This window comes from Buteo buteo, chromosome 12 (genome assembly GCF_964188355.1).
Source record: "Buteo buteo chromosome 12, bButBut1.hap1.1, whole genome shotgun sequence".
In the NCBI taxonomy this organism is placed as follows: Eukaryota; Metazoa; Chordata; class Aves; order Accipitriformes; family Accipitridae; genus Buteo; species Buteo buteo.
This window is the reverse complement of record NC_134182.1, coordinates 42,428,129-42,681,014: the sequence shown is the minus strand read 5'-3', so window position 1 is coordinate 42,681,014 and position 252,886 is coordinate 42,428,129. Positions and strand designations below refer to the sequence as shown.

At 48.9% G+C, this 252,886-nt stretch overlaps 13 protein-coding genes across 26 annotated transcripts; 9 read left to right on the top strand and 4 right to left on the bottom strand.

Moving 5' to 3' along the window:
- Positions 1-12,389: 12,389 nt before the first annotated feature.
- Positions 12,390-33,932, bottom strand: ARHGAP25 (Rho GTPase activating protein 25). Of its 3 annotated transcripts, XM_075043695.1 has the most exons (12): positions 33,505-33,526; positions 30,393-30,564; positions 28,098-28,291; positions 25,783-25,870; positions 25,226-25,345; positions 22,358-22,565; positions 19,751-19,883; positions 18,688-18,761; positions 17,987-18,108; positions 17,033-17,232; positions 15,943-16,526; positions 12,390-15,350 (listed from the first exon to the last, which is right to left on the bottom strand). In XM_075043695.1, the coding sequence occupies exons 3-12, from the start codon at positions 28,272-28,274 to the stop codon at positions 15,140-15,142; spliced, it is 1,917 nt and encodes a 638-aa protein (XP_074899796.1). In that variant the 5' UTR covers positions 28,275-28,291; positions 30,393-30,564; positions 33,505-33,526; the 3' UTR covers positions 12,390-15,139. The 3 variants fall into 3 exon arrangements, with proteins under 3 accessions (XP_074899796.1, XP_074899795.1, XP_074899797.1); XM_075043694.1 differs by lacking the exon at positions 30,393-30,564 and having other exon boundaries at positions 33,505-33,932; XM_075043696.1 differs by lacking the exons at positions 25,226-25,345; positions 25,783-25,870; positions 28,098-28,291; positions 30,393-30,564; positions 33,505-33,526 and adding an exon at positions 23,092-23,246.
- A 2,724-nt stretch (positions 33,933-36,656) lies between these two features.
- CDS2 (CDP-diacylglycerol synthase 2) lies at positions 36,657-61,982 on the bottom strand. The gene is made up of 13 exons (XM_075043693.1): positions 61,849-61,982; positions 49,288-49,430; positions 48,195-48,291; positions 47,688-47,785; positions 46,811-46,950; positions 46,329-46,387; positions 45,488-45,570; positions 44,531-44,618; positions 44,128-44,196; positions 43,315-43,467; positions 42,893-43,012; positions 42,166-42,269; positions 36,657-41,470 (listed from the first exon to the last, which is right to left on the bottom strand). The coding sequence occupies exons 1-13, from the start codon at positions 61,909-61,911 to the stop codon at positions 41,341-41,343; spliced, it is 1,347 nt and encodes a 448-aa protein (XP_074899794.1). The 5' UTR covers positions 61,912-61,982; the 3' UTR covers positions 36,657-41,340.
- Positions 61,983-62,729: 747 nt separating this feature from the next.
- Positions 62,730-65,572, top strand: PCNA (proliferating cell nuclear antigen). Its single transcript, XM_075043688.1, has 6 exons — positions 62,730-63,016; positions 63,535-63,632; positions 64,046-64,113; positions 64,296-64,490; positions 64,797-64,920; positions 65,035-65,572. The coding sequence occupies exons 1-6, from the start codon at positions 62,796-62,798 to the stop codon at positions 65,115-65,117; spliced, it is 789 nt and encodes a 262-aa protein (XP_074899789.1). The 5' UTR covers positions 62,730-62,795; the 3' UTR covers positions 65,118-65,572.
- Positions 65,573-67,763: 2,191 nt separating this feature from the next.
- Positions 67,764-73,731, top strand: TMEM230 (transmembrane protein 230). Of its 3 annotated transcripts, XM_075043691.1 has the most exons (5): positions 67,764-68,162; positions 70,399-70,526; positions 71,003-71,125; positions 72,063-72,231; positions 73,368-73,731. In XM_075043691.1, the coding sequence occupies exons 2-4, from the start codon at positions 70,428-70,430 to the stop codon at positions 72,201-72,203; spliced, it is 363 nt and encodes a 120-aa protein (XP_074899792.1). In that variant the 5' UTR covers positions 67,764-68,162; positions 70,399-70,427; the 3' UTR covers positions 72,204-72,231; positions 73,368-73,731. The 3 variants fall into 3 exon arrangements, with proteins under 3 accessions (XP_074899792.1, XP_074899791.1, XP_074899793.1); XM_075043690.1 differs by lacking the exon at positions 73,368-73,731 and having other exon boundaries at positions 67,768-68,162; positions 72,063-73,361; XM_075043692.1 differs by lacking the exons at positions 67,764-68,162; positions 73,368-73,731 and adding an exon at positions 68,266-68,323 and having other exon boundaries at positions 72,063-73,361.
- A 12,828-nt stretch (positions 73,732-86,559) lies between these two features.
- On the top strand, positions 86,560-144,464 carry SLC23A2 (solute carrier family 23 member 2). Of its 4 annotated transcripts, XM_075043687.1 has the most exons (18): positions 86,562-86,663; positions 101,624-101,727; positions 105,009-105,109; positions 111,361-111,640; positions 112,312-112,410; positions 117,851-117,967; positions 119,199-119,356; positions 123,917-124,005; positions 125,495-125,565; positions 126,718-126,899; positions 129,844-129,964; positions 130,675-130,831; positions 132,991-133,138; positions 133,716-133,821; positions 136,866-136,995; positions 137,136-137,273; positions 138,419-138,514; positions 139,065-144,464. In XM_075043687.1, exons 4-18 carry the CDS (start codon positions 111,509-111,511, stop codon positions 139,295-139,297), a joined length of 1,977 nt encoding a protein of 658 aa, XP_074899788.1. In that variant the 5' UTR covers positions 86,562-86,663; positions 101,624-101,727; positions 105,009-105,109; positions 111,361-111,508; the 3' UTR covers positions 139,298-144,464. The 4 variants fall into 4 exon arrangements, 3 of the variants coding, with proteins under 3 accessions (XP_074899786.1, XP_074899788.1, XP_074899787.1); XM_075043686.1 differs by lacking the exon at positions 105,009-105,109; XR_012652563.1 differs by lacking the exons at positions 101,624-101,727; positions 105,009-105,109; positions 139,065-144,464 and adding an exon at positions 137,474-137,569 and having other exon boundaries at positions 86,560-86,663; positions 138,419-138,506.
- Positions 144,465-148,215: 3,751 nt separating this feature from the next.
- On the top strand, positions 148,216-159,841 carry RASSF2 (Ras association domain family member 2). 2 transcript variants are annotated; one of them, XM_075043684.1, is made up of 12 exons: positions 148,216-148,278; positions 148,820-149,025; positions 152,198-152,280; positions 153,425-153,500; positions 153,665-153,816; positions 154,956-155,044; positions 156,684-156,835; positions 156,935-157,036; positions 157,222-157,273; positions 157,380-157,501; positions 158,226-158,323; positions 158,544-159,841. In XM_075043684.1, exons 3-12 carry the CDS (start codon positions 152,222-152,224, stop codon positions 158,611-158,613), a joined length of 972 nt encoding a protein of 323 aa, XP_074899785.1. In that variant the 5' UTR covers positions 148,216-148,278; positions 148,820-149,025; positions 152,198-152,221; the 3' UTR covers positions 158,614-159,841. The 2 variants fall into 2 exon arrangements, with proteins under 2 accessions (XP_074899785.1, XP_074899784.1); XM_075043683.1 differs by having other exon boundaries at positions 153,626-153,816.
- Positions 159,842-166,625: 6,784 nt separating this feature from the next.
- PRNP (prion protein (Kanno blood group)) lies at positions 166,626-171,993 on the bottom strand. Its single transcript, XM_075043682.1, has 2 exons — positions 171,880-171,993; positions 166,626-168,840 (listed from the first exon to the last, which is right to left on the bottom strand). The coding sequence occupies exon 2, from the start codon at positions 168,836-168,838 to the stop codon at positions 168,062-168,064; it is 777 nt and encodes a 258-aa protein (XP_074899783.1). The 5' UTR covers positions 168,839-168,840; positions 171,880-171,993; the 3' UTR covers positions 166,626-168,061.
- A 9,772-nt stretch (positions 171,994-181,765) lies between these two features.
- Positions 181,766-188,675, bottom strand: LOC142037657 (prominin-2-like). The gene is given in 24 exon segments (XM_075042136.1): positions 181,766-182,260; positions 182,374-182,480; positions 182,690-182,779; positions 182,935-183,003; positions 183,217-183,297; positions 183,707-183,760; positions 183,872-183,964; positions 184,040-184,111; positions 184,230-184,376; positions 184,501-184,585; positions 184,671-184,762; positions 185,287-185,410; positions 185,771-185,923; positions 186,049-186,208; positions 186,325-186,388; positions 186,475-186,549; positions 186,627-186,826; positions 186,933-187,022; positions 187,108-187,171; positions 187,373-187,493; positions 187,612-187,814; positions 187,938-187,987; positions 188,215-188,461; positions 188,463-188,675. Coding segments are annotated over 24 exon segments (2,703 nt in total). The 5' UTR covers positions 188,661-188,675; the 3' UTR covers positions 181,766-182,196.
- A 1,993-nt stretch (positions 188,676-190,668) lies between these two features.
- DUSP11 (dual specificity phosphatase 11) lies at positions 190,669-196,734 on the top strand. Of its 2 annotated transcripts, XM_075043679.1 has the most exons (10): positions 190,669-190,782; positions 191,126-191,201; positions 192,699-192,830; positions 193,040-193,163; positions 193,710-193,770; positions 194,105-194,151; positions 194,632-194,707; positions 195,001-195,129; positions 195,550-195,594; positions 195,981-196,734. In XM_075043679.1, exons 1-10 carry the CDS (start codon positions 190,748-190,750, stop codon positions 196,243-196,245), a joined length of 990 nt encoding a protein of 329 aa, XP_074899780.1. In that variant the 5' UTR covers positions 190,669-190,747; the 3' UTR covers positions 196,246-196,734. The 2 variants fall into 2 exon arrangements, with proteins under 2 accessions (XP_074899780.1, XP_074899782.1); XM_075043681.1 differs by lacking the exon at positions 195,550-195,594.
- On the top strand, positions 196,524-211,523 carry STAMBP (STAM binding protein). Of its 2 annotated transcripts, none has more exons than XM_075043677.1 (10): positions 196,524-196,664; positions 199,065-199,305; positions 203,978-204,053; positions 204,716-204,811; positions 205,514-205,889; positions 206,601-206,725; positions 207,690-207,827; positions 209,015-209,127; positions 209,578-209,677; positions 210,123-211,523. In XM_075043677.1, exons 2-10 carry the CDS (start codon positions 199,091-199,093, stop codon positions 210,177-210,179), a joined length of 1,296 nt encoding a protein of 431 aa, XP_074899778.1. In that variant the 5' UTR covers positions 196,524-196,664; positions 199,065-199,090; the 3' UTR covers positions 210,180-211,523. The 2 variants fall into 2 exon arrangements, with proteins under 2 accessions (XP_074899778.1, XP_074899777.1); XM_075043676.1 differs by lacking the exon at positions 196,524-196,664 and adding an exon at positions 197,062-197,166 and having other exon boundaries at positions 210,123-211,522.
- A 1,223-nt stretch (positions 211,524-212,746) lies between these two features.
- On the top strand, positions 212,747-218,105 carry ACTG2 (actin gamma 2, smooth muscle). Its single transcript, XM_075043678.1, has 9 exons — positions 212,747-214,804; positions 215,568-215,739; positions 215,844-215,972; positions 216,058-216,168; positions 216,694-216,778; positions 216,876-217,037; positions 217,131-217,322; positions 217,560-217,741; positions 217,855-218,105. Exons 2-9 carry the CDS (start codon positions 215,614-215,616, stop codon positions 217,996-217,998), a joined length of 1,131 nt encoding a protein of 376 aa, XP_074899779.1. The 5' UTR covers positions 212,747-214,804; positions 215,568-215,613; the 3' UTR covers positions 217,999-218,105.
- Positions 218,106-218,873: 768 nt separating this feature from the next.
- Positions 218,874-221,801, top strand: DGUOK (deoxyguanosine kinase). 3 transcript variants are annotated; one of them, XM_075042134.1, is made up of 7 exons: positions 218,874-218,952; positions 219,300-219,412; positions 219,507-219,688; positions 220,159-220,306; positions 220,695-220,810; positions 220,935-221,034; positions 221,251-221,801. In XM_075042134.1, exons 1-7 carry the CDS (start codon positions 218,874-218,876, stop codon positions 221,311-221,313), a joined length of 801 nt encoding a protein of 266 aa, XP_074898235.1. In that variant the 3' UTR covers positions 221,314-221,801. The 3 variants fall into 3 exon arrangements, with proteins under 3 accessions (XP_074898235.1, XP_074898236.1, XP_074898234.1); XM_075042133.1 differs by having other exon boundaries at positions 218,879-218,952; positions 220,159-220,405; XM_075042135.1 differs by lacking the exon at positions 219,300-219,412 and having other exon boundaries at positions 218,878-218,952; positions 220,159-220,405.
- A 5,545-nt stretch (positions 221,802-227,346) lies between these two features.
- On the top strand, positions 227,347-252,368 carry TET3 (tet methylcytosine dioxygenase 3). 2 transcript variants are annotated; one of them, XM_075043674.1, is made up of 10 exons: positions 227,347-227,519; positions 239,643-241,875; positions 244,162-244,252; positions 245,061-245,154; positions 245,601-245,809; positions 245,941-246,091; positions 246,588-246,677; positions 246,798-246,935; positions 247,337-247,673; positions 248,041-252,368. In XM_075043674.1, exons 2-10 carry the CDS (start codon positions 239,688-239,690, stop codon positions 249,774-249,776), a joined length of 5,034 nt encoding a protein of 1,677 aa, XP_074899775.1. In that variant the 5' UTR covers positions 227,347-227,519; positions 239,643-239,687; the 3' UTR covers positions 249,777-252,368. The 2 variants fall into 2 exon arrangements, with proteins under 2 accessions (XP_074899775.1, XP_074899774.1); XM_075043673.1 differs by lacking the exon at positions 227,347-227,519 and having other exon boundaries at positions 239,207-241,875.
- Positions 252,369-252,886: the final 518 nt, after the last annotated feature.

The following is a 252,886-nucleotide window of genomic DNA, read 5'->3' as shown; positions in this document are numbered from 1 at the left end:
GGGAGGGTTCTTTGTGCCAAAGGGGCACCTTCAAATTCACAGAAATAAAGGCTTATTTTTGTACTTTATTAATGTCAATTGGCATCTATAGGGATTTCCAGAGCTATTGAAGATAGGTGAACTATGGGCAATATGCACCTAGATTGTTTAGTTTTGTGTAAAATCTTTATAAAGATCTTTACATGCTCAGATATATTTATTTTTTTTAGTTTATCTCTGTGGATCTTAAGTCCCAATAATTCTCAAGTTCCTAAATCACTAAGGCATGACAATGTGTTAGACTTTTTCCTTTTTTCTTAATCCTTTCTTTAATCTTTCCCTGTCTCAGTTAAAGGTAACTGGGAGGGGTGATTTGGCATCTGGAGCAGAAGGGAACCATTCCCTTTCCCATCTTTCTTAGTACAGCAATGGGCCCAGGAGCAGTGCCAGGCTTGTGCAGTGCTTTGATGTGCAATGGCAAGAAATTCCCCCTGTGCATGTTTATTACAAAAGCACCCTGTGTAAATTGGCGCTGGCTTTGTTGCATTAGCCGTGTGTTGTCTCTCAAGAGCCAGAGCTTTAGGTGGCAGAAATAAGTGCAGTAAATTTCCTAAATCCTTGAAATTTTATCAGTTTATACCAGCTAAGAAACTAGTCCCCCCACCCAGTCCAGTAAACTACATACAATACAGCTACGTAATCCAATTCAAACGGCCAAGTAGTATTGCATTTAGTCTGCATAGAGCTAGACAGAAAAGGAAACCCCTTTGTGCCAGCTAGATAGAGAGGATCTTTCCTTTATGCATGTGCTGAAATTGTCAATTCATAAAGATATTGCCCCCCCCACTTAAACTATATATGATGGAGTCACATGCCATGTTTCCGCCACTCTTCTGCAACAAATCGTGGTGATAAGAAGGTGTCAGAGCTGAGAAACAATAGACCCGTCACTTTATTTATACTAAGCTGCAAATTTGTCAGATTCTTGGGGAAGTGTAAGTGACGTTGACTCTCTTAGACTGTACCAGAGCCTGCTGTACTGTCCCTGCATCTGTTTTACACTTTTAAGGGAAAGGTATCTTCCCTGGAAGTGATAAGGGTCTTTGAAAGAACCACTCTAACACTTCATGGGAATGAACACAAAAGACATTGCCATGCACCAACTAAAACCAGTTTCACCTATTTCCACACATACTCTTCTGTGCTTCCCGTAATTTATTGACCTATTTATTGACTGCTTGCCTTTGTAATATAATGTAGAATACAGAATGTTTTATTTTTGTGCTTGTGTGTAATCCCACTTGGATAAAACCTTGTACCAATCCTATTTTATATGGAATCTCTCTGTTGAGTTGTGCTGCACAGAGATTGGGGTTGCTGATTTTTTTTTTCTCCCCTAGATATTTGTAAATACCATATACCACAGTTACCTCCCTTGCTTACAGAACTGTTCACTCACTGCAGTCATTTAAGTAGCATTCTGGAGCATGTATGGTCTTGTCCAATGTATAACTACTCTTGCAGAGGCATCATTGCTTTAAGTGGTCAGCTGTGTAGTTTATTGTGGAGTTATGCAGTCTCCACTCGTGCTGCGTGTTTCCAGATAGCGGGCTGCGCCATGGAGCTATATTGCTTTATGCCTGCTACAGATCTCACCCTGCGAGTGACTGACACCAGTCACAGACCTTTACCCTGAGCTACACTGCAATCTTAGTCTGTGGTTAATGGCACATTAAAAGAATTCGTAAGAGGTGTGATATTTTGCTCTGCTGACATGAACTGCAGAAGCCAACGGTTGAAGTGTGACCACACAGATCCTTTCAAAACTATCCACAATTCTTATGAAGCCATTTGCCAAGACAAACCATTCACCTTGTTAGGAGTGATAATCCAGCATTAGGGAGATAATCTGACATTTGCTTTTATCATCTCTTTTCTGCAACTGTTCCTGTGGCAGTGATCTGACCAGAGTGCTTTTTGCACCACTGTCCTTAACTGAACAGTACCAACACTTCGTGAACAGCACTAACCTTTCTGAACAGCATGTAGGAGGACCTGTGCCTTAAAAGTAATAAGTAACCCACTGTAATCACCCATAATCACTATAAATTTTCAAGTGACCATGAAGCAAGGCAGAGTGGCTGCCTTTGCACTCTCTTATTGCCAGAGATTTGTTGTAATAGAGTAGATAGTACACAGTGTGTTACAGTACAATGCAAATGTGGGTAGGCATGTAATTTTATCAGTTAGTAAACCTGCATGTGTGAATTTTTACAAGATCAGTAAAAATATCAATGGTAGCTTTTTAGAATTAGAGGCCAGCCAGTCTTCTGATACTAGTAACTTTTCTTTATAAAGAAACACAGACTGTACTGCTGATTGAAGAGGATTTCAGCCAGCCAGAGTTTGTGGTGAAAAACTGGGAAGTCTGAGATGTATCTCACTGTGCTGTTTTGGGAGAAAACTGAGCATCTCTTGAATCCTTCAGCTGCACCTGTGTTGTTTATAACCTGAGATTAGAACTACTGAGAACAGTATTTCATTTATTAATGTGTGTCTGTTAGAATTGCATGCCTGCTTTATGAGCAAAAACTTACCTTACTTTTACCTTACCTTTGAATATAATTATGCAAAGACATTTGCTGGATGTTCACGCAGTTAGATGGCAGAGATCAGGCAAAATAACACCAAAAAAATGGGGGCATTTATTTTATAAAGAGCTTTCCCTAAGTAGTAAATTAAGGTTGCTTCTGCAAACTCAGAAATGCTTGGCTTTAAATGCACCTGTCCATATAGGTAAAACACTCACAAATAACACGGTGAGTGCATGACAAGAGCCAGTGCTACCAAGCTGTAAGTACTGGTAATGTCAGTGAGAAGTCCCTGAAAAAATAATCCACTGCATGTTTTCATTTTCTTTGTTTCTTTAGTCCTTCCTTCCATCCTCCTTTCTTCCTCCTTCCTTCCAACCATCTGCATTAGTACTGTGACTTCTGTTTCTAAAAGAATTTATTTTCACATTAAATAGCAGTATGCATTGATTTTCCTTTCATTTCTGATCTATTTTATATCGACATGCTAGCAGATGCTTGACTTAAAAGTGCAAACCAATTTTAGAAAGGTTTCAAAAAATATGGCTTCAGTATGGAAGTATCTATCTTTCTAGCCATCCATCCATCCATCCATCTCTGAATTATTGCATGCAACTGAAGGAGGCAGCAATGCTGTCTCACCAATATCAGTTGGATTTTTGCTTTCATCTGTTTCTAATTGTATATGTATAGGAAAGTGTAAGCAGATATGAAGCCCCTTTTTTGCTGGACGTTGTATAAAATGCCAGGCAGTGCTTGCAGTCTAAATAGGACAGGTAAAGGGGTGGGAGCAGAAACAAATGATACAAAGAGAGGAAGAGCCTGGATAACATATCAGCGAGGGGGCTGGGGGAAGAGTTTTGGTCTTGGATTGCTGCTCTTAAATCAACACATACAATGCCTCCAGAAGAGCATGAACTTCAGGACATCTTACTCATTTCTTGGTCTTGGAAGAAATCATGATAGCTGTGTCTCCTGTGCAAACACTCGGCACCAATGCCAGATTTCATGAAGCACTTGGAAGCTTGAGGTTCCCTTAAATGATCCATATCTCTTAGCCCTCTGCACGTGGACTAAAATTCCTGAAATAGATTTTTTCCCAAAGCTTTCTTGCATTATCCCTTTCTTGGGGGTGTGATCCCTGGAGTCCAGGCTCACTCTGCGGTGCCCTGCGTAGCTGATTGAAGATACAGATTCCCAGCTTTTTAAGCATTAAAGCTTGACAGCTCAGCATGGCTTTTTCTGCCACCGCTGCCCCAGCCCTGCCAGCTCCCTTGCTCTGGGCAGACTGGCTGTTTGGGGCAGTCTGTGGAGCCTGGGGAGAAGGGGCAGAGCCTCACGCTGTTCTGGCAAGAAAGCAGGGCACGCCATCTCCCTAGCAGTGCCTGGTGCTAGCTCGTGCTGCTCCCATTTGGAGGTGCCCAAATGTCAGTCTTTGGGAAAAAAAAGTATTCCTCAATATTGTGGACACATACCTCTTTCCAAAGGCAGTGGGTCCTGACAGGTGAGCAGCAATTCTGGAGCTAAAGGAGTGAGGATCAACCTCCCCAAAACTGAAGTCACTTAGGAAAAATCATCTCCCAAATCATCCAAAGCAGCAGCCAAAACCTATGCCCTTCTTCTCCTCCCAAGCTACAGCTACTGCACTGCCCTTGTTAGACTGCTCAGAGAGCAAAGCAAACCAGAACCTCCAGCAGTCTAGAAATATCAAAGGATCCTGCGGTTTTTAACAGCCACGGGCAGTTTGGTGCCTGGCTTACCTACAGCACAATGGGAGAGGTTCAGTTACGTATGTTCTGTAAAACACAATGAGCCAACCCCCAGCAAAATCCATCATTTTTTTAAGGAAAAAAAAAAAAAGAGAGGAAGGTTTCCTGGCACTTGAACATCTGCTTCAAGCATTTGAAAAACTACAGCCCAGTGTTAATTTAAACTTCCTTATAACCCAGTTCAACATTTGGAGTGCAAACACTGTTAATAGGATGGGAACCAGGGTGGTGATGGTTTGCTTACTATATTGGGAAACAAAGCCAGAGAAAAACTAGCTTGAGATAGAGTTTTTGTTTATACTGCTGACCCATCTGTCTTCATTAATGCACTATTTACAGGAAAAGTTAAAAAATTAGCTTCTGCTCCTTCTTCAATTGCAACAGCAACAAATAAAGGCTGAATGGTTCCTTTGCCCTCGACTAAAAATGGAAATTCTTATCAGCACCCCTTGGAAGAAGAGGTTTATTATATGGAGTGTATTATTGTTGAATATTAGTGCTGGGACTAGGCATTTTGGCCAGAGCTGAGTATTTCTAGCACAGGCAACATGAGGAGAGAAGAGCAGTCAGGGAGGTGCCTATATTGCAGAAAGCAGAAACCAGCCGCAAAACATGACCCATGTCTTACTCTAAACTCCTGCTTTGAAGTCAAGGGAGAGATAATGTGTTTTTCTCCCGTGTTGACCCACACAGGGTAATGGTGCAATTTCCCTGGGTGTGAAAAGGGACACATTTGAGGCTAAGCCTTGACATGGCATAGAAATCACTGAAGATGTCTCTGGCACTGACACGGGATAAGGTGAGGCAGTGCAGGGCAGTACCCCTTTCTCTTACCTGCAAGTAAAGGGACAACATATACACACTTGAATTTCTAGAGTTTAGGTGCCTAAATGAGAACAGATGAAAGCCACCCCAAATGTGTCTACCCTGAATGTCCTCCAGATAAAATGAGGCAGGTTTGTGACAACCTGTTGTTAAGCTGGTTTAGCTTGCCAGGTCTGGTCACATATTTAGTTGGCACAGCTGTAATCCAAAGACGACCTGAGTTTATGGCCTAGCACCCCTGGACATTTCCTAATGAAAACAGACTGTCAAACCTACTGCTGTGCAAATGAACATCTTTAAAAGCATCTTCTCAGTAAGAAAAAGCTAAGTTTTGCAATACAAGCCCACTGAAATAGAGACATCCATTAAAAAGTCAGACCCAAACTCTCTTTCTATAAACCATAAAGCCAGTAATTTCAAAAGGGCAGGCAGGTTTATCAGAGTTATCATCTCATTTGCACATCCCACTACAGGGGCAGGCTTTCAAATGACCTCAGAACCCTAGGCACATTTTGGGAACAAATCTGGCTGCCAGGCATCTTGTCTCACTCTTCTTCACCCCTTTGTCCCTGCCTTGCTCTCTTTCATCCCTCTATCACTCTCCATCCACTTTCGCTCAGGCAAGATACGCTTTTTGTCAGGCCACGTCTCTGCAAGCCATTCCCTGGGGAGCAGGACTCAAGGCACGTAGCGCATCTGCCCCTCTCACAGAAGAGCAGCTTGCTGGGGAAATGCAAGGCTGTTGAAAGCAGTAGAAGGAGCAGCCGTTAGAATTACTGCTTCTTTTCCCAGATAAAAGTGGAGGGAAACATCCACCTTTTGATACCCTTGTCAAGAAGATGAATAGTGGAAGGAGTCCAACTCTCCCTGCTGAGGTCTTGGTAACATCTCCTGCAGCAGCTGAGCGCATTTGCTTTCAGATGCATGCTAATAAATGCCAGTTTAGTCTCCTGCCTCTCAAGGAGTCACTTCAGATGTCAGTTAGAGCAGAATCTGAGCTAGCAATTAGTTGTGAAAATTTCTGCTTCCAACTCCATCTCACAACACAGCATTGGTGGCAAAATTCATTAGGATATGGCTGCATTATTCCAGCAAACCAAGTTACTTTTTAGAACAGATAATGCCAGAAAATATAGAAGAGTTTTGCTAACATATATACTGCAATATATCCAGCCCAGGGCAAATGAGCTTACATTGGAAATGGGAAGTTTGCTTACTTGTTTTACACTGTTGGGTACATGCCCAATGTGATTCTGTTCACAACGCAAATTGATCAACCTCCTGCTAAGCATTTCAAGAACTCAGCAGGACCTTTGATTGCATTTTTTAAGTAAACAAAGGAAATATGAGGGATAAAAGCAATCAACATGGCTGCAATAAAGGAAATGATATGAGAGGAATGGATTTCCGTGACACAGAGCAATGCTTCCTGAAAAGAAGTTTGGGGTTTGTTTTTTTTCTAACTCCAAATACTACATTTTCTGTGATGGCCCAAGATATGGCCAACAAAGACAATATGCTGTATTTTATTTTAAATGGGCAGCTGCGGTACCATTAATTCAATATTAGCATAACTATATTTCACAGAAGCTGCTCCCTGTCATATCTGCAGTGACTTTAGGGTGAGGGGATGCTCACTGCAGCAACAGAGCTCCCCAAACAATGTCCTTCAGCTCTGTGCAGCTGAGGCTATCCAGAATGTGAGCTTCAAATGGTGTTGAAAAGATGTGTCGAGTTAAGTGAGAAGGTTTAAATACAGGGTGGTCTCTGAAATCAAGTACAATAGCTAACTAGCAACAGCGGCTAAACAACAGTCCAGCCTTCCATAGCTCTCAGGTTTATGTTGGCTTTGCTGTAGCAACTCCTTATCTTCCCAGAGATTAGAGCATTTTAGATCAGTTGTTGTGAGATTTGGTGGAAACCATTTCCTGAGCTGTCACCGCTGGCTAATCAGGCAAAGTCGAAATGCAAAGCTTTGGGAGAGTGGGAAAGCAAAACCCGTTATCCTACAATACTGAACGTGCTCTATTTGCTTTTATCATTACCAGATTTTAGATGCCCAGCTCAAGATACTCATACAGAGAAGCCTACAGCCTGAAACATAAGCCAGCTGAACTGTAAGCAAAGCAAATATCCTATTGTAGGAAAAACGAGCCCTTTTACCATTTCCACAAGTCCTGGTAGCTGGTGTAACTGTTCACCCGTTATTGCTTACTGTGCTTGCTCTTCACCAGATCTGCACTATGAAATCCCAACCTGAATTCCCCCATGGGTTAAAATTAGAGTGGGGATCCATGGGAAACTGAGACCCACACAGTTAGGAGACTAATGGGCTGATCCAACTGTTGAAACAGTTTAAGTGATTTGATTTTGGCTTACAGTAGCTGGTTGCCGCTGAGATAGACACAAAATAGCATGACAACATGCAAATACAACCTGCTATCCAAAATGTCACTTATAGATTTGTACCAATTTTGAAGTCATTCTTGCAGAGAGAGCAAGTTGCTTTCAACCACAGTTGCTTTCCTTGCTGAACTCTCTCCTTTTCCTTTGGGATTTCTCTAGCACACATTGTTTCTTGTTCTTTTGCACTCCTCTGCCAATCAACAACTTACACCAGCTGCAAATTTGGCCCAATAATATTGATCGCACGTCTTGTGCTTCCTCTGTCCACCCTAATTAGTGCATTAGAGATAAGCAACGTGCCCTGAGCAGCAAGCTAATGGCAGAGGGAGCAGGCCATGCTTTGCGGGGCACGAGTCCTTCCTGACGGGGGCTGCCACACACGTTCCTTCCTGACACTGTTCAGGGCACTGCATGCAATGCTAATGAGCTCCAGGACAGGCAAACAATTTAGACAAGGACCTCAGTGAGCTCCCCAGAGTTGCATTAACCCCCGCACTTACTGCAAGAGAAAGGAGTAACTTTTAAGATAGAGCTGTTGGCTGGCTAAGCTGGACCCTGCTGCACACTGTGGTCTGCATACACACGGGAACGCAGAAGCCTTCAAGGGACTGGGTAGCCACTGGGAAACAATAGTACCTCTGTGAACAAATGAATTGCACCTCGATATCTGCTCTCAGCTGTTCTTCTATCAATAACCATCCCGCTTTTGCATCATTCTCTCATTCTTGAATCATTCTTCTCAGGGAAGAAACCAGTGTCTTCACCACTGACACCAATGTTGTCAACACTTCTGGCCTAAAACCTCTAGCCTAAAATTAATAAAAGGAAGGGTTATCTGGCAAGCCCAGCAATCTAGTTATTATTGCAAATATTTATAGTGTAGATTGGGATTCAGGACTCCCAAGTCTTTGTCTGGCTCTGCTTCACGTGTGCTCTGCAAACATTTTCAAAGGCTTCATTACTTTTGTGTTGAGTTTTAGAGAGCAAAAATCTGTGACCTCCATGGCTTGACTTTCATCAGGACAGAAGACTTCATTACTTTGGCTTGAATGGTAAGTGCTGAGCACTCTGCTACAAACTCCTTTGCCTTGACTGGCCAAGGCACTGCAAGGCTTGCACTGGTGCAGTCTTACCTGTCTGGGCAATGGGCTCCTTGCTTGCTGGTATTGAACCTAAAAGAGGATAGGGCTCTAAGACATGGTGCAAGTCAAGCAAAAAGCAGTCTAACCATCTGAGCTCTACACCAGTGTCCTAAAAAGCCACTACAGATGCAAACCACATTAAAGCTCCATCTCCACGTTGTGATGGGATGCTAGGGTGCTTTGCCCCAGCTGGTGTTCCTGCATGTGATTTCTTAACAGCCTTACAAAATGGAAGAAAGACTCTGCTACAATTTTATTTTTGAAAACCATCCTGCTTGCCATTATCAGTGAGGCTTTATATTTGAGTGAGCAGGAGCAGGTCAGAGTGGATGACAGCAATTTAATCTGCTGTTGCTTTTCCATAACTTCTTGTGCTATCCTTGACCCTAAGCCAATGCCCTTCCACTGCCAGCTAGGGGAAAGATCCAGTCTTATGGAGCTGATGAGTTTCTAAACACGTATCCCAGGTCTTCTGCAAACTGTAAATGTGATTTATCCCCATTTTAGACTTCTTTACACAGCCTTCTTTACGCTGGATAGGAGGAAGGTAGCGAGGGAGCAGGATGTTCCCACTCCCCCAGTGGAAACATCCCTTCCCAGGGTGTGACAACACTCCAGTTTCCAGGGGACATTTGACCTTTCACTCATCGGCGCTGCCTGTAGCTGTTGTGTTGGGAACAACTGTCCTTGGGGTGCTTGGCTGACTTCCTGACTCCTTTTGGATTGGCATTTCCATACAGTTCAGCACTTAAATTGAGCACTGGATTTTTAGCACCATTGGAAATGTGGATGCATGCAAAGGGAACACTTGGCAGCATTAGAACATCCATCCTTTGAGCCCCAGGAAGGGACACACAGGGTAAAGGTGTCACTGAAAAGACTCAAACCCTGCACTGGCCCTAAAGATCAAGCGTGGACCTCATCCAGAGCATGCAGAGTGCAAGGGGAGCCTCTCCAGCTGGATGGCAGCCTGTGCTGGCCCTTATCGGGGAGCCGAGGAAGGAAACAAGGCAACGCTGCCGGGGAAAGGAAAAATTTACCTCTCACATGCTCAGAAAGCAGATGCCAAGCTGATGCTTATTCTCATTTCTTTAATAAGAGGTCAAAGCCTGGCCCCTGCCTTGCTGGCTGCTTTTAAAATGCACTCGTTTGGAAATAGCTCCCTGGATGCAGCAAACAGCATTTCGGCCAGCTGATGAGATTAAAGGAACATTCCCCTCTTCCCAGTTCCTGTTATCGGTACATTGTGTTAAGAGGGCCAAAATATCACATCGTGTTTTTACGCGTGATAAAGCAAATTTTCGCAAGCCACACCAGTGGCTGCTGATGGCACTGGGAGTGTCATTCCCCTCTGCCGCACAAGGCTCACCAGGGTTGGCTGGGCATGGGAGTACAGGGAGACCTTTTGGACAGGGTTATGTATGAAAATGAATGACTTTTTGTGAAGCTTCCTTACATGAAGGACTCAAGGGATAAACAAGATGTTTCCTTCTCGCTGAGCTCTTTGCTTGTTGGATTTTTCAGCTTGGTAAATTCTTTGATGTTTGCTAAAGGTTGAGCACACCCTGGAGTCTTGCAGTGGCAGCACCACTAAGGTCTCTCTGCTGTGCCCCACAGCCTTACAGTTAGTTGCACCTGAATTCCGGTCACTCACCTGGTTGCTGTATTTGGCTGCAGTTATAAGCCTTATTTCTTAAGAAAGCAAGCTCCCAATTAACTGCTGAGCACTTCTGTTTATGGGAATTACCTACTGAGAAAACTCTTATAAAGGAAAACAGCTAGAAGGGTAAACTATTCTAGGTGGAGACCACACATGCAGTGAGCTGTTGGCAATGTGAATTATCCAAGGAAGAAGCTGTCCCTATCCAAGGAAGAAGCTGTCCTAGGTGGAGCCTCTGTGCGGTATTCACCATGCAAGCACTCAGGGCATTTATCTGCTTGAGCATCTTGGAATTCCGAAATTTGCAGGTTTTTTGTGCTAGAAGAGATGAGCATTTTCTCCAAAGGAGTGCTTATTCAGACAACTCCTGTCCCTGCTACCCTGGCGGCTTCTTCCTGCTTCCATGTTGGCCCTTGCTTTATCAGGATGCTTCTTTATGGCCAGGTTATTTTTCCTTCAGGCCAGTTTGATGGTCTGGGTTTGTAACATCCCTGTGCTGCAGCAAGGTGGCAGGAAAACACAGAGAAAGTGGGACACTGGAACTGCTTCCAGGGAGGGTTTGACTGAAAGTCTGGGGACTATTTTTTTCTTCCCACCTTGGTGAACGGTTATTCATGCATGAGGTCTCCATTTGGCAGTCTTTTCATCTTAAAAGCAGCCTTTTTTGGGAGTGTCTTTCAGCTCCCATGTAAAGGAAGGACAGACTGCATTACTCTCTAATTCCTGAGGAGAACAACATGTTCTCACTGCTTTTCTTTCTTTTGTAAAAGCCATCCTACATAATGGCTGGACACTTTTCCCGCACGTCCATCTCGCCTCCCACAGCAACTTGCTATTTTATGCAGTAGCCGAGCTAAAAAAGGGAAGTTACTATCATGCCAAAAATGCAACTTTGATAAAATATGAGGGGGTAAGTCAGCATAAGCATGACTGGCTTGGGATCCAAAGAGAATAATGTGGGAAGGATAATTTTACTTTCTTGCCTCTCACGCCTACCAAATGCCTGGATACAATGAAGTGAATTCCTAAATGAATGCAGTAAATACCTAAGAAGAGCAAAACAGATTTTTTTTGCTCTAACACAAAGAATGCTAGACAGTGAGAGCAGGACTGAAAGTATATCCTAAAAGATGTCATATTTTCACCCCATAATGCATGGTTTAACAGTTTTAGATGCATTCAGATCTGTGGTTTTAATTGCTCTAATTTGGAAAGCCATATCACATTTAAAGGGAGAGGAAAATCCTCAGTATATTTTGTGAGTTATCCTACACTCCCATCGCCCTGAAGGGGATGCTCTTGTGTCCTCTGGCTGTGCAGTGTGAGGGTTAAGGGGGGTGAAAAACTGCCTTTTTGGCAGTTTTGAAGCCTATAGTGCCCAGGGCAGGGTTGAACAGGATCTTTCTACAGGCTTTATTCTTTATTCTCTATGATAGACAGTCTGTGTTACTTTTATATGATAGTAGTAGTTCCACACTTTCTAGGATATCTAGAGTGAATGCTTAAAGCCCACTGAGCTGAAAAGCAGCCACCAAACAACCCTCTGTGAGTTTATAATGCCCCTTCCAGCACAGAGGAATAGCAACTCCTGCTTCAGGAACAGGAAAGATTTCTCTGCTACTCCTTCCCCAAGAAGCTTCACGGCTTAGCTGCAAAAAGAGGGGGAGGAAGGAAATGTAGGTTGTGCATCAGTCAGTTTTCAGGATCTCATATTCTGGTGTCTCAACCAGAAGATCCGAAAGTGCATTAAATCCAGAGTAGGATCTGGGCACTGCCAGTATTCAGGTGTGGCACTGGGCTTTGCGTGGCTGAGCGGAGAGGATATACCCTCAGGGCTGAAAAGGATGCAAAGTTTCCACAGGAAAACCCTCCTTATCTTACAGCACCCAACAGCAATAACAACTCATAAGATGCCCATGTTTCTCCTTGAGGCTGTTCGCTCCCCGCCTTGCACTTAGGAATTTCCAGCCCACCAGACCCCTATTGGAAAGTCTATCTTTTAAATATGACCACTATAAACACTCCAAATTTTAATGGGCAGGATATCTTCAAAGAAATTACTCTGATTGTCAGAAACAGTCATGGTTTGATAGAGGTTGTTTTGCCTATCTGCAGCGGAAGTGGAGGAATGCACAGTTTATACTAAAATAACGTGCACTTGTCCTAATCACGGAGACTTCTGAACCTCAGCCAAGCCTTTTCACGTCATTACAGTCTACTGCGTGCTGTGAAGGAATTATTTGCCTCTTCACACTTTTGATCTTTGCAGAAAGGAGCGTATGGCATTTCCAGCCCAGATGTTCATGATGTTCCTCCTAGACCTGATGGAGAAGTTTCTCCCTAAATGACTCCTGAGCCTCATGCCCAGATGAGTAATGAGTCCCTTGTAAAGGTAAAAAATTAAATAAACACTGAAGCAGCTCTGTCAAGATCAAGTGGTGATAGTGGTGCTTGAAAGAGACTTTGGGAGACAAGAAATGTGTCATCTCAGGATGCTGTAGCATGTGGGACATGCAGGTGATGGGGAAAGTGAGGTTTTGATAGCTCAGCTTCGACAGTGGCTAAGCCCAGTGGAGGCCACACTGTCCTGCTTGGGGCTCTTCTCTGTGATGCCCATCCCTCTGCAAGGCTGTGGACTGCAGAGCTCTGCACCAGCAGGTCCAGGACCACTGGTCCAGTGTAAAGGGGTACTGTGATCCTCACTGAGAGACTAAATTACCAAATTTCAGATTTGAAACATTTTAATTGGATTTGATCATTGCAAGGGCAGAGGTCCTCGGCTGTGGGTCCTCTGGAAGGCACTGTGCTTTTGCAGCAGGCCCATGCAGAAACCCCATGCAGTAACCCCATGCAGGCCTCCAGAAAAATTTAATTCCCTGGTGTGAAGGTTTGTGGGCAGGACAGTGAGAAGCTGTGTAGTCTCTGAGGATCCTATGGAGAGGAAAACCACTTGGAGTCAGAGTCTATAGGTTGAGTGAGCTATTTATGGGCTAGATTCTTAAATGCAGCTCAACTTTCACAAACCTCTCCTTTACCAGTACTTTATATCCACAGCTAAGCAAAGGTGGATTCAATACACCAAACTGAATCTAAGTCTGGGACTAAAGAGTCTGGGCTCAGTTTTAGGGCTAGACGAGTCCCCCCTCAGCAAGGCTGATAGCAGCAAGTGCTATATAACCAATACTGACTTTTATTCTCTAATAACATGTTACCACTCCCATCTCCCCTTTCTTCACATAGTTTCCTCTATGTCCCTTTCTCTAACCAGTTTGTTTTTCTTTGCAGGCTCTGCCAAGCAGGTCTGCAGCCTGTCTTGATCTGAACTTTTGTATTAACAAAGCCAAGTCCTCAGTAGCAGTAATCCAGTGTTGTTGCATAACTTCACTGTGCTTGGCACAGAGGCATGTGTTTGGTCCTAGACATGTTGCTTGAAAACTCCTGCAGATCTCTGTGTTTTTCCCTTTTCTGTTCCCATGAAGGCTCTAGGCTGGCCTGAAGCTATGTGATGTTGTTCTCCCTTCTTAACATAAACGAGGAGCGAAAGGTTTTCTTTGCAGAGTCCTGTATTTTCTTTCCTACGCCAAAAGCTTCAGCAGCGTCGTGGTACTGCTGGAAGGGCGACTTGCTGGCAGGCAGTGGGAAAACAAACAGACAAGCTTACAAATAGCCACACTGGCACCACGAGACCTTTGGGTCCAGTTAGTCTTTACGCTGATGGCAGCAAGTGACTGGGAGAGACCCAGCATCGTTGTTGGGGTGCAAACCCAGGTGTCCACCAAGGTGGCCGAGGAAATCCTGTTCGGCACTGATGAAATCATGAAAAACAAAAGCAGAGGCAGTAAGTAAGTCCAGATCTGTTATTCTTTGAAAACTGTCCATCAGGGAAAATGCAGAAGCCCCACTTTCTGTACTGGGTAAAGGTGCTGATGGACTCCCTCTGCACAAAGAGCTCTGTGTATGGATAGATGAAAGTGCTCTCCAAAGCCTCAGCAGCAGCTGTGCTGGATTTATAGATGCATGGCTATAAGGAACAGTGATTTAAAATAACTGAACAGCCACTTAACTAAAGAGGTTTTTGTGATATTGTGATTTTATAACTGGAGCCTTAATATCGATGAGTCTGGCACAGCACAGCAAGTGATGCTGTAGGAGACCTCTTCTCAGTGGACCTGACAGGCTCTCTAGACTTCTTTTGCTCTATAAGAGCCATAACCAACTGTATGCATTAATGTGAACATCTCAGCCATGGTGCTGACAGCATTTGCAGCCCACCATCCAGGCACACTGTGTGATGAGCTGTGCCACCCCAGACCTTGGGGCTTTTCTATCTCTCCAGATCTAGGATTTACGGACTTTCTGTTCCACTCAGAAGCACTGTGGGTATCATCTCCAGCAAGGAGCCAGCCGGCTGGCAGGAGGGATGCTTGCTGGGTTTTTTTTGTAAAGGCATAAAGTGTCCTTAACCTGAACTCTTGAGTGCAAGATATTCTGATTGAGCAGCAAGAAGTATTGGCCTGTTCTACAGGTAACTTGAGCAGCTGAAAGAGGAGTTGAAAAAAACACACCAAAAAAGCTAAAGAATATTTTTGAATTTTCCTGTTTCAGAGCAGAAACCAGCCTCTAACTTCTGGGCTCCTTCCTCCGAATCAGCCCAGGGTCAGTAGCAGAACACCAGATGATACAAGTCCCTGGCTCTGAACCTGCTTGGCAATTCCTATGGATTCATGCAGCTGCATTTTATGTCTGTGCACAGCTGGGTGTCTCCTCCTAGTTGGTTTTGGCATCAGTTTTGCTTGTGGATTTAGCTAAGTTTTTTATCTCCTCCTCAAGCATCTTGTTTTTCTTCTCCATGTCCTCCCGTGAGCGTTCCACGTTCATCAACTTCAGCTCCAGTTCCTCAGACTTCTTCTTCTCCTTCTCAATGTCCTGATTCAGCCTTACCACTCTGGCCCAGACTTCATAGTTTTCCTTCTCGAGACTGCAAAGAGAATCAGAACTTGAAAGGATTGGATTGGGAGAGTGTCGGGAAGTCATCTTTTGGCTCTTAAGGAGTCTGCCCTCTGTGTCATTAAGCTATAAAATAAGCCAGAGGTGCGGTCCTGATCCCCTGACCCTCAATGGCCACATAACACAATGCAATAAATCAATACACATGATATATAATGATACAATAACAATATATGAAGCTATATAACACTGATCGTTGCAACTAATAATGTATTAACACTACTACTGAATTCTGGGTAGTATAATGGTACAATATTGTAGTAATAACAAGAATTATGACAGTGCAATTATTGCGGAAACATTACAGTGTCATACAATGATGTAATAAGAACTAGAGAATATTAATATTGTAGTAATATAACATTAGCAACTATGTCATGAGAGTACAGCACATGAGCATTGACTTTTAGATAGCCTACTACAATACTATATTTTATCATTAGTCATTACTCTTATATACTGTGTAGTATTACTGGTAAATTAATCTGTGCAATACTAGTGTTGTAATAACATGAGCTGAAGACTTCATACTCTCCAGAAAGCAGCACTGTGCAGCGTGTTACCTTTTAATTTGTTCCTCGTAGTCATTTTTCTGTACCTCCATCTCTTTTTTCAGCTTCAGGATCATGTTTTGCAGGAACTCCCTGCTCTCCTGATCAGACTTGGAGACCTCAGCAGGGCTGCTGGTGGGACTGGCTATTTCCTTTGGCTGATGGCTGGGACTGGGGCAGGGCAGAAATTCCTTATCAGAGCTGCTGCTTGAAGGGCTGGGGCTGGAGCCGCTGCCTTCCCCACTTTCTGCCTGGGAGGTAGGAACATTATCGTAGGTTGAAGCTCGGTGAAGGTCGAGCAGCTTAAAAAGATCATGAGACAATGTTCTCTTATGTCCATCGGGGACCACGGAGCGCATGCTGCTCCCAGGGGAGCTTTTCCAAAAGTCACTGGCAAATATGTCATTTTTGTCATTGCTGCCTTTCTCCCCAGGAGAAGCAGCTGTCAGGAAAGATTTCCTGTTAGGTAAAGTCTGAGTTCTTTTCCTTGACTGCATTTTCCACATTCCCGGTGTATCTTTGGACCCATTATCTTCTCTGGGTGCACTTAAGCTCACAGCTGGTCTGGCGGCACTGCTGGAATTCAGGTCATCTCTCTGTAAAATAGACCCATGGCATTAGGACAGCCTCATCCTGCTTTGTGAGCAAGGACAGGTTGCAGGGACTGCTGTGACTTCAATATTTAAGAAAGGGACATTTTAACATGCTAACAGGAATGGCCACAAGTTTTCCACAAAAAATTTTGGGTTGCACCATGTTTTCCATTAAAAAGAACTTTTTGCAGAGATTCTTTCTGAGTAAAGCCTTTAATCCTCAGTGTTTTCACTTCACCAGCATGAACTGAAAAGGCTTCATCTATTCTGCCTTTTAGCTAAAAAACTTCAGGAGTTTTCTTTTTTCCCAGAACAGTAGATTTTCCACAGGAAAGTGGAAAGTTTATCTACATTGTTTTCCTGATGTAGATATTCCAGAGATGACAGAGCTCTTTACCCTATTAATAGCAAGTGCTCTTAGTGGCTCGCTGACCTGTTAGATCCCATAATAATTAATCACACATCTATTAAATTTATGTTTTATTATTTCTCTGAGGATCTAGCCGTACCATTTTCCTTTGGATCAAGCTCTCTGTCCTGGGCACCGCAGGGTCCTCTGCAGCATCCCAGCCCACGGAGCTGCGTGGGATGGGGGATTTCTTGTCATTTTTTTGGGCAGGTGGGGAGGGTGGCACATCCTTGGATGGGGGAAAGAGGTCTGCATGGTCACTTATCATCACAGTCATCACCTTCTGGATCTGTGGGGTGCCTGGAAGAAATTACAAACCTGTCAGCAGCAAACCCAATGCAACAGGCTTTCTTCCACCCACACTTGCATTTTCTGGTTGGTCTTTCTGGTGTCCAAAATGGAGATACACATAGAAATGCAGGTGAAAACAAGGAACAGGATCACAAAACCAAGTAAAGGGAGGGATTTTTATATCACCCCAGAACAGCAGGAGTAGACTATGGAGCAACCAAGATGGGAGTCTGCTCAGCTGCACCAAGACACAAATTGTGCTTCTTTGGCTTTAGACAAGCAAAGTACAGGTATCAGTTATATGAATAGGCATATGAATGTCTGGACCATTTGCACGTGATGTCTGTAGAACAAAACAGTCTTTGGCCTTAAAATATTTCTTCTATTAGTTCTGCTGCATCTGGCCTTCCCCAGGGATTACAGTTTGGCTCAGCTAAACAGTAATTTCCTTTGTTTCTCTAAGAAGAATTTTACACCTTCCTGCTCTAAGCAAAAGAAAGATGACTTCACAAAATTCCTGAATTGTTTGAAATCTATGGAGGGAACACACAGTGCAATTCCTAAGCGGTTTTCGTCACCATAAACATTTATAGCGCAACACGTGCCTTTACTCTACCCTGCTGTATTTACTGTGCCCAGGCACATGTCTGGCTTATATCATGGGTCTACCATAGAAAATTTTTAATTTCAAGATTGTGGATGCAACTGGGTATTTCAGCATATCATGTGCTCCTATGCCAATTATTCCAGGAGTCCCTTTTACCTCTCATAATAATTGCAGGATCCTCTATCTTGGGTCTGATGAGGTTCACTCCAATCACTGTTGCCAGGTTATCCACACTCATCTTGTTGACGCTAGAGTTCAACTGTATTTCGTGTAGAAACCTGCCAGAATCCAAGGGCAAATATTTCAAGTCAGAGAAGGAAGACTGCAAAAAGCCTTACACACCCACTGGTATAAAATCCTGATTGATCCATCCAGCTCTTCCTTTAAATCCCAAGGACAGAAACATGAAATTGCCTTATAAGTGCAAACTGGAGCTGGGTCTTATTGGTATCAGTAGAAAAACCACCATGTGATGAGCTGCTCACCAAAAAAAAAAAAAATCAAAAAGGAAGGGAAAACCTCCATCTAATCTCTAACCAGAGAAAAACTACCTAGGCTGCGTGAAACCTGACAGTTTTGTTGCACAAGGCTTTGTCTAGAAAAACTACATTTGATTTTAATTCTCAGGGATTCATAAGTGAGTTTTAGGGTAGGCATTTATGCTCAGACATTGTCAAGGTGTTCATCCCCGTGGCTGAAATTCTCCTTTTACAAAAGTCAGGATCTGGTGCCTTGAGGGGAATCAAAACATGGCTTAAGAGGGCTCTCTCTAGAGGAGTCAGCCTCAGCCTTTGGGATGATATTTCTACTCACCAACACCAAATCTGAGCTGTTTATACCTTGTGCAGAGGACTGACCTGCAGATATAGCTGAGGAGGTTGTAGTTGTCTCTGGGAAGGAGGGACAGTTGCTTCAGGAGTTCCTGATGGCCCTAAATGCAAGTTAAGAAATAGCTCTATAAAGATTCACAGATACATATGGACACAAGAATGACTCTCAGTCACTCCATCCATTCCTATATGGTCTCACCTCTTGGCATTTGCTTGCCTTGGAAATTACATTTATCCAGCAGACCAAGCATGGACATGGAGAAGTTTTTGTACAGTGCTCAGCAAGAAGAGGCAGCCCATTGCCCAGTACTGCTGCTACCACAGCAGCAAAGGAAAGAGCAGGGTTCCCTACAGCCCAGCACGTGTGTGATGAGCTCTTCGGAAAGAGCTGATCACACCTAATCTTGCATTTCTTGTATATAAACATTTAAGACATTTTTAACCCCAAAGATCCTGAAGTGAAACAACCTACACGAAACATTTGCCCTTGAAATACAGGGCTGAACACTGCAGTTCACAGAGCTCATGCTACCAAGGATAGCTGCCTTATTTTTTTTGTGTATAGGAACAGCATCCATGAGTGGAGTTTTTGCAGTGGGGGGGCTTCTTTTCCACCAAATTATACAGTTAGGAAAAGACAGTTCCCATCTGTTTCTCACTTCTCCCTCTACCAAATCGCCACTTCCTTCTGTGGTCTCAGCCAGAGCCCTCTGCCAGCTCTGCTCTCAGCATGGGCTGATGGAGACTGCAGCAGGTTGTGTTTCCTTCCTCTTTTGCTCTTCACACTTGCTATTTGCTGCAAGCACTTAATGACAAGAGATGCTGAGCAGCTCTTAGATCTGCTCCAGAAGTGTAAGCTTTAAAATGGATAAACCCATGTTGTCAAGTGGGGAAACCCCACTGGCTTTGGGAGATTTTATCTTTTTAATTTTTTTTCTTTTTTCTTTTTTTTCCAGATTTTGAAGCTCAGTAATTACACAGCTTAAAAAGCACAGCTAAAGATGCACCCAGTGTCTCCTGCTCACAAAGCCCTGGCACTGAAACACAGCTAATTTTAAGGCCAGAAGGAGAGAAATTAATGCATCTCTACCTTTCTCTCATCTGCATCCAGCGCCTGACCGCACAGCAGGAAATCCTCGTACTGCATCCAGGGCACAACCGGCTCAGGGAGCTCCCGCAGGTAGAGTTTGAACAGAGAGGCCACGGTGTGCACATCCGTATCCCTGCAACATGCAAAGAGCCACTCACGTGAAACTCAGACCCAGCTGGTGAGCAACCCCTACCCTGCTCCAGGAGCATGAGATCATATTTAAGCTCTGTGTATAGATGCAGGAGACAGAGAGATATAAATAGGGAAGCCAAAGAAAGCTGGGGGGAATCCATAGAGCACCCCAAGCCAGGGAATGGCCCCAGCTGGTAGGAAAATAAATGCTTGGTGGAGATTTTCCCCACCATGGGGCTGGCAGGTCCCCAGTGTTCATACACAGGCTGAGCCTTCCCTGCCTGCATTTGACTCATGAGGGTTTGCATGCAAATATTGCCTGGTGTTCACATGTTTGGCAGGCACTCCCCACTCTGTGCGGAGCTGGCGAAGCTTGCCTGGGGTTTTTAAGATTAACAGCAATTACTGAAGATGTTCTGCCGGGACAGATGTTTGCAGCTTTGCATACCATATAGTTTACATTATGTCAAAAGGACACTGTCAAGATCATAAGCCTCTAATTTGACCTACCTTGAAGTCACTAAGCTGTTATAAACTTCTAGCAAAAATCCCCCAGTTCATTTATTTTTAGGATTGGTTGGGGTTTTTAAAATACTATTATTTTTAACAAATGCACATAACCATAGAGGAATTTTTTCAGAGCTGTGTTGTTGTAGGGCCTACCAATACACACCATTAGGCATCCTGGATGCCTGGGCTGCAACAGCAGTTTTCTAGCACTCCCCACCCAATCCTGCTGTGCTTGTGTGCGCAAGTGTGCCTGTGCAAACCCAAACAGGCTGCGAAGGTGGCACTGAAGGTCAAGCCAGCATCTTGCAGCGTTGAGGTCACTGGAAACCCCATTATTGGCCTTCCTCCTCGCTAAGAGAATATTTTGGTTGAAGTGCATGGGGGCTGCCATCACCCTGAGATCACCGCAGCAATGCTCATACCAAGCCCTGAGGCACAGGGTGCTGGGAAAAGGGCCAAACTCCCTCGCCATGCCCCACTGCAAAACACAGTTCTGCAAAAAATAAAAAAAGGCTTCACCTTCCTATGACCCCCATACAGGTTACAACAGGAAAGCTCTCAGCAGGACTCTGGCACTCAGAAAGCAAGAAATATTCAACTGCAAAACCAACGGCCAAGATGGTTATGCTCCCGGAGCAGCTGTGGCTCTACAGCAGGTATTATTTAGGTAAAAGTGCTGTGGTTTTTCCTAACAAAGCTGCATAAAGCTGGGTAAAAACAGGAAAAGTTTTGCGGTGAGGGACAGGCCTGTGGATAGAGAGATGAGGCCCCTGCACTCCACTTAGGCAAACTGTTTTGCACAAAAGTCCAGGGAAACTCCTGGGTTTGGGTGCGTCTCTCCCACAAGCACCCCAGATTTTGCTGGTGGCTCTCAGAGCTCAGGTGATGCCATATGGAGCAGCTCCCTGGGTCTGCATAGATGGGGCATCACCACAAGTATCAAACACCTTCATAGACAGGCAGCAGCCTGGGCACTCTTTGTCTCAGTTATGGTAGATAGGACAGGGCAGGAATTAAACCAAAAAGCTTCACTTTAGGTGCTGTGGAAAGGCAGGACCCACTTTTCCTTTATCCCAGCACAGGGGTCACTGCTTTCACCAGTGCAAACCAGAGGGTGAAGCCCTGGAGCAGCCTGCACAAGTGAGCAGGGGATGCTTATCTGACGGGGGCCAAAAGCAAGGGCTTAAACTCTGACTTGGGGCAGGGGACAGGTGGGAAACCATCTCAGAGATACCGAGGCACCTGCAGGGATAGCTGGTCTGTGAGCTATCAAGGGAGGGCTTTATAAAGAGGTGCACCAGGAGTTTACCTTTCTTCTCCCATTTTGCACAGGGCATGGCAGAGGTAGAAGTAGCAAATGTCTCTCTCCAAAGCCTCTCTGAGACACACGGGCAGGGATAGGCAGCTCTCTCAGCTTTAGGGAGTTTGCTATTTCCTCTTAGCCCTGCAGAGGAAGGGCGTCAGCCTTGGAGCAGCCAAAATCTCTCTGTCATCTCTATGTGGTGTTGTAGAGAAAAGCAACAGGAGGAAAATATCATGGCTATAGGCTGGCAGGGAAAGAAATAACTTCTACTGTGTGCATTAGGGTGTTCTCTGAGCTTATTTGTGATCCTCTACTTGCTCTCCTTTCTCTAAACCTCTGCTCTTAGCTAATGGGCTGTGTAGGCTCTTCCCTTTGCCTCCTTCTTTGGCTGCTCCTGCAAATGATAAATGCTGTGGGGGGCCAGGATTTTCCTAAATACTTTCCTTTTTTTCCATGAATCTCATCTCAGCACCCTCTGATTCTGCTTTTGCCTCCATTTGGGGTTTCTGCTGAATCCTTTCTCTTTGTCAAGCCCTTCTGGAGAGTCCGAGTTTCCTGCAGGGCACTGCTGGGCTCTCTGAGGGGTTAGACAGGCCACTTTTCCCCCAGATTTTGGGGTGTATGAGACCTAGTTGAGTAGGAGAGGGGGAATCTAGCATTACCGGTCAAATGATGGCCTTTCCCCAGCATCGAACGCGTCCCTGAGCTGTTTCACCAGGTTGTCTTGGCCAGGGAGGCGGAAGATGCCCTCCTCACTCACACCGTGCTCCCGGATGAACTCGGCACACTTCTGCACCAGGATGGGGACCTGGTGCTGCCCAAATTTCTGTTCATAGGCCATGGTCTCTGCCAAGCGCTGGCCAAACACCGCTAGGGAAAGGACAGAGAGGTTAGAGGAGCCCGAAAGCTTTGCTAAAGGCATATTACCTGCCAAAGTACATCAGGTGCAAATGTGATAGCAGTACCTGCTTTTCTGATAGCATAGGAGCTACAAGAAGTCTGCAAACTGGGCGAAATTCTTCCAAAGAATTAATAGCAAAATGAAACCTTGTTCATCTACAAATAATTAACAGTTCTCAAAATGATTAAAACCAAGCAGTGAGCCTTGTTTTTTGCCATGCTGCTTGCTGGCCTTGGAGCAGGGTGCTGATACAGAGGGAGATGGGAACAGCAAAAAGGCTGATGCAAGGCACAGGGAGAGAAGGCAAACTCATCACACAAAGCTGAAGGATATAGAAAGCACAGGAGAACACTAAGGAATAAGAAAAGCAGCCTTGAAGAGATTTGGAGCTTGAAGTCTTACTGATTTAGTTGCTTTTCTTCCCCCTCCCCTCTCCTCTCACCCTCCAGAAACTCCCCTGTGCAAAGAATAGCAGTATTTTGCAGTGAGTGGTACCTTTCCTTCGGAGCAATGGCCTTTTCCTCCTGAACTCACAGCAAAAGAACAGCTCGAAGGTGGGAAGGCAGCAGCCTCCATCCCAGCTTTTCCTCCTCGGAGCCTGGGGCATGGTAAGAGCAGACAACTCCCAACTCCAACTGGCTCTGGGATATTAATGGCAAAGGGTCCTATGGTCCTCTACCGTATTTTTGCCCCAGCAGTGCCTGTGATGTGTTCACATTGTGCTCTGAAGGCTGAAATAATCCCTGTGCATCTTCCAGACAAGGAAAATGCAAGTAAACACTTTCATCTGGAACCACAAGGCTTGTTGGCACCTGCCTGATCATGGGGGTTTTTCATTTATGACTTGCTTACACTTTTAAATAATGAATATAAACCTGTCTTTGTGCACAGTAAAAGCAAATAGCTTGGTTTTTTTGTTTTGTTTTTTTTTTTTTTTTACCTCTCTGCATTAATTGCTTATTTAACTGCAAGCTGGCAGATTTGTTAATTTGGGAATACCTCCCTGGGGCCAACGCAATGCCCATGCCAGCCCACTCGGCAGGCGGCTGTCATTGTAGGGTGGCAGCCAGGCCTGCAAAACCCCTCCGAGATTTTGGAGATGCTTTTGCTGTTGCTTCACACTTGGCAGCTGCTCTGTTTTTTGGCGTGCAACAAGCTCACAACTAGCTGGGTCACATGGGGCTGCTTCCAGGTGGGCTCTTGCCAAAACCTCCACTATGCAGTGGGTTGCTTTAAAAGCACGTGTTGCTTCAGCTTGCATTGAGGCCAAAAACCTAAAGCATGAAGTTTTGGGAGTCTGTTAACCTGTGCGTTGACATAAAATGCAGCTCCATGGTACCTGACTTCTCTGCTACCCTCAGGGCTCTCTGTACTACTATAAATTTACATTTTCTCTCATATAAGGTCACTTTATCTAGCTGGAAGAAACTGGCAACCTTCTAAGTTTAAGCAAGGATCAGATGCAGAGTTGTTATTAAATACTAGAGCCAGGTGGGGCAATGCCCTGAAAATTTCTGGCTCATGCAATCCTAATTTCAGATGAGTAATGCTGCATCCCCCAGGGCACAGCATGTTTCAGTTTAGAGGCAGAAAACACCAGGGTTGCAGAGGAAAACCAGCTGTGTCGTCATTTAGGTGAAGCTTATCTGTGCCTATGGCAGGGTCACAGTGAAAGAACTCAAATTGGCAGCGCCTACTTGCCTCTGAACTGCTGTGATTTATATTAACGCAGGAGCTACAGGAGATGAGAGCTCCATCATGCTTGTCTTACACAGCTGAAGGGCATGGATGCTGTAAAAAAATTATATAAATAGTCAGGGCAAAGCACAGAGGGAGGGAGGAGAGGCTCAGGATGACCATCCGGGTTAGTGCTCTTTTGGAGGAGAACTGAAGAGACTCCCAGCCCTGTTTCATTGGTGAATCTTGCTTATAGGAGTTCATCCTTATAGGAAAAATCTGGATAGTTCGTTCTTATAGGAAAAGTGGCTGGCGTGACCTTTGCTGCTTCCTTTGTGGGCCTTGCCTGTGGTGGCAAATTTACAGTATGCCCCTTTCTGGTCGATTCATCTTTTATACTTCCCTGACCACAATTCTGTAATGGCATAAATGCATGCCTGAGGGGACTGGAAGAAAGGATCCTGTTGCTGCAAGCCTTGTCTGTGTGTGAGGAGGGCAATTACGTGGCCATGGCAGACTGCAGAGAAAATGGGGCAGAAGGGCTGGGCTGAGCAAGAAAAGCTGGAAGAAAAGCAAAGCAAAGAAAATGGCAGGTGAAAGCAAAATTTTTCAATGCTTTATCCCTGAGTAAGATTTGTTTTCAAGAACAACGTTTTATGGGGTCAATAAGTCAATGAGGAAGTTTGCAAAAGAGGTTGAAACCAGCCCAGAAATCTTCATTCATACTTGGCTGCCATTTCCTTAACACTGCCCATGTTTGCAGCAGACCCATCACCACAGGGTCTGGTCTAAGAGTAGGTTTCTAAGGCATTACAAGTTACAGTCACATTACAGCCTGTTTTCCAGTTTCAAGGGTTTATGAGACCAGCTTTGAAATCCTCACACAAAAGTACTGCAGACCATGAGATGGTAGGAAATTGCTTCTCCAAGAGCTGTCCCTGCTCCCCTTTACCTCCTGACGCTGACCCCAGCACTCGTCGGATGGATTTAACCCATTCTTCCATCTCAGACTGGGAATTAGCCATGAGCACGCAAGTGTCCTGCCCTGCCCGGTTCTGGTCTCCAGAGACCCCTGAAAAAAAAAAAACCAAAAACAAAAACATTTATGCTTCATTTATAGAGAGGATTGGAGGAGAAAAGACACATTCTTCTTGTTTTCTTTGCTAAATGCTTTTGGCTCTGAATTTCCCCATTAATGTCTATTTGGCTGTGAAATGAAGCAGTGCTCTTATATTTCACCCTTGCTGAAGGTCTGCAAGAAAGGAACAGAAACTGCTTAACATTGCAGCCTGCCAAGGCCATGAGACATGGGCACTGACACAGGGCCCTCCTCCAGCCCTGACATGTGAATATTGAAAGCAAGACATTAGTTTTCATGTACAATGCAGCACTGTGGGGACCTTGAAAAGAAGTGGGAGCAAAAGGACTGGAAAAATGACTTGCCTAAATGATGTTGGGTGAACAGTCCACCCCAAAAGTGTGTGACAAAGAGGAGTGAAGCATCCTCACCTGGGATGATTTCGAAGATAAATTTCCCTCCTTCCTCTGGGTTGCTGGCCACCTCCTTGATGGTGCTTCCCTGGAGAGATAGGCAGCCCTAGAACAAAGCAGAGCAGGAGCTGCAAATACCTGTGTCCCATCTCTGCAAGGCTGACATTACCATATGTCAGCACTGAGGATTGAAGTCCTTCTTTCGAACGGATTGCAGGAGCTGGTGCCCTATACATATATATATATATATATATATATGCTAAAAATTATTTTTCAAACACTAAGGGACACTTCCTAAATGCCAGTTTTTCTGATGAAGTGATTCTCAGAATGAGAAAACTGGTTATTTTGCTCTTTCCTTTTTTCCTCCCTTCTCATGTTTTTTTAATGCCTGTTGGGAGTGGAATAAGAGAGTTCAAAGGAGAAGGGACCTAACAAAATACCGGAGCATCCTGTTTCTGCTGCACTGGCGCAGGAAAACTATTCCTTTAACACAGCATCACTTAAACCCAAAACCCAAACCTAAAGTTTGCAGGAGAGGAGTAGAGAAAAAGAAGAAAAGGAAGGGGAAAGAAAAAAGCAAAGTGGAAAACAGCCGTTTCTTTTGGACCTTCATTTCCCCAACTGTCGTGGTGAACACGGGCAGCTTGGTCCTTGCTGGGGGGAATGGGTGGGAAGCGGCCGAAACACGTAGGGGCCAAGCAGACGTGAGTCAGCACCAGAGGCCTTCCGAGGCAGGAAATAAGGCAGCACCACAAAAATAAAGTTTCTCAGCGATTTCAACCTCCTGAAAGCCATTGGGCTACTGCGAGCAAGCGCTCCAAAAGCCTGAATTGCAGCTGTATCAGAGTCATTGATGGGATCAGAGAGGCTTGAAACGACCCAGGATGGTGCATCAGGGTCACCACGAGAGCTGCCAAACGCACCATGAATAGCAGCAATAAGCTTTTCACAGCACTTTCTGCTTCTATATCCCAATTACAACCAGGGAGACTGCTCATCCCAGTCACCCCTGAAACAGGGCAAAGGCAGAAATAGGACCTGGACCCCGCCAGGCTCAGCCCTGTGCTTTCACCCCAAGGATCTACTGATTGCCTTCCCCTTACGAGCATTTTCTATCTTGAGAGCAGTTTTGCTACCAGTAACATTTTGTATCAAGAATGGCTTTTCCAGCAAAGGGGAGAACCTTTCCCTGAAATTTCTCAAAACAAGGAAAAGATGGTGGGTATTACTGGTGTAAGCTACAGTATGGAGCAAATGGTTGAAAAACTAAAAAGTTATCCACGTAAATTGGGAAAACAGCATGATTTCTTCCTGGCAAGTGTACTACAATGCACACCCTAGGAAATGGTTTATTTGGGTGAGACAGAGGGCTTGTTACAACCCAGAGGGGCTGAAGATGGGAGGATGCTGCTGGAGGGCTGCGGATGTCGGACACTGGTGCAGATGTTCAAATCATGCCCAAGTGGATGATCACAGTCCTGTTTTGTGCAAAGGGTTGGGTGCACATTGTGCTCTCCTGAGGATCTCAAAAAGCATCAGAACAGACATGCACTGGAGTGCTCAGCACATTTCAAGCCTTTTCCCTTAGAGGAAAAGGCAGCTGGGCAAGTTTCCTCTGGCCGCACGGGGTGGACCGGGGCGGCAGCCGAATAGCACAAACTGCATCTGCACCTCTGAGCCTTCTGTGAAGGATGTGGCTGGGCTGGGATGGCATACAAACCCAGAGGCCAGAGAGAGAGAGATTTCCTTTCCTCATCCCTCCAGCTGCCCTCTTGTGTGGCAAGAGGTCCTAAGGAAGCAGCTGCCCATTGCTGTCATCTGCCCACAGCCCTGCCATGAGGTCTGTCCTGGGCAGATCCTCACACTCAGGCTATGCTGAAAGTCCTGCTTATTTTTTCCTAAAAGCATCCTGTAAGATGCCTTTCCCACCAAGTGCATGGCTGAAACCTCTCTCAAAGCTCCCATCATCTTGTCCAACCATTGCTGCACCTGCCATCATAAAAATGGTGGTGTACCGAGCTCTTTTTCTTCCCAGCCTGTTTCTGTTGTCTTGGAAAATGGTAGCAACTTTCTAGTTGGTAACTGGGGTTTTTTTTCCACCACCCTGTTGCTTGGGCACAGAGGGACCAAGCCCCCAGCAGGGCTTGCAGGCACTTTATTTAAGTGCATAGATGAGGCTCCTGATCAGGATGTCTCATCTCTGTTACTGCCCAGAGGCAGAAAACTCCTTTAATACCCTACTCCAGACCCATCCCAAACCATTTCCTGATGAGCAAAGCTGCAAGAAGGGGAAGACTAAGGACCAGCGAAGCCCAGCGGTCTCATCCTACCTGTGGTTTGACATCGTCCTCATCCTTGTAGTAGTAAAGCTGCTGGCCCTTAAGCACGAAGTACCGCTGCTGCCAGTTCTTGACAATGGAGCGCTGCTTTTTCAGCCAGCCGATCTTCAGGGGCCGCTCTAGTGGGTTGGGGGAGGCCGGCCGGGTGCCCACTGGCTCACCGCTCATCACGCTCTTGGAGCGGGCTGCCAAGAAAAGAGAGGGATAGGCTGGCGGGGACGCACAGGGACGAGCTGCCAGCAGTCCCACGTCCCCAGGGCAGGTTTAAGCTACAACAGCGAGAGAGGCTCTCTGCCCCTCTGCCTGTGCTGAGCAAACTGGCTAGAGTTTTTAAAGGAAGTGGCTGCAGTATCTGTCAGTGTGTGCTTCCTTTTTCCTGCGTGGGAGTAATTGTCTTGCAAGTGAGAAGAAAATCATTAGCTTTTTTTTTTTTTTAATGGGAGTGTGTGTTTTTTTTTATAGCCACCCCAAACAGCCTGCAGCAGCGATAGCAGAATGACCCAGCCTGGCTCAAAAAAAACTCCGTGGAACTTGCAGTTTTGCTCTGGGAGAGTATTGCCTGATGTTTCCAATGGGGCAGTTCTCACACAATGGGATTGGAAAGTCTCCAAGGGGGGAAAAAGTGCCAGTATGGATTTACCAGCTGGGCAGAAGAGTGTCCCCTGTCTCCTCTTTGCATCACATAGATGGGTCCCATTGGTGCCACTGACCTGTGCCAGGTACCAGCAGCATGGCCCTGTGGTATCTCTAAATGCGTCCGTGATAGTAAATGCCTTGGGAGGGATCATTTCCAGAAGGGATTTTTGCCTCTGGACCGGGCACTGCAGGACCCCAGTGCCAAGCCACCTGGGTAGAGTTAGCATTTATGGTCTCAGGGAAAAAATAGTTATATGACTCCAGGGGAATTCAGCTTCACTGGTCTCTGCACATGGTGATTTCCTGAGGTCCTACAGCTCCCCTGCTAAAACGGAGCTGATGGCACCTGGCTGGGTCCTACGGGTGAGGATGGTGCAGGATTCGGGCCCCTGAGCTCAGCAGCATTGGCTGGCAGAGGGCATTCAGGCTGAGCCAGGGCTGTGAGGGAGGTGTTGTGTAGTGCTGTGGGATGGGGAAAGCTGCGGCAGCCCCATATCTCTGCCCCCAGATGCTCACTTTTCCCCCGAGCTGGTCAGCGGAGCGGAGAGCTGCAAAAGCTGCATTAGATATGAGTGTCGATGAATCCTGGTGTGGACCTGAGTGCAAAGGACAAGCTTAAAAAAGCAGAAAATTAAAAATCACCCATCGCTGCCTTGTGATGTTTGGGAGTGGGGGCATCTCACGCCTGAGCAGGTGCTCCCATTGCACAGACACCCACAGGGAGCCTGAGCCTACAAAACATTTTGCACTCAGTGCCGAGCAGTTAGCAGTTGCTTCAGAGGTCAGGGGTGCTGCAGTTCAAGAGTGTGCCCCCTTCCCCTTCTTACTCCCCCTGGAGTAAGAAACCCCTCTGCTTTTTGCCTTTGTCCTTCTGAGCCAGGCTTGGGTAGGGCATTCTGAGTTCACCCCTCCACTACAAACTTGTCACAGGATTGCAAATCACTTCCCAAAAAATCAAAAAGGATTGTGAATCCAAAAATCAGCCTTCAAAGTGCAGTGAGGATGCTACTTATACCTCAATGTGTGCTGATATTGGATGCCCCCTGCAGAGGATGTGGTTATAAGCAAGGACTTTTGAAAGGGATTTGCCAGCCAGCTTCCCTGAAAAATACTGGTACTGGGGGTTACCCTGATGCAAAAAAACAAAATGGGGTTTCCAAATTGCACCTCAAGCTTGGGACAGTTTCTTTGCACTTTGCCAAAACATCTGCATTACTCAAATCTCATAAATATTAATATGATTCTCAGCAAACTGCTCACGAGCAGCATCGCTCCTCTCCATAAATCATGTTCCTTCCTGTCCTGCGGCTGCTGTCAACTCCTCGGGGGTGAGGATTTTTGGGGAATGATCCGCAGGGGTGGAGCAGCCGCTGGGAGCATGGAGGCTACTGGGTGCAGGGCGCTGCCTGCCTCCCACAAATGCTTTGCTCTGCAGAAACCACAGCCCGTTGCCAAAGAGAAAACCCCGGGTGGGCTGGCTCCAAACTAGCCCCCTTCTGCACTCCCACGAGCCAGCACTCTGATGCCTTCCTGAATTTTGCTGTGTGTTCTCCTACCTGATCACAGGACCTAATGTCGCCCTTGAAACAGAGATGCTGATACTCCCTCTGTTTAATTAGCACTAGCATTTGCAGAGTGAGGTCTCCATACCAAGCACCGATGACCACAAGGTCTTAATCTGAAGTGAAGCTGTTGCAATGCAGCTCGCAGGGTCCCAAATGGGTGGAAATCAGGGATGAGTCTCCATCCATCAGCTCTGTGTTCAGCCTTCCCCAAAGAGCTCAGCTCAGCCCAGCAGCACTGATATTCCAGCGGCACAAGACTTGGAAGGAGAAATCGTGTCTTTTATGAAAAATGCAATGTTTTACTACTTTTTATTGAAGATATTAATCTCCCTCTAAGCCCATCATGGCTCCATCAGGGCTCCACGCCATGGAAAGGAATTAGCCCAGCAGGCACTGCTACCCAGGGGTTCCTCCTGCTCTCAGCCTTGAGCTTAAATTGCCCGGTCCTTGCTGGAAATAACGTTTATTCTCTCCCTCCTGCAGCCTTTCGCAGGTGTATAAGGAATGTGCATTCAGAGGAGTACGCTTGGGTCCCCTTTCTTTAGCATCAGCCCTTCTGAAATGCCAGACTCAAGGTGCAACCAAAGGTCTGTGCTTAGCCATGGCTTAGCTGTGTTCGTGCACATACATACGCACCAATGTGAACATGGAGATGTATTTTCCCTCTGCATGAGACAGCTCTTTATTTAAGGCCAAAATAGCAGTTTGCAGGATCCTTCTTACCCACAATGTGAGCACTACTCAACTGCTGTTCCCACCTCAGGGCTTGTGCGGAGGTTTGGGGAGGGAGTTGCTGTGGGGACCTTGGCTTTGCAGACAGCGGGCTATTTTTGCCCAGTGGAAAGTTTTCTGCATTCACAAAACCAGAACTATCAAGGCTGTGGCTCCTTCCCTTACAACTTTTCCAAGTTTCTATCTTTTGTGGCCAGTGCGATGCCCAGCTCACATGTGATGACCAGCTGAAAATTTTACGTGGGGCAGGGGCGAAGCTTTTTCCCTGGCTCTCACCAGGCTGGTCCAGCACTTGCAATCATCACCTTCACCAACACATCCCTGCCACACTTGGCCCCGCTCCTCCTTGCCACTCTCGCAGGGCAGGAAAGAGCCACTAAGAGCAAATGTGGTGCCTCCCAAAGCGTTTCCTGCGGTAAGCGCCTCTGAAGTTGAATATTTCCTCCAAAACATCCTCACTCTTCCTCCAGCCCTGTGGACCAGCCACAGCAGGGTGCCTGTGTCCTGCTGCCTGCTCCCAGAAAAGAGGAGCCCTGCCAAAGTGTGACTTGCAGGAGAAATTGCATTGGGTGCCACTGTGCTATCCACATCGACGCTGGCTCCTGCCCCAAATCCTTGTCTTGGGCAAGAGCTCTCCCTGCCATCCCCTTTGCTCCTGCCCCACAGGAGGGACGTCGGGTACTTGCAATAAAAACCAGTAAAAGCAAAAGTGCCACACTAGGTTTTGTAATGAACATTGCAAACGCAATTTTCTCCTTCATTGAAATAAATAGTTTTGCATTTTTCTCAGCGTGAGGAAGCACACAGAAGCCAGTGCACTGTCCTGGGGCTTTACAAAAGCTGCTTGTGCCACAGCCATGGCTGGAGATGAGGAGGGGGAAGCATCCTGAAGCCGGGAGGAGCCAGCAAGGGTGGTGGTGACTAATTTGCAATTATTTTCCACAAGCAAGTCACATCCCTGCTGCACCTCTGAAGACAGCAGCGGCTGGTCCCTGCAGCCACAAACCCTGAAGCATGAGAAGAGTCAATGCACCGAGGTGTACCCCAGCACTCAGGTCTCTGCACACACACCCACACACACCCCCCTCATCTTATGGGCTCACAGAAGCTGCAAGCTGCAAGAAGCACCCAGAATTTCATCACAAGCAGATTTTCTTGAAAAAAAGCAATCCCTGGTAACAACACAGGTGCAAGCCTGTGTTCCATCTCCACCCTCTCTGCTTCCCAGCAGCCAGCAGGCTCAGTGTCCCCTGGCCTTTTTTTCTGAACTACCAATTGAATTTACCTACTGCTCCACAGTCTTTGTGCAGAAAAATACTAATTATCCTAAGAATGGGCAATGCAGAAATCCGGGATGCTGAGCCTAGCCACAGCAGTGGCCACTGGGGAGCAGAGGTGCTTGATTTGGGGCCTTGTGTGAACCAAATGGTTTGGCCATGCCAACAAAAGCAGCTTCAGATAGAAGTCCAAATTGCCTTTGCAAGAAAATCCATCCAGGATGACCTTGCAAGCTGACACAAGGTGCGGGGAGAAAGCTCAGCACCGCAGAGACCAGCTTGGTCAAATCTCTCTGCTGCAGGGAGAAATCAAGTTGCTGATGTGTGCCTTGACCATGTTTTGGCACCAGGGCCAGGACCACGGAGGGCCCTTGCCTCAGTGTGTGCACAAGGCTGGGCTCGTGCACCCCTTCCTCGATCGCGGCATCCTCGCGACCAAATTCCCTCCCTGATTGCTTGACTCAAAAGCAGGCATTGGGTCTGCCGTGACATTTTGGCCACAGAACCCGCCGTGGGGATCCCTCACTCCTTCCCAAAGGCGTTCTCAAGTGGTTTTCATGCTGGAGATGGATCCCATGACAGAGGAGTTCCGTGCAAAGCCTGGGCAGAGGCAGGAGATAAGTCAGGAAATCGCACGGTGAAGCTGTCCTGCGGCACAGAGCCCGGCATGGGCGTCAGAGGGCTCTTTACCACGGTGAGAGGAAACTAGTGACGTCGGGGTGGGCGAAGAAACCTGAGCAAGAGCGAGATTGCTTCCTCCAGCCTGCACTGCTCTGTCCGCTTCTTGGCCTGCAAGGCTTGCGCTAGCAGAATGAGCCCATGTGGTTTAAATCCCCCCTAAACTTGGATTCTGGGTGGGCAGCGGACCCACGCTGCCAGGTCCCCCAGTTCCCCACCCTACCGAGACAGCCGCTGCTCCAGCCCCAGAGCCACCGCCCTGGCTGTGCTCCCACAGCATCCCTCAGTGACAATTTTGCAAATCACTTCTTGCAAATCATTTGCAAATCATCTGCCACTTGAAAGTGGTACCTGGGGGCCAGGTCCCCACACTGAGGCCAGAAGCGGGTTCGGGTCTGGGCTGTAGCCAAAATTGCTGCTGGGCTTGGCCATGGGCACCCCAGCAGACCCTGGCTTGCACCCGAAAGGCTGAAGCAGAAACAGAAGGGCATAAAGAAACAGTCACAGTACCTATTTTTGCAGCATCCATTTTCAGGTTGAAATCCCAGTTCCGTGGCAGCTTGAGGGACATTTTGGATCAGGAGGGGCTTTTTTTGTTCTGAGGGAGGCTTACTTAGGAGACAGGCTGAAATGAAGCTCTGACAGTCCCGTGGGGATCCTGCGCCCGGGGTGCGATCCCCCCCACGAAGAGCGATGGCTCGGCAAGGGTTGATTTGCCAACGTACTTCCTCCTCCCTCCTCTGAGAGCGGCTGTGAACAACCCCATAAAAGTACTTTCCTGCCCTGCTTTCCTGCAAAGCTCTCGTCTTGCTTCCCCGACGATGCCGAGGTGATGCCGCCTTTTTTGCTCCCCTTTTTGCTACCCCCTTTGGCTGATGTGGAGATGCCGCAGCCTGGCCCCAGCCTGCACCGAAGTGTGGCTGCCCAGGGTTGCTCTCTGCGTGCTGCTCGTTGCATTTGAGGAAGTGGGTGTCCTTCTTGGTGCTGTCGGTGCGCTAGAGAATTGCTTGCTGAAGGACACGGCCCAGCACAGAGTTTCGGGAAATGTTTTGCTCAGCAGCAAAATGGGGATGAAATGAGGCTGCTCTTGGAGGAAAGGCTGTGGGTATCAGAGCAGTGAGGGCCAGGGGATGTGGGCACAGACCCCATCAAGACCACCATATCAAGCAAAGCTCCTTTCCCTGCTCACAACAGCGAGTGTATCCTGTTTCATGTCATTTAGTGCTGTTTTTCCACAAAAGAAATGGCTGTGCATCTGCAAAGCAGACTGCAATGCAATTGAACTAAGATGCAGCTCTTGAGACACAGGATAAATGCCAGGAAGGGTTGTTGCATTCATAAACACCCAAATGGAGCAAAAAGCAGCGAGGACAGCTGCAAGACATGGCAGTGTGCCCCAAAAGCCTAACAGAGAGCTCCAGGCCCCGTTTCCCCCCACCATACCGCGAAAGCCCAGGCCTTGCAGGGGGAAGTTGCCCTGAACAGAAGCAGAAACAGTGACATGAGGAGCACAAGAGGCTGAAAGAGGACGAGGCCACTGGTTCCTGTTCTGATTTGCAGCCGAGCTGTCATGCCCAGGATGCACCGAGCCACTTGCAAAGGCTTTTTTTTTAGTGCCATAGTGTATATTGAGGCTGTGCCTCTTGGGGAAGGAGCTGGAGCCTGCGTTGACTGCTTGGTCGCAGCACAGCCAGGGTGGACCCTGGTGGGCTAATTTGGGTTAATCACAGCTGAAAAATGAATTTGTTGCTTTGAGCAGTGAGTGGAGCTAGCTCAGAGATCCCCAGCTCACATATTCCACTGCTGAAAATCCAGAGAACAGGATGGCATGGAAAGCAGTGCTATCGCAAAGGAGCAGCCCAGCATGTACCCAAGCCTGAACTAGATTAAACCCAGTATCCTGCTTTGGACCTAAAATGCCTGAATTAACTCCATTTCTGCTGTACCCCGAGCAGAGGGCCCTGAATGAGCCCTGAATTAAGCACCATTTTTCCCCTTGTCTTAATAATAACTGCAGAAAGCTAGAGGAGCTCTAGGGGGTCATGCATATTAATCCTTTTTTTCTCTTCAACCCATTTTTTTTTTATGAAAGCCCAGCAGCAGCTTCTGAACAGCCGCCTTTCCCCACCTGCCTGTGCGAACAGGATGTCACGCAGCACTTTCCCCTCCTCTAGAAAGGAAACAGCAAATGTTTTAGCCCAAAATCATGCAATTCAGCCCAATGCTGTGTGGCTACGCCACAGCAGCTCAGCCCTCTCTAGCACCCCAAAAGAGCCCTTCACAAAAGCCCAGAGAGCTGTTTTGGCTGCCTCCAGGTTTTGGAAAGGACATCACAAGAGTGGTTTGGGGGTTTTTTTCCTACCAATCAAGCCAGGTAGCCTGTTCCTGAAACGAATGCCCCAGGGGAACTTAAAAAGGGCAAATCTCAGCCCATAAAGTTGTTTGTTTTTACATCCCTCTTCTATCAGGATCTCATGGAAAATGCATCTGGACAGAGGGTTGCATGAGACCTGCTCGCACAGAGGCAGCCTTGGTTTGAGGCTTACTGTCTTTCTGGGTATGAAGCACAGCTAGCACCAGGATTTCCACTGAGAATTTGCCAGTTTTGATGTTTGAATTAATTAAATTGGCACAGGATGGGGAGAAATGAGGGACCTTCAGCTGAACGGCTGAAATGCAAGCAGCGATGCAGATATGCCAGCCGCAGAGGCTGTCAGATGATGTGTCTGACTCACTGCAAGGCACGGGCACACACACACACACTACCCTACTGCCAGCCGGCTCAGCTGCTTGCCGAGAGACTTCATAGCCCATTTTCCAAAAGATTTAACACCGAGGGATCTTTCAAGACCTCTCAGTAATGGCATCTAATTGCTTCGTAGGACTGCTGAATATCGCATGGTGCTGCTCAGCAATTTTATGCTTAACTGGCCGACTCCCCCGAGGGCGATGTGCTGCAACACAAGATTTGGGGCTTTAGAGTAATTTTGCAAGGTTACTATAGAGAAAGAGAGAACATCGTGTTTTGTTGGTGTTGTAGGACTGTCTGAAAATGCCCACACGGTGTGTGTGACAGGAAGCAAAAAGAGAGCTGCTCATGGGTTGGTTTGGCTTAGCTGCTAAGTCAAAACCAATCAAAATAACACGAGAGCTAAAAATAGTGCTTTGCTGGGTACATGAAAGATTCTGCTCTCCCAACCCCACGCAAGTCAGGAGAGATGGCTGAAATGAATGAATAATTTATGCTAAGTGGAATTCCAACAGTTTTTCACATTCCCAATGAAATCTTTAGGTCAAAATGAGCTGAGTTGCAGGGTGCGGTGGTGCCAACACCTCCCTCATCTTCGATCAAGATAGGCCTCTGATCTGATCACAGCTTCCACTACAATCCACCCTGGAAACGCAGCTGTTTGTTTGTGTCCCTCATGCAGGATGTGGATGGTCCAATCCTGCCTGTGGGCTCAGCCCATCTACAGCCTCCACGTGTATCTTTGCCACAACCAGGTCTGCTCTTAGGAAGATCCCGAAGGAAGGAGAGCTACAGGGCAAGGAATGGGGGAATCTGAGTTTAAAACAGACCCATCTGCTTTACAGAGCACAGCAAGGAGGTTTTCAGCATCTCCCCCACTTGCTAACAGCGCTGAATAAAACTCCACTACAGATAATGGAACTTACTTTTATTTAACAGTAACATATAGTATATAAATAGGGTAAATACTTTAAAATATACAATATATCACATTCGGACATTCAGTCAAAGAAAGGCAACTCTACTTGTGTAGCTAAAACATTACTCAAAAGAACAATGCACAGAGAAAGAAGCAGATGGTAGAAACACATCAGGTCTGGAGAACAGGAGCACACAAAGATTACAGTAGTACAAAATGCAATTCCAGGGCTGGTTACAGAGGGCAGGAACCACAGGAGCTTTCATGCGATGCTTTTTGTGACAAACACTTGTCCCCAGGAGGGTCTGGATGGGCTGTACGGATGCTTTCCACACAGCTTTGCCCTCCTCCTATCACCCAGAGCTGGTTAGAGGCAGCGGAAGGAAGAAATGCCAGGATCCCACTGCATGCATGCTCAGAGGAACTCGCTGCACACATCGGAAACAGGAGACATACCTTGGAATGTAAGATACTGGCATTTCACAACCTGGTGCCAAGTATTAGCTGATGCTATGGGATTTCCAGCTTCATGAGCCACACAGGGTACCATAAACCCCAGGCAACAGCTGCCCCTTCAGAATCAGTGTCAGCAGACTTCTGAGCCCATCACCCCAAAGAATATCTAAATAATACAAGCTGATCAGCACAGGACATGACACTGTATGCAGAAACTGGGTTTTGATGTTTCGCCGAGCACTGCAGGCCACGGTCTGGGCAGGCATCCCATCTGCAAACTAATTTGGGCTACAACCAGACTTGGAGAAGCAAATTCCTACCAGAGCATGCCAAGTGCTCATCTACACAGACCTAGCCCAGCCGTGCCTGCTCAGACTGTGGATCAAACCAGGGTCTGACCCATATCGCTAAATGACCCACCAGCAAACAAACGTCATGAACGTTTAGTCACCTCACCAGGACAGCCAGCTTCTCACACTATGCAAAAGCAGCTCTCTAGCCACATGCCATCCCTTTGCTCATTAAACACACTCATGTCTCTCTCTGTCCGCTCCAACCGGAAAAGCAGTGACTGCTCATGAAGAGGTGGTTTCCAAACCAGCCTGTCCCATGCCAGGCAGCAGTCATACCCTCATAAGCTTCACATTGGCCAAATCCTACTTTTCTCTTCCTTCTGACCCAAGCACACACGCTGGCTGATACAGTACCACCCGCCTTGCTGGTCTGTTCTCACAGTTATTTCCCTTTTGCTGGGCACAAGCAGGAGGAACTTCTCCGGTCACAGAGCCCACTGTGAACAAAAACTATTGTGCAATGCTGAGCTCGAGCCCTGCAGCTGGAGAAACTTCACGTGAGTATCCCCGCATCACCTTACCTAGACATCCCTGGTGTCACTTTGGCCTCTCCAGCAGTGCTAGCTACGTCAGCGTCCCTCTGAACCTAAATTCTTGTGAGAGCTGCAGCATGACCACGGTCCTGCAAGGCTTAATGCAATGAAGAGAGGTGCAACATGTCTTGCTATACGTCCCTTGGCATCACAGTTATCTCCTTTAGGGATAGCCAAAGCCACTAACATCAGCTTTTCATTTCGTCTAACTTTCCAAGTCTAACTTGAAGTATCTACAGCAAACGAAAGCCACTCACAGGCTGGGCTGATGAGGAAAACCCACCAAATGCTCCCCCAGGCAGCACGCTGTCGCTGAGTGGTACTATCACATATATTCATACCAGTGGTGTAGAAGTGGGTTTGCCAGCCACAGCTCTCAGCTTGACAGAGGACACACTATGGTGCTCGCCAGTATTTCTCAGCAAGTTCAACTGTACAGCTTCCAAATAATCTTAACAACACCCATCTCCCTCCTTCCGCCTCATCTCTCAAACGGATGCACTGTTCCCATTCAGTTTACTAAACTTCATTGCAGGATGCTAAACCCTTTCCACGTAGCTTTACCCTTCAGGATCAAAACAGGCTTGGAAGTCCACACTTTAACTGCACTGCTGGGAAGGAATAAAGCTGTGAGCTTATCAGCAAAGCCACCCACACGCACTATTGCTGCTGCTTCTCTCCCAGCCCTAGGAAGCCACCAAATGCAACTGCTTTGCCCTCCAGTGTCCACATTCAGCATTACACCCCTTCAAAAAGGCCCGAATGCTACTTCAAATCAAAAGCATGCAGAAAAGCTTTGCGTTCGATTTTTGCCCCACTAATTACAACTAAAGAGGTACAAAAGGTTTAAAGCAAGACGAGCAGGAGACTAAAGACCCATATGAAAAATTTCTTAATATAAAGAGCAGTACACTTTTGTAATATTTATCAACGCTATAGCTTCTTCTGATGACTGACTTATGACCCAACAGTGCACTACAAGGGATTTTGGCAGATGTTGGCAACGGGCGGGGAGAATCCAGAAAAGCACCAGCTTGTCTGACCCCACAGGGCAAACTACTTCTCAGGGACTACACAAAACCCTATCACTTCCACACCTACTCCCAGCCCCGGTACTCCTTGCAGGTGCCCTCACTTTGCCTAGCTAAACTCAGCCAAATTGTCATGAAACACAGACCAAATATTCTCCCCAGGCAATGCAAGATGGAAGCACCTCAATTCTCCCCTCCAATTTTCAGATTATGGGCTTGGACCAATATCCTCTAAGTTGACAGAAAATAAATCCCTGCCTAATTCAAGCTGGAAGGGAATAGTCTCCACAATTAGTTCAGGAAAGCCTTTGTGTACACCACTGGCATTAACCAAATGCAATCCTGAACTGGCTCTGTCATAGCAGTCCTGACTCCTGCCAGAAGCCAACAACTTTGCCAACACCATGCTGAAAATACTTTGTGGAAACAGACCCTTCTTCTCCACAATCTGTGCTTTTGATCAAATACCTGTATTTGCAGTACAATGGGCACAAACTTCTGCCCTGTGGTTCCTGTTTAGGGAGATGAAGCAGAGCTTACCACACAGAAAGTGTCCTATAGAAATGTAAGAGAGAGGTTGATATCTGTTATGTATTTACACACACATGTGCACTCTCTCGCTCACTCAGGGTAAATGAAAGCAATGGCAGAATCAGAACATGGAGTATGAACTACAAAGTATTTTCAGGTATTTTATTTTCTGTCAATGCTTAGCTAGCTTGCAGCGTGTACATGTCTTCATATGGGGGGGGTCTGTGTACAAGGTTTATGTCAGCAACTGTTTGAAAACAGCAATGTACTTCTGTATTATCTTTCCCTGTCACTCGTTCCCCAGGTTAAAATAAGGTAAAGTTTCTCTCTCCCATGCACAAACTATGGAAAGTAAAATCAGAGTCACCTTGTGTTTGGGAACATTGCATAAGGTGTAAACCAGGGATATTTTCACTATCTGATCACAAAAGAAGAAAAAAAAAGAGAAGCTTTACAATCTTTAGGGCTCTCATTTTTAAATAATAAAAAAGTATGACAAAATAAAGGAAAGTACTTAGATAAAGCTTGCAGCTATTAAGTACAAACTATTTATGACAAGATTTAGTAAGCAAAGCAGGACAGAAGCCTGCAGGTAAATGAACCCAGACTGAAATGCAACATAGACCATGATAAACTCAGCAGCACGACATCTAGAACTCAAGTAACAAACAGGTGATAGACATGATCCCTGAAAGAAAAACAAAATACCCAGCTGAAAGCACCAGCGGGGTGCTGGAGCCCCAACCAGCAAACTTCAGAAAAAAAAAAAACCCCAAAGAGTTGGAAACTGCTCTTCAAATTACTTAAAATATCCCAGTGCAGGGTTTCCAACCATTGAGAAATAAGAAAGTGTGGTTCAGTGTTTCTTAAAGGTTATTTGATGGGGGAAAAATGAACCAAGTTATTTAAAGGGTTGTTCTTACTTGGCAGGAATTACTCAATGAAACTTCAATGTTGTTTAACACCTATTTACTTGATTCAGTTTTGAAGCAATTTGAACCTCCCACATTCCCACAAGCAACTAGCAGTTTCTTGACTCCTTGTCCCCAGTCTATTTCTGGTTTAATTGGTTATAAAAATCTTATTTGCCAAAATATCATCCATAAGAGGGGAATGTGAGAGGCACTGCAAAAAACAGCAAGTGAAAATAGATGCACATGCCTGGCTGGGCAGAGGAAATATGGCTGGATTAGTACAAGATCCTCTTCCAATTAATGGAGCCTTGTGCTCACCGTGCAGTCCAGAAGGAGACTGCACACAGGCATAAACATGGCTTTCTGGGAAAATTAACATTGCATTCACAGTTACCACCGGAGAAAATGATGGTCCCCAGAGTTGCCATTGTGAACACAGCCTGGCACAATGGCCAGGGGAGCTGCACAGCTTCACCTTCCCTGCTGGCTCCCACGTGCAGAGGCAGTTGTACGGCAAAGCTTTGTGTATTCCCTGCATAAACACACTCACAGAAAAAGTTCAGCTCTGCCCACATGCATTGAAGGTTAAGAAGAGACCATGAGGACAATCGTACCCTCCTACTTCACCCAACAGTCCTTCCAAGCCTTAACTCCTTTTCAGCTAGAAACCCAAGATTTGCTCATTTGAACCAAAGCTATATAAATATGTTATTAAAAAAAACCACAAATGCAAACATTTACCAAGAAAGGAAGAAAAGTTACAGTGAAATGAGGCCTTGTTATTGTCTCAAATCAGGCAAGCCAGGAATTTCCTCAAGGAGGCTTGTCTGTTTTCAGTCCTGTTCCAATTGCCCGGCTGTCTATGCGTCCTCCAAGCCACCTAACATACCCTTGTCAACAAGGTGTGCTTTTAGCGTGTTGAAGATGTGCAGCTGCTGGTCTGGCCGCAAGGTTAAGAACTGCTGGATCAGTTTGCTTGGGTTCGGACCTCTGAAACACAAAAGCATCATTATCAATGAGTCACATGGCGACATCTCAAATGATCTGACAACCCAAATGCAATTTCATCAAAATAATAGGCTTAAAGTAATAGCCATATTGCCCATTCCTTCACCAGTTCTACCCAGGGAGCTTAACTCCATTTGAGATGTGGAAATGGGTGCAAAAGGCACAGGATGCTGAACAGTAAGCAAAGAAAAAAAAGCCCACCCAAACCCAATCTGTTTCAAGAGGGTTGTGCATCTTCCCTTATCAGCAGATGCTCCCCTTCAAAAATCAAAGCAGCCATATAAGGACAGTTCCTCAACTCATTCAGTACATCTTTTAGGTACCTACAGGCTTTCTTCTATGCTTGGCTACAGAATACTTGTTAATGCTACAAAATTAGGTTTTTCTGCTATTTCAATTCTGGAAACCCTACTCAAGATTCACAGGGATGCAGAAGGGACATGGAGGAATTTCAGAGCAATTGGAATAGCAGACCCTGGGAAATGAGGGTTGTGTTTTCAGCTCTGCATGACCTTGCCAAAAGATGCTTCTCTTCTTCAAGCCTCCATTTCCTCTCTTTCTTTGTCTTGTATTTTTAGATGTTAATCTAACAGGGATAACAACCGTCTCTTATTACAAGCCTGTACGTAACTTTAGTTTGACAGGGCCCCCAAACTTCACTGCAAAGCAATAAATACCTGATAAAGCTTGCAATGTACACGTTAACAAAGGTAGCCATCAGGTACTGACAGTCAAAGCGGTCCATGATACCTCCGTGCCCTGGGATTGTGTTGGCAAAGTCCTGTGCCAAGCAGAAGGGATTGCATTTAGCAGTTTCAAATGCCCATTACATGTACTTGCCTATGTACCTCTATGCATGACCCTTACACCCTTGCTCTAATTCTTCCCAGAAGGCAAAAGTCAGACTAAGAAGACATTTTGTTTAATCTCTCCCTGGTTTTAAAAGTTTCTCCGTTATGAAGATTACCAGTGCCTGAGAGACATCAAGGCTTGACTCAGATCTGTCACTTAAAGGTCAAGGAAGGCTAGTGTTTATCTCTTGCAACCCTGTCTTGCCTTTCAAGGCATCATAACTGAACACGGACTGTTTATACGTAAAACCAGCCTGCAAGACATCAAGGGAAGCCTCAAATTGCAAAATTTCCTGACTGGGTCTTTCTTCCTCTACCTCAAGTTCTGCACCAAAGCGGCGTTTAGAATATCACAGTTGAAATTTCAAGGTCTCTCTCCGTTCAATCAACCAACCTAGATCCTGCTCCAGCATTTTATCTGTGACTGGACAAACCTCCCCTCCCTTCCCAAAGTGCCCAGCCTGCCACTCCTCGGAGCACAGGGACTATTTGGAGTGGTAGCAACCATTTAGTCTTTCCTTTCTAAAATGTAAATGACCTTCACCATCCTCACCTTGATTTTGAAGGCCCTCTTAAATCCACTAGCAAAGAAGCCTCCAAACGGCCCAATGAGGGAGGCGAAAGTAGACAGTGCGATGCTGTGGATTTGGAAGGGGTACATCCGGACTGTCTTCTGCAGAAAGAAAAACATGTCAGAGAAGGATTTTCAATGAGAATAGCACTGTCCACCGCTTGTCCCTCTTTCCTCTCCTCTCCAGGATTTAGGTTACTTGGTTTTCAAGTGGGTTAATGTCCCACCAGACTTGGGACAACTCCTTTGGGCCTTCAACCAGCAGGGAGCACTACTCAAATTCCGCCTTTTTCTGGATGTACCATCATCCCTTGTCATGTTCCTTCAAAGACCATCAAAATAAAGCCCTGATCTCTTAGTTTTCCTATCCCAATAAATAAGATCCAATAAACAGAGAGTCCTACCCAGCCCACCACGGACTGCAGCACCAAGGGGATGTTGTACTCCTGTAGCTGGAACAGCTCGGATGGCTCACAGTCCACTGTGAAGCTGTTGGTATCATTGTTGAACTCCACCGGACAGGTGAAGCACCGGTACCCGGACATCACATAGGACAGCTTCAAGGAGAGAGAAAAAGAGATGCAGCAAAAAAAAGCAGAATTAATATTTTCCTGAGCAATGTGGCAAAGACGGTCTCAAGGGAAAAGGCCACTCAAGGAGACACGGCGAGGAGGGAGCCACACTCCCAGCTTCATTAAGAAGATTACTCTCCTGAGAAGCAGTAATTGGCTAAAGGCAGAATAAGCATTTTTATTCAGTAAGTGCATCAGTTCAGCATGCAGTGATCAGAGCCCTGTACGAACGGGCTGAGACAGGCTGCACTGTTTGGCTGAGAAGACGGAAACAAGAAGACACAGAGATTGTCATAAAAACAGAGAAGAGTATTCCAAGAGCACTGAATTCCCTGCACAGCCCTTGAAATGATGCACAGCATTCATCCAACAGGAGCAGAGAAAATTTCAAGGATAATTATTGTAATAAACATGTCACAGGGTCTAACAGGGACTAAAAACTTCCTCCAGTACGCTGCTCCATCTGCAGTATCTGCACACACCACAGAACACAGCCATGGACCAGTTCAAATCCTAGTCAGTAAGGAAAATGTGAAGTCTTGGACAAGAGCTGGGAGAGCTTAAAGCTTGACTGCGTTTAGACAAAACAATGTCACCCTATGAAGGGAAAAGACCAATGAAATAAGCACTATGATTGCTACTTACCAGCAATCCAAACAAAACGGTGGCAAAAAATCCTCCAATAAAACCCTCCCAGGTCTTCTTTGGGGAGAGCTGCCAGGGAGAGAGAGGAGGGGTAATTACAAACTGTACATCTCTGCACACCACCTCACACCTATGCAGCCCTTCCTCACTTGTGATTTGCTGAGGCAAGAACAAATTGGTGCCAACAACCAACAAATAAGAGTTTGGTCAGAAGCTGACACTAACACCTCGGTCTGAAATGGTTCATTTAACATTACAGCCTCAAAGACTGTGAAACACACCAAGTTTAATTTGGAGGCTTGCTTCAGACCCATGACAAGCCACAGAACTGGAGATGAAGGAACACAGGACTAAGACCCAAAGAAGCCAAAATGCATGTTTTGTCCACCAAAGTGTTACAAACCTTGATGAGTGGTGTGCGGCCAAAGAAGAACCCAAACATGTATGCCATGATGTCATTGCAGATCACACAGGAAATTGGGACGATGAACCTAGATGGGAGAAGAATCAAACCATTGGAAAGTGCCAAGATCAGACAACTCCATGACTTAACTAAATGAGCAGTTGCTTCATAAGATGCTTTGCAGTGCCATCACATCAACGTCTCCCCCTCCAAAGCAATGCAAGGAGCAACCACTTGAAGCTCCTCGGGAAATCTGGGGGACTACTCTAGCTCTCTGGACTAAAAAGCAGGTCGTATACCCAGAATGGCCTGTTTTACGCACATTGTTTTTTGCCACACATGACATGCTGTTAGACAGTTGCCTCCTTCCCCCCCCCAGAGAGGCTGTATTTTAGCTGTAAGCAGGCAGCTCCCAAAGCACTCTGGGCTGGTAGTGACACGCAGAGGAACATGCAATCTTAAAGTGGCCAAAATTAGTTTCCGGCCCTGCTGGTTTTGGAAAGACCACTGAAGGGGCTTCTCCTCTGCACGGCAGCTGGAGTAAGGTGGGAGGCTGCAATCTCCTTCCTTTCAAAGTGCTGCTTTTAACGTGATGCTGACAGCATTGCCCCAAATCAAGTGTCAAGCAGCACTTTCCCATCCATTTGCTAGATGTGGGTATAAAGAGAAAGCACTTACACAGGCCTGACGCTGCCTGAAAGGTCCCTGCACCCCACAGCAATTTTGAGATGCTTCTTCACAACAACTCTCTATACTTCTCAAGTAGCACAAAGCAAGTCCTAAATTGCTGAGGTGTCACTCAATCTTTTGCTTTTCTATTCTGAACAGGTTGGTCCCTCACAGGAAGTACCTTCTCCTTGGCCATTTGGTTTTTTAAAAGAACAGTTTTAACTCAAAACACGGTAATTCATTTCAGGCTGCAGAAATGAAAGCAACTCAGAATGCATGGCAACTCACCATATCATTCCTTCAAACAGGTTGTGAATGATGAGGTGTGACTGGGTAACAACAATCAGCAACGTCACATGGGTCCATCCAAACTGGAAGAGAAGACAGCATGCAGTCCAGCCTGCCTAGAGACACTGCCCATACGCATCGCTGGCAGAAATCAGATGCTGTTAGCTACCTCTCAGAGAAGGGCTCATGCACATGTGCATTTCTAGCATGCACCTTCATCATGACAAACACCAAGAGTCGCGAAGAGCAGTGAACAGTCACCCATAGTAATTTATGGGCATGTTCCTCAGCTCAAGCCCAGAAGTGACCTTCATTGGGAAGACTTCTGCTGGACTAAATGCTCTTTAGCCTACACCTATCCCACATATCTCACTCAGCCTCCTGACTATATAAGAGAAGACTGATAGATATCCAAGCCATATCCCTGTGTGCTGAATATACTGGAAAGCAAAACTAGCCATGTCAACAGTCGAATACAAGCAATGCCTTACTGATGTTTGGGAAAAGGAGGACATAGCCAATTAACTCTGGTGGTGATCTACGCTCAGCACAAGAGTCAAGTAGCCTTGTGCAGTCCTCTCAGCTTGCAGAAAGTTTCTTAATAGCATCCACAAGTGCAGAGAGAAGAGAATACATGTTTGCAGGGAAATCTGGTCAGAGCCAGCTTCCTAAAAATACAGTCTGCTCACAGTAACTTTTCTTCCAGGCAGCATTACAATGCATGACCAGCACAGAAGCATCTACTGACACATAGTCCTCTACACAATGTTTTCAAGCAGGCTACATTTATTCCTTCTTCTGCCTCCAACTGGGAGCAGCCAGGCCCTGCATTTAACCTTACCATGTAGAATTGGAGGCGATAGTGTTTCTTCACCAGACTCAAGACAAACATGCAGAAACCTGTTGAGAGACAGTAGAAAAGTAAATGGTGGGAATGTATCTTCAACAGTAAGAAATACTTTTTTACCATGACATTGCACAGCTCCTTAGGATTTTACTTGAGTAAAGCAGCAATGTGGAGTGGGAAAACAAACTACTTGGGAAGTCACAAAGTACCATTGCCTACAGGTAACACTTGGACAGATGAACAATCAAGCCTGGCTGTCCCATCCACATTACGGAGTTTTCTTCTACAGAGCCTCATGGAAGAAGAGATTTCCCACCACTACTCTAACTATGCAGCCAAGTTCCAGCATCACTGAAGAGCAGAGATAATTTGCTATGGATCCTGCATTGGACACAATACTCAGAACAAGAGTGGTTCAAGGAGATTTCTTCCCTCCAGCCCAGACAAGATTAAGCAACAGAAAATGTGGTCTCTACCTGTTAAGTACAGGGCGAAAGAAATGAAGCGGTGGTATTTGCTGAGAATTCGCAGGGGCTCCTCTCTCTGAACCAAGGTGAAGAAATAATCTGTCACAGTCTCGCCATAGAAAAAGTAGTTTACGCAGAGCAGGAAGTACCTGCGAAGGATGCAGATGCTCATTAGGAGGAACCCTAAAAGGCTTCTGGAGAAACACTGAAAGTGACTGATCCCTAAGGTCTTTACATTGCTCTGGTACACTGAAAACAGGCTTTCTTCAAGTGACAGCCAGAACTTTATTTCCCTCAGTCTAGAAATGTCACCTTCATTCAAATTAGTGGCTGCATCACTCAGCTCCACTTTGCCATGGATCAAACCGCTGGGGTTTGCGTTTGGCCGCCTGATGCACAAAGACTTTCTGCCTTTAGGTGGCACTCCTCAACAGGCCTCTGCGAGTCTGTGCATCCTTAAATCACCCGCTCTGTGCCTCCTGAAAGCGCTGCTCCTGCCCTCTCCCCAGCCCTTATGTCCCAACGTTCAGCCCTGTTTCACAGCCACCTAAAAAGTCCCATCCCACCCAAGCAATCATGTCCATCTCTAAGTGGTGATGCCTGTCAATGCTGTCCCTTGCACAGATCATGGGATTCAAATCTCTGCACTTCATTAACAACAGGACAAACTTTATCAATACGGGCTCTTTCAAGATATCGATCTATCAAGGTTTGTGGGAGCTTTTCCTTCACAAGAGCTGCTAACACATGACACTGGTCAACACACAGCAATCCCAGGGTCTCTGGTTTGGAGGTAGCCAGATGATCCCCTTGCTGCCTGTCTGCAATGGGATCAAGCGTTACTGCTGCACACAAGCCTTGGGAGGGGAGCAGCCCCCTTACTCACCAGCTGAGCGTCCTGAACCAGGGCAGGTCATACGAGTGGTACACATTATAGCCAATAGTGATAATCTCGTGGAAACATTTGATCTGGACACACATCACCTACACAAAAAGACATACAGAAGCTGTAATACATGTTGGTTAAACATCTCTTTCCTCCAGGAGATAAAAAACATGCATGTGCAGAGCAAAATGTCCTTAAGCAGTTGCTATCAGTCTGCCAGGAGTCTCCTAATCCAACATGGGAAGCTCACCACGTTGTTTTTCCCTTCCCTTTCCTTTGCAGGAGGTTTCTAACAACTCCTTGTATTAGTTTCAATTGTAGCTAAATGCTGACTGCCGGGGCAGGTGGTCACAGATTCCTTCCAGGTTTCCTCCATGGAGAGAGAAATCCAGCAAGCTGAATAGGGACCTCCAAAATATGAGGTCCTGAGCTTCCTACCACAGCAAAGGTCCCAGCAACCTTCCCCCTACCGCTGTGAACATCAGGGCATCTCTTTGGAGCACTTACTATTGTCATTAAGACCATGGGTCCCAAGTAGATGATGATGAAGAAGAAGGTAATCATTGCCAGCGTGAGGATGCCTCTTACCCACCAATTCTTCCATCTAAGCCATAGAGAAGGAAAGACATTAGAGAAAGTCAAAACAAAGCAAGGAAGCAGGACAGCACTTCTGCTCTCTGTACGTCACAGGAAGGAAACCGAGCCCTGGAAACCCCAAGTTTCCTTTTAGTGCTGCAGAGAGATCTTGATCCACTGATGAAGGCCTGGTTGCAGCAGCTGCAAGGCTACAGTTTAGCTCAGTCTCCCCTGCTATGAACGTCACTAAATGCAGAAAGCATTAGCCAGGTGCAGAGCATCTCTAAGGGCACTGAAATGGGACAGGAGAGTGTCTGCTCCTGTTCTGCTACAGGTTTCCCACACCTTGGACAAGCTGCATGGTAAGTTCAAATAAAATGGGGACCATTACCCCTCTCTGCACTCATTTCAAGAGCAGGCATGGGCCCTGGTGTGTCAAACCCTCGCTACTCTCCAACAGATCCTGCCTTGAGCCTCTCTCATCCTCACAGCACACCCAGGAGAGATACTTTCTCCCGTGATATAAGTAAGATGCTTTCCCCCCAAAGCAGCCTGTAGAGAACATTCCCAGTTTGTTCTTAAATCTTGTCCTTATCAGCATGCTTTTCTCATGCATTCCTGCAGAAGTAGGTCACACTAGTGGTTAAAAACCACCGCAGTTGAAGTCTTTGCTGAGAGTTCTGTCAAAGCTAAACGCGTCTTCTGCCCCACCCAGGCCTCTTTTCACCTGCCAAGACCAAGGACGCAGCGAGGTGGCCCTCCCGCAGCACTCCTCTGCCACCAGTCCTCTCCCACACACAGCAGCCCTGAGCGCTGCGCTCTGCTCTCCCCGCTAGCATCACCTTCATCTTCTGTCTCCTGTGGCCACGGGGGCACCTTCCTGCTTGCATGCCAGGGAGGGAGAGCGCAGTGCTTCTGAGAGCTGCTTATTCAGCTTCCAGCAGCCACCGCTGGGGCTAGGAAAGGCGCCGTGAAGATGCAGGGGCCCTGGCAGCAGAGGGGAATGATGCTCAGTGAGTGCTACCTTGAGGACAGGTTGGAGAGAGCTCTGTTCAGGACCTCTGGAGTGTCATCCGATGTCGGCACCGGGGGGGATCCTCCAAATTCAGATTTGCTTTCGCTGTCTGATGCTGTCTCTCCATCCAGCTTGTTCTCAGACTCGGACTCCTGCAAGTTAAAGAGAGACAAAGAGCTTTACTACATACAGTGCTGGCACTCTTTGAAGACACTCAGACCAACCCACTGCACGTAACACTCACCACCACTCTGCTTCTGTGTGAGAGAAAGAGAAGAAAATATTCTGGGTATTACACAGGGTTATACCCATGAGAAACAACATCAAGTGTTTTAGGTGACATACATGATGGGTTTTACTCTTCATCAGTCTCAGCAGCAGCCATAGAAAAGGATCTGTTCCCTCTGAACAGTTAAAGATGCCTCGCAGTTGATTAATAAGTATCTCCAAGTACAGCAAGTGCTTAAGGGACACAAGCTTGTTAGCAGGAATTTTTACAAGGTCTCCCAATCTCCAGGCAGATCTCCAAGTATGCAACACTGCCCAAATTAGACAGAAAGGCCCCCAAGTAGACAGGCTCAAGGCTTTCAGACAGACTTTTCAAGTGCTGACTTTACATGAGGGCACCAAAAATAACACCAAGCCCATCCTCAAATAGCCGAAGAGGAAGAGCATGGCTTATCGCTCAGGCCCAGCCATCCTCTCTGACCACAGAAGAAACCTGATGTACTGGAAATGAACACACGTGCTTTCCCTGCCCCTTGTACTGCTCCAGCACTTAGCTCAGAGCAAAGTCCTGTATTTAGGGGGTAAATAAATACAGGCAAGACAGGAGGTTACTGAAGGCTCTGCAACAGGCCAGTGGTGGACAAAGGATTAGGAACGACCTCCTGGCTCCCAGGCAGTCCCATGCCCTCTCCCCAGTGGCAGTTTTGGCTCCAGTCCAGCTCCTGAATAGGGGACGAATCCAAACTTCCACATTTTGCCCCTCATTTCAGTGGCAGAGCTTCATCCTGCTCCTCAGTCCTTGAAGCAAGGAAGGAAAACACCAGTCCCTGGGGAGCACTCATGCATCAGGCAAGGCAGAGCCCATGCGTTTGGCCTCAGACCATGGGCTATTTTAAAACTCCTGGAAAAGAAAGCATGTTTGCAGGAAAAGCAAGGAGGGAGCCAAGCTGACAAACACAGGGAGCCCTGCAAACAAAGTGACTTCATCCCTTTGGGCTCCCAGGCAGTGCTGCCCTGCGCTCGGAGAGGGGGGGACCCCCACCAAAACAAGCATCCACTGCAACTGGTTTGGTGTAACCAAATCGGGGGATATTTGTAGTTCACTAGAGCAGTAAGACTTGAGTAGCTCCCTTATTTAACGCAGGAGAAAATAATTACTTCCCAAGCTGTAACATATCAATGGCTGCAGGCCAGGTTCTTCAAACAGACAAGGACAGCTAGACACAGTCAGGTGGAGGCAGCTAAACATACAACAGTGCTGTCAGAGATAACTTCCGTGGACGAGCAAAGCACCAGCCATCGCACCAGTCACACCCTGCGTCGCCTCTTGCTCACCTTGCTCCGTGCTTGCTTCTTTCCGTTCCCATCCACTGGGAAGCAAGAGGAAAGCAAAACTAAATACTTCTGCCAGCCCTCACGGGGGTTTGAAGAGCTGGCAAAGAAATGCAACTTGGCTTTTTTTTCAGCTGTTTTTTAACTGACCTGTAAAATCCACTTGTCCCTCGGACTTCAGAGAGATTTAGTGCCATTTAGCTGGGAACACACAAAAGGTCGAATCCATAAGGCAGCTGCAAATGGCAGCAAGCAAAAAGACTGGAAACGATAAAACTCCCCGCAGACCATGAGTTTGGCATCCTATAGCACAGCACAGGTCAGGGGCCCTGTTCCTGAGCAGGTTTTGGGAAATCAGTGCACTGTATTTAGCTACAGTCTATGTTTCCTATTTCAATGCTTTCTCTATGCTTTCTCCAAGAAAAGGATTCTCTGCAGAATTCCCCTGTGAGCAACCTAAATAACAGAGAAAAGCTTCAGCTCCAGCCTGATCAAACTCAGTTTCTCCTTCTAGACTTCTAGATTACCTTTAGGAAATGGGGGGTTTTCTTCTCTTGTTGCACATTTCTAAAAAAGAAAAATTAATGTGACTGATTCAAATCAAATGGGCAAGGAAGTGCTTAGGTACTTAGGGTAACCACCATCATCTGTATAGGCTAAAACCAAAAACCTCAAGCAGGTTTCTAATGTAGTCCAAGTATCCATCATTGCATGCAAGTCCCAGGCTCGCCAGCCATGCAATAAAAGGACTAAGGCATTGAAACGAGGAAGCAGATCCAAGCCAGCATCCCTGCAGTTTATTCCCCAAAGCACTAACATTGCAAGGCTAAGTGCAAAGCAGGCAAATTATTCCTTGCCTGTGGCCCAGAGGATCAGAAGTTTCGCAAAGTGCTCAGAGACCAAAAGAAAGGGAAAGAGCACTGATGCCTTCCTCCCTTCCACTCCTGGCCAAGAACATGAAAGATGAAAGCAACTGCATAGCTCAAGAAACAGAGGAATTTGATGTTGCAACCGAGCTAATCTAACAGCTTCTGGAATAGGCAGTCCCGATCTCTGCCATAGCCCAGATGATGATTTCTTGCACTAATTGCAAGACACCGATGGTACAGCTGAATTGATGTAAACCACATCACCAGTTACTTGATCCACCAATTTCAGCACAAACGCAAACCAAACCTCATGCTGCAAAGTGTTTTGGTCTCCAAGAGCAGGAGCAAAGCCTCACTGGATCAGTCCAACGGTGCATGTGTCCCTCTTTTCCCCACTTCATCCTCAGCAGTGGGAACAGGAGAGGCTGTGCAACAGACACACAATACCCACAGCTCCAACAAACATTGCCACGTTACTTCCAGAGAGTACAATGAAGGCAATCAAGAGGTTTGTCAAGATAAAGGGACGTTGTTAGGGTTCAACATTAAATGGAGGACTCATTCCTGCCACATGTCTCGCTTCCTCAATTTAAGCCTGATGGGAGCTGGAAGAAAACATTTTCCCTTATGGAAGAAATCGCCACTTAAAGTGAGGGCTATACATTTTAACATCTTCACTTCGAAAACAACTGAGCAGTGTTGGGAATCAGCTCTTCTCCCTACTTAGACCTCTCTCTGAAATGAAGTGTTGAGATTATATAGGACATTGTGCCAGATATAGGCTATGGAGAGGACTCAGTAATTGACACTATTTTTATACCTTTTATGCAAATTGCAACCATCAGCCTACAAATCACCAGTTTAAGCAGCTGAGCAGGGTGCTAAATAACTTGTTTAAGCCTGAGCATGATGCACCCTGGTCTGGGCTACTTAATCCAGCTGTGGCATTGCCTTGGTAACACCCTCCCGCACATTTCCACTGCTATCTCGCTAGTCCTCCAACCGAGCCAGACAGATCCCCATCCCCAAAGGATAATCATCAGATAGCAATGCTTTCCGCAAAGCGGCTTGCAGTAGCAAGCAAAGAGTGCAAACCGGCACAGACGACAGTGAGTGATGCTTGCCGAGGGCTATCGCCGGTGAAAATTTAAGCTCATTACAGAGTGCTTCTGCAATGTGCTTGTGACTGCAAGGCGCAGGTTTAGGCTGTGTTAAGCCACAGACTGCAGAGTGTCCCACAATGCCAGTACAAACAGCGTTTCAGGGAAGCTGGGTCTAATAGATGGTATTCTGTCACCAATTCTGCTGCTCCCCTAAGAAACACCAGGCTTCTGACGCCTCTTCTCTGCTGTTTTCTGCTATTTCTGCCCTTGAAAGAAAAGCCTGGAGAGACTCAGACTTGCAGTAAGTTAACGCAGAAATCATGACTTGTCTCCTTTCCCAGCCACTGGACAGTACTCTCTCCTTTACCCTTCCACGGACCTTTTTTCTGCCTTTTTTTAGTTGTTGTTTAGGTTCTTCCTAAAATCGAAGCTATTTAGCCACAGGCTGATCCTCACATACATCTGACCACGCCTGAACCAACTATGACTTTGAGGTAGCAACTAACACAGCACGACACAGGTACCTAAAAGCTTCAATCTTGCACCAGGGTCTCATTGAACCCGATGCTGCCCGGACAAATGAAAATGCAGCCCTGTCACCTTTCAGCAATCCCACCACTTTCCACTGGTGCTTCTGCACTGGGACATAGCTGTCTCCAGCTGTATTTATTCCATATTCTCTTACCACAGTCCTCCCTCACCAATTTTTCCTGCTGGTTCAGTTGTTGATATTCCCTCTGCCTCTCTCCTCCCAGGCAGAAGGGAGGCAGAGCACTCAGTGCAAATGTGTGCCAAGATGTTAGAAATCCACATGCATGATGCAGAGCCGGGAAACAATTAAAAACCCTTAATAAGAGTAAAGGAAACCTTCCCTCCAGTTACCTGGGAATCTGGCTTTATTTTATTTAGGTTTCTTTAAACCACTTAACTCCATCAAGTATGCGGTAAGAAATTTGTACTCATATTTTAAATGGCTTTCTCGCAGCAGAAGCTGTAAGCACTCTGGTTTTTTGCCCAAGTATCCATGACATGATCTCAGTTGTCATAGAAACAAGTCAGCTACCTCCCTGCCAAAAATTTTCTGCCCAATACAGAGATACAGTTAAGTATTCAACGCTGGTAGATTAAATTAGTTCAAGAAATCCCATTATTTGTGCACCTTTCTTGAAGCAAGGTGCTGTTTTATTTAGACTTCCCACCAGATTTTAACAAAAAGCTGTGATGGAAAATGCTAATGCACTGTTAAAAAGAAAAATATAGTTGCTTTTTCAGGCAATAAAATTGACAGCTAGAACAACAGGGACCAACTGTACTAAAGCCTCTACTATTCTCACCTCTGAGCACATTTGCAGGATCAAGGCCAATATAATTAATCTAATGGATACAAACCCAGCGGCCTCAGTTATGAAAATCTCAATGTTTTTCAAAAGTGGTTTTACTTCCTACATCCAGGAGAACTGTCTGCTCCGTTCCCCTCTCCCCTTCTTCACTGCTTTACCTACACGGCACCTGCCCATCTCCAGCGGCTGCCACGCCACAGCCAAACCCACCTCAGACAGATCCACCAAGACCTCTGTCCTCAAGGTGACATCAAGGCAAAAAATCCTCCCGTTACTCCCTAATGACAGGATATTCTCTTTTAGAGGTTTACAAGCCAGAAGAGTGAAACGAGAGAGAAGTTTGGAGACCATTAGCACTAGAAGGAAGAAGCAAACAAGCACCCAGGCTTGATTTGTACTAAGGTCCCCGAAAAGCCCTGGCTTTTTGCAAGTGGGCACAAAGTAGCTTGTGTCCTGGTGCTGGTCTAGGGCAAAGCGCTTGAACTTCTTGGGCTGTGAAGTGACCTGCAGGGCAGTTAAATTCAAGTTTCTCATGTCCCTCCATCAAGATACGCCACCAAGCTGGCATCTAGTGGTGACTGCTTTATTCGTTGTCTCAAAAAAAATCAACAAAGCTCAGGTTTCATTTATGTTGATATGGGACTCCCTTCCCCATCCCCCAAAAAACATATTCCAGTTGAAAGCACACACAGAAATTAGGGCATGCCTAAAAATGGAGACCATTAGCAGCTAACATCACAAAAAGCATAAATGTTTGCATAGTGGCTGAAATGACTAAGAAAACTCCCATTGCCATCTTATGTTCCCAAAGCCGCCCGCTTTGTTTTGAACACAAGCAAGCTCAGCTTGCCAGTGGGATGTGATTGGAGGTATGCACAGTTTGCATTTAGCAGAACAACAGTCTGATACAAGAGCCTGATCTCAGTGTCAGCAAATATGATTCATGCGAAGTCGCATATCCCTGTGACTCACTTGGCACAAGTTAATCCTCTGCCTGGCCCCCAACACAGCACCCACTCCGGCGTCTGTTTATTCCAGGAAATCAAGAAGGTAAATGCATCAGGCTCCAAGTTCTTTCCAGAAGCTATTGTATACAAAACAAGCACAAAAATAGGTTGCCGGTTCTGGCATTCCCCCAGAATTTCCTACTGCTAAGAAAGGAACCTGCCTCCCCCTCTGAAAGATGTGATGGAGATGTTTTGGAGATAGGCTTCAGTGCTGGGTTCTCCTGGATCTAAGTGGCATCCCTCTGCTATTGTGCCATTTACCGAACTGGCAGACTTTGTTGTCCCTGCAGAGATGGAGAAACACATAGAGAAACAAGAAAGCCAAGCTCCTAAGTGCCTTCTGGAATCAGTGTCTGAAAGAGGCTGCCCCAGCTCAGAGCTGCGTCTGCACAATTCTGCAGACATTTCAACCTGTTGTTTTCTGGAAGATCTGTGAAAAACAAGAGGGAGAACAAACAGCTCTGCAGCATCGGGTACACTATTCGCATCAGAACATTAGTGCAGGGGAGTCTATTTTTGTCCTTCGAAATGAGAGCTTGCATCAGGCCAAGGCCGATGGCTTCTGACCCTCAATTCCTCTGGAGTTAAACATATTTTTCCAAAATCTAATCAGAAAAAAATCTTACCAGTCTATTTAATTTGCTGACTGTAAGGTGACACCACAATTGTGTTCACATTTCTCTACCAGTCAATCCCACTGGCTTTATTTGAACTAATCAAGGAAAGGAGCCATGTGGGACTTGGACCAGTTACGTTTAGATGTAATCCTGACGAACCCAAATCAGTAGTTTTCTGAAGTCACAGCTATCATCATAAACCTACAGACTATCACACTACTTGTTCTAAAGAAAAATCTATGAAACTTCATGGTCCTTTATAGTCCTGGAAAACAGAAATCAGAGAAAACTCAAGTGAAGCAGATCACCAGGAGGGACACAGGCTAACACAGACCACATTTTGGGGGAAAACAATAGAGCTATTGACAGGCACAGTAATAATTTTCTGCCCCAAATTCCTGCAGATGTGTCCTGGCCAATACAAAGAAAAGTGGCAGTATTCTTGTCTTTCAGAAAGGAAATATGGATTTGCTTGGAAATGCTGCATCTTCACGCAAGATCATGTCCTAAGGGTTTTATCTGCAAGGGGAGTCTACCCCTGGTGCACATCACTGCTCATTAAAAGCAGGCAGGAGGATAAAATGGTTTTCTTGCCACCTAATGTGTGGTATGCGGTTGACAGACAGTGAAATCAGTCCTCGTTTTTTCTCACCGCTGGGAAGAGAAACGCAAGCATCTCATCACAACTTCCCTCTTCTCAGCACCAAACATTCCTCCATTCACAAGAATCATCCCCAGCATATCATTGCAAGCACACAGCTTTGGAAGTGCAAGCAGAGACATCGTTCGCGTACAAAACAGCTCGTCTGAGCGCCAAGCAAGAGCCCTGACCTCAACCTGCAATGGCGGGGTCAAAGACAGCACAAATATCCATTGGGAGCTGTGGGTGTGCCATGGCCTCCCTCCATCACCCTGCGCTATACTGACCTTCTTGTACACAATAACAAGCTGCCATCGGGAGCGAGGACAGACCGCTGGAGCGGCAAGAGGGAACTCGGTAAGAAGCTCCCAGATCCACTAAGACGCAGCGGGAGCACTTCAGAAAACAGGTCAGCCATCTGCCTGGAGGTAACGGCGACTTTCAGATACTGGCAAGAGAGACAATCTCTCGTGTAGCCCTCCAGACCAGACAGAAATAAATCATCTAGTCATTAAATAAGGATAGGAAACAGAAGCCAGCTCTGAACTGTCCACAGGGCTGAGTAACAGAAAAGCAACATGCACTTCGGGGGTTTAACCTGAGCATTGAGAGTGTCCGTGCTCCCTCTATCACGCACGAGTGCTGCACACAGCTCCGCGCAGACTGGGAAGGAAAGGACTCCCTCACAGCCCGAGGCGGAGTCATCCAACCCTTAAAACGACAACATCTTCCCTGCATTAAACTTCTCTGGCATCGCCACAAATAAGCAAGGAAACGGGCAGAGAGCCTGCGCATTTTGCAAAAAGGAGTAGCAGTCAAGTCAAACACCATCCAAAGGAAATGATGAGCAGCCTGCAGCTCCTTCATCAGCTCCAGGGCAGGCCAGATGCTGACAAAGGTATTAAATTTGACAGCCGGTTATAATGAGCTCCATTAGAAATGCAATCAGTCCAATTTCTCATTGCCACAATTAACAGTAACAGACAACAACGCACTCCTCTTGCCAGGTGCACATAAAACTGAGCATCAAACAGCAAGGAAGGCTGAAATGTATTCTCACATCAGACCTGAGATTGCTAGCATCTATCAAGAATAAATGAGGCTCACGCTTCAGCAGAAGCCAAGCAAACCAATGCTTGGTATCAAGCCTAAGATAATATTGAGCTATTAAAAAAATAAACCTTTGGGGTGCATCTGGAAGCAGACTCATACTTCTGCCTCCCTTAATCGTGGATGAGGTTGAAGAGAGGCATCACTGTAGTGATTTATTGGGTTTGGTCCTACGAGAACCTCATCTTCTTATCACAAACTCCCGACTACTAGGAGCTCTCCTGTGACTTGGGAAGTAACAGGATCTGAAATTGCCTAAACCTTCAGAGCGCCTGCACCGTTATCTCTCTACGCCCTGCACCCTTTCCCAAGACAAACACCAAAATCAGAGCTGCTGCATCCTTTCCAGCACATACCAGGCAGCTGTTCACATCTACCCTTCACCCTCCCAAGCAGACCTAAGGGACAGTTACTTGTCAGCACCAGCGTTCAAACACCCAGCATTTACTTAGCTTAGCATCTTCAAAGCACTTTAGATCACTAGGGAAGTCTTGCAAAATGCCTGGAAGCACAAGAAATCATGAGGCTTGAAGTCAGAGTCTTTCACTTTTTCATAGAATCATAGAATCATTTAGGTTGGAAAAGACCTTCAAGATCGAGTCCAGCCATCATCCACGCCCACTAAACCATGTTATGGAGTACCCTGTCTATGCGCTTTCTGAATACCTCCAAGGATGGTGACTCAATCACTTCCCCAGGCAGCCTATTCCAATGTATGACAACCCTCTCAGTACAGAAATTTTTCCTAATATCTAACCTAAATCTCCCTTTCCGCAACTTGAGGCCACTTCTTCTCATCCTTTTGTACCACACGATAAAGATGCAGCCAGATAAAAAGTCACACCATCAGTCAGTCCACTGCAAAACCAGGCCGGAAAGAACAAGAGTCCTCATCATCGAGCCCTTCGTAAGTATGGAAACATTTCACCCCTGTACCCTTCACACCTGCTCTTCAAGACCTCGTAACAGCGAAGCAACGCTCTTGCAATTGCCGTCGCCCCTTTTCCCATAAGAAATGAGCAGGCCCAGCTGCTATGGGTGCAATGAGGTGCCGAACGCTGCATGGTGGAAGAATCCACCTGCATAGGCCATTGCACAAAAATGCCTGCCAGCACAGCGGCTGCAGGGACTGCTTCCATTTGCTCTTGCAGCTGCCACCTCTCTTAAAAGGAACAGTATTTTCCAGCAAGACACTGACTGCCAGTGACAAAGGGGTCGGTAAACAAAGCCACAAGTGATGTAGGGGTATGATCTGCAGCTCAGATAAGCCTGCCTCTAAATAGAGCTGCCTTCCTCCCCTTCCATGGGACTAGGCCATGGGATGTCCGAGATCACCCCTTGATTTCGGACAACTAGTAGTGCAACATCCTAGAAAAAGGACGGAAAAGTAAAAAATCCTGTCCTCACTGTTGAGTCACACGAAGTACAAACAGCTACTGAGAAACGATCTTAAAATCCCATTAAACCAGCAGAAGTGTTCAGGAGCTCTGCATGCATCGTGAAACAATTTTCTTTCGCACTTTTCCTGTTTTCTTTGGAAGCTGGAAGAGAAAATGTGATTTAATGGGATGCACACAACACAGGAGAGAAGGCATCAACCTCTGGTTTTAGATAATGAATGAGTCTACAAAGCAAAGGAATGAGTCTACAAAGACCAAGGGAGAATGGGATCTGTAAGGTAACAAGAAACTAGAACTTGTTTCAATCATTTAAACTCAAATATCTATACACTAACAGCCAACAGTTAACAGCATCTAAGTCCTCCGGGCTAAGAAAATGGGTACCAAGCACAAATAACATCAGGGCAAGTTTCCCTGTTTTTTCACTGGAGAGATCAGAGGGAGTTCACTGATCAGAGTAAACAGATGTTGCCTTGTTCCCTTTGAGACGAAGATTGTGTGTTGCACAAGAGTTTTAACAAAAATCGATTTAAAAATGTTCTGGCACGACGGTCTCAACTGAAGCAGCACAGTTTCAGCTATAAGCATTGTCCTGTGCCAGCAGGGAGGCAAACATCAAAGTTGCGACACTGTGCAAGGGTTAGAGGACCAGAAAGTGAAACCAGACTCTCTCTTTCCATTATCAAAACAACAAAGTGGGAACAAGTACAAAATACAACTTTCTGGGTCTAATCTTAAATCCAGCCGAGATGTTTACATCTCATCTTAACTCGTTTCTTTTAACGTGCCAAGAACTCTTTTCAGAAGACACAAGGGTTTCTGTAGAATACAATATGCATTGATAAAATATTTTTCTTGGCAAAATAAACTGGCAAGGCTAACTGAATGACAAAGCAGAAACGGGAATCTCCCCTCTCAACAACAATACCTGCAGGCAACGCACTGGGCAGGCTAAGACCACCGATAAATTGGACGTGCACGAGCAATTTTGCAGCGTTGGCTTTACACTGCTGTTATTCCCAGGCTCTGCCAGGCATTTCCCGAGCACTAAAAACACAACAGCTTGATCTCAGGGGAGGAAAGAAAAAAATCTGCCACTGAAGTCTGCTGCCACAGAAAGCACAATACTGTAGGGTTTTACTAATGGCAGTGTTACTGTTACCAGGTAATCTCCTACCAGGCTTGATTTTAACAGTTTTGGGAAATTCTCTGCCTCCCATAACTGCTTTCTATCGTTAAGAGATGTCGCGTTCAGCACCTCAGAGGAGCTGTTCTTCACCGCTTGAAAACATCTTTTCTTTTTTTTTTCCTCTTGCAATTCATTTGAGCTGCTTTAGGATGAGCAGTACAACATAAATGTTGCCTCTCTCTAGTAAGGACACTTCATGTCATTGACTCAAAGGTAGTATTAGAGGAGCCCTTCAGAAGGCTCATTATAAGTAAAAAGCATACTTGCCTGGAGATAACAAGATTGCACTCAAAATAGCGGCCCTCTGACCTTCTTTAGGAACGCATCACAAGTAGCTAAAGCAAGATTGCAGCTTGGCCGAGGGAGTTTGTTTGCATACCAGTTAAGCAGTACTAGTCCTTCCAGGCTGCTGAGGGACATCTTCCAACTCCCACAAAAGTGCTGGAATATAAAAGTCCCTGAAGACTTTCTGCTGCAAAGTAAATTCCAACTGAGACAAACGTACTTTTCTAGAGGAAAACAGCTTTGCCCTATGCACAACAACAACAACAGAATGGGAACCATCTTATTGCTCTCTTAATAGAGCTCGGCAAATCTGGATGTGAGACAGCTTCATGTAAGCTACAAAAAAGGCAGAAACTTCAGATCAAGGCAACCCATTCTCGACGGGGTGAGCGCTTTCTGTCCCAGTTCCCTTTCTAATCACATCACAACAATAAAGCTTCCTCAACCTGACTGTAGAGCTCCTAGCAGGTGTTAAACTGGCATTCAAAACAGCATTAAATGTGACATTTAAATTGCAAAAGGCAGTTTTGCCTGATGATTTCACACTCCTCTGGATTGCGTACTTCATGCATTAACAGAGGAAACATCAATATGATGCTACTAAGGGCAAATGGACAAGCATGGGGTTGCTCCCAAGACAGGCGCATTGAACACCAATGCAGAAAAGAACCGCTTTTCCCTCCAGTTTTTGCTCTCTGTGACCCTGCAAATATCATTTACAAAGTTTTTCTTGACTGCTTATTCCTCTTGGTCCTCTCCCCTCTGGGGAGGCGCGGGAGGTAAAGATGACAAGGGCGACGACATGACTCACGGAGCGACCGCCAAGCTGGGAGCGTCCAGCTGGGCTTGGGTTTGAAAGAGAAGAGACGTTACAGGAAAAGAGAGTCAGGTTTTCTTTTCACGGCTCTTTGGAGAAATGCAACTGTTAAACGTCGCTAAACTATCGATGGAGACCACGCACCCCACTTAGGGATGACTTAGGAGATACCAAAGGCTTCCCTATGGGAACCTGCGGGGTTCTGTACCCCCCCACCCCCCATCAAAACAGCCTATGCCCAGATCTCCGCGCTCCTAGAAGGCGGGATCGGGGACCCGGTTGCCCAGCCGCGGACAGAAACTCGCCCCGGGGCCGGGCTTTGCTCCTTCGGGACCGGTTTTGGGGCTGTCGAAGGGGTTAGCCCGGGGCGGGGGGAGGCAAATCAACCAAGCGGCGGGCCCCGCCGGCGCTGCGAGAGCACGGGCAGAGGCGCACGGAGCGGGGCAGGACGGGGGTGGCAGCGGCGGCCCCGGCGAGAGAAAGCGGAGGCGGAGGGTCCCGTCCGTGGGTCCCGTCCCCGTCGTCCCCCCCCCCGCCACTCCCGCCGCCGTCTGCAGGCCGCGCAGCCAGCCCGCCCGCCGCAGGCCCCGCTCCCCGGCCTCGTCCCCTCCGCTCCCCGGCCCGCATCCCCACCTTCTCCTCGGGCTCCCGCGTCCCGCCGGGCTCCCGGCCGAGCCGCTGCCGCAGCTCGGTCATCCCGGCCCCGCGCCCGCGGCCGCTCCGCGCCGCTCCGACACCGACCCCGCCGCCGTTGAGCCACCCCGAGCCGCGGCCACCAGGGGGCGGCAGAGAGCGAAGCGCCGCCGCTACCGCCGCCCAATCGACGGCGCGGAGAGGGACGCGGGGGGCGGGGCTTCGCCCAACTCTGGCCCCGCCCAGGTGTACCCGGATGTGAGCCCCCTCCCCCTTCCACCGCGCCGGCGCCATGTTGGGTGGGCGCTAGTGCGTTGGTGACGCCGGGGGTGGGGGGTGTCGCTTGGCGATCGGGAAAGCCCCGCGCGCGGGAAGCTCACGGGGGCGGGGAGAAGCGTGGCGGATTCGTCTGAAAGAAGAGACTGCGGCTTGGTTTTCACTCAGGCCTGGAGTTCCTGTCAGGAACAGGCCTCTGAGGAGAAGCCCGCCGAGCTGTCCCCGCTGGCGCAGCCGGAGGACGGGCTGCCGGGATCAGAGACCCCCCGCCACGCCGTCTCAGCCGGGCCGCGGAGCGAGCGCGGCTTCCCGGAGCCGCCGTCCCCGCTAGGCCCTCGCCGGCCATGGCCGTACGGCGAGGCGGGAGACGGGCTGGCGCCACGGGGACGGGGAGGCGGGGGGAAGCGTGTAACCCGCGTGGCGATTGGTTCCCGCCGGACGAGGGGGCAGGATTAAGGGGAGGAGCGGCGGCGGGATTGGACGGAGTGCGAGAGGCATCTGTCATGTGGGCGCGGATAGGGTTTCGCGGGGAGGGCGGGGCCGCTGGCGATTGGCTGCGGCGCGGCGATGGGCGGGGCGCGGGAAGGCTATAAAAGGGGCGCTTGGCGGGCCGCGGCAGTCGGTCGCGCTCCGCGGTTGTTTCCCTGTTGGCGGTCGCTGCTCCTGTGAGGATGTTCGAGGCGCGGCTGGTGCAGGGCTCCGTGCTCAAGCGGGTGCTGGAGGCCCTCAAGGACCTCATCACCGAGGCCTGCTGGGACCTGGGCTCGGGCGGCATCAGCCTGCAGAGCATGGACTCCTCGCACGTCTCCCTGGTGCAGCTCACGCTGCGATCCGAGGGCTTCGACACCTACCGCTGCGACCGCAACATCGCCATGGGCGTCAACCTCAACAGGTGGGCAGCGGCGGGGGCCTCCTCCGGCCGCGGGGGCGGGCCCGGGACCTGAGGCGCTGAGGGGAGCGGGGACCGGGGGGGAAGGGGGTGCGGGAGGGGAGGGTGCGGGGCGAGGGGCCGCCTCTGCGCTCGCCGTGCCGGGGCGGCGGCTGCCGGGGCGGGCGGGGGCCCCTCGAAGCCCCTTCTCTGCCCTTCCTCCCGCCCCCCTTCCATTCTCCTCAGAACTCTCGCGCCGTTTTTCGCGGGGCGGGGCCCGGCGGCGGTGACGTCACTGCCGGCGCGCCGTGGCGGGAAAGCCCGTTCGGGAGCGGGGGAGGCCGAGCGCGGCCCGCCATGGCGTCTCGGGTCCTGCCGCCCGGGGAGGGGGGACGCAACGAGCCCCATCTCTGCTCCTTCTGCCGGCTTCGCAGGCTGCGTCTGAGGCTGGCGGCTGCTCCTTGCTGGCCTTGTTTTCGCGCTCTGTAGTAGGCTCTCTCTGTAATCTTGTGAGTTACCTACCTTTTTTACATCCCCCCCAGCATGTCCAAAATACTGAAGTGTGCTGGAAACGAAGACATCATAACTCTCCGAGCAGAAGACAATGCCGATACGTTGGCTCTAGTGTTTGAAGCACCAAGTGAGTGTTAGATGTGGAAACTAATTTGCTACTGTGATATTTTTAGGTGGTCTTCACAAACCATGCAAATGCAGAAGGGGAAGGAAATGACAGTAAACAGTTCAGAAATGGGAGGGGTCACCTGATACTTAAACTCTTGAAACAGTTTGGAGATGTAAGCTTAGTCAATGTGACCGATGCTTTCTTTGTAAGAGAGAGACTCTTCTTTAGGCCACCTGCAGATGCTCTTGGTGGGTTGCTGTCCTCTTACAGCCTGCAAAAGCCTGTCTGGGTCACTTTCAGATTTCTACCTCTAATTAAACAAGGTAGATCTTATTGTCATAATTTGGATGTTTTTACTGGGGGGACAAAAGTTAAATTCAGGATGATAACTTCTTGGAAACACTTGGTCAAACTATGCTTTCTTTCTTTAGATCAGGAAAAGGTTTCTGATTATGAGATGAAGTTAATGGATCTGGATGTGGAGCAGCTTGGAATTCCAGTAAGTAGCGGCTCGGATGACTGACGACACTGCCTCTTAGAAATGGGTGTTCTCCCATGTTCACATCAGACTTGAAGTGTGAGCTTGTAATATAACTTCCTTTGGAAAGACTAGACAAACTCAGGTGTAGTGACTACACCAAGCTTCTTGGTAGAAGTTTAATTGTGACACTTCCTTTGCAGGAACAAGAATATAGCTGTGTAGTGAAAATGCCTTCTGCTGAATTTGCACGCATCTGTAGAGATCTCAGCCACATTGGTGATGCAGTTGTCATCTCCTGTGCAAAAGACGGTGTGAAATTTTCATCTAATGGAGAGCTGGGCAATGGAAACATCAAGCTGTCACAGACGAGTAATGTGGATAAAGAAGAAGAAGCTGTAAGTTAAACGTTCACAGTTACTGTGGTGTCTTCAGTGTTGAGGTTTCTACTAATATGACATTCTCTGACCTATTGGGGGCTAAAGCTGGCTGATTGGATTGTGTATTTCTCTGGTTTATAGATTGGAGGCAACAGGTTGTTGCCAACTTTAGGTCCTTATCCCCAGGGCCAGCAAGCTGTACTCAGCAGAACAGAGTGGGGAGTAGTAGCACTTGTCTGCCTTTGCTTGAGATGTCTGAATTACTTGAGGGGACTTGCTGCAGCTTGCATTTATTGAAGTTTCACCTGGCTGATGGTTTTCTAGGTCACAATAGAGATGAATGAGCCAGTCCAGTTGACCTTTGCTCTGAGGTACCTGAACTTTTTTACCAAAGCCACTCCCCTGTCACCTACAGTAACACTCAGCATGTCTGCAGATGTTCCTCTTGGTAAGTAGAAGCAGCTCTCCTTGAAAAATCTTGTAGAACGCTGCCACCTTAGAGCTGCATTAAGAACTCTTGTCTGAAGAACCTTCTGAATACTGTTCTTTTTCTTTTTCCCAGTTGTGGAGTACAAGATTGCTGATATGGGACACTTAAAATACTACCTGGCTCCAAAGATTGAAGACCAACAAGAAGGCTCTTAATTGGAGTAGAACTGAGGGGGAGATCTGGTCAGCTCTTCAGAGGACAACTGACTTTGAGAGGGAAATGGTGGTGTTAGCAATTTCAGTGCAGTGGAGCATTGTATGAGCACTGTTAGGCATGTTGTATAGATATCTTTTGTACATATTTTTCAACTTACTATTTTGCTATACTGGTGTCATTGGAAGTAGGTTTTTAGTCTGTTCCTGTACCTCCAATAATCTCTTAGATACTGTCTGGAGGTGAAATATCTTACTCCTTTCAACTTGTGTTAGAGAAGGGGTGCAATATTTTAACTTGAGTAAAGATGTTTCCTAGAGTTTCACCTGTGGAACTGTAGTTGACTAGAGTTGCTGTTCAGTTATGCTGCGAGTTTATTCGACTATTTCATCCATTTATTTTTGAAGCTGGTATTCTAAGTGAAACATTGAAAATGGAAATAAAGAATATACTTTCATGGGTTTTATCCTGTTTAAATGTGGATGGATGAATCAATGCACTGTCAAACTATGCTAATGTACCCTGGCTCCTTTTTCAAAGGCACTGCACCAGGCAAGCTTGTGGGGTTTTTTTTTGCACTGGAGTTAACCAGCTTCTATGTTGATCCCTTAGATGTGTTGAAATTGAGGGGTGTGGTTACAGTTTGAATAACTAATTGGCCTGTGATGCTGTTTCCTTTAAGCAGAGGAAGTTTGTGAAACTTTTCCTTAAAATGCACTAGCTTCAGCAGATGCCAGAGCTGCCTCTACAGGGACTGTTCCTGTAGCTGTCACTCTGGCCCTCCGTGAAGTCTGGGAGTGTGTAGGCACGTGCCCCAGTGTGGCTGTGACAGAAAACCGCTTGGTCTGGTGGTGATTTGTGTGAACTGTTCCTGGGTGTGGTTCTGTTGTTTCTGGCTCATTGATGTTGAGCCACTCCTCAACATGTTGTGTTCATTGAGTGCCTTTGTCCCACACCTTGCATGCTTCTATTGATGTGTAGTGTGCTCACTGTGCTACCAGCAATTCCCATCTTCTCATGCTCGTACTGTTCATGAAGATCTAAAAAATAAGGCTTACACCATGTTTCACCCTGAAGGTTTGATCATGAAAAACAAGATCTGAAAACAGCTTCAGGCAGCAGCTGTGGTTTTTTCCTCACTTACTGTATTGCTACCAGCTAGCCATAAATCCTTACCCTCTGTCTGGAACCTGAGTGACTCCACTTTGTCATGAATGACAAAACACTGAAAAGCAATTCACTTAGCTTGATCAGTGCTGTGTGGTAAGTAGTACTTAGAGGCTCTTTAAGTGCTGGGGGTATGCTTATTCTTCTAGGAGGCTGCGTGCTTCCCACTAGTCAGCAATACAGGACTGACTAGAGCATAAACTGCCTGAAAATTTGACACTTGGAAAACCCAACCGATTTAGCAGGAGAATTTCACAAGGTGGCAGTACTGATTAAGAAACAAATTCTGCTGTGTCAGAATGATGCAGCTACCATTGTGATAGAAGCTTGTCTCTGCTCAAAGCTGAGGGACACTATTTCTTAATGCCCCTGCTGTTGATTTTTTTTTTCTGTTGCTAGTAGCAATGCTTTACTAGTAGAGATGGTTTAGACTTTTGTTTTCTTCTGCTGTGATGGATGCAGATAGCTGCCTGCATGGTTTTCAGCTCCCATACTGAGCTTTGTCTTATGTCTCCAGAGGATACACCATTTATTCTCTTGAACTTTTTTAGCCTGCTGATTAATTCGGCACCTTTTAAGAAAACACCTCAAAGGCAAGGTCTTTAGCTGCCCTAAAGTTTTTCAGCAATTGCTGAGTTACTGCCCTGAACAGTACTAGTACTTTCTTAAATAACCAGGAGGCTTTTTTCACTCCAAATGTGATGCTTCTCAGATTGGATCGCCATTGTGGTACCTACAAGTACAACAAGCAAGCATGTGCTTCAGCAAAGAATCAAAGATTCATGATGTTGAAATAGGGAAGGATTCTGGGTTTCAATGATGTGCGTAAAGCTGGGCTAGTGATTGAAGCAATTTTTTTGGTGCAACCTCCTGCTGTAGTGGGGATTACAAAATTCTTGTGCTATTCTACTCATAAACACATTGTAAAAATAAGCCAGATGGTTTAGTTGCTTATTTTTACAGCTTTAATGACCAAATTGAGTAGCCTCATGTGAGAAACATCCTTTAACAGTAGTGTCTACTGCTTGTGTTCTGACTTGTGTACTGTGTGCTTTCTGGATAAGTCCTTAAACAAGATAAATGTTTACTGTGCCATTGTCATACCCAAATAATCAAAATTAAGATGTTCCCTTAAAAAAAAAAAAAGCTGGGGAAGCTTAGTAAATGCTGTGTGTGTTTCTCCATGTTTGAGAGTAAGCTTTTGAAGTTTATATATTTAGACTTTCTTAGCAAGGAGAAAAAGGGGGAAGGAGGGAGAAATCTATGAAACTTAAGATTAGGCTTTTCGGGCTCTAAATCCAGTGTGTACTTTATTAATTTACAGGAACTGGAACCATGGCAATTCCTGTGGTTTCCTTGTCTGGAGCAGTTGGAGGAAGTAGATCCCCAGCTGTCTTTCATCTGATGGGTTAATACTGGTCCAGGTGCTAGAAATAATTTTCTGGCTATAGCTTGTCTGTCACATATTTTGCCCTAATGAAGGGCAGTGCTGTGTCTGATGGTTCAGTTATGTCCAGATCTTCCTGTAGGAAATCGACTTTAAAGCACGTGTAGGAGCGATGTGCACGAACATGCTGTTTCACAAACGAATGCCGCCCCAAAATGACAGATTAGCTCCGGTGGGTCTTGTGTGACGCGGGCCTGGGTGACCAGGACGTGGTCCACGCCATCCTGCCCAAGGACACTAATTCCAGCTGCTAATCTGGCGTCCGAGGCCAAAAATAACCCAGCGGAGCTGAGCCAGCGAGAAGCTGCTGCCACAACCTGGAAGGAAATTACTGTCATCAGGAATAAACTTCCTGGGTTGTTCTGCGGCCTGGGCAGCGCGGAAGAGAAGCGGCAGCGGGAGAGATGGGCTCGACCAGCAGCGCGAATAGCAGGTAACCGCCTTTTGTGCTTTTTATTAATGTTTTGAAGCTGTGCGAGGCAGGGTGTGCCGCCCGGAGTTTTGGGGGAGTTCCCAGACATGTTGGGAACTTCCTGTTCAGCAGCAGAGAAACCATTTCGGGTCTGGAGGAGAGGGGTCGGCTGTGTTTGTCCTGTGAGGTTTGAGCTCCTGAAAGGGCAAGAAGTGACATTCCCCTTCCTGCCTTATTCCTGGGCACAGAGGGTTGAAAAATATATTGCTCTTATTTAGGGGGTAAACAGGATTTTGGCTCGAAGCGCCGTGTTTGCATTTACTGGCAAGCTCGCCTGGTGAGCCTGCGCTCTGCTCGGGGAGCGTTCACCCGGGCAGTGCGGGTTCTGACTGCGTTTAAAACATGACTGTAGTGCCTTGTATTAGAAAACTTCAATTACAAGTGTGATTCACCATTTATTTGCTTCTTAAAGGGCACAGCACTGAGCTCGTTTGTGATCTTCCACCACTGTAGAGCACAAGGATAGTGAAGCTTAGTGGACTTGAACCTGGCCCTCAAACATGAGATCTGAGTGGTTTGGGTTTTTTACATTTGTCTTTAATAGCCGCTTTCTCGTTAATAAGCAGGTGATGGGAAAGGCAGGACAACTTATGCAAGTGTAGATTGGAAATAATTCCTAGGAAGCCACTAAGAATAGCCTGATAAGTAATGGGACAGTCAGTAAGAAGTCCCATGGTACTTGAGAGTAAAATGGGGTAGAGTCAGGAAAACTGACACATTTCAGATGTGCTGATTTCTTTTGACTTTCTCCTCCTGCACGTTTACCCCCGGGCGCGTGGGAGGCCTTAGGGGTATTTGAGTACTGTGACCTGAAAAACACTGATGTATAAGTGGCTGAGGATGTGAGTGTTACCACCCTGTAGGTGGGTGGTATTTCCATTATCGATGAGGCTAGAAATGTTTTGTCTGTGCTTGGGTTTTGCTACCAAAAAAAAGCAACAAGTTCCAAGGTAAAGGTACAGCTGTGGGGGTTTAAGATCAGAGGGTGTTGGGTTTTTTATAAAAGTCAAATTTACTACAGGAGGAACAAACCTGATGGCAGGGGAATGTGCCAGCAATTAGCAAGAGGGAGACAAAGGCTTTCAGTTCAAGTGGAGACTAAATATTTTGAGGATATGCCAAATAGTGTTATAGAGAAAGCATCTTTGTCCCTTCCTGTTGGAACAGTTGGGATATGCACTTTTGTTTTCTTTATTCCATACTTTCTCAGAAAATAAAGCTACTGAAGTTGGAAAGTGAGGGAAGCCTATTGCCTGCCTCGCTTCTGGGAATTGTAGCCCTGGGCTGCAGTGCAGGTTCAAGGCTGTGGGTGAGCAGCCACCAAACGCATGGGAGAAGTTGTCAGGCCCTGTTAAATGGCTGTGCAGTGAATCAGGGATGTGTTGGCAGGCCAGATCCAGGCTTCAACTCCTGAGGAGTTGGGCTTCAAGGTGCAGAAGCAAGCTGGCTCTGCCCTTCTCCCCAGGACTGTCACTGCTGGCAGCAAAACTGCAGGGCTTGGCTTCATGGCATGGTGAAATTGCAGGGTATGGCTCTGGCGTAACTAAATAAAGCTCTACCCTGAACGCTGCCTCCCTCACAGCTAGACAGACAAGTGACCTATGCTTTTTAGTTCCTTGTTGTTTTTTTCATTACCTCATCCACTAACCACTCTGTCCCCATGTCATGTTCCCTCTGAGTCATAACCTGAGCAGTCTTGGGGATGACAGCTCCATTTCATTCTAGTTTCCAGTGGTCGGTTTTTTGTGTTTTTTTTTTTTTTAAATGGATCTATTGCAAAATATCTGGCTGGTTGAAAAGCTGCTTTGTTTAGTTCTGGTTTGGGTTTATTTGCTAGTGTCCCTGTTTAGAAATAGCTGGACCTAAGACATCTCCCTGCTGGAAGTGTGATCTCCTTACGAAATGAGAGCTGATTTATACATTGTATATTCTGGAATTTCTATCTTATTTTAAATGCAAGTTCTACCTTAGTCTGACTTTGCTTTCAAATATTGGCAAACCCTGTTGCAGCTATATCCATGCCTTTGTATATTAGGCTTAAATACAAAGCTTTGTTTGAAAAGAATTTATGAAGAACAAAGATGCCTTTTTGTTAGTACAGACTTGACACTGTTTCAAGAAAGAAACTTGGTCCATGTCTCTCAGATTCTATTGTCCAGTTTGCTCTGATTTTTTTGCTGTTCTTTCCATTTTCCAGGTTCTAGCTGATGCTCAGGCTTCCTTGTAATGATGCCATCACGGACAAATCTGACTGCTGGGATTCCCAGTAGCAAAGTCAAATATTCCAAGCTCTCCAGCACTGATGATGGATATATTGACCTGCAGGTAAAAACTGGGGAAGAAAACCTCTTTCTGCTGCTGCTGCTCTGACTCTAAACTACTAGGAAAGGCTGCTATAGCTTTGCATGTGCCTGGGAGGCTGCTGCTTTTTTTATCTCTAGTAGAACAGCCTCAGCTCAGAAAGGTACAAAGCTAGCTGTCAGCCACCACTTGAGCCCTTCTCCAGAAAGCCTGTAGAGCTTAACTGGAAAGATTGCTTGTTTAATAGGGCCAGATGCTTTTCTTTGGAGGGAGGTGAAAATTGGAGCAGATCTGGAAGCAACGGGTGTAAATGCTGGCTCAGACAGCGGGGTCTCCATGGGCAGGATTCCTTGCAGAAGGGCCGTTACAGAGCCCTGCAGCAGAGCTGCTGCAACGGTTTGTCCCATGTCATCTCTGCTAGCTGTGGGATGCACATTTCTGCCATGGTGGGAGGGGAACTGTGCTGAGTGCTTTTTAATATTTGGGTTTTTTTGATCCAGTTCAAGAAGAGCCCACCAAAAATCCCTTACAAGGCAATTGCACTGGCTATTGTGCTCTTCATGATCGGGACCTTCCTCATTATCATAGGAGCCCTCCTCTTGGCAGGATACATTAGCAAAGGCGTAAGTGGTTTGATTACATTTCTGTTGCGAGTTTTGCATTGCTTGCCCATTCCCCAAAGCCTGCCGTGAACCATCATGTTCAGTGTAGAAATTCAGAGCAAAAGGCCTGCAAGGAAGAAAATAATCCCCTCTGCTGCCTCACTGGTGTTTGCTGTCAGCCCTATTATTCTGGCAGCAGAGCCCTATGATGTCTTCAGTTAGCAAGTCTGGAGCAGGTTCGTAGCTGCATGGGAGATCTGCCAGGGAGGGCTGAGTTTCTCTGTCCTTCCCCGGGGTACAGTTTCATTTTAATGCTACATCCCTGCAGAGGTCGGCTTGCTGTCCTGGAAAAACTTCATGCTAGGATCATCACTCTTCTAGGGAAGATCGTCTGGTAACTTCTGTAGGAGATACCAGACTGCTAGATAGGACGCAGCAGCACTTTTCTCATCTCTCTGTATTTATGATCCATTGAAAGGGGATCTGTTGTTTGTGGCTGACTTGGTGCTCCTCTGTGGCACACTTCTTTTACCTTGTGCCATGTGGAATTGCTTTACGGTTGGCAGCTGCTGCTTATCATTGTGGAAACAGTAGTATTCTGGCTGTATCGGAAGCAGTCCAGGCACAGATAGGAGAGCTTGCTCTCAGCCAGGCATGCAGCACCCAGCATGTGGCTGGCAGTTTTGTTACGTGGTTAGTGTTAGGAGGAGCCACCCCTCCTACCCGAAGGAGAAGTTCAGTTGAGGGTTTCCTGTAGCAAGGAGGAGATGCCAGGGAGAGGACTTGAGCTCAGCCTGAAGAAAAATGAGATGTTTCTGATTTAAGATGAATTTTTGCTTTTTGTCAGCTAGCCAGGCCTTAGGAATGAATAGTTGAGGCAGGACTTAAGAAAAAGGGACCCACACCCCCCCCCCATACAAATCTCCTCTTACTGCACTTGCCTGTTTCTCTTCTGCAGGGAACGGACCGTGCCATCCCTGTGCTCATCATTGGGATCCTTGTGTTTCTCCCAGGCTTCTACCACCTCCGCATTGCATACTACGCTTCCAAAGGCTACCGGGGCTATTCCTATGATGATATCCCAGATTTTGATGACTGAACAATGAATTTAATTGCATTATAATTAGGTTGGTGGTAAGAGCTGTTAGTTACCCTGGATATCAGAGGGGGCCTTGTAAGATTGTAGGTGAAGTATATCAGTCACAAGATGCCAGTTCCTGGTTTTGAAGTATTGCAGGTTTTTCAGTTGGGGGGGTGGGGGCTTGAACACAGGATTGACCAAAAGGATTGCAACATTAGGTGGGTAGAACATGTGATTTATTGTATTTTTCCTCTTTTGGTTACATAATGCTGGTTGCTTGTAAGAAGTTCTTCTTGGGCAAGCCAATTCTAGCAATTATCCAAAAATAGATGAGCCAGTTTCAGCAGCAAAGATACTTGGTATTTCTAACTGTTTTATAGAGTTTATTTTAGTTTTCAGTGAGATTGTGGTTTTCACTGGGTTTATCTTTGCAGATAAACCAGCATAGTTAAATTCTCCTTTTGCTCTCTGTCCATCAGAAATGCTTCCAATTACTTGTCCTGTGCTTGTCTGGAGTGACAAGTCAGATGTGTACAAGAGGGGGAAAACTGCACTTGCATGAAATACTTTACATGTGCATTTGCTGCACAACTCCTCTTGTCAGAATGACCAAGCTTTTTTACTCAGCAAACATGTACTTCAGAAGCAAGCTTTTTGCCATATCGCTGTTACTTTTGGCAAAATCCACTTATCCTTTAAAAGGACTGTTGTTGGATTTTTGCTTATTATTTTAAACAAACTGAATGGATACAGGGAGAATTGGAATTTGGACCAGGACTTAAGTGTCTAGATACAAAAAACCTTGGTTTTGACTAATGTGGATCTTGGAGACACTTGAATTCCATCTGTCTGTGTGTATATTTGGAACCATTTTGTCCTTGTCTAGATAATATGCTGTGCATAACTCCCTAGACCAGTAAAAAGGAAATCTCTGTATAGTTTGTACTTAAGTCCCATTTGTATTGTTTTGCCAGCTTCAGTGATAGGTTATTCAGGGAAAACAGATTGGTAGCTCTATTTTGTGTAAAATAAAAACAGTCTGTCTCTTGAAGTGGGAATGAACTCAGTGTCCTGAAGAACAAGTATGTTGACAAGTAGTGATGCAAGTAGATGTATTTAATATGAATAAACTTCACTATATTCTGTGTACAAATCATAACCTTGTCTTTTTCACATTCACAGATGTTGGTGTGCACTAAAAACTGTTCTGGGCAACCAGATTAAGGCTTTAGCTGAATCTGCTGTTGCCTACTGCTTCCAATTGCTAATGTAGTCACTCCAATCAGCATTAGGCTTTGCTGAGCTAGCAGCTTTGGAACAGCTCCATCTGCTCTCCAGGACCCTTGGCTGGCTTTGGGGCAGAGCTGGGGAGCTGGGATTACCCTCCCTAGTGCAGCAATCCAGAGTGCCCTGGGTGCGGTAGGAAAACGTGCTTCTCCAGGTCGTCAGGATTTGCTTTTTGAACCTCACGTGCAACCTTTATTAAATGTGTAAAGACCCCAGACTTCTAATTGCTTTGTTTCAGGGTCCAAATATCCAGTTCCTTTTGTTGTGCAATGTAACAGGAGCAGTGTCTGAATATGGCTTGTGGGCTGGTACTGATACTCCAGAATTGTCAGGTGTGCTTTGTGGACTGAAAGTATTTTGAAACGAAGAGGGGCAGGTACTACTGTTGGTGCAGAGCAGGCCCGTGGAGATGTTGAGATGAGAACAGTGCTGGATGAATGCCTTGCTCTGGAAGTACTCTTAAAATTGCCTTTTCTTCTCCTCCAATATTCTAGATTAAACCCAAAGCCTGAGCCAAGATCTCTTTTAACCTACATCTCTTCCCTTGTTTGACTTAATTGGCTTGTGTGTGCCCCAGTGTTGCACTCTGAGGAATAACTGATTGAATTCAGGATCTCCCTTTCCATCTCTGAAGGCAACAACTAGGCATGTTCTTTCCTGCTGTGCTGCGTCATGCCAGCCCTCACCTATCTCACGTTCCTGACGTTGCTGGCCCCTGGGCCGATGGCAGCCCTGCTTCCCAGATGTTGTCACGTACTGCTTGGCAGTAGCTGAAATGTGTCAATTAAAGCTAGGTCTGGCCAGGAGAGTGGCTGCTGACGCAAAAACATGAATCAGCCTCTATTAGGGGATAAGAATGTAGATTTGTTTGGTTTGGGGGAAAGGGGAGAGGAAGTGGAAGGGAAGTTTAGATGGAAAAAGAAGGGGGAGGGAGAAGATGCTTTCAAGTGGGGCTGATAAGATGCAGAAAATTGGGAAGCCTGGGTTGACTAAGAAGGACAAGTAAATGTAGGGGACAGGAGAAAAACATGCTGACATTTCTGAAGGTAAGGCAATTAATTTATTTTTTATTTGACAGAAGCAAAGTCCTCAGGCAGCACAGTGTATAAATAAGAAGTCTCTGCCCTAGTGCTCGCAGGGCTGTCTGTGTGAGGGATGGCCACAGGGACGTTTTCCTCTCTACAGGGATTGTTTTATATCTAATCTGGAAAAAAGGAGACACATCTGGGAAAGAAAAAAAGGTATGTTGACTGCTGGAAAAATGCAGATCCAGATGACTTCATTCTTTGAGTTGACATACTGCAGTCTAAGCATGGTTTTCCTCCACAGTATAAGTCTCTAGATGTTCAAATGTCTATTAATTGTCTAGCTGTAGTGTAGCTAATAGCCAGGGTTCAATTTTCTCTTGCAAAATAGCATGCATTTACATTTATTGCAAGAGATTGGAAAACATTACTGCGAATATCTTGTTTCTCTGAGCCTCGTCCATACCATAGCAGTGGTGCTCCTCTAGTGTAGGTTTGATTGTAATCAGTGCAGTCAGCTCTTACATTTGTTAAAGCATTACATAAGAATGAAGCTTTCCTCCCAAGTGGGGCTGGTGTTTTGGTGCTTCTGTGCTGATACATTACAACAGGATCTTTTTAATTTTCCTCCCACTCCTGCCACACTGTGGACCTGCATGCATGATTTGCATGGCTGGCTTGGCTCCTTTGCTGCCTTGCCCGAACTCCCTGGCTGTGTAGCTGTATCCTTCCCTTGACCCTGGGTGCCAGATGCTGCTGCCAAACCCCACAGTTAATGGCTCTGCTCCTCAGTTCCCCTTCTGTAAAATCATGGGTGTTGTGGGTTTGGGGAGAACTGACTGACTCACTAGAGTGGCGAGGGTAATAGGAAAATGCCTGTGAAGAAGTTTCTGGTTCTAGAGCAGGGCTTGAATGACAAATAAGGCACTGGCCGAACACTGATGAATGAGGATAATACTGAATAGCTATTTCCTTTATTGAGCATCATCCATTCTGGGCACTCGGCAAGGCAGCTGACTCAGGAAAAAAAAAAGTCAGCATTTGTATAGCTTGATGTAGAATTATTATGCACAGAAGCTCTGGAGAAAGAACAGGCACCCAGATTTTAGGTTTTTCTCTAGCGTGAGTGCTTGAATTCATGTATCATCAATAATGTTCTTCTATTGCTGTTGTATGGTATATTTATATGCTTGTGTACTTAATACCATAAAGTTGCTGGAAAGATGTTTAGAAGTGTTATTCTAGAGTTCTCTGGTCTGAGCTACCAGCAGTCCCAAAGAAATTCCCCCCAGTGTATTATTTATAAAAGCAAAGGTTCATTTTAAGTCAATATCTTGATTTTACTTTTTTTTTACGTTCTCAAGTGAACAAAGCTAATGAAAGTTCCCAAGCATCATCACATCAGAGGAGACTTCCCTTATGTAGACAAGCTATTTGAAACATCTAGGTGAATAAACTGGGGGGAACAAACGAAGTAGCGGTGGAGACAGTCTTGGGTGGCTGCAGACATTAACCTACAAGCCCTGGAAACTGATGCTAGATCTACAATGGCTCTTTCTCTGCTCCTCATTTGCAATGGCTTGTTGGTAATAGCATATTGTGCTGCCCAAGGCAGAAGGGGACCTGTTCCTCTTCTCTCCAGGAGGCTCCTTACCACTGTTGGTGGTGCAAATGCCACCAGCTGAGACAGATGGCCACCAGTGGCTCCTGGCTCAAAGATGCTGTGCGTAACATTTTCTAACACTTCCCACAGCCAGATTCCCTTCAGAAGGGAAGTCAGGCAGCAGAGTTGAAGCAAGTGGTGACATTCAAGTGTAGAGCTAAGGAGGCAACCTGCTGACCATGCCCTGGCTGAGGGACCTCAGTGGGCTTCCAGGAGAGGCTTCACACTCAGACGTGGCTCAAAGCAATGCAGTGGTCTCTGCCAGCTTGGGCACTAGATAAGGCTGGGGACAGCGAGGGTTTGTCACAAGCATTGCACCCAGTGCTGCATCTCCAAGGTCATGGCTAATGCCCCTGTTGGGATATTGTATAGAAGGATGCAGGCCTGAAAGGGATCTCTATCATATGGCAAAATTAGGTGGGATGGAGATCAACTCAGCAGTGGAAAGGAGCAATAGGAAAAGCCAGAATTATCCGAAGTGTTGTGCAAATGGCTCTCACAAACCCTTGAAAGAAAAGGCAGAAATTGTGCTTCTGTAGGTTGCTTGAAGTGATGGAGTGGTGAGGTGTTTCACCAGCCTGGAGACTGTGTGTGAGCTTTGAGTCCAAGTGAAGCCACAGCCCTGAAGGGCTTATCACCCTATCCTGGTCTCTCAGTTCTTTTCTGTTTAGGGCTTGTGCAGCCAGCGGTGTTGTGATTCTTACAGGCTCATGATTTTGCATCTGTCCATACAGAGACACTTGTAAAGAGACATCACTCCCTCTACAGGGAAGCAGCTGCAGGCACTGCAGTCTGATCCTGGGAAAGGGGGTGTAAGTACTCCAGGCAGCAACTTTACTTGTGCTATATATGTTTTTTGGCATCACTGTTGATCCTTCTCTCTGAGATTCTCCATGTGCTTATGCTGATGGAGGTTCATGGGATGGTGAGAAGAGCAACGCCCATCACTGGTCCTGTGGTGATGTAGCAAGAGGAAACTTGAGTTTCTAACTCCTTGTTCATTTTTTCCCAGCAGTGATTTGTATTTCCTCTTACTCTTTTGATAACCTCATCCTTGAGGCCTGGCTGGATGTTGTACTGTTTGACTGTCTGCAGCGCGTGGTGGTTGTAAGGAGGCTGGGCTGGCCAGCAGGTTACTGATCTTAGTCCTGAAAATATTTTAGTAGAAGTTGTGTGAAACATCTGGGGAGTTGGGGGAGAGAGACTGTAATGACTCACTTAGAGCACGCTGGCTATGACCCCTGTGCTATAAATATAGCCATAAAACATGCTTTGTTTGAATAAACAGCACAATCTGCAACAGCATCGTCAGTGCTTTTCTGGTACCCATTGTGCAGGAACACTTAGACCAGCCTCTGTGGTTGTGGTTTGCTTTCTTTCTGTCAATTGCAATTAGCCAAATTCAGCAACGTTTGCCACTGAGGGGCTCAGTGCTATACTGCTACTCTTAGAGCAATATGGATTTTGCTTGGCATAAAAGATGACGTAAAAACCCTGCAGGGCAGGAAGAAATGACTCGGCACAACAGTTCTGTCCCTTCTAATCAGATTTGTGCTATGCTCCACTTATGCTGTGGTCTAAACAAGCTTCTCCATGCTCTCTCAATACTCCTCCCCCTCAAGCCCAGTCCTTAAAAGTCCCAAGCATCAGCCCATTCATACAACTGCCCTTCACATCTTCTGCCTCTCCTTAAGCTTTCTCCTGGCCCTTCCATTGGGGTGTCTGTCTTGCTCTTCCCAGCAAGATCTCTACCTGCCCAGCACCTCTGGGACTCCTTGGCTGATCCTGCCTTTCCACTTGGCACTCTCCTCATTGCTGTAGTCTGGAGCTGCAGCTCATCAGGTTAGTGGGTAAGTGCAAATTGCCTGGCCCTTGGATTTCTCTGGCCTCCCAAGCGATAGCAGAGACCTTCAGTTTGCCTCTTCCAGCTCAGGGAAGTCAGCAATCCTGCCTTTGTTTTCTGCCTTCTCCACCTGGTGAAAAGAGATGTTCTTTGCCTTTTTCCTAGAGCTCTGCGTTCAGCCCAGCTGTGCTTTCATGTTGCAAGGCAACTGGCATGCTGCGTTCTGTGCTCCTTGTGTGAAATGTGGATGTGCAAGTTCACAGGGTTTCCTTGCTCCTTCCTTGATACACAATCAGCTTGAGGTTTTAGGAATGCTGGATTTAACTAAAAATAGTCCAGACAATTCAGTGGGCCATGACAGATTCCTCCTTCCCAAGAGAACTGGCTTTGTTCTGAGATGGAGCCAAGGGTCAAGGAAAAAAAATATATTGGGAAAAAAGCTTAATTGTGGATTAGAAATTATTGTTTACAGATGATTTCTTTGACTGTTTTGCTCCTCCAGGCTCAGGCAGACTTTGGTTTGTGCTGGTTAGGTACTTGCTACCTTGAGGCCTTTCCTTCTGTGCATTCACCTGTGTCTAGGAAGGTGTTAAGAAACTTTTTTTTAATTAGATGCAAGGCAATTATTAGGAGGTCTTTTTTGTGGCCTGCATGGATAGAGCTTACTAATGATAAGAATCAGGAAGCGAACATTTCCTTCCTCTACACTGTACTTCTGTTGGATACTGAGCCATGATGCTGTCCTCCGTTTCTGGAGCAGCGAAAAGGCTGCACTTGGAGCTTGCCTCTCTGACAGTAAGAGATCTATGAGATTCATATAGAGCTTTCCTACTTCTGCAATTACAGTGAGGAACAAAATTGCAATGAATCTTCTTTGAGAGGATTCTTTCTGCTCCTGTGAAACAGCAGTTTCGGCACTGAAAGTCTATGTTCTGTGGAGGAATCACCATTTCAGCCTGGGCTGTTCAAACAGAGAAGAAAATCCACTAGTCACCACTAATTAATTTTATTTTGAAATATTTACTTGGACTGAAGTAGTAGCTGCTCTTAAGTCTTTAAAGGATTAGCTGCCTGTTAGTCTTTCGTGCCTGCAACCATTTATTTAAGCTGTTGCTGTAAATCATGCTGTTAACCTGTCGTGCAAGGTTTTAACCTTTCTTTCCTTGTCAGTGGGAAATGCGTGGTACATATGGTCTTGCTGATGTGGTAGTGGGAAGTTAATACAACTGCAGTCAGGTATTCTGGGTTCTTTCCCCAGCCTCTTGAAGGAGGGGAAAGACAGAAAATTAATATAGTAATAATTGTCTACTTTAGGATATTGCAAAGCCTACTGAGGGGCTGTAAAAAGTGTAGGGAACATGAGTGTTTGCAAATGCATCCTACCCCCTGCCTCTGTGCTTTTCCATGTGTTGTTACCAGGGCAAATAATTCCTCTCCCTCCTGCTGAACTGTCAGATAGGATGCAGCATTTCCATTGCGCTCCATCCTGATGTTTGCTTGCATTTGTCATACCACGTTGCATCATGTTTAACGCAAGTGGTCAAACCAATCGACCAAAACCCAGCTGCCAGGGGAGGGTTTGCTCACGCAAGAGCATTAGTTTCTGAGCTAAAAGCTGTGTTTAGCGAAGGAAATGCCTGGCAGATCTAGAAAGAATCCTTGAAGAAAGCTGAGAACTCACCTCAGCAAGGATTATTTCTTGCTCTTACACATGTGGTGTATTTAGTGCAAAAGGGAAAGATCTCGGGTCCTTAAAGCTACAAATACTAATTAGCATCACCATATAATTTTCTAGCAGTTGTTCTCATTAATATGTCATGAGAAAAAGTCTACTAGCTCCTATAATACTCATTTTTCTTGTCTCTGAACACTAACAGCTCATGTCACAGCATGACTTCTTCACTGCTATTTTGGGTGGTTCTTTTCCAGACAAATGTCTTATTTTCTCTGTATTTGATACTGCAGGTCAAGTGAATCCTCTCTGCCTTTTATTGCATGAGAACAGAGGCAGGACTGTAACATGGCCAGTTCAAATGTATGCCTAAAAATAGGCCAGTGGGTGGTCTCCAACTTCACATACAAAAAATGTATTTGTAAAGATTTCTTTTTGTTGGGTGACCGCATTTCAAATTGCTAAGATGACACTTCAAAGTTCAACTTACAAAAGGCTCGTGTTTTAATCCTCCCCATGAAACAAAGGAGACTATCTTTGACTTGCATCTGCAGTCGGCTGAGACAGTGAATGCATGAAGCTGGCAGCCTGCTGCACTCCTGGGAGTTTATCATCCCTTTAGCAGGGTCAGCGCACTAGGATGCTGTCCTGGTCTGATGCTTCCCACCCTGTCAATGGGCCATGGGCCCAGGTCTCAGGAGAGAGTTAAGGGCAGGCTGACCTCCCTTCTTCCACCTCTGCTGTAGGTAGGGAAAATTATTTAATGGTGGCAAGGTGGGCCAGAGCCTGCAAGAACACTTCAGTGACACTGTATCGGACTCTTTGGCACTGATTATGAGTAGTGGAGAGGTGGCACTTTAGGCAGGGAAGGAGTTAACAAAATAGAGGGCAATTTGTAGGGGAGAAGTTGGAGTTCATTGTTCCAGGCCCTGCTGTGCATTTCCTTTTTATCCTTTTATCTCAGAGTCTTGGCTCTCATTATAAAAGGGGCTGCTAGTCCTTCCTCTTCCTATTTTTATTTAGACTGTGAGCCCTTCAAGGCATGGACTGTACCTTAACCTGTGTGCAGCAGCACAGTGGGAAAGCTCTGTGGGTAGAGAACTATAAATAGAGAGCCTGTCCAGCCCTGTGGCATCCATGCTTGCTATAATTGCCTGGTTTGCACTCCTGTGACAAGTGTTAGTTCAGCTGTCAGGGAAAGAAGGAACTGAAAAGTATTGCCACAGACAGTTTCCAGCTCTCAAGTTGCCCGTTGAGCTTCAGTTTGGGCCCAGTTCTCCCTCTTGTCTCAGCGAGTTCTTTTTTCTAGCCGTGGATGAATGATGATTCCCGGCATCTACCCAGTGTGATTTGGACAGTTCAATTTCAGAAGCAGCTTTGTAGAGGGCTTGTTGTGGTGCTGCCTATTTGGATCTTTAACTCATGCTTCAGCACCATGCTCATTTATTTTGTCTTTTGCCACTTGCTAGAGGAGGTTGATTCTACAGCAGTCGCTTTGCTATCATTCCCAACATCACTGTGTGGTTTTGTTACTATATGCTCACAGGAGGAATTAAATGAGTCATGAGGAGATAGTGGATAAAAGGAATGACAACATCCAAGACCATCCTTCCTCTCTGGACAGATTGTGGATGTTCTTTCAGAATGGCTTGCAAGTGGGTTCAAGCAATGAAAGGTTAAACTGGGGATTTTCTCTATCACTTCTCTGCTGAGATGAGTAAGCAACCACAAGGGTGCTGCTGCCTGTTCTTGCAAAGGAAAGGATTTTCATTTGAACTTGCAGTGGAGGTGGCTTAAGAAAACCTGTCTTATTCTGTGCTACAAAATTCTTCTAATGGACTTAAAAATGATTTTGTGCACCATGTCCACACCCTTTTTGGAAGGGGAAATAAGTTGCTCTGGTCCTGCCTACACACATCTGTTAACAGAAGCTGCCATTTATTGCTGCAGCTTTGAACAACAGCTGCTCATGAACTTGATGCAAGGTGGCAAAACCCACCTTGTCTCAGGCTTGGAGACCATCTCTCCAAATGACATAGGCTTCATCTGATGGGTAGCTGCAAGCAAAAAGCCAGTGTGAATGTGCACTGGTAAAGCAAAAATGTCAGGAGCTGTCAGCCATGGGCTCTTGCAGTGCCTTTTCTGCTGCCACAACATCTCGGAGTCAGGAGATGTGGCTCCAGCAATTCAGCAGTATTGGTAACTAGAACCTGGCAGAAAAAGAGAAGAGGGAGGTAAATGCATGCCTTTTTCCTGGCCTCCTCCTGTTCCCACCCTTCCCAAGATGTAAGGACTCTCCCTTGGCTAATTTCAGGGGCTATGCTTTTGAAAAGAGGCCTGGGAATGAACTCTGCAAGGTGACTAAGCCCATCTCCTCCTTCCTCCTGACTCAGCAAGTTAAATCTCATCTATTTGGTACAGCCCCCGAGGTACCAGACATAACAGCATCAAGAAAATTAGCTTCTCATCCAAAGCATGAGCTGTCCAGTTGAGTTAGTGTTACTGTAAGCGTTCATTACTCTTCCTTCCTTATATTCACTGATAATGTTTGGATGAATACCGTGTGGCCAATGAGCAACCCTATAGTGAGAAGCACAGGAACCTCTTCTGGGTTGTTTGTATTGTGATGGCTGCCAGAATCTGGTCTCCATTTACAAAATATTTTGCATATACAAAGGTGAAGGAAGGTCTCCTCTCTCTAAAAGCTGCCGGAGGTAAAACTATCAAGATAAAAACAGCAGGGATCCAACAATTCTGCAACTATGCAGATTTTTTTTCTCCTGCTCCCTTATTGATTTATTAGGATGAATTCAGGCAACTGTAACTTTGCAACCCCTGCTATTTATTTTTCTATATAGCAAGCACAGCAGTACATCTGCCTCTTGGATTGCTGACTGAAGCCTCAGTAATTTGAGTACTTGGACCAAAGTAGTCTGAGATCCTTGAACCAAAATCCCTATTTGCTATTAAGAGCACTTTGCATTAATTACATTTAATAGAATTCTTCCTGCATCTTCCTACCTCCATTTTGCAGGACTGAGGATTTAGCTCAGATGACAGACCAGGAACTAAGTTGTACAGTTTTAGAAATAGTTCTTAGAGTTAAGAAAAAAATTATTTCTTTCTATTTCCATATAACATTGCGGGGGGGAAACAGCAATCAACTCATGATTGTCCCCAAGATAAATTATAAATTTATGTAGGTCAAGGAACCGGAGGTGGTGTTTTCCACTAGGTGGTGGTAGACAGCATTTTTTAAAAAGGGTTATTCACTCTAGCTCTCTTTACCATATAAAATAGAAACCCAGGGGTCTGCCCAGTTCAGTATTCTTTGCCCCTTACAGTTACTACTTCATATTCCACAGGAAGAAGCAGAAACATCACTCCTGGTGAGCTGTTAACTTTTTTTGCCTTTTCTGGGGGAGTTTTCTTTCACCTCCTAGGCAGCTGTTGAAATACAAAGGGTTTAATTTTTATTTTGTGTAATCCAGTAAAAGATATTCCTCTTATCAATATATGTGTGTGCTGGGTTGTTCTTAACTTCTGGACTCCATCTGTGGTTTCACATAAAATATTGTTAAACTGATGTAAGGCAGACTAGTTTTTTTATTTCCTTGTTTTATGTTGTAAAAAAAAAAAAAACAACAACAACAAAACCCAACACAACACACCAAGGAAACAAGATCAGGAATTGGAAATGAGCTATGGATCCCAGGCCCAAAACAATACAATCATCCCTGGATATAACAGCATGTGAAGTTTTGATCTGGTCTTTTGGAGATCCTGTATTCAGATCAATGATTCATGTCCCAGTTGAGGCAACACTTTGGTTTAAAATGGAAATTTTGAGTAAACAGAAGATATGCCAGCCAAAAACATTTCAGCGTTTAAATTTATGCCAGTAAAAATGTACATGCTGCATCTCAAGAAAACCCTGACCTTCTGTAGTCCTGTCCTTACCATTTTATTTGTACAGAGCCATGAAGTAACAAACAAAATAAAGCTGGTGTACTTGGGGAACATACTCATTAAAGGCTGCCTCAGATTATCGCAAGAGTATTGTGTTCTCTGGCTGCAGAGAAGGACACATGGCCCAGGCTAAAGGCTCAGCTGTCCCACAACACTGTCTCTTTATGGAGACTTTTAGCTCCACACGGGCACAACCTTACCACAACATCAAGTCCCTACTTGCATGCTGTTGTGGAGATGTTGTGGTGATTCAGGCTGGCAAATATCACAAAGCACTATTTGCTGATGCACTCTCTAGTTGTTACTACTGTGATTACATTAATACTATAATATTTGTCCTGCATCATGAAAGCAAGCATAATGACCGATGAGTACAAAGAACAGAGGGAGGAACTGGGACTCCAGGACTGTAGTCTTAGCTAAAGAAAGTCAGTGTTACAGAAATTTAGGCTGGTTGGGGCAATTACAGGAGGAATTCAGGCTATATATTTTTGATGGACAGGTATTTTACACTGGTTGAATGGGGAGGACTGGCATAAGCCTTCTATTGTAACTAATTGCCTAGATCCAGCAACACCTTAACTTCTTCAGGTAAATCTCCAAGTAAGCTTTGAGGAACTCAGATAATCTCCTAGATTAGGTGTAGCATAGAAAAGAAAATAGTAAAAGGAATGTGTTGTCTTTAGAACTTCACAGGTCTGCACACTAAATGATTAATGACTGCTAATTTCTCTTCATAGCATTGCTGTGAAGGACAGCACATGCACATCCTGTGTCTCTGATTCTTCCAACTTCTTTTATAGTCCAGTGAATCATTCAGGCAGAAAGTGATTGAATGTTTTTATAGATACCTAATGGTTCTTCACTACATTTTAGTAACAGAAATGATATACGCCAATAATGCCAGTAAAATTATTTTTACTTCTACAGCAGGACAGTGTGACAGCATAAAATGGGCTTCAGCTCCCTGAGTGAGTGAAATGCTGGGTTATTTTCTGAAACTTTACAGCACAGAAGGCCACCTAGAAGGTAATTTATTTATTTAAGAGGAACAAAGGCCTGAAAAATGCTTTGCTGGGTTTGAGCCTGTGGTTCCAGGGGGTCTAGCTATGTCAAATTCAATTCTCAGAGCCCTAAATCCACCTTTATCATCTTTCCCCTGCTTGTCCTTGGGATTATCACAATCCCAAGGTCTCTTTATCTGTTAAATTTCAATCTGACTGATGCACACGTCTGGACTTCCCACCCGCAGATCTCTTGCCATATTACCTGTATTTCACTCTGCCATCTTCCACTGGGGGAGGGCAGGTTAGGAAATTATACCACTTAAAAAAAAAATAATATAGAGCTGTGTCTTTGCCAATGATTCCTGAACACAGGAAGCCCTTGTAGGGAGACTGCATCACTGAATACATATGATCCATCTTCCTGTACAAACTCCTGTCAACAGTGGAACTGCTGCAGTCTCAATCAATCCTGCATTACTAAAATGTCCCTTACATCACGGCTCCATGCTCCTCTACTCTAACAAACAAAGGCTATTAACATTTAAAAGCTGCACTAACTCTATACGTTTGGGATAAGGCCAGGTATTGAATAATGCTAAGGGATCAATATTCATAATCTAGAGCAGCAGAATAGGTATGTTGTGACTTATCCATGTCCTATGTAGTTCTCCATATGGTTCATTTGAAAGCCTTTTAGAAGCTTAACGAGGAGAGTATTGCAGTGAATGTGGAAAAAATTATGCATGAGGGTAAGAAGCACAAATGCTCTAGAGGCCTCATAGGGTCTATGGTCTTAAACTAAGCTCCTGGGTTTTAATGGGATCTGACGAAACCTTCTTTATTAGGGGCAGTGGGATGGAAGGGCTCGGACAGCTGGCGAACAAGTACCGGGTAAACATTCCCGGTAGCCAAACTCTGCGCAAACAGCAACTATTAAGGCGAAGACCTGAAAGATCAACAAAGAATTGCAGGTCTGGGTAAAATGATGCAATGGATTACAATTAGTGTCACTGGTCTGGGGAGCACAGGCTTTCCTATCGATTTACGCTATGAGGCACCATAATCAAATAACGAAGGGGGCTCGTGAGGGAGAAGGCTGAGCATCAGTCAATACTATCTCAAGGACACCTACTGTAAATTAGCAGGCTGATGTTTATAGCATGGTTTCGTTGTGGGGAGAAAAGGTAGAAATTACTGGAGGAGGTTCCGAGGGCTCAGCCCCGGCTTCCCAGAAAAGCATTGAGCAGCAAAAGGTTCCGTGAGCCGGCTGGCTCTGGGCACGTCCAAGAACTGCACGTACTGGAAATGGCAGAAGCCAAATTAAAGCGAGTTAAGGTTATCAAAACCCATTAGGAATTTCAGGCTTTGCTGACAGAGGTGGTGCCCATCTTTGGTACGGGGTATCGAAGCGGCAGATATCTGTGCTGTGTTTGAGAACACCCAGCTCCATGCGCTGGTGGAGGATCATGTCAGATTTGCTCTGTCCCACCAGCCCAAAAGCTGTGAGAATCTCAGAAGAGTGAGATTTTTTAGCAAGAGGGGCGTGCGTGTGGTGGAGGTGTCATCCTTTGCTGGGCTCAACTTCCTTGGCCTTGCTCTTTTTTTTTTTTCCTGCCCCCCTAGGCTCACTCTTCTATTATAAAACCTGGATTTCTCCTAAAAGAAGTGAATAAACCAAGCCTCGAAAAGGGCCAGGGCTGAGGGGTCGATCCCCGCCGAGGGGCACCGATCCCCGCTGAAGGGCCGGGAGCCCTCCTCGTCCCCCCGGCCCGGCCCGGCGCTCGGGCCACCCACCGCCCCGGGAGCGGCCATGGCGGCCGGGCCCTGAGGGGAGAAGGGCGGGCGGTTCGCGGCGGGCGCCATCTTGTCGGGGGCGGAGCGGGGCCCGGCCCGCCCCGTGCTCTGCCTGCCGGGGCGGCCCCGGCCCCGCCGCACTCGCCGCTGCCGACCGAGCGGAGCGGAGCCGAGCCGCAGCCCCCAGCGCCATTGCCGCCTTCAGCCCGCTATGGCAGGTGAGCCCGTCCTCCTCCTCCTCCTCCTCCTCCTCCTCCCGCGGGCAAGGCGCGGCCTCTCGCCCGCCCTGCGGGAGAAGCCTCGCCGGCGCCTCCCCCGCCGCGCTCTCCCCTCAGCCCGCCGCGGTCATTGCTCTCGCCTCCCGCCCGCTGTCACCTCCATCCCGGCCCCCCGCCGGCGCCTGAGAGCCGCCTTCCATCCCCAGACAGCCGGGGCTCGCCCCTTCCTCCTTCCCGAGGAGGTGGGTCGGGGCTCCCCGGCAGCCTCCACCATGTTGCCCGGCCGCCTTTCACCTTGGCGGCGCGGCTCCTGCCCCTCCTGCGCCGTCCGTACCTCTCCCCCCTCTCCCTTTTATTTTCCGTATTAAAACCCTTCCACGTTCTCCGTGCCGGCGGTTTTTTTGGCTCGGCATCGCCTCCAGCCCGTGCTGGGCGGAGGGGAAGGGGGCACCTACCCGGGGCACGGCCTGGGCGGCCGCGGGAGGGGGAGATGCCTGAGGTGGGCACCTGCGGCGGGATCACCTGCCCTGCGAGGCAGAGACGGGGATGGGGATTTATCCGTGGGGGTGGGGGTGGTATTGTCTCTGTTCCATGGAGATCACCTCTATTTTTTAATCTTTTTTCTTCACTCTGAAACAAAATGGGTGGCAGAGCCGTAAGCTTGCAAATGGGATGGAGAAATGCAGGTTAATTCTCCCCTGGTCCTGAAGGGGTGGCCTCGCTTTCTTGTCTGATCCCGTTCTCGTGATACGCTTTGAGGTTGGGGTTTTTTTTTTTTTCCTCCTTTTTATTTATTTGCTTGCTTTTTTGTTGGATTTTTTTTTTTCAGTGCAGATCGAGACAGTAAATATTTCAGTTTTCTGCTTTTGGCTTGCGAGCCCCGTTCGGTATCATGCGTGGTTTTCTTTTGTTTTAAGGTACGTTTTGGGTAGAAATAAGTGATGTAGGTAGCGCAGAAAATGCCCGAACAAAGCTTGTTGAAAGCCTTCGATTAGGTTTCTTAACGGATAACGGCTAACTACCTATACCGCGCATTTCTGTTGTTAGTAGGTTTTGCCTTTTTTCATAAAAGATGGGAATGCAGGCAGAGGCTTGTACAGGTTCATTCCTGTCCTTTCATTTTGGAGCCGTCATTGTAATTTTGTAGACTGGGAAGACAAACACTTAATGCAGTTTGGGGTCTCATGCAGCGTGTCCCTTAACCTGGCCAGGTAAGTGCAGGCAGGGGCTGACCCTGAAAGCGAGCTGCAGGCAGAGCCAGTAGAAGATTCTGGCAGGAAAGGGAAATCCCCAGATACATTTAAGACAAGGTGAAGACCTTGCATGTTAATTTTTCCATCTTATCATTTGCTCTATGCAGCTGACTCTCTTAGTGTGAGTTCAGTGCCAGGTAAACGGTGGGCTCCCTGTTGCTGTTGAACTTGACCAGCTGAAATAAAAATACCAAATGCTCCATTTTCACAGGGAGCTGAGTATGTCTGTGTATCCTCGCTGCAGCACAGTGTTGCCATACTTAAGCAAGCTTTAAATTACCCAGTTTAAGCTTTAAAAAAAAAAAAAAGCAAAAAGCTGTTTTGGGTCGTGGTTTTACTGGCAGCTGGAGTTTGATGCAGGCTGTAAAACCTGGCGGAGAAGCAGAACAAATACTGGAGCGATTAGCTACTGATGTGCTGCACACTGCCAGAGCTAGACTTAATGCTGCACACCTTGATCTGCCTAGTGATTTCACTATAGATAAAGGATTATTGCAACAAGTAGCTCAGGTTAGTAAACTGGAAAATAATCCTTGCGATATGTAGAGCAATTGGATTAGTAGTTGATGAGCTCCTATAACCCTGCTCCTAGCTTCGAGTCATGATCCAGATAGCTTGAAACTAGAGCAGCGTTAACATGGAGATGCACTGAAACAAATTCAACCTTGGGCTAGCAATGAGGTTAAACAAGCCCTGAGATTTTTATCATGGATTTAAACAAGCCTTTGGCTCTAGTAAAGATGCAAATAGGAGTTGAAAATGTCTTGTCAGAGCCCTTGGGGATAAGGGAAGGAGTTAACACTGCGATTCTCAAGGGTGGGTTGTGCTCCTGCTGTTCCTTAACAGGCTGAGTTTTTATGGCTTAAAATCCACCCTAATCTGTCACTTGTCTGTAAGCCCTGCTCTTAGCTAGGTTTAGATTCGGTGAACCGCTTTCTCAAGGCACCTGGCTTTCACGTTGAGTAGATGTAAGGAGCTGGATGGAAATAAGGTTCTCCGAGTACAGGCCTCTTGCTCATTCTCCATCTTCAGTATGGAAACAAATCTGAAGGAAGAAAAAGCTTTTCAAATAGTAGGATAATTTGGGCTGCAGGTCGATGAATGTTTCCTTGGGTGACAGCACCAATTTAAGCAGCCCCCATCCATCACTGGCTGCGCACTCCCAGCCTTGCAGTGACCTCTCGGTGCTGCTGGTACCCTTGTATGGACGGCTGCTCAGTCAGTGAGGTCAGGGAGCTTTTTTGGGTTACCTCACAAAAGCCTTGCTTTTATATTGAAGCCAGATCTGTTTGGAGAATTTTTACCTGCTCCTTCCCCTCCCTGAGCCATGGGTAGAACTGTGTGTGCATCCGTAAAGCTGTATGGAGTGGTGTATGCGTATGGGGTTTTTTTTTAAAGACTGCTAATATGAGAATTTCTGTCTTTTGTTGTTGAAGCTAACCTCAAGTTGAATTCCAGTGGAGAAATAAAAGGTCGTGTCTTTGTTGGTATCAGTTGGTTGGAGACTCTTTTCTTCGGGGGGAGCTTGAGATAATGGCGGTGTTTGAGGATTTTTTTTTTTTTTTCCCCCTAACAGAAAACTTTTATGACCTTGGATTTTCCCCGCATTTGTTTAGAAGACTCTGTAGGAGATGCTGCATTTGTATGCAGTTACTATTTCAAAGGTTTTGAAATTAAACCAAGTTGAGTTTTCTTTCTTTGATTCTGTCACTATGTTTCTATTTTTTTTTCTTCTTGATATAGCCAAATCTGTCAACTTCCTCAGTGTAATGGACTTTCTTACTGTGCTATTAAATGGCTTTGTTGTGCTGTTTAGGTTGATTGGAGACGGTTGGAAAATAAATGGGTGAAACTTCACCCATCTTCAGTATGGATTCCTCCAGAAGTGGCTGTTAAGCTGCTCTAATGACCTAATCTGCACTGCAGCAGTTAACCTCTTCTGATCCTAGTGTTTACAGGGGGAAGTCAACTGGCATGCCCTCGGGAGCTATTCCAGTTCATAGCAGAGTACAAACCAGCGTCCCATGCAAGGTGATTTTTGGAAGATCTTGTTCTGCTGTAGCTGTTCCTGTCAGTGTCTTTGTGTGAACCATGTAAGAAAAAAAAAAGAGGAAGAAAACTCAAGCCCGAAAAGATTCTGTGGGGCCATTTCTTCAATAGATTTATTTTACTTTTGAACACTTCTTTATGCATTTTTCCTTACAAGAGAAAATGCAGATGGCTTCGCAGAACAGTTTTTCCTCCATTGAAGATGATGTTTCATGTATTGCTTGAAAAATTTATTTGTATCAAGTGTTCTTATTTACGAAGCCTTAGTGGTCATCATGAAATGGTCTGACAGCAGTTACAGTGTGTTTTATTTTACTTAAAAGCTGTAGGAAGAAAATAATGACAGTCAGGATGAGTAAAAAGAGATGCATCATGATGTAGTGTAAGGCAGGAATAAAATAAATCATTTAAAATGAAAGCTATTTGCCATGTTCTCTAGCCATTCCCAGGGGTGAAGTGCATTAAGACATTGTGCTAACTTCATGGTACTGCACATAACACTTCTGTCAGTACTGGGGAGCATATTTTCTTTATGGCTAAATATTTCTAGTTGTTATGAGCCATCTTATGACAATGTTTATTTGAAGGCAGAAAAGAAATCTGATGATATTTGGCCATTTTCAGGTTATGGGAAGGAAATGTCTATTTGAATGTTCTTCTATTAGAGATGAATCCAAATGTGGATTTCTTGCCATGGTAATTTGGCCATGAAAGGAGTAGAACTACCTCCCTGGGAAAGGGAATTGGGGTGTTGAAACATCGCTGGCACTTGTTGGGGAAAGGAAGCAGGAGGGAGAACTAGGCTTCTAGTTAAGAAGTCTCCTGCTCTAGTTTTATTCCTTGCACTCAGCATTAATCTTGGCCAATTCTGTTGCCAAACATAGCAATAAAAATGTGTATGGCATCAGAAATACAGTGTGCCTAGTGATGCACTATGCGTCTGCCATGGTTTTCTAATCCAGTGTGCTCTCAGAGGTTTCATGACTTATTTTTTGGTACTGAATGTTGTCATCAGTCTAGTAAATAGTGAATCATCATTCGCCTTGGGCCTGCAGAGAGCCGTGACTCTTTTCTTGGCTGTGCTGTGGCCCCAGAGTAGAGTTGGGCTGATTGGGGTTTGAAAACTCTGGGTTGGTTTCGGGAAGGACAAATTGGTGGCTGAGGTTCCTGCCAGGCTGTCGTGAGGAAGTCCCAAAGCACAAGTTTTGGTTGTTTCCAGCCTACGCAGCGGGAACGTATTGAAATACTCTTTGTTCCTATCCAACAACTCCATTTGGTCATTTGCAGAGGAATGGCTGGGCTTGCGGTAATTGTAAAACTACTTTTTAACGGGTTTATTATTAGAAATTCAGTGATCTAAATCTCCTTGTGTCTCAGTTCTCAGGCCAGAAGATGAAAGTACTGGTTATGGAGGGCCGGGGGGAATGCAGTTACCATCCAAATGTCTGGTCTTACTGTTTTTTTAAAACTGCTTCAGGAGAGAATAAACTTAGTCCTATTCAGGCGAAAGGGAATTTCCAGAATTTCTTCTCACCACATTCAGGCAGCCAGGTTATTTTATTCTTCCCTCAAAACCTTCGTCACTAAGCACGTAATAAAATTGATGTGCATTGGTAAGACTGTGTCATGTGCACCTTAGAATGATGGTAGCTTGCATATTATGGGGACCAATAAATCTTTCTCCTCTGAATGAGTGATGTTTTGATCTTGTACTTGCGTCAGCAAAATGCCTGAGAAAACAAGCTCTGTCTGATAGTTGTATTTTTAGGAGCAGATGGGAGCAGATTAGTCCAGTTGTAATTGTGTTTGAGGAGCTGTTTGACCAGCGTGGTACCTGTGAGTATTTTTGAACTTTCAGGCTCTGTGTGGTATGAAAGCAATAACTGAACTTTTTTATGTGTGTTTGGATTTAACCAGGATTTGCTTGTTATCTCCTTTGTGATAAAAGGGATTGTTTTCATTTGGTACCTGTTTCCTTTACACTTGCTTTAGATTAAAATTGCTTGAAGTATGGGCTCAAATTAGTATAAACGGTGAAGGAGAGATTGACTCACCATTATTTTGTTTTTGACTGTTTTGAAATGTAGTGACTCACTGAACAGATTTCAAACGGCTGCGTGTCCCCCAAATTTGTTGTGTGAATTTATTTTTAAATCGAACTATTGCAGTGCTTGTGTCATTGAACAGTTGGCTGAAGCATTTTGAGAATGCATGGTAGACAGCAGCGCTGGCGTAGCAGGAAAGTAAGTAAAAAGCGACTTCAGGGGGGTTTTATGCACTTAGATTCCTGAGCGTTAACCTCATGTGTGGATGCTTTGAGTAGTTTGGACTCTAAATGTAGCAACGCATTTTAATTGTATTTACTCTTATTTTGCATGGCCGTGAAATTGCAGCCTAGGGCAATAAGGTCTATTTTAGTGGTATGCTGGCTATTGGTACGCTTGTAAGATTGTAAAAGTTGGGAGAATAAAGTGCGGTTCGGAAGCTTTAATAGGAAGGTACCTTAAATACTCCATCTGCTAAGTGTGCTCTTAGCTGTGTTTATATGATGAGGCGGTTAATGTGCTGTTAGTGAATTTATCCCAGTCTTTCAGTGCTGTGCACGTCGTTGTTGACCCGATTTTAGCAATGAGAAAGAAATGCTGGAAATCTTTGACTGCTGGGGTCTGCCCTTAAGCACATCTTTACAGAGCGCGCTTTCTTTTCTAGCTCAGAAGTAGCGATCTGGAGTTTTTTTTTTTTCTGTCCTTGTTCCTTTTATCACTTACCTGTATTGTCTTGTATTTAAGCATATAGCTCAATGTTGCAGTTTTGTTGTGCTTTTAAAGAAAAAAGTGTGTATATGTTCTCATCACTATTCAAGTTCATATAGAATATCTCAAAACCAGGCATGTGACTCCCTGTCACGACTTTCACTTTTTATTTAGAAGCTTGGAATGGAAATAAAATGCTGCACTGCAAAGTTAGCAACTTCTTTCTTATTTTGTGGGCTGAATAAAATGAAAGCATCCCAGAGCTAGTAGTGCTTAATGGACTGTTCTGTGATAAGGTTTGAATTTCCGTGGAGTCTTTGAATCCTAATGGCAGGAAAATAAATTCATAAACTCTGCAATTTTTGCTGTGTTTATTACTTGCCCTTTGTGTGGGGAATCCTGTATTCAGACCCTTACCATACCTGAGCAAAGAAAACACATCCTTGTTTTTGCTGACGATGTACTCTAAAGCACATCCTTGTTTTTGAAGACAATGTACTCTAAAGCACCAGCAGCTTAACAAATAGCAGCTTTTTTTTTTTCCTTTTTTCCTTTTTTTTTAATACACAATGAATTGTTTGTGAAAGTTGAGCTAGATGTTCCTGATGCAAGAAGCATTTGCTTGGTTGTATTTTAACAGATTGGATTTTTTGATAAAAGCTTAAAGACTACAGTTTCCTGATGAGCATTTCATTGTATGAAGGGCAAACCAAAGAAATAATTGGGATTCAGACTGACCAGAAAGAAACTGGAGCTCCAGGTCCCTATTCTGTAGGATCAGACTGCAAGACATAATTGTGATATTCTCATACTGTTCTGTGTCCTTTTGTATATGGGAACAATAACAGTTACAGTCGTTAGCTGATATTGGAAATATGTATTTTCATGGGTACCATTTAACTTTGTGTGCAGAATTTTGGGAGATTATGCCGAGCATAATAGTTATTATCAATAAAATTTTATAGGTCTCTATTCTGGTTTATTCAGACTGTTAGACACTTGTTGGTTACCTCTAGTTTATTTCAACTTACTAGTAGATGCTTTTAAAACTCAAACAAAAAAATGATGTGGAAGAGGGGGTGGCTTTTTTAATACCCAAGTGTTGTGGTTTTGTTGTAGTAAGATAGTGTATCTATTTATTTGCTCTAGCCAGAAACTGAAAATTGAATGGGAACAGCTCAATTTGTGTTGTATTCATTTCAGAACATAGAAAACAGAAAATCTGGCTTGGTATAAATAATAATCTTTAGTGTTGACTGGCCCTACGGCTTGAATTTTCCTGGATTGCTAGTCGCGTACAGAGGTCTATTAAACTGAGTCGGCTCTTACGAGTTGGGCTTTCAAACAGGCTGACGTTTTCATTGTCCATCTGTCTTGTTTGCAAATATCAGAAAAACCAAAGGATGGAAGCCTGAGCTCTTTCGGAGACGATACGTGATCCTTCTCGTAAAAACATAGATCTAAAAAGCCCCTTCTGCAGAAGGGGAAGAACTGTAATCTTGAGCCCTGGGTACTTGTAAACATCCATTGCTAATGAGTCTTCCTCTTCTTTGGAAGGGATCAAAGACATTTAATGCTTTTCATGAAGATGCCTAATAAGGCACAATTGAATCAAGCAAAGCTGTCAATTAAGCCTTCTATTAAGTTTCTTTAGTATAAATGAGCCTAAACCCAAAGTGTTATCTGAGCTCTCCTCCTTGGCTGTTCAGTTTTGGTAAAGATTTTATGATAAGTATTAGCCCAATTTTTAATCTCACTTAGGTGCACTGTTCATTGCTTTCTAAACCTGCTGAATTGTAGACCACAGAACAGTGCACCGAGTGTATTAAGATCCGAGTCTAATTACTGTTTTTGTTCTGGAGGCTGTTGTGACAGATAATGTTTTGTTGAATGGCAGGTAATAGATTTATTATGAAGACAGCACAGCATGTGGGTACCTTCAAAGGAGACTCTATCTGTATTGGTCTCCTCTCCTCTTAATTATTCAAATGAAAAATTTTGTTTGAGGGCAAAATGTATGCCTAAATGATATTACTCCAAATAGTATCAGCAAAGAATTCTCACATTTTAAGTGATGCCAATTAAGTAAGAATAATTGCGATTTTTTTTTTTTAAAGTAGTGCTATGCAGACATCTGCAAAAGAGGCCTGAAGATGAAGGAATCAGTAAGGTACAATATTGAAACTACAGTGTATTGGCTAAAAAAGGGTCGTTTTACTGGCAAAAATCACCGAGAAGTATTCTACTAAATGTTGCCAAAATACTTATTGCAAAAGGCATATCTTACTAAAAGCTTTTCTTCAATAAACCATAGTTGGCATAAATATTATTATAAGTAACGTGAACTCTGTCAAAATATTACAGTTTTTTGTGCTTTTCCTGAGCAACCAGTTTGGTATTAAGTGGACTGTTCCATTTCTGACACTTCAGTTGGAGAAGAATTCACTTAGCCTTCTTTAACAGTTTTGTTGCTTGTAGGGATATTTGATGGCATTAATATATATTTAATGCATTCTTAATTAACTGCTTACGTATGGAGAAAAATCTTCAAAGCTATTGGACTAAATTACATCTTGCATCTCTGCGTGGTAACATGTTATGTGACGTAGGGGTTGGATGTTAGCTGGGTTTCAACAGGTCCTGGTTACCTCCTGTCTCTACTAATTGTACCTGTGGAGTCAGAGGACTGAACTGGTGGCATCACATTAACTTCTCAAGCCACGAGCAAGAAGTACAAATGCACGTTTATAAGGAAGTAGATGATGATTGGTGTGCGTGTAAACACTTTCACCTAAGCCCGTCTGAAACATGAGTACGGGAAGTTAATTAGCAAGTCTGGTTAAACACAAGCCTGTCTCTATAAACACTTCCAGGCTTGTTGTGAAATTAATAAATTAGTAATTGGTTGGCTTAACGTGTGGGAATCAAATGTAGGATTGCATACAGTTGTTTAGTGTGTGGGCAGAGAGTGAGTAGTGCTGGTTTAACTTAAAAATCATTAATGGCAACAATGACTTAATTTTTCCCTGTGGCTATGGGAAACCAAGCTATGCTTAAGGACCAAAACTCATGGGACAAACAGTTGGTCAACAGTTATCAGTAGTAATAATGGCATCTATTATTGCTAATATAATTAATAATAGCATCTGTTATTGCTGTATGGCACCAATAGATGACCTGCTTGTGCCTTGCCTTTTGCCAGTTCCAGCAGAAGGAAATTCTCTTGCCCTTTTGGGGGTTGGCTCCATGTAAGGACTCGGGGGCTCTAAAACTCAGCATGATGACAACTTACTTTTGGGAAGGTATTTGAGCAGATGTGTCAGGATTGTGCTCGCAGCAGTCAGCGTCTGAAGCCAGAAGATACTTGGCCTGCAAAACTGAGGGTACTGTGTAACACAGCAAAGGCTGCCTGCACAAAAGCACACGAAGAATCATGCTGTCTCTCCCCCTTGGTGCTTGGAAGCCTTGAAACATTTCCTCTACAAGTGGTATAAATTTGCAGATTATTCCCAGGAAAGATTTCTTGAAATAATCTTGAAGGAGTGAAAGGTCACTGAGCAAGGAGGGCATAACTCTCCCAACTGGATAATTAAAAAGAAAATTAAAAAGTGTGCTAAGTTTGAGATTGACTTGTGGCCATGCTTTGAAGATTAAAAGGGCTTTTTTTCATTTCAGATGAAGGAGGTTGGGATTGGTGGGAGGAGGAGTTGTGGCTGCTGGAGCAGTTGGGCAGTGCTGTGAAGCTGCATTTGCTGTTTGCTTACTGAACCATGAATGAGGTACCAGGATCACTGAACAGAAGTATGGCTGTCTGCTCTTTCCCCCCCTATTCTAAAACATTTAGTCTTGCAGCTAAAGTTTTCAACCTCGCTGCTCGCTATTTAGTGCAGGTAGATTTCTAGGCATCTGAGCAAATGGTGTATTGAGTTCAAAACTGTATGAACATTTTTTGTATGAACAAGTTTTGCCTTTAGGAAATGAAATTAACAGCCATTTCAACTAAAGGATAGAACTTTCCATGTTCTCTGCACAGCCTGTAGCATGATCAGTCTGCTGTTTTTTTCTGCACAGAAATTTAGCCCACACTTTTGAAACTATTTGCAGTCACAAAGATAGAGAGATATATATAGGGAGAGAGATAAAGGTAAAACATGAGTGTGCTAACTAAATAGTAACAGCAAATTAATGCCAAAGTAATACCTAAAAATTACAAAATTGCAGCTTTAGCAGATAACACCAACAGATGTTTCAAGTCTAGACTTAGTATATAAATTTGCATACCTACTCTGTTTTGTGATCTGCGGCATTGAATAGGTCAGAGCTGTTGGGCTGATCATGGGTTTTTGCTAGCGGCTAGAACCCGTGACTGCACCTAGGATGTACTTCTGTTGTCTGGTGTTTGAGAAATGAAGAGATTGAAGTTGTAGATGTGAAGTCTAATTGTAGCGTTCCCGTTTCTAGCTTATTAGGTGTAGGGTTATTGGATACTTGGGCTTATTAGGTCAGTTGTGTGTTGTTCCTTTGGCTGAGTTATTGCATACTTGAGTTTGGGCCGTATACTATGGGCTTTTAAGCGTATGTTGAAGTTAACAGCATTTCCTGGGGCATCTGGGAATACTTGAACGTAATGATGCTTTAAGGGTTGCGGTCAGCAACCTCACATGATGCTATGTTGACCAATAAACAGGTTTTACTTTTGTCAGTTCTCGGAAGAAAAATGATTTGAGCTATTGCCTTTAATTACAAGCATACCTGGAGGTCCAGGAAAGATGTAGGCGTCTGACTTAGTTTATGGCCATGGTGAATACAATAGCAGGTCACAAAAAGCACATTCCTTCTCCATTAATTTTTGAACCACTTTGATCTGTGCCTGTGGAGTGTATGGCTTGGCTTCACTACTCTTTTGTTGTTGTTTTCCTTGAAAATTATTTCTTATTTCTTGCCCAGAAATCAGCCAAAGGTATTTTTAAAGGCACTTCCATCTTGTAATTACTTCTTCACGTAGAATAACCATCAGTCTGCTTTGATGTACGTCTCGGACCCTAGATTTTACTTACAAGTATTTCAAAATACACAGTTGTGGGAAAAGTTCTAAGAAACATTGTCATACAAGCTGTAACTACATTCAGGATTTAAGAAGAAAGGAAGTTGAGCACAAAGCATTGCATTCTTTTAACTAGAAAAGTGGAATTTGCTTTACACAGACTGTCTCTAGGTATCCTTTCTGTTAGATGAGAGGGATGTACAATTTAATGGGTTGAGTCATGTACAAAGGGTAAGTATAAGTAGTACCCAGGACCATGCATTGCTCATTGAATTAAATGGTAAGCTTTCAAAGCAATTTCAGTAATTCTTTGTGTATACTTGATACAGCATTAGGGAAGAAAACGGTAGATGTTTTCATATTAAAGCATATCTTCTGGTAAGTGCTCTTTCAAGGAATTTATAATTCAGTGGATTTATAAATGTCTCTATACGATCAAACTTAATGGCTTAGTCTTTCTGCTGTTCCAAGTTGTGGGTGGAAGTGGATCTATTTATTCTACTAGTATGTGACGTGATTTTCTTGTGTTTGCTGTATTAAGTGTATTCTGGAAGATGTTCGTGCAAGTCTGCTGTATAAATTGAATCTTTTCACTGATGTAAAAGATTACATATTGGTAGGAAGAATACTTGCATTAGGAGATGCTACATAAATGTAGTCGGGAGACTTGTTTAGCCATCATAAATGAGGCATCCTACACCTCACCCTCCTGATGAAACAGGATGTTCTTGCAAAGATGATGTGCCTTTTTCTGACAGCTGAAGATTTGTGAGGCATCTGCTATGCTGGAACAGGCTTTTTTTCTTTTTCTTTTTTTTTTTTTTATTTGCTATAACTTGTGCAACAGAGAACCTCTTCTTAACAGTTTTTCAGTGACTGCATCAGACTTGCCTTTTTATGTTGTGTGTTTTTCTTGTTATTACCTGGCAATATACAAAGGTTCAAAGGAGGGACTTAGTTACCAGGTGTTTGCGGTCGCTGGGTCATACTTTTACCAGTTTTGATCATATGAGTTAACCATTGTGTGCCATCCCTATACACAAGACACGTTTTTCAGTACAGTGGAAATCGGTGACTTCAAAGAAGAATTTTGTCCAGACTCTGAGTGCTGCAAAACTAGGGAGGATGGCCTCAGAATAAATATTCAAACTCAGAATGTTGCCTGTAAATCGTCAGTTAGTTTACCAATGTCTGTCTAACAGCAAACATTTGTAATTTGACTAGGGCACTCTGAAGTATTTGTTTCATCCTTAAACTGAACACTGTATGTCTGAGAAGAAGGCAAAAAATTGGATTTCCTCATAATAATCAGAAGTGAACTCCTCCTCAGAGCAACATTCTCAAGCAAGACAAATGCTTCCATCAGTTTAAATTTCAGATATTAAGCAGGTAATAAAAATGAAGTCTAGCTATGGAGGATCACCACAACAATGCTTCCTGCACTGAAGTAGAGCAAGATAAATTGTCTGCTGTGATTTGACTTCCATCAATAAAGTGCAGCAATACATAGAGCTTCTCCTCCGTTTATTCCTGCCTGTCTTTTACAGTATTATGGAGTTTGAAGATGCACTGTAAAATATTCCACTGTCTTGAAACAGTAGTCGCAACAGTTATATCTTGAATTAACATTCATCTCAAACGTGGCAGTGATTAAGTACCTATTCACTGCAAGGGATTTTAACCAAACAACCTGCCATTAGATCTGTCCAGACTGTCGATTGTGGAAGCTGGGTTTTAAGTGGAGGCATCCAGGTTAGTAGGTGGTTTATTTGAACTAAGTTATTGAGTGTAAATACTAAGTAATCAGAAATAAATCTTTTGAATGATTAAATTCTCCACTCACCAGTGATGAACTTTGGAGCAATTAGTTTTAATTGTAAGGTAAATAGAAAAGTCATGCTCAATTGGATACTGAAGTAATGTTACTTGCACTGAACTTGATTATACTTTGAACTATGATATTCAGGGCAAGCAGCGTTTGAGTCCCCAGCATTGTTTAATGCAACTATTTTAAAAAAAAAAAAAAAAAAAACAAACCCTGGACATTAGAGTAAAAAAGCAAATTATTTATTTCTCTCAAAACCTTACAGTTTTTTCTTGCCATTGATCACTTAGTCCTGTAGCTCTCTGTGAGCACATCAAATGCCTTTAATCTAAAATAATTTCCAGCATATTCCTCAAAAGTATTGTAGATGAGTAATCTTGCAGGCAGTTTGTTGACCTCTGGTACAGCAGTTTATATTTTACAGTCTTAAAACGTGAGATATGGTGATGCTTCCATTAAGGGCTGTAAGCTTTCTCCGTATTGAAGTTAGAAGATGTTTCTGTTTGTGAAAACATTTGGGATTCAGAAGTAAAGAGCAAAGGAAGGAATCTAGTAATTGGAAAAGGAGCAAGTGGAGGAGACTTTTCAACATCTCTTTGCAGTGGAGATTAAATGCTGGAACATAATGCGGTTTTATATACGCACGCATTGCATAAAATAATCAGTGGAAATAATTGGCTTTCTTCCATGCATTCTTAGTAAATGATGAATAAAGAGTATTGCACATAATAAGTGTCAGCTTTCAATTAAATGTGCCCTATTCAGTACTTGGTTCTTTGATGCAAGAACAAGCACATGCCAATTTCTGATCTGCTGATGATCCGCAGCTTTCAGGTCTTGACAATTAAGCAAGCAAGCCTTTAAACTTGTGCAACGCTGACTTTTCTCATAAAGCGAAGGGAGCTAGATGGCGCCATCGGCCTGTCTTTTGCCTCTGCAAATTTGGGTTCAAAAGGTGTGTTTCAGGTAAAGTTGAGCTCCTTATTCTGCCTTCCAGCGCGGTGCTCTGGGCCGGCTCTCAGTTGGGCCCAAGTGGCAGAGACGCTGCGTATATATGTGGGCAGAAAGCGCCTGCTTTCTGGTGGCCTATTTTAATTATCACTTAATGGCATCGGTTGTAGAAGTGGTGGTGTCTCATTAATACTGTGAGCTTATGATGTATTTGGAGAGATTGCTGCATAATTGCTTCCCTCGTAGCGTAAGGGGATGGTGTACAAACCTGATGGCAAGCAATAACGAGGCAGGGGCTGTGATGCGACGAATTATAAGGGATGTTTGGAAGTGTAAGGGCAACCTTAAGACAGTGCTGTCCTCCTGCAGAAAGAGAGGTGGGTCATGGAGAGAACAGATTCATGCATGTTAATTAAAGTTTTGTTGTTGTTTCATGTTTCTTGCTTCTATTCCTGCCTCCCTCTCCGTCTCGCTTTGCTTTGTGGCCCTGAACATCACTTTTATGCAGCATTTTCCATTAGGAAAGCGGATGAGCCCAGCACAAGCTATATTGTGCGTTTTCAGGTTTTGGTGAGGTTGTGGATGGCTAAGCCTTGTCTTAGGGAACAGAGCCTTGAGATCTGGGACCTCTTGAAAACTGGCTAATTGCTAATAAAAATACTTCTGTGCAAGTTGCACAACGGAGGCTTACAGAAATGCTAACTTGGTGGAGAAAATCCCAATCCTGATTACAGCTGTTGGAGTCAGGCATGTTAAATATTTATGCAGCCTGAATTTTGAGGGCCCCGGCTGGGTTTTCTCCCTGTAGAAGAGAGCAGGTTATGTAAAACACTTGAACCTTCTTGTTCGGGTTGATCTGTATGCCCTCTGTCTGCTGTTACTCAGAGAGACTGACTCTCCGTTCCCTTACTTTTCGTAACTATGGCAGAGGCGTGTAGTAACAGTTTATGACCGTGTGGGGTCTTCCTGCATTTCAGCCGTTGTGTAACGCGCAGCGGTGGTGATTGGACACAGTACAGTTATACAATGTAGTGAGCCCAACCAGATTATAAAAATCCTCCTTTGGTATGTCTGCATCCTTTCAGGCTGCGGCTTGCAACTCGAACTGTTGCACTGAGCATAGGCTGGAAGAAAGGTGGTGGAGGAATTGGCTGAGACGGTCTCCAGAAGTTGGTACAGGTTTCTGGAGGTAAGAGCTTCTTTGAATTCAGATGTTAATGGGGATGATTACAAAAATTCAACTGCTTCAGTGTGGGCATTATTAAGGAAGACGACTGAAACCTGACAAACTCAGGTTTTTAATAACTAAGTTTCAATATCTTAAAGATTTGAGGACTTAATTTTTCATTTAAAAATTGTTATTACTGTAAAGACAGACTCAAAAATATTTACCCTCTTTCCTGTGTACCTGTAAACTTTGGTTTCCTTTTAATTTTTAAAATGGGAGAAATTTATATGAGGTTTATGTAGCAAAAAAAGAGATTTTAGGACTGTTTGACCCCAAAAGTACAGCATCTTGGTTAGTTTTTGTAAGTTTCTTGGTTTCCAAATCTCTTATTAAGTTACATTAAATAGAAGTGAAAAAATTGTTTCAAGACAAGCCTAACAGATCAACTCAGAGTAAACTTTTTCAAGTGTGTAATCAGTTACTGGGTTTATATTGCTTACTGGACTAAAATTGTTCTCTTTCAGCAAGGAGTGAGTATCTGTTTCAAAAGCAGACGTAGGAATGCCTAAGCCTTTGGAAAGGAGCTTCGTATTCGGAGTTGAAAAAGTTGGCACATTACCCTGATTTGCTTAATAAATGGAATTTTTCCTAGATGAGTTTCTAACTTCACCTTCGTTTTAATGTGATTAAGGTCTTGGAAAAAAAGTAGCTTTCATCAAAGTGCCAAGTAGAAGTACAAAGCAAGCTGAGAAGAGAACCAGTGTGTGCTCAGGTTTCTTTCTGAATGCTGTGAAGGAGCTTAATGAACTGTGTATTAACATCCATAATAATGTGGAGGTATCTGAATTCTTAGATTATTAATGCTCCACAGGGAGATTGTAAGGACTACATACTATTATAAATCAAGTTAATGTGTACCATAAACAGTGAGAGAAGTGTACTGTGCTGCAAGTAAGACTATAAAGTAGTGATGTGTTTTATAAAGAACAGTGATACGCTATTTCATTTTTATTTACCGTGAGCGTCATTGCTATCTAGAGAACACTGCAGGTGTCATTTGATAGCAGTCACTTGATGTCAGGCTGTAAAGTTGTTATCTCCTAGATTTTGCTTGTGCTTCTTTGAAATGTAATCTTATGGCTTCTTTTGTATACTTCTTTCTTGATCTTTTGTTAAGACTCTGTTAATGCAGACCGTTGCGTACGCGTTGATGGGATCCCCTATGGAGGGTGGCACACACATTGCACAGAAATTTGGCAAAACTGTTGCCTATTGGAACAATAAAATGAGAGAGTAATGGGGTGAAAGATGAGCGAGGAACAGCTTGGCCCATATTGTTTTTGACCAAATGCACCTTCAGGTTGACCTATACTTACTGGAAATACTCATATTTCAGATATTTTCATTTAGAACCACAGCCTAAATAAGTTCTTTTTTAATAACTTGATTAACCAAACATGTAGTTCTTGAAAGCTGTGAGATCCTTTGTTAAACGTCTCATTCAGTTAGATTTAAGTCCTCTTCTCAACAAGCTCATTCACACAGGAAGTTAATGAGATTTAGCTAATGTGCTTTAAATCAACGGAAGGTTTGAGCTCGGCATAACTTTCCTGTGTGTCTTTGTGTAGACATGTCCTAATAACGTTGGTCAGTTGTTAAGACATACTATTCTGGATGGCAGTCAAAATACCAACTACTTAAAAATTCATTAGTGCCTACAAAGAAGGAATATGTTTGCGCTTTGAAGATGTACTTTGAAGTGAAGTGAGAAACTAACTCAGGACCTAAACTTCTTAAAGTGCCTGTCAACTCCTGTTTTTTAAAACCTGGTCTAGTGGAAGGTGTCCCTGCCCATGGCAGGGCAGTTGGAACTAGATGATCTTTAAGGTCCATTCCAACCCAAGCCATTCTATGATTCTGTGAGATGCTAGGAAGTTTGGCCATATTTAGCAGTACTTTGTTTGCTTCTACTGCAGGTAAAGGGAAATGATGTCTTTTTGTGTAGTGTTGCATTAGGAATTTGAAGCATACTTTTCAAGTGTGGATGTAGTTTGCTCAAGTGGAGGGGGAAAATCTCTGTGGCATTTAAGGATATGGTAGCATTTCAGTGCAATTTCATTTCACAGGAAGAAACTCTGGGTACAAGAGGCACCTGGTAGAGACAAATAACGAGTATTTTTCGAACCAGAGAGGCTCAGTTTCAAAATAGCCTGAGGAAGAGCTCTACTTAAGACTAAAGCAGGAAGATGTTTTTTACATGTAGCAACAGAAGATTAAGCATGTGTGCTCTGCAGCTTTTTTCACTTCTGTAAGATGGTCAAAATCCCCTGGAAGGTTGAAAAAATGCCCTTCGGGCACACCTACATATCTGGAACAGTTTGTGGGGTAGAGGACCTCACGGGCACTGTATCCAAGTGCCAATCTGGAGATGTAATACTCGTGGCCAGCACTGTGAAGCAATTGAACTTGTGGTTGTGGGCCTGCAGACAGTACTTTGATTGCATCATGTTAAGTACTTGTTGGTCTTTATTAGCCTCACAGATGAGATACTTGTTGATGAATTCTTTGAAATGGGGAGGACCTTTTTGCTTTGTAGGAAAACATCAAGCAACTTTTTGGACAGCTTTGAGTAGCAAAGTTGCTACTCTTTTGATACCTTATAATTTGGTCAATAATATTTTAAAACCCCTTGATAATGTACTGTTTCATTTTTAACAATTTCTCAGAAACAAGTTTTTCAGGCTTACTGTATTTATGCTGTTAAATAGCAGATGTGAATGGCTATGGCAGGCAGGCTGGAGAGTGAAAGGGGGAATCTTGTTCTAAGGTTCTTCTAGTATTAAAAATAGCATAACTTGGGACTTGTAGAAGCAAGGACACGTATAAATACAAACCACAGTGCCCGTAGCTCGCATCTGATGCACAGAAGACAAGGTGTGTCTAATAACAGGAAGAGAAGTCTTTGGTTTTTAATACCTTAATGGCAGAAAATCAGTACAGAAATTTTGTGCAACAGGCGTAACTAGAACCAATAGCAATCTGGAGAAAGCTCCTGTTCCATAATTAACTGGGAACTGCCTTGCTTTTGATTTGAGTTATGTGTCTGGCCAGGGGTAGCTGTACCCTCTAAGTAAACTTGTCTAATTGGAGCCTCCACAAAATTCCTAAATTGTCTGCATTGCCAGTCTTGAAAGCACAGAAGCACTCCTGTTTCCCTAATCAGTTTGGTACAGTGTTTTGGTGAAGGAGTTTCTTTCAAAACTTCCCTGATCTCTTGGCATCCATCCTGCTGCCTTCTGCAGCCATCTGCATCTCCCTGGATACTCTCGTGCTGATCCGAGCCGTGTGTCTGCCTGTCCCCCTTCTCCATGTCTCTTGGTGAACGTCGGCTGGCAACCAAACTGTAAGTAGCTCTGTCCTGCAGCATGCAGTTTCTCTTTAATATGTCCCTAGTCCTGTAGAGTAGTAGTAGCTGCTTGGCCTAAACCCACTTTCTTAAACTAAACAAAGTAAATGTGGTGCATTTGTTACTGACTTAAATTCTTCATAGCTGTCCGACGCTACAGGAACTGAGAATTTATCTTTAGTCATGGTCTACAGCGTGCCCTTTCCAGAAACAGCTCTGCAGTGCTCACAGTACTGAGTACTGAACAAGTGAAGTGGATTTTAAAACTGGTTCTACCTTCTGCTCAGACTTGGTTCATTTTAACAATAAAATATCCTGACGTGCAGGAAGTCCAAGTCCCTTTCCACATCTCTGTTGTGTGTCTGTTGCCAAAATTATAATCTCAGATGTAAAGGATGCCTTGATTTGTATTTAAACGTGTCACGTGCCTGAGTTTTAGAGATGCCAAACACTTGAAACTGCCATTGGAGGTGCTGGAGCTCCAGATGTACTGCTGCAGTTCAGGTTATTCGCTTCAAGTGTTTTGAATTTATTTAAAATTTAGGTGAAGCTAACCTCAGTTAATCTAAGGTTGGACAACTTCTGGCTGAGCGTCATCTCTGCTTGCCAGGAGAAAGTTGTTGTTATTCACGTGATTCTGACAGCTGATTACAACTAATAAATTGAAGATTGTAATTAAGCTGTCACCTTAATTTGATTCTAATCTCCTTAGTGTGTGCAACAGACTGAGCTCTCTTGGCTCTTCAGCCATCTGTAAAAGCCAGAAAGGTCTTGGGTTGGATCTGACATCACTCCTTCCTCAGGGCGGTGCGACATGTGCTTACCAGGTGGCATACCTACATTAGTGCTCCTGGGAGCTTTTCCATCAGTACACTCTAAAGAATGTGCTGTTTCATCGCCAGCTTGTTTTATAACCACGCCTGTTGTGCTTCCTTTACGAATATTTCCTTTGCACAGCAGTGTAAGGCCACTGAATGCAGGTCAGTTCCTGATATTTCCACAGTCAAGATGGAGACAAGAGGATCACAGGTACTGAATAACTAGTTAATTCTGTTTGACACTTCTACTATGCTAAGAGCTGGGAGGCAATACACTTACCTTTCAGACTAGCTAGGATTCTCCTTTTAACTCTTTCACCAGCTGGTTTACTTGTGTCCTAGACCTCCTCGAGCAGAACTTACTGTTTGAGGAAAAGCGGTACAGCAAACCACAACTGTAAGGTAGCCAATTTCCATTTGTCTTTGCAGACGGTTCTGCCACTTTACAGAGCAGTAAAACATTTGTGATTGTCCAGCAGCTTGTGGCTGTGGCTGTGGCTTTAGGGGACCTCGTATCGGCTCTAAAATGCTGCAGCCCCATCATGCAAAGCACTAAATCAGGCCGCTTATGTTGTGTTCAAACTTTGTGCCCATTGCTCATGTTTGTCTGCTCAGCTTTATGCTGGGTCAGCTCTCTCCTGTCCTCTCAAAGCAGCTGCACAAATCAATATGGAAAGTCAAAAGTATTTTGGCTAACATCTTTGTATGGTGGACCTGGCTCAGTTGATAGAAATTGGAGATCCAGTTGGAATTCGGAAAGACCCTCATGGTTTGAGGAAGTTTTTGTTTGGAATTTGGCAAATAAGGAAATACATAGAGCTGCTTCCCTCTTAAAGCTTCTGGGGAAAAAAACCTGCATCATTCTTACACTTTGGAAAAACAGTAATTTTCAGAGTTAAAAGTCATCGTGACAATCATGGGGGAACCTGATGTCCAGAGTAAGCTTCTTCCAAAGGGTTAACCTCTAGGTCTGCTTACTGCAAATGTGGGGCAATGAGCTTTATTGTATTGATGATATATCCTGAACACAGCTTTGCTTCCCAGTTCTGGTGTACCCAGTCTGACAGCACCTGGCAAATTGTTGACACTCTTCTAACGGATGTTTAAAACAAACAAACAAAAAACCCAAACAAAACAAAATGGAAAAAAAAAACAAAAACAAAAAACCAAACAAACAAAACCCCAAGCAACCAAACAAACAAAACACCAAAAAAAACCAAACCAACCCACCCAAACAAAACCCCAAACAAACAGAAAAGCCCCAACAACCTACTGGCCCAAGCATGTTGCAGTCTGGAGGTCAGATTGGTTTTGTTTTCCCCAATCTTTGCTTTGCCAGACTCTGGATTCAAATGTTAAAGGCCCTCAAATATAGCACTGTAGAGATGAATGCCATCACAGCAAATCTGAACTATTTTTTATTTGTCTTTAGTTGTTAGTGGGTATTCTCAGACTAATACAAAGAAGTGGGGAACATTTTTAGTGTGGTCCAGCCAAAAACTATATCAAATGATGCTGCTTTTAAAGAAAACAATGCATGCAAGGGAAAAGACGTGTATATTGCAATTGCCTACTCCTTTAATGGGGTTCATGGTCCATTTTTCCTTTCCATGTTAATAAGCTCTTTATGTATATCTGTATCTTCTGTCCTGCCCAAGTTAACCCTTGAATCTAATAAGAGATGAGTTTTCAAATTATTTTTTAGACAGACTTTCATGCAGCTTGGTCCCTTGTGAAATGGAAGCTTTTCGTACAGCCTGTCTTGGTATATGGGCAGATTTCTCTGTAGGAAAACCTTTGTTGTATACTTCAGCGAATGTTTTTATTTGCGGTAGAGGTTCCAGAGTAATGACTTGCAGGCAGAAACTGCAGGAAGAAAAAGAAAAGTACATTTAATTACAGTCTTACTTTGTACATCTCTGTCTCTGATGGTTTTTATCTTTTTTTTTCTTCCTGTGAACTTTGAAATGCATTGTAACCTGTTTATGCAAAATAGGAGGTCCCTTGGTAAAATAGAGAATGTGGTCATGAAAATGCAAAGTGTAAGTACCACCATGTTGTGTCAAAACAGACATTCCTGTAGCTTTGTGTCCTGTTCCAGTGGTACGAAATCTGGAAGAAGATTTGTGTGTTGGAGAAAAGGCAAGTGTGTCAAAGATGCGGAGTGGCCTTTCCCTGGCTAGGAGGATTTTCCTCTGGTGAACTTGCACCTGACTATCCCCTGCAGTAGGCTATTTGTCTAGATACTAATCTTATCTAAAGCATTGTAAACCCATGTCAGCTTTTGGCCTTCCTGGGTTAATCATGTATGAGCACTGAAGATGATTTGGTATAGAAAGAGATGAATGTTAATCACTGTCCTAGTGGAAATTTCACTTCTAGCCTTTCCATTTGATCCAAGGCAGCAGATAATTCAGTGTACTGTGTGTACCTAGCTGGCGTTGAATGAGTTTTATCTCTTTTTACATGATGTTTCAGCTTCTGATCAGTTAGATGTGTTACAGGAGGGCTATAAAATGTCTGAGTCATATTGTTTAGCTATGCTCAGTTGGTGGGATAAGAGGGCTGATACAGAAGAATCATATCTTTCAGGTGACCTGGTCTCCTGCTCCCTAGAGATTTCTGTTTCAATTAGACACTTCTGAGTGCAGAATCAAAGTATTCTGAAAATCTCTAATTATCATCTGTACCATTAAGTGTAAGTTTAATTGCTGAGTAGAAGCAAGAAGAGTTTGGGAATTTGTTCTCCTCATTTTCTTTGGACTGCCTGTCCCCCGACACAGGTATGTGTAGTGCTTGTGTGCATGTGTATGTGTCTGTACACAAACACAACACTCCCTCTCTCTAGGAAAAGTAGCAGATGAGGCTATTTTTGCCTGTTAATTTGGAGTCACTTGTTTGTCATCATCTGGGAACCCTCATCCAAAAACTACTGTTCTAGCTATTGTGTTTCAGCTCTCAAGAATTAATATAAGGCACAGCTTATTTGCCTGCTCTCCTGATGTAATTCTCAAGAACAATTCCCCAGGAATGATCACATCTTCTTTGAGAAGATAGCAGTCTTACTGTTTTGCAGTGCAAAGTAAAATAGGATTATATGGTCTTTTCTTTTGTATTGGTAGAGATGCTAGTTAATGCTAACTAAGAAGCTTATCGTGCCAGAATACCTTAAACCAGATCTCCTGAATGGCAGGTTTCCTGCTGGTGTAACTCTTACACTGGTGCTTTATTGGCATGGCTGCATTTGTTAGGGAGGTGTAATTCTGCCTTTTCCCTTTTCCTTTCCAATCTGAGATGATAAAGCTGCCAGACTAAACCACGCCTGTCTCCATCACTGATTTTCTTGGAGAATAAAATATGTCTACATTGACAGAAAAAGGCAAATTCTTTTCTTTTTTTCTTTTGTGCTTGAAAAAAATCCCTTGTGCTTCTACAGTAAAAGCAAACAAAACCCCTCAAAAAAAAAAAAACCCACCCCTGACATCCCCACTGCCCCCAAACCTTTAACTAGTTTCCATCTCATACTCCTCTCTAACCTGTTCACGTTGCCTCTCAGACCTGCATAGGCAGCTTTGAGATGAACGTTCCTATAAAGATTTGAGAAGGCATTGCCAATTATCTGTGCACAAACTCAGAAGCAGACAAACTAATTTAAAGTGGCTATTCGTGTGGAGATTTGCACTTTCGAAGGGGAAGTCTGTGGTTATTGTAAAAATGGGAATGCCTTTTTTTCAGAACAGCGTGACAGCGAGTACTGGAATTAGTCTTCTCCTTTAGTCTTAAGTTCAAGTGAGAAATAATTAATTATGCTAACTTAATATTTACTTTAAGAAACAAGTCTTAATTAAACCCTTATTTGAAGGCACTCCATTCCATTCCATTTTGATTTAATTAGGACTGCTTCAAGGCTATATCAGTGCCCAAGTAGTATTTCTTATGTATGTATATTTTATCTCTTGAAAAGTTACATCACTTTGAAAGATTAATATCTCTTTCACCTGAAGTAACCAGAATTTTCTAGCAAATGGGCAATTAACAGCTATTAAGAGGTTCTAAAATAGTAGTACTCTGTAATTTTTCAGACAGTCCTAAATTGCCCCTAGCAGAAGGGTCTTTGTCAAGTTTCATTATTATTGCAATTACAGTAGACATTCAAGCTGCTGGCATTTTCCTGAGCAGCGTTTTGGAAGGAAGGCTTAACAAAAAAAACCAAACGCTACTTTTTTGCTTTCTAGTATATACATAACTGTGTTTCTTGAATGTCCATTAGCTGCACTTCCACCTCTAGCAATTAAGTTGAAAATGTCATTAACTTGCTTTCGAAGTAACGCCAGTGTGCAGTGGGTTTTGCTGCTTGAATATGTTCCTGGCTTTGCAGAAAATTTCACTCGATATGATTTTGAAAAGGCCGTTTTTTCAGGTTCTATCATGTACTTTCATCTGTAGCGTAGGTTGTTTTATCCGCAGCTGTCTGCAGCCGCGCTTTCTTTTTTTTTTTGAAGCTCAGTAACTACAGGTTGCAAAACTTGATTTGCTGTGGAATTTCCTGTGCTGTCCTGTGGGAAGTTTAGGTTCAAATCTGTTAATTCATGTTCCTTAGTCTTGGAAATGGCAAAAGTGTGAATGATCCTGGACTAGCAGATCTAATTTAAGGAGTGAATGTGGGAAAACTATACTGTAGTGACCCATCCGGGAAAACAAAAGAGAACCAGTGAGCTGTACAATCTTTCCTTTTCCTGTGCCAAAATAGTGATACTAATTAAAATGCACAGTTTTATCCTGAAGCAGTTGCTTCAGCATCATCGGGCAGATTACTTGGAATGTCCCTCGAGCAACTGGGATAATTTCGGGTAAGGGTGTTTGGCAGAAAGGGCTGTTTCTGTCTGTCAGAAATAGGTTCGCTGAAAGTCAGGTATACTTCACTGTCCATCTAGTCTAAGCTTCTTGGATGCTTTTTATTTAAAAATAAGTTGTTTTAAAAGGAAGGATTTAGTTACACAGCGGTGAACTTGTGAGTAGGTCTACAAATTTATACTCTTTAAAGAAGCACAAGTATTGTTTGCAGTGGATATTCAAGAGCAGGCTGTTTTACATTGCTGCGTAGCTGGAGTACAGGCATACTTTGTTCCCAAAAAGTTCTGTGGAAATGACTGTGAAATTGAAACAAAACCTAAGTTTCAATATACTACTAATAGTTGAAGAACACAAGAGAAGAATGAGAGAATAAGCACAGTATTCCCATCCTGAAAGAATTTAAAATACCATCAGCTTTATCTTTAAATGGTAATCTGCTAATTATCAAATCAAAAAGGAACGCTAAGAGTTGGTGGGTCATGAGTGTGAAAGGGAACCAAGGCTGCTGGGCATGTGTGTTTGTACATATAACTCAGGTAATCAAGAAAAAAAATCAATTTCTCTCTTCAATTCTAGGTGCCATTGATGCTAACGGTACTTAAAAAAGCAACTCTAATGTCCCAGCTGGATTACTGAGCATTTTTGTGATTCCCGGAGGTGCTGCTGTTTAAATAAGAAATTGTCCTTAGTACTTGGCCCCCAGAAGCATCTGCTTGGGTACTGTATGCAAGTCCTTGACATTCTGGAAACAATGGGGATTGGTAAGAATACCACTTCGAAATCAGTGGAGGCAGGAGGCTCAACAGAAGGCAAATATGAGGATGAATCTAAACATCCCACCTTTTTCACCCTGCCTGTAAGTAACACATTCAGGTACTACATAGTCAAGCTCAGTGTGAATCAGTTAATAACGCTGTGTTCTAATTATGTTGTACAAAACCTTTATTTCCACAAGTAGTTAGTAAAGGCTCTTTTCCCACTTGTTACTGTTTATATATAAACATGGCCAATTATGTTGTCTGTAGTATTTCATGTGTGCGCTCCAAAGCAGTGCTGTTCACAGGACGTGCAATACCCCGGCAGTTCATGGGTAGAACAAATAACTGTCCTGCTGCAGAAGGCACCAGCTGCCCCATATGCCCCGAGTTGCTTGACTAAGAGTAGCGGACAACAGCAAGGAAATATTTCCTTGTCTTTTGTTACTTATTCAGATTTTCAGTTGTATCGTTCTGTTGTACATGTCTGCCTCTTAAGAACTCTTCCAGTCTGCTGCAGGTTTCCCCCCACCCTCAGTTGACACTGTTCAGGCTTTGAGGAGCCGTATGTGATGTCTTTCAAGTTTCTGTATATTCCTAGGCATGCTGTTATAGAAATGATCGCTTGCCATGCTTGTAATGTTTTCTGACAAAATATGAAAGGCAGATGTCAAGTACCAAGAGAGAAAACTGAGTGACATGAAGTGTGATTGCAGAGCAAATATTTATTTTAAGACCTTGTGTTTCTTTTTTTTTTCCTTTTATTTTTAAGGTTGTGATAAACGGTGGAGCAACATCCAGCGGTGATCAGGATACAGAAGACACAGAGTTGATGGCCATCTATACTACAGAAAATGGCATAGCAGAAAAGGTATGTGGTGGTTTCCTTCTGGGTGAGAACTCATTCTTGCTTTTTCACTTCTCTTATTTGTCCACACTAATTTTACTTGGCTGAGAGATTTTCTTTCTCTAATCAAACATGCTGACTTGCAGATTCAGATCAGGCTTGGGGGAGCTCTGTCCTCCTGACTCTTCTGGTCACATGTTTTAGTTACAGAACGCGGGGAATGACTCAGCAAATGTTAGAAGCAGTTAATGCACTTTGACCTGGCCAAAATTTGTAATATGCATTTTTTTGATTTCTTCATTTCCATTGGCCTTTTGCATGGTTTCCCTGATAAGGTCTTTCTGTTCTGATCTTCAGTTCTTAACTTTTTCTGCATTTAGTCAAGTAAACTGGTGGTGTTGAGCACCTTCAAAAAGTGGGATCTTTCCTACTCTCTTTCCCAATTTCTTCCAAGCTCCAACCTCATAAACTTAATTTTTCTAGTCATTTTTCCAAGTAGGGGGCTGCTTCTTCTTCTTCTTCTTCTTCTTCTTCTTATTATTATTATTGTGACAGCTTTATGAATGAATTTCAGGTCAGTCATAAAAACCCTTGAATATTTTTCCTTAGGATAATGATGATTGTATCTTAGCTATTCAGGAAGACCCAGCTGAGGCCTCAAAGGAGACCAGTTTGGTTGTGATTTTTTTCCAGCTTTTTTCTCAATTCCATTGTTCCCCAAGCCTGTTCAATAATAATCTTGCAGGCAGAGATGGTGTGAATCTGAGCTTTTGTTTAAAATAAGGAAGAGGATTACAGTAAATCTGAACAGCACCTCTTTCTGAAATGTTTATGTCTAATTGGCTTTGCTGTTAAGCCTTATCTCCCAAAAGCCTCAATTTGACCAAATTTCTCAAGTGTCCTAATGGAAACAAGAACAAAACTCTTCCTGGTTCCAAGTAAGAGCATCATGATGCTCATTTCTTTGAGGCTGTAACTTCTGTTGGGCAAGGGTGGTATCAAAGGGTGTAGTTAAGGTTTTCTGACTCGGACATCAAAATTCACTTCTGAGTTTTAGACTTAAAATATACCCTAAACAGGTGATTCTGACAGAGGTCTTCTAGTGTTACATTTTAAAAGAATGTTATGAATGCCAGGATGTGCCTGTATGTCTCGAATACATCTCTACTACCATCTTGATCATACTGATGTTTTAATGGACAAATTTTGGCAACTGTTGAGATGCATATCTCTGTGATGGCTGATTTTTGGAGCATGCTCAGACTAGCGTGGAGAGAGACAATCTGATAAAAGCCTTGAGCAACAGGTGTTGGGATTAAATTGTGCAACTAGGATAAGCGATCTCTAGACATTAAAGCATGTCTTCGTGGCCTGCTTTTTACTAAACATGTATCTTTCTCCCTTCCGCTTGATCCATGTGATCAGAACTGTAAATGATAGATGATAATTCACCTTAAAGAGACCGTGAGCTTTTAATCAACCAAATCTGCTTGAGTTAAAGCTTTGCTGTGGCTTACAATGAAGGAACAGTGAAAGGAGGAGCTGTAGCAATTAACAGCCTCATATATTAAGATAGTATTTCTGGTAATCTAGGCAAACCTCCTGCTCTTCACTTAAAATAAATGTGTGCATGAAGCATGTTTGTTCTTGGCTTTCCATTCCTCTTGAGAGATCATTCACCAAAAAAAGCATATGAAACACCCTGAATAAAAAGCCTTTAACAAAGAGGACTGAAATGTGCTTAATTGCTGGAGGATGCCCAGTGCTTACATTGTCTCGCAATATTTGTTAGCTAAAACAATAAATATTAGCCGAGATGAAAAATAACTGTATTGCTGCATCCCTATAAAATAAACAATACTATGTTGCTTATTGCTTAATAGAATTAATTTGAACGTGTCGTCAGCTCTTTGTTTAAGGTATTTCTCTAAATGCCTTATTCCCTGCAGTTAATCAGTTTTCTTTTGGTCCTTCCCACTAGTACTTGATAACAGAGCCTTCATCTTGTACTGTTGTTGGTGTTTGCTTCTTAGGATTTTGGGTTTGGTGGTTTGGTTTTGGTTTTTTTGCTCCACCTTTCCCTCTGTCTCATTCCTCCAGCCTCCACCCCCCAGTTTATACTTATTCTGTGCTGTTTTTCATTTTTGTGCTGTCCTACCTTTCGCCAATTAAAAATAAATTAAAAAAAAAAATTAGTCTCTGATTGGTATCTCATTCAAAAAGGTGCAGTTCATTCCCAGCAGTTCCCTACAGTGTACTATGGCATACTTGACAAGCACCAGCACATAGTCAGTATGTTAAACCAGCAGGCACATGCTCGAGATATGAAAAGGTCAGTGACTACCCAGTGACTTATCAGCAGGATAGCCAGACCTCACCCTACTTCTCAAATTCCTCATTGTTCAGTCTTGGTCTCTTTTACGTTCGTTCCCTTTGGCCATTATTTGCTAAGGTTTGATGAAGGTGAAAGCTTCCTCTTCCAAAGCAGAGTAAGTCTGGCTTTTGGAAGGAATGAAGAGTATCCTGGATTTTTTTTTTTAATCCAACCACTTTGCTGTGTAGGACAGACATTGCTGTGACAATTGTGGCTTAAAGTTTTAAATTCTTTTGTTAGAAGACCTATAAACTTCACTTTCTAAAGGAGAGCTTAAATTGGTTAGCAGTTGTTGATCTGTGCCCAAAGAGAGCTTTCTACATGCCACGGACGAGTTGACTTGTTCCTAGGCCTGGTGCCTGCTGATCTTTTTTTGTTCTTTGCAGAGAAATGTAGGCATAAATGTAATCACAAATGAAAAGTTCTGAAAGGTCTAACAAACTTGCTGCGTGTGCCATGGTCTTCCCGGTAGAAATAGGTCATTGTTTCTGATTTCTGCTGCCCAAAGAAGAGGGGGAATATATAGAATAGAATAGAATGGCAGGTGGAACAGTTAAGGAATGTACTTGATGCAACCTCATCAGTCCTGTTAGGAAAATTAGTGTTTGGCACTAAATGGAACAATTAGGTAGCTACTGGATGTTGGTCTGGCAAAGTTAGAAAATAGGCCAAAAGGTGGGTTTCCAAAAGGCAGGGGCCAAAACAGGTCACCAATCTGCACAAATCACTTACTGGATTTTTAGAGAACCTGGTATCCTGCATGGGAACATCATGAACTTTGAAAATCCCATTTCTGTCTGTCCTTGGAAGGAGTAATGCAGGTTGCTCAGTACACAGTGATAGGTGTTTCATCTTTTCAAACTGCAGTCAGGTGGGGAACTATCCAGTTTGTTCTCCCAAATCTGTGTTGCTATTTGGGTGGCTTCAGCAAGCCAACGCTGACGTGATTCATGAAGCAAACAGTTAATTTCTGCTGATACCTCTCTGTTCCTACCTCAGGAGCAGATTTTGTAACCATTCTGACTCTTCCTTCATGACCTCTGCCTCTCTGAAAGTGCATGATGACCTCTTAGTCAAAATGTTGAATAAACAGGCAGTATCACTGGTGAGCAAAGTTCTCAGGTGGGGACCGTATGTTGCAGTGAAATAGAGGAGAGGTGAGGCAATCATAGACATACATATATTTTTTGGTATATATAAGTATGTGTTTGTATAGGCTCTGGGGAGTGGTTTACAAAACTGCTTTATGACAACAGAAAGTATCACAGGAGCTCCTCTGGGCAAATCTTTGTTTTCCTGAGAAAGTTCTTAACAGAAGCCTCTAGTGCTGACAAATTTCCTGCTGTTTGTCCATAACTACATTGGCTGTTGAGTCTTCCTTCTTCTGCCTGTCTTTGTGGGTCAGCCACTTTGTGCCCTACCTTGGATCTGCACGTAATTGCCTTGACGTGAGGTTGTACATGTTTTTTCCTAAGTTCCAGTTAGAGACAAGATGTGTACAGGTTTACTGCTCTTCAGTGCTCTCCCTTCAGTATGAAGTGAAGTTCTAAAACTCAAGATCCTGATTTTTTAAATTTGTTTTGTAGAGAATCAGGTCAGGAGAGGGGTCTTCTGTTTTTCAGTCAATGAAAAAATTGCATCAGTGCTGCGAATTGGCAAGATGAGTTGTGCAGTGAACAACTTCCCTTATTCCTCTGTTTAGGACCTGGACCTTATTTAAACTAACCCTGGTGAGCAGATTGCTCGGTGCTTAATGTTGTTTAAAAGAGTTTTCTGGAATTAGAGTTTCTATATTTTGCTTTTCCACTGTAATACCCTTGACCTTTCCATAGTGATGTGGTCATTTACGCTCCCTGAATTTGAATTAACCCAGTGGCATTTGTTTTCCCAACAGAAATCTGAGGTGAGAGGGAAATACCGTGGATCAGTTTGGCTTCCCTGACCTTGTAGATGATAAATCAAATGGAGATTATCTAAGCATAATCTGTGGATGTGTTGTGATTTTTGAAGAAGTAAAGACCATTTGAGGCAAAGTCACGAGTCTGGCAAAGTTCCAGGTCTTTGTGTAAGGCTACTTCACATGAGTTTGTTATGTTCTAGTGTGGATTAGGTCAGAACAGTAGTTATATAAGGTATTTTTTGGTTAGTTGAGCTGAAATGATAAAATCTGATACTTCCTCCTGCTTTTGTTGTTGGTATTTGGGCTTTGGAGCCTTGTATTTTTGTTCTCGGGAATTTCAAAACCAGATAGTTTGAACGAAACAATTCCACTTAGTTGTAAAGAAGAAATGATTGAGCTGAATCGTGTTTTAATGGAAAATCTTCAGGGATTTTGATGCGAGTATGTGTGGTCATTTGTCTGTTAGCTCTCTGCAAATTAGGGCACATGGTAGGCCAGAATGTGGTCTTGCATAAATTCCTGTCGGTTTGGAGTAAGTCCCCTTGACTAATAAAAATTGGCCATGGATGTATTCAGTTATAATGATTAGCATTTTTCTTGACTGCTTGAATGTGGGGTGGAAGCAAAAATAATAAATCTTGTGGCTAAAAAAGGTTAACCAAGACTGAAACTGAGTAAGAATTAAGCGGGGAAGCAATTACCTTAATAAGGAACTTTCTTGCCTCTGATTTTGGTCTCTTATGCAAGGATAGCCATTCTGCTTTGAAAATAGCCATTGTTGACTCTTCCACTTACTTCTGATTCTTCCCTTTTTTCTTCTTTGTTTTTTCTTTTTTCTTTTTTTTAAATAAACAGTTCTGTCATGATAATCCCATTTTTTGGGCACCTTTTGGCTGCCAGATCGGTTATATCATAAAAGAACAATTGTTGTCTTAGTATAAATAAGCAGGGAAGTTCAGTAGCTACAGCTGGAGATGAGCTTGTTGTCAGAGGTAAAAGGCTTTAAAAATGTAACATATCAAGGTTGCGTGGGAGTATTATACCAGCCCTGGAGTATCTGGGAATTGCCTGATAATTCAAATTCAGCTTATTCATATGTAACAGTAACCTACTGTTGTTGTTTGTGTCCTCCTCCACTTTTTTTTACCCTGCCCGCCTTTCTGCCCCCCCCCCCCCCCCCATCAAAATAGAGCTCTTTGGCAGAGACACTGGACAGCAGTGGCAGTTTGGATGCACAGAGAACTGACATGATTTACACTATCGAAGATGTTCCTCCTTGGTATCTCTGCATATTTTTGGGGTTACAGGTATGTTTCAAAACAGCTATAATATTTTTCTGTGTAACTTTTAAAGTTCGTTTAGCATTTTCTGTGTAGTTCATTGCATTTGTGTCTGTGATAATTTTATTCTTCCCACGCTCTCACATGTTTGAATAAAATGTTAAGATAGTTTCTTCTGAAGTTGATCACAAAGATTACTGTGTTGATAATGATCTATATTACTGTTTGCTGGCATATGCATTTGTGAGATTCACTTCAATATTTAGTCTTCTAAGCTGCTGTTAGCAAATAAATGAGCAAATGCTAAGTGGTAAGTTTTAGAAAGTGACATCTGGCACCTCTGAAATTAAAGATGGGGAGAGATAATGGTTTAGTCCTGAAATATTGAATATTAAAGCTGCTACTGTAATAATTTCAATTCTGCAAGCTTGATAGCCTCATCCTGGACCTGTAGGCTTGCTAGTAAGTGGGGCAGGCAAATTCTACACTCTCTGGAGTGAGAGTGTGTGCTTCCTGCAATGAGTAGGACTCTAGTGGTGAGCTGGACCCTACTACCAGCTCAGCTACTCATTTGTGTGAAGCTGAACAGCTCATTTCATCTCCTTTCTTTCTCAAATGGTAATAATATCTGTCCCACAGGAATGCTGAGAATTTGTTAATATCTGTAAAGTATGTTGAGATCTCCAAACAAATACATTCCAGAGCATCCTTTTTGTTTCTGCCTTTCCTCAAGGACAGGCAGTTCTGTAGGATTATATTTTTACTTGCATTGTTGAATATGGTGACTCTTATTTGTTTGTTTGCTTAATGTATTTGGATTGAAAAAGAATTAATGAGTACCTAGTTTCTGGTACTTGGGAATGAGCTTATTTGCATCCTAGTTTCTGTGTGCTCTTAAGTTCATTTGTAAGCTAATGGTTTTTCACATGGTTGAAAGTGAATGCAGTTATTTATCTGCTTTTCTGAGTTAGAAGCTGTTTTCAGCATAGTTTCCTAGATACCTCCTCATCAAGAACAGTAGCCGAGTAGCTATTTAAATAACCTACTTTATCCTACAGAAATAGCGATCATTAGCAGCAGACTAGTGGTAGCTCGACATAGAGGGGAAATATTTGAAGAAATGCTCAGGACCGGGAAGTGAGAGCTTTGGTGGATAATTCAAAAGCAAAAATATCTGGTGAAAAAAAAAAGATGGTCATAAATTCATTTACTTACTAGTATTGGCTGCAGTATTAACAAACCATTTTTCTCTTTACAGCATTACTTAACATGTTTCAGTGGAACTATAGCAGTGCCCTTTTTGCTAGCTGATGCCATGTGTGTTGGATTTGACCAGTGGGCTACCAGCCAGTTGATTGGGACCATTTTCTTCTGCGTGGGCATCACTACATTGTTACAAACAACTTTCGGGTGCAGGTGAGATTCAGGACTTGTTTGTAGTTGTTGAGATGGTGATAAGCCTAGATATCTGTTGGGATTTCCAGAATGCAGTCCAAGATCCAAGAGGTAGGTAGTCTATTTTCAAAGGATAAACATGAAACGCAAGATAGCAGGTCAAATACAGGGCAGTTAGGGAAAGCTTTTGGAAAGCTGCTCCCAAAAAAAGGTGGATCTGAAATCAGAGGAGGCATTCCAAGGGTAAGAAAATACAGCAGGGACAAGGAGAGGGAAGGAGGAGGAGGGAAATCCATGAGGATGGAGAAGGTAGAAGTGTTTCTGGGGGAAAGGAGAAATTCATATACCTTGGTAAAGAGGAACTAATTTTGATATTTTTATTAGTTTCTTGAATGATACTATAATGATCAAGAATTATATTCTTGCCAATATTTAGGTGATTGTGATTAGTCCTACAGCAGATTGTGTGCTTGTTCCCATAAAGGGCTTGTCAAATTAAAAGGCAGGGAAAAATTATGAGGGTAACTTTTTATTCTCTGAACTGACTGTCTTTGTTACCTTCCAATACAAACAAATAATTTGTTTTTATTTGTCAGTTGCTCTGAGTTGCAGGTAATGATCTTTTCTTGAACTGGGAAGAAACACATATGTCAGTGTAGCCTCACTGGGATGCCCGTACCTCTCCTTTGGTCTGCTCTCCTTAGGAGGATGCAAGAGACCAGTTCAAGTGTTAGCAAATACTCATAAAAATCTGGTGTTGGTATGAACAGGATGTTGTAAGTTTTATTAACATGAAGATGATTTATTTTTTTTTTTAAATGTATGTTCTACAGTAAACACTGCAGAGAGGTGTTTGACATGTTTACTTAAACTTTTGTTGACACTGCCTGTGGGAACTGGGAATAGCTAAAACCTGCAGTGTTATTACTTCATCTTGAATAAACCAAGAGTGATAAGTAAAACCAGAAGAAAAGTGCGTATTTTAAGAGTATGCCCTCATGTGGTTACTTGAATGATTCATGGGTCATTTAGTTCAATTTAAGAACAATGTGAGCTGAAATCTTGCATTCCAATAGAAAATGGACAAACACCCCCCACATTTTTAAACATTTATCTAAGAAACAGAATCTTTGGGTGGAAAAGTTATCTCAGTAGGATGCAGAAGGCAAGCCTATGATGGATCACTTGCAGTTGTAGATCAGCTTTTCATCTGAAAATTTTCCAAATATTTCAGGTTTTCCAATGTAATCTTTAGTTGCTATTTTAGTTAGCTTTAGTTAGTCTTTTTTCCTTTGAAAAAAACCTTCCCTTTATTTTTTTACTATGTCTTACTCAACTTCTTAAATCGCTCCATTGTTTTGGATGAAAAGTTCATTCTGATGAAAAAACAGCGTAATGAAAACTGTTGAAAGAGAAAATTTTCTTTCCCCAATGTATTTTCTTTTAGTCAAGGCTACCTGCAGTTAATAATCATATTTTCTGCCTGATTGACTCTTTGTGCTCATAGGGTAGCTTGCCTTAGCTGCAGTCATAAATTTTCAAGTAAGGAGGCAGAGGAGCAGAATTGTGCCCTTCGGTGTTTTGTACCTCTCTTTTAATGGGAGTGATGTATTTTTTTTTCCCCATCTTCTATTTGTGCTTTATATAGGGAATCGAGGGATTATTGACGTAGGCAGGAACTGCAAGATAAGGTCTTTTATTGTTCGACTTTGAGTGTCTCCACCCTGGATTTACTGAAGTTTAAAATATTCCAATTTTGTAAGAAGTGCAGTTGTGGATGGAGATGAACTCAAAGGGGATCTTGGTTTTCCTATACTTCTACCAGCATTCTTCTGTCTCAAATTTATCAGAAAAAGCTTCTATGCTTCCTGAGACTTGTATCTCTTCACAGAACTAAAGTTTGTCATAATCTGGTTTTTTCCCCTAACTAATCTTGGGCTCTTTCTCTTTATTACATAGTATAGAGTGATTTGGGGCTCTTGCAGAAACCATTGTGGTCCCATCAGTTTGCAATGCTCTGTTCCTTCTGTATAATCCCACCTCTGTTCTCCATGGTGCTTTGTTTTGGGGTTTTTTCCCCTTTTTCGTGGTTTCCACTTGCACTGTGAAGTACATGTTTATATATTGAAGAGGCAATTGTGTTTGGGTCTTAAAATAAGTGAACTTGTATTTAAGGAGAAAATTTCTGCAGTTGAATGTTTTATAACTATTTAACATGTGATTCTGGTTTTATGTAAGGGTGGCAATGGGGTATAGCAGCAATGTTCTCTAAATGAGATTTTAAAGTATTTATTGGCAAGTTTGTCAACTGCAAAGTATTTCAGCAAATAAAGCCACTATGGTTTCAAAAGGTCAAATTCCATGGTTTAAAGGTCCTTCAAGATGGATTTAGCTCAATTATGTGGCAGAGTTGTGGTCAATTTGGTACCCATACTAATTTTAGGAATTCAGGCTATTTGTTAGATTATGTAATATGCCAAAAGATTTGGCAAGGATTCAGAGTAATTAGTATGACTGAGACAATCAAATACAGCTTTAACATACTTCAACATTTTAGGTTTGTTACCGTGCCCATCGCTACGTTGTCTAAAGCATTCTTGCATCTGTGTGACATGTTAAGATAAGGAAGACATTTCCAGGTGACTTAAACTGCATAAATAGCTCTGTCTTCACAAGGGCTGGTGCCAAAATTGAGCAACTTCACAATTTAGATGTGAAATTAAAATGATATCCTAATCATAAGCTGGTGGTACTTTACCCAGGTAGTAGTGAATGCCTGGCTTAGCAATGGGAAAGCTATTTTGTAAGTCATGTTCCAAACTGCAGCTGTCTCTTCAGAAAGAGACTGGTCTTGGTTGGCTGATTTTGACTAAGAAGTTTTAAATTAAAATTTTTTAAAAAAGACTTTTTATTTCTGCTTAGAAAGAAAAAAAAGGCGATATTTTGAGCTTACTGGCCCTTTTGGTAAATATTCCAAGTTAACTGTCTCATGTAAAGGTTGAGTGGATAGCTAAGTGAGACCTGCTAAGATGTTATTAGTCAATATGTACACAGGGTATTTTATGTGATACAAAACTCACAATCTGGGCCTGAGTCTTCGTACAACTGACTTCATCACTGGAGAATGTGTTTGCAATGTATGTTTACAAAATCATTACGGGGGGGACAGAGTACTGTGTAGGTGGGATAGAGAAGTAACAGCTTGTTACAGGTATTGCATATTTTGCCATGGGCACCAGCTTGCTCAGTGTGCTTAATGAACCTTGAAAAATAAGGTGAATCATTCACTGGTAGCTACCGACCATTTCTTCACCAAAGATAAAGCTTTGATTTTTGCTTGAAGAAACTTAGAAGCAAATTGCATGCCAGTCAGGTGTGCTCAGATGGCTGGTGTATTTTATGAAGTTTGACTTCCTAATGTATTTTTCAATATTTGTGGTAAGTGGGTCGGTTTTTTAGATTGCTCATGACCCAAACTCCTTTCCAATGGTAGTTCAACTGTTCTAACTTCCTGCCTGTGAACTTTACAACTACTGTTAGTAACATGCTTCTGGTTTGATCTTTTTCGTGTTAAGCGTGTATAGGATTCTTTTCCCCCCAGATTTTTTTTTCTTTTTTTCCCATCTCCGTGCCTTTTCTGATGTTAATCTGAATCTGCTAGAGTTAGTGCTTTTTCCTTTATTGGTGTTTGCACTGGCATCGAGGCACTTCATTGCAGCTGTAAAACAGCCATAAACACGGTGCAGTAACTAGAGCCGCATGAGCAGTTAAGTGTTCCACGTGTTACAGTTTGAGATCTGCTATTAAAGAGAATCTTATTACAATCCATTAATGATGGTATTTATAGAATAGTTCAAAGTGCATCTTCGCTGTAGTTAAGTAACATTTGGATATTTGTGATGTTATGCAAGCTATGGTTGATTCAGTAAATACGTAGTTGGTGCTGGTAGATGCTTTTTAGATCTTAAACCTTTTGGGAAGTGTAAATGCCAATGCTAAGAATGTCCTCTTGAAATTCTTGCAACATTTCTGTTTATTGCTGGTAGCCACCTGGAACATCTAATCAGCTCTTATCAACCTAATAGTTATTTACACATACACTTAAAGATGAATGTATAAATGACTGTACTTCAAGTCACGCAGGGGGAGGGTACTGAGTATGCAGGCTGCATACTGGTCTATCAGAGAGCTTTTTTAATGTGGCAGGACGGTAAAAGCTGCATGTTCAGCAGTCTGGCTGGTACTTATATCAGAATGTGCATCTGTATCCCTGTTGCGCTGCTGAGTCAAAACCTTAAATCGATATTTGGTACCTGTGTGTTGGTATCTGGTAATTATCTGTTATAGGCGTTGTATTAATAACTTCATGCATGTAGTGTCTTCTGTTAGGTCTTTGGTTTGTGAAGTCTTAGTATTTCTATGGCTGTTCTTTTTAATAAGAAATTCTAATATTTCACATTTTTAATAACCCCCAATAAAGGATGGTTTTGAGGATGAGTAACCATCTAACTGCAATTGATATCCTGACACGGTACCGTAACACTGAGAAATGTCAGCATCTCTTCTTTCCCTTTCCACCAGGTTACCCTTGTTTCAAGCGAGTGCTTTTGCATTCTTAGCACCTGCTAGAGCAATACTCTCCCTGGAGAAGTGGAAATGTAATAATACAGGTAATTGTCGTTTATGCTTGTTCAGGTTTAAGTGACAAATGACCCAGATCACGTATAGTGTAACTGCCAAACCTTTTGATATGGAAATGAAGTAATGAGCAGTGAATATGAAAAATTCTCTCCTTTTTACAATGTTAAAACTTTGTGCCTTGGAAAAAGATTCCTAAAAATAGCCTTGTGGAATTCTGTTTCTGGCGCTTTTTTAAATATAAAAAATGTTGACAAAAGAAATCTTAGCAGTAGCATAAAACAATTCTTTTGTTAACAATGTAGAGAAAGGCAGAAGGATTCCGTAAATGTTCCTTTCCAGTATTTGGAAATAGTGAGTCCAATCAAGCCCTTTTAAGTTGAGTAGTAGGAAGTTTGAGCAATGTTCAGCATCACCTCAAGACCAGTATTTTTACCTGTTCAATTCATACCTGAGAGGTTTTGCAGAGCAAGCTTTGACAATATTTAGCTGTTCATATTAACTTTTTCTTTGCTAACGCCATCATCCTGAAAGGTTTTGAATTTATTTAGAGTGAAAATGTGCAGTAAAACTGCTTGGGTAGGGGGCTTTTGCTTAGGTTAGAAAACTGAAGTGGAAAAGGCTCTGGCATTTTTTAATGGGGTGTGGTTATTCAGTAATAAGGCTGTGGGCAGTGCAAGGCAGCAGTATAGAGAAGCAGGCTGCTTGCTTCTAATTAAAGTTCTTCCCGGGGGTCCTTGATTCTCTAATAATTTATATTATTCATGTGTTTATACATCTCTCTTGATTCACTTACGATCATCTAATTAGTTTTCCTGATGTTTTTTCTGTAGAAAACTTAGCTTTGAGCATTCACATTTTCTCACTGGGGGAGTCAGATTTAGCTCCTGAGAAACAGCATGTGGGTTTCAGTGCCCAAGTTTTAAAGGCAAACTGTGGTGTGCTTTAGTAGTGCTAACTGTGTTGGATATTCCTGTGCACCAAAATGTGCAGGTATCCTAATACACACCTTGCTGAAAGAAAATACTCTCTGATAAGCTTTGATGGCAAAGCAATTTTTTCCACTACTTCGGCTTTTCAAATGAGACTTTGCTGCATCTTGCTCTTGAACCTTTTAACCTTCAAAAAGGGTCAGATGGGGTTGTTATCATGGGTCAATTCATCATTCAGCGAGTGACCTAAATTGGTGAACAACAAATGTTGGAGTACTTGATTCCTAGGGTGCAGTTGAGTAATTCTCCATTCATCCTTTTACTGGAGTGGGAAGAGAACCCCTAATTGACCTTTGTTTCTGAAAGTTATGGGTTTTTTCCACTTTGGTACAGTGGATAGAATTAGTGGTTAGCTCTTGGGGAATGTAAGCATGCTATTACTTGATTTGTAGCATTGCAGAACTTTATTCTGTGTAAATCAAGGCTCGTTTGTCAGACACAGCTTGAGGAGAGATTTATTTTTTATTAAATAATGCTAAAATGGCTGAGGAATAAATACCTGTGTTTTTTCTTTTCTTCCTTTTGTAAGATATAACAGTTACAAACGGAACAACAGAACTGCTTCACACTGAGCACATCTGGTATCCCAGAATACGAGAGGTAATGTAGGAGTAGCCTTTAGCTGTTGATCTGTCCGATTCCAGTTAAGTTTCTCACCTAACCATCTGTGTGTTCTCATCTTTAAGTTGGTAATTTCTTCTTTCACTGCAATTTTCATTTGAATATATCCCTTTACTCATTTCATGGAAGTCTTCCATCTTTTCAACTTGTTCATTGCTGGACAGCAAATACAAGGAGTTAGTTACCACATTCCAAAAGATGCGCAGTAAAATGCACAAGCAAGATGAATACTCTTCTTATAACACTTTGTGATTTGTGCTCACTGCTAGCAGTTCAGCTGCTACCAGACCACTTGCCTGCTGTCACTCTGTTCAGTAGGCTGTCCCGTGGAAGGTAAATATGCAGTTAGCAAATCTGGTTCATCCCTAGGTGTCTTAAGTTGGAGACTATTCTAATAAGACGTTGATTCTGCCAAGAGACTTGCTGAAATGTATCAAACTCCTTCTCCACTCGCAGCATTGCAGTCTGAACTTCGTCATGCTCTGCAGAGCCCAGGATGAGGGTTGTGCCCAGGCATCACACTAGAGTGGTAGATAGCGTAGTCCAAATTAAGGCGTGTGTCATGGAATTTATCTCCCATCCCGTTGCTTTGGGCTGCAAACTTTTTCTTAATTAAAAACAACCCCTCTCTCTTCCCCATGTTCAAACCATAGCTACATCCTGCCAAGAGCCCTGCAGCCAAGAGGGCTGACAGTCTCCTGAGACCACAACGCTGCTCTATACCAGCTTCTAAGGAGCACTTGTGAACAATGCAGCATACACTCTGCCCCTAGGAGCTAGGAGCATCACCTCCGTGGCGCCAGCAACCCTTGCCGGTTCGATCTGAGAGCTTAAAGGTTAGCCTGGAACCCAGGTCTCCTGTCTGACAGTGTGATGTGCTATCCACACAACTACCAGACTGGCCCACTGGTCTGTTGTGTAATAGTTTTGTGGAGAAAACCATAAGTGTTATGCTTAAGCAATAAGTCACTTAAACATAATGAGCTGTTTTATGACAAAAAATTTGCTGAGTTCTTCTGTGTCACTGAATTCTTTTAACTGCAGTTTGTAATCCAGAGCAGAAAAAGAAATGTTTTAGGTTTGCTTGTAAGATTTGACTGAACTGTCTCTTTCCCGTTCTTGTGTGTTCAGATCCAAGGTGCTATTATCATGTCCTCCTTGATAGAAGTGGTGATCGGTTTGCTTGGCCTTCCCGGCGCCCTGTTGCGGTACATTGGACCTCTGACCATCACGCCAACTGTTGCTCTCATCGGCCTCTCCGGTTTCCAAGCTGCTGGAGAAAGAGCAGGCAAACACTGGGGTATCGCGATGTTGTAAGTACTCCTGGGTGTTCTTGGCTTAGGCCGGGGGTCCCAGTTGGTAAGTCATCATGCAGGAATTTTGGAGTGCCTGGGAAAAGCCAGAGTCTGCTTGGCTGCCAACGGTAGCATTGCAGTGCTCCCAGCATGGAGAAATACCGTGTGCAGGAATGCAAGTGCGTCTGGGTAGGGTCAGCTGGCAATTTGGGAACAAGGACAGCAGCAACTCAAGGAGGCAGGAAAGGATAACAGCTGAAAGTGAGGTGTGGAGAACAGAGAATTTTATAAAACAATAGTTGGTCTGGGAGCCATTGGCTGGGTCTAATTCAGTGCTATAGAAAAGATGATTTAGCAAAACATTTAGCAAAACAGAGATTAGTGGGCAATTATTTCTATTTTTATGATGCTATTGTGTATGTTTCTTGTTCTGCAGCAGCAAGCAAATACCATTGGTAGTAGTGGTCCATTTGTCATTATTACTGGTTTGCTTACCTATAGCCAAGAGAAATTTGTGTGACAACAGAGAGCATGTGTATTTCCATGAATGCCATAAGATGAATGCCATTTCCGTGAGACATAAATAGGCAGATTTCTGTTTAGTAGACAAAAAGGACTTTAGAGTGAAGTTCAGGGCATGATGTGTGTGCTTCTGTAGGTATAGATGCCAGGGAAATTAAAGAATTGAGATTAGTGGTTTGAAAGGGAATAACAGAAAAATGAGATGAAGACAAAAGCTTCCTGTGAGATACTGTGGATAACCAGCCAAATAAGGATGGAAACCACGTTTTAGGGAGAAGGAAATTGGCTGAAGCAGTTGCTATAGTCAATGTATAGCGACCAACTTTGTGCTGGCTCTGGAAGCGGAAGGAATGACTTGATGAGATCAGATTCTGATCTGACTAATCTGTTTGCACAGTACTTTGAACATGTAAAGTATTCCATAAGTGCAGCTTATGATTAAAAGGGCTGTTTAATTCTCTTTTATCTTGGATGTTAGCATCATGAATATTTTTGTAATTCTATTATGTTAAGCAGCTGACCCAAAGGAACATTTTATTTTCCTGTAAAACAAATTCTATGCAAGTTGGGACTAACGTTAAATCAATCAAGCAGACCGTTGGCGAGTTGGACATGGAAACGTGTAATTGAAGTTGACATTTTGCAGATGGAAAAAAAAAATCAATTTAGGAATGGGATTTAAATATTACCCAGTCAATAAGTATTTCTGGCTTCTGCCACGCAAAAATGTGCACTAGATTGTTGAAAATAACTCCATAGCCATCTAGAGCCACTCAAAAGTAACTTGATCTCTACAAGATGTGGCACTTGAAATTGTCTTTACTGTTCTGATGAGATAAAAATACTGTGTTGCTATCTAGCATAGCAGAATAATACCTGTGTAACAGCTATTATCCTCGCTTAGCTACAGTTGCTATTTGACAAGATTTTCAGTTTCCCAAACAGTTTTCTGACCTCACTTGTTCTGTGTTTGCCAAGCTGAAATAATTTAATCCATAAAACACATTACATCGTGATCTGTAAAAAGGGAAATTATTCCTGAATTAGTCTTTCCCTGTATATCTGGTAAACAAAATTGTTTCTCTGGGCATTTAAAGATTTGGTAATATTTTACAGAATTATTTACAGAATGGCAGTAAGCTCCCCTGCTGTGTAGCCAATATAATATTATTTACAATAATATAATATTGTTACATTATTTACAACTCTCTACTAAATAAATCAAAATACAAAGCCACCCGTCCTCAGGGCTAGCGTGGCAGGATAGCTGCTCTTAGGGAGTAGAGCCCATCTTTCCATAATAGACTTTGGGAGAGATGCCAAAATGTTCCTTGAATGCAAGGAAAAGGTGCCTTTATCATTCTGCTCTAGTCAGGGGTAAAGGCTATAAATGACACCCTTCTTGTGCAGAGCTCTTTGTTCCTGGAGATTGAGGGAGAATAAAGCTCTGTTTTGTTTCTTACAGACTGATCTTGGACAGAAGAGGGAGGGAGGCTTAAAATCTGCCTTTTTTTTTTTTTTTTTTTTAAGTCAGCTGATAAAAACATAATCTCAAATTTCAGAAAAGCTTTGCTTCTTCAGACAGCTTGACTCTTTGTGTAGCCTTTTTACAGCAAAACTGGTTTTGACTATTTCAGAATTGAGCAACCTGCCCTGGCTTTTTATATTTTTCATTGCAGTGGATACTTACTTTAGCTGTAGACTTGAATTAATTTTTAACATATATAGAGGAGCTTAGCAGTTTTGACAAGGTGGGGAAATGCATAATATTTGAGGCATCTAAAAACTGTAATAAACTGGGTTACTGGTGAACTGCAGTTGAATGGAATCTTGGGGTCTGGGGCTCTATTATACTTGATTTAGAGCTGTTTAGTGAAAGATGCATGTCCAAAAAAAATTGGGGTTTTTTAAGAATGGAAGAAAGAATTCCCCTTGACAGAAATTTTTCAAGTGCTTTGGAGTTTTATGCAAATTTTGAAATGTAAAAATTATTGTATACTGGCCTCCAGTTTTCCTGTTTCTTCCCATTTGCTAGCAGCAACCTTTGTGCTTCATATGCAGACCTTGGACACAGAGAGAGAAAGAGAGAATTTGAGTCAAAAAGAAGCAGCGCAGCATAGCTCTTTGCTAATGGCTGCTTAGCTCTGAAGATCTTTCTTTAGTCTGATTCATTTTCCTGGTTTCATTTACCTGTTTGCTGCTGGCTGTTTTTTGCAGCACTTTAGAATACAAATATGTTGCTTTGGCTTTTGTGGAATAATAATTTATTTAAAAGATATTCTCTTATGATGCCTTATCTTTTGCTAAATTTAAAATGTACATTTATATTTTGTGTCTGAAGAGCCTTAAGAGGTTTTCGCTGAGAAGGATTTTTAACATATTGGTGCTAATGACATGTCTCTCTTGTCCCACTCACCCTCCTCCTCTGTTTTTTTCTCAGGACTATTTTCCTAGTATTGTTGTTTTCTCAGTATGCCAGAAATGTCAAATTTCCCTTACCCATTTACAAATCCAAGAAAGGATGGACGGCATACAGGCTGCAACTTTTCAAGATGTTCCCTGTAAGTAGTTGAATTTGTTCTTCAGTTGGCAAAAAAAACCCCTAATTTGTGTTTTGGGGTTTTTTTCTTGGTTTTGATCTTTCTTAATAATGCAGTACATCACAAAGGTGAGATAAAAGCTTAAATGGGCTTATGGGAAACTTAACTAAATGGCTTATTTGCCACAGGAAATAGTCTCATATTGTAGTTTTGCCAGATCCCATTCTGGCATCCGTCTCTGATGAAGAGTCATTGGAGTGATGAAGATTATGGAGGGGAGGGAAGGGGGTAGAGAAGAAGGTATGTTTATGCATGCAGTGAAAGCCTAAACTGAGCTCTCCAAAAAGGGATGGCGAGATCGTTATCTTTGAGTTTTATGAAAGCAATACTCCATTCCCCCATGTGAAAGACTTCCTTTTATTTCTCTGGTAAAGTTGAGACTAATTCACTAGTTTGTTTAAGTGCCCATTTGGAGACTTTCCCATTTGTTAGGGTAGAGAAGAGGCTTGCTCTAATTCTAAAGATTTTGGAACAGCACCTTCCTTTGGGGCTGGGGGGAAACACCTGACAGATCTATTACAGGCTTTACTGCTTGTTCAGACTTAAAATTTCACTCAAGGTCACACTCAAGTATGCGTGTAATAGATATTCCGTGCAGGAACTGTTTGCTGTTGATGAACAGTGCCAATGAAAGTTTACTTTAAACAGCTTTTTTTTCTCCTCTTTCACAGATTATTTTAGCTATTTTGGTGTCATGGTTGCTTTGCTTCATCTTCACTGTCACAGACGTCTTTCCCCCTGACAGTTCAAAGTACGGCTTCTACGCTCGCACAGACGCCCGACGAGGAGTGCTGTTGGTAGCTCCGTGGTTCAAGGTTCCTTATCCTTGTAAGTATGTCTGGGTTTAAGGGCTGTTTTTCTAATAATGTGCCCATGAGTATAATTTCTGTTGTTTTCGGAAACATTGCTATTTTTCTCTCGGTACTATATTCTGATGCACTTCAACGTGCACTGATCTAAAGACATTGTAGGTGGGGATGATGGTTTTCTTCTTGTTTTCCTCTTTAATTTGATACCTTAAGGACTCACCCAAGAAAGACTTGAGTCTCTGAGACTTGAATTAGTAGAAGGCACTTGCCGGGCTTATCTAGGTAACTCTTGACTTCTAATAACATAGTGTGACTGTATATATAACATGGATTTTCAGGGAATAGTTGATTTATCTGTACTTGTTGATACTGTGGTCAGCTGCTGTTAATGTTATACAGTAATAAGGTTGGGTTATTACAACTCCTGTAGAGCAACTGAAGTCATTGATTGTCATTGGCTAAAGAATCAGTAGCACGTGGAGTTTTTTCCAGCTTAACGCACTTCCCTGCCCCAAACGCACCCGTTCTTGAATTAGCACAACTATTAACAACTACACAAAAATGTCCTGACTTGCAGGAGCAGCATTGGAATCAGGCCGATGGGCAAGTCAGAGAATGCCAGTCAATGCTTATCAAAGGACAAAAAAGTATTTACGAGAGAACATGAAATGCTTTCGCGTCGTGTTGGCTGTTTGTATTCTTTTGCTGGCCTCCTCTAAGTTTAAAGCTGTTAAAGGCTGTTTCTTATGGCATGAGATGGAGTTGCACAACTGGTTCACCCTTGTGCTGCTCAGAAATTAATCGGGTAATAATAGAATAATATTCCACTACAACAGAATAATAGAAATTGTTAGGAATACCACTATGTTGTAATGAGGCAGCTTCATTGTGGTTTTCCATATGCTTTGGTTCTGATTAGTTCTTAAAAGAAACCACTTCTAAAGCAGTACTTGCAAGATGTATAATAGAAGCTTTTGGGAAAGAAGAGGAGGAAAACTTCTGCACCCTGATTAGACCTCTCTTATTTGTGAAGCCTTGTTCATTCACGTTTGTGTGACTTAAAGTTCCTTTTGTTGCAAGAGGCTCATCTATTTCAAAGAGATAAAAGCATCAAGGCAATTGCTGTGGAAAACCTGCCAAGCTTTTCTACAGGCTTAAATTAATCTTATTTTCTTTTCTACAAAAATTTGGAATTGGAAGGTGTTTGTGCAGTGATCGTAGCTGGTTGTTGGCCATTCTCTTCGGTAGACTAAACTCGTAACCAAAGACTGAGTTTTTAGAGCAATAATAATTAAGTAGCATTCGCCTGACTGATCAGGATTGTTTTTTCACAAGCAGTAGTTCAAATTCCTTCCTTCTGAACAGGAGGAATTTTTTTGGTGGAGTTTAGGGGTTTTTGGTTTTTTTCCAAGCATGATCAAAGCAGTTGGTTAGGCAGTTTTTCCTTTGCTCCTTTCATCTACTTGAACTTGCCAGACTGTGTTACCATGAAGGGAGTTTGTTGATTCCATTAAAGATGAATAAATCATGTGGCCAGTGGGACTAGAGTGGTGATCGTTCCCCTGTACTCAGCACTGGTGAGGCTGCACCTCGAGTCCTGTGTTCAGTTTTGGGCCCCTCACTACAGGAAAGACGTGGAGGTGCTGGAGCGTGTCCAGAGAAGGGCAACCGAGCTGGTGAGGGGTCTAGAGCACAAGTCTGATGAGGAGCGGCTGAGGGAACCGGGGTTGTTCAGCCTGGAGAAAAGGAGGCTGAGGGGAGACCTGATCGCTCTCTACAACTACCTGAAAGGGGGTTGTAGTGAGGTGGGGGTCGGTCTCTTCTCCCAAGTAACAAGTGGTAGGATGAGAGGAAATGGCCTCAAGCTGCACCAGAGGAGGTTTAGGTTGGATATTAGGAAAAATTTCTTTACTGAAAGGGTCATCAGGCATTGGAACAGGCTGCCCAGGGAGGTGGTTGAGTCACCGTCCCTGGAGGCGTTCAAAAGACGTGTAGATGTCGTGCTTAGGGACGTGGTTTAGTGGTGGGCTTGGCAGTGCTAGGTTAACAGTTGGACTTGATGATCTTAAAGGTCTTTTCCAAGCTAAACGATTCTATGATTCTATGAAATTGCTGTATGTTTTGATACCTAAATTGCTTTCTGTGGCACAAGAGATCTCGTTTTTCTTTTCTTCACAGTTCAGTGGGGACTGCCAACAATTTCAGCCGCTGGAGTAATAGGAATGCTTAGCGCAGTTGTTGCTAGCATTATTGAATCAATAGGAGATTACTATGCCTGTGCCAGGTTGTCTTGTGCTCCTCCTCCACCTATTCATGCAATAAACAGGTATGTCAAAAAAAAGAAATATTTTTCAGTGTCTTAAGCTACTTTTTTTTTACTTCTTTTTCTCTTTTTTTTTTCCTTGGAATAAGACAAGAATGTGCTCTGAGATTAAATGTTACAATTTGGTCAAACACAAGGGGCAAGGAAGTACAAGATGCAACTGTCATGTTGAATTATTTTGTTGCAAATGTAGCATTGGAAACCTAGTCCTACTCCTGCTGCAGTCTGTGGAAGTTAATAGTACGGTTTCTGTAGGGACACAACTCTAAGCAGTTCTAGAATTGGAGTAGCTTGTCAAATTCACCTGACATGCAATTTTAGAAATAAAGAGCAGCTCTAAGTCTCACTTGAATTATTTTGTAATTTTCTCAGTTTAAGAACGTGTGTATCCAAGACGTAGAAAACAGAACTCAAGTAGGTTTTCCAGTTGTGTTGGAGCTTGAAATGTGAATTATAATAATAATTCATGTGGGACAGATGCCTTAACAGGCCTGCCCGCACATAGCATGCAGTCATAAAGCACCACCTGAAGTGAGTCTACGCTAGTACAAGTTTGACTTCTTTTTTTTTTAATTTACAGAGGGATTTTTATTGAGGGTCTTTCCTGTGTTCTGGATGGAGTATTTGGGACAGGGAATGGATCCACCTCTTCCAGCCCTAACATTGGTGTCCTGGGCATCACAAAGGTATGTGCTTTACCTTGATTACTCAGTGCCTTGAGTACTTTATCACCTCTGGTAGATGGCTTACGCCATTTTCATGTTTCACAGCATGATCCTCTTCCAAGAAACCATACTACTTAGTACTTTGTGCAGACAAACTTTAGACAGCATTCTGAATTTACCTAACATGTCTGTACCAGCCATTGTCTAATGGAAATGCATTCTAGATAAGGACCTCAAAAATCTTATTTTTATTCGGAGTAAAGGGCAGTTAGAAAACCCACATAAAGCAGATTATGCTAAATAAGCTACCCCTTTGAAAACCAAGAAGGCATTCCAGGGCTCTAGGGTGTTTTGAGTTGAGGCATAAGGACTGTAAACTGTATAGAAATACATAACTCTTTTGGATGTCTTGGCTCTGAAAGCATCGGTAGAGAACTGACTATTTTTAATGTCTCACTTGAACACACCATGAAATGCAACTTGAGGTCCTTGGGTCCTATCTACGTCTGTACTAGGACATTACGCTGACACAGCTAGAACAGGAGCTGCAGTCAAGGTAACTTCAAAGTTAAATGTACCCTAAATATTTGTTTCCATCATAGGTTTCTAAGGCACTGAGCATGCTTAAGGGATTACATATTTTTGGGGGTGTTACTCAGCAAAATATTTAAGCACTTGAGGAATTCCTTTGTTACCATGCTGAAGTGTATGTGTGCTTGAATGCCTTGCTTAATTGGGAGACCTTGGACTGCAGATAGATTTGCTTGATATTGTTAATTTAACCTTGTTAAGAAACATCTTCAAAATTGGTAAGAGTAGTTTATGTTGTAAATACGTACATTTTGTTGCATATTTCACTTGGAAGCCACAAATCTACTTCATGCATACAAGATAGTAAATGTATGCTCTCCACTTACAATAACTCATCCCTCTGACATAATCCAGTATAGATGATTAATTTTATCTTCAGCCATTTTTTTTTTTCCTGCACAAAGGATGATTCTGTTTGGTTTTAGGGTGGAATATAAATACTAATAGCACCATCTGCTGTCTGTACAAGTCCTCCATTCAGCTGCTGATGGAAATCTCCTAGAAGAAATTTTGGTTAGAAAAATCCTTAAAGAAAGGTTTATTCTGTTATGCTGCCTTTCTGTTGTTACTTCATAGAGCTTGATATGAATGAACAGCATTTTTTTTATTAACGGTCCACAAAAATGAGTTTTGCTTTGAAACAGTGAAAAAGGATGTTAAACTGGCAGCTGTTAGAGAGAACAGAGTAAACTACAGTTAGGTCTGTTCAGAGCGCGTGGGGGAGGAGTGAATATGCCTTATCCAGAATGGCACAGCTGGATGGCTGTGCTCCAGTGTTTTGTCTTGTTTTCCTGTCTGCATACTCATTCCTAAAAAAACTAATAGTTTTGCAACTTCAATTTATATCAAAATAGATTTTTGGCATGTAGATACTCTGCTGTTGATTTGGGAGAGGAATTCCTTAGTGCTTATGAGCAAAGACTACATAGTCCTGGTGATCCTGTTTTACCAGTGCAACATTTGAAAAGGCGTTTACCTCCATTGAAATTAGTATATGATTATGCTTAGAATTTAAATTTGAGACTTCAACTGGATGCAAGTACTGCAAAGTATTTGAGCTAGTCTGTGAGCGAGTTTTATTTGATGAGAGGAGAATCAATTAAATCTGATTAGTTGGGGCAAAAGTATAGGCACCTTATGCCATAATGTTGATGATTAAATGGATACTGCAGTAAGGTACTAGATACCATATCACGCACTTCAGAATAATCACATAAAGTGTGTGTACGAGTGCCTGGGAATAAATACGTAGTTTGAGCTAAATGCTGACCAGGATGCTTTTAGTAGCTTTCAAAGGGAGCTTAATTTGTTTGCCTTGTAGTGATTGAGCATTTGCATAAATAAATGTCACTGTTGGTGGATTTTTTAAAGAATCTGCCTGTTTCATGCAGGAAGATAATTTCAGAGCAAGATACAGGAGGTCCTAAGGAAATAAATATCTTTATAAAAAGTAGAGAAAGGTGCAAGCTAACTTCAGTTGTTATTCTAGTGAACACCCTAATTTACTGGTGTAGCTTGTTTGTAGGTGAACACATCTGACCTGACAGTTAAGCAGTGAAGAATGTGGGGGAAAGAAGTACTTTTACCCTAAACATGCCTACTGTATCTTCTTTTTCCTCATTTCACTCGTTTAGCTCAGTCACACATGGTTAAGAAATTAGTGTCTACTTCTCTTTGAAGCTTAACACCCTCTAACAGGAGACCTACAAAGGGCTTTGCTAGAAACCACCTTACCAGCATAGCGGGGGGGAGGTTTGTCCCTGGTGCACCTCTTATGCACGTATAACACTATTAAGATATCAACCACTTAGGTTTACCAACTTCCACTACAATATAGTGCCAGAGAAAAACTGCCCAAAGTTTGAATGCTTAAAATAAAAATGGGAAGGAAGTGCAGGCACTTGGTTTCAGTGTTAGCGTGGCCATGATTTGCATATGAAGCGAATTCAGCTCTGATCTCGGAGGGATGTTATAGTCAGTTGATAATCTCTGTCTAGAAAGCCTGCATCTCCTTCAAGTGAACTGCATGATAGGTAACTAATACATATATTCTTGTGTAAAAGGGCAGCAACACATGGATTTTATTTTCTTTTTCTGTTTGCATTACAATTGATCCATTTGCCGTCTCTCCTAGTTATGGTCTATTTGTTTTCTTTATTGTAGATGAGACTGCACCACATTTCATGGTTATTGTGGCTGTAGCAGTTACAGATGGTTTTAAAGATGACTTAATGTTAACGAAAACAAAATCAAACAAAATTATGTTAGAGTTGGAGTGCAGCCATTTTACAGCTGAGCCCTCCAAGACATTTGTAAAGGCTCTGCAGCCTGTGTATTAACACCACAAAAAATATACATGGAAGCTTGAAAAGAAGTTTTAAATGCAAAAGAGAATAATAACATAAAATGCAAGGTGTGAAGTTGGACTAAGCATGGACTTTTTCCAGTGTCCTTTCCTTTTTGTTCTCCGGCAGGTTGGAAGCCGCAGGGTTATTCAGTATGGGGCAGCCTTCATGCTCTTGCTTGGGATGGTTGGCAAGTTCAGTGCTCTCTTTGCATCGCTGCCTGACCCCGTGCTTGGTGCCCTCTTCTGCACTCTCTTTGGTAACGTATGTTTTTTTTGCTCCTCTTCGTGTACTGTGTGGCTCTATCTTTTTACTCTAGTGTTGTTTATATGTATATTGCTGTCTGTTTTTGAAGAAAAAGGCTCTATACAAGCTGAGACTTGCTTTATTTTTATTTAGGGATGATTACAGCTGTGGGTCTGTCTAACCTCCAGTTCATAGATTTAAATTCTTCTCGTAACCTGTTTGTGCTTGGATTTTCCATTTTCTTTGGACTTGTCCTTCCAAGCTATCTCAAACAAAATCCACTGGTCACAGGTATGTGTTTCTGCTCATTTACATGAAGCATACTTTAGCTTGTACTCATATGCAAAGTATATACAAGTACAAAGTAATGTAAAGGGTAAATAACGGAAAAAACAAAGTATTTATGGAGACAATAAAAGCTATAGATAACAAGGCAGGTATGTTCAGAGGAGAATTAATTTTGATGTTGAGACCTGAATTGCATGTTTCAGTGGGATACATTTGAAGTTGTCCTGCTTTCTCTGGGTACCATTGTAGAGCAATGGAAGGAGGTGATTGCCAGCTGGACGGGAAGAAAGACTGACAGGGTAAATCTGAGTTGTAAATTATGTTAAAAGAGCAAGGGGAAATACCAACGTAGAGCTTGGAAGCTAGGAATTTTGGGGGGGGGTTGAAATTTTTTATCACTGCAGACTTGTGCTCTGAATCTGAATTTTAATGAACTCAGTTTCAGACTGTTAGCCAAATTATAGTTTTGGTGAATTCATAGAGTAGGCTCTCTATTTTAATACTACCTTCTCAATAGTGGTCATGACAGTGTATGTCATCAAAGAAAGACTCTCTACAGGAATACCTGATTTTTTTTATTTTTTTTTTTAAAGGAAAGATTAACTTTTTATAGCCATCGCTTCAGAATCAGATTTAAGAGCATATCTAACCTACTTTAAGTTGTTCAGAAAAGTAGATAATTCAGGCAGAGCTAGGTGATGATACATTAGTACAATGTCTTCCTGTGAATTGGTGCTATGAAGTCTTGCCCATTTAAAAAGTAAAGGTTTATAAAAGGAATTATTTCGGTCCACATGATTTTACATTATGAACATTTCTCCTTTTCCATCTTGTTGTTTCCTATTTAGTTTAAATTAAGCAGTTGTGTCTGCAGTAGAGACTAAAATGGCATTTCATGACATTTTTATAAGCAACTGAAAGTTCATGGCATTATGTTTTGGAAAAGAAGGGATCCCCATGGTGGACTACATTAGTTGAAAGTTCTTCTGCATCTATTCCCACGTGGTTTTAAGAGTCCTATTTGAGCAAATTCCTCAGTGAACTTGGTAGCAAGTTTTCCTGGTTGAGCTGCGTGTCAATCAGTAGGATGTGCGTATGTATGATAAAAATTCAAATTCTAAATACTTTCTTTTTTCCTGTTCTTCTAGGAATAGCGGGCATTGATCAAGTATTAAACGTCCTTCTCACTACAGCCATGTTTGTCGGTGGCTGCGTTGCGTTTATTTTGGATAATACCATTCCAGGTCAGCGTGTGAACTTGTTGTTTTATCTGAAATAACAACTGCCTTTCTGAGTGAAGATAGCACAGCATTTCATGGAGGCAGGGGGAAGAGATTACTGCTTTTGTTGTTGACTTCTTTAACACCTGGAGCAGACTGCTTAACACCTGCGTGCCTTGGTTTCCTTGAGAACGCTTTGAATCTTTTAGGTTAAGGTCTCCGTCTTTTTAAACATACAAAATAGGTGATAAAAATCAAACCAGAATAGTCTTCTTCAGGAGACAGAGTAAAAATATTTTAAGATCCAAACCTGCTTCCATTCATTTAAGAGCAAAAAGTTGCCTTGACTTCCAGCTACAAAATAAAACAGATAGTAGCCATTTCGAATAATTTTTTTTCCCACCTCTTCATGCCTCTTTGAGGAGTCTAAAAGATCTTTCCAGTGCTTTGCTGAACATGGTGTCTGAGACTTGGGGTTTTCTTTCTGTTCTTAACCTCTACTATATATATGTGTGTGTTTACATAAAGATATTCACTTTTTTTTTTTCCCTTTTTCTTTTATTTTGACTTCTAGGAAGCCCTGAAGAAAGGGGAATACGGAAATGGAAGAAAGGTGTTGGTAAAGGAAGCAAGTCACTGGATGGCATGGAAACATATGATTTGCCTTTTGGCATGAACTTTATTAAAAAATACAGGTGTTTCAGCTTCCTGCCCATCAGTCCTACCTTCATGGGTTACACGTGGAAAGGCTTCAGGAAAAGCAGTAACTGCAGGAGTTCAGATGAAGACTCAGAAGCTACAGTATAGCCTTAGCTGAAATTATATAACCTAGTTGTAGTAAAAGATGTATTTGCAGTTTCTTGCTGATTAAGAAGCATTAAAATATATGTTTTGTATATCTGCATTTAAATTCTGGAACCAGAGCTGAGACGGATTTAAAAAAAAAAAAAAAAGCTTTCCTGTTGTGGGTGGTGGTAGCCAGATCTAGTGTCTCTGGGTCAAATTTGCAAATGCTCCTCTGTTTGATTTTCAAAAGCTAAAGATACCTGCGCACCTAAGTGTTTATGTTAAATGGGGCTTAGGTTCCAGAAGTATGTAGGTGCTATTGAAAAATTTTACTTTTTAGGGTGATTTTATTTAAGTCATTGATGCTGGCATTTTTGGCGCATTCATTGCTGGCAATGTTAGTTATGCCAGAAAATTTGAATCCTGTGAGAAGGGGCGGGGGGGAGGAAAAAAAATTTACTTCTAGTCATGTCAAATGCCATATATATTGTTTTGTACTTACTGATTTGCACATTCCATATTTTCAGCCCCATGGAAACCAGACTCAGTTGATACTGGCAAATCATGAGAGTATTTTTTTTTAATTACCAATAGTTCAGTCAGATGTCCAGTGTTAAGACAGAAAGTTTCTGTAATAACTTTGCCAATGAAGACTATGACCAACTTCTCATAGCTTAGTGCTGTAGAAGGAACCACTTATTTCATGTCAGTTTGCATTTTTAAACGTTTGCTTTTTCTGCCTGGCATTTAACCACCTAATTATAGTGTCCAGGTGCAGATTTTCTTTAAAGGGACATGTGTAGCTTGAGTTTTACAGAGATGGGAAACTTCTAACTTCCAGACAGGACCTGATGACAGTTTTTACAGTGCAATGCCTGTATCCAGCAAGATGTTTCCTGGACAAAAATGCTAAGTTGTTGAGCAGTTCGAAGCAATTACCATCTGTATACATGCAGCTTTCCCTGCAGGGAAAGCCACGTGGTCAAAACGCTGCCAGCATTTGCTGGTTTGGATCTGTGCAGAATTTTCTTGATCAGATATTGAGAGCCGATGCTGCCAACGAGCAGCTTGGATTGCATTGCCTCTTTTTCTTTTCTCTTGGCGGGGCTTCTGCAAAAGCTTGTTACTGATGCAGAGGTGATCTTGAACGGCAGAGACACTACATTTGATGTCCTCATCCACTGGGTGGTTTAACGGGTATTGGGTCCAGTCAGGGCACCGTTCAGATTTTTTTTTTTTTTTTCCTGGAATAGTCTCAGCTCTGATGTTATGTGGGTGTTCATGCTCATCATGCATTCATAATTAAAAGTTTTATTCATGTTTAATGTTCTTACTATTGCAAGTTAGTTTTAGACTTCAGTGTGGCCCCAAAAGCATTTTTAAGCTGTGGAGATCATCAGGGAAATGTAGTGTAATGTAATTTCAAGGCCAGTATGCTCTACGGTGCTTGCGTTTTGTATTCCTGGAAAAAACATAACAGTAGATCCTGTAATTCACTAATATATTTATCAAAGTTTGACTACTGGACAGGAGCGCAGGAACTCTGTTTTCTCTGAGTCTACTTCCAGGTGAATTTGTTATTGGTTATTGAAGCATGGAAGGGTTGGGGTGGGGAGGGTAAGGAAAGAGCTTAACGGATCAGTACTGAATAGTGTAGAGTCGGAATGATTCCATTGATATCGTTCTCAGCATGCCATGGCTGTTTCCAGAAACTATTTTATACCGCTTTTTCCATAACAAAGCATGTGTTTTGTTCCTGCTTCAGGGAACTTTCAGTAGTTTGCAGTCTTGGTGTCAATTGGACTATCTCAAAAGCTCATCGGAAGAGTTAATTGTGTAGTAGACAAGGTTAGTTTGCCTGTGAAACAAAGTCATTTTTATGATTTTTAAATTTTTCCTCTTCAGGTAGTGAGGTGTTAGATTTCCACATCCACTTGCAGATAGTTTTGAGTGCGGAGACCTCTGATCAGTGGCACGAAGCTTCCAAATTTCCCAACTGTATGTGCAACCAAAGATGTGTGGGAGACATGGGGGAGTTAAATATATATAAATATATATATATAAAGGAAAAAAAAAAAGCCACCTATGTACGGTGGTTGTAATGATGTAAAATGCCAAAGTTGGTTATCTTATAAATGTTGAGAAAGGGAGGCAAAAGATTTTATTTAAAACAGTGCCACCTCAGAAATACTGAAATGTCAAGTCCAGTAAAGCTGCTGGGCACAGAGCACGACAGTGACACCTCTGTCCCGAGGCTTTTCTAACTTCTCCCCCCAATATTCTTTTGATAACTTCAGTGCTAATGCAATCAAGAGACAAGGCGATGAGAAGTAGCATTTGTCTTCTCTCACCTTTGGCTGAAGCAAAGCTGTGCGTGTTCTGTATTGCCTTTGCTTGAGAATTGCCGACACACTTCAGTCAAGTTACAGGGCAACGAATCCAAGGATACTTTTTTCTTCTCCCTGGAGCAGAACACCACTCCTTTCCTGCCACGTAGGAAAGACTATCTGAATAGGTGAAGTCCAATTACTCTGTTTAACTGTTGGATTTAATTCGTTTCGTGACTTTGGGTCCTACCGTGCTGATTCTGTTGACTGGCTGAGAAAAGCGCAGTAGCATTTAGCCAGCGTGTTTGCTTTTCTAGCCACTTACCTTGGTAACACTAAAATAAGTAGTTGTAGTTAGCAGTCATTTTTGTAACCAAATTTGTATATGTAACAACTCTCTCCATCTTACTACGAACATGAGTGGTTAAAGATGAGCCTCAGTTTTGCAAAGAAGATCGGCTGAAGCACCCGTAATGTATAGTGAAGGGTTGCAATGGAGTCATTGGCAGTACCTCGAATGTACAGGGCGTGCAGCTGCTGCACGCGGGCTATTGCTACTAAAGCGTGCGTCTCCCCAGCGCGAGAGGAGCAAAGGACGGAGCTGATGCACGGGTGCCTTGGAAAAAGAAGCTCCCCTTTCTCTTTCCGATGCACCTGAAACCATCCCTGCGCTGCCAGTCGAAGAAGATGCGTTGCTTTTCTTTGTGAGGGAAATAAGTCTGAGTTGCCCCCGGTTTTGTGCAGTTGCGGCAGGCAATTGTGGACCTTAAATCCTTCTCCCACATCTGCTTTTCTACACTGGCGTTTTGGTGGCAGTTGTGAAATGCTGTGGCTGGGGGGAGCGCAGTGCGCAGCCTGAGCTGCTGTGCAGCAGCTGCTGGCAGATGTGTTACGGAGGATTAACTTGCAGCTTTGAAAAGCATTTAAATACTTTGTGTTTGCTGGTTATGTCCAGGCTTTGATGCATAAGGGTGGCTGGATATAGATATCTGACTGTAAATGCAATACTGTATTTTTCCTATATGTTATTGCCTGCCTTTCAAACAGCTAAACTAAACAAAACCGCGTAGGGAACACAACACCTGAGGGATGAGTTAAGAGGCGATGAGATGTTTCAACCAAACTTTAAGACAGAAGGGCAAATATTCATGGTAGAAATATCATTTTGTCATATCGAAGATGGTATCAATGTATGCAAAACAAAATAACTTGGGACTTTTGTAATTGATATTCTATTGTATTTTTTTTAGGTTAAATTAAGAATTCTTGCTAACATGTTGAAACACGTTTTCTAAAGCAAATACATGCAAATTATACCTATAGAAATTTAGGTTTCATAGCTAACAGCTATGACTGATTAATGTTGTCATATTAGAGTGTGTTGGCGGAGGAACTTAATCAGGTACCTCGCTCAGAAAGTTCAAACTCTAAACCCAGAATTTGCTTTATGCCTTTTAATACTGACTTTAAATATGGCAACTTGGTTTGTACATGAATATTGCAGTATTTTATTTCCATATATTAAAAATAACATTTCCACTCAGGATAATGATCGCAGTTTTCCTGGGAGGGAGTGGTATGATTGTCATGACAATGTCATGTGATGGTAGAATTTCTTCATTGACGAATCTATAGTAGTTGTGTATACTTTATTTACCCATGTTTATGTTCCTACCAAAAACTAAAGGGTTTCTTTATTGTTCATCTCCCTACTGAGATCTTGGTACTCCCGATGCAGAATTGGCGCTTGCAAACTGAAATCCTCAGTACTATTTATACCACAAGGAGCATCAATGAGTGCAACCAGTCATTTATAGCATTGCATCCCTAATAAAAAGTGTTGAAAATCACTTCATTTGTGGTGTAAACAGCACTCCAGGCACATGTGGTTTAAAATAGCCGGCTCCTAATGGTTTGAACGAACCATTGGATGCTTACACGCAATCTAAAACAACCTGTGCTTAACATAATTTGTATATCAATGTAGAAAATGCATGTGTGACAGACCAGCACAACCTACAGTATTTCTTTTCACGTGGCCTTCTTAAACCAAAAGCGACTTTTTTCTTTTTTTTTCTTTTTTGTTTAAGGGGGGTGGGGGAGTGGCGGGTCACTCATTTTTGCAGAAAACGTCCCACTTGGTGCATGTTTCTTAGTATTTCTTAAGGCGAATGGCCTTTGTGGCCATGGGATGACAGGTACTCTGTGCTCTCATGTTTATCTAGCTGCGATAGGTCATTGCAGTATTGGAGGAGGCCACGAGTTTGCCAGTGTTTCGCTTCTGCCCATGAGTCTATACAGCTTAGTGCTGGGCTGCTTTTAAGTATTGGGGATCCGTGTTCAGAGCCATCCAAAATATTCCTGTCTAGTTCTAATTTGACTGTGACTGTGCATTGTCATCCGTACATATTGATATGAGAGATATATTTAGAATTGCCTTGTGTACTATCTGGCATTTACTACATCTTTCCAGGTAAATCATCTTGCTGCCAGTCCAAATTATTGTACTTTGTCTGTTTATAACAACCTTTGGCGTAACAAACTATTGACTGTTCTTAGGCAGTGGGGATAAATATTTTTTTTCCATGACTTTTTGTGACTGACTTTGGCTGTAAAACTTTTTTGTTAAACAGCAAGAGGTTTTTTTGTTTTGTTTTGGGGTTTTTTTTTTTGTTCTGAGATGTGTAATTCTTTTATGGAGTTTTTTTATTTCATATTTTTTTCTAACATTGCTTCATTAAACAATTAAATATTTAAAAATGTAATATTTGGACCAGATGTTGTGAATAATAGTAGATAAAGCTATTTTATTCTGTATTTTTAAAGCTGTTCAGTATAAATAAACGCGGGCATAGATGCAACCTGGCAGCGTGGTGTTACACTTCCTTTTAAACATCCCCTTTGAAGCAAAATTGATGGTTTGGGAATTCAGGTGATGTGAAGACCAAGCATCTCTTTGTAGCAAGTGCCACCCAAAAATACAACCCCCAGCCGTCTTCCTGGCCCTTCCAGCTCTCAGCCCACAGCTCATACCATGAAGACACGTTAAATTCCTTGATTTATTTGGAAGAGGCACTGCTTACAGTCCATACCTCATATTTGCTGTCTGTCCCTGCTTTCGGTTGAGGGACCTCTGAGATCTCCCCCGAGGAGCTGCCAGCAGCAGCGTTGGGGACTTGTCCCCCCTCCGCGCCCCGTGCCCCTCTCTTCTCGCAGCTCCCAACCTCTCAGGCAGCCAAGGAACAGTAAAACTCTCTGTAAAACCAATTTGCACGGTCAGCACTGATGTGTTTCTGAGCAATGTCCACGCAGCAAAACTTAGGTGACTAATTTCCTGATGAAAATGAAAAAACAACCTTCACATTCTCATAGTACACTGAGCAGAGGCTTTGAGTTATTCTGTCCAGTTACGAATATGAGCAGCAAGAGTTACCAGCAAAGAAATAACCCTCTGGTGTAGGGTAAAGCCTTAGGATTGGGAATTTCTCTAGATTCTTGCTCTGCCTTTGGTAATTTGTAGCCAAAGTGAAGTCTCCTGGGCCCCTTGTCAGGGCTGCTGCGTGCCCAAAGCGATCCATGGGCACGGTGGATTTGGAGATGTCCTGTCCCTCCTCTTGGACAGCGTGTACAGCTAAACGAGCTGAGTATCAATCGCCTTGCCTCGTCACCAGCATTTAAAAAGAAAGAAGCTGACTAGCACCTTGCCTCATCCCCAACCGTTTAATGAACTCATTTGTTTTATCTGGAGTTGTAATATTAAATTCTTAATGTTAGCCTGGAGCGCTAGTGATGCGCGGTAGCTGCCTGCAATGAATTAGGACCTGGAAACATCTGGCTGAGGATACACAGCACCCTTAGACGTCTGTCAGCCTTCAAGGTAGCTACTCTTGATTTTAAGGGGAATTAAGACTCCCAAGTGCCTTTCTTAACTTAGGCATAGCCTACTGCGACTAGTCCAAAAATGGTGTACTTGGATGGGAGGAAAAATGGCAAAAAGCCACCTAAATTGGCAGTGAGAGAGGGTGAAAGTAGATCTGGTATCAAAGCCAGTGGAGCAGCTGTTTGACCAGAGCGAGGGATTTCTAATTGTTCCTGAGCTGGGCTGGGTTTGGGTCTGTGATGAAAACCACTCTGATCTTAATCCTGATTAATCCTTTGTGCTTCTGGGTCAGAGCTCTGGAAATAATTGTGTTTTCTCCTTGTGTCTTGCCCAAATAAAAATTCGGCAACAGCCGCATCAACCCATTCTATCTCAGGCAGAATCTCAAAACTTGTGGATTTTCAGAACAACTGAAACATCCTCAAACAGGGACAGCGACCATGTTTCAAAGAAACACGTTATTAGGTATGAGCCAAAGCCTTTTCAAGAGCCGCGTCTCTTCCCATCTGGTTCCTGGAGGCTGCGTAACGGCTAACAGATGCTCCTAAGCTAACGTGTATCCAAATGCGTAATATTGCTTGGTATTTACTGACAATTAGCTTGGGGGTCTTAAAGTTGAAATAATGGGAAGCTGCCAGGGTGTGAATGAAGGGAGTTTGGATGCTTGCTCAGTCTTGGAGGAAATACTTGAATTTTGGAGAATTTTGGAGCTGGTGCCTTATGCTTGGGTCTGACTGAGGTCCCTGAATTCCAGGCTCAGCTATGGGAGCAGAAACAGAAGAAAATCCATCAAAGCTGATGGTTTAGACGGCATCAGCCATGTTCCCTGTGTGGCATTTAGCACAGAAATGCTGATTTAACCTGCAAAGCGGGTGCCATAACAACCCTGTGTGGCTAAATGCAGGCTCTTACTTTGGAGCATCCTTTTCCTGGGACATTTTTGGTAGTGGGGAGATGCTCGGGCTCTGGCAGGCAGAAGTTTTTTTGCTCTCCTTCCACGTGGGTTTCGTTCCTCTTGGGTTTGCGCTTACAGCTGCTGGGCAGGCAAGGAGGAGCTGGCAGCCTGTCCTGGCCTCACAGGTTGCATGGTCCTTATATGGCAGGAGTAGGTCAAATTCCTTTTATTTGATAAATAAATGTCTCCATCCAGGCTCGATCCTTCCCGATGCACTGCGCGTGCATTGAAGGCAATGAGCAGGATGTTGCAAAATCAGGATTTAACCCTAGTCCTGCAACCAAGTTCCTCCTTGTGCTCGCGCAGGTCCCTACAGCAAACCCCTCTATTTTATTTTATTCTTTTCCCCCGTTTTGTTCCAATGGCATCCACCCCATGGCCTGCGGGATATGGTAGAAGCTTTCTCTCTCTTTGGGGCTAAATCCCTGGGTTTTTGGGGCTGGGGTTTGCACAGCACGGGCAGTCGGGGCCGTCCCCGCTCCATTGTGCGGCACGGCCGGGCTCTTCCCGTGACAAAGGGCCTCTCATCTCCGCCAGCCCTCGAAGATGCTGCTGGAATATAAATACTAACCCCCATCCCGGCTCGGTTTTGCCAAGTCAGTGTTTCCCTAAGCCAGATGGGTCCTCCTGAACTTCTCATATTTTACATACAAATAAAAAAAAAAAAAAGGAACAAAAAAAAGGGCCGATTACAATCCGTGGTTGTAAAGACTTGCTTGTTTTGCTAAACCAGCTGTTCAGATTATTTCTTTGTTTTTGGTTTGGGTTTGGGTTTTTTTTTTTCCCTTTGTGTGGGCTGTTTCTAGGCAAATTCCTTAAAAAGAAAAAGAGCCCGGAGAAGCCACAAAGCACTGGGAAAGGTCAGGAGCAGACAAAGGCGGAGGGACGTGGCTGCATGCCACTGCTCTTCTGGAATACTTAATACCTCCACGCTCCCCCAAACTCTCCTGCAGCGGCGTGGGGTGGATGGGCAGGATGGGACCCGCAGCCCTGGAGCGGAGGCTGGAGGCCGAGCACTGTTTCGGAGGTAACTGTGACCCCAAACTGCAACATCTGCTTCCAGGCAGTTTGGGGGTTTGGGGGGGGGGGGGGTATTTATTTATTTATTTCCTCTTCAATCCCCTTCTCGGGGGCGGTTTTGGGTCCAGATGGGATACCACGGCTACGGTTGGGAACTGCTTGCTGCCGGCGCACAGACCCATTGCACCGTCCCGAAGGCAGAACGGTGACATGCGATGCCTGCATGGCTCTGGCACTGAATATCACAGGGTTTGGGGCATTTTAAGGTAGAAATAGCCACTTTAGCCTGAGTGATGCAGCCTGCAAAGCTCCCTCCGGGAGTCCTGCACGGAGCCGGAGCCGATCCTAAGAGCATTTCCAGCCCGAGTGCGTGGGATGGGGCATCCTTTTGGGATCCCGGTCCTGGCACCGGGGACGGGGCATCCTTCAGGATCCTGGTCCCGGGGTGCAACCCGGGTGCCAGAAACAGGGTGTCCTTTGGGAGCCCAGTCCCAGAGCCTGAACCAGGACTTTGAGATGGAGCATCCTTTGGGATCGCAGTCCCGGGGAGGGGGGACACGCGCACAAACTGGGTGCCCGGGGAAGGGCGTCCTTTGGCGGCCCCGGTCCTGGCGCTAAGGGCTGTCCCTTGGCATCCCGGTGCCGGGGTGATCCAGGGTGCCGGAGAGGGGTGTCCCCCAGGATCCCAACCCCGGTAACCCGGCGCGTAGCCTCAGCCACGCCCACGCCACGCCCCGGCCGCGCCCACGCCACGCCCCACCGAGGGGCGGCCCTACGGGGGGCGCCTGCTGCGGCGCGGAGCGGCGCGGAGCGGGACCGGGTGAGTGCGGGCGGGACGGGCTGTCCCCATCCTCATCCCCATCCTCATCCTCAGCCGCATCCCGGTCTCCAGCCCCCTCCCCATCCGTCCCCGGGCGCGGCGGGGGAGCAGCCCCGGGGCTGAACCGGAGCTACCCCGGAGCCCCGGCCGCAGCGAGCAGAGTTGGGGGGGGGGAGATCCGGCCCCCACACGCCGGGGTGACCCCTCTGCACCCAACGAGCATCCTCGGCATCACCCTCCCTTTTGGGGCCGGCTGCTCTCGCAGGCCGGAGGGGACCCGCGAGCACCCGCAGGTCCCCAGCCCCGTCGCGACCCCTTCGCCGCGACCCCCATCGCACCCGGGGTGGACACCCCACCAGCTCCTTTCCCAGAGCCCCCGACCAGGCGTTGACGGCCACCGGCTCCGCTCGAGCGGGGGCCTGACCTGCTGAGCGTGGCCAACGGGTCCCCTCGCTTGTCCCCAAGCGAGCCGGCACCTCGATGGCATCGCCCGCCGGTGGCTCTGCCATTGCTCACCGCTCCCCTCCTTTTCCCTTTGCAGGACAGGGCTGAGGAATTGGGCTGGCGAACAATAGCGGCACTGGAAAACAATGGAGCTGCCGCACCTTCGCGCTTAGGGACGCCAGACGGACACTCGGAAGAAATCCCGGCTCCAAAATAGCGCCTGGGCCGGAGCCAGCGCTGCACCGGCTCGTGGGAGCCGTCCATCGAGCACCGTCGGTCAAGTCAAGGATCTGCCGGGACGGGGTGAGGGCACTCGGTCGTATCCCACCGCTGAGCAAAGCAGCTTTGAGAGGCTCCTGCTGCCTACGAGGGAGGAATTGTCGCCTCCAGATGATGCTTTGCTACTAATTGCATTGGGATCGATGCGCCGCTGGGCTGGTTAAAAGCCGCCCTGGGCTGCAGGGAAGCGGCAGGGTTTGTACAGGAGGGAGCATCGCGGCCTCCCCAGGGAGCGGGATATTCCCACAATCCCTCGCTCGGCCAGGGGGGAAGCCTCAGCTGCGCCCAAATTGCATCTCCCGCCTGAGCGGGGATGACGCCGAAGCGGTGGCAGGGATGCTGCTGAAGCGTCTGCATGCTGTGGGAGGGGACCAAGAAAGCAAAAAAAACCCTAAAAATGCTCCTTTCTTTGCAGGAGCAGGGAAGACCACCCTTCTCTTGCTGAAAACATGACCTTTGGGGGTTTTCTCTTTTTTTTTTCTATTTTTTGTTGTAGTATTTGATCTGTGGATCTCCCCAGGAGCTCGGCAAAAGCGAGCACTCATCCCTGCTCTATGCGAGAGGCTGCGAGCGTGGCAAGGCTCCCTCTGCACTGCGGGGCAGATGGGGCCGTAGGCATGCAGGGAAGGGTCTTGAGAAGGTTTTTTTTAAGGAAGGGTATAAGTCTGGGGTCTGTCAGGCCTGTAAGCAGCTGCCGGAGCAGCCAACAGCTCGTGTTGGAAGGCAGAGAGGGCTGAAATCCTCCTGCCACGTGTGCAGGGGGAATTGATTTGATCTGATTTTTTTTAAAAGCGCTTTGCAAGACAGCAGTGAAACCTCAGTCTGCGCCGGGTGTGAAGGAAATACATTGGCTCAGAGTAGGGAAACTGAGGCACGGGGGGTGCCAGGAAATGTAGACGGCACCAAGCTGCCGAGGTTGAGCAACCGATTGGGCAATTTGCACGTTGCCAGCCTTTTTGTTTTGGTGATTTCCAGCTGTTTGCTAAAGCTATGGCAGAAAATCAGGGTGGGGGGGAGCTGGTCTCCGTTTGGGGATCTCTGGGAGGCCACCACTCCCTTCCACCCGCAGCCTGGCACTCTCGAGATCCAAAAAAGGAAGAATTTGCCCCTTTCCTCTCTTGCTTGAAAGGGGATGTGATGACGGAGGCGAAGGTGGCAGCGCTGGGGCGGTAAACAGGAAACCGGGCTCCTCGGTGCAGCGGGATGAACCTGCCTTTCAGGGCTCCCCTTCCATCCCCAAATGAGTCTTTTTTTTCGGCTGGAGTTCGCCTCCCGTGTTCCCTTCGAGGGAACTGGGCCCTTGGCTTCACCCCTTCGTATCGCCGCGACGCCACGGGGCGAATCTCCCTGCCATACCAAAGGCTGCACCCCGGTTTGCGCCTCTGGAGGATGGGGGGTGGTTCGGCTATGTTGGTATTTTGGGCAACTTTTTTGCATGGGTCAAGCAGCTGTGTCGTTTCATCCTCCTGCTGCGCAGCAATGCCTTAACGGTGACTTCCCCAGAGCTTTTTCATCCGCTTTCAGGGGACACCCACGAGCGAGATGCTTATTTCTACTGTTCCTGTATCTCACAGCTGGTAGCCCCCAAATTCAGGTCCCCACCGGGGCAGGTGCCATGCAGCAGCTGCGCTGACATTTATTCCAAAGCCACAAGCTGGCTGGAAAATCCCCACCCGGTATAATTTTTGAGGGATAAATAAGATTATTATTTGGTTTATTGCCGGTGGGAGGATAGATGGATGCGGGAGAGGCGGCTGCCGGCCGCAGGAGGAGGCTTGATGCCGGGCTTTGCCGGGATGCTCGCACGGCTCCTTGGCTCGTCAGGAAACCCGAAGCTTTGTCAGCTTTTCCGTCCCGACATGCGATTTTTCGGTGACGGGTTTCTCTTCTGCTTTCTCCAGGCAGAGCTGGAGTCCCGGGGGCCGGGCCGGCTTCCTACCCTTCCCCTGCCTGTTTCTGCCTGCTTAAACACCAGCTTTGTTTTTGCAACCTCTTCTGTGGTTTGAAGCACGACACAGAATGTTTTTGCTGTTGTACAGAAATTATTTGCTAGAATATGTCCTGATGTACAGGGTAAGAAGTGGGGATTGCCGCCGTGCTGAAGTTTTAGGGGGCAGGTCCTTCCTCCGACACAGGTTTTACCACATGTCCTTGGTTGAGTCATTTATCCGCCTGGATGTTGTTTGTGGGGTTTGGGGTTTTTTGGCAGGAAAATGGGTTTGTTTCCCAGGGGATTCGGAGGAAGCACATGGCGATGCAGGAGGTGGAAGAAAACAGGGGTTTGCAGATTAAATGCTCTTTTCTTGCCTTGCTTTCTCTTTCTGGACAAGGGAAGGGAGGGGAGAGACCCTGGAAAAATGAAAGCCCGTCTGTAGAAGGATTTGCACAAACACCCAAGGAAAAGTGTGACCTGAGAAGTCCTTTCTTGTCGCCTAAAACCGCCCCGATGTTGCATTTCAAGGTCTGATTTCCAAAGTGCTCCAAGCCCACAAGTGACCCTGAGGACTTCACCCTAAATCTCACTTGAATTCCGCTTCATAGCACCCAAAAATCACACTTATGCTCTAAGCCGGGGCCATTTCCAAGGTGGGATTTTTGGGGGAGTATCCAAGTGTTTGCATGAGAGCAATGGAAATGTTTTGGCACTGGAGGGAATGCACAAAAATTCAACCGGCATCGTTAAAAAAAAGATAAAGGAACCAGCCCAGCACCTCTCGCTGCTTGCGAAAGTCAGCCCTCGTGCCCACTGCCTGGTTTTGGGACGGCACAGGGAAGCACCAAGCTGGATCCAGAACCCCCGTGTCCGGAGCTTCGTAACCAACCCCTAGCAAAATAAATGGAGAAAAGGAGCAAATCCTGTTTATAGCCCTGCCACCTCCAGGTCTGGCATCTCTAGGGCAGTCCGTGGATGCTCGAAATGCAAATGTTAGCGTAAGCGTATCTCTGCCGGTATTAAATTTTCAGTGAGTTTACAACACTTCTCCCCTTATCTGATTTCTCCTCCCTCCCCATCGGTTTTCCGGGAGGAGTCGCTTCAAACTTTGCCTGCGGCTGCATCCACTGGAGCCTTTTCCCAAGATCTCTTCCAAATCCAAGCAAGTTTATTTTTTCCCCATTATGCAGGGGTGATTATCAGGGATGCGATAACAGGGCGGTTCACGCCAATGCTTTTCTCTCCTCCCTTTTTGCAATTCAGCTCTCATGAAAGAAGAGTGGGAGGATGGATTACGGCGGCTGCGAGTACCTGGTCCCCTGTGGAAAAGACAAATACATCTCCAAGTAAGATGCTTGGCAGGGCTGTAATGCAGAAATACAGTCGGTGCTGGTAGTTGGGGAGTTACTTGCAATATTCCTGGGGGTTTTTGCCATCGAGCTGGGAGGAGGGAAGCAACCCTGGGTTTTAACTCGGATATGGTTGGATTTGGAAAGAAAAAGCCATTCTAGGGCAAGAAATGGCAATTTCCTTTAAAAAAAAAAGGGGGTTGTTGATGGGATTTTGAAATTATTTTCTTAGGAGCGTGGCCAAATGCTCTATAAACTTTCATGAAATACAGGTTTTGCTGAAAAAGGTCCCTATCAGTGGTTGGTCTTTCGTGCTTTGGTAAAATGATTCTTAAGATTCAAGGAAGATTTTGGAGGAGATAAAGCATATATGTGATATTTCCCTCCCCTTTTTCTCTCTCATAACCCCAAGGCCCCATGATTTGTGCTTCTTTATACTAGTCTGATGGTGCCGAGCATCCTTAAACTCCATCAGCCAGCCCAGCTGAATTAATGGCACCTTTATGAATTAACGCCAGAGGCATCACTTCCCTGTGATTCATAGCTGTGCTCAGACAGCCTGTGTTGGTTTATTTTTATTATTTTTATTTTTTAATTTTTTTATCTTTCTTTTGCAACTGGAGCAAGGCTCAGACTTTTTATTTGAGCTCAAAGTCAGGGTCTGGAGCGACGAGCCGACTTGATAAACTCGCCTGCGATAACTTGTGACTCCACCGTGACCCAAGGGCTTGGGCGCTCCAAAAATTTCCTTGTTTTTCAGCCTTGTGACCAACTCCACTAATGCCTGATGGGTTTTCTTATGTCTTTTTGCAAGGTTTATGGTGGGCATGGTTGCAGGGAGCTTGTCCCCCTGATTGTGGTTGCTGATTTTCCCTGGTTGAACCCGCAGCAGATATCCTCAACAAGGGAGGTCTAGAGGCAGCAAAAGACCCAAATTTGCCCCAAATGAAGCTGGTTTGGGTCCGCCAGCAGTGTAGCAGGTTCATCACCCAGCCTGACCCTGGGAAGCAATTCCTGCTTTCTCCCAGATTCCCCAAATTTCCCCCTGGCCGGCTGAGGGGGTACCACGCCAGGTATGTCCTGCAACATCCCCCCTCGCTCCTCTGCATCTCTGCTCAGCATCTTTCCCATTTTTTTCCAGAAATGAGCTGCTCTTACACTTGAAGACATACAACATCTACTATGAAGGGCAAAATTTGCAGCTGCGGCACCGGGAGGTAAGAAACCCCCAGGGCAGGCACCCAACTTATTTCTGGCAGCAGAGAAAAAAACCAAGGAAATTGGGTTTGATTCAGACTTGGGAGGTCCAAACAAAACCCGCCTCTTAGTATTATCCTCGCAGTTTGTAATTCGGATATCGAGGTGCCCATCTCTCGCGCAGGAGGAAGGCGAGCTCATCGTGGAGGGGCTGCTGAACATCTCCTGGGGCTTGCGGCGACCCATCCGCCTGCAGATGCAGGATGACAACCAGCGCATCCGTCCGCCACCCTCCTCCTCCTCCTGGCACTCCGGCTGCAACCTGGGAGCCCACGGGTGAGCAAAGGAACACGAAGACACCCCACACCCCCCTGCGCCCCCCGCCCCAGCTACGGTTTGCTGGGTTGCAACCCCAGCTCCCTTCTCTGGGTCCTTTTTTTTCCAACATGCAACACCCTGAGGAAGCCGAGTCTGAAATAAAGTGGCTTGGGTTTGCGTTGCAAAGGTCCCCTTTTTTTCAGCAAAGACCCCCCCTTTTGCAAAACTTGACCCCTTTTTGCAACCCCTTCCCCTTTTGCAAAGACCCCTTTTGCAACCCCCCCTTTTGTAAAACTCCCCCTCTTTTGCAGACCCCCCTTTTTTTGCAAAGACCCCCCCTTTTGCAACCCCCCTTTTGCAAAACTCCCCCTTTTGTAAAACTCTCCCTCTTTTGCAGACCCCCCCCTTTTTTCCAAAGACTCCCTTTTCAACTCTCCCCTTTTGCAAAGACCCCCTCTTTTTTGCAGAGCCCCCCCCCTTTTTGCAAAACTCCCCCTTTTGCAAAGACACCCCCCCACCTTTAGCAAAGTCTCCCCCTTTTGCAAACAGCCCTTTGCCTGCAAGAAGTTCCTTCTAAAACAAGCCTGGGCTTTAACTTTAATCCAAGTTTAATGCTGGATTTTGCCCTGGGCTCAAGTAATTCCCCTGGGACAGCCAGCTCCCAGCCCCCTGGATCCTCAAGTGCCCAGGAGCAGCAAAGCTGTGGGTTGTCCTGGCCGTGGGGGGGTCTGCCTGGTTTTGCATGGGTTTTTTAGCTGTCTGCAAAGGGGGGAAAAAGGGGGCAGGTTCAGCTTTGCTTGTGCATTGGTGTGCTGGTGCTTGCAAAAAGGCGGTTGCAGGCTTCAGCATCCCTTCCTGGGAAGAGGGCAGCTGGGATAAGACCCTCCAAAGGGGTTTTTTGGGAGCGGGACAAGATGGGATTCAAGATTTATATTGCGACTAGCCTGTGCTGTGACCCTGCAGGGCTGGTTATCTGCCAAATCTGCAGGGAGAATGGGCTGCATCCCATCCTGGAAATAGCAGCATGGGGGCTCGGAGGGGAAATTATCCTGGTGCTTGTTCCCTCTGCAGCTGCTGGCTAACAGGGCACCCATCTTTTTTTATTTTATTTTATTTTATTTTGTTTTGTTTTGTTTTGTTTTGTTTTTTATTGCCAGGTCCGTGCTGAAGCCCAGCACCTTGCCGGACATCCAGGTTACGGATGCGGAGGCCGTGCCAAACGCAGAGGCTCCTGGGAGCTGCGCAGGTGAGCCGGGCTTGGATCCGGTTGGATTTGGCCAGGCAGTTGGGAGCAGCTGCCTTATACTCCATTTTGCTTTGAGAAAAATATAAACCAGGCATTTTTTTCTCTAGAAGTTGGTGTCTCCATCTTGCTCCACGTTCCTTTAAGCCATTTCCAAAGCGCCTCTGGTTAATTTATTTAATTGCAGCATGAAAGTCTTAGCCCCGATGGCCCAAAACCCTTCCTAAAAGGTTTTTGCTTGGGAAAAGGGCCACACTGGGATGTGGTAAGAGGAACTTGGAAAGAAATACGGGGGATGGAGCAAAGAGCCTCGTGGGATCACAGGGAAAAGGATGTCGGCGCTTCCCTTTCCCGGCAGCTCTGCTTTTAGGGAAGAAGAATAGGCACCGTTGGGAAGTGCCGTTACCATGGGGAAGTCAACATTTGTGCAAAGTTTTTTTTTTTTTCCCCTCCCTGGTTTTTCTTCTGTATAGAGGGGGAAGAGCTTGTCTGCCCTGCACTTCGTTAACCCCTTGTTTTGAGCATGAGGCAGCGATGAATGGGACACAAACTGTCCCACCAGCAATTCCCACTGGAAAAACCTGCTTTAAGTGGTTTTCTCATTTGGTTGGGGCACTTTTCAGATATTCCTGGCTTGCTTTTTTTTTTTTTTTTTTTTTTGGGGGGGGAAGTATTTTTATGGAAACACAACCCAAAGGCAGAGAAGAACCAGCTAATCCTTTTGGCTTTGGGGTGCTCATCCATTTCCCAGCTCGGGGAAGAGCTCAGCACTTGTAAAGCTCATTGATCCATGAAACCCTTTGCCCCATCCTTGATCCTTCAGCTTTTCCCCTTTTGCTTTTTGATCTCCCTGCGCATGACGCTTTATTTCCCCCCCTCCCTAATTAAAGCTTGCCCGGGCGATATCCACAACGCATTGCACCATAGAAAAAACCCAGCAGCGATTTCAGCCAGCCATATGACATTAATCCTCTGCCAGCGCATAAGAAAGAGTCTTTTATTATATTTTTCTCCTAAAGCCTATAAAAATCAGTCCATAACGTGCGTGCACGGCTCCTCGTGAGTGCTTAGTCACCGTGGCCCGTGGCGTGCATCTGGAACGGCGCGCACCAGAGATTTTTCTTGCTGCAGACATGCTTTGAATTAAAACATCCAAGCTCAAGCCCGAGAGGTTCATTAAAAATGGATGAAGAGCTAGTTTATAATAATCTGGACCCAGGCCAGTTTTCACGCAGAGATCTGAAGCGCTGGCCTCGTTTGCCTGTTCTCATTAAAGGAAAGGAGGACAAAAAAAAAAAAGTTAAATTATAAAAAAGCGAGTAAAGATGCTCGAGTCCCCAGGAGAAGAGGCTTTATCAAGGTAGCAGCCTGGATTTATGCAGTTAATTCTGAATTAATAGCCTCCTCCAGGAGCTGGGAGAGAATAAACCAGTAGCTGCCGTGGTTTAAAATAGCGGGTTAAATCTGTCCTGGGAAGTTTGTAGGGCTGTATTTCTGGGATGGGGACTTGTGCACCTGAGGGGGGAGGACGACTCCCAGCAGCCAATTTGCAGCAGGGAGATGCTGGGGTAGGACCCGGGGGGATTCTCGCTTGCCCTCGGTCCTCAGCCCTGTCCTCCCACTGTTTGGGTTTTTTTTCCAGCCACCAAATCGCAGCCGGAGGAGACGCCGCAGCTGATGCGGACACGGAGCGACGTGGGCGTGCGACGCCGGGGCAGCGCCCGCACCCCCAGCGAGCAGCGGCGCATCCGCCGTCACCGCTTCTCCATCAACGGGCACTTCTACAACCACAAGGTGAGCCCCGAACCTCGCCGGCTCCCCAGAACCTCTCCCGACAGATCGGTGGGGAAATCCAGGCCGGGGGGAGGTTTAAATGGACTTTGCGCCCCGTAGACGTCCGTGTTCACGCCGGCGTACGGCTCCATCACCAACGTCCGGATAAACAGCACGATGACGACCCCCCAGGTCCTCAAACTGCTGCTCAATAAATTCAAGGTATGTGAGATATCCCCCCCACAAGCTCCTGGGTTGCTCTGCACGAGGAATTTATATCCCGTGGATACAAAATGGAACGGTGGAGCGAAATAATGGGATTTTTTTTTTTTTTTTTTTTTTTTAATTGCTGGGAAAGCCAAGGGTAGAAACGTGGACCTTTAATAGTGATTTGTGTCTCCGTTCAGATTGAAAACTCGGCGGAGGAGTTTGCGCTGTACATCGTCCACACCAGCGGAGGTGAGTCTGCAAAAAACCCCAAACCCTCCCTGGCACAGCCGGCGGGTCGGCCGCAGCAAAGCCCCGTTATCCGCTGGGCCCAACGCCGGTGCTTTTGGCGTTGCAGAGAAGCAGAAGCTGCGAGCCAGCGATTACCCCCTGATCGCCCGCATCCTGCAAGGCCCCTGCGAGCAGGTCTCCAAGGTCTTCCTCATGGAGAAGGACCAGGTGGAGGAAGTCACCTACGACGTAAGTTTGCCGGCACGGGATGTTCATCACTTTTGGATGGGCGCAGGGTGCAGCCAGGGGTGGAAAACCTGGCGGGGGGATGTCTTCACGCTGGGGATGCAGGAATTGCTTTGCTTTTCTCCCCGTGAAAACTCCCCGTTTCATGGGAAAAACCTTGTTCTGTGTTTAAAGAGCAGCTTCAAACTGCAAGTGAGAGCAAAGGGCCCCAGCCCTATTTTGCCATCCCAAATCTGATCGCAGAAGAGCAATCGCTGCGCAGCTGTTGGTGGAATTGATATTTTTTTTCCAGCCGGAGAAAGGGCTGCGAGTGAGAAACGGCTCGTTTGTGCCATCTGCAGGTTCCCTCCCGCCCCAGCACTGCTTTGCTCTTAAATCAGAGCACAAATGAGGTGCTTTCCGGGTACGGTTGGGCTTAAACAGCACTCAGTGATACGTTGGGGATGCACAGGTTTCTCCATATGAAGGAGCCAAGTCTTGCAGCCAGTGGGTAAAATAAACCTTAGGTGGATTTTTTTTTCCAATAATTAGCACAAGCTGAAGTTCCTGGCGTGCAGAGGAAACATGTTTTCTTTCAGGGTTTGTTGCAAAAATCGGGGGGAGGTGGAGCGGTCCTTTATTTCCCTGGTTAAATCTGGGGAGAGGATGCTGAGAGGTCACCTTCAGCCTCGTGGCGTCGGTGCATCACCTTCTTCATCACCCAGCTTGGCATTTCTTTCCCACCCAGGTTGCTCAGTACATCAAATTCGAGATGCCCGTCCTCAGGAGCTTCATCCAGAAGCTGGAGGAAGAGGAGGATCGTGAAGTGAAGAAGCTAATGCGCAAGTACGCCAGGCTCGGTGGCATCGAGGGGAGATGCTGAGAGTTAAGGACATTGTCAGGGGGTTCTTTTGGTGCCAAAAAATTCATTTGCACAGCCTTGCATCCTTAAGGCATGCATAAGCCATTGGGTTTTCCATTATTCCAGGGGTTTTGTGGTAATTTGGGTTAAAAACCCAGCTTGATGCTGCAAAAATCCTCTTTTCCTTGTCCTCCACCTCTCCAGATATTCCATCCTCCGGCTGATGATTGAGCAAAGGCTGGAGGAGATTTCTGAAGGTCCGACGGCGATGTGAAACGCTTCACCAGGGCCCTGGCTCCGAGTTGCATCACACGAAGAGCCTTTTGCCCACAGGACGTACTGTACCGAATCCCAAACCTCCGTCTTTCCCGGAGCACTCCCAGTATCCGCCCGGATCGCTGCGGCGCTGAGCCAACCCATCCTCCCGCACCTTCATCTGCGCAGCATCCTCGGGGGATTCCTCCTCGGCAAATGGGGTTTTTCCCAGCAAGGCTCTGGCCAGTGGCAGCTTCAGCCAAAACCTCAAATCCCTGGAAATAACAGGTTAAAAAAAAAAAAAAAAGAAATCCATGAGCAGGGCGAGGGCTGCAAGCGTTGGAGAGGAAGAACTTTGGGCTCAGTTTGAAGATGCTCACTTCAGCAGTGCCCGCACGTGGCTCCCAGCAGAGGACCCGCTGCTTGGTGGCAAGAGAGCACAAATAATTCCTCTTTTTAAAAAAAACAACAAAAAAGCACATTTCTCTTGCAATAATTCACAGGTGACGGGGAGCTTTTGTAAATCAGAAGGGTCAGCTGAGAATTGGGGTTTTTTTAACACTTTTGCTGCCAAAAGCAAACCTGGGGACTGATGGTTGGATTTACAGCAAAAGAGTAAATCGCATTTTTCCGGCGTGTTCCCTTAACCTGCATCTGGTCGCATAAGTCCCTCCTTCCCCCATTTCTAATTTGCACTAATTTTAGGGATTTTTAAAACAAAAAAACAAACCACGATGTCAAACCTCTCTGGTAGCTGTAACTTGCCAAATAGTGCTCACAGGAATAGTTGACGGTGCTGAGCATCTCTCAAGGGATGCTGTACGGAAAGGGGTGGGGCAGGGGAGGCAAGAGGAGGGGGAGGCAGAAATAAAGAGGGGTTTATTTTGCATATTGTTTTTGCAGTGGTGCTGGCACATCATCCCGGTGAAACCGGGACCTGGACTGGCTCTGTTACCACCATCGCACGTGGAAAAACCTCTTTCCTCCCAGGCTAAACCAGCAATATCAATTTTATACCTCGACATGAACTAAAACTCTTACTTTCTCCCTCCCTTGCGTTTTTGCAATGTGTCTTTGTAATTTTTTTTAATTTTAATGGTACCTTTTCCACCTTTAACATGTGTTAGGGAAAGTATTGTACAGCGAGAAAAGCTTTTTATGTATTTGAAGGATGACTGTGGCATTGCTTTGTTGATTAACAAGAAAACAAAATATGTAGCAACTTAATACAGAATGAAAACCCCCGAGTTAGAGCCTGGTTTATTCAAAATAAAGCACTTTGCGGATAGAAATGCTACTGAAGTGGGCTCAGCGTAGTCTGGGAGTGACGAGGGAGAAGACAAAAACCTGCCTGAATCCTGGCGGAGAAGTTTCCCGAGGAGAAATGCTCCTGCCCTGCAGTTTTGGAGACTCACAACTAAATTGCTGGAGGATTTTGGGGGGCTGTTGTAGGGTTTATCCAGCCCTTAGAGACTATTCATCCCCATGCGCCATGCTTGGTGGGCTCCATCCTCTGGATATTTCCCTTCCAGAAGGTAAAACTCACCTCTAGAAGAAAACCTCTGCATTGCTTAGCCTTGTTTTAAACCCGTCGCGTTTTTAAACCTGATATATTCAGGTTTTTTCACCTCCTCGAGACCGAGCTCTCTGCATCCCCAAGGTTATCCCCAGCCACGCTTTGCTTTCTCCCCGAAGCCACCGACGCTGCATTATCCGGCCCGTTGAAGCCCATTCATCCCTCCCCGCGCAGGAGGGGGATACGAGTGACGTTGGCTCCGCTTATCGAAGCTTTATCCACCGGGAAAAGTCCGATGTGAGTCCAGCCCGGCGGGCACAGACGGGAAGAGCCATCGCCGGCGCGGCACCAGGTGCACGGGTAAGGGCGGCATCCTCGGCACCGAGTCGAGGGATAAAAAGAGAAGGAATTGGGGAGAGAGCAACGTGGAAAGTGGAGGGTTTTGGCACACACCTGAGCTGGAGGTTGGGCTGGGGAGAGCAGCCCGGGGAGGCACCGCAACCTGACCGGCCGCTTTGGCACCGGGCTTTTCCCCGGATTGTGATCCATAAGCCTGGATACTGTAGGGGAAATCAAGAAGGGAAAAAATAGGGAAGAGGGGAAAAAATCCACGTCTTTAATTTTTGTGGGGTTTGCTGCCCGGGTTTGTGGAGTTTCCAGTGGTGGCGATGCAGCTGCAAACAGCTGGAAGGGGGACACGTGCTTCTCTGGGCTTTTCTTAAAATAAACCATATTAGTTGGAGGAGCAGGGTAGCGAAATGAGGCAAATTAAATTAATCAAGCCCCTTTTTTTTTTCTTTTTCTTTTTTTTTTTTTTTTTTTTTTCCAAAACACTGGGTTTCGAAGCGGGGGGCGGGTCAGGCCTGGCACTTTCTAGCGGGGGCCGCGGGAGGGAAACGCTGACGCAGGGATGCTGCGGCCGGGGCGGCCGGCCAGGGGGGCTCTGCTTTTTCAAAAGGCTTTTGTCAACACGGCTCCTGCTATTTTTGGGACGATTTTGGGGCTGCGATGGCTCAGCAGCTTCGGTACAATGAGGCTGTTTGCTCAGCCGCCGGCCAGAGGGGTTGCAGGGTGGGGGACGGCGAGGGGGGGAATCGCATCGTGATGCTCCGGTGCTTTGCAGCGGGCTGGAAAAGCGAAGGTGCGATCCCAGCAGCGCATCAAACGCGTTCAGTTATCAACCGCCTTCAACGCGGGTCGGACCGAGCCTAAGGCAGACGGCGCCGAGCCGGCCTCCCCGCGCTCACCGTCCCTCCTTGTGCCCCCTTCGCAGGTCCGGCAGGATGAGGCCCCGCGACGCCTGGTGCTGGGTGGCGATGCTGCTGCTCGCCCTCTTCAGCGATTTCGCCGGCAGCCGCCGCGGTGCCGGCGGGAGAACCGGCGGGCGAGGCGGCGGCGGCGGCGGCGGCGGCGGCGGGGGGCTGCGCGGGGGCTTTCGGGCCGTCTCCCGCGGCGGCGGCACCCCCGGCCGCGGCTCGAAGGTGGCAGGGGCCATCGCGGCCGGCGCCGCTGCGGGGTACGGCATGGGGCTTTTGGGGCGCCCGCGGCCATCCCGCCTGGGTCACGGCGTCCCGGCGGCCCGGCAGCCCCCGCCGGCGGGCGGTTTTCACGCCCCGAGTTGGCCGGACGTGGGGGCCAAGCGGGGACCCCCGAGCCGAGCCTCCGGGGACCGGCGCGGTGGCGTGGGTCCCGCTCTGCTGCTGGCACCCGCCGTCTGCTTCGTCAGCCACGGGCTGCAGCGCTGAGCACCGGGAGGGGCCCCCGGGCGACCCCCCGGCCGGCCGAGCCCGCCGGGACTTCTTAGCGAATGACTTTCCTGGGAGATTAGACGCGGCTTGGGGAGGTGGAAGAGATGCTCCGCCGCTGCCTTGGTTTTCCCCCCACCCCCCGCCAGCGCGATGGGACCCCGGTCCAGCAGCCGGAGCTGGGCAGCCGTCCCCGCGCTCGCGGGGCCACCCGGGAGCCGGCCGGATCCTGCAACCCCCCAGCTGCAAGAGCGCGTACGTGAGCAAATCCAGCCCTGCAAGGACGTGTGGATATTTGCACCCGGAGAGATGCTGGATCAGCCCTGCCAGAGCTTGGTCCTAGTTTCCCGTTGCACAGCTTTACCAAAAAAACGCTCCTTTCCCCCCAAAAGAGCGCTGGGACTCGGGGAGGGGGGATGCGGGGCTTGAAAACGGACCCCCTTCTGCCTTGCAATAAAGTTTGGCCTTGAGACACCTCTCCTTTTTTTAACCAAATCCAGCGTGTTTAGCACCGCTCACAACCCCAGGAAGAGCCACATCTTCGAGGGGTGCTGCGGGGGGGGGGGGGGGGGGGGGGTGAGCGTGATGCTCGGGGACAAACCCCCCCACCCGGTCCCATCTCTCTGGCCTTGATATGATCAAACACGTCCCGGTCTTTAGCATCCCCATCCCCATCCCAAACCGCACCCAGCTGTGGGCCTGACCCTCCCTCAGGTGCTTCGTGTTTGGCAGAGAGGATCCAAATCCTCCCTGGGAATAGAGGGAGAGCTTCGGTGAGGGATGCTTTCCCCTCCAGCATCCGCATTTTTCTTCTCTAGTCCCTGTCTTGGGTGGTTAAACCTCCCCTAAAACCTGGTTTAGCTGCAGCAGCAAAACCGTTGCTGTAAGCAAAGAAAATAAAGAGGCACCAAGTGAAATATTGGGGATCCCCCAAAAAGCCTGTGGGCAGCTGCAGTCACCATCCTCCAGCAGGTAAGTCCTTCGCTGAAGTATTTTTGAGCCTGGATGTCTGTGAGCGGGTCGTGTCCCCCTGGAATTAGGGGGTTTTGGTGGTATGAATATCCTTATCATCTCCCCAGGAGAGCTGTTGAGTCGGGTCTTGCCTCTATTGAGGGGTGGAAGGAGCCCTGGCTGATGTACATTGATTTTTTGGCCTCTTTTACAATAGTTACTTAAATTTTACAGAAGTCATTTGACTCCCAAGGGGTTTAATAGCCTTTTGGAGCAGGCAGGCAGGGGATGCCCCCAAAGCCGATGCTCTTACGGCTGTCCAGATCACCGTGATCTCTCCCCTGGCTTAGGGACAGCTTTTAGGTTGGACAAATCTAACTATTCCTATAATGCACCCAGGGGTTATTTTTTTAATGTGCTTGTTTCAAATAAACAATAAACCCAGCAAAAACTCTAGCCACAGCTCAAATTTACATTTTTCCAACATATATTTTGCATCCAGACCTGCTCTGACATCCGGACCCCGTCACGAGCATCCTTCGCTCACAGCCCTAACTTGCAGCCAGAGCTCAGAAATACCGCAGGGATGATCCCGCACTTCCGACATCACATTCCCAAATTTTTCTTGCTTTTTCCCTCCCGCCAGCATGCAATACATGGGGATACGCTCCGATCCCCCTCCCTTCCCAGTTTAATTTCCAGCCCTTGCAAAGGGCTGTGCTGCAGGAAAAGGCCTTAAAAGCAATTAATGCCCTCGTTAATCACCTTGTGCTGGGGAGTTTTGGGGTTGCGCGTTCGTACAGGGTAGCGGGGCTGCTCGTGAGCAACCCCAGATGCTGAGATGTGTTTTTCTGGGCGAGCTGTTGCAGGCAAAGTCAAGGCGTTTTCGTACATTTTTGTTCTGAAACAGCAACCGAGCCAGCACCGGCTTCCAGCGCAGCCGGCTGCAAAGCTCAGCCTAATTTTGGAGGTTTTTTGGGGGGAGACCCAGTCTTGCAAAACCATCCCCAGGGCTGATCCTTGGAGCCGGTGCTGGGCTCAGACGGGAGATGGTGCTGTTCGCTCAGCGACGCATCGCCTCTGGTCTCCAACACCGGCTCAGATGCAGGGATAAAATCGCCCCCCACCATGAGGTTTGGGCAGTTGCTTTGCATGTGATGCCTCCAAATAAGACTGCTTTTCTTCCAGCTCTCTGCAAACAGTCCAGCGCTGCACCAAAAATCCTCTTTTTGCCGTTTTTTTCAGGCAAGAAAAATATATTCGGTTGCTCTGCCAGCAACGGGGGATGCTTATTTGTGGAGATGAGGGATGCAAAGCACTGGGGGGGGGGGCAGGCAATTTGGAGAAGAGTATAAAAAAATACAATCCCCCAAATGTTATTGCCTTTGTACTTTGAGGTGTATTTATTATCAGCCTGGTAAAGCAGAAATGCTTCCCATCCTCACTTGGCAGCAAGGCTCCTGCCCACACTGCAGGATTTGGAGTATTTAGCTAATTAATACAGAGCAATTAATTTGTCTGGTTCAACAGAGCGCTCGTAGGGGCCAAGAGGGGTCCAGGGTTATTGGATCCAAGTGTCGCCATGTCCTGCTCGAGTGCTGCCGGAGCAGGGAAAGCTCCGCTCTTCCCCACCGACCCCATAGCAGCGAGCGAACGGCGTCGATAATCACCGCAAACCCCGTTACTCGCGCAGGACCCCACGCCGGTTAAAAAAAAGAAATGGGGTGCTGTGCACACAGAGCAGGGGGGAACGGGGCTGGGTTTTTTTGAGCTCGTCTGAGCATTGCCGACAGCAATGTTTCCCCTTGGGGTGAAGTGCAGGGAAGATGGGGGGTTTTGGGGCTAAAATGAGCATTTTGTAATGCTGCCTGCTGAGGTCAGACCCTCCCCAGGGGAGTTTGCTGTGCAGGTGCTGCCAGCGCTTGTTCTGGAAATCATGGGGCTTTCCTTCTTTGTTTGGTTTGGGTTTTTTGTGGTTTCCCCCCCCCTTTTGTTTTTTGGGTTTTTTTTTTGAGGGGAGTTGTGGGGGTGGGGGGTTCCGTCGTCGTCTTTTTTTTTTTTTTTTTTCCCCACTTCTTTGTGGGGTTTTTTTCCTTCTTTGGAGTTCGGGTTTTTTTCTTTCCGTGGGTTTGGTTTTTTTTTTCCATTTGGGGGGTGTCCTTCTTTGTTGGGCTTTTTTTTTTTCCTTCTTTGTGTCTGTGTGTGGTTACTTCTTTGGCAGGGGATGTTGTCCTTTGTGTGTGTGGGGGTCTTTCTTTTGTTTTTTTTTTTCCTCCTACCACTGGGCTTCAGCTTACCAGTGCAAGGTCTATCAGGGGATGGGTCCTCCAAGCCCATCAGGGAAGTACCATATCTTCATTGCTACCTCTTTCACTTTCATTTTAAGTTTGAAATAGCTCTTGTTTTAGCTTGAAAAAAATCTCAATTAATAAGAAGGGTTGTATAAAGCTCCCCATGGCCCTGACCAGTGGAGTCCCCTCTGTAGCTTGCGGACAGGTGGAGCAGTTTTCCTTGCAGGGCAGCAGAGCTGGGGGCTTTGGAGGTCTTGCATTTACTTGTCCCCCCCCTTTAAATGACATGGGGAAAAGCCTGAGATATTCGGTCATGAGTATTTAGGGCAAAATAACACCCTAAAGAAAATGTCCCAGTAAAGTTTGGAGCTGGAGAGCTTTTGGGATGCAGTTGGATGCTGAGCTGGCCTAGGATGAGCAGTGGCCACAGGGATGCTTAGGACAGACCCAATAACCTCACAGGGGCTTTTTATTCCCCAAATCCTTCTTTCCATCACAATTTTTTGAATTGCTTTTGCGCGGGGAAGATATGAAGTGTGGGATCCTTACGTTTTATACTTATTTTCCTCGTTTTGGAAACTAGCTCCCAATACTAAACCCTGCCTCCCATCTGTATTTTTGTCCCACTCCCCACTTGCTGCTCCTCTTACCAATATTCAGGACTAATGTGGTGATGCCCAGTAGCCAATTTCAAGAAAAAAAAAAAAGCTTTTATTTTGCTCTTTCCAAGCACCTACAGGAGCTCTGGATCCCTGTTACGGACCTCTTGGGGTTTCCTCTTTGCAAGCAAGCTGCTTGTATGCAGGCATAGTCATCTATTTTGTGCTGAAGAGTTTTTTCCTTTATTTTTCTGCCAAAAATATGCAAACGAGTCACATTTGGGATTTACCTGGAGCACCGCTTAAAGACCAAATTCTTTAGCATCCTTGTGGGCAAGGGGGTTTGCAGCGCAAGAAATCGCATCCAACGTAGGCTCAAACCAAACAGGTCCAAGGCTTGGTCTTGAGCTTAAAATTAAAGCATTGTCTGGCTGAAGGGTCCAACTCTTCCATCTTTTTAATTGTAATTTTTAACTTTTGCTATAGTCTGAGTCATCTAAGAGTGGTGCTGATTTAGGTACTGGGGAGATTTGGAATTCTGGCAACATTAAGTAGGGCTTCACGTGAAGTTCGTCGGGCTTAATGCCACTGAAACAGCAAATGTAAAAACTCTTTTATTAGAAAGAAAATAGATGGAGTAAATACAAGGGTGTTGACTTTCTATGGGGAAAGACTTTCTATGGCCCCAACCAGCGCATTGACTTTATTAGACAGTACTTGTTGGATGGTAGCAATACCATTAGTGGGAGCAGGGGAGGAGAAAAGCTTAACTGAAATTGTGGGGTTTAGGCCAAATTTAGTGCTGAAAGGGAACAAAGGCACCCACAGTCTGGGGAGGCCGGGAGAGACAGGGCAAAAAATGCCACTTCTGTCTGCAGCGCCGCGGGGATGGGCAAGAGCTGTTTGCACGAAGAAGGCTGACGTGCATCTTGGCTTTATCTGTTTTAATTTGTACCAGACGTCGAACACTTAGAAAAGTAACGGAACGGCAAATTTTGTGCATGCACCGTTACAGTTTTACAAAACATTCGTGTATCACAAAGTACGAGTTACCGCAAAGCCCTGCTTTTCCGGTGAATATCCTGAAAGATTTCTTTTCTCGATATTTTTTATACATATATATATATATATATATCTTCATTTAGCTTACACCAATGCGAAAAATCATTTAGGACGGTGTCATTCAGTGCCTTGCAATAAAAATACACAAGAGATATTAAATATAACTCACGGCAACCGGTTCAGCAAGCGCAACTTTACAGATGCTACAAGTTACACACAACCCAGCATCGACTCAAACACGAGGAGCAAGAGTTTCACCCACTGCTTCCACAAATTACTTGCAAAAGATGTTGTTTTAAGCTCCTCCCATCCCTCAGGCTTGGTTTTCCTGACGCTGTCTGCCGTAACCATCTGATTTAGCTGATCTAAGTCTCTCGCTACGTGTTTGTCACTGCCCCCCCCCGCGCCCCGAGCATCCTTTTTGCTGTATTTTAACATCCTCTAAATCATGGTGCTGAAGTGTGACCGTGACTTGTCACCTATAGCGCATCCAAAATAGCTTTTTCTCTGGCTGTAACACACCAAGCGTTACCACTTTGGGATTTTGGGGGGCATTCAGCAGCACTTTTTGCCTTTAGATAGGCTAAGAAAGAGTGAGGCTCAACCAAAAGCAAAGCGGCGCGGGGGGTCAACGAAAACCCGGCCGGGGCTTCAGCCTCGCTGCAGGGAAACTAAAAAAAATCACTTTATTTTTGTGGATTGCTGCAGGAGGTATTTGCAGCATGCAAGGTGCGGAGCGGGCAGGTCCGTATGTACAGGAGGCAGGGTGGGTTTTAGGATTAAAGGGTTAAATTCGCAACCTGTCAGCTTGTGGCTTGAAAAACCCCTATCTGACCTTCCTAAAACCCCTGTGGGGTATATAGGTGCTCGGGTGCAACACTGCGGTGTGCCCCGGGGAAAGAGTTTTTGGTGGCAGCGGGACTAAGGGGATTAGGTAAAACCCTGCTTGTTAGCAAAGAGGATTTTCGGAAACGCTCTTGCAGGGATGCCAAGGACCGGCCGAGTTCCTCTCTGCCTGGTCCCTCTCGGGGTGGCCCCAAGGAGGAGGAAGTGGTGAAGGCCATTTTTTTGGGCATCTAGCTCCATCACTGTCCTGCCACGCCGGGGACGCGTTTGGGGCAGAGAATGAAATTTTCATCCGGTCGCCTAAACCGGAGCCTCCGGGGAGGTGATGGGGAGTGTCGGTGCCCACGCGCCCCAAGGGCTCTTCACCAAAGATGACCGCAAGCAAGAACAGAGGGGGTTCGGGGGGGTCCCCACGGGGACACGGGTGACATTTCGAAGCCGTGGGATCCGGGGCACGTCAGTGCATGGCGAAGAGGGTGAGGAGGAGGAGGGCGGCGAGGGAGGCGTCGGCGAGATGCAGCCGTATGCCGGAGGCCAGGCGGTACTCGCGGTACTGCTGGATGCACATCTCCCGGATCACCTTCGTCACCACCTTGGTCTCCAGCTCTGTCTCCGTTTGGTTCACTGCCGAGCCAGCCTCCGAGGCGTTCTTCTTGGCGGCGGGTCCGATGTTGTATTCGGTCACCGTGATGTTAAAGCAGTCGGCGACGAAGACGTCCTGCGAGACGGGGCTGCTGTAATCCCGGTAGTAAACCTGGTTGGGGTAACGCGCCGAGTTTTCGTTCCACCATCGGTACTCGTCGGGGCTGTCGAAGCGATAGTGCATCCCCGACATGACGCGTCCCATGGCGTAGCCCCCCAAACCTCCCACCACGGCGCCCGCCGCCGCCGCCCCGGCCACATGCTTGAAGTTGGTCTTGGATTTGGGGGGTTTCCATGGCTTTTGGTTGTGGTAGGTTCCTCCGCTGGATGGGTTGTAACCCTGTCCCCACCCGGGGTTGTGGGGGTAGCCGGGGTTGTGGGGGTAGCCGGGGTTGTGGGGGTAGCCGGGGTTGTGGGGATAGCCAGGATTTTGGGGGTAGCCGGGTTGGCGGGGGTAGCTGGGCTGGCGGTGGCTTCCCGTTCCCCAGCCGCCTCCGCTGGGTTTGCCTTTGCTCTTCTTCGAGAAGGCGACGTCGGTGAAGGTGCCGAGGAACAGGGCCACCAGGCAGCAGGTGACAAGGAGCCTGGCCATGGCTGCGGGACACAAGGACAGGGAGTGTTACGGGCAGGAGGCAGAGACCCCACAGCCCCTGCATCCGCGCTGCCGTGAGCATCACGGGCTTTAGCCTCCCTTACTTATGCATCGTATAAAACACATATCGTCCCCTTTAATCCAGCTGCAGAACAAACAGCTTTGGACTTAAATGCATATTTATCCTTCCCAATCCCCCTTATTTTTATATATATTTTTAAAAATATTTTATATATATAGAATTTTTTTTAATACACACGCATATATATATATGTATGTATGTATGTATGTATCCCCCACCTCCCCAACAGGTCTTCTGCTCGTAATGGCAATTTTAAGTAGTGGAAGAAAAGCTTTTGGGAAAAATGCTTCACTTGGTTGGGAGGTAAAAATCCACTTACCAAACCTGCTCTATCCAATCAGATTATATAAATGAGATTTCTGCTGTGCAAGGATTGATGGCTATGAACAGATTCAGCCCAGACTCAAAGCTTTTGGTTACCCAGGGCTGCAAGGAGAGCAGTGCCTCACCTTGCCCTGGAGGTTGTTTTTTTCCCAGAGAATAAAATTCAGCATGTTTTGCCCAAGTCCCTGTTGATGTGCAACAGGCCTTAACTGAAGAACAGCATTTTTCTAGTTTAATGTGTTTGCAAATAACTGCTTGCTCAGTGTTTTGCTACTGGCATCCCAGGGGCATGCCAGGCGTCTCCTACGTTAGCTGGTGGGCTGGCAAGGATGCAATCCCATTTTAATGAGCCGTTTCTCACCCTGTGTATAATCCAGCATGTGTAATATACATCAGGTCTGCAAATCCTTTGGAAAGACCTTTGGAAAACACCTCGCAAGCTGCAAAATCCCTTCGGATTCCTCCCCGCAACGCCGAGGAGCGTTGCATTACTGTGACCCTCGTGTTTAATATGCGAGCCCAGCAATAGCAAAGGTTTTTTCTGTCCTGCCCGTGGTTGAGCAATCCCCAAAATTCCCCTGTGCATGCCAGGATGCTGGGGGGGAGGGAGAGCGAAGCATTCCCAGCAAAGCGTGGGTAGGCATTTCGCAGCATCCTTGGATGCTTTGGATGTTCTTTCTGGCTCGCATTACAGCAAGAAACAATTAAGGTATGGGTCTGGAGTGAGTTTTTTTGCAGCAACTAATGGACCAGTTTCCTTAAGAGTCGGCACTCAGCCCAGAGATTTAGTTCAACGCAGAAAAGAGATGATGGTCTCTCATGAGGTACCGCCCTTAACAGCACAAACAGGCAGAACAAACCCCTGTTTAAGCCAGAAATTCTTCTGTTGCACGTTAGCTGTAGTTTTATGGTCCATAAAAAGCAAATTAATTTCTCCTTGGGTTCAGACACTGATGCTCTTTCTTTCCTCCACCTCCCCCCAAAATCTGGTCTTATGTCAGGAAACGTTTGAGTGAAGGTCCTTTAATGTCAGTGTTATGGTTGGGATGGTTAGCAAGGGGCTTAATTAAAAGAGCAGGGAAGATACAAGAGCCTGTCCTTTGTGATGGGGAGGAAAGCCAGGCTCAGGTTGGCTGCTTGGCGCCGTCTTGTAAAAAAATCGGGTGCAAGACGCCCGCTTTCGAGCAGGTTTGCTGCCTCCCTCGCCCTGCAGCCCCCACCCGCTGGGAGTGAGCGAGGATGAGATCAGGGGCGTTAAAAATAGCTGAAAGACACGGCAAAAACTCAGATGGGCGAACGCTCTTTGGGCACTCAAAAAAAAAAAAAGGAAATAGGGGAAAAAAGCAGCAAATTAGCAAGTATTTTTTTTAAGATGTGTGACTCCCCACAGTGAGTTGCAAGGGGGGAAAAAAATCAGCCCCTGGATGAAACCAGGTTATGGCAAACTCCCGGAGGATATTCTGGCCTGGCAGCACCAACCTGTTCCTCTAATTGCCTTCGCAGAGACGAGCTCTGATAAACAGGGCAAAGGCTTATTTGTGTTTGTGCTACTAATTACCCAGGTCCTCAGGCAGCTGAGATTCACCCTGAATAAATGCGGTCGCTGGCCCGAACCCCCTGCGTGCAGTGGGGACCAGGGAGCCGCTTCCTCTGGTTTGGAGCTGGGTTCCCTCTGCTTGGAAATAATATTTACAGTGTGACGTAATATTATTATGAAATTATACTATCGAATGGCCTCACAGGTATTTTTTCCTGACTCTTTTTAACTTTCCTCCCCAATTTTCCCTCTCTGCAGGTGGACGTAGGTAATGAGAAATTAATTCAGGTGATTTATATCGGAGCAATTTATATCTGCCCTTGTGTTGGAGAACCAGGAAACCTGGCGCTCCTTCAGGGCAGAGGGGGAATCGGAAAATGGAGGATGTGAGGAGCAATCGCAAGCAGCAATTATGTGCGCAGGGCTGGCAAGAAGGTGGCTTCGGTTTGGAGAGGAAAACCAACACCCTGGTGCCAAAATAACTGCGCAAATAACCTTGTTAAGGTGCCTGAGGGCAGAGAAGAAATGAAGGGAGGTGGGGAAGGGGAAGGAGCGATGTGGCGAGGAGGGTGGGAAGATGCTCTGGAATGGGGGTGTCCGGACCCTCCTGGCGATGCTGGGAAAGTCCTGACTCATGGGGGGTGAAAAATCAGGGCTGGGGCTATGGGGAAGGGGGGATGCAGCTGGCAGTTTGCTTTCTCAAAATGCCACCCCTAGTTTTTAGAAATATCCCCCCCTCATTTTTTTTTAACTCTCCAAATAATGGGGGAGCACAGTCCTGCGCAGCTGGGAGCTTTTTGTGGGAAAGAACAAAACCCTCCAGGTAGCTCCTTGGGGCGGGCGGGGGGGGGAAGAAATTTCCCCACCAGCAATAGCTTTGAATCAGCCCTGAGTAAACAAGCGCTGGGTGAGAAGCAGAGCTCTGTCTTTTAAGGAGGACGCTCGCCTTTGGAGCTGGAAATGTCTATTTTTAGGCGGCGATGGTGGGGAGAGGAGGCAGCCCCCTCCTCCCCTGTGATGCTGCTCAGTGTTAAAAGCCCCCTCGCCTCTGGCTTTATCCCACCCGAAGCCCCCACGTCCCATTTCCCCGACACTCACCAGCTGGGAGCCCGTTGCTTGCTTGGTTCGGGGTAATTCAGCCTCGGCCGCAGAGCTACGGGGAGGAATAAATAGCGAGAGGGAGGAGCTGGCTTCTGCGCAGCCCAACCCTGCACAGCCTGGCCAGCGTGCATCTTCTTTCCCTCGGGAATACTGCAGCCGGCACCCCGCAAAATTTGGGTTGACTCCCCCGTCGTCCCTCCCAGCAGATACCGGCGTGGAAGGCAACGCCGGTGACCAAACGGGTGGCTGGAAGATTGCAGCGTTTGGATGGTTTATTCAAGAAATATCGATGGGATCGGCAGGGTTTGGGGCCGGCTTGGAAATCTTGGAAAATTGCAGCGCTTGGATGGTTTATTCAAGAAATACCGATGGGATCGGCAGGGTTTGGGGCTCTTCTGGAAATCTCGGGGTTGGGGCTCTGGGAGAGGAAAAGATGCTTTTAGCAGTTGCCAGCTGCAGCTCCAAATCCATTATCCTGTGAAATAGATGCTCTGCACGTTGATGGGCAGAAAAATAAAACAGACTCAGACCTACAGGGAAAAGGATGAATCTGTTCTGAGTTTGTCTCGCTCCAAAGGAGTAAAACTCACTCCTGCACAGAGCGGTCATGCTTTATGTTGAGGTACTCCAATATTTAATGGGAGGAAATGCCACAGAAGGCAATTAAAAATTATATGGGATGCTAATGGCAAGCTGGGGGTTTTACAGCACTGTTTTTTGGAGGGCAAGGGTATGCGTGGCTGTAGAGACCTAAAGACCGGGATGGGGAGTTATTCCCATCCTTTATGGTTAGGATGGGCTATAATAAACGGGTTGAGGCCAGAGCAACCCAGGATGCTTGCATGGTGGTTGGGAGATGCAAATGAAGCTTGAAACTAATTGCATTGAGACCGATTTTGCACAATCACGCAATATAGCCAAAACCCTCCTGAGGTTTTGCTGCCCAAAATAGCCAGCCCAGGTACAGCCATCCCAGTGATGCTCCCGCCCCTGGACCACAGAGCACATCTGGCCATAAAGAGGATTTCCACCCCAATGCTCCATACGCTTGTTTATCCATCTGCTTGGATTACGTTAAAAAAAAATAATTTTTGTCTGGTAGGGAAATGGGTTGTGCTGGGCGCTTTGGCTACACTGGGGAGACATGCATATTAATTTCTGGAGGAGAAAATTAAATAACGGGGGCAGGATTAAGGTCAGCGAGCCTGTTGAAGCTCTCTCCTGCAATACACAGGCATATTTATTCCTCCTGTGAACGCACAGATGGCTCCTGATTCCCTTGCTTTGGTTCAAATACTCTTCAGTGGGCTAGCTGAACAAAGCCAGGAAAAGAAAGAAATACAGCACCGGGAATGGGATGGTTGGGGTGAATTCATCCATGGCTTCTAAAAATCAGGATTTTTCCATAATAATATATTTCAGAGGAAGTTCTGGTCTTGTTTGGGGAAATATAGAAACTCTGTCAGATTCCAGTTGCAAATCTAGCAGGAGCAGCGTATTGGCTATTAATTAATTTTTCATTTATTGTGGAAGTTAGCAGTGCTAAACCCACCCAAACCAGTATATCCACAGCATCTATTTAACAGAGCCATGTGCCACATGGTTTCTTTAGCATCTCAGAGCAAAATTTCTCCCGGCAGCAAACCAAGAGCTGCATTGATCTCTGCTGGAGATTTGGCCCCTCTTCAGCCGCAGCTCAGGCAATGACAGGGGACAGAGAAATAATGGGAGTTAAGTGTGATGGAGGTTCATGCCAGGTTAGAAAGCATTAATGGGATGGGTTTTTCTTGTAACAAATGGAAAACGCTGACTTTGGTTTAATGATGAGCTGGCAAAGGACCTGAGTTCATCTGACCCTGCTTCATTGCTTCTCATTGATTTTTTTTTTTCTTTAATTCATGCAAAACACTTTTATTCACATAAGTCTGGACTGCTTGGAGAATCAGCCACAGCTTGCAAAGGCAGGGTAAGGCATTAAAATAGTTTGTGGGAGACTTACTGGGATTTGGGGGTAATTTGGTTGGGTTTGGAGGTAGGGATGAAGTCCCACAGCCTGTCCCCATCCCAATGTCACACCCTGAAGCAGGCAAAAATTCTGGGCTCAAGCTCACCCCATCTAAAATCATGCTTAGCTCATCAGGAAACCTCTTTAAAGGCTCCAAAGGCAAAAATAAGTGAAAATAAGTGCTGTGTTCGGAAGGCTCATGAAATGCATTTTGCAGAACTTGGTTTGTTTTCTGGTCTCACCACAGAATAGTCGCTTTTAAGTAGAACTCCTCTACCTTGGATTTTTCTTGGGAACCAGATGCCTCGGTAATATTTGGTTCCTACCTGCATGAGAACAGAGAAAATGCAATTTGGGGTATAAACGGGGTGACAGCAGCGCAGGGAAGGAAAGCGCTGGGGTGCTTGCTTCCCAGCCAAAAGGAAAGATGCTGCTCAGTCAGGCTGTTATTTTCCCATGCTGGTGTGTAATTAAAAAACTGAAGCCTTATTAGGGTATTTTGCATTTTCTTTGGTGGCGAGGGCTTCATTGCGCGCATGGGGTAAAGCTATGCCAGGGCTTGAGGCCCTGCAGAGCCCAGGAAGGGCAGCTCCCTTCCGAGAGGAAAAGACTATAAATTTTTAGCCTCTTGCCATGGACAGAAACGGGCCAGGAGCAGGACATTAAATACACACACTTCCAGAGTATCATCAGTTACGCAACCCACGATGGTGGGGAGGGGAAATCCCAACAAGTTCCTAATCCCGGAGGCACGTAAGGGCACGAGCAACGTGCCAGGAGAGGAACCATCGAGGGGGGAAAAGCAAGCAACCCAAACTTTCCATGCCGCATCTCACGGTGCTTCCAGGAGGAGTTTTCTTTTTGGCCAGATGCAGCTCTGTTGCAAAGCCAAGGAGTGCAAAGCTGGCATGGAAAAAATAGGTCAGTTTATGACTGCTTTAGTAAATGAGACTCATTGCAGCCGTGATGCTGGGGAGGAGTTTGTCCCCACCACGCTGACCAGCTTTCCTCGCCAGTGATGTCTTTTTGCAACGCGATCTATGGGCAGATGTGACTTACAGGCAACAGGATCCTGCGGGCACCTGCCTGCTGGTGGGAGGCTCCAGTGAGAGACTATCGAAAGGTGGTTTTGGGGGGGAAAAGCAGCAAATAAGGCAAGTCTTTTTCTTGCTGTGTTTCAAAGACAAAGCTAGATCCTTGAGGAAGTAGATTAGCCAAAGTAATTTAATATGTATTTCTCTTCTGCACGAAGCAGCAACTGAAATATAAAATATCAGAGGTGGTACACACCTTCCTTCTCTTTACTCTTAGACAACTGTCTTAAAAAAGGCTTTAAATGTTCATCCAGCTGATACAATCTGATTAGGAGTGTAATAACCTTTGCTCATGTGCTACCTGCTATTCCAGGCAGGGACACATGTAAGCTTCTTACGGATGGGAGGGACCCGGACCCTCCCTGGCCGCAGGCTGATGCCTTCCCAATGAGGCACTGCTTCTTTAGAAGATAACCTGCATGGGACACAGCTCCCAAAAATGTGCCTTCGACCCCTCCCATGGTTGGTGGCATCACCCAGGTGTGCTAGAAGGTAAAATAATAACCTTTATTAAAAATAAAACCAAATGCCTTTTTTGGACATACTTTTTTATCCTGGAATAAGCACTGATAATAAAAGTGCTTTGAAGGGGAGAAAAAAATAAATCAAGTTTGGGTATATGAGCCTCCCTGCTGCCAGCTGGATTAATTTATGGGAAATGGGAGAAGTAAGTCACTCTTGTTTGAGGAAGATATTTGCTATCCAATTTGGTTTCAGCCCAGCATTTGGTTTAAAAATAACTTGCCCCTGTGCCTTGGGAGCAGCCGCTGTGGGACACGAGGGTTTGTGCCTCTGGGCTGAACAATTCCCTGCTGTGTCCAAGAGAATGAGCAAGGGGAAGAGCTGTAACCCTTTGCAGAAAGGGCTCGTTATGTCCTTTGATATCAATAAATCTCTTGTTTTTCAGATAGACGAGGACAGCCTGGCATTTGTGCTCTTAAAACACGATGCCCCTCTGTAAAGCTGCAGGAACAAATACCTTCCCAGCAATGCTCTAATCCAGCTTCCCGTAAACTTCCCCAAGCGGTGCAGTACCCACCAGCTGGCTCCTTCGCAGGAAAAGCTGAATATCTGTATTTTTTTTTCCTCGCAGCAGGGCTCGTAATATATGACTCACCGGGAGGCTTTCCTTTGCCTCTCCCTCATTTATTTTTAACTTGCAATCCCCTCAGAAGACTTTCCGAGATCAGAGTAGCGGCGTAAGCACGTTGCATGACATAACATGGCTGTGCTGAGGTCACCTTCTTAAAAATAAACCAGGGCACACCCGGGATGGGCGCAGGTGCTCCCATTTTCATTGTTTTTACGTCAATCATCCATGCCAGCCTCGGATCCCACTTTGGAGAATTGCTCCTATGTCAGAATGCGTCAGCTGCGTGCCGAGAGCTTGTAGGAGCGTGCCAAAATCCTGGCTGATGTATTTAAATGTTGTATTCCCCAAGTGGAGCTGCAGGCAGGAGCTGCTGCTTTTGGAGATGTGATGGGTGGAGGGGTAACACTGCAGGCCTTGGGGCTCCCTGCAGATTCCTGGCTGGGTTGTGTTGGGAAAGGGGCAGAAGAAATCAGTTTTCCCAGTGGGAAAAGGGGCTGCGGGGTGAGATGGGGAAAGCTGAACCCCAGGAAGTACAGCCAATTATTTGTTTTTTAATTAAAATAAAAGTCAAGCAATAGACTGAAATAAGGACCAGGTTGGAGATGGAGAAATATTCTTTTTTTCACTCAGGTATATATTTTTCTTATATATATGTAATTTTGGTCCAGGTCTTCACCTTGTTTATTCACGTAAGAATGAATCGAGCTTTTGCACTCCATGACCTGGTTTCTAACTCACATGCTCCACAAGGATGAGATGATTAAACCCAACTCATCACAAAATGGTCATGCAAATCCTCTTAGCTGAGCCGGTGAGTATGTTTCCATCCCGATTTTATCCCTCTCCCTCCATATAAAAGGTTCCCAGGGCCGGGGCTGGTTTTATGTGGTTTCATCCCCTTTTTCTCTGGACGTAAATGAGAATAAGCCAAGATGAAATGGGCTTGGGAAATGCGTGCCCACAGAGGAAATCAGGTCGGATTTTTAGCCATTAGGGTTTTTAATCTATTGAAACAGTTTCCCACGTGATGTGCACCCTACCATCCATTTTGGAGCATCTTCCAGCTGGGTTGTCAACCCAAGACCACGTGTGGCTTAGTCCAGAGCTTTTCTTTCCCCTAAACCAATAAATTAAAGGCTCTTTATGGAGTTTGTGCTGAGGATCAGGCTGACGTTATATATCAAAGAGACATTATAGACCAAATATTCAGGCATTATATGCCAAATCTGCTCCATACGTTTCATTCTCTGCCCTTTTATCTTGGAAGGGGAGCTGCTGATGGGAGAAAGCTTTACCATCGCCTGCATGGGAGCAAGAACAAGCCAATAATCGCCGCCTGGTGTGAGGAGAAGCCCTGGGAGAGACAAGGCTGCTCTGAAGATGCTCAAGATGCTCATGCAGAGTTGTCATGGGCACGATGCTCTCCGTAGTCATCTCCATGGCTACCTCGGCACTGAGCAGAGGGGATGCAAGTGGTGTAGGAACGGCGTTGTTAGCTTAAATGCTGCACACTCTCTCTCAGCTGGTGTAAATAAGTAATGCTTGGGATCATCCAAGAGGTTTATCTTCAGGGATGATGGCTGTTTTTTTAGCCGGAGCTTGAAGGCAGCTGAGATTGCAAATGTGTTTATTTATGAAAAACAGATTTGTAGCATCTCCCCTAAGGTATTTCTACAGTGGATGCACTGGAGTACAAGTGCATGATGTACTCAGATGAGGCTCAGGTTTTTTTACTCACCCTTAGCCAATGAGATTGAAAAACCCAGATAATATTCCTGCTTCTGACCCAATATTATGCTATCGGAATGGCTACCTTAAAAAAAGAAGGCTGTGTATAAATAAGGAAGTTGATTTTTCAGCGGGGTGTGGAGAAGGAAGCATTCTGAAATAAGGTTTTTTCCCTCAGCTAGCAATTTTTTTGTAAACAACAGCAAAGATTATGCACAATAGGACCATCTAGTTAATACAGTCTGGACCTGAGGTGTGCTAGCTTTAGGGACTGAGCAGAGATGCCAGAGCTGACAACTCCCCTAAAGGATTTCTCCTTAATTTTATCTCCTTAACTTTTCCAAAGCAACTCCCAATGCAGTGCAAACACTGTGGCTCGCAGCCTGCATAGAGAAAGCTGGGACAATAAAAGTCATGGTAAATCTGCGCAGAGGGCTTGAATTACAAGGGAAGAAGCCCACAGGCTTTTCAGGGCTTGGGGGTGCTGCAATCTCTGTGCTACCAAGAGCAAAAAAAACCAGAGGTGTCAAGTACAGGCTGCAAAGCATTTTATCTATCAATGCTTCAAGGGGATGGAGGTTAATAGTTCATAAGACGATGAACATAAAACCTTGCTATGAGCCCATGTGCGGGACCAGCACCAGACAACAAACCCCAGCTTGGGCAATAGCGTTTTGCTCCAGTGACAGGCAAAGAGATTTTTTTTTTGTCTCTACAATTGTCCCTAAAGCTGCGGCTCGTTAAACTATACAACCGTAACGTGCCCTTTGCCCAGAAGCTCCAGTGACCTTGGCCCCGGGCTTGTTTTTCAGTGCATTTCTCAGCAAGTCCAGCAAGGCTCTAGGGAGGGAATAATGATCAAAATACAGAAACCAGAGGAAATCAGTTTTGCATTTGCAGCGGCATGTCAGGACATGCTGTTTATCCTGAGCCAGAGTGGACCGGGCAAATCTTTCACACCGGGCTCAGTGCAAGGAGGCTTCCTGCAAGCAAAGCCCCATCCGCAGCCATTAAATAGCAAATAATAATAAGCACTAATAATACAACACAGTTTATTTTTCCCAGGGTGTTTTATTGTCCGTATTCTGGCCTGAAACATCTGTGCCGTCCAAAATACTTTTGTGGTATCAATAATCCAAGGAGCTTGTCATGTTAAAAATAAAGGAAGCTGGAGCAAAGCCTCTGGGACTTGATTTCTCACAAAGCGTAGCCTGTTTGGGAGCTTGCGTTATTCTGCTAAGGATTCATTAGGTAATCTGTTGCTCAGAAAAAAAGGAAAGTTTGACAAAATTACATCAACTCCTTGTCTGAGATGAAATGAAATAAAGCTGAGAATTGGTGTCTTATTGCTCCCTCACTAATCATTGGAGCTCTCCTACACAAATAGCTTTAAAATGAACGTTTTGGGGACTGGGATGGGAACGAAGTTTTGAACTGCTCTTCACAGCAGCTGTTTTGTATTTAAGCTTTCTGAGTTGTTTTCAGAGAATGATGAGAAAAGCAGATGGAGGAGATTGCAGACCCTTTTTCTGGAGAAAAAAGGGGGTTGGCATCCCTTGAAAAATGGGGAGAGAAAAAAAGAAAGGAAATGAAATAACAATAGTAAACCTGGATACTATTTTAATTCCAGAAATAGGCTGATTCTGGCAGAATTGGCTGCTAATACTTTTCCTGCATTTCTCCTTAGTTCCGCTAATAGAGAAGAACAACTTACGTCTTGAAATAGGTATTGGGGGGAACTACACCTGGGCTCAGCAGAGCTCCTGGCTCTCCACCACAGACCCAACCCAACAAGGGAGAGCTGACAATTCCACTGCCCTCCAGCCCTTTGAATTATTGATCTTGTATGTATTAATTATAGACACTTCTTGAGGTCAGTAGGTAGAGCACGAGGAAAGTGTGCCGGGTCAGGTGTCGCAAGAGTTGAATTTCAAGAGAGGAGGATTTGAGAAGGGAAGTGGTTTAATCAACACCAGTTTAGGTAAGTCCTTATAAGTGCACAGAACACGGGTTCCAGACAAGCTGATACACCCACTTTTTGTAAAAAAAACCAAAACCACATCCAGGAGCTGGAAATGAGCTAATTTCAGTCTTTAATTTACCAATACAAGTAATCAAGCAGAGGGAAGGTGTGTCAGCCTATGAGAGGGGGTCCCTTTGGGGAGGGATTGGAGATAATCGTAAACCATGACCTTGCTTTGGGTGAGGAATCATTATCCAGCTTGTCCTCATTTTAGATTTTTTGGTTTGTTTGGTTTTTTTTTTCCTAAAAAATAAAGTGCCCTTCAATTGGTTTAGGACAATTTTCAGGATTATTTGTTGGTGGTTTACTACTAACTCAGAGATGCAACTGCTCACATTTTTAATCCATCTACCTCCCAGGCAGGGAACAGAGATATTGCAGCGGTGACCATGCGCGTGTATAAAACACGTCTGTTTGGGGGGTGAATTCCTCTGTTATTCATTACTTACCTCTGTGCTTAGCTGCTATTTATCGTGACCCAGCTACAAGAAACAACTTTAGGAAGAAGAGCTAGCTGAATCCAGCTCGTTTGTTTGCAAACCTGTATCATTTTTCAATCAATGGATCAGCTAAACAAATATTACTGCATTTATATCACTTACCGTTTAAGTAGATAATCCCTTTGCTCTTCTGCACTACATAGTGGGTATTATTGCATTTAAAATGTAGTACTACTGTTAAGAGCGTGTTATAAAAATGAGGCAGACCTTTCCCTTGTAATTATCTCAGAATTTCGTGACTGTAAGCCTTCAAAATATACCCAGCTGGGAGCAGGAGAGTCATGGACGTATTTTCTGATTGACTCCCAGGTACCAACCTCGCTTCTGCACGCCCCTGTCTTTCCCCACCAACAACCTTCCTCTGACCACAAACCACTCCATTTTAAAGCTGATTTTTGCAGATGACACCACTGGAGCGTTTCCAGATGGGCCGAGGATAACCCTGGGCATGGGGGTTCCTGCAGAAATCCTCCTTTGGGCTTCAGCTCCCCAAATCTCTTTTGCAAAAAGCCTTTGCAATGCTGACCTCTGCAGGCAAACACTGCATAAAACCAGCTGTCTCTAGGCAGCAATAACCTAAATAATGCATTAAGCAGGTGTCTTACACATTATTGCTGGCTGTGGGTAGCAATAGCCTTTTAATAATGCATAAAACCGAGGCATTTCTGTCGGTTAGCAAACAGAGAGTATTTCGGTGAGGGAAATACTGGGAAATCCTCATTCGCTTGGAAAGGGCTGATCTGCTAACTCCTATAGAGCTTTTATAAATGATTTGCTGGTTGGACAAAGCGCTTTGAAATCAGGGAATGAAGGATATGAATGAAAAGCAAGCATTTCACACCGTAAAGCCATCGATGCTATAAACTGGGAGTCAAGGGCCCTGGCTGGGCTTCCTTGGGGGTAGCCAGAAACTACCTGCAGCTTTGCCCCCGAGACACCCACCCCCTCTAATTAAGCTCTAATTAGCAGCACCCTGAGGGCCGGGGGGGGGGGGGCATCCCCAGGCCCTGAGGTGGGAGCGGAGTTATGTGTGCTGGGTCTCAGGATGGGCAGGGGGGCTGGAAATGGGTGTCCTGCGGCCCCGGACCCCCGTAGCCAGACCCAGGCCCGGCCACCTCCTCGGGGCCTGGCCTCAGAGCTCCCCCAGGCCCTGGGGCTCCCCCCGCCATGGCTTCCCCTCAGCCCCAGCAGCCATGGAGCCCCCCCGGCCCCGACGAAGCCCCTCAGCCATCACCCCGGGGTCTTCCCCTCTGCCTCCTCAGCCGCCCCCCCCACCCGAGACCCCTCGGCCCATGACCTCGTCCCCAGCCTGGTCTGGCCATGAGGATGGGTCGGGCCAGGTCTGCTCCCCCCCCAGCCCCGGGCCTGAACGGGTTCCCTGTGGAAAAATGGGGGAGATGGTGGGCGTGAAACAAAGCAGGCGACGGCGGGTTCGGCTGGGAAGGACTTTAATGTGCCCGCTGCCCGGAGGTCCCGGGTGTGGGGAAGCATCATGGGGCAGCAGGCGGGCGTTCTTCCCTGCGGGGGGGGGTCTGCGAGGGGTATGCCGGCGGTTAGCGAGAGCTGCGTGGAGCCTTCTCCCGTGCCCTGGGTCAGCCGGGCTGTGGGAGCATCCCTGACGGGTGCTCAGACCCCGAAGATGGCTGAGGAAGAGACGCCGGAGGGACCCGGAGCCCCACAGAGCGCGTAGACGAGCGCCCTGCGCCTGGGAAGGATGCTCAGACCCTGAAGGACGCCGAGGAAGAGACGTCGGAGGGACCCGGAGCCCTGTCGGACGTTGGAGGGACCCGGAGCTCTGCAGCGCTTGGGCACGAGTTTGACGGGAGCTCCTGGGGCGCGGGGTACGCCGCTGCACCCGGCAGACCCCCGTCCTAGAGCTTGAGTGCCGTGACACGGGGGATGTGGAAGGGACAGGTCTCCTCTGAACCTGTGGAGCTGCAGGAGGAGAAGGAGGCAACATCAGGAGGTCAAGGAGCAGCCCACAACTCCGCTCCCCGAGTCCCCCCGCCCCAGGCAGCCCGCCGGCCCGTGCCGTGCCTGCCACTTACATGAGCCGGTTGCGGATGGGGCGAAAGTGTTTGGTGAGCCTGACGGCGAAGATGATGTTGGGGATGAGGAAGAAGGTGCAGCATCCCAGGCTGAACCAGAAAGCATTCTGCAAGGAGAGAGCACGGGGGTCCCTACTGAGCTGCATGAGGCAGCCCCCAGGCTCTAGAGGGGTTTGGGGAGCCTTGCGGTGGCTGGTTCTGGTGGTGGTGGGGGTGTTAGGGCTGCTGTCGGCCCTGGCTGCCCCAAACTTGTGCTCATTAGCACCATGCAGGTCTCCACCAGACCTCAGTGGAGGGACAGGGACGGGATCCTTACCCATGGGTCAGCAATGCGGTCACACAGGATCACCCGCCCGTTGTCCAGGGCCGTGGCAAGTGGCTGGCACGAAGCCACATCCTCCCTCAGCTGGAACAAGAAGCGGAGACAAGGCGTAAATCTGCTCCTGGCTCAGGGGGATGCATTTTGCTACCTCCTGCCTTGGCTCGGCGAGGGGCTTGCATGCAGCATCCGTGGGGGCTCCTGGCCCCAAAGAACCCCCTGCAGCGAAGGCGAGCACCTACCGTCTGCCCGACCCAGTTCAGGTACTGTGCGAAGTACCGCAGCTCCTTTCTCGTGAAGCAGCCAATCTCCTGGGCAGAGAGAAGGCAGCATGTAGGGCAGGCGCCGTGCTTCCCAGCCCAGCTCCAGCCACACTCCAACCAGCTCTGGGCTAATGTCAGGCTTGGAAATGAGGGCTGGAGGCTTCAGGTGCCCTTTCCGCTCTGCAGCACCCCATTCACACTCTTTCTTTCTGGCCGTGGGGAATTTTGTAACCCCCAAGGGCTAATCCAGTCCCAGTTTACCTGCCGGAGGATCTGCTGGGCTTGCACAGGCAGCCGGGCTTCCACTGAAGCTGTGGTGGCCAGTGTCGTCTTCACCCGCTCCTGGGGAACCACGGGAAGGGCAGAGCATCCTTAGAGCACCGAGCAGCAGGACAGGTGCCCTAAGGACATCGGGAGCAGGGCGTGCAGTGGCACGCACGTGCCGAGCTTCTAATTGGGTCTGATTGCCGGAGAGCAGGGAAAAGGGCACCTGCCCTGAGCAGAGAAACATCCTTGTAGGGAGCAGGTGAGATTAAACACCATGGGAGAGCTCTGCCAGGGTTGCTGGAATGCTGTGAGTGCTGCAGGGAGATTTCTGATTTGCAGCAGCAATCCAAAGGAGACCAATCCTCCCTGAGTGGCATTTTTCCTGGCTCTCCCATCACCCTGTAAATGGCTTTTTGGGGCACTGGCAGGCAGGACCCATAGGGCACCACATATTTTTCGGAGCTGGAAGAAACCGCGCAATTACCTGGAGGTGTGGTGCCAAGCGGGAGAGGAAGTGGACGCTTTCCCCCAGCTTTGCCTGCAGGACAGGGAGGTGAGAAGGGTACAAAAGGCCCATCACCCCTTTCACGGGGACATCACCGGGAAAACGCCGGCAGCACCACGAGCCACCAGCCCGGCATGGACTCACCACCAAAGCCTCCTGCGACTGTACTGTGGAGTTTTGCATCTGCCACAGCGCCCGGGCCTCGGCGGCCAGCCGCCCCGCCACCGTGCCGTTCCTCTGCAGGGGGACAGCAGGGTAAGGATATCCCCATGGGCACGCAGGCAGCCCCTACCGCCCGCCCCCGCCGCTCACCTGCATTTTCTGCAGCCCCTCGAGGCTCCTCGCCAAGCCAGGGAGGCTGGTCTGCACCACGGGGTTTTTCATCTGGGGGAAGGTGGAGTTGGCAGCTGCCCAAAATCCAACCCTGGAAGCCAGTTCTGCAGTGGCTGGGCCACATCCTGCCTGCTGCAGCAGGTCCAGCTCCCCGTGAGCATTCCCTCACCTCCTCTTGGAAGCGCCCATAGTCCACTTCATCCATGCCGCTGCGGGCAAAGGTCTCCAGGTCCTGCCTGCCCTCGCTGCGGAGGAGCCGCACATCGCCCAAGCGTGCCGTGAAGTCGCCCAGGCGTTTTTGGAAATCGGCCGTGTACTGCAGGGGCGAGATGTGGGGGATGCCGCAGGGTTGGGGCCAGGCACCTCCATCCCAGTAACCCCACTAAACCTTGTGCATCCCCATGCTGTTACCAGAAGCTCTGGCTGGAGCCAGCCCTCACCTTGGGGGTTTTTAGATGCTCATCCAGGTCGTAGGACCTGTCGAGCTGCAGCACCTCCCACAGCCCCGCGCCGCTCTTGCACTCCCTGGAAGGTAAAGGGACGTTGGCAGCGTGACCCCAAATTAGCCCTCTGATGTATAGGGGCAGAGGTGGGCTCCTGGAGCACCCACCGGTACGTGGCGCTGAGGTTGGAGTCCCTCCTGAGGTTGAGTTGACGGGTGAGGTTCATGGATGGAGGCAGGTTCCCGGGGGTGTCGATGAACTGGGCCAAATGGGAGGAAAAAGAGGGTCGGTGTCAGGTGCGGGCATTCCCAGCAATGATTTTGGGGGTCCTCTGCCCTCGCAGGTGTGTCCTGGGGTACCCTATGCCAGCCAGAGCTAATCTTGCCTTTATTTGTACAATCCCCATTGCAGAGCCTCGCCAGGCAGCGTTCGGAGGGAAAGCGGCGGACAGCCCTGTGCAGAGACCAGCCTGTGTGTGCACAGCGATGGGATGAGCCCTGATCCCAATCCCGATCCCTCTTTCAGCCCCATTGCAGCATGTACCCCAAGGATCCCCAAACGACCAGAGGACAGGGGGTCGCATCGTCACCTCGCAACTTAACAGCACAAGGGCAATTCCCTGCTGCTGATGCAAATCCAAGGACCTAGTCCTAAACTTAATCTTCTGGTTTAGGATGGGGCTTTTCTGGATGGGTTTAGGGGGAGGACACAGAGGGTTTGGAGGCATTTTGGTGCACGCAAGGAGAGATTTACGGGGCGATGGGTGGATGCGTGGCCACCCACCTTATAAATCTCCTGGTTGACCCAGTTCCTGCAAACCAGCGTCTGGATGTTGCCCCCAACCAGGAAGGTGGCGAAAACCAGGAGGATGAGGAGCCAGGAGAACAGGAAAGCCAGGCCCACGCCGCTGAAAGAGGGAGAGGAGACGCCGGCGGCGGCTTTGCAGACCCGGGCGGGCAGAAAGGCTTGTAAGGACGTGCCCGGCCGGCTGCAGCCCTGCGGCTCCCTCCCGCGCCCGGGCACGCCAGCCTGCCTGGGAAGGGCCCGCGGGAGCGGGGTGTGCCGGGCAGCGGGGCCGGGGCGCGGGAGCTGCCGGCTCCCAGGGAGGAGCAGCTTCTCCCAAACCCGCCGGCGCAGGCGGTGGCTTCAAAAGACTTTCCACTCGGCCGGCTCCGGGTCCCTCCCTTGGCTTTGCCCCTCTGTTTTTTGGGGGGGTGGGAGGGGTGAGATGGCAACAGCCCCCTCCAGCACCCAGGAAGATGCTTACACCAGGAGAAACTTGGCGCCGGCTTCTCCTCGGCACTCGTAGTCGCTTGGGTCCTCCCGCTTGGAGAGCCCGTATGCCCCCAGGGCCATCCCTGTCACGTTGCAGGCCAGGATGAGGAGGATGATGGAGCACAGCACTGTGCCCGCGATCCACCTGGAGGAAAGAGCAGCAGGGCACAGCCTCGAGATATGGGGCTGATGCACCAGCTAGGGCTCAGGGGGGGCTCAGCACCCATCTCTGCTGTACCCCCCGCATCCCTTCATGCTCCCCAGTGTCACCTGTACCGCTCGAAGCGCTCCACCTCCCGGAGGTACGGCTGGCTCCTGTCCTCCGCCTTCAGCAGGGCTTCGCTGACGGGCCTCGTGTAGTCGGGGAGGGGGAAGGCATCGGCGATGGACTGCACCTTCTCTGTCACGCGGGCCATCTCGTCCCGCAGATCTGCGGGGCCAAGGCCATGCTGGAGCGGTGGATGGTCCCCACGGCCCACCCTATGTCCCCAAACTGGGATTCGCCCCACAGAGGGTGTCCCCACTCGGTCTGGCCGTCCCACTCACCCTGGATGACTTGCGCCATCCTCTCCACGGCCAGCTCTGGGATGGAGTTGAAGGTGCCATTGCCCTGTGAGGAAAGAGGGGGTGCTGAGCGGCTTGGCCGGGGCTGCCCGTGAGTGCCGGACCCCCCTGCTTCACCCCGACCCCACCAACCTGGCGAATCATCTCCGCAAAGTCGCTTCGGGGCAGACCAGCCAGTGCCTTCAAAACCTTCTCCACCGATGGCACCTTGGAGTAGAAGAAGTAACCCATGAGCCTCGGGGCTACCGGAGGGGTGATGGTGGGGGACCAGCACCCCGTCCCACCTTGCCGTAGTCGGCGCCCAGCTCCAGGCTCTGTGCCCTGCCCAGGACGCTGGCGCAGGAGGTGCAGCGCGGGTCGTCCAGCAACGCGACCACGCGCCGACGCCGTTCCCGCAGCGCCGGCTCCAGCTCAGCCCGCGCTGCTGCCAGCGCCCGCACTGTCTCGTCGAGAATCTGTAAATGGTGCAGCGAGGTCTGTAGGTCTTAAAGAGAAAGCCCAGGGCTAGTTCACGCTGCTCCGCTCGGCCGCCCCGGCTCTCCGGCGAGGCTTTGGCACTGGCCCCCGGGGAGAGCCGCGCTCGGCCGTACCTCCAGCCCTGTCCTGCAGGTCTGCCAGTGCCGCGTAGGTCATCGCCTTCAGCTGTGCGTGGATGGAGAGCCCCACGCTCCGGCTGAGCCCTGCAAGGCATCGGGCACCCTGTCAGCATTTCATCCCGGTGGGAAGCTCAGGTGGGTGCCCACCAGTGCCCGGTGCGGCGCTTACCACCCAGGTCGGAGATTATCTGCTGTCGAGGCACCTCGAACTGGTCTACCACCATCTGCACCCCCTGCCAGAAGAGAGGAGACGATTGGCCGGGGATAGCAGCCGCCGGGAGGGGAGGAAGCCCCACGTTGCCATTCAAAATACACTTTTAATGCGCATTTTAATGCACCACCTCCTCTCCCCTCCCAGACTACTCCATGAAGGAAATGCAGCCGCCCCTGGGCTGCACCCCACGCCGGGGGGGGGAAGCTGGTGGAGGACCCACCTGGGGGACGTTGGCGATGTGCTGCCGCAGGGTGCGCAGGGTGGTCGGCACGGCCCCCAGCCCCGGCTCCATCTGCCCCTTCACCCGCTGGCTGGTGACGAAGGCACAGACGACGCTGGTCCTGCCGGGGACGAGCAGGCGGTGATGGGGCAGCCCGGCAGAGCCTCCCGGACGCATAGAACACGGTTCCCTGCCCCGGGGTGAGGGGGCCAGTTCACAGGGTGCTTTGGGGGACTCACAGGATGACGAGGGAGGTGAGGGACAGGCAGGCCAGCAGGCAGTGGCGACGGCAGCCCAGCGAGCGCCGGTGGGCACGCAGGCGGCCCCCGCACCGCCGGCGGCTCCGGCAGTAGCAGAAGCACATCCCGGCCACTGGCACCGCCACGGTGAAGAGCAGAGCCACCGCGGCGCAGATGACATAACCCAGCTCATACTGCACCACCTATGTGATGGGAGAGCCCGGCTGGCACCAGTGCACCCAGCTTGGGGTTCCGCATGTGCCCAGGTGCCCCATCCGAGGTGGATGCCATCCCCGTGGGATTCCCCACCCCACGTCCTGGCTCACCTGCAATGTCTGCACCGAGCCGGGGTCGTTCAGGGCCGCCCTGAGCAGCTCTGCAAAAGGAACCGCGGCACCGGTAAAAGAGGTCCCACTTGATGCACGCCCAGCCCTCCCCAGGCAGCGAGGCCGGGATGGAGTCAGCATCCCCCTCCGTGAAGTGGCTCAGACCCCCCGGAGCAGCTCCGGACACGGGGATTGCAGCCGGCTCCAGGTATTGCAAAACCCCCGTGGTCTTGGGACCCATGGCACTGGGGTCCCGGCTCCCCAGCTTGGGGCTCACCTGTGGGCAGGGGGTTTTGCTGGATGAGGTCCAGGCAGCGCCGGACGAGGCCGTAGAGAGGATCAAGCGAGCTGGGTACCCGGTGCAGCGCCGGCACCCGAATCTCGGCATGCCTGTCGGTGAAGCGGAGGACGCCGCCGGGGCTGGCAAGGTGGCACTGCTGGGTGCTGGCGGGACGCAGCAGCACCCAAGCCAGCAGCAACCCAGCTGCCCGCATGGCTTCGGCGGTGGGGAGAGAGCCGGGGGGGCTCTGTCAGCCGGCGAGCGGGCAGAGGGGCATGCCCGGCCCCGGATGGCTCTCTCCGACTCGGCTCGCTGCTCCGGGAAACCTGCCTGACGGGTCGGCCGCTGCGCAGAGCCCAGACGCTGCCGTGGCTTGTTCCCCCGACGGGCTCCCTGGGGCGGCTGGGCTTGGCGGGGCTGCGTGGAGGCGTCTCCCAAATCATCCCAGGCCTGTTTCGCAACCCCTGGCATCCCTGAGTCACCGCTGCGGGATCCCCACGGTCAAGGCCGTTCCCAAAACGGGTGGCAAAGCCCCTCCAGGATTTTGGGGAGAGGGCCAGGTGGCGATGAAACCCCTGTTCTTGGGCTGGAGGGTGCTCGTCCCCACCGCAGCCACCTTGGAAGGAGGGATCTGGGATTTGGACATCACTTGGGGGGCAGAAAAGCCCTTGCAGATGGATCCACGTCCACAGACAGGGTCCATGCAGAGCAGGATCACCCTTTGCAAAAGCATCCTGAGACTCAGGGTAGCAATGGGCTGGGAAGAAGGGAAAACAGGGGGGACGCATGGAGAGGCACAGCAAGCCCTGGCTAGCAATGTCCGCTTGTCAGCCAGGTGTGAGATGAGTTTTCTGGGCTCAGCCGGTCCCTGCCTCACACCCTGAGGCAGCCGCGGCTCCTTCCCAGAGCAGGATCCTGCTCGCCAGCATGGGCTGAGCACTAATTACAGGGTTGGCTGGAAACGAGGGAGGTTCAACCTGATTTCCCTGGTGCGGAGGGAGCAGCCCCCGTGTGCCCAGACCGCCGCGGGGCACCCTGAGAGCTGGGCCCCCTGCTCAGCCGGGCGAGTCAAGTCGGCCCTTCCCCACCACCAGCTGCTGACGCCTCTGTCCTCCTGGCGTTGATGCTAATCCGTGTGGTTTTCCTCCCTCTGGAAAAGGGGCTTTTCTCCCAGCTGGAGATGCTAGCAGCATCTTTCCAGGCTAGGCACAGGGTGCTGCTCCCCACCACCCTCTTGGGAATGAGATGCCACGGACTGGAAAATCCTGCCCTGGCTTGGCTGAGTCCCCATCCCGGGACAAAACTCCCAGGGCCAGGAAAGCGTGGAGGTTGAAAAGCGATTACATGCACGGTACATACACATATATATATGAATATGTGTCTGCATATGGCAAAGGAGCCCTGGCCACTCACGCTGCTACTGGGGCGGTTATGGTGATGCTGGTGATGATATCGCATCCCCATGATGATATCCCATCCCCACAGTGATTTCCCATCCCTATGATGGCTCCCCTTCCAACAATTTCCCATCCCAACAATGATATTTTGGGGGGTAGGTGATTTTCGTGTCCGAGGGGAAAGGATGAGGCTGGCACCGGTGACCCTGCCATGCTGACACGTGTGTGCTGCCCCGTCCTGCCTCAGAGTCGGGGATGGAAGGGTCTGGGGTATTTTTGAGTTGTTTTTGTCCTCCCCCTTCCTGTCCCAAGGGGCAACTGCTGCTCCCAGCTATGGTGGAACCGTACCGGTACTGTGTGGCCATGATGGGCAGCCCGTGGGGTGAGCCTGGGTGGGGGTCCGCAGGTGGTACTTGTGGGGGTTGCTCCTAGTGGGATGGGCGATGCTGGTACTGGGAGTACCAGTACGAGCATAGGGTGGGGATGCTGGTACCACGGCAGGGATGCTGGTACCAGTGCTGGCACAGGGTGGGGATGCCAGTCCTGGGGCTGTGATGTTGGTGCTGGGGTGAACCAGGGTGCTGGTGCTGGTACTGGGACAGTGATGCTGGTACCAGCACAGTGATGGTGGTACTGGGGCAGTGATGGCGGTACTGGGCGGTGTTGGCCGAACTGGGGCGGTACTGGGCGGTGTTGGCCGTACTGGGGTGGTGTTGGCCGTACTGGGGCGGTGTTGGCCGTACTGGTGGGTGTTGGCCGAACTGGGGCGGTGATGGCCGAACTGGGGCGGTGTTGGCCGTACTGGGGCGGTACTGGGCGGTGTTGGCCGTACTGGGGCGGTACTGGGCGGTGTTGGCCGAACTGGGGCGGTACTGGGCGGCGATGGCGGTACCGGTGGGTGTTGGCGGTGCCGGTTCCGGGGCTGTTGTACCCACTCCTAACCGCCAGGGGGCGCAACAGCCTCAGGCGCTGCCGGGCGGTGGGCGTTGCCTCTCAGCGGAGGGGGCGTGGTCTGTTCACTGGGGGCGGGGCCTCGGTGCGGTTTCGCCGGCGTGGACGGCGGCCGCGCGGGGTCAAGGTGGCGGAAGCGGAAGTGGCGTTTGACGGGCGGGGGGACCGGCGCCATCGCCATCATGGTGGGCAGAGGGGCCTGCCGCGTACCGGACCGGTGAGTGCGTCTCCCCTGTCTTGTCCTCACGCAGCTCCGCGGCTTTCTCCAGGCCTAGGGGCCTTCCGGGAGCTGCCCCGGCTCTCTGCGGCGGCGTGGGGCCCGGTGCTGCCGGCAGCCGCGGGGCCCGGCCGGGCCCTGACAGCGGCGGCGCTCCGTGGCTCATTACATTGAACGTATGGCAGCCCTCGGGCAGCGGGGAGCCGTAGCTTAAAGCTTGGGGGACTTCGGGGTGGGGGGGTGAGGGTCCCCGGGCCTGGGGGTTTTGAGGGTCCCCGGGCGGGGGGGCGGCGGGGCCGGTCCCCGGTTCAGCCGTTTAACGTCTCCGTGTTGCGGGTTTTAGGTGGACTGACTATCTCCCGCTGGGCAGGAGGATGCCGGGCACCCGCTTCATTGCCTTCAAGGTCCCCCTGAAGCAGGTAAGTACTTGCTGATGCTCTGGGACTGTTTGAGGTGGAAAGGGGCCACGGGAAAGTATCACTTTGTGGAGAATCAATGAGCGAATTCCTTCCAAAAACGAGAAGGAGTGTCACTAGGTCATTTTGTTGTTTATTTTTGGTAACTGGATCATAACCTGCGGGAAAGAGGAGCACAGCACGGTAGCTGCTGTTTGAGCAGACAGAGCGTGTGACAGGATGGCAGTGGCATTCATGCTGTGGGGGTGACCAGGAATGGCTTCTGGGGGTCTCTGGCAGCTTTCTGGGTGCCAGCAGCACCGCCCAGGCAGCCCGGATACAAGGAGGTCTGTGCGGGTCGGCCCTGTTAGGGCAGGAGGGGTGCTGCGGGCAGCCCCTGCTGGCACTGCCAGGTGCCCAGGGGCTGTGCATCCCAATGAATGCAGTGCCAGAGCTGAGTTGTGGGAGCGGAGGCTGTGAGGGGTCAGTGTGGCAGCACTGCTGCCCACCCGGCTGTGCCTGGAGGTCCCTGCCACTGCGTGCTGGTGTTGTCCCACAAACGGGGTTCGTTTACCCAATGTGCAAACCAATAACACACAGAGTCAAGGTATTTTCAGACTAATTTCATTGAGGCACATGAATGGGTGCCTGTCTCAAGACAGCACACCTTTGTCTTAAAAATCCTCACATTTATGTACTTAATACATATTCATTGTTACTTTCCTTAATGATTGGTTCTTCTTCTTCACCCCTCATGTAAATTAGTGCACAGACTCAGTCTTCTTCCTTCATTGCCTTCTTTTGAGTAGGTGGTCAATGAGTTGGTGACCACAATATCCCCCTGTAGGAATTACCTTTTACCTACTTCCCTAATCTTGGCAGTTCCAAGCAGTTCTTCAAGGTTTATTGATCAGACCACAATCCATTACCTTTTCTGACATAAACATAAAGCCCCATTGTCTAGTAGTTAGTTCCTAAACCCTAAATCATGTCTAGTTATTGTTTCCCTATTTTAAATATTAACTGATGGGGGCTCTACACAGGACTTTAGCAGCTCCCTGGTTATTTCAATCATATTATACATATTAATTGATAACACTGGGGCAAGCTCTGCTCCAGAGTGGTTTGAGTGCAGCAGTTACGCCTAAAACAAATACTGTGGGTCATGTCCATGGGGGTTGCGGAGCTTGTGATGGGGAGCAGTGCTGTTTGCTCACCTCCGTTTGAGCTGCAAGCCGATTTTATAGCACATTTGTCATGCTGCAGTGTTTTGCCACAGTATGAAACCTCCAGTCAGTCCTGGAAAGCCTCAGGTGAACAGTCCCAAAGCAGTGAGGGCCTGAGCACATCCTGGTTTGGCTCAGTGTAACTTGTGCGTCAGTCTCCATCTGCCTTTGCTCCTTGCCTGCGTCTTTCTCTTTGAAGGGATGAGCTTTGGGAGGTTCTGGAGCATGAACTTCTTCCCACCAGTCGCAATGGACCTGCATTTAATGTCTGCTCTTAAACGTTATATCCCCTCAGAGCTTTGATCAGAACCTTCATCCAGAGGAGAGATTTTCCCCTCGTGACCTCATTAAGAAAATCAAAGAGCAGAAGGAAGAGCTGGGCTTGATCATCGACCTGACATACACAACTCGCTACTACGGGCCAGAGGTCAGTCTTGGTCTTACTGTCAGGGGAGTGAAGCTCTGTGTAAGCCCTGATATTGCTGATAAAGTGGAAGATGTTTCTTGCAAGAAGATAACTTTAAAGAGTGTGATGCACTTGAATTCTCCGGCAGGGGATCTCTAATTGATAAGAAATCTCTAATTGATAAGAATACTCGTGCTTTTTCTGGAAATTATTGACTGACTTTCTTGTAGGAGCTCCCAGCCACACTCTGCTACTCAAAGATCTTGACAATGGGACATGAAATACCAAACAGGCACACCATTTTTCAATTCAAATGCGTTGTAAAAAAGTTTTTGAGAGACAACAAAGACAATGGTAAGTGTGGATTTCCCTTACATTGCTGTTGTTGGGAAGGGCACTGCAGGCTTGGAGGCCAGGGATGTTTTAATGAACAGCGTGAATTTTTTTTTCCTTCTCTTGGCATGTGAATGTCAGGGCAGTAAGGTTGGTTTGTTATGGTAAAGGAATTCATGCTGGCGCTCTGATAATTTGGCAGCAAGTCGAGTTTTAATTGAGTTTGAGACTCCATATCTAGACTGGCTGTAAATACTGATTGCTTTTTTGGTAGCAGTGTAAGCAGCAAGCTGTTAGTGCTTGGGAAATGTGGGATAGCTTTTTGTGGAGCTTTTAAATACATCCTCCCTGCAGTGAGCTGTGTGACCGTGCAGATGAGTCACAGAATTAAATGAGTTAATGAGCTGAATTGGTGGCGCTAATTAGACATAAATATAGTGATGTTGCGTGATCGTTTCTGTTGATTTACACTGGTGTCGCTGTTGGAGGGCGAATGCAAATGGGCTTGTTCTGGTGGGATTTTGGAGAAAAAGCACTTAAATATAACCTGATTGTTGTGCGTTACAGATAAACTCATCGGAGTTCATTGCACGCATGGCTTGAACAGAACTGGCTACCTGGTTTGTAGGTGAGTCGTCCTTAGTCAAACTGAATTAAGTGGTAGCATTGCCAGCTTCTTGTTGCTCTAGGAGGAAATAGTGTTGCACCAGTAAAACAAGAGTCAAGTGATCTGCGTAGTCCCAGACTTGCAAGGATTTAAAGCTTTTCAGCTTCGGGAAGGTGGTTGTTAGGGGGCACTTTTTATCCCTGATTTCAGCAGACCAAATGCTGGTACTTCATTCTGGCATGTAAATAGAAGCTCTAAAAACTTCCCAGTTACTCTTTCTTTTTGAATCATCGCTAACCTGACAATGTTTCCATAGTTAATTGTGTAATTAGAGCTTTCTTGCTGATCTGTTCAGGTACCTGATTGATGTTGAAGGAATGGACCCAAATACTGCAATAGAGTGTACGTATGTGTATGTTCTTGTTCGATGTGAAATGTTTATCGTGGACTTGTGGTTTTAGATGGCCAAAAGGTTTGGGCTAGCTCCAGGGAGGTAACTGTGCTTTAGCTGTGTGTGTGTGTGTTTTCCTGTCGTGTAGAATGGGAGCTGGAGGAGGGGAGGTGTTGGGGGTTCTTTGAGGTAATTGGAAAGAAGAAATTAAGTTTATGGCCTGACTGTGGAGCTAACCACAGTTGAGTGAACATGGCGGGGGACACTGAGCACAGGTTGAATCGAGCTGTGCTGCAGCTCTGCCTGCGTGTCTGCCTTGTGACAGGCTGTCGTGCAAAGAGTGGTGTCCTGAGTGGAATCACCCTATGTGACCTGAGTGTTGGAAGTATTGGTTGAAGGGGTTAAAACCCTTCTAAAGGGTTTAAGTGCTCTGCAGCCCCAAAGATGACTTGTACAGAGCGTCGTCGTAACTCAGACCCGTCTCTCTCCAGTGTTCAACAGAGCTCGAGGGCATCCTATAGAGAGAACCAACTATATCCAAGATCTTCGGAAAAGATCTGTAAAAAAGTAAGTCTTTTTGTGTGCATGAGTGACTGCATATGCCCAGGGAGAGCTGCTGTCAAGCAACAGATGTTAAATGTGACTAGCTCGTAGGAAGGGAGGTGGAACGGGTCAGTGGGTACGAAGGAAGGTGGGCATTTGGAAGACCTGGGTTTAAAGATCTCCACAGGCCTGCTGCCCTTCCTTTTTTCAGGGAACGGTGATGCAAAGGGGTGGGTTTTGTAGGTGTAGAAGAGCTGTTGTGATTACTTGGTGAATGGTTTGTGGACACAGTCAAGACATACAGAATTCTTCTTAAGGAACTGCGGACTAAAGAATTTGGGTTCGGGCCCCTTCAAAGAAAAAGCCGGCGCTACACCAAACACTAAAAAGCAGATGGCCAAACATCATCCGCATCGTTCGAACCAATCCCCCTTAGCGGTACCCAGGTAGGTTTTTGCTTCTTGCCTCTGTGCATGCTGTTCAGCTGAACAGACGGAACAAAAAGAGCTGCTTTCTCACTTTTAAGAAACTTAAACTTGGATTTTTATAAGCTGCAACTCTCACAAGAGAGCACCCATTGCCTTGCTATCTCTGCCGTGGGGGAAAAAACCTCCCTGAAACTTGTCTAGAGCCTATGTTGAAGTGTTCCTTGTGTCTGCAGCAGCAACGCTCTTTGCCTCTGAAGAACATACTTGTGCCTGTAGATGCAGAGTAACGTAACTGACAGTGTTGGCACTAGTTCCCAGTGGGGCTGAAAGGTTCTCAAGCTGTTTGAGAGGTTTCGGGGCCAAGAGGACTTTGAATTGGGTGCCAAGCGAGGCAGCTCTTCCCTGAGAGTGAAGCAGTAACTCTCTTTCTGTTCCTAGGCTCCTCCCGTCTCAGCAGGGATGGCAGGGGAACAGTGAATGCAGGTAAAGAGCTTCCTCTTGACCTGGGGCGCGCGTCCTGGATGGGAGATGACCTCTGGCAGCTTCTAGCTGTGGGGGAGCTCCGAAACCGTCTTGGGAGCAGATGTGTGGTAGCCAGTGCCTGCTTCTGGTGGAGCAGTGGGTCGTTCAGCCCCGCTCTTCAGGGGCGTGCAAAATGTTTCCTGCTGAAAAGTTCCCTTACTGTAGGAAATAAGCTGCTAGCTGGGTGTTCTTCCTGGGTGTCGCATTGTTCAGGCTGTAGCAAAAGGGCCTGGGTGAATGTGGAGGGACCGAGGGGATTCACAACCGGCCCTTTCAGGTTCAGCGTACAGAGAGACTGAACGGGGCCGTGACTTCTCCTGGTACTGACTTCTGAATTTTTCTTCCAGAAACTCCAGCAGCGCCAAGAAAAACCGCAGGCGAGGCGCCAAGGCGCAGGCACAACACCAGGAGCTGGTGCGTGAGCACGGAGCGATGGAGCAAAGGCAGCCACGCAGTTTGGCAGCGAGGAACTGTTGGGTTTCGTTGCCCACTAAGGAGCGGCACAAAGGACTGTCCTTTCCCGCCCAGAGCTCCCACCTCTGCCCATCCCAGGAAACTCGAGCGGCCAGGAGACGCAGGCGCCGGCATAAGAAACCTGTTGTGACGGCGTAGGGAACGTTGTACGCAACAGAAACCTGTCCAGGGCTGCGTCTTCACCCCGGAGGAGCTCTGAGATGTGTCTCTCACTGCTTGAACGAGCGGCTTTGCTGCCGTAACTTCCACCAGCAGTTGGGAACTGCAAATGCAGATGTTCTTAATCTTAACACAGCTCTTTTTTAAAATTTTTTTTCCTCCCTGCCCTATCCTGTCCTTGATACTTTTACAAACCTCACAGAAATTTTTTAATCCTATGTCGTAGCGGAGTCATAGCTCTGCTCCTTGAGGGATGTGGAGAATAAACGTGGACACACACGCAGCTGGAATAATCCTAAAGAAACATCCTCTAGAGCGTCCCTTTAACCTTCAACAAAAAGGGCTTTTCCTTGATTTCCTCGATACATAACAAGAAATAAGATTCGGCCTGAAACTAGGTGATTTTTTTTTTTTTTCACTTTTCACCCGCTTTTGCTAAAGTAAATTTCCGCAGTGCGTAAACCTCGAGCCCTGGTTGTGGAGCAGTTCTTCCCCCCACCCCACCCCCCCCCCAGCATGGGCCTGACGACCCCTGCAGGATGCGCTTCGGCTCTCACCCGAGCGGAGGGTTGTTGGGCGGTGGCCTTGAGCCACGCGACCGGTCCGTTTTGGGGTGAGAACGGGTGTTTTCGGGGTAAGAGAGCGGTGCAGCCGGGAAGGGAGCTGCCCCTTTAAGGGTCAGGGCGGCCTCTGACGTCATGACGCCGGGCTTTCCGCTAAGGGAAAGGAAGCGGCACCTCGGTCGGGCGGAAGCGGGAGGTGGCTGCGTCGTGCCCGGATGTCGCGGCGCCTTTTGATTGGCTGCTGAAAGCGGGGGGGCGGGGCGGCGCTGTCTGCCTTCGGCAACAACCCGGAAGCGCTGAGGGGAGGCGGCGGGTGGCGGCGCCTTCCCGGTGGCAGGTCAGGGCCGGGCCCGGGCACTGGGGTCTGCGGGGGGACCCTTCCTCGCTTGAGGGGCCAGGGACTGGAGGGAAGGCTGCTTTGGGGATGGGAGGGGGCAATTTCTGTCCTGGGGGACCGGGTCGTCTCGTATCGGGGTTCCCTTCGTGGGGCTCCAGCCAGGGGGGCTCTGTCTGTGGGTAATTTTCCCTTTAGGAAGTAGGATCCGTTTTGGGGCTCCCCTTGCTCTGTTGTGGGGAGCTGGGAGCCCGTGGGGGCTTTGGTTGGGGGATCTGCTTCTTTTAGAGGGGAAGGGCGGGGGGGGGGGGGCTGTTCTGGGAGAACAGATAGTGCTGGAGGGCTTCTTTACTCTCCCTTACAGGGGAGGGGCTGTGGGAGTTCTGGAGAGCTCTGGTTTGGAGGGTGGAGTGGGTCGTCTTCTCTCTTGGTGGGCAATGGTTGGGGGGGGTCTGTAGTTTGGGGGCTAGCAGCTCAGGGTGAGTGGTTTGGGTGCTGTCTTTATCTTGAGGGCTGCTGTGGGAATTAGAGGGGGAGCCCTGAGTTGGGAGCTCCAGGAGTTACAGTGTGTGAGTGGTGTCTGTTTTCTCCTGGGGGAGAAGGACTGTGGAACTTGGCGGGGGGGCTTTGGTTTGGGGAGATGGCTCAGAGCTCTGGCTTGGGAGAGCAATTGAACCCATCCCGCCCAGTAGAAACATCAGTGAGGAGCAGAAGCTGAAGCCCACTCTGAGCTGTGGTTCTGTCACACCCCATAAGTGAGCGCTTTGACACGGCAGCCTCTGGCAGGACCGAATCTCACAGCCCTTATTTAGGGCAAGAGGCCTGTGGAGGCTCTTCCAGGATATGGGCTGTGAAATGTGGGCTTGCCTGCCTTAAAAAAGGGGCTTCTGCTCGAAGGTAGCCCTAGAAAGGCAACTCCTCTGCCAGTTGGGATCCTCAGGCAGTGCCTAGCTCAGCTTGGGACCTTTCCTCCATTTTTAGGAAGGAGCCACAGTAAATCATGATGTTGTGTATGTGGCAGTCACATTGCTGGAAGGCTTGCAAGGTGCTCTGGATTCAGCGCTGTGATTTCATAGAGAGTTTAACCCTTATGCCGGTCTGGGAGGGCTTTTCCAAGGGAAAACTGCTTTTGGTGCGGGGGAAAGAGCATTGTGGAGCATTTCTGGGCTTGCTGCCCCTCAAACAGTCTTGACGCTTCCTCTGCTTCGAATTTATCGGCTTGTGCCATGGGGCTGTGGGTGAGAAGGGGTTTGTTGGAGCCAAGTAGGAATCAGACGCATGGATCAGGTCGAGGTGCATTCCTGGGGTGACGGGCGTGCCTCCTGCAGCACGGGGGAGAGAGGGATCGCAACTGTGCCCGGGCGAGAGCAATTTGGGATTGAGCTTGTTGGGTAAGGACAGATCTGCTGAGCAGCAGCGGCTGGAAGGTTGGCCTTCAGCTCCATCCGCTTCTCACTGCTGTGTAAGCAAAGTGGTGAATGCTGCAGTGTTGAAACCCAGTGTAAAGCTGCTTCTGCTCGAGTCTGAATGAAACACTTTGGCCATCTCAGCCCAGACTAGTGACCAGCACTTGTTCTGTTGTGTGGAGAGACAATTGGGAAGGAAGTGCTGCTTTGGGTAGGATGTGGATGGGTCAAACCCTAGCTTGAAATCGGTTACCAAGGACTGAACTAGAATTTGTGGCTGCCTTTCAGGTAATAAAGCTAAATATCCAAGCACTGTGCCCAAAAAGAGCTGGACTTCTCCCAGATTCCTCCCTCAGGACTGAGCTTGGCCCATGTATTAAATGCTTTTCTGCTGAGGGGAGGTGATTTCTGTCAAGGAAAGACAGTCCTGAGGAAACTGGATGAGTTACCTGGTTTACACTGGTTTTGATGCACTTGACTTTACTCCCACCACAGAGTTCGTCAGCCTTGCGGCAGCTTTGATGTGTGTCATTATGCCTGACCAAGCCGACGTCAGCCTCCCGCCGGAGGAGCGAGTACGAAGACTGATCCAGGTGGGAAGTGCTGTAGAAGTGAATGAGGACATCCCACCACGACGCTACTACCGCTCCGGAGTGGAAATTCTCCGCATGGCAACTGTTTACTCGGAGGAAGGCAATATCGAGCATGCCTTTATTTTGTACAACAAATACATCACGTAAGAGCAGCATTGCTTCGTTTGCAAGTAACCTGCGTCGATACAAGGGGTTGTGGGTTTGGTGTTGCATGTTTTGAGCATGTCTAAACACTGCGAGGCCTTGCTGAGCTGGAAGAACTGGGTTCTGTCCAGAGCTCTGCTCCTTTTGAATTTCGATTCCCACAGAGGTGAGGATGCAACTGGTTAGACTGACGAGGAGATGTCATAAAGGTGTGAGGTACAAACCCACAAATGCTGCTCACCTCTTTGGAGGAGGGTTGTAGAAGTTCCCTTTGAAACCAGGCTGATCTTGTATTCCTCTGTCCCTCTGCTAGTGGAGACTCTTGTCAGCAGGAGGGAGGTTTTGTCTCCCTGCATGTCAAAGCTTCCTGGTGTTTTATCACCGCAGAGTGGCTAGATTGGCCTCGATTGTCGCTAGGTTGGCCGTGACATCATACGGATCAGCAAGGATCCATGGTAGAGGATCTTGGTATCGGGTGTCTACCTGGAAAGGATCTAGGCTGGTTGGTGGTTTCTCTAATAAACTGCCTTTGGAGGGGAAGCCTGCTTTATGCTTAAGTTACTACGGCCTCTTACAGCAGGTGGTGAGTTCCTTCTTCAGGTGGAGGGACCGGTTGTAGGTTTAGTTTTACTTGTCAGGTAGAATATAATCCCTCCCCGAAACACACACTCATATACCCAAGCCATTCGTTGGAGGGATGTGGGGAAGAGTTCTGGGTTGAAAGAACCTGATCCCAATCAACTGGTGAGTTTCTTGGGTACTGAGTGCCCTTCTAGAAAGCCCCAGATCATATATAAACCCAGCCAACACCCTGTTTGGTGTTTCAGCTACCAGGTCTCCAGCTGTAGGGTCTACATTCTGTGTAGGCAAGTGCTGAGCCACATATTCTCGCTGTCATCTCCTCAGCTGCCCAGAAATGAGACATCTTGGGTCTGAAACCCCGCTGCTGTGCCTGCCGAGCCAAAGCGTACGCCGTGCTAACGCGGTGACATGGTGTCAGGTCTGGATTACGTCTGAGCAGCCCAGAGTATGACTGGAGCAAACGTGCCCTTCTGTGTAGCTGTGCCTGTGGGTGCTTAAAGGGCTGAAAACTGTGATCCTCAGAAAATATCCCAACGGCACAGAGATTCCTGTTCCTATAGGTTTTTTGACCAAAAGCCTGTCCCTCCGGCTTTTGCCCAGTGCCACTCTGGTATGGTCTCTGCTGTGCCCACGCTACCTGCTTATCCAGAATGTGGTTGGCATCTCTGTGGACATTTTCTCTCCCTGCCCCCATGTGCAGGGTTCCTGCCCCTTAAATCCAATGCATTTTTCTCTGATTAGCTTTGCTTCCCGCCTTGCACTTCCTGAGCTTTTATGGGCATTGTAGCGAGTGCCCTGGGAGGCTGCACAGGGAGCTGGGAAGTGTAAAACCCTCGGGAAGATTTCCAGGCTGGTTACATAGCTGGGGCCAAAGGAGAAAGTGATTAACTAAACAAATGAACTAAAAGCACCTTTGCTGTTTCATTATAGCAGTGATAGGTGCTGGCATGTTTTCTCTCCAGCAGCTTTCAAATGCTCGTGGTGTTTACGTTAGCCTGGCTGCTGGGCTACCTGGAAGGTGAAAAAACCTTCCCTTGGTGTGATTTCTCCAGTGCTGATGAATATGAACTGTTGCCCTGGATTGTCCAAAGATACAAATTTAACGTCATGGTCTCATTTCTTTAAATGAAGATCTGAAGCTGTAGCTCAAGTGGTAAGCTTGATGGATGGTTTTCTAGATGTCCTTCCCCAAGGGGCATGATCCAGAAGGCAAGAGCAGGGCACTGGTAATTGGAGTCTCTCACGGGACTTGCTCTGCTCTCCCCTTTCTAGGAAGGGGACTGGAATTCTTCCCCCAGTGCTTCAGCCCACATTTGCAGTTTGTGCTGTGGCTGTCCTTTCTCAGAGCCCGGCTCCCTGCCGGAGTGTATGGCCTAGTGTGGGCGCTTTCTGCATCAGTCTGTGCCTTTGGGAAGGGGAGGACTCCAGCCCTGAGAAGTACTTCAGAGGTTTTTAGCATGGTGTGTTTGGTGGGAGTGAGCGCATCGTCCTTGGGAGCGAGGTGTGGTCTGTGTAGCTTTAGGAAGGTGGTTTTCTCTTTATTTCCCTATACAGCACTCCCCAAGGCTGACCTCAAGGTCTGAATTACACAATGAGACTTGTGTCTTGGTGCCTGATTTGGACAGCCGTCGGCTTTGAGACAGTGTTGTCTAGTCATGGGCTAATCTCAAGATGGATCTGCACTGGGATTCCCATTGAGGCAGCCATTTTCCTGCTTGGCCTTCAGCCACCTGCTTGATCTTGTGCAGGTCGTTTGGCTGCACAGCAATGATCTTTCCCATGGGGAGACAAAGCTTGTTGCCCAGCCCTTGTTGGGGGGGCAGGAGGGTGGCACGGCTATCTCTAAGAATAACCAGTCTGGACTTTTAACACATGCGTCTTGTCACCTTGTAAGACACCTGCTTGCTTGTCTTCTTGAACAGCTTCTTCTGTGTTGATCTGAGTGGATGTTTTCCTTGAATCGCCATCAGGCACACGTTTGATTTTGCTAGAGCCAAATAAGAAAGAAAAAAAAATAAGATGGGAATTTTCTTTGGTGTTTGGGCTCCTGGTTTGCCTGCGTGGCTGTGAGCTGCTAGGATTGGCTCCAGGGGTTTGCGTGGGGTGTTGCAAGGGACTCAAGAAATGCCGGCTTGGCATGCATGCCGTAGCAGTGCTTAAAAATAGCCTGTGATGTGGCTGCTCAGTGCCAAACAGCTGCTGCTCATAGTGGACTCGGGAGCATGCGGAGGTTTCAACAAGCCCAAAACTCCTCGCGTTTCAGTCTTGCCAAGCCTCAGCTGGGCTGTCGATAGGAAATGTGAACTGTTCCTGCCCTTCCCCTGCCTCCAACCCCAGCCTGCTGCTGCCTGGTTTTGCCCCAAAGTTTTCCTCTGGCTGCCTGAGTCCTCATCTCATCCTGCTGCCCACTTTTTCCCCCCTTCCTGACTTGTGGAAACCCAGCTGTCTCTGCTGGTTTTTCCATCCTCCCCAGGCCAGCATCTGCTCTTAATCCTTCTTAATTAATCCCTTCCATTTTAATCTGCTAGCTGTTGGCAATGATCACAGCCTTGTTTTGTCTCCTCGACACAGTGACCTACTTCACAACCACCAGCCAGGAGTGGGGACCTTGCTCGGTGTTTCGGATTGAGCGACAGCTTCTCTGTGGCTCCGGGCTGTGACGTGGTTATGCTGATCCTGCGGTCTCTGGCGAGAGCATCCTCACGCTCTCCGTGGCAACCAGGAGCCTTTGTGGGTTGCAAAAAGTCCTTCCTTTTCCCAGAGGACTAAGGTTTTGAAGCAGCTGGGTTTATTTACTGCACACACAGAGGCTTCTCAGCATGAAGAGTGTTCTCACTGTGTCCCCCCTGAGTTTTTCCCGCTTGGCTCTGCTTGGTTGGTTTGTGATGCTCCCTGGGGCATGGTCTAGTCCTCACTACCTTATTACTTGTGCCTGGGCATGAAGCTTCTATCTAAAGGAGCTGGAGAGCATCCTCCTTCAGATGCTAAAGTGGTGTAGCAAAGAGCCACGAAGGAGGGCAGGGTTTTTTGCGTTATGCCCACAGGCTTTGTGGACACTCGGAGCACATACAGCTCCACTTGCAGGAGACAAGGACTCAGCTAAGCTCACCGTGAGCTCACTCTGAGCACGCAGTCAGCAAGTGTGCCACTGGGGACTTGTTTGCAGAGGTAACTCGGGGATGGCTCAAACCTGGGGAGCCTCATAGAGCTGAGCCGGCATGAATTGCGCCATGTCTGCAGGCTTTTCACCGTGTTCTAGTGCTTGCAGTACTCTTTCTCTGCATCTTCACCACTGTGTGCTGCAGACCTCCCTGGAAGGGGGGAACAGTTATTGCGTTTGTAGAGGAGCCAAAGATTAACCTGTTCGTAGTTGTGCTGGGAGCGGGATGATGTTGAGCTCAGTCTTGATTTCCCTCCCAGAATTCTGCACAGAAATAGCCCTGCTGCCTGAAATATTGCCCTGACCTTCTGGGGTGGTCGGGCCACAGAGCCAAAAGGCTTCTGATGCAGCAGCTGGGGATGTTGCGAACTTGCTTTTAGCTTACCTGCAAGTTTTTCCTTTTCAAGGTCTGAATTAATTTCCCGATCTCTTGCACAAACTGTTTGTTCCTCTGTACAGAAGGACAGTGTGAGCACTGAGTCAGCCGAGTCCTTGAACTTGTGTGTAATCCCCTTGGATGCTTGCAGAGGTGTAGGCAGGTGCCCAAGGACCTTCTGAATCACTGTCAGTGTCCTTGGTGTTTTAGACCGGCTTATTAATGTTTCTGTTCAAAACAGATATATTTATCCCTGAGGATCATCTCCAAAGTCCAGGTGGAAGAAAAATCTCCTGTGTGAGGCGCTCCCCTGGGACTGAGCGAGATCTCCAGTGTCTCATGAAGAGCTCAGAAGGCCATTATATGATGGAGGGTTTCCTGCAGAAAGGCAGATGACTGTCCTGACTGTGGGGAGCACAAGGCCCAGGAGGTGGCGGAGCAAGGGAACAGTGCTGGAAGGGAACTATGTGTACCCCCAAAATGTCACTTGCTATCTTGTATTTGTCCCTTTCTGCTGTGATTCAGAAGTGCAGTTTCTCTCCTGTGTTTGCAGGCTCTTCATTGAGAAGCTGCCACAGCACCGTGATTACAAAACTGCTGTCATACCCGAAAAGAGGGAGACGGTGAAAGTAAGTAGTAGCATTTCCAAGTCTTCAGTGGCTGCTGTCAAATGTTTTGGGGTCGTCAACTTTGGGTTTTCATGGCTCTGGGATGAGCGATCCACACAAACGCTGAGAAGCCTTGGCTTGACCAGGCAGTCGTGACCCCTTGGGAGTTATGGTTTGGGGGATTCTTACCCCGTTACGCTTGCACTGGGCTGGCTGTGGTTGTCCAATTTACTTTCTGTTGAGCACTGGGGTGTCCTTTCTTTCCTGTTAAACTCCTTGCTTTTTAAAGACCACATGGCTTTTCTGTGCATGGTGGCTGGATGTTCCATGTGGTGTTCCTCAAGGGATTTGCCAGGGGATCCTTGGAGATTGCTCAGAGCCACAAGAAGCTACCGCTCCTCTGCTCAAAATTGACCAGAAGAGCAAAGGACAATGCTGCCTAAGCTCATGCTCAGTGTTGTCGGCAGTGCTGTCTGTGCAACCCAGCTACAACATGCCTGTCTGCAGCCTGTCAGCCTGTCTGCGCGTGGTGGTGGAGCTGCTTGGCCCTTCCTACCTCATGAGCAAGTGGATGGTTTATAATCTCTGGGTGCTACATGTCCATTGATTCTCGCATCTGTTCAGGTCTTGTTTTTCTTGCCTTGGGGCTATCGCACTCATATGACTGTGTTTCCTCCCTTCAGAAACTGAAAGAAGTAGCCTTCCCCAGAGCTGAAGAGCTCAAGGAGGAGCTATTAAAGAGGTACGCCAAGGACTATGCTAAGTACAAGGAGCAGAAGGTGAGTGAGAGGAGACAGGAGGCCTGTGCTCCCCAGAAGACCCTCAGCCACCAAGGTTTGGAAGAGGGCAGGTCTCCAGGGCTCCCTGGATGCTTTGAAATATGAAGTCTGGGTAGCCCCAGCTTGCAGGGTCCAGCCTCATCACCTGCAGCACAGGGCTGTCCCAATAATATGTCTGCTGCCATTATGCAGGTGAATCTGTCAGGCCTCCTTGTATCTCTTCTTTGTGCATCCTGGAGGCAGTCTGAGCTGGGATTGTTGGTTGGTTGGTTTTTTTCTCTTTGTCACAACATGAAGTCTAGGTCTTATGATCCAGAAACTCAGCAGGCAGTTGGTAACAGCATGGGCAAGGATCTGGGGTTTTGTGGGCTAAGCAGAAAACTCTGCAGTCCGTTTTGCTGCAGACAGGTGCAATTTTTGAGATGGGATAGAGGGAAATTAACCTGGAATTATATTTCTGTGGAAGAGGGAGGGTAAGGCAGCAGTTTTACTGCCCTGGTCTAGTTGGCTGTCCTGATGGAAGTGCGGATCTCTGTTTTGCAAGCTGAAGCTTCCTTGCAGGGAGTGCTGTTTGCTGGTTACCTTTTGCAGACCCTTTAGGAGTAGTCTGGGATTGCTGAGGGTCTGCAGTGCATAGGCTTCGTATTCTGCCTTGGGCTAGCATTCCCCTGTTTGCTGATGTTGGCGTGTTTCTCCTTGCAGAAGCAGGAGGAAGAGGAATTTGCACGCAACTTGGCTTTGCAGCAACAGCTGGAAGAGGAGAGAAATCGGGTAGCCCTGATGAAGCAGCAGCAGGCAGAGCAAGAGCAGTTTCATGCCTTCGAGGAGATGATTCGACGACAGGAGCTGGAGAAGGAACGTCTAAGGATAGTGCAGGAATTTGGAAAGCCAGAGCCAAGTCCTGAGTCTCTGGATGGACCCCTCATCCCTGGCGTGGAAAAGCCCCCAACTGATTTAATCCCAAAGGTTCCCGTCTCTCCAGTTGACCCCGCAAGTCCATCAGCAGGGACTGTCTCATCCAAACCTCCTGTTGTGGACAGATCTTTGAAACCTAGTGCTTTGGGGAGCACGGAAAACAGTTAGTACATCTCAGTGCACCCTTCTCCCTTGCTGGGGCTGAGCCAAATGTGGCCGAGGAGCTGATTTGTCTGGAACGTTCTTGGAAGTATCTGATCATGGCTCCATCCCTTCTGGGGGTTTGGCCTTCCAAGTCACTGAATGTTCTCCCCGTTGTCCAGTAAAGGTTTGCAGGGCTGGGGAGAACTGTCTCCTCTTGGGAATTGGTCCCCCATCATTCTCCAGCCCAGTCTCTGCTGGTCTAGATTCTACAACCTGTTTGGCTTTTTCTAGATCCAAATATGTGTTGGAGATTGGGGTTTAGTTACTGGCTAGGCTGACCGAATTCTCCTATTCTGCCAAATATGGCTCCAAAATACTGATTGGGACATTTCCAAATGACCAGTGACACATTTTACTTTAAATTACATTTTGTAAGTGTTTGTGGTTACATTTTCGTTAACAAAATCCTAGGTTTTTGACATGCTGCTGAAGGTTTCTTTCTCTCTCTATGTGTCTCTTTCCCTGCTATGAAAGAGGTAGCGACTGTGCTTTATGAAGTGTCACAGTGACTTCATATATCTGCAACTGCCATTGTAAGGGTAGACATTAGAGTAGTTAATGTTTCCAGGCTGGATTTTTTCTGTCTAGTCCCTTCAGATACTCACCTGAGGGACCATTTCTCCAGCATCCCTGACTGTCATTGCTGATTGTGCTCCCATTCTCCCCACAGATGCAAGTATGGATGTCCTTCGCCAGGTCATTGTCCCTAGGGAGCTCTGCCAGAAATTCCTCCAGCTGGCTGATGCCAATACAGTCCGGGGTGTGGAGACATGTGGGATCCTCTGCGGTAAGCTGGTAAGGTGGTAATCCTAATTAAGACCCTGGAAGTGGTGCAGGGGCCTTTTGTCAAGGTGTGCAATAGCCTTGTAAATGGCTAGAGGACCCGACTATTGCTACAGAAGGCTGTTGTGCAGTTTCACTGATGACTAGGCTTTCATGTGAGCATTAGGGATGATCTGCCTCTCCTTTTCCTCCCTTTTACATTAGGATTTCTGCACAGTGAATGAGGTGCCGGCCACCAAGTTCCTGTGGGTATTCAGCTTCCCCTCTCCTGTTGAAGGCTGTCTGCTGGGTACCTGCTTCAAGCACTCCCGCGTTGCCAGTGATAGGCAGCTCCAGTGACTTGTCCTTTTGGTACCAGCAGGACTGAGGTGTCCCAGCTATGAACTAGGACCCTCACCCAGACAAGGCTGTGCAAACACCAACTGGAGGCAGTCCTCCCCCAAAAGAGTTTCCGTGTACAGGTTTCTATTGGCACCTCCAGCCTATCCCCTGTGTCACTTGGGGCTGCTTTGCTTGCAGAAGTTTGCTTTGAAATGAAGTTGTTTGATGTAGCAACTTTCTGCAATCCAGCTGCTTCCAGACACTTGCTGATCATTTAATTATGAGGCATCATCTTGTAGTGAGTAGAGAGATTCGCTTTCGTGGGTGTCCAGGACTTCTCTGAGCTCTTGCAGGTGCTCTGCATGGCGGAGAAGATGAAACAGAAAGCAGTGGGTCATGCTTAGACTCAGAAAATCCTGCAACCCGTTTGTCAGTAACTTGCAGTTACCATTTCTGTGACCTGTAAATGGACGGTAGATGCATCCGCGGGCTTGTTTCCAGAGCTGCCGTTCCCCTGGCTGGGCCCCTGAGTGATGAATGCAGAAGTACTGCGTTCCCAAAGCTTAGGAAATTACCTTTGCACCAGTGGGCGGCAGCAGCGTTTCCTGCTTCTGGGGTGTCCGGTGGGTAACAGCCTCCCTGTGCTGCCTTGCAGATGAGGAACGAGTTCACGATAACCCACGTCATTGTTCCCAAGCAGTACGGAGGCCCCGATTATTGCAACACGGAGAATGAGGAGGAGCTCTTCGTGATCCAGGATCAGCACGGCCTTGTTACGCTAGGCTGGATCCATGTGAGTCTCTTGTTCCTGTTTCACTTCCCGACTGGCCTTGCATTCAGCTGGGAGGGAGAGGGGTGCGTGGAGCAGGGTGATGGAAGAGAATTTACTGCAGGAGATGCCATGAAGCAGGCAGCATCCTCTGGATTTCGCCCTCTGGTGCAGTCTCAGTCACTACTCACGCTGCTGGAGAAATCCAGATCTGTTTGAAGTTTAGGTCCCTTCCTAAAGCATCAGGCCCTTTGAAATTGAGATATTTGGCATGAAGCTCATGTTTTATCCAGCTAAAAGCTGACTCCAGAGGCACTGTTGGGGCATCCCAAGTTTCTGCTGTCAGCACAGGGCCTCTCCTGTGATGCATCCCTGTAGTAGTGCTGCTTTTCACAGACAGCTGTGTGCTGCTCTGCTGTGGGATGTGCCAGTTCCAGATTCCTCCGCTGGCTTCAGCGCTGCCCTGCTGCCTGTCCCCGCGGAGCCTTTGGCAGTCGGATTGGTGCCAAGCAAAATGTTTGGTGCTGCTGAGTAATCTCTCGAAAGCAGCAGCTGCCTCACAGGCTTTGACAAATAAATGCCTGCTGCGTGTGTCTGATACGTGCGGGGTGTCTGCTTTTGGTGTTAACTCTTCAGTGACGGCCCTGCGACATCCAGGCACCCTCAGGAATCCCTTTGACCTTTCTGCTGGTCTTGGCAACAAAAACTTAAAAGCAAAAGGGGAAAGACCTTTCAGCACGAGTTAGGCTGTGAAATCTAGCTGTCAGACAGAGTTTGGTAAGGTGGTAGCTGTCTGTGATCGTATAACCCTTGGCCATCCTGGTGGAATGTGATATCTTGAAGTGCCTTGGCAGTATGTTATGCGCCTGGTGATGCTGTGCATTAGGCATAGCTGCACTTCAGAAACACGTGAAGTGCTCTGCAGGGAGACATGCATGAAAGCAAGGACAGCGTTGTGCCTTAAAGTTTGACTTTCCATGGGACACGGCCAGTAATGTAGAGCTGCTTCTGTACCTATTCCAAATAGAAAAGAGGAGCAGATGTTTTGGGACAATCCAAAGGCATTTTCAGTGTGCAAGCATGTCCTGTGGGCTATCTGAGGAGCTGTGTCTCTTCTCTATTACAACCTTCCTTTGGCAGATGCAGTCCCTTTGGACTAGTTCTCCAACCCTGCTGGAACTTCCTCTCTTTTATGCTGCCCTGTGTTTCAGACTCACCCCACGCAGACAGCCTTCCTCTCCAGCGTCGACCTGCACACGCACTGCTCCTACCAGATGATGTTGCCAGAGTCCATTGCTATTGTGTGTTCTCCGAAATACCAGGAGTAAGTATGGATGTGGGGTAGGGAAGGCCTTTCCCTCTGCCTGTGCTGCCCAACCAAAAGGTTGGACAGGAGGTCTAGCTTCTTCAGAAGGTACTGAAGCTCTGTTTACCACAACCCTTCCTCTATCAGATTCCTGGTGTGGGAGTAAAATGTCAAGTCACACAATGAAAGCTTTACCAAAAGAGGCTGGAAGAGCATGTGTGATTTGACAGCTCTTCTGAGCTGCTTTGGGGGGATCGTGTCTGGGCCATGGTTGCCCACCCGTGAAAGGAGACCAGTCTGCAGCCATAGGGCTGGGGAGAGGAGTGTCCTGGGCAGAGGAGAGTCCCGCAGCACGCATCTCTGCTCTCACTCAAGATGAGCAGACTCAGGCGTGCTCCTTGAAACACAGAAGGAGGTGTTTTTATTTGCAGAGGCTTGAGCTACACAGAGCTTGTCTTTTTACTCTAGGACAGGGTTTTTCAAGCTGACGGAGCATGGTCTGGAGGAGATCTCTTCCTGCCGGCAGAAAGGATTCCACCCGCACTCCAAAGACCCCCCTCTCTTCACTGTAAGTCACGCCACGAGGCGGTGGGGGCTGTAGGACCGCGAGTCAGCGTATTGGACAATTCACTTGAATTTATATCTGTGGTGAGGTACTAGGCTGTGACCCAGGACAGGAGGGTCAGCCTGGCAGGGGCTTGTCTTTTCCTAGGGTTGGGGTGCGAAAGCTTTCTAACTTGTTAGCATGTGTTGGAGGTGCGATGCGGAGCACTTCTGTGCGGAAACAGGTCAAGGCAGCGGCAAAGGCATGTAATTGAGAGAGATAGATTTGTATTTGTGTCCTGCTATGGTCTCTGTGTGGCACTGGGCAGGGCACTAGTTCCTGGTCTGAGAGGGCTGTTCTGTGAAGGATGCTGGGTGCAGGTTGTGTCAGGAGGTAGAGGAGACTCATCTGAGCTCTGGGAACATCTGAATAACCCCCTGTCCCCTCTTTCTCTTCCCCTCTCTTCCAGACCTGCAATCATGTGTCAGTAGTCGAGAGAGACGTGGTCCTGATGGATCTCCGATAGGCCTCTTGCCTTAACCACTTACAGAAAACCAACTACCTTCCTTCTAGGCCTAGAGAATTTTTGTTTTTCCTCCTGTAGCAGATGATTTCTACCGTGTAGTGACCCTTCCCCTTTCTCCCCCAATAATCACGGTGAAATCGGTACCCTGACCTCAGTGGGAGCACGTGAAACCTCAGTGCCTGGTGTCAGGCTGGTGAAGTGGTGCTGAGGTTCAGGGTGTGGGGAAAAGCTAACTGGAAATTCAAAGACAGAAGCTAACACTGAAGCAATTGTTTAATACTCTAATCTATGGCTTGAACAGCTGCTTGGGGTGGTTCCCCGTGATTTGCTGCAACCATGAGGTGCAGAAACCTCTTCAAGTGCTTTCCAAAGTGGGACTTGCCCGAATTAACCCATGCTTTGTTTTGCCTCTCTCTCTGGGTTGCTGTGGTCTCAGTGCAGCTGGCTGGAGTAGACAAGTCTTTGCTATAGTTTAAGATTAAACCTTCCTAAGCCCTCTCACTCCACGCAAGAGCTTATTGCCGCTGAGTTGGAGTGAGTTCTGCTTGCTGTTACTCAGGTCTTTGCCTGGTGAGGTAAGAAGGGGCCCCACCTCCTTTGGGGACCCCCATTTCCGCGTTTCAGGGGAGAAGGTGCCTGGACGCGGCACTGCTTTGCACAAGCTGCTTCATTCCAGCAGACGTGAGGGATGTCTTGTTACTTTATTCCTTTTCCTGGATGGGAGATTTGCTCCGGCATTTGGGCTGCCCAGTGAGAGCTTGGGTTTGACTTGCTGCTGTTGTTACCGTGGAGGAGGCTCTCGGTCTCTTGGCTGCAGTGCTGTCGTGTGAAGGCTCTGTAAGGCCATCACCTCTCCGAGACAGGACTCCAGCAGGTTTTGCCGCTTCAGTCCTCAAAGATCACAGCGCCCGATTGCCTCTGCACTTCTCAAAACAGTATGAAGTCTGTCCTTGCCAAAAACAAGCACTCTGTGATGTCGACATTATGCGGTACACCAGCCAGGGACCTCTTCCGAATTACTTTCCTCGGATGCCGAGCAGCGATTTTCCTTCCCTGCCCTATCCGTGCTGAGCCTTCACCCTCACTTCTGCTGGCGTTGAAAGCAAAGAAGCAGTATTGAAAGGTGGAAGGCATCTGGCCTCAAAGGGCTGAGCGTGATCCACAACATCTCCACATCCTCTGGCAGGATGCTCTAATGATCAGCACATGGCTGTGCGGGGAGGGGAAGAAGGCTGGAGTTGCCTTCCCACCTGGCATGCATACATACATGTTCTATATGTCAAGTCCTTGTACTTCCACATACAAAATTCTTTGGTGTACAGTTTAACACAGATGGATTGTATTATCTTGGCTGAGCTTCTTTTGCCACTTATTTTCTTTGAGCTAATTCAGTGGGTTGGAGGGGTCTGGTGTGGCTGAGAGTGGGGAGGGAATCGATTTATTTAGGGGTTGTGTTTATTTGCAACAGCCACCTCCTTGACTCCTGCGTGACAAACTACTGCTGCCATCATTTTTGCAGTTGGTTTTGAAAACAGGCTACCCCTGGGAGTGGGAGGGAAGCAAGGGGACTTCAGGGCATCTGTGGGAACTAACTTTCAGACCTCATTTATTTAAACCATGCTCAGGGGTGGGTTTTGCAGCCTTGGTGTAGGGATGTTCATCCCGCAGCTCTATCTGCTCTTCACTCTGCTGGCTCCCCTAAAGCATCACAGGGACGCAAGGTGTAAAAGCCTGTCTTGCAAAGCAGCGATTCCTTCAAATTTGTGGTGAATATCACAACGAATTTATCTCAACTCCCTGTCCCTGAAGGTCTCGGGTCTGAGCTGACCCCAGCATTGAGCAGAGAGCAGCAGCCGGGGAGAGGAGGTAGTGGCAAATCACTTCTTTGTTTGTAAGTCGTCCCAGTGGCCGATAAACCCTCATGGAGAATTTTTCAAATACCTCGCAGTGCGGCCATACGCAAGGGCTGCGTTTTTTACGTCAGCGGCCAGCTGCTGCCTCGCGCCCAGCCCTGCTCTCCGAGCTGGCGGCTTTTTAATCACATTTTTTCACTTAAAGTCACTGAGTCATCAGTTTGTGCGTTGGGATGAATGCTGATACCCTGGCACTACTGCCTGTATCCCACTAACCCACCCTGTCTGTCCAGCTACACCAGATGTGACTGTTGTACCTTAAAAATTACTCAAAATGGGGAGTTGAATCTGGTAGGAACTAAGCTATCCAGAAACCACGCTTTGCAGGAATGATTTATTTTCCGCAACAACGTGGGTTGCATGTTTTGGGGGGTTTCCTGCAGGCAGGGAGCGATGCTTATCTCTGCCTTGGAGATGGGAACAGACCCAAATCCCTGCCTGAGCTCTCATTGCTAGTTTGTCCATCCTCAGCAGCAGCCTGAGAGGTTTAAAGCGCGAACGTTACCCTTATAGGGAGGTGCCGAGGGCTGGCCTGGGCGCCGGGAGTTTTGAAATCCCACGGCAAACTAGAGATTACCCCCTTCCTCGTCCCGTGTTCATCCCAGCCTGGGCCAGCCTCGCCTATGCCGTGGGATGCTTGGCGTTCCTGCGAGCATCCCAGGGCCGCCGGCCACCCTCCCCACGGCCGCCAAGTGCCGGCAGAGCCAGCAGCTGGATTGGCTGCGGTGGCCGAACCTTTCCTTTTTAGGCTGCGTGCCTGCTCCGGCTCGGGGCTTTGCCGCCGCGGTCCGAGCTTCAAACTGGCTGTGCCGAGGCGTCCTGTCCTGGCTGGCTGTGGTGCCGTGGGTCGGGGTGGTTTTGGGGAATCCTGCTGGGGTGGGGAGCTTGGAGCTACCCGTTCCCAGGCAAATGCCAGGGGTGGAACAGCAAAGCAGAGCGGGGGCTCGGGTCGATACCCAGCCGTTTGCACCAGCCCAGGGTTTGGGGGTGTCTCTGTGGCTTTGGGCCCCACCGTGGGTGGGACGGGGTCCTGACACAGGTTCCGTGCAGCCCCCCAGCACAGCCATGCTCCCTCCGTGTGGGACTTTCCCAGTGCTGGCATGGGCCACTCCCTCAATCCAACCCCCTGTTTCCCCTCCTGCCCCACTCTCTGCTGGGTTTGGGGTTAATTTTTTCTTTTTTTTTTTCTTTTTTTTTTTTTTTTTCCCAGCATGTCATATATGGCAACCTTTTGCCTTGGTGACCTCATGTTTGGCGGTGAACCAAGGGAACCGGGTTGGGATGTGAGGCAGCGGCAGGTCCCTGGGGCTCAGGGCGTGCAGTGGGGATGCCGACAAGTGTACGGCCAGGGGACCCAGGGGACAAATCCAGTCCCCAAGTGCTGAGGTTTCCCTGGAGGAAACGGGATAATTGGGACAGAGCCGCTGCCTGGGGATGGTGGAGGTACAAGTGGGCTGGCCATGCCAGGGAGACACCGTGTCCCTGTCCTGCCCTGTGGGGTGACAGCTCAGAGTCCGCTCCCCCTCTCCGGGGCTGGGGGGGTCATCAGGACTCTCAGGTCCCTTCTGGTGGCGGTGGGACCCTGCAGCTCTTGGTCCTTATTGCTGCACCGGTGCCTTGATGTCTCTGCCCTGAGCACAGCTCAGGACCCTGCAAAGCAAAGCAGGAGGCAGCCCAGGCACCCCGTGCCTCAGTTTCCCCACCTGCAGCCTGAGTCCCCCATAGCTCTGGGACATCTCTCCTGCCTCCCCCCTGCCCCAGCTGCTTGGAGAGAGTCCCCGGTGCGGGCCCGTTGTCCTTAAAAAGACAGCTGGAAGTTTGGCAGCCGCTGGTTGGCCTCTGCGAGGGCCGTCGGCTGCTGCGGCTCCGCTCGCCGCATGCCAAGGCTGCATCCGCAGGGGTGGCTCTGGCCCCCTCCCTGTGCTGCATTTGGGCAGGGGGGCCAGAGGACAGCACCCACATTGCACCTTGGGGTGTCTGGGCTCATCCTGTCTCCAAAATCCTCCTGGGGAGAGGGTGAGAGCTGCGTGCACCCCGTGACACAGAGCTGGGCTTCGGACCTGCCAGTCCCAGCCCTGGGCAAGCCGAAGATTTGGGGAACGAGGGGCTTTGGGGCACTGAAAGCCCAAAAATGGGGGCGGAAATTAAAAACCCCGGGGTGAGACAGCCCAAAGGTGCCAGATGCCGGCGAGACACAGGGGAACCGAGGCCGGGAGGAAGCAATGCACCAACCCAGTGCATTTCCAGTGTCTCGGCGATGCCAAATTCCCATCCCGGCTCTGGGATGTCCCCCATGGCAGAGCCCTGACACCCACCTCCACCCGGGTGGGGTTTCTCCACACTTTCCCCAGGAATCAGGGATGCTTCCACCTCCTTTTTGCTGAGACCGTCACTTATAAGGACTTGTGTCTCACTTGTTTATCAGAGCGGAGCATAAAAGGAACAGACTCATAAATGGGATGTTGCCTCCCAAGCATCCCTGCATACATTTTTCTTACAATAATTAACCGTGCTGGGTCCTACCATCGGTCCAAGGTCAATTTAATGAAACAAAACACCTTATATGGCCATATGGCTAACACACCATCACTTAGCCTATTTAGGGTCTTTGTTTAGAGAGGATCCGCCTCTGAGGTTTCACGGGCTCACTGGTATTTATACCAAAGGCACATCAGGACTCGGTCCCAGAGGAAAGGAGCTCTCGCCTCCGCGGTGAGTACTGCCCAGCCCTGGTTTCCCTTTTCCTTGGAGGAGAGCGGGAAGGAAAAACACCCCGGGGGGGCTTTGGGGTGCCCTTGCATTTATGGGGTGACCCCAACTCGGTTTGCACAGCACGGCGGGGGATGCCAACCCCGGCACGACGCTGCAGCCCGGGGCTTCTGTGGAGGCAATGAGAGCTGGTCTGCAGCCAAAGCAAGTCGTGCTCTTCCAGAAATCCTCACAATTTTGGTTTTTTTTCTTTTTGGGCTCCTGTGAGGTTTTTGCCTGCTTCCCTCTGGATTTGGGAGCGCATCCGCCGGCAGAGGTGGGGGGTACCCCCTGGGAAGGGCTATTTTTTTCCCATTTTTGGGAAAGGATGCGAGGGCAGAGCAGCGAGGGGCTGCTGAGACAGGACTGGTTGAGAGGGCATTGCCTGCCTTCCCCCTGCCCGCTCAGCGGGCACCAGCCAGGGACGGCAAAGCCGGAGCACCCCGAGGAGCGCTGCTGCCGGTCAAGCATGGGCAGGAAGCTTTGGCACCCATTTCGGGCACCGGCTGGCAAAGGATGGAGAAGCAGCATCAGCATGGAGCAGCGCCCGAGGGGGATGAGCATCACCCCGCTGCCAGCATCCCTGCATCAGGGTCGGACCGCAGAGGATTTTGCAGGGCCGCGCATCCCCAAGGACTCTAACCTTTCCAACACCCAAAGCCGGACGCGGTGGCGTGGCGTAACCCTCTCCCCCACCCTTTAACGCTGTGTTCCCCCTTCGCCCCAGCTTTTCCCCCAGGTCCCCCTGAACGCCAACCGCTCCCGGCCCCACCATGTGCGAGGAGGAGACCACCGCCCTGGTCTGCGACAACGGCTCCGGCCTCTGCAAAGCCGGTTTTGCCGGCGACGATGCTCCCCGCGCCGTCTTCCCCTCCATCGTGGGGCGGCCCCGGCACCAGGTGGGTACCCAAGGCGGGGGGTGAGGGGCAGCCCCCAACCACCCCCTGCCTTGCCTTAATCACCGAAATGAGGCTGACGAGGCCATCTCTCTTGCCGGCGTTAGGGTGTCATGGTAGGCATGGGGCAGAAAGACAGCTACGTGGGCGACGAGGCGCAGAGCAAGAGGGGTATCCTCACGCTCAAGTACCCCATCGAGCACGGCATCATCACCAACTGGGATGACATGGAGAAGGTGAGACGCCCGCTGGGATGGGGAGTGGGTGCTGGCCCCGGCTTCGGTTTGGGGTAAGACCCCCATTCTCCTTTGCCCGCCCCAGATCTGGCACCACTCCTTCTACAACGAGCTGCGCGTAGCCCCCGAGGAGCACCCGACCCTGCTCACCGAGGCACCCCTCAACCCCAAGGCCAACCGGGAGAAGATGACGCAGGTAAGGTGCTGCGGGGCCCCCGGGGATGGGGACGGACCCTCCAAAACCGCAGGAAGGGCTGGGGGATTTGGGGGTTTAGCGAGACAGGAGGAGCAGGCGGTGGGATGAAGCTTGGTGCTTTAATAACGGCAGAGCTCTCGGTAGCATGCTCATGCGCTTGCGTGGACCCACAAGTTTCTCTGCGGTGCGTGGACCTGTGGGGTTTGCCACGCAATGCGCTCACCCACGTTTTTTCCATGCAACGCACTGACCCACACGTTTTTCAGTGCAACGCAGCGATCCATGTGTTGTTCTGTGCAATGCATTGACCCGTGTGTCTGTGCAATGCAATGATCCACCTATTTTTCTGTGCAATGCAATGATCCATCTATTCTTCCGTGCAACGCAATGATCCGTGTGTTTTTCCATGCAATGCACTGGCCCAGTCTCTCCAGGAAGGCACAGCCCCCGTGGGTCGGGGTAGGATACCACTGGGGACCCCCATGCTCCCCGCTAACCCGCTGCCCCTCTAACCCTCCCTCCCAGATCATGTTTGAAACCTTTAACGTCCCTGCCATGTACGTCGCCATCCAAGCTGTCCTCTCCCTCTACGCCTCCGGCCGCACAACCGGTGAGTAGGAGACGTGGCATCCCGGGGAACATCCATGATGGGGAAGGGACCAAGCTGGCTTCGAGCCCCCTCCCTCACCTTCCCCCCCAATTCCCAGGCATCGTCCTCGACTCCGGGGATGGTGTCACCCACAACGTGCCCATCTACGAGGGCTACGCTCTGCCCCACGCCATCATGCGTCTTGACTTGGCCGGCCGTGACCTCACTGACTACCTCATGAAGATCCTCACCGAGAGGGGCTACTCCTTCGTCACCACCGGTATGGGGCCGGGGAGGGGGGTACAGGGTGACGGGGGACCCCGCGGTGCTGCCATGGCAGCGGGTTGAGCCTGTTTGCCATTGTCTTCCGCAGCCGAGCGGGAAATTGTGCGCGACATCAAGGAGAAGCTCTGCTACGTGGCCCTCGACTTTGAGAACGAGATGGCCACGGCTGCCTCTTCCTCCTCGCTGGAGAAGAGCTACGAGCTCCCCGATGGGCAGGTCATCACCATCGGGAACGAGCGTTTCCGCTGCCCTGAGACCCTCTTCCAACCCTCCTTCATCGGTAAGCCCACCCCGAATGGTCCTGGCTGTTCCCTAGGTGGTTGCCACCCATCCTCACCACCCCACCAGTGGGCAACCAGCTCCCATGGGTGCCCTGCAGAGGCGTTTTGGGACTCCCCTGGGTGCTTTGCACCCCAAAGTGGGGGGACAAACCCATGGGTGACCCCATGGCTCTTTTGAGGAGCCCTGAGGAGGCACGGGTGGGGGTCAGGGCGCTGACAGCCCCCTTCCACCCCAGGCATGGAGTCAGCTGGCATCCATGAGACAACCTACAACTCCATCATGAAGTGCGACATCGACATCCGCAAGGACCTCTACGCCAACAACGTGTTGTCCGGCGGCACCACCATGTACCCCGGCATCGCCGACCGCATGCAGAAGGAAATCACGGCGCTGGCTCCCAGCACCATGAAGATCAAAGTAGGTGGGGGGAGGTGGGCAAACCACGGCCACCGACACCCCAAATCCTCTCCTGGTGCAGGTTTGGGGGAGGTGGATCACGGGGTGCATCCTAACGGCTCGTGTCTCGGCAGATCATCGCCCCACCGGAGCGGAAGTACTCGGTGTGGATCGGCGGCTCCATCCTGGCATCCCTCTCCACCTTCCAGCAGATGTGGATCAGCAAACCCGAGTACGACGAGGCCGGACCCTCCATCGTCCACCGAAAATGCTTTTAAGCCCCCTTCCCACCCCGCGGCGGCCCCCCCCACCCGGGCCGGGGCCCCCCGCTCCTCCTCGCTCCCCGCTGCTCCTCCCCACCGCCCACTGTGCATTAAAGCCTTTTCTCCAGGCTCTGCCCCTTTTCTGGGAGATTTTGGGGTGTTGGGGGGTGGGAGGGACTGGGGGGGGCGAGCTGAGGGTAATGGGAGAGGGGTGGGGGGGCCCTGACCTCATGTTGGTGCCTCTGCTCCCATGTTGGTGCCCCTGATGTCATGCTGATGGCCTTGACCCCATGTTGATGCCCCCGACCTCATGTCAATGCCCTTGACCCCACGTTGGTGCCCCCAGTGTCACATGGACACCCTCAAACCCATCACCTGTCCCCATGCTGATGGGTCCGGCCCTGTGGTGACACCCTTGACCTCCTGGTGGTGTCCTCAACCCCATGTTGATGTCCCCAACCCCACGTCGATGCCCTTGACCCTCTCTTGGGGCTCCCCCCCCAAGCCAATGCCCTTGACCCCCACGTGGGTGCCCCCCCAAGCCCATGTTGGTGCCTTTGACCCCACACAGGTGCCCCCACCCCCCTGTCCCCAATGTCACACTGATGCCCTTGACCCCGTGTCAATGCCCTTGACCTCATGTTGGTGCCCCCCCCCCACTGGTAACCCCAACCCCACATTGGTGCCCCGCCCTGTCCCCCCTCCAGCGCTGTCGGGACATGCCGTGGGCGGAGTCCTATTTGCATAAATTACCATACCGCTCCCCACCCACCCACCCCCGCGCGCGCCTCCGGCCGCCGCTTCCGCGGCTGTTCCCCCCCGCACCCGTCCCCCGCGCGTTGACGTCACGGGGAGGCAGCGCGCGCCGGTCATTACCATGCCATTAGCATATGACGCGGGAAGGCGGAAGCGGTGGCGGGATGGGGCGGTGCGGGGCCGCCCTGTGCCTGGCCCTGGAGGGGAACATCGGTACTGGGGGGGGGGACACACACGGGATAACGGGGGTGCCAAGGGGAGGGTCGGTGGCTTTCGGGGGGGGGGGGCAGTTTGGGGTGCGGGAGGGGCTGCCTGGGGAAGGAGGGGGGGCAGGAGGAGGATTTGGGGTGCGATGGAGGTGGGGGGATTTGGGGTGCTTGCGGGGGGCGCAGCCTGAAGCCTCCCGGCGTCCAATTTAATGTCTGTAATTAATCAATTATTGCAGCCCGACTGGGGGTAGGGGTGGGGGGGGGACCCCAAAAACCCACGTAACCCCACAGCCGGGGCCGGGGCAGGGGGGACACAGAGGCTCACCCTGCCCACCCCCCTCCCCTCCGCAGCCGTGGGGAAATCCACATTCCTGAAGCTGCTGGGTGCCACCTTCCCCGAGTGGCACTTGGTGACCGAACCCGTGGCACAGTGGCAAAAGGTGCCAGCCGGCAGCACGGCGGAGGTAACGGCGGGTACCGGTCAGTGGGTCTCGGCACCGTTCGGCAGCCCCGCCGCGGCGGGACGACCTCGACTCCCGGTTTTTCCTTCCTTCGTAGGCGTCCGTGGGTTCCGCCAACCTTCTCCAGATGATGTACCAGGAGCCGGCGCGGTGGTCCTACACCTTCCAGACCTTCTCCTGCCTCAGCCGGCTGAAGGCGATGCTGGAGCCGCCGCCTGAGCGGTTCCGCGGGACCCCCCGCCCTGTGCGGGTCTTCGAGCGCTCCGTCTACAGCGACAGGTACCCGGCACCCCCAAATTAAAATACGAAAGAAGAGGGATGAAGGGATTAAATGGGAGAACGAGCGTCTGCGCCGCTTGGGTTGTGTCCCCCGGGGTGAGCAGAGCCACCGTCCCCAGCGAAGCCCGGAGTGATGCTTAATTACAGCAATGTGCTTGTTGGATAATTCGGGGCTTCGTTATCCCCCAAATAATTTTTGCAATAACCTTCGCCCCTGTCAGGCGGTGGCTTGAAATCCCTCGGGGGACGGATGGGCTCGGTAGTGGTGGGCCACACCGGGTGGCTGTGTGTCCCCCAACATCTCTCAGCCCCAAATTAAGGATTTCCGCCTTAATTAAACGCCAGCCGTTCCCAGTTGGTGCAAAAAAGGTGAAAAAAGTGGCCGTGAAGCCACTTGGGCTGGGGATGGCGTGGAGGTCCTGATGCCGGCGGTGCCGGCTGCCCTTTCCCTTCTCTCCGTCTCTTCCCAGGTACGTCTTTGCCAAGAACCTCTTCGAGGCCGGGCACCTGCAGCCGCTGGAGTGGGCGATTTACCAGGACTGGCACGGCTTCCTCCTGCGGCAGCTGGGGCCCCGCGCCGCCCTCCACGGCTTCCTCTACCTGCGGGCGATGCCGCAGGTGGGTGCCGGCGAGAGCCCCCGCGTTCAGCGGGGAGAGGGATGCGGCAGGCGTTTGACTTCGCTCGGAGCCTGGCGAGCGCCTGGAATTACCAACGTGGTGGGTTTTAACCGTAACTCCCTGCCCTGGAGGAGCGGGGCCCGCTTCTGTGCCCATGGGGACGTTGGTGGGAGTTTTGCTACGGATCCTAGAGGGGATTTTGGGGAGGGAGGGCTGCTGCATCCTCCAGGGATGCCCGGCTGCGGTCCCTCCCCTCGGGCTGCTTTGCCGGGCGCCTGCATCCCATTAACCTCCCGTCTCTCCCGTTAACCTCCCATCTTCCCTGCATCCCGGTAACCTCCCGTCTCCCGTCTCTCCCGGTAACCTCCCGTCTCCCGTGCGGGTGCAGACGTGCCTGGAGCGGCTGCGGCGGAGGGCGAGGAGCGAGGAGGGGGGCATCCAGCTGGGGTACCTGCAGCAGCTCCACGGCCAGCACGAGCGCTGGCTGGTGGAGAAGACCACGGAGTGAGTCCAAATCCATCCCCACCGCGCTCCCCTCCCCGGCACGCGGACCAGCTGTGGTTTTGGGGTGACCCCCCTGATTTGGGGGTTTATTTGTTTTAAGCCCATCTCTCCCTCCCTTCTTCAGGGTCCACTTTGCGGACGTGAAGCACGCGCCCGTCCTGGTGCTGGATGTGGACAAGGACTTCGAGCACGACGCGGCCACGCAGGGCGTCCTCATGGCACAGGTGGGCACAGCCGAGGCGGCACAGCTCGGTGGCATCCCGCTGCCGGGAGCGCCGGCACAGCCGTCGGAGTCGTGCCAACCTCTGAGCCTCCGCCTCATCTTCATTTTTCCATGGAAAAAATAATTTCCGCACCCTCGGTCCAAACCGGTTTAAACCTCGGCCATCCCGGCACCATCCCGGTGCCATCCGGCACTCTGAGTTGGCTTCTCCTTGCAGGTGGAGGCTTTCGCGACGGCGCTGCGACCCCAAACTTTGCCATCGTGCCCCAACCCTCTCTGAGCAGCGGCAGCATCCCTGCCCACCGGTACCCGCGCCGAGCGGCAGAGCCGGGAAAGGGGCATCGCCGCCGCCAGCTCCGTCCGAAAATCCCGACACCAAGGACAAGGGACAAGTCCTGGTCCCCGACTGTCCCCCTCGGTCCTTTTAATTTGGGCAAGGAGTGTATTTAAGGCGCTGGCAGCACGGGGTGGATGGTTTAAGGCGAATAATCGGAGGCGCAGCCGTGTGATGAGCTTCGGGGTGGCATGGCGCGCTCCCCCCCACGCATTTGGGGGACCAGGTTGCCGCCGCGACCCCCTCCCCATCTATAGGGATCACCAGCCGGGGACGCCGGAGCCGGGGATGCTCCGTAAGGTGGATTTAATGCACTGGTTAAATTCCAACAGAAAAATCGTCATGGCTCATATTTAAGTCACACCAACCCCCGTATTTTATTATTTTATATATTTATATTTTTTTCCTTTAAATTAAAAACAAAGTGATGTCGAGCTCTTCTGTGTCTTGAACTGCAGGCGGGGGGTCGGGGTGGGCTCCAGTGGGTGCTGTTGCACGGGGGGGATGTTGTTCCTCCAATTTTGGGGTGTTTGTGGCTGGAGCAGTGGGGGTGACCCGGGGGAGGGGGACAGTGCCCCTGGGTTTGGGGGAAAACCATGGGGATTTGGCACCTGCTGGGTGGTTTTTGCTGGGGAGGGGGGTTGGATCTTTAGGGGTACCCCTTTTTTTGGGGGGGTGGGAATAGGGGCCAGGACTCCCTCTGCCTTTAGGGGAGGCTGTGGTGGGGTGTGCGACCCTACATAAACACGGGTGGGGCGTGGCCATCAAGGGGCGTGACCATCAGGGGCGGGGCCACCGGGGGCGGGGCGAGCACGTGTGAGGGGCACCTGCCCCGGAGGTACCGGGGGGCAGCGGGGGGGGGGGTGCTGGGATGGGGGGCTGGGGGGCAGGGTTTGGGGCGGGAGGGGGGGGATTTGGGGCAGGATGTGGGGCAGGGGCTGGCGGGCTGCGGGGTGGGGGATTTGCGGGGGGGCTGTGGGGCAGGATATAGGGCGGGGGGGGGGGTACAGGAGCCGGGCCGCCACCCCCGGGGTTTTCTCCAGCGACCCTACAATAACAACAGAGCGGGACCCGCCCGGACCCCCACTAACGACCCTGCAATAACAACAGAGCGGGGACGCCGACACGGACCCACGGCCGCCGACCCCGCGATAACAACCCGGTATGGGCTCAGCACTGACAACCCCACAGTACCCACCCGCTGCACCCCCCACGGCCGGCCACCCTCCCCAAAACACCCCCACAAACCCCCTCCCCAACTCACATCACCCCCCCCACCCCGCTTCCCCCCCCAAACCACCACCACCAGGCCCTCCCACCCTCCCCACCATTACCCCAGAGGGTCTGGCTGCCTCTGTGTCCCGTCCCCCCCCCCAAAAAAAAATAAACCCACGACCCTTGCTTGCTGCAAAGCATTGTGGGGGGTGGCACAAGGCGCTGGCCTTGAGCCCCCCGGCCGGCCGGCGGGTCCCCCCGAGCGGGCGCCTGCAGAACAAAGGAAGCAGCAGCAGCAGCAGCAGCAGCAACGTGCAGCTCCACTGCAACACCCCCTGGGGTTGGGGGGGGACCACAATTTGCATCTTTATTTCAACCCCACTTTTCCTTCCACCGCCACCCCCCCCAACCACCACCACCCCACGCTGCCGTGCATGCACTTAGCTCCGGGGCGAACCCACCCGGCCCCCTGTTTCCGAGGGGGTGCCGTACCCCTTTTTTGCGGTAATGCTCTTTATATCGAAATGGGGGGGGTTTGGGGGGTGGTGGTGGTGAAGGGGGGGGGGTCGTTGCGTGGAAAGTTGCCGGTGTGCGGCTGAAGTTGCGCGGCGGCGGGGCGAAGTTGTGCGAAGCTGCGTGTTTTTTAAGGGGAAAAAGAAAAAAGTAAAACGGGGTTGGAAAAAATAAGGGGGTGGGAATGGGGGGGGGCAGCACCCCCCACCCCCCCCCCGTTTTGGTGGGAGTTTGGGGGAAGGAGGGGTGGGGAGTCAGCGGGGGCCGCCCCCGGGGTGGAAACAACGTGGAAATTAAAAGTTGGGGCGACTCACGTCAGCCGGGTGCTTCACTGGGTTTCATCTCTGTCCCCACAGAAGTCACCGGCGTCCCCACGGCGGGGGGGACGGTGACGGCGTTATGTCCCTCTCGCCGGGCACCCGGTTCGTCTGCCAGCCCGGTCCAGCCGCCGGTTCCCCCCGCTCCCCCGCGGCGGGGGGGAGCCCCGAAATCTAACGTTCGCCTCGGGAGCGAGATGGAAAGGTGCGAGGGGCTTCGCCGGGAGGTGAGTGCTTCTCCGGCCCCCCCAAACCCATCTGTGTGTGTGTGTCCCCCTTCCTGGGACGTCTTCGCCTTTTTGGGGTGATTTGTGGCTTCTTTGTGGCGGTTGTAACGTCACCGTAACTTGTAGGGGGGCTCGTCAGGGTGGGCAGGGAAAGCCCTTTCTTGGTTGGTTGATGGTTTTAGTTTTTTAAGGGTATTTCTGGTGGAAATGGGACCTTCTGCTGCCTTAAAAACCGCTTCGATGCCTTAAACCCCCCCCCAAAAATCTTAGCTCATTCCCGGGGCGTCCCCAAAACACCGCTGCAGGGTGGGTGGCAGCAGGACGCGTGGGACAAAATCCACCTTTAAATTGAATTTCTTGGTATAAAAGAGCAAAATGCTGTGCGAAACCCTCCTGGGTGCCGTCGGGGGGGCTCCCCCAAAAAAGAAGGGGGTGGCGAGGAAGGGGGCACGTGGGGAGGGCAGAGCCGTGCCCAGGGGGAGCATCGCCAAGCTAACAAGTCGTGGCATTTTCTCCACCAAAAATTACAATGCCTTCCTTCGGCGCTTCTGGTTTTACCGGCCAGGGTGGTTGTAACCGGGATTTCTAATATCGCGCCCGTCGTGCCCAAGCAGGCAGGGGGATGGGGAGGGGGGGCTGCTCCGGCTGGGGGGGGTCTCTGCAGTGGGGAGGTGGGGAGGGAGAAACACCTCCTGCTTGGGGTTTATTTTTAGGACTTTGCACCCCCCCAAAACTGCTGCCGCTTTTGCTTTTTTGGGGGATGGGGGGGCGAGCGGTCGCCTCGCGCCTCCGAGTTGTATCCGACAGGTTTTGCCCTGGGATGGCTGGCGGGACGATGGGACGGGGCGGTGGGGACGTGGGGACAGGCGGCTTGGACGGCGTTTGGCACATGGCAGGGCAGGGGGAAGGACTTTGCCCTTGGCAAAGCGCCGGTGAAAACGGCTGACGGTGGGGATTTGAGCCCTGGCACTTTTCCGGGGTGGGCGTGCTAAAAAAAAAAAAAAGATGACTATTATAAAGATGCTGCCGGAGCCGGGGTCGGCAGCGGTGGGATTCCCCTGGGAACCCAAGTGCCGGTGGGTCCCTGCCCGCCCCGGGCTGGTCCTGGTGGTGCCGGCGGCCGAGGGAGGGGTGTGCCACGGTTCCCACGTCCCGGCGCCTTTCCCGGGGTGGTTTGGCAGACGAAGCGAGCCGGGGAGCCAGCCCCTTTCCCCAGCACTGGTTCTGCCCGTTCCTCCAGCTCGGCCAGGCCCGGGAAAGCCGGCGTCTCCCCTCGCACCTCCGCGGCTGGAGCCGCGCTCGTGCCGTCTCCCTCGGCGTTTGATTTCCACGCCGGGCGCGACGCATCCCCATCCACGAGGGTTTTGGGAGAGGAGGAGGAGGGAGGACGCCAGAGGTCGAGGTTTCGTTCCGCTCCCCGTCCCGCAGCGCTGACGGACCCTCTCCCACCCTCCCCGGCCGGCTCTCGATGCCTTTGCCATTTGCATAACTAATCAACTTCTTGAGAACCCGCTCATTACCGCCACGGAAAAATACACGGCAAAGCCTCGCTCAGTGCCGGGGAGCCGCCGGTTTCTAACAAGAGCCGCCCAAACCGCCCGGCAAAGATCGGGGCTGATGGAGGGGATGATGCTCTGACCCATCTCCCCCAGCTTGGGGGGGCCAAACCTTAAATAAACCCCACAGGAAACTCCATTCCCGGCAGGAACGGTTACACCGGGACCCCAAAACCCCTTTGCCAGGTGGTGGCGGGACATGATGCAGCTCGAGGTGTCCCCGGCACATCCCCGGCGTTGGGAAATGAAAGCCCCTAACTGAATTTGGCAGGCTGTCTCGGTGCCAAACGCTAGAGATTAGGGATAATCTCATTTAAAGCATTACTAATAAAAAGTTACTAAATTTGTCCATCTCGAGGGGTTTCCCTGGTGGGTTGGGGTGAGGTTTTTTTCCGCCGGCATGAAATCACCCCAAACCGGGTCTGGCATCTCCAAAAAAGCATCAGGGTGATGGATGGGATGAAGGATTTGCCGGGGTTCGTCTCATTTTTGGCCGGCACATCCCGGTGTCACCTGAAGGACCGTCACCCGCCTGCCGGGGGGATGTCCTCCATTAATCCGGAGCGATGCTCGCCGTTACCATGCCTCCGCTGAAAATATTTCAGATCTCAGCTGGGATGTTAACAGCTAAAATGACTCGGGAGCAAATCGCCGGGTGGATGCCGGCGGACGCGCTGCCCTGTCCAGCCGGAGGAGGAGGAGGAGGAGGATGGGAGGAAGGAGGTGTCTGCGTTAATTAAATCCCTGCCGTGTTTTCTGCGGCGACCTGTTGCACGGCGGTGCCGAGCTTGGCCGGGCAAAGGGGGTTTGCATCCCGCAGTGCCGTCGTGCAAGGTTGGAAATTGGGGGGAAAACCAGTTCCCAGCACGAGTTTATCCTATTTATTCCCGTGGGAGTCGCTTTGTTTGGAGCAAAGGTCAGATCCCAGCGGGCTCCGGCTTGGCATTGCAATAGGGCTCTCGGCTCACGCGTGGCCTTTTTGGGAAAAGACGAGCTTGAGCCAATATCACAGGGACGGGGATGTTGGGTCCATGGTTGCATTTTCCGCCGGGACGCAACATCTGGTTTGTCCATCCCACTGGGCATTCCGCAGGCCTGAGGCTCCTTGGATCGCTCCTTCTGCTGCAAATCCCTTTGGAAAACAGTTTTCACTGGGATGCTCCTGGGAAACCTTTGGGACCTTTGAGTTTGTGGAAGTTTTGCCGTCGATTCAGCCGGTAGTAGTCTTGGAAAACCCATAGTGGGCTGGAGCATCACCTCTAAGCCCTGGATGGGGAAGGCTTTGGGGGAACTCACTTTCCGCTCCCCCTTTTCCTCCCCCCCCCCAAAATACACATGTGCATCGTAGCAGAGACCTGCCAGCTCCATGCAGGGGTTGGAAAAGCTGGAGCTGATCCCTTCAGGGCTGATTGAAGGACTCCAGCCCTGCCTTAACCCTTTCACTGGCCCATTCCCACTGCTTTTCCCATGGGAAAATACCCCCCCCCCGCCTTTTTTTCCTCACCGGGGCCTGGATTTTGGGGAGAAAGGGGCAGCCGGGCGACGCGGGGGGGGTTCTTGTGTGGGATTTGAGCCTTGCAAAGCTCCGACTTCCCCAAATGAACCATGTCCCCAAATGAACGACGTCCCCAAATGAATGAGGGCCCCCGATTAACGACGTCCCCAAATTAACGAGGGTGCCGGGGGTTTAGCAGCAGGAAAATACTGGGGGGGGAGGGGGAGCAAAGCGTGTTTTTGGGGGGCAAAGCATGCTTTTGGGGCTGCGTCTTGTTGTTCCCACTCCCCCGCGTGGGCTGCTGCCTCAGTTTCCCAGCGGGGGGGGGGGTGACACACACACACACACACACGACCGGGGTCTGGGGGGTCCCGTTACCCCTAATTTTTTTTTTTTTTGGGGGGGGGACACGACACACGTCGCGGCGTGGGGAGGAGGCACCTCCCCTGCGTGTCCGTGTGTCCGTGTGTCCGTGTCCCCCCCCCGGCTCCTGCGCAGCGGCCGGGATCGACCGGCGGCCCCGGCGGGGGGAGCGGGCGGGCGGTGTCGCGCTGCGTGGGGAGGGGGGGGGGGAGCGTTTGCGTGGGGGGGGGGGAGCTTGCGCGGAGGAGGGGAAGGAGAAGGAGCAGGAGCAGGAGGAGGAGGAGGAGGGGAGGAAGGAGGGGGGGGGAAGAAGAGATGCGCCGGTCAAACCCCCCCCCGGCTGCAGCAGGGCGGCGGTGAGGGAGCGCGGAGGAGAGGGAGACAAGATGGCTTCCTCCTGAGGGCCGGATCCGTGCCGGGGCCCGGCGGGGGCTGCGAGGGGGGCAGCGGCGGGGGGAGCGGCGAGGTAAGTACCCCCCCCCCCAAAAAAAAGAAAAATATCCCCTCTGCATCCCCACTTGTGCGTGTGTCCCCCCCCCGCATCCCCCCCCCGTGCATCCCCCCCCCGCATCCCACCCGTGCATACCCCCCCCCCCCCGCCGTGGACATGCAGCCCCGGGGGAGGGCTGAGGGGAGGTGGGGGGGGGGGGAAGGGGGTGAAGCCCCCCCACCCGCGGCGTTTGCGCGTGTTTTGTGGCTCCGCGGGCGCGGAGGAGCAGCGGCGGGCGCGGAGGCGCGGCGGGGCCGGGAGGACAAAGCGGCGGGGCCGGGGGGGGGCCGGGGGGGCCGGGGACACGGGACACGGGCACACACGCACCGCCCGGCCGGGCCCCGGCTCTGCCCCGCTGCCTTTTGGGGTGATTTTTGAGTATTTTCCGTCTTTTATCCCTTTTCTTTCTCTCCAGCAGATGGGGGGGGGGGGCGGATGGACGTTTGGGGGGGGGATAAGTCCTAACGTGCCCCCCCCCCCCCTTATTACCTCATTGCTCTTTCGGCTTTTTTTTTTTTTTTTTTAAATTATTATTTTTATTAATCCTCTCCCCTCCATCCCCTAAATGTGCTGAGCTCAGAGGTACGGCGGGGTGATGCTAACAAGGGCGATGAGGCTCCCCGCGGCGTGACGTCACCCTGACGTAACGCGTCCGCTGGCAGCTGTCATCCCTCGTCGTGACGAGGACGCGGGGGTCCGGCGGGGCCGGCCCCCCCCCCCGGCTTTTCGTCACGCCGGGAATAACAGGGGGTTAGGATGGAGGTGGGGAGAAAAAGCGGTTTGTCCTCGTTGGAGGGGTCTCGTCCGCCAGCCGTGGCAGCGATTTGGGTTATCCCGGTGCCAAGAGCGGCGTGGTTTGGCGGCGGGTACGATCCGACTGGCTGCGGGTGCTGGTGGCACCGGGGGACGTCCCCGAAGCCGGGGAGAGCGTGCCGAAACGCGTGGCCGCCCCGAAGTTTTGAGTCCGCGGTGAGCGGCTTCGGCACCACGTGTTTTCGAGGGACGGGGATGCTTCAGATCTCGCACCCGGGATGCGCCGGCGCGTGCACCCGCCTGCCCACCGACACCGGAGCCGCCTCCGGATCCGCGGATGCTTTGCCAAAAAAAAAAAAAAAAAAAAAAGACCCCGTCACAGGTGCTGGGGTGCCGGGTACCGCGGGGTGCCGGGTTGTGGCAAGCGCCGGTGTGGCCCCGAGGTTGCATCATGCTGGGGAGGGATGGGCAGCGCCGGAGCAGAGTCCTCGCGGGTTGTTACGGTGGCCCCATAAACGAGCCCCGCTCTTGGCCTTTGGCACCTAATTAGCTGTGACGAGGTTTGTTTTTCGGATTACCGACCTGGACTCTTTATCGCAGGTAATTAAGGGGAGAGGTGGCTCGGAGGAGGAGCCGATGGAACCTCGGGAAAGCAAAATGTCCCCCCCCTGTGCTCTGGCCTTTCCTGGTGGGGGTTTTGCTGGTCCCACTGGGGACAGGGTCGGTGAAGCAGTGGCGCGTCGCCTCTGGGATGTGCGGTTGTGCTGCACGTTTGCGTCCCAAAAAGCGTTTCCCAGGGTGTCCCCAGTGCCGGTGTGCTGGGAGTGAGCTGTGCCCATGGCACTGGGGTCCCCAGTCCCCTGCCTGCATGTGCTGGGGTCCCCAGTCCCTGTCCCCATGGCATCGGGGTATTTCGATTCCTGCCTGCATGTGCCGGGGTCCCCCGTCCCCATCCCCGCAGCATCAGGGTCCCTGGTCCCCTGCCTGCGTTTGCTGGGGTCTCTGGTCCCCATCCATGTGGCATTGGGTCCTCAGTCCCCTCTCTATGTGTGCCAGGGTCCCCAGGCCCCATGGCATTGTGTGTCCCTGTCCCCATAGCATCGGGGGTCCCGACCCCCTGCCTACGTCTGCCGGAGTTCCCCAGTCCCCATCCCCGCTGTGTCAGGGTCCTTGGTCCCCTGCGTGTGTGTGCCAGCGTCCCCATCCCTATGGCAATGGTGTCCCTCGTCCCCTGCCTGCGCATGGTGGGGTCCCTGCTCCTTGTTTCTGCAGCATCGGGGTCCCTAGTCCCCATCCCTGTGCCATCGGGGTCTCCAGTCCCCTGCCTGCACGTGCTGGCCTCCCTTGTCCTTGTCCCTACGACATTGGGGTCCTCGGTCCCCTGCCTGCATGTGCCGGCATCCCCGGGCCCCGTTCCTATGGCAATGGGGTTCCCATTCCCTGCCCGCGCGTGCCGGGGTCCCCGGCGCGTCCCTCGCTCCACGTGCGCGCAGGGAGCCTTTCTGGTGGGATGGCAACGAAGGGGCCAGCGCCGAAGCCCGCTGTCCCTGTCCCCTCGCTGTCCCCACCGCGGCTCGGGATGCGGGCTGGGATGAGAGCGATGTACCCCAAACCCAGCCCTCCTGGGGACCGGTCCCCCCTCTCCCTTCCTCTGCCAGCTCTTTAATCTTGCTGCTTTGAGCTCGGTGCAAGAGGGTGCCAGACCATTTTTGAGGATGAAAGAGCTTTTTTTTTAACCCCCCCCCCCTCCCCGGGCCGGCATCCAAGGGGAGATGAAATGAAATGGGAAGAGGCTGGAGGTGAAACAGCTGTGATCGGCTCCGTCCCTGCTCCACATCTGCCCGCCACGCCGCTGCCAGGCCCGCAAACCGAGCTCAACCCCAATTTTCTCCTCTCTCCCCGGGCCGAAACCTCCTTTCCCTGTGAGCTGGGATGCTCGGCGGTGGCGGGACGGGGCTGGCAGCGTGCAGGCGGCAGGGATTTTGCAGGCAGGGTTCTGCCGGGTTGTCGGAGGGAGTCGTGTCGCGGGGACAATGCGGCGTGTTTGTTTGCTACAGCTAAAATGGCAGTTCTTAAGGGGAAAAAAAAAAAAAAAGAGAGAAGTGCTTCTGCACATCCAGTCACCGCATCTTTTGATTAAATGAGATTTTGCTGTCAAACGGGGGAGCTGGGGACCACGAGCTCCCGAGCCTGCAATTTCCATCGCAGCCAAATGAGGGGAAAAAAAAAACCCTGAACCACCTCAAGCCCTGAAAATGCTGTATGAGAAATGGATTGGAGCAAGTTGTAATTGCTGCAGTCGTCAGCGCGGAGGCCGGGGGATGCTGCGTAATAGCTGGAGGGTTCGTCACCGCAGAGCTGGTGGCTGCCGGTGGCACGGCCCCTGTCGCCACAGCCCCCCACTTCCCAGCCTGGCGGAAAAGGATGGAGGAGCATCCCGGGCGCCGCGGCCCGTTGCAAACACTGTGCTGGAAGGCGATGGGGTGCAGAAGGGGGATGAGCAGCAACCGGGCGAGGGGCTTTAAAGACCCTGAGCCTCTTAGAAACCCCCGTTGGTGTTGCAATTAAAGCCGTTGCCCTTAATGCCATTGCATCTAATGCCATTGCATTTAGCGCCGTTGCGCTTAAAACGCCGTTGCACTTAACACCGTTGCATTTAAAGCCCCTGCAATTAAAGCCATTGCAATTAAAGCCCTTGCACGTAAAGCCGCGCCAATTAAAGCCATCACAACACAAGCCCTTGCAGCGGGGCCGACTTCTCCCACCCGTGCCGGACGCCTCGCCGAGCCTTCCCCGGTGGGGATGGTGCCATGAAGGCAGCCGCTGCTTGTGCCTTGCCCGTCCCCGTGCTCCTCGCCTGCAGCCGCTGGCAGCCGGTGCTGCCGGCCGGAGCATGCTGCCTGCCCGCACATGGCTTTTTTTAGGTTTACAAACATGACGGCCCCGTGCACGCGCCGCTTCCCCCCCTCCTTCCCCGTGAGTCATCAACCCCGTCACCGGGCCGGGGAAGCCGGAGGCGGCGTCGGCACATCCCCCTCAGCACTGATGACCCCAGCGGGGGGAAAAAAAAAATCAAAATTAGATTATTTTTTTTTTTCCCCTTTTTTTATCATTCCCATTCCTCTTTTGGCGAGCGAGATGGGGAGGATGCGGATGGCGACCGTGGCTGCCCTCCTGGCTCGCGGGTGGCCCATGATGGGGTGTTTTCAGAGAGGACTGTGGCACCAGTTGGCGGGTGGGAGAGTTGAAACGCTGCCGGCTTCCTCGCCCAGCCGGCGACTGCGTTTCGGTAGCCTTGGATTCAAGGCGACGCTGATTGGTGCGGTTTTGGGGACGGGTGAGGTTTCAGGGGGGAAAAAGCTGGTGAGACCCCAAAATGTAGGCAGAGGTGCTGGCAAAAGTCTCGTCATGTGGCTCCGCAGGGCCCGGTGCTGCCGGTGCCGCGGCTGCCCGTGAGCGTGGATGTGCCGAAGCCCCCGCGGCTGAGCTCATCGCCGGAGCCGGTTGGCGTCGGGGCTGAGGTGGCTGCGGTGACTCAGCAGCGCCGGCGCTGAGTCAGCGGCACCGGCCCCCGGGGAGGCAACCGGGACAGGGGGGGAGCTTTAAATTTTGGTGAAGAAAAAGCAGGGGTTTTTGTACGACGTGCTGCAAGATGGTTTTGCTGGTGCCGAGCCAGCGTCTGTGCCACCGGCACATGTTTTCCACGCCGTGCGTCTTCCTCCAGCTTTGGAAAAGGGATTTCATCCAGAGGGGTCGCGTTTCCCACCCGCCGTGAGATGCTTTTCCACATCGGGGACGGGTCGTGGCGGTGAAACCAGCTCTGGGTTTGGCAGAGCTGGCGTTTTCCCTGCTCCCAGACGGGGCAGGGCTGGGCTCCCACTCATCTCCCGGCTCCTGCCCGCCGGCCATCGCACCGCCGACTTGTCCGTGCTTGTCGGGCAGGAGGGCGGCGGCGCACACGGTTCTCCTCCTCCTCCTCCTCCTCCAAAAGGTCGGGCTCTGCGGCACGGCGGCGGCGTGAGGAGCCCCCACGTCCCGGGGAGGGGGGACGCACTGCAGCATCCCCCAGGTATGATGGGACGGGGATGGGCTGGAGGGGAGCTGAGCACCCACGGGGGCCAAGAGGGTGCAGGGACTCCCCTCTGCTCAAACCGGGGGGGGCAAAACCTTGAAAATGGGGGTGCAGTTTGGTTAGTGCATGGGTGCGAGGTGGCTTTCCTCCTCGCTCCCCCCAAATTGGCTTTCTCCACCTGATTTGCAAGGCAAAGGAATTGGTGGGGTGGAAGTGTCTCCGGTGGGGGGGTTGGTGGGGCTGAAGGGGCCAGGAGGGGACCGAGCCTGGTCCCGTGGGGGACGCCGGCAGCATGGCTGCGAAATCCGGCCCAGCCCCGTGGGGGCGGCTGGGGTGGGACGGTAAACACTGCTGGGCTGGGCGAGAGGCGAGGCGAGGCCCCAGGCCTTTCTCCTACAGCCCACGCGCTTCCCCCTTCCTTCTTCCCTCCTGGATGGGTCCTTTTTCCTTCCCGACCCCTTCCTCCCTGACCCTGTCCCCTTCCTCCCCACCCCCTTGCCCTTATTCCCCTTGTTTCCCTTCCTCCCCATCTTCCTCCTCTTCATCTCCTTCCCCATCCCCTTTCTCCCCATCCCTTTCTTCCCCTTCCCCATTTCCATCTTCCCTATACCCTTCTTCCTCTTCCCCTTCTTCCCTTTCCCCTTCGTCCCCTTCCCCCTTCGTCCCCTTCCCCCTTCGTCCCCTTCCCCCCTTCTTCCCCTTCCCCCCTTCTTCCCCTTCCCCCCTTCTTCCCCTTCCCCCCTTCTTCCCCTTCCCCCCTTCTTCCCCTTCCCCCCTTCTTCCCCTTCCCCCCTTCTTCCCCTTCCCCCCTTCTTCCCCCTTCTTCCCCCTCTTCCCCCTCTTCCCCCTCTTCCCCCTCTTCCCCCTCTTCCCCCTCTTCCCCCTCTTCCCCCTCTTCCCCCTCTTCCCCCTCTTCCCCCTCTTCCCCCTCTTCCCCCTCTTCCCCCTCTTCCCCCTCTTCCCCCTCTTCCCCCTCTTCCCCCCCTTCCCCCCCTTCCCCTTCTTCCTCTTCCCCTTCCCCTTCTTCCTCTTCCCCTTCCCCTTCTTCCTCTTCCCCTTCCCCTTCTTCCTCTTCGTCTTCCCCTTCCTCTTCGTCTTCCCCTTCCTCCCCATTCCCTCCTTCCTTCCGCTTCTTCAGGGACAGAGCAGACACAGCTCCCCGCGGAGCCGCTGCTGCCCACCAGCCGACAATTTGGCTTTGCCCAGCCGGCCCCGGCGCCAATCTGGTAGCCGAGCGCCGGCACGAGAGGAGCCAGCTGTGTTTGAGGAAAAAAACCGCTTCAAGAAACAAAAATAACGCCGTGGGTTTTTTTTTTTTTTTTTCCTCCTCCTTTTCCCTTTCAAGAGCTCGGCTCTCTCCCTGCCCGGCCGGAGCCGGGAGCCTGACGCGGCTCTGCACTGTGCCAAGCCTTTCCCCCTGCCCGCGCCAACTGGCGTCTCCCGGCTCGGCTCCGCGCCGCGGTGGGAAGGCACGCTGTAGTGGGAACGCACGCTGTGGCTTGGCTGCGGCAGCTTGCTTCCCAAAAGCTGCTCCAGTGGGAGCATCCACTGGGACATCGCTCGCCTGTCCCCAGTGCTGAGCATCCCTGCTCCGAACATCCCTGCTCTGAGCATCCCTACCCTGAGCATCCCTTCCCTGAGCATTCCTGCCTGGAGCATCCTGATCCTGAGCATCCCTGTTCCGAGCATCCCTATTCCGAGCATCTCTTGCCTGAGCATTCCCGCCCCGAGCATCCCGATCCCAAGCATCCCCACCCCAAGCATTCCTACCCTGAGCATCCCTGCTCCGAGTATCTGTACCCTGAGCATCCCAATCCAGAGCATTCCCTCCCAGAGCATCCCTGCTGCGGCCCCTCCAAAAGGGAAAAACCCTTTTCCTGGAGGAAACGAGGAGGATGGAGATGGGAACACATTTTTTTCCACCTGGAAAAAAATCCCCCATCTCCCTCGGAAGCTCCCGGCGCTGGCGGGATGCCAGCGCAGAAGCCGAGAGCAGGACTATATCGTGTTCAACTGCCTCGTCGTACTCCAGTGAGAAGGAAAAGGGGGTGAAATAATCGCCCTAGCGCTGTCCGGAGAGGGGTTATGGCTACGGGGGTCCCTGAAAGTGCCCCTGGGGCTTGTGTAAAGCAGAGCCGGGCTTCCCGTGGCGTAAATCAGCTCAGCTCCCTCGGCATCGGCGCTATTCCGGCTTTTCTCCGGGCTAAATGAGGACAGGAGTGAGCAGCTCAGACCCAGCACCGGGGTCAGCCGGGGCCATGGAAACAGCTTGGAAAACAAGGCGGGAGAGGCAGCCGCGGCCGCCCGCGGCGCCGGGAGGCAGCGGGACCGCGAGCCGGCGCGGTGGGTACCCCGGCCAGGGGGGGAGCCGGAGGGGAGCTGGGGGCTGTCGTGAGTCCGGCTTGGCGCTCGGGTTTCCCGGTTTTCCTTTATTTTCCGTTTTCAGGGGCGTTGAGCTTGGGTTTAGGGCATCTGCGCCGTTCAGCTCCTCTCCGGCATCACCGGTGCCGGTACCTGGGGTCAGTGGCGGTGGTTTGGGACCGGGAGGGGGTTTTTTCCGTCTCTCGGGGTCCGTCGAGGCGAAGCGGTGCCCCCCAGGAGCATCAATCCCCGGGCGGACGTGTGCGTGATTTCGGCAGCTTTTCCTTCCCCGGCAAAGCCCTTTGGTGGCACCGGCCGCGCGGTTTGTTATCGTAGGGTCTCCTGCACTCAGGGATGCTCGGTACTTACCCCCCCTCCGCGGTGCCCCCCAACCCACCGTCCCGGTGGAGGATCCCCGGGGCTGTTGCCAGAGGAGGAAAACCACAAGCCGAGCGCCGGGGCTGGCCGGGCTCCACCGGCGCGGTGCGGGGCCGGCAGCCAAGCTGCCTCCTGCCTCTTGGCCGGCCCGTGCCGCTGGCTGGCAGCGGCACCCGCTGACCTCCCAAACACCCCGCCGTGCCCTCGCCGCAGCCCCAGCGCACGGCGTTGCCTGTCCCCCCTCCGCCGCCCAGATGCCACCGGGAAAGGCTCGGCATCCCCGCCGGTACGGTCCGGCCTTCCTCCGCTCTCCTCCGGCTCCCAGATTCTGCACTTTTAATAAAAATTGAGCATTTTTTGTAGCGGGACGACACCAAGCGGCGTCTTCCAAGCCGCTTTGCGTGCACCGAGTTGCTCTGTTCTCTGCAGCTGAGCCGTTTGGCTCCTGCCAAGGGATTTAATAAAACCCCAAAATATGTATACGGGGCAATTTTGGGGCTTCCGGCGGGGGGGAGCGGGTGTTTTTGGAGGACGAGGGATTTAAAAACCTGTTCCCCTGTTGGCTTTGGGTGGGTTTAGTTTGTTTTTCGTACAGCCCAGCGGGGAGGTTGAAAGTAATAATTTGAAATGTAGAGATATAGACTATAGGACATATAGACTGCTGGCCATATAGGGTTGTTGGATGTATAGGTCACTGGATATGTAGGGTTGCTGGATATAGTGGACTGTGTATTTAGGGTTGCTGAGTGTTTAGGGTTGCCAGAGATACGGGATTGAGGAATATATAAGTTGCTGGATACAACAAGCTGCTGGATATACAGGGTTACTGGATATGCAGGTTGCTGGATGTATAAGATCGCTGCTTATGTAGGGTTGCTGGATGTATAGACTGCTGGATGTGTAGAGTTGCTGGATATATAGACTGCTGGCCATATAGGGTTGTTGGATGTATGGGTTGCTGGGTATATGGGATTTGGGTATTTAGGGTTGCTGGATATATAGGTCTGCTGGATATATGAGATTGCAGAATATATATGTTGCTGGATATAACGAGTTGCTGGATATATAGGGTTGCTGGATATGCAGGTTGCTGGATGTATAAGATTGCTGATTATATAGAGCTGCTGGATATACAGGGCTGCTGGATACGCAGGTTGCTGGATGTATAAGATTGCTGATTATACAGGGCTGCTGGATATGTAAGGTTGCTGGATGTGTAAGGTTGCTGATTATATAGGGCTGCTTGATAGATAGGGTTGCTGGCTATATGGGGCTGTTGAATATGTAAGATTGCTGGACATATAGGTTGCTGGTTATGTAGGATCGCTGGATACGTAGGGTTGTTAGATAGGTGAGATTGCTGAACGTGCAGGTTGCCGGGTATATGGGTCAGTGCATCTATAGGGCAGCAGGAGCTGTAGGGCAGTGGGATCTATAGGGCCACCGCCGGCGGGGGCTGCCGTTCCCCGCCGTAGCCGGCGGAGCCACGGCCGTCCCTCCCCGTCGGCTCGCGGGACCGGGGTCCCCCCGTGTCCCCCCGCGGGGTGTCAAGGCGCCTTTCGGGGCCCGGCCAGCGCCCACGAGCTGTGGGGGCCAGCGTGGGGCCCTCCGCCGTCCGTCCGTCCGTCCCTACGTGCGCGCAGCGCCGGGGCTAATGGCTCCTCCAGCTGGTTTTGCAGGGGGCGGGGAGGGCCGGGGCGGCTGAGGCTTGAACAACTCGTTTCGTCTTTCCTCGCCGAACGGTCCCGCCATCGCCTCTGGCTTCGCCTCCCACCCCGCACACGTAAGTGCTGTCCGGCCAGAGCCGTACCCGAATCCGGCACCGTGCCCCCGCCGGGGCTCCCCCCCGGCACTCGCCGGGTTATAAACGGCTCCGGACTATTCCCAGGGAGCGCAGCCCAGGCTGGAAACCCTCCAAGCCAGGCTCTGCGTGTGTGGTTATTTTTTTTTTTTTTTCCCCTTCCTTCCCTCTGTTTACGGCATTTAAAATGGGGGAAAAAAAAAAAAAAAGAAGAGGAAAAACAGATTAAAAAAATAAATGTTTTCATCCTCAGGGGGATTTTTCCCCTTTTATAGCACCTGGAGGATGCAGAAGGGACTGTGCAGGAGCCGAGCAGCCAAGCTAACCCGAACTGAAGCGCTTGGTTTTCTCTTTATTTTAATTTATTTCCCTCCCCCCTCCCCAGCTTTTATTCTTTTCCGGGGCGAATGGAAGGAGGTTTGGGCAGGCAGTGCTTTTTCCGGGGAAAACGGGCCGAGGCGTGGAGGAATAGGTGCCCACGGCAGCGATGGAGGGATTTCTGCGGATGCTGCCGGAGTGAGTCGGGATGGGGAGGGGGATTAATTTTGGGGGAGAAGCCGCGAGGTCTTTCCATCTCCCGGCCTGCGGGGCCAGGAACAAAAGGAGCTGGATGAGAGAGCCAGGAAAAAAATAATTATATTTTATATATATATATATGTATTTCCCCCCCCCTATTTGGGGAAGGTTGTGGCTTTCGGTTTAACCCTTTGGGAGCTGGGGGGATGCTCACTCCTGCCTTGTGTTTGCAGGGTGAACTATTTTCCTGCATTCCCAGCCTGGGTCGATAACCTGGTTTATGGGATGGAGCAGCCCAAGGTGCCACCCTGGCCCGGCGGCTGTTTTTTGGGGCTTCCCCTGCCATTACCCAGCAGGTTCCCTGCCCCCGGGTAGATCCTTGGGGCCAGCGTCTGCTCCCCACCCAAGGCAAAACAGGTTTGTCATCGTTTCTCCAGGCTGGTGTCACCACCGCGATGGTGGGGACCCTTCGGGGCATGAGTGTGTCCCCCCAAGGTCTCGGGGCGGGGGGGGCGCAGGGCATTTTTCTGCCTGCCACCATGTGCTGCTTGGGAAAAACCCTTTTGGCTGGGGAGGAGGAGGAAGATGACGGCGTAGGAAGGACGGGCGAGGCTGTTTCTTCCTCGGTTTGCAAAGGAGAGCGGAGGCGGCGTGTTGTCCCCACCCTGCCCAAGCTGCCGTTTCGCCGGCGCACGGCACAAACCGGCAGCGAAGCCCTCGCTCCCCAGACCTGATGGACCGGTCCCATCGCTGGCAGCTCCGTGGCTTGGCTCCGGGGATGCTGCGAAGGGACCGAAGCCGGAGCCCCTATAAAGCTGCGGCAGCATCGGGGTGAGCCCTGTGCCGGAGTGGGGCCACGGTGATTTGTACCGGTGCTGTGTTCCCTTGGGAGTTTCCCCCCCATGCCGGGGAGGGGGGGGATTTTGGGGATATAATCGTGCTGGGAGTGGTTCCTCCTCAGTTTTGCCAGGGTTTCGCCACAGTCAGCAGCGTGCTTATCTCCGGCGTGGAAACCACCCGCGCTCAAGCGTGCACCTTTGCTCACCCTCTCACCCCGAAGGACGCCCGTGCCGAAGCCGTGGGGCCGGTGGCTGAAGGGTTAAACGCGGCTCCACCGCCAACAGCCGCGCACCGACAGCTCGCTTGAACACGGAGCCGTAACTCGGGGTCTCCTGGCGAGTCTGGGCTGTGGATCCTTCCCACCAGCCGGTACCGGCACCGTCCAGAGGCAGGAAGCTCTGACCACAGCCTTTGCTTGCTTTGTCATATTTTTTTCCAGTGAACTTTGCTGTATTTTTAGCTTGCAGGAAGCTCCCCCCCGTTGTCAGCAAACTGCTAACTACGCTGCCAGCGCCCTGCACCCCCGGCTGCTGGAGCACTAAAATCCCCGTCGCCGAGGCGGGAGAGAGCCGCAGAGCGCAGAAGGACCCCCCTATCCCTGGCAAAACCCCTTGGAGGGTCTTAACTGGGGCGCGCGAGCCCAGACGCCGGGGTGACGGTCTCCCTGGGTGCCGCCACCTCGCGTCGGCATGGACGGCTCTAACGGTTTTTGGTCTCTTCTTGGCATGCGGCCGGTTTTCTGGACGCCGGTGCTGTAGCTCGGCGTTGCCGGGGGGCCCTGGCCAGCCGTGTTGATACAGACGCCGGGTTATTCGAGGTGAAAGCATCCCCGCGCCGCCCCTGGCACCGGCGTAGCCAACTCGGCGGCTTCCTGCCGTGCCGCGGCCCCCGGCGAAGGACGGCTGCTCCCGGCCAGGATGTTTGCTTTGGGCACGGGTCCAAGAAAACCCCCCTTTTCTCCCCGTGCCGCTTCCTTCGCCGGTGCAAACCGTGTCGCTAGAGCCAGGGACGCCCTCCCCGTCCCACCTCGGCGGGTCTCGCCCTCAGCGGGCGATGGAAATCCCGAACCGTCCTGTGAGCAATTTCGAAAGCGGGTGGCGGGGTGGGGACGTGGGCGGCGCGGGGCCAGCGCAGTGGAAACCGGCCGCCTTATGAGCCGAGCTGCTCCTTACGCAGCCGGGCAAAACCCGCCTGGTTTTGCCGGTGGCGATTATTTTTTCGCGCGGCTCATCCGCGTCTTCATCAGCCGGGTCAGAAAAAGAGATGGGGAAAGGGGGAATAAAAAAAAAAAAAAAAGAGGGAGAAGATAGGGCGTGGGATGATGGCACGTGGGTCGTGGCAGGGGATGCTCACGTCTCTCCTCTCTCCCTCCTCGCAGACAGGTTCGGCGGGCGACCCGGTTGATGGACCCAGCAGAAGCCAAATGGAAGAAGGGCCAATTAATTATGTCGAAGAAAGGCGGCTGAACGAGGGCAGTGGGCTCAGCCTGGCGAATGGGGGCCGGCCGGAGGCGGGGGGCACTGCGCTGATGGAGCCGAGCGGCTGGTCGCCGGGCCAGCCGCCTGCCGCCGGTAAAGCCCACCTGGAAGACGTCAGGAACCTGGTGGCCTTCTCAGCGGTGGCCGAAGCCGTTTCTTCCTACCGGCTGCCACCCCCGGGTTCACCGTCGCTGCTGTACGAGAAGTTCGATTCGGAGATGAGCCGGGGTGGGCTGAGCGCGGCAGACGGCGTGCCACGAGGGGAGGACCTGCATGCCCTCAAGGCTGCCCTGGCTTTGGCCAAGCACGGCGTGAAGCCCCCCAACTGCAACTGCGATGGTCCCGAGTGCCCTGACTACCTGGAATGGCTGGAGCAGAAGATCAAGACGGCTCTCGGCGAAGAGCCGGCATCACCGCGGCCCTGCGCCACCGCCAACCCCCCGCCGCCCCCCCAGGAAGGTGCTATCGACCCCCAGCCGGTGCCTGAGACCGCCGAGCCGTGCCCGCCCGACGGCCTCCCCTTTTCCCAAAGCGCGCTGACCATCGCCAAGGAGAAGAATATCAGCCTGCAGACCGCCATAGCCATCGAAGCCCTGACGCAGCTCTCCGCCGCTCTCCCCCAGCCCGCCGGTGACGGCCAGCCCCCGCCGCCGCCGCCCCCGCCGCCCCCCGCCGCCCCCTTCGGCCCTGGCCCCCTTGCCCCGCCGGGGGCCGCATGGCAGCGAGGAGACGAGCCCCGTTATCCGCCGGAGCCGGGAGCAGCGCCAGAGCCATTTTTCGGCGCGGCACCTCCCCGGGGTGGCTTCGCGGCGGCGTGGGGGCTGGAGGCCGAGGGGGCGGCGGGGGCCGGAGACCCCATGGCAGAGCTGGAGCAGCTGCTGGGTAACGCTGATGACTACATCAAGGCAGCTTTCAAGAGACCCGAAGTGACGGCCGGCAAAGCGATGGCGCCTAAAACGGAGCCCCCCGAACGAGCACCCAGCAAGGAAGCGCTGAGTGGCCCCCGCTTGCCGCCGGCATCGCCGGAGCCCAGCCTACACAAGAAGACGCAGCTGGTCCTGCAGCAGCATCTCCACCACAAACGCAGCCTCTTCCTCGAGCAAAGCCTGGCAGCGGCGGCGGCGGCGGCGGCACCCCCGGACCGGCCGAGCGGCTGGTGGGCTCCCGGCGCCCCGGCCGTGCCCCCCAAGCCCTTCGAAAAGCAGGCCAAAGAGAAGAAGAAGAAAACGCCGCCCGAAAAGCCCCCCCCGGCCAAACCGCTCCGCAAGCAAGTGCAGATCAAGAAGGCAAAGCAGAAGGACTCGCAGCCGCTCTTCCCGCCCCTCTGGCAGATCAGCCTGGAAGGGTTTCGGGCGCCCGCCGAACCCCCCGCCGAAGAGATGCAAACCGAACCGCCGCCGCCGCCGCCGCCTGCCTTCCCGCTCCAGCCTCTTGCACTACCCCTGCCCGCTGCTCGCCCCCCGCCGCCGAACCCCCTCGACGGCGGCCCCCCGGCTCCCGACTCTCAGGAAAGGGGTGCCCCCGGGGGGGGCCCCCAAATTCACCCGGTGCTGGCGGGCTCGACCGGCTCGGAGGAAGCGCCGGCCGCCCCCCCACCGGCTGCCCCGACCCCCATCGTGGTGGATGACAAGCTGGAAGAGCTCATCCGGCAATTTGAAGCTGAATTCGGGGAGAATTTCAACCTGCAGCCCCCCGAGACGCCTGCCCCGCTCGCCCCCGGGGCTGCTGAGCTGCCGGGGGGGCCAGCACCAGCCCCGCAAGTGCCCCCCGCCGCCGCCGCCGCCCCGGCTTCGAGCAGCGCTCCCCAAGCCGGACCCAAAAGCTTTTCGTTCTCGCCGGGGAAGGGTCCACTTTCGGAGCCATCCTTCACCGCCCGGTCCCCCAAACAGATCAAAATCGAGTCTTCTGGTGCTATCACCGTGGTGTCAACCACGTGCTTTTACTCTGAGGAAAGCCAAAACCCGGACGCGGATGATGCCGACGGGACGCCCACCAAGGACGAGGTGCCGCTGACGCCAACCCTGAGCGGCTTTTTGGAGTCGCCGCTGAAATACCTGGACACGCCGACCAAAAGCCTCCTGGACACCCCGGCCAAGCGGGCGCAAGCGGAGTTCCCCACCTGCGACTGCGTCGGTGAGCGAGCGGCCGTGCCAGGGGATTACGGGGATGGTGGCGAGTCCCGGGGGTGGCGTTTCAAGGAGGTGGCTTTGCAGGGTGGGATTGTCCTGGATAAATAACGGAGCGATGCCGCGGCGTCGGCAAAGCCCACGCTTTTTGGGCGGATGCGGCGCTCGCGCGGCAAAACCCCGATGCTGCGGAGCCCTCTTTTGCTTTCTCTTCTCTTATTTTTACGGTCGGACGGCAAACGCCGAGCGACTGCCGCGTCACCGGGGGGGTGGTGCCGACGCCGACCTGGCTGTGCTGGTGTGGGTTGGAAGAGCAGCGATACCAAAGGGCTGTTGGGTTTTGCCTCCACTTAACCGCTCAGCTAAATCCCATAGAGGGACCAGTAGGTTGCCCCAGTGCCGAAACCTGCCTAAAACCCGGCTCGCCTGGTTATTCTTGCTATTTTAAGCCAAAGGAGCTGGTTTGGGTTAACTCAACCCAAACTTTAACTTAGCGTGTGAGCTTATGCCTGGAGCCGTATTCACTGCCAGGATGCTGGGTTGTTCGGTGGCCGATCCCACTGGGATGCATTGAAAAAGCACCAAACTCTTGGATTTGGGGTTTTTTTTGTGGGTTTTTTTTGGTGTGTGTTGGCATTTGTTAGACTTTGCAGCAAGTGCTAGAGGTTTCCCACCTGGTCCTTGCAGTCCAGCTCCATCGGATCGCAGGGAGCTGGATCTTCCCTCCCCAAAATTTAGACCGGAGCTGCACTCTCCCCTGGGAGGAGCAGGGTGAGGGTTTGGGGCATCCAGCCGGAAAAACGAGCCCCAGTGCTGCTGGGAGAGGTGGCCTCGGGCTAAGCACAAGCTGCACTTTATTAGCGGGGCTTATGATTATTTATTTATTTGCTTGTAAATGGCAGCAGTAATCAGCCCAAATGGCACCGAGCGAATGAAAGGCTTTTCTGGAGCCGCTCGAACTGATCTCGGAGTTTCACCCTGCGGTGCCAGGAAAAGATTCGTGTTGCTTTTTCTTTTGCAGCATGGTTTAGGGGCTGGGAGAGGGGGGATTCCCCCCCTGCCACCTCTCTCCATTTTCTCAAGGAAAAGCTGTGAGAGAAAGCAATTAAGTAGGAGTCGGGGCTCGGTGCTTTATTAGGTGCCTGTGCTGTTAGACGCTGTAATAAAATCAGCCTTCGCTGCGTGTCCCGTATTGATCTCTGTCTGGACAGCTGCAGCCCAGCTGAGCCCGGCTTTCTCCTCGCCTTGGCGCCCAGCCAGTTAGACATGACGGGAATGAAAATCAGGGTGGTGAGAGCAGAAGGATGGAAAGACGGATCAGACCCGGCCGTCATTCCGGAGGCATCCCACCCGGCGGCGTTTGAGCATCCCCGTGCGCCGGGGATCGACCCCTGCGCCGTCGTGGCTGCCCGGAGCATCCTTTGCTTCCTGCGCCGCCACCTTCATGCTCTAAAAGCCCTGAGGGGTTTGCTGCTGCGGAGGTTGTGTTGCTTGCGGGGCTGTAGCCCAAGCATCCTTCTCCCGTAGCCCAAGCATCCTCCTGTATCTTGAGCATCCTTCCGTAGCCCCAGCATCCTTCAGCCTCTCCCCGGACGCAGCAGCTCCTTCCTTGCATGGGTTCAGCCACCTTGGGGCATCCCATGAGCATCCCCAAATTCTCTAGGCAAACCTAAAAGTAGGCAGCAGTAGTTTTCAGTCCCCAAATCATCCCATGATGGCTTTGGCAGCATCCAGCTGGGCTGGTCTCGGTGAGCGGGGCCAGACGGGTGCCCAGGGTGGGAGCTGGCGGGGAGCAGGCAGGCCTGGGGACGAGGAAGGGGGGGTTTGTATGCCAAATTGCCCGCCACTGCTAATCGCTTCTTCTCAGCAGAGCTCATCAAAATGCACCGTGCTTGAGCGGCCGGTGCAAATCCCCTGGGCCGGGATGGAGCCACAGTTGCTGCCGGGATGCTGGGAGGGGCTGCGGCCGCTCGGGGAGGTTTTTGGGTCCCCGAAGGGGACGGGTGCTGACAGGTGCGGGTCTGAGCACCCGTCCCTTTGTTCCCCAGTGCATTTTAGCGCTGGGAGCGTCTTCCAGAGCAGAAAATGAAGAGGAGCCGCCAGGCTGTTTAACGAACCCCTAATTGTGGCTTCCCTTCCCCGATGCTCTTCAGCGGGGAGACGCCATTGAGGAACCCTTGATTTTTGGTGCAGAAGTGCTCGGTTTGAGGGCATTTGGGCGTTTGGCATCCTTTGGAGCAGCCGGCAGAGGTGCAAACCCCCAAATCTCTGTCCCCTTCTCCTGCCTCTGCAGAGCAAATCGTGGAGAAGGACGAGGGGCCGTATTACACCCACCTGGGCTCGGGGCCCACCGTGGCATCCATCAGGGAGCTCATGGAGGAGCGGTAAGGGCCATCATCCCGTCCCGTCCCATCCTGGGGGGCTGTGAGGGTGACGGGGGGGTTGTGAGGGTGAGTGGGGTCCTGTGGGGCCCTGAGAGGGCGAGTGGGGGCTCAGGAAGGTGAGTGGGGGCTTGTGAGGGCAAGCAGGGTCCCGTGGGGTCCCGTGAGGGTCAGTGGGGGCCCATGAGGGCAAGTAGGGTTCCATGAGGGCAAGTAGGGTTCCGTGAGGGCAAGTAGGGGCCCATGAGGGTGAGTGGGGGCCCGTAAGGGCGAGTGGGGTCTCGTGAGAGCAAGTGGGAGCCCACGAGGGAGAACTGGGGCTTGTGAGGGGTCCTGTGAGGGCAAGTGGGGGTCTATGAGGGATTCCATGAGGCTGAGGGGATCCTGTGAGGGCAAAGGGGGTCCTGTGAGGGGGTCCATGAGGGCAAGTGGGGTCCATAAGGGTGAGTGGGGTCCTGTGAAGGCGAGCGGGGGCTTGTGAGGGTGGGTGGAGGCCCCCCGTGGGGTCTTGTGAAGGCAGGTGGGGTCCTGTGAAGGTGGATGGGGTCCCATGAGGGCAAATGGAGTCCTGTGAGTATGAGTGGAGGCTCAAAAGGGCGAGTGGGGTCCTGTGGGGTCCTGTGAAGGCGAGTGGCATCCTGCGAGGGTGAGCGGGGGCTCCTGAGGGTGGGTGGGGGCTCACGAGGGTTCCAGGGAGGGTGAGTGGGGTCCCGTGAAGCCAGTGGGGGCTCGTGAGGGGCCCATGAGGGCGAGCGGGGGGACTCGTGAGCATGGTGGGGGGCGAGTAGGGCTGATGCCTGTCCCCCGGCAGGTATGGCGAGAAAGGCAAGGCCATCCGCATCGAGAAGGTCATCTACACGGGGAAGGAGGGGAAGAGCTCCCGGGGCTGCCCCATCGCCAAGTGGGTGAGTGCCTGCGCCTTGGCTCTCGTCCCCCCCTCGGAGTCCTCCCCGAGGTAACGTGCCTGCCTGTCCCCCCCCCTGCCTGGTGACAAGGAGGTCCCCCGCCGGCGGTGGCCACGGCGGGCAGGGGCGGATGCTCGATCTGCGGCTGGCAAGGAGGAAGCGAGAGCGGCGGCCGCCCCCGGGGAAACTCCACGGGGCTTCCCACCGTCGGCACCCGCCGAACAGCACGTCCGTGCCTGCAGCCCCTGGGCCGGGCGCATCCCCTCCCGCCCCGGCACCCCAAAGCCCGTGGGGGTGAATGCAACCATGGAGCCCACACAGCTGTGCCTCCCCCCAAATCCCCACAGGGTGCTGGAGAAGGCAGTGAGGACCCGCTTTTGGGGTCCTCCCCGTCACGGGAGGTGTTCGCCATTGGAGTGGTCTGACTTGGCCCTTCTGTTTTCCAGGTGATCCGGAGACACAACCAAGAGGAGAAGCTGCTGTGCCTGGTGCGGCACCGGGCCGGCCACCACTGCCAGAACGCTGTCATCATCATCCTGATCCTGGCCTGGGAGGGTATCCCCCGCACGCTGGGCGACACGCTGTACCAGGAGCTCACCGACACCCTCACCAAGTACGGCAACCCCACCAGCCGCCGCTGCGGCTTGAACGACGAGTAAGTCACACCGCGCCGCCGGTCCGGTTCGGGAAGATGGGGTGGGAAGGGGATGCGGGGGTCCCCCCTGTTTTCGGAGCTGCCATCACTGCGCCAGCGGCTGATGCTCCTCTGCGGTGTCCCTCCCGCAGCCGGACCTGCGCATGCCAAGGCAAAGACCCCAACACCTGCGGTGCTTCCTTCTCCTTCGGCTGCTCTTGGAGCATGTATTTTAATGGCTGCAAATACGCCCGGAGCAAAACTCCCCGCAAGTTCAGGCTGGTGGGGGACAATCCCAAAGAGGTGGGTGACATGGGCGGAGTGGGGCAGCACTTGGGGGGGGGTGTGTGGGTTCAGACCTCCTTTTACCCCCAGCTCCAAGTTTTGTCGGGGGGAAGCCTGAAAATAGGATTCTCTGTGGGATTTTTGATGAATTAGGGAGTCGGGGGACAGAAAGCCAACCTGGTGAAACCAGAGGGCAGGCTCACCTTGGCATCCCAGAGCCGGGACTTTTGGTGTGACAGCAAGTGCCAGTACGGGGTGGCACGAATGGGGTCTCTCTAGAAACCTCAGGGAAGATGCCAGAGGGCTCATGGGTTGAGCAAGCAAAAGCGCAACAGACGCTGAGGCTGGAGGTTGAACGGCCAGAATTTCACCAGGAATTTAAGCCGTGTGCTTTGCGCTGTGGCAGACGTTGTGGGAAGGGTTGGATGCCGCGTGGTGTGCGGGCGCTCTGCCCCCAATTCCATCCCCGCTGCCGAAACCCCTGGGTGACGTCCTCCTCTTTTCCCTACTGCAGGAAGAGCTGCTCCGGAAAAGCTTTCAGGACTTGGCCACCGAGGTTGCTCCTCTTTACAAGAGGCTGGCACCGCAAGCCTACCAAAACCAGGTACCGGCCACCCACTTGTCCACTTTGAAACGCATTGGCCCGGTGGCAGGCAGAAGCGGGTGCGGGGTGGTGGCGCATAGGAGATTTTGGATAACCGGAGCCGTCTCCTCCTTCTGCCAGGTTACCAACGAGGATGTAGCGATAGACTGCCGGCTGGGCTTGAAGGAGGGGAGGCCGTTCTCGGGAGTGACGGCGTGCATGGACTTCTGCGCTCACGCTCACAAAGATCAGCATAACCTCTACAACGGCTGCACGGTGGTAAGCAGGCGGCCAGCGGGCCTTTTCGGGATGCTCTCCCCCTGTTTTGGGATACTCCTGTTTGAGCCACTCGGTCCCCCCTGTCCCCATTTGTCATACCTGCATGACTCCAGTGGCCGGTCCTCGGTGTTTGCACGCCTCAGATGAAACCTTTCAGGTCTGTGGGGTGCTGAAGCCACCCCAGCTAGACTAAAGCACAGTGCTAAAGGGGACGATGCGTTTGCTTTCGTCTGACCCCCAAACCCCACGGGAGGTTTCCAAATGCTGGCTGCGAACCGGCATGGGCTGGGAGGGATGCCAGGCTGGCGTGGCTTCACAGCGATGGAGGTGAATAAGGAGGAGATTTCGCCCCTGTCCCGCATCTGGCAGCATCCTGCTGATGGCACGCTGCGCTCCCCCAGGTCTGCACGCTGACAAAGGAAGACAATCGCGTGGTGGGGAAAATCCCCGAAGATGAGCAACTGCACGTCCTCCCCCTCTACAAGATGTCCAGCACAGATGAGTTCGGCAGTGAGGAGAACCAAAATGCCAAGGTGGGCAGCGGGGCCATCCAGGTGCTCACGTCCTTCCCCCGCGAGGTCCGCAAGCTGCCCGAGCCTGCCAAGTCCTGCCGGCAGAGGCAGCTGGAAGCGAAGAAAGCCGCTGCGGAGAAGAAAAAGCTGCAGAAAGAGAAGCTGATGACGCCGGAGAAGATCAAGCAGGAAGCACTCGAGCTCCCCATGCTCCAGCAAAATGCAGGTAACGGGGGTGGAGCTGATTTCTCGCCGCCCCAGGCCGTCCGGAAAGCGCGTGAGGGGATGGGGATGTGATTGGGGGCTTTCTCGGGCTGGCGGCGTTGAGCATGTGGTGTTGAGGTGCAGGATGGCATTTCTGTGGTGCCTGGGTTTTTGCCCATACTGCGGTGCGGCGGGGAGCTCTCGCCGTAGCCCGGAGCGTGGGTGTGAATTGGTGCCAGCGCACCGGGCGATGCTGACCTCTGCGCTCGGCCGGTGAGCCCATCACCGTGGGAATTTTGAGTCCGGCCGAGTTTTTGGGGTCCTCGCTCCCCACCGGCGGCTTTCTCGGCCGGCGGGTCACAGGGGCTGTGTGTGTGCTGTGCCCGCAGGTATGGCATTGAAAAGCGGGCTGCCCCCGCAGCCGCTGAAACCTTCCATCAAGGTGGAGCCGCAGAGCCATTACAACGCCTTCAAGTACAACGGTAACGCAGTGGTGGAGAGCTACTCGGTGCTGGGGAGCTGCCGGCCCTCCGACCCATACAGCATGAACAGTGTTTACTCTTACCATTCCTACTATGCACAGCCCAATCTGCCTTCCGTGAATGGGTTTCACTCCAAGTTCGCGCTTCCCTCCTTCGGGTATTACGGCTTTTCCAGCAACCACGTGTTCCCCTCGCAGTTTCTGAATTACGGGGCGCCCGAGAGGGGCGGGAGCAGCTGGGTGAGCAACAGCTACGAGAAGAAGCCTGACATCCCGGTGTTGCAGGAGAACCTCAACCATGCCTATGGGAACACCGATTTCCCTGAGCCCATCCCGCACAGCGTCCGGAGCAAAAACCATCACCAGCGCACCTACGAGCGGGCTAACCGCTACGCCAGCCAGCAGAAAGCGGCGGCGGCGGCGGCCGGGGCGCACAGGACTAGCTCGGGCTCGGAGGAGGTGCCGCCGTTTGCACAGAACTGTTTCGGCAGCCGGCCCATCAAGCAGGAGCCTCCGGACCCTCCACCCGCCATCGAGCCCCTTCCTGGCGCGGCGGCCGTGCCCGGCACCGGCTTAGCCCTGCCGGCCATCCCAGCGCGCGGCGGGGGGCCGGAGCCGCGGTGGAGCCCCTTCAAAGCGTCCCGGGGCACGTCTTCACCCGAGAGGACTAGCACGGCGGAGGGCTCGTGGAACGCCCTGGCGCCGGGTTTGGGCGGGCGGGAGAAGCTGAGCGCCTTCGACGCTGCCGCCCGCTTGCCGCCGCCGGAGAAGCAATGGCCCAACGTCCTGGCGGGAGAGGCGGCGGCGGCGGCGCGCGGCTCGGGCTTGCTGCCGAAACCGTGGAGCCCCTGCAAGCTGGGGGAAGCGGCGCTGGCTGGCACGGGCACCTCGAGCTTGCTGGGGCCGCTGGGTTTCAGCTCGGCCCTGGCGGGGCTGCCCAGCTTCCCCGAGGAGCCGTGGGGCTCAGTGAAGGTGGAGGAGCGGAGGACGCCGGCGCCCAGTCCGGGGCTGCTGGAGAAGCCGTGGGAGGCGGCGGTGGGCGAGAAGGGGGTGGCGGGGCCCCGCCGGGAGAAGCCGTGGGACCCCTTCGGCCTGGAGGAGGATCTGCCGGAGAAGGCGGTGAAGGAGGAGGAAGAGGAGGAGGAGGACGAGGACGAGGAAGAGGAGGAGGAGTGGTCGGACAGCGAGCACAACTTCCTGGACGAGAACATCGGCGGGGTGGCCGTGGCACCCGCCCACGGCTCCATCCTCATCGAGTGCGCCCGCCGCGAGCTCCACGCCACCACCCCGCTGAAGAAACCCAACCGCTGCCACCCCACCCGCATCTCCCTGGTCTTCTACCAACACAAGAACTTGAACCAGCCCAACCACGGCCTGGCGCTGTGGGAGGCCAAGATGAAGCAGTTGGCGGAGCGGGCTCGAGCCCGGCAAGAGGAGGCGGCACGCCTGGGTCTCCCGCCGGACGCCAAAGCCTTCGCCAAGAAACGCAAGTGGGGCGGCGCGTTGGCGACCGAGGCGCCCAGCAAGGAGAGGAGGGACTCGGTCCCCACGCGGCAGGCGGTGGCCATCCCCACCAACTCCGCCATCACTGTGTCCTCCTACGCCTACACCAAGGTGACGGGCCCCTACAGCCGTTGGATCTGAGACGGAGGCAACCGCCGCAGCCCCATCTTACCTCAACCCTCGGCAGCGCCGGAGCCCGGCGTTGCTTCGTGGTGCTTTCTCCTCGGGCGTGGGGGAGAAGAAAAAAAAAAAAAAAAAATAGAGAAAAACGAAGCAAAACACAACAACAACAAAAAAACCCAACCCACAGAAAGCGAACCCAGCACGCACGCTCGGAAACAGCGGAGCCGGCGCGGGCGCATGCCGTCAGAGAGCTGCGCTTGGCGAGGAGTTGGCAAACAAAGCAAAACTCGATTGAAAAAAAAGAGGAACGATGCTGTTTGACGCTTTTCGGTAATCTCATATTTATATCTCCGCGTTTTTTTAATCTAGCCTCGTGCGCCGTGCGAACGGATGGAGAAGTTTATAGTGTCCTTTCGCAAAGGAGAGGTTTTTAATTCCACTTAAAAATGCCTATTTATTGGATTTTATTTTATTTTATTTTTTACTCCGATGACAACGACGAAGCCGATCTTCGAAAAAGAAGCCAACATCGAAAAAAACCCCTAAACGCAAAGAAAAAACAACCTGAACACCAAACCAGCTTAAAGGCAAGAGGTGACTCCCTCCAGCTCCAACGCATGGGGCCTGGCAGGATTGTGTGCTTTACCGTCAGCCGGACACGCTGAACATCCGATTATTTTTTTTCACAAGGACCTAAAAATACCTATTTTGCAACTTGAGGAGTCCTTTCTTACAGTGACGGGAGACCTGCTCGTGAGCGGGACGTCCCGGGACGGTGCTTCTTCGCTCGGCTTCTCACCGCCGGCGGGATCGGCTCCGCCGGGACGGAGCGAGCCGGCGTCTTTCCCGGCGCCGGAGACCTCAGGACACGTCCGGGCTGAGGACTGCCGCTGCCGGGGTGCCGCGCTCGGGCTCGGACTTGGGGGGTCCTTTGCTGACAGCCCCAGGGAGAGCGGTGGCGGCGGCGGCGGCATCTCTCAAGGAGCCGACAGGACAAAAACAGAAGAAAAAAAAAATACAAAAACAGGAAAAAAAACACAAACCAACCCCAAACTGTGAATAGCTAGTGTTGCTCTCTGTACATCACTGTTGCTAAAGTCTGGTGCTTTCCGTCTCCGGGGGACTTTCTCCGTGCGATCGGCTCTGGGAAGAGCGAATCCCAAGACTTGGCTGGCCAAAACCCTGCCGGTCCGCCTTCCCCGCCGGTGCCGGCGAGCCAGTGCGGCGGCGAGCGCCGCCGGGGCTCGGTGCTTTTTCTCTCCCCGGGTGCCATCCCTCCTTCCTACGGATCGCCGTTCTTCCCGCAAAAAAACCGCAACAAATAACCCAACGATGACAACAACCGCGTGGTGCTTTTCGAACAATCTCAGTCGAGACTTTCCTCCCGTCACCGATGCTGAAGCCGCGCCGGGATGGACGGGCGGACGAGCTCCCCTGCGGCTCACCGGGAGGGCGGCGTGGCCGAATCCGGGTGCCGGCGTCCCCGGGGTCGTTGCTTTTGCACTTTCAGGTGCCTTTTGGAGAGCCAGCGAGCCAGAGCCGACGCCGTCACCGTGCAGAAATCACCTTGTGTTTACTGTCACCCTCCTTCCTTGCGCACTGGCACAGATCAGCAGGATCTCGGTAAAACAGCCTGAACATTTAAGTGGTCTGATTTTAAACCTGTAAATAGGGAAAGAATTTTTTTAAAAGCACTTTCACCTAGATTTAAAAATGAAAGCGAAACTTAAAAAACAACTCCCCTCTTTCCTCCCCCACCCCCCCGCAACAACTTGAAAGCAGTATGTTTTAAACAAGATTATTGTGGGAGAACTGTAAATACTGGCAGAATATTTAACATGCTTTGTCCGTCCTTCATAATTAATTTTTTTTTTTTTTTTTTAACCGTAATCTGTAAAGTCGCGTATATTTGACAAGGAAACTCAACGAGCTATTACCGCTTTTCTTATAAATACCCAATAGCATATCAGGATTGTAAGAGTCGATGGCAAGTCAGATTTTAGGGATGCCCGCGGGCGATGCCGGTTCCAGCGCGGGGACCCGACGTGTCGATGTGTTTCGGAGGGTGAAAAGGGGACCCGGGTGATCCCCGCCAGCGGCGTTCGGCGGGGCCGGATTCGGGTGCCGGCCCCGGTTCGCATCGCCCGGGGTCTCGTCTGACTGTCGTGGCGGGGGTGCCTTGCGAGCTTCGCCTGGATGGGTTTAGAGTCGGGAGGAAAAGGGGTGCGTTCGGAGAAGGCGAGGGTCTGTGTAACCTGTCTAAGTCCTGCTTCCTCGGAGGTTTTTTTTGGTGCAGGGAGGGGGTTCGGTCCGGCGCGGCGTTGGCTCCGGCGGGTTCAACCCGGGTAAGCGGGGAGATGCCGGCGCTGCGGGTCGGGGAGCGAGAACTGCTGCAGTCTCACGTTTTTACACTACATAACGTCTAACCTACCTCAAATCTCAGTCATGAAAAATTAGCACGCTTCAGACTTCTTCTATGAAAACTCGAAATCTATGCACAGCTCTTTACCCCTTGCTGCTGAGAGGCTGTTTTTCAAGCAAAATCTTTTCCTTTACCCGTCCCGGCGGCCGTGCTTGTCCCACCCGTGCCGAAGCCAGGGGGGTCGCGGTGTTAAGGGGGCCTTGCTGGGGTGGGGGGGGTGGGGAATGTTTTTAATCGTTTTAGAGTGGGATGGGGACCTAATTTTGCAGCAGGTCGCGGCCACAATGGTGCTAGAACAACGCCCGCGGTAGAAACCCTGGGGAGGGCTCGGTGCGGGGAGCCCCGACGGGCTCCTTCCACCCCGCTTCGGTTTTTCCGGCCGCAATGCTTTGCCTCGAGCAGGGAACAGGGGACACGTTTTGGGGTCCCCCCCCCCATCTCGACGCTCTTGGGACGAGGCACGGGAAGGAGAAGGAAACCAGAATCCCTGAGGTGCCTCAATTGCTGATTTTTCCTTTTAATACTGGAGTATGCTTTGTGGGCTCTATAAGGCATATTTTTATTAAATGAAATCTTCTAATAAAAACGGTGCTATGGTGTTTTAACAAACTGTATCACGCTTCTGCCTGATTCCATCTCGCTGAGGTGCTACTAATGTATATATGAAACTAGGGAACCAAGAGAAAAAAAAAAAAAAAAAAAGCAA

Bases quoted from the DNA above. Each gene is read 5' to 3' on its own strand.
- ARHGAP25 (XM_075043694.1), bottom strand. From the start codon at position 33,565: ATGTCCCTCAAGCTGCCACGGAACTGGGATTTCAACCTGAAAATGGAT. The intron at 18,762-19,750 runs GTAGAGATGCAT...ACTTGCATTTAG, and splicing joins TGGATGCAGATGAGAGAAAG to GGCCATCAGGAACTCCTGAA. The intron at 17,233-17,986 runs GTAAAAGGGACT...AATTTCTTCCAG, and splicing joins TCCTGCAATTATTATGAGAG to GCACCCCACAGATCCAGAAG.
- CDS2 (XM_075043693.1), bottom strand. From the start codon at position 61,911: ATGACCGAGCTGCGGCAGCGGCTCGGCCGGGAGCCCGGCGGGACGCGG. The intron at 47,786-48,194 runs GTAAGTGCTCCA...CTTTTTGTGTAG, and splicing joins CCATGGTCTTAATGACAATA to GTGATGTGTGTCCAGATCAA. The intron at 45,571-46,328 runs GTAAGGTTAAAT...CTTCTCTTCCAG, and splicing joins ATCGCCTCCAATTCTACATG to TTTGGATGGACCCATGTGAC.
- PCNA (XM_075043688.1), top strand. From the start codon at position 62,796: ATGTTCGAGGCGCGGCTGGTGCAGGGCTCCGTGCTCAAGCGGGTGCTG. The intron at 63,017-63,534 runs GTGGGCAGCGGC...CATCCCCCCCAG, and splicing joins ATGGGCGTCAACCTCAACAG to CATGTCCAAAATACTGAAGT. The intron at 64,921-65,034 runs GTAAGTAGAAGC...TCTTTTTCCCAG, and splicing joins GTCTGCAGATGTTCCTCTTG to TTGTGGAGTACAAGATTGCT.
- TMEM230 (XM_075043691.1), top strand. From the start codon at position 70,428: ATGATGCCATCACGGACAAATCTGACTGCTGGGATTCCCAGTAGCAAA. The intron at 70,527-71,002 runs GTAAAAACTGGG...TTTTTGATCCAG, and splicing joins ATGGATATATTGACCTGCAG to TTCAAGAAGAGCCCACCAAA. The intron at 71,126-72,062 runs GTAAGTGGTTTG...TCTCTTCTGCAG, and splicing joins CAGGATACATTAGCAAAGGC to GGAACGGACCGTGCCATCCC.
- SLC23A2 (XM_075043685.1), top strand. From the start codon at position 111,509: ATGCAAGTCCTTGACATTCTGGAAACAATGGGGATTGGTAAGAATACC. The intron at 117,968-119,198 runs GTATGTTTCAAA...TTCTCTTTACAG, and splicing joins GCATATTTTTGGGGTTACAG to CATTACTTAACATGTTTCAG. The intron at 129,965-130,674 runs GTAAGTAGTTGA...CCTCTTTCACAG, and splicing joins AACTTTTCAAGATGTTCCCT to ATTATTTTAGCTATTTTGGT.
- RASSF2 (XM_075043683.1), top strand. From the start codon at position 152,222: ATGGATTACGGCGGCTGCGAGTACCTGGTCCCCTGTGGAAAAGACAAA. The intron at 157,274-157,379 runs GTGAGTCTGCAA...TTGGCGTTGCAG, and splicing joins CATCGTCCACACCAGCGGAG to AGAAGCAGAAGCTGCGAGCC. The intron at 157,502-158,225 runs GTAAGTTTGCCG...TTTCCCACCCAG, and splicing joins TGGAGGAAGTCACCTACGAC to GTTGCTCAGTACATCAAATT.
- PRNP (XM_075043682.1), bottom strand. From the start codon at position 168,838: ATGGCCAGGCTCCTTGTCACCTGCTGCCTGGTGGCCCTGTTCCTCGGC.
- DUSP11 (XM_075043679.1), top strand. From the start codon at position 190,748: ATGGTGGGCAGAGGGGCCTGCCGCGTACCGGACCG. The intron at 190,783-191,125 runs GTGAGTGCGTCT...TGCGGGTTTTAG, and splicing joins GCCTGCCGCGTACCGGACCG to GTGGACTGACTATCTCCCGC. The intron at 193,164-193,709 runs GTAAGTGTGGAT...TGTGCGTTACAG, and splicing joins GAGAGACAACAAAGACAATG to ATAAACTCATCGGAGTTCAT.
- STAMBP (XM_075043677.1), top strand. From the start codon at position 199,091: ATGTGTGTCATTATGCCTGACCAAGCCGACGTCAGCCTCCCGCCGGAG. The intron at 199,306-203,977 runs GTAAGAGCAGCA...CTGTGTTTGCAG, and splicing joins TTGTACAACAAATACATCAC to GCTCTTCATTGAGAAGCTGC. The intron at 206,726-207,689 runs GTAAGGTGGTAA...GCTGCCTTGCAG, and splicing joins GGATCCTCTGCGGTAAGCTG to ATGAGGAACGAGTTCACGAT.
- ACTG2 (XM_075043678.1), top strand. From the start codon at position 215,614: ATGTGCGAGGAGGAGACCACCGCCCTGGTCTGCGACAACGGCTCCGGC. The intron at 215,740-215,843 runs GTGGGTACCCAA...TGCCGGCGTTAG, and splicing joins TGGGGCGGCCCCGGCACCAG to GGTGTCATGGTAGGCATGGG. The intron at 216,779-216,875 runs GTGAGTAGGAGA...CCCAATTCCCAG, and splicing joins CGCCTCCGGCCGCACAACCG to GCATCGTCCTCGACTCCGGG.
- DGUOK (XM_075042133.1), top strand. From the start codon at position 218,904: ATGGGGCGGTGCGGGGCCGCCCTGTGCCTGGCCCTGGAGGGGAACATC. The intron at 219,689-220,158 runs GTACCCGGCACC...GTCTCTTCCCAG, and splicing joins CGCTCCGTCTACAGCGACAG to GTACGTCTTTGCCAAGAACC. The intron at 220,811-220,934 runs GTGAGTCCAAAT...TCCCTTCTTCAG, and splicing joins CTGGTGGAGAAGACCACGGA to GGTCCACTTTGCGGACGTGA.
- TET3 (XM_075043673.1), top strand. From the start codon at position 239,583: ATGATGGCACGTGGGTCGTGGCAGGGGATGCTCACGTCTCTCCTCTCT. The intron at 245,155-245,600 runs GTGAGTGCCTGC...TCTGTTTTCCAG, and splicing joins GCTGCCCCATCGCCAAGTGG to GTGATCCGGAGACACAACCA. The intron at 246,678-246,797 runs GTACCGGCCACC...TCCTTCTGCCAG, and splicing joins CGCAAGCCTACCAAAACCAG to GTTACCAACGAGGATGTAGC.